The 270,859-nt window shown below is 35.6% G+C and overlaps 7 protein-coding genes across 11 annotated transcripts; 3 read left to right on the forward strand and 4 right to left on the reverse strand.

Annotated features, from left to right (window-relative positions):
- Positions 1 to 27,527: 27,527 nt before the first annotated feature.
- Positions 27,528 to 156,270, forward strand: LOC120777065 (insulin-like growth factor-binding protein complex acid labile subunit). Of its 2 annotated transcripts, XM_040108190.1 has the most exons (5): positions 27,528 to 27,647; positions 29,457 to 29,488; positions 95,339 to 95,404; positions 122,987 to 123,398; positions 154,427 to 156,270. In XM_040108190.1, exon 5 carries the CDS (start codon positions 154,527 to 154,529, stop codon positions 156,252 to 156,254), a length of 1,728 nt encoding a protein of 575 aa, XP_039964124.1. In that variant the 5' UTR covers positions 27,528 to 27,647; positions 29,457 to 29,488; positions 95,339 to 95,404; positions 122,987 to 123,398; positions 154,427 to 154,526; the 3' UTR covers positions 156,255 to 156,270. The 2 variants fall into 2 exon arrangements, with proteins under 2 accessions (XP_039964124.1, XP_039964125.1); XM_040108191.1 differs by lacking the exons at positions 27,528 to 27,647; positions 29,457 to 29,488 and adding an exon at positions 69,600 to 69,677.
- A 154-nt stretch (positions 156,271 to 156,424) lies between these two features.
- Positions 156,425 to 159,370, forward strand: LOC120777066 (AP-1 complex subunit gamma-like). The gene has a single exon (XM_040108192.1). The coding sequence runs from the start codon at positions 156,450 to 156,452 to the stop codon at positions 157,077 to 157,079; it is 630 nt and encodes a 209-aa protein (XP_039964126.1). The 5' UTR covers positions 156,425 to 156,449; the 3' UTR covers positions 157,080 to 159,370.
- A 22,552-nt stretch (positions 159,371 to 181,922) lies between these two features.
- LOC120778744 (odorant receptor 67c-like) lies at positions 181,923 to 186,082 on the reverse strand. 4 transcript variants are annotated; one of them, XM_040110716.1, is made up of 5 exons: positions 185,277 to 186,082; positions 184,577 to 184,778; positions 184,342 to 184,497; positions 184,199 to 184,275; positions 181,923 to 184,140 (listed from the first exon to the last, which is right to left on the reverse strand). In XM_040110716.1, the coding sequence occupies exons 1-4, from the start codon at positions 186,068 to 186,070 to the stop codon at positions 184,210 to 184,212; spliced, it is 1,218 nt and encodes a 405-aa protein (XP_039966650.1). In that variant the 5' UTR covers positions 186,071 to 186,082; the 3' UTR covers positions 181,923 to 184,140; positions 184,199 to 184,209. The 4 variants fall into 4 exon arrangements, with proteins under 4 accessions (XP_039966650.1, XP_039966648.1, XP_039966649.1 ...); XM_040110714.1 differs by having other exon boundaries at positions 181,923 to 182,621; positions 184,179 to 184,275; XM_040110715.1 differs by having other exon boundaries at positions 181,923 to 184,075; positions 184,179 to 184,275.
- Positions 186,083 to 190,564: 4,482 nt separating this feature from the next.
- On the reverse strand, positions 190,565 to 192,536 carry LOC120777637 (odorant receptor 67c-like). Its single transcript, XM_040109090.1, has 4 exons — positions 191,725 to 192,536; positions 191,284 to 191,485; positions 191,051 to 191,206; positions 190,565 to 190,980 (listed from the first exon to the last, which is right to left on the reverse strand). The coding sequence occupies exons 1-4, from the start codon at positions 192,516 to 192,518 to the stop codon at positions 190,915 to 190,917; spliced, it is 1,218 nt and encodes a 405-aa protein (XP_039965024.1). The 5' UTR covers positions 192,519 to 192,536; the 3' UTR covers positions 190,565 to 190,914.
- A 20,227-nt stretch (positions 192,537 to 212,763) lies between these two features.
- LOC120778268 (collagen alpha-1(XIII) chain-like) lies at positions 212,764 to 215,249 on the reverse strand. The gene is made up of 2 exons (XM_040110047.1): positions 214,752 to 215,249; positions 212,764 to 214,678 (listed from the first exon to the last, which is right to left on the reverse strand). Exons 1-2 carry the CDS (start codon positions 214,777 to 214,779, stop codon positions 214,131 to 214,133), a joined length of 576 nt encoding a protein of 191 aa, XP_039965981.1. The 5' UTR covers positions 214,780 to 215,249; the 3' UTR covers positions 212,764 to 214,130.
- Positions 215,185 to 215,726, forward strand: LOC120778387 (acetylcholinesterase collagenic tail peptide-like; the record flags this gene model as incomplete). The annotated part of the gene is made up of 1 exon (XM_040110174.1): positions 215,185 to 215,726. A coding segment is annotated over one exon (327 nt), but the record flags the coding sequence as incomplete, so codon positions are not given.
- Positions 215,727 to 258,514: 42,788 nt separating this feature from the next.
- Positions 258,515 to 264,987, reverse strand: LOC120778662 (phenoloxidase-activating enzyme-like). Its single transcript, XM_040110587.1, has 10 exons — positions 264,860 to 264,987; positions 263,166 to 263,326; positions 263,045 to 263,102; positions 262,833 to 262,987; positions 262,705 to 262,753; positions 261,867 to 262,018; positions 260,397 to 260,454; positions 259,572 to 259,741; positions 259,363 to 259,513; positions 258,515 to 259,295 (listed from the first exon to the last, which is right to left on the reverse strand). Exons 1-10 carry the CDS (start codon positions 264,927 to 264,929, stop codon positions 258,571 to 258,573), a joined length of 1,749 nt encoding a protein of 582 aa, XP_039966521.1. The 5' UTR covers positions 264,930 to 264,987; the 3' UTR covers positions 258,515 to 258,570.
- Positions 264,988 to 270,859: the final 5,872 nt, after the last annotated feature.

Here is a 270,859-nt window from a genome sequence, read left to right on the forward strand (position 1 = left end):
TTTACATATGAAATCAGCAACAAATGCGTTATGTATACTTACATAAAATTATACAGTTTTATTCAATATAATAAAATATTTATGTTGATTCCTGATAAACACGGTAAAACTGCTTGCTATTCTATCTCTGCTTACTTTATACCAGTTGTTTGTTCGATTCATTAGTGTCCAAGACTTGGCGAATACATTATCATATTTACATACATATGTATACTTTATGAAAGATTAAGGTTCAACATTTTATTTCAAGACTAACGATAGCAAACGCCCACTAAATCTACAACCTGCTGACTTTGATTTAACGACTTTTGCTACACTCCAACTTGAGTCTATTCGTATCTCTCAACTTAAACTTTTTACTCGTATCAGTTACATAGTATATATCATCTTGTATATGTTTTCAAAGACCTCAGTTAAAATAATGGCTATAATTAATGCCAAAATATTTTCTTCCTCAGAATATAGCCCTAAGAAAGGTTTTAAAATTATTGCTTATTCTGATTCCATTCTCTACCAGAAACAATTATTATAGGTCTGTCATAACTAAATACAATTGAACTTCCATAACTCGAACTTCTATAACTCAAAGTTCTCCATAACTCAAAGTTCTCCATAACTCAAACTCAAATTGGCAGTAGAAGTCAAATTTCATACACATTTCCTTCCCTAACTCAAAGTCTCTCTAACTCGAAGTTTTTTTGTAGATTATGATGATTCGAGTTAGGGAAGTTCAACATTCAAAGTATTAAATGTGAATAAAATATAAAAATTATAAAGCTTCCTTACTTATTTCTAAGATAAAGTTTCTCGGAAAATACGTAAGCTAGACGAAAGTTATTTAGAAAATAAATTTTATAAAGACCATGTGAGTAGAGTCGAAATGTATGTGCCTCTGTCTGAACTTTTGCCTATACGACTATAACAATGTAATATATGCATACATATAATATATGGCAATCTCAAATAAATCTTGGGGAAATACTGATTTGACGTAAAAATCAATTATATCAATGTTGAATCTCGAAGAATGACTCGGCTCTCTAAAATTGTTAGATAGAAACCACTTTTAACATCCGATGAATTCTTATTTGTTCACATTGACCTGCCATAGAAGGCAATGAAAATTCCACATTAATTTTCGATTATTAAAATTATAGTCATACACATATCTGTACATACCATATTACATATGTATGTATATAAGAACAACTAATTGTGATATTATTTATGAAGTTTTTCTATTAGTAATCTGTCGTCTAGTTATTTGCATACAACCTTCGCCGCTTTAAACACATTTTTTCCCACAGCGTTATTGTTGTTGTTTACAAATCAATATAATTATAATGTAGTGTCTATATGTACAGACATGTGTGCACTTATTATAATCACATACAACTTGACTTCAAACGTGATTTTTTCAAGTTTTTCAAGTAATCTACCGAACACGCCCGTTTATAACTAAAAAACGAACTGAAAAACAGAATAAAAACAACAACACCTTGCATGAAATTAAAAAATTATCAATTCGAATGACGCCAAGCCAAAGCTGAGCTAAATATATGCGCACACGTAGAGTACTTGACACTGTCACAAATAACCTACAAAAAGCATTAAGCGATTAGAAGGCGAATAATGTGGAATTTATGATGGGGTACTTAGCAATTTATTGTGTATGTATCATTCTCTCTGTATCTTTTGTAAGTTGTTTCTGGCTATAAATGAGCATTTAAATGAGACATCGAGAATAAAAAAACGCATGTAACAATTACAAATAAATTATTTTTATAACTCGTTAATTTTAAATTAAAAGAAAATCTTAAGGCCCCAAAAAGGCCTTGCAAATAAAAAATTAATGCAAAAATAAACTCATATTTACTATTTAATTCTAAACTCAAATTTCAACAAAAAATTTAAAAATTAAAAATTATGAAAGAAAATAAGAAACAAATAACAAAAATAGTAACAAAAGAGAACTAATTATATTTCCATTATTCAATGCGATTATATTTATTGTTAATAAAAAAATATTCAGTACTCAAAAAACGCCATACTATAATATATCAAAATTTATTACAAAATAAAAGAATTATCTCGGCTAAAAACGCGTAAGCGGTGACTACTCCAGTAAAGATAAAAACAAGCGTTAGGTGAACAAAGCTATTATACTCAGTATCAACATGTTGCAAGATTAAAATAAAAACAATATTGAAAAAGTAAGGAAGCGCTTATTTCGGGTGCAACCGAATATTTTATACTTTTGCAATTTGCAAGAATCAAAACCAGGGAAATAATTTAAGGTGTAAAAGCAATCATATAGTGTAAAGTCAGCCGTATGTTCAAATTTTTCTATTTTAGGCACAAAGGTACACTATTATAAACATCTTATTTTCATTGGAATAATTCACAAATTGGCCGATACATGCGGTATTAAGTATATGGGATCTAATTCATGAATGGTCTGATTCAACCCATTTTTGACATACAGACATACCATTATAAAAAAGGATTATCCCTTAATTTCTGTTATATATATCACACATCGACCAACATTTTCGTTCAAAAGTCAACTTTAGGTACCGGTGCCTAAATATTCGGTAACTAGCGGCTTTAGCATTATTCGTGCCAAGTTTTATCCTTTTATATTAAACCCTTCTTGATTTGTGTACTGGAAACTGAAGGAATCAAGTGAAATTTAAAATTGTGCTATATTGATTTCGTCCATTTTCACAATGTGACATAAGAATGTGAAAGGAATTTCACCTACTAAATTTCGTCGAAATCAGTTTTTAGGGTCCCGAGATATGGGACTTCACCAAAAACGGGCGGTGCCACGCCCATCGTCCAATTTTCAAGCTTCCGTAAAGTTTTCGCATCCTATCACTGTGGTAAAATTTAATGGCTCTGTCATATTTAGTTATTGATTTATCGCACTTTCAGTAGCTTCTAACAGTACCAATATATGGGGAGTGAGCGGATTTATCCTCCGATCTCATCCATTTTTACACCGACGGTAGAAGTTCTTATATGGTTTGTACTCATTTGGTTGTTGTAGCTTAAGTGATTTAGAAGATATGTATATTAAACTTATGAGAGGGCGGAGCCACGCCCAGTTTTTCGAAAATGTTTGCCCACAGGTGCCACTTGCTACTGCGATCCTCCGTACCAAATTACAGCTTTATATCCTGATTTCGTGCTTAGTTATGGCACTTTATATGTTTTGTGGGTGTGGCAGTAGTTCGATTACGCCCATCTATAAGTTGAAATATTTTTGTACTAAGGAACACACATACAAAGTTTCATCGAGATATCTCAATTTTTACTCAAATTGCAGCTTGCACACACAGACGGACTGATAGACAGACAGTCAATCGGATTTAAACTGTTCTCGTCATTCTGATCATTTATATCATATATAACCCTCTATCTATCTCGCTTAGTTTTAGGTGATACGTACAACCGTTAGGTGAACAAAACTATAATACTCTGTAGTAACTAGTTGCAGAGTATAATTAGAACAAATAAATATTTACCAAAAAAAAAATAAAACAGTTAAATTTTAACAATTAAAATATATACATATTTCTGCTTTTTAATCTCATTTTTATTCTCACCTCGTAATTACGCGTATTATTGTTTTTTTCTTATTTAACTTCCTCCAGCAATAATTGAGTTATTAAAATAAACCTACATAAAAACTGATTTTAATATTTATTTATGAGCTGATAATTATGCAATGTAGCAAGTGCACTAAAGTGCTCACGAAATCGCTGCGTCATTTACAAGCAATATGATTTTTTTATTAAGGCATTTACTTTACATGCATTTTATGTTAGTATGGATATCAGTATATGAATATAGGTATATACATACATTTATATGGGTATGCCTATGTATGTAAGGCTATTTGTATGTATATTAATTGACTATTGTAAAGGCATGTCTCAAGAATAAAAGCGATTACTTACTCTAATAGAGCAGCATACAAACAAAAAAATATGCATACCTACATACATACATATATAGTGCATATATTCGTACACATATTGTACATTCATAATAAAATCTTGGCATTGTTACAAAGTGTGAATATGCATAACTTAGCTCTTCTCGTCATGAATTAAAAAATTCTTCGACACTTACGTACACACATGAACAACGGCAATCATTCCATAGGCACACAGATACATACATACAAACATTACAGGTATTGTACAACCACCTGCGCACACGTATTAAGTGCATATTTCAATTGCCACGTACAATTACTGCGGATCAACGCTGCATTTTAAGTAGCCGATATGCAAGGCCCAAAGCAAAGTGAGTAACGACAATAAAAAAACAGCAATACAGGCACATAATAAAACCAGTAAGGAAGGGCTAAGTGCGGGTATAACCGAATATTTTATAAACTTGCAAGGATCAAAGCCGGCTAAAGAGCTTAAGCTGCTCTTCTTCTTCTTTATTGGCGTAGACATCTTAAGGGCTTATAACTGTTATAGTCGAGTTTACAACAGCGCGCCGGTCATTTCTTCTTTTCGCTGTTTGACGCCAATTAGAGACTCCAAGTATAGCCAGGTCCTTCTCCACCTGGTCTTTTCAACGGAGTGGAAGTCTTCATCTTCCTCTGCTTCCGCCGGCGGGTACTGCGTCGATAAACTTTCAGAGCTGGAGTGTTTTCGGCCATTCGGACGACATGATCTAGCCAGAGTAGCAGACTGATTTGATTAACTTTTGACATTGCTAAGGTATACTCGAGAACTTATTTTCAAACAAGAAAAAACGTTAACTTCGGCTGCACCGAAGCTAATATACCCTTCACAGGTGCATTTCTTTTGGTAACTATATGTTCAGTTTGTGGGACTAGTTTTAGCTCTATAGAAATTTTGATGATATACATATCTTGAACGGTTTCGGGGATACATATACATATATGTACTTACATACATGAGACCTCATAGAGAGGGCACGTCCACTCATATATCTTAATTTAGTACTTAGTTGTGGCATTTTATAGCTGGCATTTAATGGTCCAAATACGTCCATCTACGAGCTTGTCCATACGTTTTTGTCAAGGAACAGGTATACAAAGTTTCATTACGATATCTAAATTTTTATCTAAGGTACAGCTTGCACCGACAGACGGTTGGACAAATTGACGGACAGACAGACATCCCGATTTCAACTCGTCTCGTGATCCTGATCATTTATACTTATAGTACATATATACAGAACTACATATGTATCTCGTTGGGTTTTAGTGCACCCATTAGGCGAACAAAACTATCATATGTACATCGTAGCAACATGTTGCAAGAGCATAAAAATCCAAGTAAAATATACTACTTACATATAATACTTAATTCAGCAATGTTGTGTTTGTAGTAATTGTTGCTGGTAGTTCATTTGCACTTATTTTCATATTTAAACTGACATAAACACACAAAGAAACATACGTGTTTAAGAAGTTTATTTGACATTAGTTTTATATGGTACTATATGCGCGGGTATGTGCGTTCTTTTTGTTGCCGCTGTTGTTGTTCTTTTCACTTTATTTATTATTTTGTTTGATTCCACTGACACGCTCAGCAAATACATATGTATGTACATATCTTTGGTTCAATAGACAATGTGGCGACGCGCTGCTGCTCGACTTGATGTGTGTTCGCGATTGTTGTTGGTTGAACGTTTTGTAGCACTTCAACTTGTGTGAGGTTTTATAATACATACTGTAAATATTATTATTTTATAATACTATAATAACTTTGTTAATAAAGAAGGCAAAAAAAAATTACGACTACCGTTATATATTGACGTATTTAGACGATTCGAAACATTTTTGGCACACATACATAATTATATAAATGTCTCATACATTGAACTATTTAGGGGTGATGTGGAATCCAAGACAGAATTGCTTATTTATAAGAATTGCACACCAATTCTGACTTTCAATGGTGTCACAGAATCTACATGCATTTTCGTCTTTTCGAACATACGCCAAACCAATATTCGAATCAGCTGTTTACTAATGTGACAAAACTTGCAAATGAACACATTTGGAAGCAATCTTTTTAAAGTTTTTAATGAGTTTTAAATTAAAGGAAGATTTTAAGAGATAACACTTATCGAGTGAATAAAACCGCATTTGGGTGTTAAATTACGTTTATTACGTTTTGTAAATCTTCTTTAAGTATCCATATTTTTTCCCAAAACTCAATAATTAAGACATTTCGTGTTTTATACATATGTTTTAACCTATAGAAATAAAGATAAATTAATTCGTTACCATAAAATAACTTGATTTCTTAACTTAAATTTCAAATCTGTGAGCGACTATCTTCTTGCTTGGTTTCTGATAACAAACCCGATAAAACTGGTTTATGTGACCCCAAACCGATACAAATTCAGTTTCGAACATCAAACCAATACACCCCTACTAATTGTTTTTATCAGTTTCAATTCTGATTCCGACAACTATCAGATTCCACAACACCCCTGTTTATATCAGTAAAAAGTCAACCATGAACATTGGGATCCACATTTCCGGTATATGGGACTTGAGATGGTATATCTTAAAGGCCCTGTTTTCGAAAAGTTTTATTTCAGTATATTCAATAGCCCTTTGAGTGCCGGGCGAAATAGAGGTGCCTATGCGAAAAAAACCGGCTGAATTTCACAGTTTTACAAGGGTTCGGAAAAATGCTTGTAAAAACCAAAAGAGAAACTATATTTATATGTTTCCAAAAACTGCTAGTTGTGGATGAAATTCAGATCTAAACAATGACATTAGCTTTTTGGAACTCATTTGAAAATTATGGAAAAAATAAAGGTATAAACGTATACAAGAGGCGAGTCCGGTACTAAAAGGGTTAATGCTTGACTTGGTTACTGGAAAGTGGAAGATTCAAATGGAATTTGAGTTATATGGGAAGTAGGCTACAACCACGCCTCTCATTGTTCGAAATTGGTCAAGTACCTCCAGAGATGTAGCTTTCACCCAAAGGTTGGCGGTGCCACACCCATCCTCCAATTTTTGCTTTGAATTTTATAAGTCGTAATTATGGCATTCTAAGTGTAAAATTCAATATCTATGATTTGCTTATTTGCTGAGTCATCGTACGTTTATTTGTTTAAAAAAAAACCACTATATCGTAAGTGGGCGGGGTAATCACTCTATTGCATCCACTTCACACTTTGGTAGGGGTGCTAGAAAGATTTAGCCTGAGTGAATTATTATTATAGCTTTAGTGGTTTAGGAGATATATACATTAAACCTATTAAAGTGTGTGGCCACGCCCACTTAAAAAATATTAAACTGCTGATGCCGCTGTCTTTTATATTATTGTGGGGTTTAGTTAAGGTTTTTACATGTGTATATTATAAAGTAAATCTTCTGAAGCTGTTCCAAAAACCACTGTTTGCTATTTATATGAAACTCATGCTTTTTTATTTTATTCCACTTATTTAGAAGTGACAATCCTGGTAAAATCTTTTCACAGTTCTAAAATATGTTATGAAATTTTCTTATTTCATATTTATTAATCATATCTGAGATTCTGTAACACTCTTGAAAGTAAGAAGATACTTTCTCCTGGTTTTAATGCAAAACGACCAAATTATTGCTGTCCTATAGTTTTTACATGTACAGTAATGTAAAACACCATGATAAGACAAAATTAACCGATCCAGCGAACAAAACAAACTGTTAATTTTGGAAATTATTATTTTTATTTTTGAATACAGACAATAATGCATGTTTCGAAGCATGTAATTGAATACTTAATTGTACATCACTATGTATGTATGTTATATAATTACAGTTATTATCAATATATCCTAGTGTTGTATTAAATTAGAAAAACTTGCATGCTAATCATTTGTAGGCTTATAATTTTCATAATTTCAATTGTTGGGTTTTGTAACTGTTGTAGGGAATGGTAACAACAATCAGTCAGTTTTTATACCTTTAACAGCGGATATTAAGTTTGCCACGAAGTTTGTAACACCCAGAAGGAAGCGTCGGAGACCCTATAAAGTATATATATATGTAAATGATCAGTATGCTGAGCTGATTCGATTTAGCGATGTCCGTCTGTCCGTCTGTATATATACGAACAAGTCCCTCTGATTTTAAGATATCGTTTTGAAACTTAGCAAACGTCATTTTCTGTTCAAGAAGCTGCTCATTTGTCGGAACTGTCGATATCGGACTACTATAACATAAAGCTGCCATACAAACTAAACGATTTCACATTTGGCTATGTATCTTTACAAAAGTTGGCACATGTTATTTTCTGAAGCAACAATGTAATCTCCGAAGAAATTGTTCAGATCGGTTAACTATAGCATATAGCTGCCATACAAACTGAATGATCGGAATTAGATGCTTGCATGGGAAACTTCCTCAATTGACGATCTATCTTCACGAAATTTGGTAGGAGTTTTTGTTCACAGAAATAATGTAATATCGGAAGAAATTGTTGAGATCGGCTCACTATAGCATATAACTGCCATACAAACCGAACGATCGGAATCAAGGGCTTATATGGAAAACTTTCGCATTTGACGTGGTATCTTCACGAAATTTGACATGGATTACTTCTTACGATAATAATATAATCTCCGAAAAAAAATTTCAGATCGGATTACTATAGAATATAGCATCCATACAAACTGAACACATAGTTACTAAAAGAAATGCACCTGTGAAGGGTGACGTTTTTTCTTGTTCGTTGAGTCATTAGTATGTAGGTAAGCAAATGTCAAAGGTTTGAGATGCATATTTGTATATCTTACATAATATTTAATATTGAACAATAACTGTACTTATATTTGATGACGTATTTTTCACATATAAGTTCAAATCATATGTGAGTTCAAATATATATGTGAGTTCAAATCCCCACAAACTTATAAATATACATATGTTCACACGAGCTTCTCTGCAGCTCTCAATTCATCAAATATTCTAATTACAACTCAAAATGTTTGTTGCTGCTATTTTATTTTTATTTGAGTTGCCGTCTTACAGGAATAGAAAAGTCAATTTCATCTCTCAATTCCCCATACATAAAATTGGGTTATCAGTTGACAAACGACCTTTACAAACAAAACTAAGTGCTGGCGTTTTTCCGCTCCGAACGCTCACTCTCACTCCCGAATCCGCTCGACACAAAGTGGTGGCACTAAATAACTGTACTTACCCCACTGAACGACAGTTCACTCTTTGAATCGTACAGTTGTTAGTAACTGGTGCTTTGGATATATGTATGTACAACTACACCTGTTCCACTCTTAATTTTCCCGCTCTTCCACATTTCGTCGCAGGCAAAATGACTAGGCCACCGCTATGACTCATAATAAAATATTTATAATATTTGTGTATTCCAATGATCATCATAACAAAGACATAGTTTCGTATCCTTGTAAGGCTGTATCTGCTGTCCATTGTTTTTCGTTGCCTACTTTTAGGCTTTTAGCTTGCCGTTGTAGTGATATTTCTCTCTCCAACCGCCTTAATGTATCCCTCTAAATGCCTGCCTTCAGTTTATTTAAATATTTTAAAAGAATTTAATTATAACGTGCCTGGGTGAGTTACCGTTAGAATACTTGGTAGGTAGTTTGTGTTTTCTATTTTGTTTTGTGCTTCAGCTCAAGCTCGAACATCATACCTTTTACTTACGAACTCTCTTCTAGTTTGCTTTGTGGTTTTGGTTGTTGGTTTAGGAAGTTATTCAAATTATCCACTATCAATTCGGCATTTCTCTTCAAACAATTTTTAATTAGTGGTCAGATTTGAGGACAACCCGTCGTCGTTGTTTGATTTGTTGACTAAGGGCGTTTGCATATTTGAAGTATGCTTTTCGGCTTGCAAATAGATAAGTACGATTCTTTGAGGTTTCAATTAGTATATACATACATATGTATGTATGTAAGCAGATATGTTATGAGAAAAATTAATGAAATAACACAGTGGTGGAAATATGTAAATACGATATCAATGGTATTTTGTTCAGCGTAGATTCAACCAAATTTAAATTGTCACTAACTTGAATCAAAAACAATGAAATTTTTGTGGTAGAAGTTAATGAGTATAGTAATATATTTGGGTTTCTCATTGAACCTTAATTATAACTTAAGAATATCAATTATAAATACAATATACAAAATTACTTATTAGTTGTCAATTAGTGCTTGGTTGTTTGTAAATTAAAAATTAATTAATGAAAGTGAATAAATTCCAGCCACAATAAATTGTCAATTAGTAAGAAAGTTAACTACTAGATACGAAAACACAATCAAATAATTGATTGATCTCTAAATAAGTTTTCAAACAATTAAAGATAAAATTTGGGTATAATTTTGCATTCAACTCTGTAAAATATCTTTAACGAAAGAATGCATAAAAAAGCATAAATTATAAACAAAATATATCAAATAGGGAAACACTTTGAGAAATATTGCCTATTGAAAAAGTAAATTATTTATTTCGAAAACATTCTATAATAAGCCGAAATTAAGAAACATTCTTATTGAGTAAAATTGATACAGATGCCGTTTCGTTCGTATCTTTCTAAGAATGTCCCCTTGAGTATTTAATAATTATCTCCATCATTTGGAGGCAGTCAATAATATATTATATTAGCATCTATATTAACATTTAATGTAAATGGAAAGTAGTAATTCTGGAAGCTAAATTGAGTGTGTGGGAACAGAAAAACAGTATACTTACAAATATCTGTTTAAAGTAGTAAAAACAAGTAAGTAAGTTTATTTTACTTATACCAGCTATTTGTTCGATTCGCCACTCTCCAAACTTTCACGAGTCCGTGACCTTTTGAGAAAGGTGAGTGGTTAAATCGAAACAGTCTATGCCAACTTCAAAACAGTTCCTTTAAACTATTTGATTTCGATTTTAATTCCCGGAACATTTTGTCGTCAATTAAAAATTCTTAGTAAATCACTAAGTTTAGCCGACTTCTTATCACTTGATTATATGTGTACAGAATTGACACACAATCTCAATTCACATTCACTATTAATATTTTTGTTGTTAAAATATTCGGTGCTGTTAGATTTGAGGTTTATTTTTATTGTTTCGTTCTGTTTGCTATTCAACAAAGCTCGTAAATATTCGTAGAACCTATAGGCTCCGCCGTCGTGCTGTCTGTTTAAGTTTTATCTGCCAAATTTGTAATTGTTTGTACGTACGTGTGACCATCTGCTCGTAAAAGCCCACTTCAACTCCATTCTACACTTTGTCGTTCAGCGTGTACTGTTTCGTCGCTTGCATCGTGCATAATTTATTTAATGTGTATTAATAAGCATATATTTTAAACTGGTTTTCGGTTTGGTTTTTCGCTTTTATTCCGACAATTTAATTTGAATTTAAATCAGTTTTTTTATTATTATACTTCAGCATTATATTTATATTTATTCGTTTTGATTTATTTTTGGTATGTCTAGTTAAATTAAAAAAATAAAGCGTATTGTTCATTTATCTGATATAATCTTAAAATATTTGGAGGCATTAATAGTAGTTTTTAAATCAGAAAAAGTATACAAATATAGTTTTATATGCAAATTCTGACCAAACAATTTCATTTAATTTTTTAAAACATAGCTTTGGAGTTTTATAACCAATCTACCCTTAAATTGAAGTAAAAAATGTTTATTTTTGTTTTTACCGCTCCAGAATTCCATTAAATTTTCAAATAAGTTTTATTAAAATTGTTGTGATTTTTGAGCTGCATTCAAACTTTCATTAAATGCCCACAAATGCCTACCATAATTACTAAAATTAACATATTTACGCCTTCAAATATCTCCAGCAAAGTAAAAGATTCCAAAAAATGTAAATTCCTTATCTAAATAGTAAAGACAAGTCATCTAATTTATAGGTACTTTTAAATCCACAATTTTTTTGGTACAGCTTTTCGAAAGCTCTTACGATTTACTGATAAGCTTTGGAATTTATTGTACGTAAAATATACCACATATTTCCAAAGATTTCTCTTCGTTCAATATGAATTTTCTGATATTTCGGCCGAAATTGTGACATAAATGTGTTATTTTTATCAACGAATTAATATAATCGAAATTGAGAAAAAAATATGTTGATGAAAATTTATAGTGTAGGTACTTACTTACTTTCAAGAAGCATTCAGAGCAAAGCTTCCAAAAAAAGTTGTGCGGTTTTTTATATTCTCTTTCAAGTATTTGAATATAATATCAGTAGCTCACCGTTTTTTGTCAGATCGTCTCTTCGAATTGGGCTTTTTGCAGAATTGCCTTCGATTTCGGAAGTTATTTGCTTAGTTTACTTTCTTAAAAGGCATGCGTATTGATGATCGCCTTAATATAATAGACGGAAATTTCCTTCGGTGTTACATACGACACATTTGTAATTTTTCTTAGATGCACTACTACAACTCTTTTAATTTTATAAGTTTGCAATAAATTGCTTAGATTGACTGAAATTACTTGTGCGAGTTACAGTGAGATCGAATTGGGTATAGCATACCTCCATATTCTATCAATGACGCATATAGTATCAACCAAAGCTTTTTCCTAGTACCCAAAACCGGCTTCTCAAATTAGACCAAATCGATTTTTTTTACAATGTAAGGTGAATACGGCATTTTGCATTTACAATCGAATAAGGGCATTCTACCAGATTACGGATTATATGTATATCAGGGATTGAATTTCTCTAAAGCATAATTCATCTCCTTAATAGTTTATTTGATAAAAATATACAAATATCTTACGATATTATTATCGTCTCAGGAAATTAAAGTACAAACTAAAATATTCCAACCCCGGAGCTATACTATAACCTAAAAAAGGTCACGCTTTTAAGCAAAATTACACACTTACCGCCAAGTATGATGTGCAGAATTTCGGATTAAAGCATTAAATTCCAGGCTGACAAGTGGAAAAGTTAGTTAAAGCAAAGTCGTGAGTCGGCTATTCTTCGCATAAATGTACTTATGAAGTCATTCTATATACCAGAAAGCGTTTAGAACATTGGATGAGTTTGAATGTAAATATGTATGTATTTATGTATGAATATGTGTGTATGGCATTGTGTGTTGACGCAGCAGAAAATGCCTGCTAATGTTGTATCACAGACGGCTGCGTCACAAAAGTGCTCTTAAATAAGAAACTATTTTTACTTCTGCAGAAACCAATTAATTTTCCATGTGAAGGAAACATGAGAAAGGACATTGGGGATGTGTCAAGAAGAGATATACGTATGTACATATATACATATAAATACATATACATATATATTTATAAATAGATATTTGTATGAAGTGTGGATGTGTTGGTCAAGAAATACCTTCACCCATACTTAAATAACTTAATATTATGACTTGAAGATATAATATTTAATTACAGCTTTCCCTCATTTATATTTTTGACAAACATCTTCACACCTGCATATTAGCAAATATTATGCGTGTTCGTTGTAACTAAATATTTGTTGCCATAGGAAAAACTAGGAAAAGCATATAATAAAGGTACGAAATTATTCATACTGCAAATGAGTAAGGTAAATATTTAATTAACAACGCTGTGACAGTCCATCCCACACACCTACATACACGCACACATATATGTATATACATATAAGAATAACATCTCCTTATGGACTCCTGTGACTCCTCTCAGTATTGCCCTTTAGTGACTTTAAGGCGCTGTACGGCTTCGCAGCAATTTATTTATTTACTACACCAAAGTCTGCTAAGAACATATGTATACATTGGTATTTATTTACATGCATACAAATCTACGTATTTACGATGTTGTTAATTTGTCTACAAACACATGACTTTACTTAACTTTTCTTCCTCGTACAAACTTTTGCTTGTAACGGAAAAGTCAGTGTGCGTTGCAATGTTTTGCTCTCTTCACACCTTATGTTTGTGTTGAAAGCCATACTCACACATTTATGCGAAAATATTATTTCATGTGTACTCATAACTGTAACAGGCTTTAATGAGCTGGCTTCATATGAGGTTGACTAATCGAATTACGGGCTGAGCTGCATAAATTCCTGAAGGTGGCTAGAAGAAAAGAGAAAAGCATGAAATATTGATATAAAAGGAAATGCTGTATTGCCTAAAAATTTAGTTTTCAAAAACCCAACTTATTAAGGTTCCGTAGCCCATAGTCTTTGCGGTTCCCCACAATAAAGCTTACTTGCGTTTAAAATCAGCATAGTGGATTTTCCAGCAACCAGAATCTAACACACACTAAATCATTATCTTACTACACAATCGTAATATTTTTCGAGACAAACTGTTACTACTTGGTCAAGATTGACGTACCCTTATGAAAATTTGCAGATTCACGTGATCCTATCTTTCGCAGGTCCTTCCAAACCCACTGCCACAAAAACTATAACCGCACTGTCTGAAAATATTGATTATCTGAATCGACAGAATTTCAATTTTCTCACAGTGGCAGACTTATAGATTAACAAATAGATCCTGTCCTCTAATCCCTGAGTTTGTATAAATTTAAGAAAAAAAGAATTCGGCACAGTTTTTAGTGTCTGATGTATGTAGGTATAACCTAGAAAGTGTTATGGATTCGAGTATTATTTCTATGTACAAGGTGCGTTCTAAAAAAACAGGACTTAAAAAACAGAATAAATGTTTTTTTCGGCCGCCAGTATGCCGGTGCAAGCCTTTTCAATGGCCTCTACGTCTGCATAACGCTTTCCTTTCATGGGCAAACCGTGCAACCGTTCAGCACTCTGGCGTTTCGTTTCGGGATCATATTGGAAGCACCACGTTTCGTCACCAGTCACAATATTGTAGAGGAAGTTTTTGTCCTTTATGACCTCTTTAATGGTGTCCTTCGAATGTTGGATTCTGAACAATGTTAGGTCGTCAGTCAATTTGTGCAGAACAAACCGTAAGACCAAATGTTTGTTCAAAATGCGATAAATCGATGTTTTAGAGATATTCAATTCCATTTCCATAAATTTCAATGATAATTTCAGCAGATTTTTGATGAATTCACGCACAGCTTCGATGGAATTTCCGGTGATTACGGATTTTGATTGGCCCTCAATTATGTCCTCACGACCACTTTGAAAACGTAGAAACCACTTGTGCACTCTGCTACGGGATAGGCAATCATCGCCATAAACTTGTTTCATCAATTAAATGTTTCGGTAAAAGTTTTACCAATATTAAAACAAAATTTAATGTTTGCTCTTTGTCCGAAGCTCATTTCCGCACCGATAACACAAACATACTGACACCTAAAACGCAATAATTTCACTTCCAATCAATGAAATGTCATGAAATTCTCATTGGACAGTCGATAAAGATAGCAAATTCTAACGCACCAGTCGACATATAGATGGCGCCACCAAGGCGCGCCTGATTCAAAAAGTCTTGTTTACTTTGGAATGCACCTTGTATAGCAATAAAACACACCTAGGAATAGTATTCGACTTCTTGGATGAGCTTATTCATCTACCAAATCTCCAAATCTTGGCTTGGCCATAAAATCAGAATTGGAATCAGAATTCAAATGATAATCAATTTCTTCTATATGTTGTTTTACTATGGGGTACATTAGCCAATCGATATCACCTTAATAAACTCCACATTTCTCACCTACATTGTTCACTTATCCTTTGAAAACACAGTTCCAATATGCCAAGCCAGATTTATGTAGAAATTTCTTTGAATCAAAGCCTAAATTTACTCATCAGCGTAATCTCAAAATCTTGGTGTAGTCCATGGAATCAGAATTTAAATGATTATCAATTTCTTCTACTTGTTTTACTTCGGGGTATATTGGCCAATCAATATTGAACACCCGAACAACCCGACATTTTTCGCCTAGATTGTAGGTACGTTCGGACGTTCCACGGGGAGTAAACCAGAACCGTTTTAATGAGACAGGTGAAAACTTTTGCAATGAAATATTCTCTGCTGAGCTTTGGAATACATAATGATTACTGGACTTAAATATTATAGGCAATATAGACATCCGATTTTTTATCGTTCAAATGTCTCTGAAAGCATCAGTTATTTTGGAACCAAATCTCTGTTTTTCCGAAGATATTGTGCTGTTAGAATATTATATATATGGATCAAGTTTCTGGTCAATTCCGAAACCTTTAAATGAGATGGATATTGCGCTCATTAGCGAGGCGGATCGTATTTTCGGATTTCTGTTTTCTGTAGTAATACCTTCGGTAATTAAGCCTCGACGTTCCTTAGGATGTTAAAAAATGTGGTTTTGATTAAACTTCTTTAGTCGTACCGCTTACAAGCCTCATAAGTTCTAAATCAACTGCGGAAAAAGAAACGGAATACCATTTCAATGAGCTTTAAATTATGATCTCTTCGGATTTAAAGTGCAAAACTTACTTTCCTTTGCACTTTTACTTACATTCATAACACATACTTCTGACTACATTTAATTCAAAAGTAAATTTATTTAACTTGCATGCTTAAGCATTTGTAAGTTTACACTACAAATATTCATAAATATTTACATTCGTTGTCTGCACTTCCTTTCTCTATTAGCTTTCCGACTGCAACTACGAGCCGCCCTTTGAAATTGTGTAAGTTTCTTTCCTTTCCCGTTTCATATTTGTTTTAAGAGGTGAAAGAAAAACACTCAAAACATGCTTTATTACCACACTGAAGTGCAAACTGACGGGTAAATACACACACATATCCACATACATATATGTATATACAAATATAGTGAGGAAGGTGTGTGCGTAATGTACACAAAAGGGTGCTCTTGTTAGAAGCTTGTGTAGGTGGCTGCTTAGGGTAGTGTAAAATACCAGGTTAGTAGCGGAACTAAAAAGTACAAATACGGATATAACCATGGACTTATTTGTTTTTTAGATTGACTGCGAGCATGTGAGGGGTATCTACTGTGATCGAATTGAAAGGTGAAAACAAACCTCAGTCGACAACACTTATTCGTAGACAATAAACATTTAACTCGCGTTTGTGACGCAATTCAACGTAAGTTTTCAAATAAAAAATTGCATATCTTCGGCTTTAAACAACCCTTTTATGTAACTTTTGGCAGTTGTTGTAAGAATCAAAGCATAATCGACTTAATGGCGCTTAATGAATTGGTCAAAAGGTTTTCAAATATGAGTAGAACTGCGTGCAATGAGCTCTCGAAGTTAATTTATAAAATATAACATGTTTTTAAAATGTTTGCACTTAAATTCGAGGAGTTTGCAAAATTTATATTAACTTTTTTATTTCAATATTTATGACATACAGTTCATATCCCTTAAAACAATAAACTAATCTAATTTAATTTGTCTTAAAATTTTTGAACAGGTAAATTTAATTAAATACTTGTTTCTTCCTCTACAACTCAGCTGTTCTCAATGAATGATTAAAGTAGGCGGCGTATAACGGTTATTTACTATGCTGCTAACTCACTTTACCTTTTTTGAAACTAATTACATACTATTTTCTTTTATTTTTTTGAATGTATGTAGATATTTATGTGATTAATAAAGCAATTTCAGTTGGCCTTTTCCACTTACGCAAAACAATTAGTGAGAAAACGACGCGTCACCGCCTTCAGCACAATCACCTGACTTGACTATGCTAATATTGTTGCATTTTTGTGCTGCTTACACTTTATACCTTATTCTTCCCGCCATTATTCGCCTTCCTTGCTCTTCACCTAAAATTTTTAGACAAATATCTGCGAAGGCATTGCGTGTGGTGCTTCAATGCGATTCCAAAGGCTAATATGTAACTGCCAAGGCAATTATATTCCTACATACATACTACATATGTATGTGTGCAAATACATATTTACCAAGTAGGTTACCATTAGGGTGGGTAAAAAAAAAATTATTTTATTGTAACCTCACCATTCAAATGTTATTACAGTTTAATTATTTTAAAGCATATTTCTGTTTAATCATTAATTTCGTTGAAAAAATTAGATTGATATCTGTCATAACTTTTGAACGGTGAGTCCCTTTTTGCAGAAAATTACAATTATTTCCTATCAAAGATACAAGACGTTTTTTTCAAATCCAATATAAGAAAGAAACACGAAACTTAAAAGCAGAGGAACTTCCTAATAATATTAAAAGCTCAAAAGTTTTTTTGAGATGTTTTCCAATACATTTTTCGGAATATTAAAATGGAAAAATTGGCTTTTTGTTCAGCCACCCTAGTATACTTGTATGTATTTTCGTAAAAAATCCGCATTAATTTTTCGCCACCGCATGTTCTGCTACTCCTGTTGTTGCTGTTGTTGCTGCCAGCTTACTCATAATCCCCCACAAAATCCACCTCATTCATAGTTAAGCCTAGCGCTTTCTGAGCCTCAACAGCAACATGATTTCGGTCATTTTTTCACGCACACATTGCAATATTTCCATGCCACAACTTTTTTTGCGCTCTCTTAGCAAGCATGTGCGATTGTAAGCAGTACAAACACATACACAGTACAAACTTATATTCTTGATTTGTGTGCGTGCTTATGTCAGACGTGCAAACAATTATCGTTGTAGCGTTAATTAATGCTGCGTGTTTATGTGGCCAAATTAATTTCTCGCGTTCAAAGCTCATTGCTTATTTGCTAAGTTACGCTCACGCATATCGCTTAAGTTTACATACAAACCAACATACATATACACATTTGTATATATGTACATATTCATATGTACATAAGTATGTATATTCATTTATGCTCACAATATTTCACAGTGTATTTTTCGATGCTTTTTCGGGTTTTCGCACTCAACTGCTTTTTGGCGACTTTAGTAATGAGCTGTAAACCTTTTAACCTGCTTATTAACTAAATTGAATTTTACTAAAACATATAATACAGTTCTCAATTCATTTAGCGCGTTAAATTTGTTTTGATTTATGGGTATGAAGTGTTAAATTTTTGAGGTCAATATTTTCATTAAATGGACAACGAGTTAACCGGTGAGAAAGATAAATATATAGTTGGTGGGTACAGTGGTGGATATAGATATGAGACCTAATAAACTAAATCTGGAAACGTAACCCGCCGACGCTTTGTATTCAATAGAAAACGTTTTGCTAGTTCGTTAAAGACGCTTGACTTCATATATCTTGGATAAGGTTGACAGTTAAACAGTTTCCCCAACAATGCTGCTGAGGACACAAATTTTCAGTCCATCTATTGCTATCAAAGTAAGTATTCACAGCAGTAACTACTGCGGTCACAGAATGTTTTAACATTTTGTCATTAAATTTCGGCTGCTCAACGGTTTCTGACAAGGTCTACTCAGTCCAAGTACATCATTGGCTCACATCTTAAAACGAATTCTTAATATAATGCTCAAAGCCTAGCTTTATTCACAGTGATCTTTATCCAAATATCCGAGATAAGAACAAAATCTCGCAGAATAAATAATATAAGAATTTATGTTGTGAAGTAGAGCGAAATTTGGAACTCCTTGATCTGAATAGACAAACTTGATAACAAAATCTATTTAAGAGGAGCTTATCCTAGCTTAATTCTGAGTGATGCTTATCCATATATCTGGGATGAGAACAAGATCTTGCAGAAATAATAAGGCTTTGTATTGGGTTGGGGTCCATTTCTTAAACTGGACAGAAACCTCGATAAGATCTATGGAAGAGGAAAAATTCCGTTCCGTTTTTTGTGAATTTTCAAACAATCTGTCCCTTTCAGATTTAGGAAAGCTTAATTTTGAGAAAAGTTTTCGAGATGCTAGTAGTTAATGGGATAATAAAAATCTGTGTTCACTCCGACTGTCGAGACAAAAAATTCTTTAGATACTGTTTACTGCCGCTACAATAGCAACAACATTTTTAGAGATCCGAGAAGTGGAGTTCAGGCAACAAGTATATCAATGTTGAGAATGAACATCAAATTCCCATATACCGTTTATAACCAGATCTCTTGATTCAGATAAGTTACTTTAACTTAAAGTACTACTAAATCAGAGTATCATAGACACCTAGACTAAATTGCATTGACTCAACATAAAAAAACATATCTAAATACCTACAAATATATGCTCAGATGCTTTTATGCACTTTCGTCAATCTGTCCGTGAGTATATTTGCTGTGGCGCATGTGTATGTTGACTTAACCCAAATAATTTTTCAGCCAAGCAAACATTAAATAAACAAACTAGCAAACAAATCAGCTCGACAGAAAATCAATATTCACACAAAACCATCGACATCGATACAGGGCTGCTATATAGTAAATGTGTGTTGCAAGCAGACGGAGCTTTGAGATTGTTGCAGACAGCGGTGTCGTGCTAGCGATGTGGCGTGTTGCAGGCAAATGCAAACACATTTCAGCTATTTTTTCTAATGCAAGAGGTTTTTTGGAGTGAGATTTTGAACTTATGGGGGCAAATATTTGAGTTGTAATCAACCTATTACTTAAATCAATGATTAATATTCTGAAGGAAGAATTCAGTCGCTTAAAAAACTATTAGTGTAAAAAACCACTTTTGGGCGTATATATTGATAATTAGAATACCTCGCTCTTCTATCTTTTATGCTACTATTTAGTCGTTATTTCAATCGTAGGCTGAGATGGGCCTGTAATCTTCTACCAGTATCTTTATATATATAAATCTTCTGACCGTGTGTTTGTAATTAAACTGCTCCTAAACGGCTGGACCTATTTTGATGAAATTTTTTGTGTGTGTTTAAGGAGATTCGAGAATTGTTTAGATTCACAATTTGGTCCACTGGGAAATTTTTTTAAAATTAATTTTTCATTTGTAATTAATTGCTAATTTTGGAATGTTTGACATTGGATCCGATAGATTGCGCCTACCATCGCAATATCCAATATTCAAACTTTAAATTGGCGTAAACGTGCAATAAACAAAACGATGCCAAAGTAAAAGACGACATCTGTAGACAAGTTTTCATAATCTGGACAGAGTTGTTCGTTCTTAAGTAATAAATTGGCTGATTCAATATATATATACATATAGAAGAAAGTTGTGTTAGTTACACCATTTATAACTGAAAAACGGCTAAACCGATTTGGCTGAAAATTGGTGGAGAAGTTGCTTAGAACCAGGGTAAAGACATTAGGATACCTTTTATCTCTTTATGTCATAGTTTAAAACAATTCATAAATACAAAAATTAGATTTAAATCATAAGCATTTGTTCAAAATTTATGTTTGTAGAAATCATTTGAATATATGCGCACAATTTTAAACAGAGTCTTCTCAAAAATAATACAATTGCTAAATATTTAGAATAGAAGAAAAGAACTGCAACCAAAAACTTGATCATCAGTCCTTGAGTATGTACTATACCACGTACATCCCAAAATACTGATATTATAACCTTTCCAGCTTACTTTTTCGTTTTTCCACGCCTGAGAACCGGTTCATCATGTGCAGTCCAATAGAATGACAGTCGAAGTATTTTACCCCAAAAAGCAGTGCTTTATTAACACTCGAAATGCCTTATGATCCATTTTTTTTTAAAACTAACACAAGTTTCTTCATAAAAATGCTATATCTCATTAACTAATAGTTATAATCCAACTAATAGAAATCATACTATATAGTAGATGCATAAGGTTTAGCAGATTGTGTCCGTTAATTTTACAATTTGTCCAAATATTGAAAGAGGCACTCAAAATACCATATTTAATAAAATCATATTTTACTATAGAATCCATTCCCTTAATATTCATTTCATCAGTTCATAATGCATATTTGCTATACTTTAGGTCCAGTTGGACAAATGTGGCTTCCTTGAACTATGAGGATTATAAAGCCTAAATTCATTGGAATGCTTTCTTAGTTAACTTTGCGATTATTTATTAAATCTTAGAAGAAGTTTTTGTCGGATTTCACGTCAGTACTATGGCTAGGTGCTCTGATTAAGAAAAGTAATACAGAATTTCTAACATATTTTAAGTATTTGTGTGTGCATACATTCATACTTACATATGTATGTCAATATGACCCAGAACCTTCCGGAATCCCTGAATTTTTTTTTCAACATACATGCATGTGCATAAGTTAATAAGTATGTATGTACATAAGCACATAAGCTATACCATAATTTCTTTACCTTCTCTAAACTTTCCCACTGTGTCCAAATTGATAAATTCATATTTGCTATAGCGTATTTATTACACATCAAAACTAATACCAGCTGACGTATTCGCTCACCTTGTTTACCACCCCGTATCAGCGCCTGTCATCCAAGCCACTGCAATACGCAATGCACGCACCGTAATTGTGCCTGAAAAGTGGGTTGAGCAAATATTCACTTTGCTGTCTGGCAGCCGACTACTCTGCGCATACGTCTATATATGTACATATGTACGTGAAGTTGTGTCCGCGCATCTGTCTAAATACTAACGCTATATGTGTAAGGCAGCCAGACTAATCAGCACCAGCTAACTGACTAATGGCTATCTCGTTAAACTCTCGTACTGTAGCTAATGCTTAGAGCTCTGTGTGGCTATCACTCCGCAGATCATTACTAATGTGAGCCTCCTCCTTCTAATTTGCTTGTTTCACAATACTCTTTAAACCATTGATTACACGTTTTTCCAATTTCATATAAATTTGTTTGCTGATGTGTATATTTATGTAGGTACATATGTACATACATACATATATGCTTTCATGCTGTTATCCGTCATTTATGCATCACGCTTTGTGTTATTTTCGTGTTGTTGTTGTTTTTGTCGATTGTAATATTGTGTGTTTATGTTGTTCTAATATTTTTTGTTTTTGTTATTGTTCAGTTTGTTGTTGTTGCTACTCTTTGTCGTTGTTTTTGTTGCCTTTTCATGATTTAATTCCCAAGCACATTTATCTAATGTGTACTTAACAGCTAACTAATTATACAACAACAATAACTACTCCTACATATTTTCGAGCTTGTTAGCTTTTTCGGCGGCGAATTCAATGAGAACCGCTTCTTAAAATATGTTTGTATGTATGCATGCATCGTTCACATCCAAAGCCATCACTTTGCACTTTGATCCAGTAAAATATTTGCGCCGACCCTTTTTAATGAGCGCACATTTCTCACTAGACGCGGTCTAAGCGCCGCGCACACATTTCACGGAGGCAGCGGCAGCAACCTCCGCTGGCTTTTATTGGCTTTTTGGGTGCCTCATCTGAACCAAACTCAATCATTTCGTTGACCGCAGACTTATTGGCGTTTGCACTAAGCAGTGTCGTTTTGTTGCTGTTATTGTTGCTGCAAGGAATTCGTGGGGATTTCCATGTATTACTTATGAGCCAATTTCACTTCATATTTAAATAATTAACTAATTCTAATGCGGAATTGCTCGGTATGTGAGTGAACAAGCGCCTCTTGTGCTATCTCTCTTCTCTTCGCTGGCAAAACAAAGCGCCCAGTCGTCCGCAACAGCTCGTCTGACCCCAATTTAAATGAAATTCTGTTTATTTTTGAGCCGGTATTTACAATTAGATGGCGTTTGTTTTCGTCTGTGAAAGCATATTGTAGCTGGAAAATGGACCGCAGAAAGTGGCTTTCGCTGCGTTCGGATGTCTAGCGGTGTGGTGGGGGAGAAATGCCGGTTTGTTTTAATTACATTGGTAAATATTTGCAATCTTGACTAACACGGCGATAATGTCTAGTTAAAATGCATTACGAGGGATAAATATAGAGGAAAATACATATGTATGTACATTTGTTAGGGTAATAATGGAACTGGAATTGGTTACTGTTTAGTCGGATGTTTAGGAAATTCATCCCTGTTATCGAAATTAATATGAAATTTATTCTTTTCATTAAATATTCGAAGATTTAACTATTATACATTATCTCATTGTGAAGTGGAACAATATAATAATCACAATTGATAAAATAAAAGACTTAGAAATAAATCGCGAGTATAAAGGGGAAATCTTTAAATCTACAAAAGTAGAAGAATACGTTTGTAACCGATATTATGGTAAGGGTTCACACATCAATATGTACTTGTGTATCTTATCCCTCAGTTCTAAAAATTCTGGAGATACGTCAACCCAAAACAATTCTTAAGTTTTGATTTGGAATGTTTGCCTTGAACAAATGAATGACTTAAAAGTTGAATATTTCTATCTGAACCAATTTGCGGATGCAAAACTGTTTAACCTATGGCTATTCAAATAACAATTGTCAAATCTGCTGTCGAACCAGCGTCCTTCATTTTCGTCTTTCCACCCAAATAATAAAAAAATAAATTAATAAATATTTATTTAAGAAATTTAGTGTTAAACGTTCGAGTATGGCGAATCGAACAAGCAACTGTATACTGCCGTATACCGGCGTAAGCTATTCAAATTAATATTTTTTTTTATCAAATAAGTATATTTACGAGCGGGAAGAGAAATTGTGAATCAAAGATGATAAATTTTAGACCACTTGCGAAAGCATAGCTGTTTTCGTTGAAACCAAATATGGAAAAAGCAATAATACATATAATATTTTTCATAACTATTCAGCCTATTATAGTTTAGTAAGAAATATAAAACGAAAGAAATAATTTTTGAATGAAGACCACGGCAGTGTGTGGGGTTCTACAGCTATTAAATCTTCGGATAACGTTTTTGAATAACCGTTTCTTTCGTGGCTCAAGGCTTTTGTATTGTTATGAAAGCAAGGGATATAGTCATTCCAACGCTAATCCCATCAAATGTATTTTAACACAGAAAATAATTTTAAAATATTTTACTTTATCACCATTTTCATACACAATGTTTCCATCAAAAGTTTCAAGTGATTAGATGACATTTAAGATCTTCACTAATCTAGCCCATTCAAGAATTCATATCGCTTAACATTTATTAAAGGAAAACATTGTTATATAGTATTTTATTATAAAAGCCGTCTTCTTTTAAATAATTTCCATATAATGGAAATAATGCATTTATTTGAGAAGTCGATTTTAAGGTGAATTCAGATTAATTGCGTTTAATTCATTTGTTTGTTTACATTTTTTTCTCTTTGTAGTGTCTAAATCAGCTGTGATAATGTAATAGATTTCCAATGCTGACATGTAGATGGTGCTAAATCAGAGTCGCACAGAGAGTTTTCGCGTAGATTAGATTCAAATCACCTTGGAGACGAGATTAACCGTGTGATTCTGTACTGTGATACTGTCTCAAGTCTCTAAATTTGAGATTTTGAGTTAGAGACAATTTTTGAGACTTGAGACGATTTTGCTTTTCTGTAAGTGACAGTAATAAAATCTATTACATTTCATTATTCAGAGATGTTTTTAAACTTGAATGAAAATAAATACATATGTCGATAACAAATATTAAATTTTCTATAACATAGTCAAAAAACATAATTATCAATAAAAGTAAAAATATACATATGTTGACTTTGTTTCATAATATTTACGAAATTTATGTAAAATTCATTTATTTTTAACCTTTTCGTGTTTAAGTTGTTTACAAAATAGAAAATAACTACAATCGATTAATATCTGTGATGATCTCTATTCGGTATATTCAAAATGGCAGACAAGAGTTCTTTTTGGTTTTGTGACCTGCTAATTACCAGGTCTCAATATTTTGAGACTAACGCTAGAGACTGTTTAGTGAATAGTAACTAGTCTCAAATTGAGACTTTGCCTCAAAATGTCTCAAATAGAGACTAGAGACTGGTTACAGAATCCCGCTATAAGAACTGTCATTTTTGTATGGCGAAATCTTGTTAAATTTATAAGATTAGTGGGATAAACTACTCAACAGCCGACATCTTATGATTAAGTGTCGGTCTGAACATAGTATTAAGTAAAAGTTCATAAAGGTATATGTATGTACTTCGAATGTTCGTTTATAATTGTAAGTGAGCGGCTATTGAGATATGTAGAAAATCTTATTTGAACTTGGGCTTTTATAATTGGATTTCGGTAGTAAGAGATCGCTAGCTAAAGCTAGCTTTTGTTCACAAGAGAGATTTTTATACTCCGAACAGGATGTATTAATTTTGCTAAGAAGTTTGTAACACCCAGAAAGAAACGCCGGAGACCCTGTCAAATATATATGTATGTATGTATGCACATATGTATGTATGAATATAAATGATCAGTATGGTCAGTCCAAAATTCAATTAATTGCCAACTGCTTGCCATGACCTTCTTAATTGCACATACTATACATATTGTAACTATTACGCTTTTACATTCTTTTGTTGCATTCATTTGCCTTTCGCTAACATTGGTCGAATGTATGCCACATTCGCCTAAAATTTGTCCAGCTAAGTATTTACGCTCGATGGCTAATTTAAATTGTAATGCGCCACAAATTTTGTTTACCCGTGCAATATAAACAGCAGGACATGGGCTATAACAGATCAATTGATGCGTATAGGTATTGCACATACAAAGGTACATATTGTCAATTGAACAAATATTCTGTTAGTGGCATTGTTTACAGATGCAAATGGCCAAATAGGCGAGTAAATAAACAAACAAACGTGTACTAAAAGCATTTAAAAACAGGTGAAAATGCAGTTAAAAAGCTTCAAAGGTCTGCTAATGAAAATACAACAAAAGCAAACTCTCAGCTAACATATCGAAATGGATTACTACACAATTTTAGATGTTATGTGTCGATATGTGTTTATATATGTGAGTTTACCTAATTGAAACGCCTTTGAAATTGCATTTGTTCGGCACTAGTTTTAATATTATGCAATTTCACTTGAATAATTTAGCTTGAATTAGAGAATTAATGCATCCTGGAAATGCTCTCGTGTTAAATGAAGATTTTCTTCAATGCCCATAAGATTTGCGTTTATATTTCAAAGCGTTCAAATGATTATATATTTATGATGCCAGCTCTGCATGTGAAAATTGCTCGAAATTAAACTTTCTAAATACTTGTAGTATATATTTGTATATATGTATGTATGTACATATATCGAAATATTATTTTTAATTTTACCTCAAAGCAAATCCCTTAATCACTGCGACTGGCATTTTGTTAGGCAGCAAAGCTATAAACCTGTCTTTAGCGCTTTCGCCGCTTCATTACCGCTCACACTTCATTAGCAGAGGACCATAAATTAGTAATGCTTTATTTGCGACTTTGTGGATTTAAATTATACAGAACTGGTTGTTTTAAACGCCTGTCAAAACCTGCAATCTTTGCAATTGTTTTCTATGCAAATTGCGCATAAACGAAATTCATAAGCTGCTGGCTTAGATTTTCTTGAACGCTGTAGTAAGGTATATTTATTTTGTTGCTTTAATTTGCATTGACAGCTGCTCACTATATTTTGCAAAATTAATTTGAGTTTTTAATCTTTATGTTTTGTTTTCTTAGGTGCAGTGAAGTCATCACAGTCGTAGCGACTGTTGATGAGCTCATTTCGAAGCGCAGGTGTAATAAAATTATTCCATTTTCGATATATTTGAATTTTAAGGCTTATTATTTTTGTTAATAAAAAATCATAATTTATTACATTTATAATTTTGTAATATTATTTATAGACGAGTGGCCAAAGAATGCTCAACTCACTTAACTCACACGCTGAAAGTTAACATTTAACAACTCCTTTGCTGTCTAATTTCGCTATCTTATGTGTTTGTCATTCAAGATTGAAAACATAACCTGAAAATTAGTGGTTTCGATGATTCCTGGTGAGTGGAACTCGGTTTTTCTAATAGTATTATTCAAGACCCCATCCAAAATGGAGTTTTTTGCTCAATTGACAAATATACATTTTACGTAACGTAATTTATTTCTTAATCCTCATTATTAGTCACTTTTCAATGAAAATTTTTCGTAAAGATATTGTAATGAATGAAGCCCTTGTCATTTCTCATGCAATACAATTTAAGGCTTTGTCCTAGAGGGGATTGAAACTACCGATACATATTTTAAGAATTGGTACAACATTTTTCCTGAATTTTTGCTTATTTCTAAGGAAAAAAACTTATGTAGACGCTCTATTCTATTTACCCGTTCCATCTTTAAACAATGCCGTTTTTCACTATTCTGCGAAACTTAATCTCGTCTTTGGTTACCATAGAGCTTCGAAATTAGGTTAACTTCCAAAAATGAACATATAGCAGAAAATTACTATCATATCCTCGAAAAAGTCACCCTTTTGCGCAATTCATCTGTGGGTCAAAGTTTAAAGTTTTTTCTAGAACTTCCCGCAAAGCATTCAAGGACCTTTGATATTCAGCTATAATTTGCTAAACCTAAAGTGGATAGGTGGTGGAGTACCTGAAACGAGTAGCATGGAGTTTATAGTATGCCTTAAGAAGACGATGTTCAAAAGCTGTTACTAAGTACTGATATTTTGTTGCGTATTCATCTATAAACGCTAACTGATAAAAGATCTATAAAAAGAAATAGAGTTTAGATACATTTGTCTTATTCGCTTAAGGTGTTAATCAGCTAACATTAAAAACCCTTTTTATAATGCCTATATTAGATTCACCTGTATGTTTGTAACCTTTTTCATTGGCACTGAAACTTAATGGCACATGCTTTGTACCATATTTTTGGTATATCGGGGATGCCACACTTTTTTGTCAATAATACAACTAATTAATAAAATTGCAGACAGTTTATATTAGGAACTATTTTTTACTTTTTACTTTAAAAGCGTATTTTTATACCCTGAACAGCGTATAATAAGTTTGCCCCAAAGTTTATAACACCTAAAAGGAAGCGTAGGAGTCCTACAAATTTATTTAACTATTTCCGTCTGTAGTCCCTCAGTTTTTGAGATCTAGATCAAAAATTTTGCACACGTTGTTTTCTTACCAAGACGCTGCTCATTTGTCGGAACAGCCGAAATTGGGCCACGCTCGGATCGGAACCAAGTGCTTGGAAAGCTTTGTAATTTGACAAAGTATTATCCAGAAATTGGCATAGATAGTTTGTCTGAGGCAATACCAATACAGACCACTATAGCGTACAGTTGTGATACGAACTTAACGATTGGAATCAAGTGCTTGCATGGGAAATCTTTTTAATTTCACGAGGTGAAATTTGGCATGCATTATTGCCATGGCATATTCAAAGAAATTGTTTGGATAGAAAGGTTTCTCATTTGACAAGATATCTTCATAAAATATGGCATGGATCACTATCTTAGGCAACTGAAGAAATTGTTCAGATCGGACCATTATAGCATATAGTTGCCATACATACTGATCCATTGACATGGATTATTACCCAAGGCAGGGCTATAAGCTCCGAAAAAATTTATGAGATCGAACCACAATAGCATATCGTTAAAATATAAATTGACCGAATGAATCCAAGATACATATATGAGTTTTTACACCCATTCATGCTATAGAAAATGCACCTGTGAGAGGTAACGTTACTCCTCTTTCTATAATATCATTATTCCATATTTATGTTTACTTTTACATACTTTTCATTCAAAAATTACTGTTAATTATTATATATTTTTGTTTCTCTTACAGTTCTTCCGATATGCAGTAAAGTTCAAGAATTGGTGGTAAGTGTAAACTTATTAATTAGTTAGAGTCACTTAGCATACACATATGCTTCATGTAATAATTGTGAAACTCGTCCGCGTGGCAAGTTAAGTTAAACGTTGCATAAAAAAGCAATTCGCAACAAAACTAAATATGAAAAAGAATTAAAAACGTTCATATGTCAAATCATATGCCAAAAAACAATGGCATTTTACAACAAAACCTAAGTATCTTGTGCAACATTATGTACATTTGTACATATATATATTTTGTTTGTCTTACGCTCCCCTCACTTGTCACATGACGCTACCAAACTGTCAATGTGACACGTATTTGATATGTGGTCACGCCGGAAATTTTGCTTATTGCTACAACCTACCAAAAGCGGCAGCGCCACATGCATAGTTCCGTTGCTTAGAGGCAAGCAACCTAAAGACATATGCGAAAATTATGCACAAAGCAGAAACAAAATGAAATTTGCATGAAAAAGCGGTAGCACACAATGGTTTGTTGTTGTTTTGAGATGTTTGCGTCTTTGTTGCACATGTTGCCCATTCTGCTAACAGGTTGCAAATCATTGCAAATGCATTTTTTCAAAGCAGAAAATTTGTTGCCTAGCAGCAGGTTACCGCTGACTGGAATTGGTCTGCTGTAGTTTCTATATACAAACGAAACTAAGCAAATTTTTTCAATGCACAGTAGAAAACATAGACGTAGCTTATTTCATCTGAAGCCACCAACATGCTGTAACCAGGAAAAGTTTAATCCACTTTTCATTATATTTCCGCATAATGGTCATATATCATCGAATATACCTAAGAAGTTATGTTTAGATTCTCACACTAATCCAGTAATGTCTAGGATGTAGTTCGCGCTGTGTAAAGCTTAAAATCCACTCTGGATAACGAAGAACCTTTTGTTAATCTTGAACTAATATGCGAACGTATATACTTTTTCTTACTTTGTAAGACGCTGTATACTCGTACTTTCCTCGATATTGAAGCAAACGATGAATAAACGTATCATATTAAGTTTGGAATCCAAATAATCCCTCTCAATTCTGACGGAACTCAAACTTAAGAGGATCTTAAGTTCATATGCTGCTAACACAATTCATTCCGATATATTCTAGATACATAGAGGGAAAGAAAAGATCTTTCATATGTAAAACAGTTTCTGGGTTGATATTTAAGGGAAAAAAAGAAAGAAGTCTCCTCGCCAAATCCCAAAATCAAAAGTAAGACTTCTGAAAATTTTGCGTTCAAATTTTAATTATTCAAGTTTACCCCTCTCTACCGCCACATATGTATTTGTGGGCGACTTTGTCTTACGCTTGCGTGTGGCATTCAGCGCTGCACTTAGCCACCTTACCGACTTGTGCAACGGCTATTTTCATGGCGCACAGGTGCCAAAAGGCCCGACGGAGTTGAAAGCCCAAACAAATACGCATACATGTACATACGCTTTTGACGCTTGTACGGATATCGCTTTGAGTTTTACTCATTTCATTCTCTTGACGTTTTACACTGAATGGACATTAAGGCAACAAACTGCAGGCCAACTGACGGCCTGATTGTGCTAGTGCCACGCAAAAAGTGGCAGCAACAACTAAATGAAATGAAAATAAAGTAAACATGCGCATGCAATCAGCAAGTGGGCATGGCAGCTAATGACATTTGTGGCAGCACACATGACAGACCGATTACAAGTGGCTGAGCGCAGGTTTAACTGCAATTACATATATTTATATCTATATATAAGTATGTATCTATAGGTATATGTGTGTTTCCAACTATGTGGCTTACTTTGCCACATTTATCGCGCAACTCTGGAACACCAATACCATACTTACTTATAAACATATCTAGCTTGGCAGCAAATATTTGCTGGACATTCCAAAGCGAAGCGAAAAATAAGCAGAAAAAATGCGCGCGTCTGACAATAAAATGCCAAAGATATGAGTTTCCGCGTGCGAGATATGTATCTCTCATTCCAAGCCAGCGCATAGCTGACTTCTCGTAAAACAACAACAACCTGAGCTTCCACCTGTAGGCCAAATGCCTCTACAGTGTCTGTCTGTATTGCAGCATGCGGCGGCCATAATATCTGCGCGAAAAAAAAACACAAAAATGAAAAATGAAAAATGAAAATTAAAACTTGTAGAAATATCGACTTCATGAAATCTTGCCATTCACTTTGGAATTCATGGCTGCTGTAATAGTTTGTTGATTTTTTTATGGCCCACTACTGGCCTATCTGCTTAATCTGGCTTCCCTCGGCAGCCTTTGACTATTCAATTTTATTATTTCACGTTTATGCACTCGCATCTGTTAGACATCAATTGAGTTTATACTCATGCGCGCGACATTTTAACAAGCAGTAGCAATGCTCAACAACATCATCGGATTGTTATTGCTACAACACCCAGTGGGCCGTATACTAAGAACAGAGGTAATAGCGAGTTCAGGTGGTTGAAATCTGAATTGAGAGAAGATAAAATTGTATGCACTAGAGGTTCGAACGATATTATTAAAAATAATCTTAAATTTAACTCAAATTCTTCCAGTTCACCAGCAGAGAAACCATTTAAATACCTCTTAATAACATTTTATTAAGTTCAGCTTTTCTCAGGTTATCATAAAAAATCCTTTCTTCCTTCCTTCTTTTATAAATAAATACATTCATGACGAATACAAAATGATTTTTTTTGTTTATTTATTGGGTGTATAATAGTTTACTAAATTGTTGAAATGAACGTAAAAAAAGGGTCTGTACGATGTCCACGATTGCAGCCCCAATTTTGATCTAAACCAAACATTTCTAAAAGATTATTAATCTGTAAGAAATTGGCTATCGCGCTATGGAAGCCTTTTGTTTTTTTCTTGAAATTTAACAAAAAGGCGGCAGTTTGAATAAAAAGTATCGAATTCGGTCCTTTTTTTCGACAGTTTTTCGTAGAGAAAATAGGAAGATCTAAAAAAAACAAATCTCCCATAGCGCGAAAGACAATGACATTCTCTCCAAATCGGAACTGGATATCTTCGAAACTGTTTGAGAGTGGAAATCGTTTTGAAAACCCCCAATCTGTCCCCCACTCTGTTCGCGAAAAAAAAATTTCACACTGAGACTTCAAGTATATCTTAAGCAAATTTGAAACGAAGGTTCTTAAAATCAATTCTTAACCAAATTATACTATTATATCTATGAATAATTAAAGTTGTGTTCGAGTTCTTTGATGTGAAATATATAATACCAGATAAATTAACCTTTTTGTTGAACTCAGGATGCTTCAGATCAAAAATTTTCAGATCATCGGTTTTTGAATTCATATTTTGGTAATATCAGTTGTTTTTCTTAAATTTCAATGCTTTTCGAAATGAGTTTTGAAGACGTGAGGAGAAATTCTCCGTTTTTGTCCACGGGATCTCCAATTGCGCCAAACTACATACGTTGATATTTATTGAGTTTCTATTCATAATACTTGGAGTTTTGCAAGATGATGAATCAATATAAGTAATTATTGACAAACTCTATGAGTGTTATATTCTAGAATTGTTTACTGTCAATGAAGCTAAGTGCCGGTCAATCACTCCTATCAATGCCTCAAAAGAACATGCTTGGAGCTTAAAATCGAAATCCATAGCCAGAATTAAAAACTAGAAATAGAAGTACATTTTAAAGAGAAAGAGAGAGAACAAATAAGTATAGGTAGAGAAAAAAAATATTTATGGCATGACTCTTCTATACTGCTATGGTTGCTTAGGCCGTCAAAATCGTGGCTCAAGAGTATGAAATCAAAGATTGTAAACAGTTTTCAAATGAAAATGCCGATATTCATCTCCTCGCATTTACCTCCAAGTGGTATGCAGCGGTGCGCCACTTAAAGCGTTTATTAAATCGAATGTGGCGCTCGGGCGACAGACCGACAGCCATAGTCAACTACATCTGGGACCACTGGGCATATGCGTGTGTAACGATTGTGCATGCGTCGTTTCCGCTACTTTCGGGTGCCTTTTTCTACCGCTTCGGCACTTACGTTACTGTTAAAACGAATTTAAATTGTTACGTGACTGGAATTTCGACAACTTTTAATTGCAACGAGCGAACAAACGGTGTGAACTAATAAATTATTTATTTGTGGGCATAAAAACAAGTAGACAAACAAAAAAGCGGAAAGAGTACTACAACAAAAATATGAAATGCTTTTTAAAAGCGGCAGCAAGACGTGCGTAACGCAGAAATTGTGTGCAAAAAAAAAATAATAATTTTAAGCAAAAAAATTACAATAAATTGGGGAATAAAAAATAAAATGCACAATAAAAGACGATAGGCACCGGAGCGCAAGAGAAGGGGTGCAAAGCGACGCCGTAAAAGACGGGCGCGACAGGTAGGCCACCAGCTTGCTATGCGAGCGCGCGTATGGGCAACAATTTGCGGCGGCCTCCGTAGCGGCGCTAAAAAGCATTTGCGTGCCGCACTAGTGTGCCAGCGCCGGCGGTGGAGGGGCGTGCATGTTCATAACTTAATTGGAATTTATTTAATGCGAGACGTGCGCGCCAACAACGGTGCTACCATACAAAGGATGTTGTAAAAAAAAATTATGAAAAATTCACAGAAAAAGGCGGTATGCGGCATTCAATGTTGCTAGTGGAAGAGTACGCGTAGTGGCGCGAAGAAAATTGTTGAGCTATAGCGGTAGCGGCTATGCGTAGCGCCTGTCAAGTACTTGTAATTGCCAATGCCCACAATCAAGGAGAGCAAAATGTTGTTGACTACATGGCATTTACAAGTTGGTTTGTTGTTTGTAAAGACGGTAATGTACAGTGGTAGGCGTTGTAATGTGGACGCATAAAACTCGATCACATTTTTTAGGTGGATTATTGTTGTATAGTTGCATTTTAAAAATGTAAACAAATTACACAAATTTTTCTTTTTTTTATATACATATGTATATATAAATTTCGTTAGAAACTGGAAAAAGGAAACTTTGAAAGTGATAATAATAATGATTTAAGGGCACAGTCTCGCTTTCTTTCTTTCTTTCTAGTTTTTTATTTTAATAATTTAACTTATATTATATTAGGCAGTGGCGTAGCTACAACTTCGGGCGCCCGGGGCCAAGGATGTTCTGCCGCCCCGCTTTATCTACCTACCTACAAGTTTCATGAGGTGGTTCGAACAAAAGTGAATTTTTATTTAATTTACAAGACATCTTATTAAAAACCATAGAAAAAACCCATTTTCGCCCTATATCTTGTACACTTTTGACACGATTTGCAGATATTTTTGCCCGAATTGGAGTTTTTAATGCCATTTTTGCCGCCCCCAAGATGTTGCGCCCGGGCCCCTCCCCCCCCTAGCTACACCACGGCTTTCAGGCCAATTTAACTGCATATAACTAGCTTTGTTCGAATTTAAAGAACATATCCTCATTACATTGGCCCCAACTGTATATGTATTATATATGCATTTTTACGCAAGCTCCCCATCAAGTCGGGTATTCCTTACTCTGCCCATTCTTCTTAAGTGTCACAGACACCGTTTATAAGTATTATTTTAAGAACTTTTTGTTGTTGCCGTTAATGTTGCCAATCGACAGCATGAATGGTCCCCGTGATCAGCCCGCGCGCCACACTTGTTTTGAAGCCACATACGCAAACACAAAGTATACTCGATAATTTAGGCGTAAGAATGTAGCATGCCACTTTTGTGCTTGTTGTTGGCATTTAGATTTATGTATGGCGCTGCGTGCAAGTTTGTTAATGCGGCAATGCAAAATAATTTCGTTGATTTGTTGCCACAATTATGCACACAAGCAGCCAACACAAATGTATTTGTGAGCCCCAGCAATAAAGCTATTTGCCGCAAAATATGCCCGCGTCAAATGCCAGGCATTTTGGCAATTTTTCATTTATTTCGCTTTGCTGTCAACGTCATTGAGCTAGAGATATTTATTTCGCATACGTGACAACGCTAATTGCATATGCTGAGAAAAATTGTTCGAATTAGGAAAACTTCGCTGCAGAGTCAGTGATACATAGTCCGAACGCTGACTGGTGTTTCGCACAGTTTTCTTTAGTCTTTCTTCAGTCTTATTATAAATATTCCTTTATATTATATGTAATTAAGATTTAACGTTAAGCTTTCATAAACACGTATTAGGTTTATTATGTAATTATAAACTGCTCAAAGATTCTTCGTTTTCATGTTGTTACCGTGTTACTAATGAGTAGTGATGAGCGATATTTCACTGTCTGTGATTTTTTCACTGTGGTTGAAATATCGCATATCGCAACTGCGATCACTTTTTGTAAACAGCAGTTCACTTCTATGAATTGCGATTGCGATAGCAGTTTGACTCTGTGAAATTAAAAAAAAAAATAAATATAGATTACACATTTTCCTATATGTATATTCACTCTCTTAATTGCAATTGTAATTGCAATATAAAGTCAACATGATTTAAAAACAGAAATCACTGAAATCACAGATATCGAAAAATCGAAAAATCTAAATATCGTTCAGCGCTAGTGATGAGAAGATGAGCGAATCTTTGTTTTGCTGTTGTTCGCTAGACTCCTTTGTATCGAAGATATAAGTAGTTACGAATATTATAGTTCTCTCTAGAACGGTGAGAAATTTCATCTTAAGTTTTACTACTTTCTGCTCGTTTTATGTTTAATTGCCGTTTTATCTGGAAAATTGTTTGACTTTGTTTTACTCTCCAAGGAAAGATTATATTTATACTTGCTGGTTGTGGACATTTTAAAGAAATTTTACAAACTCTATGATTCTTAATAATAACAAACAAACATATATAAAGTCCAGATGAGGTTGTACTTAACTATAGAGAAACTATATCTACCGACTATTCATGTGTATATGTGTTTCTCCTCTCAACTTCCTGACTTCATTTCAGAGAAGTCGATATTCTTAGCTTAGCCTTAGCAGTAGAAACCTCTCATGAATATACTATAAATAGGCACTTTGTATATAAACTTCAACTAATCTAACCTTATTGGAAACATCCAATGGGTTTTATGGTCAGCTTAAAAATGTTGGGCTAACTTTATGACATTGCAGGCTTAAACGCGAAGGCCGTTCAATTAAAAAAATGATCTTTACTCAGATTTTTTTTTTGTGAGCACGACTCTCCAACGGCATAATTTAGATAAGGTGCTGTTAAAATTCAAATATGTCAAGTGCCTTATTCATGGGTTCACAGTTCGATTACAATATAGCGATACAGGACATTTAATCACTGATCCTAGTTTAATTTAGAGCCCAAGCCTAAAAATTATATTATAAAATATTATAGTATATTATAGATTTATAATCTAATTTTAGCTCTCCCCATATGTCTACTATTTATATTTACAAATTCTTTAGAAACTTTATATTTTCTAAATTAAACCACACTGATTTATTTTTGCGACACACACTTACATACATATGTATATTAGTGTGATATAATATTTTCATTGTGCGTCGTCGCTTTATGGCTCTATTGCTAACTAAAAATTGGGTCATCTCCAAAGTGAATTGCCATAAAATTGCATTTTGCTGCGCTTTTGTTATAAAATACTAAAAAATTTATGTATATTAGTGCAATATTTCTAAAATATTAATTGCAATAAAAATTTTATGTGAGCGTGTGCAAATTCACTTAAATAATTTAAACACGCTTTTAATTTTCTCCCATAAATTATCAACGATCAATCAAAATTTTGTGCATGCTCCACTTTTTTTTATTCTCACTCTCCATAGTTTATTTGCATTTGCTTAATAAAAGTGTTAAATAAATTGCTTTCGCACCAAAAGTAATACTTGCAAAATTTGATATGTGGCATATGCACAAAGGGAATGTCATAAATTGAAAATGAAATTCGTTTTCAACGAATTTATGGCGTCTATTAGAATTGATAGATGCTAAAATCAGTGGAGCCATCAAAATAAATATTTCAATGATAATTAATTTAACCTTCGTTCAAATAACATATCAAATTATTTGTGACAACTCAAAGGCGAAATGAATTTAAAGAAAAAAGCAGAGTAAATCAACAAAACAGTGGAAAGAGGATAAGTAGGGGATACCTTTGAGTTAGGTGTTACAAAGTGAGTTCGTATATTTCATTTATATATGTACATTATACATTATGTACATATATGTTTGTTGGTGCTTGACACAAATGTTAGGATTTTTGGATACAGTGCGCTAATAGTGAAAATATCCCTGAGAATTTTTTCACATTAAAAAACCTAAACTGAAATTTAGTAACATTTTTTATACAGATCGGACGTCGATAACTAAAATAAGCGTTCTTTCTCCATCGTACTTAGGTCTTAAAAAGGTTCAAATTCGGACTTATATTTTTCTTTCATTTTCGGGGCTCGACTTTATTAAAAAATTTAGCAAAATGGTTTGAAAACGAAATGTGCACGTGATGGCAATAATAAAAAGGTCTACGACTAGTGCATCAAAATGGCACAGCTAGTGCTAATTGAGCCCGAAATACAGCAGGGCTGCACTCCTACCTACCTTCCTACCTATACAAAAATCAAATAATTTTTTTTTTCTGATTTCTATAAAATATATATATGTATTTCTATTGAAAGATTGAATTTTATATTAAGTCGAGAACTGCAAGTTTAGACTACAATACCGCTATAAATATGTATGTGTGTATGTGAAATTGCATAATATATTTGCATGATTGTAACCCAGATTTAACATTTCTCATTTGTTGTTGTCGACTGATTGTTTATTTGTAAAATACATACATACATACGTTTGAATTGTCAAATGAAAAGTGTGTGGCTGTGATTAGCGCCAAATTGTTGACAATCAAAAGTCAAATACGCTTTGACACAAACAACACCAATTCCACAAGCACACATTCGTATTGTGCATAAATGCGTTACAACTGTAAATTCACGTACAAAACCGCAAAGTCCCACCGGCGTACAAGCATTCCTTGTATATTCACACACAGGCTATGTATTTATTAAATGAATATTCGTGCCTTATTACAGTATTGTACAGCCGTTTGTTGTTGCTTTTGTTGGCGTTGCCTCCGCTGAATGCAAATAAAACAGCAACAAAATGATTAATCAACACATATTTAATAATGATTGACAGGCAGAAGTTGTGTCATTGTGCCTTGTTAATAATGCATGAAATAGCTACAGCAGTAAAGACAAAAACAACACCAACTGTAGAACAAAACAAATAATGATGAAACAAGCGTCAAGCACTGACTGAAAATATGTTTACCCACGATTTATGAAATCATATAACGATAACGCACACATACAGTAGGTTTGTATGTACATATGTATTTAAATGTAACAGTTTATTCACTCGCTTGCAGACAGCGGCTTTGCTTGCTGCTTTGAATATAATATTAATTTTTTTGGACTTGCGTAGTTGTTGTGCAATTTGTGACATATTCTTATGATTGATAAGGTGAAGTCTATGATGTTGACGGTGAAAATAGCACTTTGTTTTTCCAGGAAACTTCAATGGTGTAATAGAGAATATTTCAGAATCAATTAGGGTTCATGGAAAATATGCTTTAGCCACCTTTATCGTATCTCGGCTCAAAACAACTAATTACTTCTTCCGACTTAGGGAATAAACAACAAATACAATTAAAATTACTAAGTTTTATAAAAAAGTAAAATTGTTTCCATTGACTTATTTCATACACGGTTCTAAAAACTAATATACTATACAGAATGGTCCGCCGATATTAATATGTTTGTATGTATATCAGCAGCAGTCTTCACAATTCTTGAGTTCTAAAATAAATTTGTCAGCTAAGAGTGTTATTATTGTTATTCTTTGAATTTGATACGAAAACAAATAGTATCCGTGAACTTATCTGTTTATTTCTTGAAGCTTTTCTCTTATTTTCTCCATATGTTTGTAGACCCTTACTCTACTACCCATTTACAACGATCCCAATGAACCGCAAAGTCTTTCAAATCAATCTGCAAAAAGAATAACTCTCAAGCGAACATTGGAATATTATGTACTTTATTGAAATTAATGTACATTTACAGAATTTAGTATTTCCATAGTCGGGGGTTCATTTTGAATTCCTTTGATCCTAGAGTCGATCTTCGATCTTCCTTTGAAAAAAGTATTTGACGGTGAAAATATTTTTCTGCTTAAAATTCGAAGAACTGGCCAACATTATAATTTTTGATATACATAATATATATTGGCTTCTAAAAGCAATAAGCTTTTTGTGGAAAAGCCACTTTGGAGTGCCTTAAAAAACTAAAGTATTATCAAACATCTTATTCCTTCAATTAATCTTTGACATATACATACATATGTATATGTCAAGACCTTTTGAGAAAAATGCGTTTAAGAAGTTGGCAGCCGATTTCACCAGGTTAAAAAACACGTACAACTTCGCTCATATAGTCGAAGCTATCTAACAGATCAACTTCAAATTAAGCCTTCTATATGCGAAAAAGGTTCTAAATATGAATGTACCTAGACGAGTCAAAAATTAACTATAATACATAGAAGGGTGACTTTCTAGCTCTGTTTCCATTTTCTTCGAGGAAAAAATCAACTAAAAAAGCATATAAGTACATACATATGTATCACAGGGGTTACTATGATCTGTAACTGTGCTTCTTTTTCTTCTTTATTGGCGTAGAGATCGTTTACGCGATTATAGCCGAGTTAACAACAGCGCGCCAGTCGTTTCTTCTTTTCGCTACGTGGCGCCAATTGGATATTCCAAGCAAAGCCAGGTCCTCCTCCACATGGTCCTTTCAACGGAGTGGAGGTCTTCCTCTTCCTCTGCTTCGCCCGGCGGGTACTGCGTCGAATACTTTCAGAGCTGGAGTTTTTTTGTCCATTCGGACAACATGACCTAGCCAGCGTAGCCGCTGTCTTTTAATTCGCTGAACTATGTCAATGCCGTCGTATATCTCGTACAGCTCATCGTTCCATCGAATGAGATATTCGCCGTGGCCAACGCGCAAAGGACCATAAATCTTTCGCAGAACTTTTCTCTCGAAAACTCGCGACGTCGACTCAGTAGTTGTTGACATCGTCCAGGCCTCTGTACCATATAGCAAGACGGGAGTTATGAGTCACTTATAGATTTTGGTTTTTGTTCGTCGAGAGAGGACTTTGCTTCTCAATTGCCTACTTAGTCCGAAGTAGCACCTGTTGGCAAGAGTTATTTTGCGTTGGATTTCTAGACTGACATTGTTGGTGGTGTTTACGCTGGTTCCAAGATAGACGAAATTATCTACAACTTCAAAATTATGACTGTCAGCAGTGACGTGAGAGCCAAGTCGCGAGTGCGACGACTGTTTGTTTGATGACAGGAGATATTTCGTCTTGCCCTCGTTCACTGCCAGACCAGAAAATAACTGTGCTACATGTTTCTCTATTTACGCAACTCTGGGTGACATATGCAAAAAACGGCTAAAAATTTAACCCTAACGTATATTAGTCACCAGCTTTGTAGTCTTCTAGAGTTTCTTCTTTCTGTGTTTTACTTTGTTTTTGCCTAGCTACTTAAGTATATCAACATGATTTAGCCATTTGTCAAAGGTGATAAGAGAAAATTCTAGAGAATTTTAAAGCGCTAAACAAACTGGAAATATACACACATACATACATGCGTACATACATATATTTATACGCGTTAAGTCACAATGAAGTAAAACTTGAAAAATTATTTTAGAAAAAATTGTCGTTAGTGACGGTAACCTTAGCGCGGTGCATGTTTGGTGTGTCGGTCGAGCTGGTTAATGGGTTTGACAGGCTTGGTTAGTTAACAGAATATTATTGACACACACATACAAACCGACGAGTAAATGCAAATGAATGGGTTGTTTTGTCGATGATGTCAGCCCAAGCAGCTCAACGAACGTGTGGTATCCGCAGCTGGACTCTAGCAAACAGGTATGAATAATTTTTATGATTGCACACTTATTAACACACCACCACCAGCACACACATCGGTATAAGCACTTGCAAGTGTGCTTAGAAACGCTTGAATATGCTTATAAAGCGTTGAGAGGCGGTGTTGGTTCCATTTATGCCTCCAAATGTGTGATTGTGTGTGTTGCTTGTTGACTGCAAGTTGCATGTTTTTACCACATCTCAACGACTCGCATGCAAATTAAAGTCTCCAGCGCAATAACACAGTCACTCATATACACGTTTAATAAAGAAACGGTGTTGGGTGCTTGAAAATTGCGCGCACAAAAACTTTTGACACGCGAAAAGGCCAACTAACGAGTAATACACTCGTTAAACTTGTTAGTAACGGGCGCAGGCGCATTAACATCGACGCGATGTGCTTGCGACACACAGTAGGCACTTAAATTTAGAAGACCCGCTTGCTGTGAGTGTTGCAAATTTTTGCTAGAAAATTAAATAGTACTATATTGCCTTGTGTATGTTTTATGTAGAGAGCAAAGGTTTTATGTTAAATCGCAAAATAGGGCGGTTGGAATAACTATCCGGTTTTTGCTGACTTGAATTGAGCTGCTGCAAAAACAAACTTGAAAAATATTTTAAGTTAGTTAGTTTGGATTTTAAACTCCTATATGTGTGTAATATGTAATCAGTTATATCTACATACATAAATTCAAATATTTCAAATTAGGCTGATTCAAAGGTATGGCCAACGCCTTAAATAAGTATAAATCCCGTAAATGCCTTGTTGTTAAGTCTCAGATATCTCAACAGTAACTAAAAGGCCTGCCCAATTTATATCCGGTCAAGTACCGTCAAAACACCAGCATCCCTTAATTAAATATGGGGAATGGTTAAGTTCGAGTGTAGCCTAATATTTCATACTCTTACATTTTGTAAGCATCATCCAGGGAAATAATTTTAAATCTAGGCAAATCTTTATATTAAATAAGTAAGAAAGGTCTATGTTCGGTGTGACCGTATAGGATTTACAAAGTGTTCTTTTTCCAAGGAACATACATACATACCAAGTTCCATTACGATATCTAAATTTTTACTTGAGTTACAGCTTGCGAGGACGAACGGACAGACAGAGAGTCACTCTGATTTCAACTTGTCTCATCATCCTGATCATTTATATAAGTATATACATATAATCCTATATCGAACTCGAATAGTTTTAGGTGATACATGCTCTCGTTAAATGAACAACACTATAGCAATATGTAGCAAGAGCATAAAATTATTGCGAAAGAGTTCAACATATACATACATATATTCGAGGAAATCATGAACGAATTACAACCAAATGTGGCATACTTTTAATTTATGTTGAAGGTCATACAGCCACTTAGCTTTATTAATTTATATTAATCGCATCAACGAGAATTATATGAAAATGAACCTCTAATGAGAGATGTCTGATATAAATTCAGCCCAAGGGGCTAAACTTTAATATATTCAGTTGATGTCTAAAACGTCAACCAGAACTCGGAATTGATGGTAGTAGGAATATGAGATTAAGCCCAATGTCAAAACCAACTGTAGTCATGCTCAGCACTAAAACATTAATGCAATAAGATTGGTTAAAATAACGGAAATTATTATTTATAGTACTGCAAAGTCCGACGAAAATGTTCTGAAGCGTGAGAATTCTGTATTGAGAGCTATCATTCACAGTAGTACAGCTTCTAAAACGAAGTTCGCAACTTTTCGAGTTCATAACTACTATCGAACTTCTTTAAGGGGTTAGGGGTAGTTAGAATTTTCAAAAAATTAATTTTTTTTTTTTGCATTTTCGTTAAGTGTAATATCTTAAAAATATTCTCTGAAAATTTCACGTTGATTTTAGATGAATCTCCAAGGACTTATGGTTGTCAAATACTGAAAATTCTCATTCGTGCCTCTGACTACCCCTAACCCCTTAAGTTGTTCCTAACCATTATTTGACGCATTTAATTGAGATAAATGTGGTTTGAAACGTACGCCATAACTGGAATTTCAAACCTTTTTTGGTTACAAATCTGGATTAACGTAACTCAGCAACAGCCCATTTTCACCATATCTTCGACTTCAGTTTATCACTTAAATCATAAATTGATTGCAATTAATTAACGGTTTCCTCATTTGTATCTAAAAGGAATTCACACAAATTCAATCAGCGAAGCAACAAACATTGTCCTCTTACATAATCAATACGTCGCCCACGAAAATGCTTTTAAAAGCTAAGAAATGATAAGAAGAGAAAGTGAAGAGCAAATGTAAATTACTGCTGATTATTATCAAGAGAATAATAGAGTTACAAGTTACACTTTCTCAAGTCACCTGTCCGCCCCTCCTCCCCTCCTCTCCTTTAAACTTGAAATCGATCTGTTGAAGTATGACAACAAATGATATGCCCCGAAGGCGTCTGGCTGCCAGAAACAATAAAACTGACACAATTTGCTTGGCATTTACAATGCGGAACCTTGACATGCTGGCCCCATGGCGCAAGCGTCACAATGTGCAGTGTGCCAGATCGCGCGACGTCGCACAGCAAGGGCATAATATCCTTTGCAGCAGCATTTTTCGATTTATTTCGCTTTTCTAACTTATTTTTTCCCTTGTTTGCTGTGGTTTATTGTTGTTGTTTCTAGACTTTATATTGTTGTTGCTGTGTTTTATTGTTGTTGCTGTTGCCGTTGTCTATATACGGCTATGAGCGCGCTTGTTGTGCAGCGTCGAGTCTCATAAGCAATAAATGAAATTTGCCATAAGATATGCAAAGGAACGGAACTGGCGCATACAAATACACACAAAGAAGCAAAGAATGTGAAAAAGTGGGTGTCGAAAGGAAGTGGGAGAAAACTGTTAACAATCACGCAATCGCGCTGCTGTGTTGCTGAAGCGCCAATGCTGTCAATGCTACTAAAAATCACACGCACACACTATGAAAACAACAACAACAAAGCTCATAATAGTGTAACATTTTGCACATTGTTGTCTTTCGATGCGCTTTAGATAACTCCTACGAGCATGCGCTCAAGTGCTGACTGTGCTGTGGCACTTAACCCTCGTATACGATACGTAAATATATGTAAGTATATCTCGTATATCTTCGAGTGATTTTTTCTTCCAATTTTTCCTTTAGCTCTTTTATTTGCACTTTCTTTCATTCATTCACGTAAATCATGAAGTGTTCTTGTTGCCGCTCATTGCCGGCAATTCCACCGGCGCTCTTCCGATGTCGGTCGATGGCGCTTTCAAAATCATCAGATTACCAAGTTCGCTCGCTTTATTGCTTCGACACCACTTCTGCTAAGCTCAACCGCCCACTTGGCGTGTTATGTTTTTCGTTCTTTTTGTGCCTTTGCTCCCAAGCGATTGCCAAGTTTTCAACGCACTTACACTGTAGGTATTTCTTTAGAAATTTAACGTTTTCGCTTTTGAGATTCACCGTTTTTTGCTTTCTAGCAGATCTCTGATTTTTAGGTTAAGTATTCTACTTTTTTATGCCATTGAGTGCATTTGTTGTGTCATGCAAGAGAGAGAATTTTTTATAACTAATTAGTTATACACTTAAGAAACTCGATATGAGTTATGTATATATACTTCGGAAACTATGAAAATGTTCTCTCAAAATTAATGTAAAAATGTTCTCTAAGCCTAAGTTTTGAGCTTTGAACTACTCCCTTTCAAACCAAAACTATTTATGATTATAGTACAAACTAGTTTTCATTATTTTTCAAGATCTCTAGGAGTTCTCAAAAAATTAGTTTTCAAAGCTTAAACTATCAAAACTAAACACCAATTTTGCGCAGCGAATAATCTATGAAAACTTAGTGTTCGGTAAATATTCAACATAAATATAAAGATTACCAATACGTAGATAGAGAGAAAATAGAGAAATAGTTTCGAAAAAAATCTATTATTTCTAGTACTCCTTTTACGGGAATTGGTATAAAAGTGATTCGAAATAAGTACAGCCATTTCGATTGTAAAAGGAAATTACACATTCCACGGACCTAAAAAATTAGTGATACAAGAATTTGGTATAGCTCTAAAAAGAAAAGACAAACTTGCGACCTATTAGGGTCGGTCGGACGCTTTGACAATCAAAAAGTAGACTGTCTGAATTTAATTCTTCTCTGCATAAGGAAAGCTTTTATAGCTATCATTTCAGGAGTTATATATGGTTATATATAACTCGGATAACTTTCAATTCAAAGACCTGTTGACGACCCTAGGTCATGCTAGACGAAACTTTGGACTCGATAACAAGAAAATAGTTTTTTGTAGACCTTAGTAGGGCTCGGTAAAACTCCATGTGTTTTAAATTTAAAAAGACAGGTAGTCTAAGAAAAATCTCCTTTTTCAGGGTAAACAGATGCGTATAAAAACGATGAAATCTTATTTATAACTGAAATGCTATTCATATATGACAACTTCCTGACACTTAATTGAGTTTAAGTAAAATAAATTATGTAACTTATTTTAAGAAATTCCCTTGCTTAAAATACCCACAGTGCGCTTCTGAAAATCAGGATCGCTGACAAGCTCTTACCGCATTGCTGCCAAAGCAAATACAACCTTGTTGTGAAACGCTGATTTGTTTTTTCGACTGACTTGTCTTTAAATGTACACTAACACACACACTCTCCGGCCGAGCTACTTGTAACGCTTCGAAGCAACGTGTAGCATGTGGGCGGACGGGGAACGCTTTGTGAGGGTGCGTCTGCGTGTGAATAGTTCAAGTTGACTTGACTTGATCTGATGCTCCCAAAGCGGCTTTCTAGAGTCTACTAACATTACTGCTCTCATTGTTGTTATTGCTGTTGTTCACATTCATTTCGTCTGACCCCAATTTTTATTTGCTACTATTTGCGTTGATTTGAATCTCTTTAAATCGCTAAGTATTTTGCGAAAATTGACTGTCTTCTTGTAGGTATATTTCCATTTCAATTCCTCGTAGATAAGTACGTGTGTGTGTGAATGTTCCACAGCAGCGCCTCGGTATGTAAGTCAAGTTAAATTGTCATTTGATTGCTTGGAAATGGGCTCAACTTATTGGAGGGATGGAAAAAAAGTAGCAAAAACTGCTCGAAATTGCTTAAAAATAAAGCGTATGACAAGACAAAAGCTTTGCTGAGCTGTGAAAGGCAATAAAACTGGGCGCAAATCAAGTAAAATTATATTATATATGAAATTAAAAGAAAATTTGTTGTAAATAGAAACTCGACTGACAAAATGTTGGCATGCAAGGACTAATACATGCTTACCTAAACGAGCAGAAAGTGGTAAAAGCAAATATTTGCAACAAATGCATGCCACAATTGCAAGTTTATCACACACTGACACACGTAAATACCGTTACATTCTAATTTTATATGTTTGCCGTTGGCCAGTTTTTCCTATGACCATTTAAATTGGGTCAATTTAATGCAGTTGTACAAGTATGTACCAGCTTCGCTTGTCTCATGCAACGAACCATTTGTAGCTGCAACACAACTGTTGCAACAAACAACAGAAAAAAGAAATGTGCAACAATGACAAACCTTTCTACTGGCCAAACCTACTCTAGGCGACTTTCTCTATTCGCCGACCACCTATATTGCTGCTGGCGCTGCTCTATTTTCTAAGCATTTTTGTAATTCAACTTGCCTGCACCTTCTACCTCCCTGCAAACTATTTGCAATGCCGTGATCTTTCAACGTTGCTCTCTACACACTGCTGGCTGCTGCGTTCGATATCCTCTTTGTCAACATTTTTGAGCTTTTGTTTTCTACTTTCATGTTTTATTTCGTTTGTTTGGTCTTACCGAACGGTATATTGTATTGGCATTTGTTAGCATTTCGCTGATGTGACTATTTTCAAATAGCAACAAAAACGTACTACATACAATAGTAAGATGTAGTAACCATTACTTCTTGGTCCGCGCAGTAATGTATCAATTGCGCTCACACAAACAACAACAAAAACAACAAAAAAAGATTTAATTGATGTGCCTTGGTTATATTTTCTATTGATAAACCATGATTTTTCTTAGTAAACGAGTAATGTTGGTTAGCATGTCTGTATGTATGTATGTTTGTAAATACATAGTACTTTATAGCATTTATTTACATTACTATCTCACAGTGGCTTTACTTTTCATTATTATTGTATAGTTGTTAGATGTTTTGAGCGTCTTTTCTCTAAAATTATTACAACTTTTTAAAGTAAAGGACTGTTTGCTAAGCAACAATCAAACATCAATGAAGCGATTATTAATAATTCTTAAATTTTGAACTACTTATTTTGCTTATATTACTTTTTAATAGCAAATAACCAAAATATTAGTATAATTACATCAGTTATTTTCAATTTTTAAATATTAAATATTGAATATCTCAATAGTGACGGAAAGATTTTTATGATCCAGTTTTAGACCCATATTCTCTTAGACAAAGTTATGATTATTCGCTAACTTAATCACATATCATTACTGTAAACGTAAATGGAAGTCGTCGCTATTAAACTTATTAAAACTACTGATTTTCAGTATTTTTGAAACGACAACAAATAAAATCATTCTGTTTGGATTACTTTAGTTCACACTATTATTTTTGAAATAATTTTTCATTAATTTTGTAATATTGGGTAGTCGAAAAAGTATTTTCGTATTTCTATTCAAACTTCAACTTATTTTTTTATATTTATAATGAACTTTAATGAACCAAATATGTATCATTTTGGTAGATCACTTTTTGCCATTTTTCGGCTAGAAACATTATTCCTCCAGTATAAAACTTTTCTGGTTTATCGGCGAAAAACTGCGACAAGTAATTTTCATAGGCTTCTCTTGAATCCAACTTTACTCCATTTAGAGATTTCTGTATTGACCGAAACAAATGGTACTCCGATATCCGTTTTATCCGCTCAAAACTTTCAAGCCAAGCTCTCTCAGTTTTTGCCGAGTCATCAAAGTTGTGTGTGGTCTAGTGTGGTCTGATGAAAGACCTTCCTGTTGATCACTTCTGGCCATTATTTATCGATTGCTTGCTGCAATCTCATCAGTTGTTGACAATAAAATGTATAACCAATCGTTCGACCAGGCTGGAACAGCTCATAGTGGATGATTCCATTTCAATCTCACCCAACACTCAGCATAATCTTTCGAGGCGTCAATCTTGGTTTTGCGACCATGAATATTAAGTTCCTTAGCGATGTCATGGGTGCTTATGTGATGGTCTTGGTCAATCTTTCTCATAACTTCATAGACTTTTTCTTCGATAGGTCGACCAGAGCGAGGTGCATTATTCACATCGAAATTTCCAGAACGGAAGCGAGCGAACCATTGTTATGCTACATGAACTAATACAGCATCGTTTTCGTAAATTTCATAAATTTCATTGGTCGCTTGCGTGGCATTCTTTACTTTTTTATAGAAAAATTTCAAAATATAGCGAATTTCTTCATAATTTTCCTCATTTTTAAACAGCTGTAACTTTTTTCAACTTCCCGAATTTAATTTTTTTTAATGAAGCTTAGAATCTCACCTTTCCGCCACTATATGGTATGAAGAAGAAGAGACTTTTTCGACTACGCAATAATTACCACGAGATATTACTGATTTGTAATCATAATTAGGAACAATTAGTAATTTTTAGATACTTTCGAGCTATGTGTATATATTTATCATTATTATATATTGCAGATAATGAATACTGAGAGTGTTTTGGAACAAAGTATATTTGATAACTTTTGTCATCTTTATTTGATTATACATATGTATAGTTTCGCAAATTTTTACGAATTGAAGATAACATTACAAAAGTTGATAAATATTTAAGAACTATTTTATACGTATTGCTATACTACAATTTAAGAATATAAAGACTTTAAGTGGCGATCATTATTTAGCAACATTCTTTGATCTAATTTTTTCTTACTAACGAACATTAAAAGGACATTCACTACTTTTCAACAGTTGGCAGCTGGCTGCTTTCGACTTTGGCGGAGGGAAACAAAACAATTTCACTTTCTTGATTCCACACACCGTCTCTCTTATATCTCGCCTTCCTATTCTTTCCATTGCATCGCATTCTTCGCAGTTGAATAGTTTGCACTTGAAAGGATGTGAGCTTTCCAAACTAGCGCTTACTGGCAGCACAGCTGTTACACGTACTCGTAACAGAGGGTTCAAGACGGAAGGAAGCAAAAAAATTATATTTTATTACTGAACATTTCAGCTTATAGTTGAGCAATTTCTTAAGGAAAGCGCACAAAAGGCAAGTGATTGTATAAGTGCAAAGCTAAGGGAGCTTGCGGGTGGTTCTTTGTTCGTTAATTTATATACGTATGTATGTATGTATATGGTTATGGTTGTGCTTGTTATATGTGCTTTGAAACATGTTAGTTTTAAACTGCAATCTATATGAATATGTATTTGTTTGTTTTTTGAAGCCATGTAATTCCAGAAATCTGAATTTTCCAGAAACATCTGAAACACTAAATTTTACGGAAAAAATGGTAGAGGGAAACTGCACCCAGGCTTTTTTTTAGAAATTGAAAATGGGCGTGGCGTCGCCCATTTATGGACCAAAAACCATATCTCAGGAACTACTATGCCGATTTCAATGAAATTCGGTACATAATATTTTCTTAACACCCTAATGACATGTACGAAATATGGGTGAAATCGGTTCACAACTACGCCTTCTTCGAATATAAAGCTATTTTGAATTGCATCTGATGCCTTCTCTGTATAATATATGCATTAGAAACCAAGGATGATAGCGGAAAAAAACTTTACAAAAATACGGTATTTGAAAAGTATGTAAATGACGGATAATGAAATCTCGATTATCACTTTATCATGCGAGAGTATAAAATGTCCGGTGACACCCAAACTTAGCCCTTCCTTACTTGTTCTAACAAAATTTATGCCGAATATATCGGTCAGTGTATGAGTTATATATAGTATTTGTTTATATAAAATTGCTTGGATTCCGATCCTTTGGTTGATGTTTTACACCTTAAGGCAGTATTCTAAGCCGACCTAACTTCACCTCTATGCATTTTCTTGCAGTTTAAGTTTTAATTTTGAGTGTGTGCCAGCAATGGCTTAATCTGAACCAAACCAACTCATTAACCTTCATCAAAGTTGTATACTCAACATATATGTACTTATGAATCATTTGTGATTTGACTTACATTTTACGCCTTTTCAACCCACTTCTTGCAAGTATGTAGAATGTGATGTACTTAGAAACGTATAAAAAAGTATACAATTTGGCTATTTATTTTCATAGCTTTCCATTACATTACATGCTTATTACTACTCATTTGCTATTGTTGTTGCTGCCACCGTATTTCTATTGTTTCACTGATTTGCTGCCAGATTTTGTTGGCTTTTATTGCTTTTATTTTATAACTTTCATTACGAGACTGCCAACTGCGTCGGAGCGCTAAGCGTCAGCTAGCATGTTGGCTTGACTATTCAAAATGTATTGTTATGCTGATTATGATTATTGTACTGCCATCAAACCGCGATTTCGGCTGTGTAGCCTTCAGAGCAGACTCATCAGTAGACCTCCTGGCAGACTTATCGTTATGATCAGTTTTTTTGTATGCGAAAGATTTGAAGCTGTAAAGCAATAAAAATGATGACTAAAATGTGTAAAAAATTTTATGAAAATATTGAGTTATAAAAAAGTATTCGAATTAATTTTTTTTTTGTTTTGTTTTCACCAAGTGGTATTTGCTTTAATGCCGTTATTAGTGTTATGACTTTTTATTATTTTTTCAACGAAAAAATCTAAATATTTAAGTTGTTCGGCACAGCTGGTGTTTGCGAAAAGCTCACATTTTTTTATTAACTTCGTATTCGCGAAATGAAAAAGTGAAAATTCAATCCCAAATAATATGGGACTTCACTAATGCCACAGCATAGCTACTCGAGGCTACTGCGCAGCTACTAGATTCGCGCTACGGGCAATTTGCCAGCGTGTTGTAATGCTGATTGATATTAGTGTTGCGAAGATGTGCGCAAATTGCAAATTGATTTCAAAATAATTTTCTACGAATTTCGACATTTATTACTTACTTTTAGGTATATTTGGCGCAGTTGGGCAGCTGAAATAAATTGCAAATTAATGTGCTTCGACATGCACGTTTTTTGTAATACAGTAATAAACTAAATATTTTCGTGTTGCTTTCTTCTAATAATCATAAGCTTTTAAGCACAATTTGACCTTAAAATATTTTTTTTTTACAACTTTTTAAGTCATCTAGGCCGCCCGCTTCTCTTGCTTTGTATCTATAGGGTTAATGTGTCAGCATAGTTGTCATAATTAGCCCTTAAGCGCGGATTAAGGTAATTTTTCTTCGATTTGTTACTGCTTTCTAATGCGTTGTACCAACTAATCCATGTGTGTGTTACATGTAGATTGGAAAAAAATTTACATGAAAATTCCATTAAGCAGCATTTAGTCAGGCCTTTGTTTACTTCAGGGTTAGTTAATGGATTTACTTCAAAAACAACTAAAAGTAAAGATAGTGGTATTAACTATTTTTTTTCTATTTTGTATATTTAAGCTTTAGAAACATATTAAGTCATGTGAATATAAAAAGCAACAAAATATATAAAAAAATTAGACTATTAACTTTTGTGTATTTTCAAAGAGAAATTTAAATAACTAAAAATAACAAGTAAGGAAGGGCTAAGATCGGATGCAACCGAAAAGTAATAAGTACCGGAGTCTAAATATTCGGTATCTAGGGATCAAGGCGTGGTTGTTCTCCGATTTCGTCCAACTTCACAATGTGACATAAGAATGTTAGAGGAATGCCACGTACTAAATTTTGTTGAAAACGGTTGGTCAGGCTCCGAGATGTAGCATTCCACCAATAAGTGGGCGGTGTCACGCTCATCGTCCAATTTTCTCACCAGCTTCAATAAAGCTCTCTAACACCAACTCGGTGGTAAAATTTAGTGTCTCGTGCGTATTTAGTTATTGACTTATCGCGCTTTCTGTAGTTTTAAACAGTACCGCTGTATGTACGGGGAGTGAGCGGAGCTATCCTCCGATTTAATCCATTTCTACACTGTCGGTAGAAGTCCTTATAGGATTTCAACTCAGCAAATTTTTTTTGTTGTAGCTTAAGTGGTTTAGGAGACATGTACATTAAACTTGTTAGAGCGCGGGATCACGTCCACTTTTTCAAAAAATTTTGCCCACAGGTGCATCTTGCTACTGCGATCGTCGGTATAAAATTACAGCTTTATGTCTTAATTTAGTAGTTAGTTCTCTCCATTTAAGTAGATATTTTGTGAAAACAGCCTAAAATTTTTATAAAAAATTTGGTTCCACCTTTACCATAAGTATTGAATTCAAGCTATTAAATACGAGGTGAGGCATCACAATCATGTTGACTACGCTAAATTAAGTTAATTTAGGTTATAGTTGGGTAAGGATAAATGTATATTATCTTAGATTGAAAAACATCATTTCACAAGCTGACACAATCCGTTAGCTTCAGGACTTAAGAATTGGTTTTCAAAAATGTTCAGCGCCTCAGTATTTTCAGATGTGCAGGTGCTCCGAATTATGGGGATGACATTTGCATTGTTCATTCAAGAACAAGACTTAAGCCCGTGTATATTACCATCTCAACTGATTACACTATTGTTGATTCGAATAGCTGATTCAAGTGATATAGATTACAGAAGCTTGCACTTGATATCATAATAGTTATAATATTTATTAACCTCCCTTACTGATTACGTTTGTAGAAATATCTTATGGGTTATTGGAGAAAGTTTTTTAAGATTTATTTGAAAATGACTGACTTTAGAACATTGCTAAGCCTTGCTTTGCTTTATGTTCTTATATAGATTTTGCTAAACATAATCTGCTGTGCTTCCCAAAGCTCGTGATTTTGCATATTTATCCCTTATTAGGGAAACATTGACTTCACTATCAATTTTTCTAGAGATATGTATCATTGATTCCGTCGAATTGAACAAGCTTGTCATCATCGAAAAACCCCAGTGATCCAGATTACAAACGAAATTTGAATATACATAGATGGAAAACGAGAAAACTTAAGTTACTTCTATTGGGGATTTCACATTATTATTCGCTTTAGTCTGCTTCCTGGTATTTTATGAATACTGGAATAATATTGCAGAAATACGACCTAAGAGCTTGTTTCTCCATGCCAATGTAAAAGAAATTATTAGAAAAACATTATTTGGGTATGATATTCTAAACGGAACCGATGATAGGAGCTCCAGTGTAATAGTGCTAATCTCTAAAGGCTACAATAAGAAGGTCACTAACTAGCAAACTAATATAACCAACAGAAAAGAAACCGTAAATTATGTATTTTTCCTAGCTGCCACTTCCCAACACAAAACCTCCAAATAGCTTTTGCTTTTGGGACAAGCCCAGTAAATGAAAATCCCAACTTATCAATCTGAGCTGTAAAAATGCCAGATTGAAAGGTTTACATTTTGCACACATTCTACAGTTGGGTCATAAATTCCACGCATGCCAAATACGAATTGTACCACGTACCAGACAAGAACAATGGACCGTAAAGCCGACAATGGAGCCACACAAAGGTGGCTACGTGTGGGCAATACAAGAATGCAATGTGAAGGCTTACAGAGAAAAGGGTGGTAACTATATACACCAAACAGTAGGCTAGCTCGAAACGACTTTTCCGCTTTTTGCCACACATTGAAAAAGTTGTTGTTTTATTTTTATTTTTTTTTTATTATTGTAAATTTTTTGCTGTTTTCATTAGAGTTGTTTTGTGTGTATTGTTCTAAAGCAATTGTTTGTGAGACTTGGCGGAAAGTTTCAAATACATACAAGTATATGTATATACAAGTTCATGGAAGGGCTTGAGAATATACGTACTTATTTATTTATAGAAGTATGTGTGTTTGTATACATGTATCAGACAGTATATATTTGTACATTTGCTTGCCAAGTGCGCACCTTGCGCTTTACACCAGCCTGTTTGCTGACTTGCTTCTGTAAATAAACAACTAGAAACTCCACACTACTTACATATTTATATGGATATAAAAAAATATTGAAACATATACACACATTCATATACGTAAATATATTTTTTGTTGCTCACAAAACTGCACTTATATGTTTATATATTCCGTTTTCAAGTGCAACCCTTCTGGGCGTGTACTTTTCGTACACACTGTTGGTCATTGGTTCATTTGGCTGACGCGCTTAGCGGCTTGGGCGTTGCTGCATCCACTGATAAATTGCCTTCGTTAACCGCAAGGTGCGTTCCAATAACAATGAAGTCAAATAAACCTTTTTTGTTGTTGTTTTCAGCAGTTTTATTTGTTGATACTGCAACACTTTTTTATTGTCGGCATGCTTTGTTGTCACTTTTTATTAACTTTTTTATTTTTTCCATCTTTGTATATATATTTATGGGGAATGTCGCTCTCGTTACTGCCGCGCGTATCAATCAGTGGCAGTTAACTGTCATGCAAATGTCTTTCATAGTAAAAAAGTAAGCTAAATAAGGGGAAAAAAGATGGGGCAACTATAAAAATGCTTCAACTAAATATTTGGAGCACGAGTACAATGTTCGGAGCACAGCAGTTGTCCAACTGTGTCATACCTTTGCGGCACTTGCTATCTTGCCACCATCAGTTCGCTTGGTCAACAGATTTATTACAAATATAGATTTATTGTATACATAAAGCTTTATTTACATACGTATGTTTGTATATATGTTTATATGTATTGGCTTGGCGGATGCCAACTTTCCATAATGAATTCCGCAAAAGTTTAACCTACATTTTTATTACATCGGTCAGCGTTATTTTATTATTGTTGTTTATATTTGTGTTCTTTTTATTGCGCTTGACTTCCTCACTCTACTGTCATTACCGTTTGTGTAGCGGTTACTATTTGTAGCTGTTAAAGGTTGACCATAATGGCCAGCAAACAGCCACATTGGGGGATAGCATTGAAGATTCTATAATAAAAAGAAGTTCTATAATATATTTCTGTAAATCGTACATGTTTGATTTATGTCGTATTTTAGTACCTATCTTAGATTCTGTTGAATTAATAAGTAGCGTGAATTCTAACTTGCTTCTCTCATCATTACATACATATGTATGTATTTCTAGAAGCACTAGTAAGTCTTTCTGAAGTTTAGAACACTGTTATAGTAGCAAATACATATAAGAAGGCTATTATGAAATCTAACTGCTAACTGTATCTATGCCTCTTGTGCTTTCAATTCCAGCCAATATTTGTATAACTAATCAACCGCTTCATTCAACCCAAACTTCAGGGCATTTTATTCCATGTGGGGAATATTAAATTTTTTTATCGATCTTATTTATTTGAAGACAAAGGGCTATATACATATGTACATATGGACAAAATATGGAGCTTATGACCTGAAGCTGTTGTTTGCTGGCATAAAAAGAGATATTTTCGAGTGTTCCCGATTTATATATTCTTGTAAGTCTGTCGAACCAGCTTCTTCATGTTAATACCTTTCCAAGATGGACTAATAGATAGAGAGATAAATAAATGAATTTGGAGAGGAGGAAAGAAGAAAGCTAATAAATGATCAGTTAGAGATAAATATAAGGTTATAGCAAATAGACGTACCGCAAAAAATAGAAAAATTGCCGGAGAGAGAATAACAGAATAAACAAGTGAGGAAGGCTTAAGTTCGGCTATAACCAAATATTTCCTATTATTGCAATTTGAAAGGATTAAAGCCAGTGAAATATCTTCAGTTACAAAAGGCTTGCAACTTATATCGAGCCTTGGTCGAGTTTTCATCCGATTTTAATCATCCCAAGCACAAACCAAATACGCTCTCTCAATTTTATTAAGATAACTAACATATTGGCCGATATATGCGGCATAAAGTCATCCAGAAATTCGAAAATCTTTATATTATGTATAGTACTTATATGAGGCTTAAGTGAAGACTAACCCGATTCAAACCATTTTTAACAAACAGATATACTAAAAGGATTCTCTTTGAATTTAAATTATATATCTCACACATTAACCGTTACTTTTGTTAAAAAATCAACTATAAGTTGGGTAAGGTATACATATTCCGTCCTCAAATTTGGTTGAGATCGGTTGGGCGGTCTCGAGATATGTGATTTCAACTAAAAGTGGACGATGTGTGCAATTTTGAATCCGACTCATACCAACTCGGCGGTAAGTTTTAGTTTTCCTGGCGGATTTAGTTATTGATTTATCGCGCTTTTAAAAGATAAAAGGTATCGATTTCATCTAGAGTTCTTATAATATTTGAGTTAGGTTTTCGGTTAATGGCGTTTTGTGGTCGTGGCAGTGGTGCGATTAGGCCCATCTACGAACTTCTTACTTTTTTGCCCAAGGAACGCGCATATCAAGCTGCACCAAGATATTTCAATTTTTACTCAAGTTGCAGCTTGCACGGACGGTAGGTCAAACGGACTGGACGGACAAATAGACAGATAGTCACCCGCGCTTCAACTCGTTTTGGTCATCCTGATCATTTATATACTTACATATACATATCTATAAATAACCTCGCTTACTTTTGGATTATATATACATGCATTAGGTGAACAAAACACTCTGAAGCAATACATTTTCAAGGGTAAGTTTGAAGCTACATATGTATAGCATTAGATCTTTTTCCTGTAATACATCCGTAAATTAAATGACACATTAGACTTGTTGTAAATCAGAGATGAAGAGAACAAACTTCGAATAGATTCTAAGTTCATCAAAATCCTACGTTTATTTTGAGAGAAAGTTTATTACGATTTTACATTTCTACAAATTGCTTCTAGATTTAAAAACTAATCTATAAGCTTCTGGTCGAAACGGTTTTTTTACAGACATAGCACGAAGTCTTACAATTTTAAGTTTTACTCGGATATTGAACCTTGGTTCCCTGAGTAAAAACTTACGCAGCACCACCTACCACATACAATAATATTGCATACATTGCAACATCAGGCAGCTGCAGCTGACTTACATGCATTTGAAACATTGTAATAGGCAATTTCGACGAAACTGAAAACTTTCACATTTTGTTGTTGATATTATTTGTGGCCAAAAGTGAAACAGAGTTTGGCGACGGCATGACTGCATACGCCGAAACTCATTCCGGCTGTTAGTCAAACGAAATTGTCACCACATGCAACATATTTCATTGACGCTACGCTGCGGCGTTACCATATTTTGCAACGATTGCTAGTAATTGTGACAACAGCAGCAACAAAAAAATGGCACTAAAGTAGGTAAAAGGAAAACAACTATAAAATAGGAAAATGCATTGACAACACAAAAAATAAATATAGTATAGCGAACAATAGCAACAGCAACAGCATCAACAACAACAGCAACACTCGTCATGCCAACTGACAATGAGCAGAAAAGTAGCACAAGCGACACTTGTAATAACAATGCTGTGGCAAGCGGAGCAGACACATGCTTAGCAAACTCAAAATACAAATACATATACGCATAGGTGTGTGTTTGCCACAAGTGTGTGCTTGACTGCATTTACAGCGCTTTGTATTTCACATGCACTTGTATGCAAATGTGTGTGTTGGTTTTTTCGCGGAGAATTTCATGCATATTAAAATGATAATTAAAATTTCGCGATTTTGCACATTTTCTATGCCTTTATATCAACACATTTGCGCGTGTGACGCAGTTTTGCGGCTATTTTTTCGCTATGCCTGCCTTTAGCTGCATGTGGCAAGCAATGTGGCAGCATTCGGCGTGTTTTGCTAATTTATTATGCAAATGCATTTAATTACGATGCATTATGTGCGTCGACAAACGCGCTTACATATGTCGTTGCCATAAAAACAACAACTTTTGCAAGCATTTTTGTATGCGTGTATTTGTATGTGTGCGTGTGTCTCTAACGCACACATGCGCCACGCATTACTGCAATGCGCTCTAATGAAATTAGTAATAATTCTGCAATTACTTGCGTACGTGTGCGGCATGCAATCAACATAACCAACACAGCAGCCACTGGCAACACCGCCCTTTCGCCTTGCAACACTCTACTGCGCCACACCCCACTCAGCATTGCGCTAATTTGCTGCTGCAAATATTATTTATTTGTTTGCTTGCCGGTAAATTTTTGCTTGTTTATGAAATTAAAATCGACTTGTTATTGTTGTTGTTTATTTTGGTTTAGTTTTTGTTGTTGTTTCAATTCTTAAAATTGCCTTGTTGTTGCTGTTTTTGCCAGCTTGGCAGCTATTTAATGAATTTATGCTGTTTGCGGTACTTTTGTTTGCACTTAATTGTCGCTCACTGACACGCACACACGCGCATGCGCAGAATGCGTAATGCCATTAAGTATGCATGTGTCTGTATGTGCACACACTCATGCATAATGAAATAATTTTAAGTAAAATAACATAACAAAAAGCAATAAAGATAATTTTAAAGCAAATTTGTTACAATAAGGACAACAAAAATATTAATAACAACAACGATTTATTAACGCATAAATAGCGCACCCAAGCTTTTAATGGGAAATTCGCAGAACACACAAGCATACGTATAAGCATTTATATGCATATGTAAAATACACATAAGTATGTAGTATATCTCACACATACATACACTTATAGCCTTGACAGACGACAGCGTTAATCCGAATTAACTGCGCACTTAATCAGATCCAAATTTGTAGGTGACAGACGGCAGCTATGCGAGTTTGAAACTCTCATAAACAGCTCATTGTCCTTTTTATAATATTTTCAATGAAAATTGATGGAAGATAAACATTACAGTTGTTAGCCGACCAATTTTTACCAAATCATTTTTTATTACAAAAAAATATCAACACATTATTTTTAAAACTGCATCATAACATAGAAGTTTTATTGATATTATATTGAGAATTGGATAAACAGCTGTCAGTGTTGCTTGTATTTCATTCACAATAGATGAAAATTGGCCATTTTTAACAATGTTGCCAACGAAAATCTCACAATCTCCCTAAAATTTTGAGAGTTATTTTTGGATTCAGCAACGGAGTTAGCTGTGGTAACTCCTGAATTAATCCCGAAAAATGCAATTAATCTTGTTTAACGTTGCCGTCTGTCAATGCTATTACTCAAATATATGTACATATGTACACATATAGTATAAAATGCATCTGCTAGCAAGTCAGCAGGTCACTAATGGTGGCTCTAGTGTATAAGGTTGCATTTTTTGTGTGCTTTTAATTAAATTTTGCTTGAAGCAACGCTCGATCGGCTATTTTGGTAGCTCGTAAATGTGAGTGTTATATTTTAATAAAAAAACAATAATTAACCACAAAAACGGTATAATTTAAATTATTAAAATAACAGTTCAATACAATGTTAATATTTTCAATAAAATTCCTTTTTTCAATAATAATATACATTCTATATTTATCCCAAAGCGTAAGTGATATGCGCCAATAATTCGTTTTTCATCGTCTATGCTGTAGCGGGAAACTATTTGTTTTGTGGAATTTATGAAAATTATATTTAATTAATCAAAAATGTCGACTTTTGCGTAACATATTTTTTATATTTTAATTTAATTTGAGGTTAGTTTCACTGAATAGTTATTTATTTGTAAATTTCCTCAACTTGAAGGATATCAAAAAACATTAAAAACATGTTTATTAATTATAGTATCGGGTGATTTTTTAAGAGCTTGATAACTTTTAAAAAAAAAAAAACGCATAAAATTTGCAAAATCTCATCGGTTCTTTATTTGAAACGTTAGATTGGTTCATGACATTTATATATATACGTACTATATATTAATATCTGTAAATTTACCTATCAAAATTTTGAAAATTATCAATGAAAATTTTCTTTAACTTACGAATCTACAATGCCAAACCAATGATCTTCACTTGGATCGAATTTTAAATGACATCTCAGAGGTTAGTCAAAAATTGTGTCTGAAGAATATATCATAGCTATTTTTCTGCCATATTACATTAGCTGAACAGGTTGCATAATACTTGTGGTGCACAGGTGCATTTTTATAGCATCTCTGTTATGTCTTCCTTCTTGGTGAAAAAGGGACTGTGTTAAAAAATTGAGATCTATCTCTAAAAAATCAAATGACTAGTTCGCGTATATACACAACAACCAATTCTAAAAAACATATATTTTATTTATTAATGGTAAAACCTTTGGTAACAAGTAAAGAAGGCCAAGTTCGGGTGTAAGCGAACACTTCATATTCTGGCAACATTCCAGGATCAAAGAAGGAAAATACCTCCATTTACATAAGATTGGTAAGTTATATATGTACATACACGATTTGAAAACTCAATTAACTCACTGAAAGAATTGATCTGATTCAACTCATTTTTGACATACAGGCCTACTATTATCAGAAACCGATTCTCTCTGAATTTTCGTAATATATCCCACCGAGTGTTTAATATTTGACAGTGAGGTTAGAAATACTCGGTATAAGGGGCTTGAACAGATATGGTTTGATTTAAAAAAATTTTATATTCAGGATGCCATACCTCAAGGGCACTCTTTGTACAAAGTTGTATCCGAATATATTTATTATTTCTTGATATTTATACTGAAAATTTAAAGAATCAGAAAACATAGGATTATTAAGATAATATTATGTACCGAATTTGGTTGAAATTGGTCGAGTGGGTATGAATTTCTCTGATTTCACCTAAAGATCGCGGAATTTGGACTCAGGCTCCCAAAAAGCCCTCTTACATAATCTTAGGTGTAACATGTAATGTCACTGATGCATTTAGTTATTGATTATTGTACTTTTAGTAGTTTAAATAAAACCGTTATACGTGAGAGGCCGGGGTTATAATCCGATTTCAACCATTTTCACAGGGTGAGTAGGTAATTCAAACAGATACTTATGTTTTCAATGATTTTGGTATGTTGAACTATTCAGAGTTTTCTAGCATTAGTGCAATACAGCTTTGTACCTTTCTGTGGAGCTTAGTTAAAATATTCAATACCATATAATTTTTAGTATAAGACTCCTGAAAACTAAATTTATCCTTAAGCATATCTAACCTATTTTTTAATCATGTTGATACCATTTTCTACCAACGTCGAAAATTGGGTTCAGCGTCTAGACTTCTGCAAGCGGGCCACCACGAGGCCGTGCAAAAGAAATCGAGTTCCATACATAACATACAAACATACAGAAATGAAAAATTTCATTCATATCCCAACCCGTTTTTGTTTTATTTAAAACTTTTGTAGCGCTCTTAATGAAAACCTTGTTACTTCCAATAACTTTTGAAAGGCGAATATATTCCCGACTTTTGTTACTGCTATCAAATACTCACATAAGAAAATGGTTTGACACTCAAACTCTGTCATATTTTTATTTACTTCTCAATCATTCAATTTCTATAAGTCAGCACCTTTGTACGTATTTATGTATAATTGTATTATATATGGCATGCAATTAAGTTTGCAATAGTCTCATATTAAGTTGCCTCAGGTGAACATTTAAACCTTTCAAAACCTCGAAATCCGATCTACTCGGGCATGTCAAAGAGGTATGTTAACTCAGCAGCATATATGGGGTACACACATACATATGTATGTATATACAAATATACATATACTACATACATACATACATGTGAGAACAGATGAGCATTAACTTGACATTCCCCCACAAATCAAAACAAATAAACACACTCTGGGGCGCAGTGCCGTCAATATTTTGACATATGTTTTTACTTTAAGCTGACAACTAGAAATTTAACCGCAAACATAAATATGAAGAAGTGAAACTCAAATAATAAGCACTCGGACAATTTCTACAAACAAAGTGGAATGATGCGCAGCTGTGAAGTAAAACATTCCAAGTGGAGGAAGAAGAACAAATATGAAATAGAAGAAGAGACACAAACTTAGAAATCTTTTGTGAACATCTTCTTTTAGAAATCAAGGAAAAAATGGGTTTCGAAAGTGAAATGTCGCGGTGTATACCAAATTGTTGCACGCATTAAAAGCTACTCCAGAATAGCTATCACATTTGTCAAAGGATGGCACTTAAACGCAACAAAGATGAAATATAGCTTCGTGGAAGTGCAACGAAAACAGAGGCAATGACAATAACAGCAGTTGAGTGCTGCTGTCAAGTAAGGTCAGCGCCGATATGTAGCGTCAGTCAGTGAAGAAAAAGAAACAAATTGCTGTAACGGTATGCAAAGAAAAAAGGAAAAATAAGATTATTTTACGATACAATTCCTTTTTAATTATAGAACTTTAGTCGAATGCATGGTTTTTATGTTTGGAATCCTCATTATTTTATTTTTTTCTTTTGTTACAAAGAAGCGAGGCCTTCAGTCATCTGTCCCCTTAATCTAGACTTACTCTAGAAATACAGTAGCATTTTAGAGAATAGTCCCAACTATGATGAGATGAATATCCTAAGGCCAAGGTCCAATATTTATCAGTCTACCACAGCTGGTGAACGTATTTCAGTAAAGTTTTGATGGTGTTGACTGACGGCTGCTTGAAAGAAGCAAGAGTATGGATTGGGTTTGGTGTTCAACTGTTATACCGAAGGTCTCGGTAATTAATCAATAGACTTGATCGAGCAGAGGATTGGTTTTTATTGTAAAATTTTTGAGGTATAGATAATGCTTTGTTTTTTTTTTTTTTGAAACCAAAGCTTCGGTTTTGGAACTCATAATTCAACCCGTGGGTGCCAAACACTTCAATACACCCGCAATAGGGAAATACTTAAATAATAAATCTGGATTAAATTGCAAAAATTATTGCTGCTATCCATAGCGCAACGAAAGTACGAATCTTTTCTATTTCGTTTTTCTTTACTACATTCTTCTACGCTCTTTTTAATATACTTTTATCTCCTAATAACATTTAAAACTGCATTCCCTTTCATTTTTGATATGCAAATAAATAACTTTGAATGCATTTTAAGCTGTCGGCGGGATACAATTATATTTCATTAATGAATTAAATTTTGAAGAGGCGTTTCCCGAGAAGAATATCATCTGTAGTGAAAGTGCTTAGTGCGGTATTAAGATACTTCACTACTCACCACTGTGCTAGTTGTCGCATTTGATATTTTTTTATTTTTTGTGGATTCGCCGTCATATTTAGTGCTTTACTTGAGTGGAGATGGCACTGCTGCAAGACGCAGCCAACCAGCCGGAGATGCCGAAAAGCTGCTCGCTTACAAGCTTTTGTATGCACACCATGCTTTGGTCTGCCGTTTTCTGGGTATCTGTTCAGCGCTCAGCTGTCGCATGCGTCATGCAATACTTTGAATATTGTTTTTCCACAATATATATTTAAACTAATTTTCGTTTCAGGTCTTTCTTTTGCTGTGACGTTTTCTCCTCTCGCATTTCGTTTTCTTTTTCACCTTTTCATTCGTTTTTTTTTTACTTGTCAGCTAGTGAAAAATGCTCCGCGGAAAGTGAAACCGGCAACTCAAACAATCTAAAGAAAAAAGTCGAATATTGAAATAAATACTGCCAACAGAGTTGCGCGTGCATACAAGAAGGCAGCTTCAAGTCTGGTGAAAGATAATATGAAGATGCAGCAGAGGCGTTGAAGTTGCATCAACGCTGCCGGCGAAATGGATATTTTCAAATTGCATTTGTGAGCAAAGAAAACAATGTTAATAAAAGGTTTTACTTACTCTACTTTTTAAATGTGTGGGCAGTTTGAGCTCGGATACACTATAGAGTGGATATCAGAGATAAAGAGATGTCCTACTCCTCTCTCACTGGAAGGGAGAGAACAATTGCTAAACAGCTGATCGAGTTCAGGAGGTTTCGACATTTAGCAGTTGGAAACGAGCCAAAAAATATGTAAACGGAGGGATTCGTTGCATTGTTCAGGACCACTTAAAAAATCTAAAACTATGAAAATTAAATGAATTTGTGAAATTTAAATGTATTTGATGAAACCTTTTGTAATGTCAAGCATAATAGTATTATTTTTAATGGAAAATTATTAAAAACTTTTATTGATTGAGAGCTAAAAAGCTTAAGTCCTTTTATTGGGTATTGAAATGTCAAAAGACAGTTATTTTAACATACCATAAATAGATTTAAACAGTTTCTCTATACACATATTAATTAACCACTATATAGTAATTTTTATTCGTACTAAATGTTGGGCGTTTTAATTTAAATGCCCAAAAATTATTATTTTGTTCAATCTGGCCATAATGGAAAATGGAAAAAACGCTAAAATTGAAACGCTAATTTTGAGAAGCCTGGTGGATATTGTAAGATCTCCAAAAAATGTGTGATAAACACTGGATATATATATCAGTAAAAAGGGGCAGCTGAAATATCAATTCATGTAATTACGATTGATGGTTCAAAACAAAATTTAGCTCCTAATGAATTATTTTACTGAAATTTGTGTTTACGAAACATCTGGTCAGCAAATCCCAATAATCAGTATAACATTACAAAACATTGTTCTTGTGTTCGAAATCCCCGATACGCTAGTTTATAGCTCAATTATTCTTCCAATACTGGAACTTTGGTATTCCTCGCATTGTTAAATTTTGTAATACATTTGTAATCATGTCAAATCTTAACAAAGCGAGCGTCTATATTAAAAAATTCACTTTTAATAATCCATGGTAAGATCCAAGAATTATATTCAGTAATAACAGCTGCTATAATCTGCTTTCTCAGTGATGTGGTAGTTTGTTTCTGAACTTGTTTCTTAGTTTTTAGCACACTTTTGAAGCAAGATGATTTCCCATATGTCATCAGCTAATCAAGCTGCTGGAATAAAAGCATTAAATCCGACAAATCCAGGCATCTTGACGGTAATCTATGTGGTTTTGTGATTTTGTAATCAGATCATGAACCTGGTTTTGAAGATCTTCAGCGTAAGCACTTAAGTTACTTTATTTTGAAGTATCTTTTACATCAAAATAACTACTTACGTCCAACTGAAGAAATTAGCGAAATTTCTGAATATCTTGAAAATTGAATTGCCAAAGAATGAATTAATATGGAGTGAAAATTGAGTAAATATTCAAACAAACTAAGCTGTGTAAATACATAAAAAATCTAAAAGAATGTAGGAAGTAATATCATACAGTAGGCTGAATGTTTTCATTTATTGATTTATTTTCTTTTTTTTTCTAAAAGTAATAATCTTTGTTGTCGAAAGGAATTAACCGAAAAAACCATTTTTTTTTATCCACAAATAAGAACTTGAACTCGTTACGATAGTAGTTTTTAGCAGAACGAAAACATGAAGTTAGTATGACAAAAACACCGATTTTTCTTCTCCCAGCCTACTCTCAACCGCTCAGCTGTGATAACTAGACTCCAGTTTTTACCGGCATTACGGCGCATCTGTTGCATGCATTTTTACGCTAACATCAGGAATGATTTTATATGTATGTATGTATGTATGTGTTTTTGAAACTATGGCTTCGTGTAGTTACGAGTTTGGCGGTATTTGCTGGTGTTGTTGTAATGATAATTTACTTGTTGGCCGGCGCGCAAACATTAATTTTTCAATTATAAACATAATTCTGCTCAGCAAATACAAATATATTTAATATTGTTGTTGCGTTGAAAAGGTTAGTTGCTTGATTATCTCTTGATTTTATTGTAATTGTGCCTTTGTTGTATTATTTTGGTTTTTATTGTAGTTTTATCTTAAGTTGCACATGGTTTAGCATAATTTTTTTAATATTGTTGTTGCTTTTATTTTCGTAACACAATTTTGTTGCCTTTTTTTATATTGTTGTTGATTGTTTGTTGCACAGCACACGCGTTGCATGCAATAAATTTTATTAAGTGCCGACCATAATGCTGTTGTTGTTGATTTTTAGTATTTTTTATTTTTCTTCTTCAAATGCATTATCATTATGCTTTTCTTTTAATTTTCATTTCATTTTAAAAGCATTTGCTTTCATTGCCCACACGCATCTCTAATACATATACATATGTATGTACATATACTTGTACATATCTTCGTGCGTTTGTATTAATAGCGTGTAGGCATTTGTTGCAGCAACACCCATCCAATCGAGCAACTTAAGACATTCATCTAATCAAATTGACTAAACAATCTATTATTTATCATTTCAGAGTGGGCATATAAATAAGTATAAAATTTAGTTCGAGTGACGTACATATGTATGTATGTGTTTGTGTGCGTGTGTCTGGCTAGTGTACGCCCAAACGACATACCGTTATGCATTTTCGTGTGCAAGTGATTAAGGAAATAAGTTTTCTTTTTTCATATTTGAAAGCAAAAGCGATCTTTACTGGCAATATATGCATATATACACATACATACATTTGTACATATATACATATGTATAGTATGTACATAAATTTGTGTCAAATGCCTAAAGGTGGAAATTCATACTCAGCGCCTTGCCTTGTGCAATCGTATTTGAATTAGATTTATGCACATACATACATACTTGCACTACAATTCTCCGTTATCTCCAATTTTTTGAACGTCTTGAGAATGCACTTCATAATTATGCCATTGGAATGTGTCAAATGCATGTTGGCCTGCTCGCATTCACGCGCCCATTAAGCACGCACATCACACAGACGTACATATGTACAAACAAAATATTCTTCAAAAAAGCAGAAGATCAGTGATTAATCAGTTTACATTCCTACATACACGCATTTATTTATTTATTTTCGTTTTCGTTTCGCTATTATTCGTCTGCCGTTCGGCCCATTGGCTGCGCCGGCGACGTCGGCAGTGGCAATCCACCGCTTGTGCTTTCAAGTTCAATAGTCGGCGCGCCGCCTTGGTTAGCTACACGTTAATCTTCGCAACGAATGTGCATTAAATTATAAACGAAATAAATTTTTGTGAAACTGCTCATTGGAAAAATGAAGCAATTAAGTGTGTTAAAATGTCTGCCGGTGCAGTAGCAAAAAGAAAAGTGGCAATTAAACAGCCACAGTGTGAATCATTTAGTGGAAATGCCCAATCGTGTTGGATTCGACCTAAATTCGTTTGTTATCTTGTGGAGTTATTTCGTTAGAAATTGTATTAAATATTACACGCCATGAAATTTATTGATTTCTTTTTCTGTGCTGAAATGTGCCTTAAAAAGATTATAGTACCACGGCGAAAGAAAATATGGAAAGAGTTCAATTCAAAAAGTTTTAAGTAGCAAATATTCATAAATATATTAATTATTTCATTTGAAAAATAATATTAATGTATTCAGTAAGAGTTAGAAAAATATATTAAAAAAATTAAAAACTTAAACTATTTATTTTTTAAACAATTTGTTCAAAAAAAGTGTAAACAAGTGAATCCAAATAATTGATACTAAAACATATGAACTGTTGCATATGGTGAGTGTAAATATACTATATGAGCTTTTAAAAGCAAAAACACATGATTGCCTTGTCTAGTGCGAAAGGGCTCTAATGCAATCTTCCCGATTTGTTTAGTCGAAACCTTTTATTTGGTTGTTTTACTATAAGAATTTGTAGTATTGTTTTTGTGGCCTGCTTCTGTGCATCTCACAAAAGTTGCCGACACGAACGTGGTCGTAAAAATCGGTTTTTAATCCATTTAAGAAATTCGAAATGCACGATCTCAGCATTACATAATAGCAAAATATTTATAACATGACATAAAATTTAATGGTAGGTAAGTCTAAAGATTTTGATCGGCCTCTTTGGGTTCTAATATAGCAAGTTGGCATAATAGCTGCATTTCTAAATACTAGACAGCCGATATTTAAGAGACCTGTGTGAAATACCTTACCTAAGTATCTTTAAAAATCTGTTGGTATATCATGAGTATGCTTCTACAATTTTGGTAATGATATTAATGTCAATAATGTAAATAATGTAAAAATATCATTGTGCCTCTTCCCGTCTTTCGTTTATAACACAGAATATCGTAACATGATGAAATCTATCATTATTGAGGATAAACCCAAGAGCCTTCGCCAGCAATTTCGAGAATAGGTTTTTGGAGCGCAGCTAAAACGAACTCACACAAGAGCTTGCATTTAAAACCAATACCAAAATATATATGTTATCATAGGTAACTAATAAAAACTCAGAAGCTGTAAAGTAATCGTCAGAAACCCTCAAATAATTTTAAATTATGGCAAAGTGTAAGTTTATTTCACAATTATGGTGGACTCTGGCGAGTCACACATTCACTTGTTAACGCTTCAATTTGGTTTTAAGAAGCGACATGTAAGTAAATATCTTATTTAGACTTAAAATAAATTAGTTATAAATATGTTTATACAATATTAAAACAATTTCCTATGTAGTAACTCCACAACATCTTCGTAGACACCGCTTACACAGCTATAGCCGAGTCGTTCTTCCTTTTCGCTTTTTGCCGCCACTTAGATATACCGAGTTTAGCCAGTTCTTTCCAACGGAGTGGAGGTCTTCCTCTTCCTCTGCTTCCCCGCTGAGTACTGCATCAAATACTCTCAGAGCTGGAGTGTTTTCATCCATTCGGACGACATGACCAAGCCAGCGTAGCCGCTCTATCTTGATTCGCTGAACTATGTCAATGTCGCTCTCGTACAGCTCATCATTCTATCGACTGCGGTATTCGGCGCTGCCAATGCTCAAAGGACCATAAATCTTCCGCAAAACCTTTCTCTCGAAAACTCGTAACCGGCTTATCGTATGTTGTCGTCGTCCATGCCTTTTGCACCATATAGCAGCACGGGGATCACATTGCCTCTATTGAGACGTAATATGAAGCTTCGTTTACAAAAGCGTTGTTTATGATAAAACAAAGCGCCAGACCACGATAAACTTCTTCAGTATAACCGTATAAGAGGCTTATTTCAACTTATGCCATTTTTACATACTACAAGTATTACTCAGAATTAAGATATTTCATTGTATATTTCGTTTTTCATAGGTGTATAACTGCTTTAGCTCAAAGAACACATGCAGGAAGCTTCACAACTTAATTTTGGTTAGATTTCATATTTTTTACTATATTCACAATTCAAAGGAATTTTTCTCAAGGTTTTTATGGATTTGCATATTACTATTTCAGAATTTATTTCGACAATTTTATTTCCATAAAATTTATCAAAATATGCATGAACATGAAATTTATTTAATATACAACTTTACATGTATTGCAAAAAACTTATTTTATTTTTTCTTTGCAGAGTAATAAACAGTGTTCAATTTCTATAAGCTTTTACAACAACAACAGCATTTATATAAGAACAATTCTAAAGGTATGTTTGTCTTTTTTTTATTCGTTGGATTTTGCAAATTATTTATAATCCTGATTGAATGCGAAATAGAATATTTTTAATTTCAAATTCTTTACATTTTTATAAAGCGAACATAAATAATTTATATATCGTTAAAGCAATATGCCGGAATTTTTACCGTAAAATGATGAATGCTCCTAAAATAATTTATAGTGCAAAATATGGCATATTCTTTAATAAAAAATTGCTTTTAAATTCCTGTTCATTTATATCAATTACCATTTGCATACCTTGCCGTGAAATGCCACTTCCGCTTTTAGCTTGCACACACTCAGCAGGTTATATTGGTATGTGGTCATACAACTACTAAAACGTCATCAAGTCTTGGGTAATTGCTTCTGCCACATTTCACAGTGCTCACAAACAATTTGCAGCCTAATAGCTTAACTTCAAACGCTTCACGGTAGTGTGACTAAATAAATGATTTCATATTTTTTGCCATAGATTTTAACCACATATATACATATATATATAGTATGTTTATATATTTATATTCAGATTTAGTAGCAAAACCAGAAACACAATTACGAAGAGCAAAAATGATTGTGAATTTGCCATAGAATTTCTTAAAATTCCTTTTCCGTAATACGAAGTTGCCAGTGAAACACATAAATATTTCAGCAGAAAATAAAAAAAAAACGTTAACTTTGCTAGCCCCGAAGCTAAAATAACCCTCATAACTACAAAAGATTCCTAACAAGAACTTGATTTCGATTTCGTTAAATGAGAAAGTTTTTCATATTTGATTCCGATCGCTCAGTTGTTTATGCTAGCTACCATAAAGGCTATAGTAATATGATCTAATAATTCCTTCGGAGATAGAACCATTAACTCAGACAATAACTCATGCCAAATTTGGTGAAGAAGATTTCCATACAATCACTTGATTCCGATTATTCAGTTTGTATGGCAGCTATGTATGTGATATAGTGGCTCGATCTCGGCCGTTTCGCAAATGCAGCATTTCAAATCGATATATCGAAACTGATGGACTAGTTGGCGTATATACAGACACACGGATACGCCTAAATTGGCTCAGCTCATCATGCTGATCATTTATATATGTACTATAAATGTATATTTTATAGGGTATCCGACGTTTCGTTTTGTTGTGTTACAAACTTCGTGGCAAACTTAATATACCCTGTTCAGGGTATAAAAAAAATTTTCAACAGCGAAATATATTACATGAAACATGAAAAAAGAAATGAAAAATCAAAAAGTTAACTTTAACTAAAATTCCGCTTAATTATCAGCGATTTGCTGCGCTTGCTGCTAGTGGCTGCGCCAACAGCTTTGTTATAATTTAAGCGGGTCTCCGTTGAACAACACTGGACTTGCCTGCCGAGCGAATAATTTGCATTTGCGTTGAACTATGAGAAATGACAAAAAATCTGTTGGATAATTGCGTTAATATTTTTCTGCGTTTTGGATATAATTTCTTAATTTTGACAAACGAATCTATTATTATCATCATTACCAAACTTCATTTTTTGTCAGAAATTTTAATTAACCAAATTCCAAATTTTAGTATTAATATTTATTATAAAGTATCCAGGTCTAGAGTTATTGTAAGAAAGCACCCATAGCACTGAGGAATTAGGTATAACCCCACAACTGTAACAGGTTACCCAGAAGCATGATCCATAAGGTCTTACTTTTATTTGCCCATTAAATTATAATTGAGGAACTTAATATTACAAAATTATTTTATTAGTATTAATTTTCTCGCAATAGTTGAGCGCAAGCTGGTTTTAACCGGAATTAGGGAGCTTAACTTAGGAACTGGAGTTCAATTAGGCAACTATCTGTAAATCATAATTGATGCTCAATTCAGAAGTTCATATAATTTTAGTTGTTTAGTAATCAATGAATCTTTATGTCCCTTGGATTCTATAAACAAATATGTATATATTTTCTTTATGGACTTTAACAGTAATTATGAACTTTTCATGAGTTTAAAAAATACTGATCGATAGGTGGCGCTGCAGTCATTATGTTTCTAACTTTTGGTATTTAGCTACCTCTTTATTTTTGGTATTTTTTTCCAAAGTTTAATACCTAAGCTGGGAACAAAGGTATATTTCCCAACATATCCGATATCTTTGATTTTAGAGCCTAGTGTCGCTCACTGTCAAGAAAGGCATAACATAAAAGAATGGAAAACCGTTTTTATGGCACTAAGTGCAGTCTATTTGGTGCATACCGACGTTAACAGTCGCATTCATTAGCTATCAAATTCGAAGTCGCTTGTTTTTTGTTTCTTCCCTTCAACCTTTACCCTCCTTTTTCGCACAAATAATTTGTTTTCCATTTTCATGCGAGCGCATAACAATTCGTTTGCTTACACGTTGCCTATTTTTCTTTGTATTTACTTTATTTTAAGCTACATTATTTGTAATAACTACAAAAATAGTAAACAAAAACTTATCTATATGCAATAACAACATCTTGCAACCGTAACTAAAAGCAACCAAAGACAGCAAGAGCAAGAGTCCACGGCGTACTTGCAAGATGCAATAAACGTAAGCTGCGGCTTGCCCAACAATTTTAAGTAAATGCGAAGGAAGCCAAGTAAAATAGCGAAGGAGAGCGGCGGAGCGCATGGCAGACTCGCCTGAAAACCCCAAAACGTGTGCGCATTAAAATGTTGAGGTTTTGCTGGTTTGATGGTTTGCAAGCCGCCAAGTCTGCGCTATACATAAATATATACTACGTACATATGTACATATGTGTGTTGCAACAACACTTTCATATAACTCACGTTATTTTGTGCACTTTTATATGGATATATGAATGTATGTACACATTTCGCAATACATATTTATAGGCGCCTGGGCTTTTTGCCGCATCGCTGTGGCAGCATTGTTTGTTGAGCCGCAGTATTATCCGCACAGATACCCATTCTGAGCACGCTGGCAAACAACGCGTAAGCAAACAATGAAAGTACCTCACTTTTGCATGTGTGTGTGTGCAATTGCATACACCCTTGCGCTGTTGCATTGTTTTAAGCGCATATTTACAAGTGTGCAAGGTATTTAAAATTTTATGACAGGCGCTTTCAGACTTTTATTTTTGATTCCGTTTTTTGGTTTACACTGCTGTCATTGTTGTTGGGGTTTTGTTCTGTTTTGCACTTTCACTTTGCTCTTGACTTCTTTTATTTTGCACTATTTAATTCTTGATTTTTCCACTAATTTACCTCATTTAACTTATGAAAAACTTAAAAAAGTTAAATAAACTGCTCGTGCGTAAATTTACCGAGTGCAGATGTCTGTGTTTGTTGTTTTAGATTTTTCACACATATGTTTTAGTAATAATTTCGCATTTTTTGAACTTGCCACACCGTATTTCGCACACATACTCCGTTTGAAAAAACTTACTTTAGAGAATGTTTCTGCAACAAATCGTCATAAGTAAGAGATTTGTAAAAATTTGTGAAAACAACGCCATCTATCGAGCATTATTTTTTCGTTTCAAGGCTTTTTTTTACATTTTATGTGTAAGTTCCTCACGCAAGGATTTATTCTTGAATGTAATGAAAGAAAACCGAACTGTTAGAAGTATATTAAACTCAGATTAGCTCCTTAATTTAGTCAACTAGAAATTGTTAACAAGTTAGTATTCATTCCAGCCTAGCCCGGCTCATTTTTGACTCACTCAAATTTGACTCACTTTTTTAAACGCGTTTTTCTCGAAACTACTTTTTTCCACACGGTACCGGCATTATCTCGAACCTTCTTTATATGTATAATCCTTTATCGTTCCTACCAGCATCGTGTCAAAATTTTTGTTTTTAATATTTTTAAAAAATTCAGGAATTTCAAAAAAAAGCGTAAAAAATGATTTTTATTTTCAAACAGTCGCAATTTTTAAAAAAAAAATTTTCGTGTTCCCTGAGGTAGGGACTATAACAGCATCCTTCCCTCTAATTATTTTAATTTTTAATATTTTTTTGTAAAATTTTTTTTCTATATTCTTAAGATATCAATAAAAACACCATAAAAAATGGATAGCAAAAGTATTTTTTGGTTTTTTTTTAATAAAATTCAAAAAACTGCCCAAAATTTTATTTCTAGACTAGAATACCCCCTTAATATAAGTAGTAGTAATAATTTCGTATTTATTTGTGTAACAAGCCAAGATTCGTGTTGTGGGTCTTAATTTAGTCAATTAAATTTTTTCTAATTATTAATATTCATTAAGACTTAATCAACATTAGCATGAAACAAACTCTCTTACTAATTAGAAGATTTTTTTGATAATAACAATTACAAAAAAAAATTGCTATTTGATTGAACTAGTGAATTGTTTAAGGCGGAATAAGAAATTCATAATTTAACTTAGGGCCCAATCAACTTCAGCTCAATTTTCAACTTTTACTAGTAAAACACTGCTTTTTACCACAAATCAAAGCTTCTGCTCTGAGATATTTTAGTAAAATAAATCCTCGAATTTCGTTTTAACTTAAGTCGATTTATGCTAGTTTTACAGTTGGCAACAAAAATTTTAAAATTTCTGATCTAATTGAGAAGTTTTTCGTGGTAATTGGGCTATAATGGCAAACGTATGTATATTTCCCTTCTAAAACTTTGCTCTAAATTGCACTTATGTTTTACTTATACAAAAGCAAAATAAGGTAAGCTCAGCAAATAAATTCTCACCTGTCAATTCGAAGAACTTTGTACGAGTATGTGTAAAATTCAAAAAATGCTCAAATAAATTTTAATTTTCTGAACGATTTTAAAATTTTCGAAGGTCAAGTGTGGCTTAAAGCGGCTGCTGGCAGCTACAGTGGCTAATGTTTCCTCATAAAACAAATACAAAGTCGTAAAAATGCTTACATATGTATATTTATACAGCTACGCTTTATATTTATTCTGAAAACAATGAATATGTATTATTTTAGCTCAGAACAGCTGCTTACCTTCTCGCAAGCATAACTACATACATGTTAACAAATGTTGTATTTAACACTTGTCAAAATATTTTACACAGGAGTGTGTGCATGTGGCAACTTAATAATTCAGAAAATTTCTGTTTATTTGTATAAATAATGAGGTAAAAATTACAATTTAATATGTGAATACTTGTAGATGCATATTGATGTTTTATAGTGTGGATCGAAATTACTGAGCAAAGATTTACAATTTTTTTTTTAAATAGGTTTCATATAGCCTCATAAAGTTATACGTTAATAAGAAGCAAAAATATAGCGTTGGAAATTGTAATTGCATAAGCATGAGGGGTTTCCTTAAAAAAAAAAGCACAGAAATTTAAAATTTAATGGGTAAAGTTTATATTCATTCGAAAGTACACTCTTTATCATTTATTCTTTGAAGAATACCTCTTTCAAATTTCTCATTTGGTCCATCCATTGAGCCCAATTTTCGATTACGCGATCGAACATTTCGACTGGTAACTGGCGAATTACACGCATGATGTTTTGTTCCAGGCCTGAAGCGAGATTGTCCGCATAGACTTTAGACTTTACGTACATATCCACACAGGAAAAAGTCTAACGGTGTGGTATCACACGATCTTGGTAGATAATCGACCGGCCCAAATAATGAAATTATTTACTCATCGAAGTGTTCTCTAAATAAAGCCATTGATTAATGTGATGTGTGGGGAGTGGTGCCGTCTTGTTGAAACCCAAATGTCGCCGAGATCACGAACTTCAATTTCAGGCATCAAATTGTCGGTCATCATGACGCGATAACGGTCGCCATTGACGGTTACGTTTTCAGCCTTTGAATCTCTACAGAAGCTCTTAATCCCAAATGCGGAAATTTTGTTTGTGTACGTACCCATTGATGTCACTTACAAGGTCGAGCGGCTTTAGTTCTTGCACAGACTGTATTTTGTATGCTTTCAATTAAAGATCTCAATGTAAAATGTGCCAAGACGTTCTATATGTCACTCCGAGTTATTGCGAACGGCACTGAAACGACTCTCCACAGTCATCGTGTACACTCTCAGCTACGGCTGTTATTAGACTTCATTGCGTGCTGGACGTGGTCTATTCGGTAGAAAATTATCCAATAATGAATGCTGGGTCTCACAGTAGGCCGATTATGTTATTCATAAGTTGAGCGAAGCGCGCAAAACACATTCTTTACAGAACGTGCATTTTCGTAATAAAGTTGACCGATTTGTTAACGTTTTCCAGGCGTAAATTTTGCATCATGAAATGGCAAACAATACTAAACTAACACAACATGACAGCTTGACACGACTCACTCGTGATCTGTCAAAAAGTCAAAAAGTACCTCTACTTAGATCACCCGTGATATACATTTGTAATGTTTGGCATTTCTGGAACAAGTGCCTTAGGTTAAGTTGAGATAAGTTGTTTTAGCATAAAACTCAGTTTTAAAGCGGAATTCTATTAATTCTCTATCAATATCCGTCACAACTTTTCTTGACGCACGACCAAAAAAACTTCTTTCCTTTGAGGCACATTTGAGGTGGTATTTCTGTATCTAGCTTTATGATGATACGATTTGGACTGTAATTCAACTTGGTGAGAAGATGGAGTATTTTCTTCTTTCATATCATTCGGGTATATTGAGATGTGCTGAATATCGGTTAAAAAACATTATTTATTTATCTTTATAAAAAAAAAATGACCGTCTGTCTGTCCGTCCGTCCGTTCAAGCAGTAACTCGAGTAAAAATTGAGATATCTTGATGAAACTTGGTATGCAGGTTCCTTAAAACAAAAAAAAATCGCGTTCGTAGATGGGCGTAATCGGACCACTGCCATGCCCACAAATCGCCATTAACTAAGAACTAAATTAAGATAATAGCAAGGGGCAAGGGGCAAAATTTTGAAAAGGGGGCGCGGCCCCCTAATATATTTAATGTGGATATCTCCTAAACCACTAAAGCTACAACGACCAAATTCGCCCAGCGTAGATATTACAAGAACTCCTACCAATAATGTGAAAATGGACACTCCCCATATAATGATACTGTTGAAAACTACTAAAAGCGCGATAGCTTAATGAGACCCGGGGTGAAAATTGGTCGATGGCAGTGGTACCGCCTACCGATTTCGAAAAAATTTTGCACGTGGCACTATTTTCATATTCCTATATCACGTTCTGAAAATGAGCGAAATCAGACAACAACCTCGCCTATTTCCCATATAGCACAAATTTAATCCACTTGATTCGTTCAGTTTCCAGTACACAAATCAAGAAGTAATTAATATAACGGGATTAAATTTTGCACGAATAATGCCTTTTTTGTGTGCCACCTTATGACAGAAAATTTTTCAAATCCAACTAAAACTGTTCACCGCCCTAGGTACCAAGTATGTGGACCCCAGTACTTTTAGTTGACTTTTGTTCGAAAATATCGGTCAATGTGTGAGATATGAATTCATGATATGAAATTCAATCAGAATCCTTTTCCTGCAGCAGTAATTCTGTGTATCCAAAATGAGGGGAATCGGGTCAATACTTCTCAGAGCCCCATACACCAAATATAAAGATTTTAGAACTTCCTGTTGACTTTATGCTGGATGTATGGATTATCTCAATGAAAATTTCGGTGATTTCGGTTTTTCTAACAAATCTGATGCCGAATATATGTATATGTAGATAAGGGTATAAGTTATATTTGGTGTATGCATATAATGTATGCATATATTACTTAGATTCTGATCCTCTTTTTGACGTTTAACATCGTAAAGTATGTCCTTGACTTTGATTAATGCAACTTGCAAGAGTATAAAATGTTCGGTTGCACCGAACTTAGTCCTTTCTTACTTGTTTTATCTAATCTCTTCAGAATTTAATCCCACAATATTTGCAGATTTGCAATTAAGTTTCGTCATTCTAATAATTCAAACCTCCGATCCACCTTAATGTTTGTGTTTTTTCTTACTCATGCATAAAATATTTATTTGCACTCATTTACAATATTTATTTAGCCTACATTCCAGGTGCGCATTTTCAAGTTAATTGCGGAGAATTTAAAAGTGAGAAAATATTTTCCATAAATGTTAACATTTTTACACAAGCACACCGTTTGGCACATATTTACTTGTACATACGTATTGCGTGCGCAATTTCAAGTTAAAATATCTACATTTTCCTTTTAGAATATTTTCTGAATGCGCGCATGAATAAACTGGGCCATAACAATCATTGAAGGCCGATTAATTATGATGGTAAATGTGTCAGTTATTTTAATAAAAAATTTTCGCTTGGCTGTCTATCTAGTGTCTATCTGCAGGTCTCTTTGTCTGTCTGTCTTTCCGTCTGTCTGCCTGTCACACTGTCTAGTCTCAAAGCTTTCTGCAGACATAAAATGATATCTCTTTATTCTCGTTATTTAGCAACATGTGTGCATTGTTCATTTGAAAGGCTTCGGCTTGTTTATTTAAAGCATTTAAAAGATCGCTCAAGAGCTTGATATATGTTGATATATATTTACATAGATCTAAATATATAGATATGGGAATATCTAGCACTTTTCATTGACAGCTCACTGCGCGGTGAATGCGATTATAATGCTTTGCTAAACAGGGCGTATAACAAATTTAAAAAACACGTGTTCTGAAATTGTTTTTGTTTTATTCTGCGAAGTAAACAACAATCCGCTCCTTTGTATTCGCATGTGCCAACGCGTTTGCATGGTGTTGTTCACCTTATAAACATAAAATCAGGCATTACCGCGGCGAAGATTGACATAGGAGGTGGGATATTTCACACCGTTATGCGTAAACGAGTTTTATAAACTTTATGGAGTAATTGTAGTGGTTTTGTTATTAGACAATAAAATTCTGGAAGTGATTGGCAGAGCAGAGTGGGTGAAGTGCATTGGAAATATAAGTACATAGACTCCAACGAGCTTTGGTTATAGTTTTGAAGTTGATATAAGGCTTTTCCTTAAGCAACATGTTGCAAGTGTATAAAAACAAAATTTACAGCAGAAAAATTAAAAACATATGGGGTTAACGCTTAGCTTTTTTTAGCTTTAGCCATAAAAAGTATTACTCCAATTTTTTACAATCGTCATTTTTGCACACTTGAATCATTCGTTATTTTTACTTTGCCATTTTGTGTTTGGCTTTTATTATTTTTCTTTTTTTGCTCTGGGACACCTGTTTCAGAGCTCTCAAATCAAGTAGTTGTCGAGTTGGCGTTCTAATTTCGACGTTTATTGCCAAGTACCACTTAAGCCTGCCATGAGAAACAAACCTTGCCAAACTAAAAATTTACAATCATTTGTTGTGCTCTAAGGTTTATTGCCATAGCTTTGGGCGATAAAACGATAAGAAAATTGCTGAGAACGGCATTAAATTTTGAATAAAGTTGTTACATATAACAACCACTATATTATATATATATTAGCTGTATATATTAGGCTATAAATTTTTAATGTAGGTTACTGCTATATAATTTTAATGCGGAGCAGTTTCAAGTGATTTTTTATTTATTTAATAATAATAACAGTAATAAAATTACATAGTTTTCTGGCAAGCTCTTAAATATAATAGCTTCGTTGTTATTATTTCTTGTGCTACGATTTCTGATTAGACTTATATTTTTTCAACAAGGTGAGTATTATTATTTAGTTATTAAGGGGTCGATCTCCAGGAAGACCTGGAACATTACGCGAGGAACATTTTTTTAGGTCTAAATTTACTCAAAAAAATCTATGGATAATTATTACTACAGATGAATACATTGAATGAAAATTTAGGTTGCAACTAGTTTTCATAATTTTATGAGGACACAAGTTTTGGTCGATCTTGGTCAGAATACCATTATTTTACTTGTATTGCTCGTCATTTGATGCCTTTAAGACTAAACAAAGGTCCGTGCAAAGCTTCAATAAATTATGTTAAAGTAATTCAGTGGAGATACCGGTTTTCTTTTATACTTTAAGTGCGAGGTCATACATTAAGGGGTTATATACAGTTAGGATTTTCAAAAAATCGATTTTTTTTTTTGCGTTTTCTTAATATATATATATCTGAGTATGCACGTACAAAATTTCAAGTCGATCCGACGAATATTTTCGAAGTTATAGACACATTAGTGATGACGCGCCGACTACATGTAAAGTGCTTTCAAAACTTTAAACTCGTTTTTCTCGAAACGGTGTTTTCAAAATCGGTGAGCAAGATTTCTCAGAAACGGCTCAACCGATCGGTCTGAAATTTTTACACAAGCTTCTTAGCTATATTTTTTAGTAATTAATCGAAGGATTTCCCCATCCGATGAAAATTTCTTATTTTATAAACAACTAAAGACCCGAATTTTGGTCGAAAATCGAACATTTTGCTTTGAGTAGCCGCCATTTAGTCAAACATTTTTTTTGCTAATTCCTTCGATCAATCACTAGATTATTTATTATATTAATGAAATTTATTTGGTTTTTGCATTTTAGATGATCCAGTCCAGAGATATCGTGCTCACCGCAAGAGGCCTTTTTTTGCGGACCTCTGCAAAATTGGCAATATCAACGTTCCCGATCATTATTTTTGGCAATAAAAAATATGTGAATATAGTTTAAGGTTGTCATAATATACCTGCCAAGTTTCAAATCAATAAACGAAATAGTTTTCTTAGAACAAATTCTTGAAAAATGCCTTTTTTTCGACCTCCTAACTGTATTTAACCCCTTAAAAAAATATTGCTGCTTCCGTATACACATTTTATGTACTTTAGTAGTCAAAGTTCAATAATTTTAACTTACCAAAAATGCTTCTGCCCCACATATTATCGAGCCAATTGGTTCTACGGATTTGAATTAAGTGAAAACTCTTAAGTGAAAGCTTCTTTCATCCTTATATTTCAGCTTTCAGCTTATGCATCCATCTTATATGTAATCAAACTGTTGCAACCAAACAGCTTGTAGCCACATATTAAGGCCAATAAAGCCTACACCTATCAAAACGATCACTAATATCGACAGGTACCAGTGGAAGCTCGAAACATTTTCAGATTAATTATACTGCAGTGAAAGCAAAATTAGGGTTATAACGCAAAAAATTGCTAAAAGAAGCCAAACCAAGAAGCACATGACCTTAGTGCGCCCACTTGAAAGCTGCTTTTCTATGCACAACTTCATTAACCAAAAATTAGTCAATTTCAGCTTTTGACTTTACCGCTACTCTAAGCGTAATTTACGTAAAACTCACTGAGCACCAACATGCCCCATAGATAATTATAGTACATGTATGCGTGTGCATTTTCAGCAAAGAAGCATCCTTGGTATGCTGTGACAGCTTTAGGTGTGTAAGCTTTTTGCCACTTATCCCTGTAAACCGTCTAATATGCAAATTCCGTTTTCCTCATACAAATTAGACAACGAGAGTGGCACGTAGCTATGTATGAGGGATTTGGTAGAGCACATGCGTGCGGATAACGGTATATGTGCTCCATTTAATACACACACACACACATATTCCGAAACAGGATTGCTTTCTGTGGGTCTTCGGCTAGGCTGCTTAAAACCCACTAAATATTCATGTAAACTTGAGTGGCAGGATCTATCAATAGGGATGTGTTAGGAGAATCAAGTGTGAGTATGTGTGTCAGTGTATACACATGTGTATGTTTAGTTGTGGTTTTGTATTTCAAAACGGAGGCAGGCAGAGGCCTTGTAAGTGAGTCTAGCTAGGCCACAGAAGAAAAGGTAAGAATCACGCTTGCCACACTTGATTTACGGCCAAAATAGACTATCTTACAGAAACACATATATGTACTATATGTATATAAAAACTCACATACACATAGGTACCTACGTGTTTTAATATATATGTACTTGTAGTTAGCAGTTTGTTTTGCTTTGGTGACCTGTTCGTATTTGTAGGCTAAGCTCGCTAGACGTTGTACTTGCCACATACCCCAACATATAGATACCGATATATACTTAAAAACACAACTATATACAGTAAACTTGTAAACATTGCTTCATGTATATAAATATGTATAGGTATAGTTGTATTTGTGGCAAGGGAGTAGATTTGTTGACCCAGCGCAATATTTGGCTGACTTTCTTTGGCAGCTTGCGCACTTAAACCATTTTCTAGTCTAAGCTTTTAGACACTATTTAAAGTTTACTATGTGTGCAAAATATTTACAAGGCGGACTGTTTAACAAAGCAGTACATGTATGTATATTTTGATAGACAAAATGACAAACAACAGTCTAAATAGATATGTACATAGAGCGTACGTAAAGTTAGACTTGCATTCGATATCGAATTGCATGTTTGACTTGTCATTGCATGTGACACATGAGGCATGGCACTCAAACACAGAGGACGTGTTTTTTTTATAGTATGTTCATATTAAAAAGTATTAAGTATAATGAAATATGGACATACATATATGTGAGCTAGATCGATTGTGTCTAGTTTTGAACTAGTCGGAAATTATATGAAATGAGAAAAATTTATCTTACTGGCGGATGCTACTTGAACCAAGTTTGTTCCAGATATTGTTTAACTCATTTATTTAATTTCTGCAGGTCCGATCATTCGATCTGCGTCATGCAACAAACTAAAAGAAATATTTCCCGTTCTTCGGCTTTTAGAATGATATAAAATACCACCTAAGTATGTAATCTAAGTTGACGCCCTGACTATATTGATACTATACAATACTTTTACACAGAGTTCAAACTGAAAGATGTTGCAACTTTATATTGTTCCGTGTATTGTTTTATATATGTATACTAGTATTTAATTTTCGCTTTGCTTTAATAACCAACTTCTAGCTTTCAGCCATTTTCAGCCCATTTCTCTATCATTTTATACACATTTCACATCCTCTGCTTGGCGTAGCTCATGTGTGTATAAAGTTCAAGTTTTGTTGTTGTGCACTCGCACTGTTGACTTATCGCCGGCTATACCGCAAATAAGCGGCGACTTTGGCACTGGTTTCACTCTCAAGCTTAAGCCAATGCAAAGCCCACTCGAGGTTGTTGTAAATATGTACATATTGTAGTATGTGTCATATTTATTTATGCCTTGTTTGTTAGCTTTTATACTTTGTTTACATGCTATTTTTGTCCAATTTTTTACACACACATACAATTTTCGTTGTCGGCTTTCAAAAGCCACGCTTCCAAACAAGCACCTACGCACATACTATGTACATAAGTATGAGCAGTTGACTTGTATGTGTATATGCGTTAGTTATTTTTGTTTGCATATGTGGATGAAGAGGCCTACTGACATTCCAATACTTCTACTTCGGTTCTTTGACTTAGCGACTCTGCACATCCGCAACTTTCTATGTAACTTACTGGGGTGCTAAAGAACGCATATATTCAGAATTTCCACTCTTTGCCCTCTATTGAATCCGTTTATTGCTTCTTTCGTGTTCGTGCCACATGCACCATTTCACCACTTCAGTGGCAGTAAACATTGGCAGTCCATAGGCAATGCTAACAAATTCGTTCCAGATTATATTCCACTCGTAGACTACATAATCGAACGTCTTATATGATAATAACCCACATACTCATATGTATAGACAAGTACACTGTATAATGGCGTATATCGGAGCATGAGCGAATCGAATACTAACAACGTGACTAATACTTGACTCACTCATTCACTTCCTCTAATCTCTAAACATCGCCATACTTGTGAGAAGAGAGAGTATATATTCATTGACAAAATATTGGTTTTCTGAGCAAACGAGCATCAAATGATGTTGTCGATTTCCATGCCACTTACACGTGCCACATACATAAGTTTGAATGTGAATTGATTTTGTTGAATAGACGTGTGTTGCATGTTCCTTAGTATTCACCACAAAGTGTCCCACACAGTCAAGTTGGTACGTGTCGATTTTGCTTTGATGTTGTAGGCCACTTATGCTATTGTGTGTCTCGATGTAGTGGTATAGGCCAGCAAAATAGGCGTAGCATAAATTTCTGGTTGCCGCAATTTCCTTTGCTTTCTTGCTGAACTTATTTGAAGTCTTCTGATTCGTAATTATAAATAATGTTTATTTTTAAATTCAAATTTTACATAAGAATGTTAAAAAGTTGATTTTTTGAGAAATAAAAAGAAACTTCTGTCAGCATTGTTTTCAAATTTAAAGACTGTGTATTATTATTGAAAATATTTGAAAGAGAAGCAATGAAATATTAAAATAAAAGAGTTAGACGCAATCTCTGATGGCGCTAAAACCAAGGTCTTAAGCTATTACAGTGATTTCGGCACTCTCCGTGAATGGAACCTAAAAAGCCTTTATTAGAAGCCTTTCGTCCGTCCTACGGCCTAAAAAAACCAATAGCTCGATATTTTGAAATCCATTGAAACTATAAAAAACTAAGTTCCTATAGAAGTAGTTTACATACTCCGAGAATATCGTAAGTCATCCCCCGATATCAGGCAATCTCAAGTCCTAATTTAAAAATAAAAACGAGTTCCTTCAGAAATTAAAATCTGGCTCTCATCCCATGTGAACGAGCTATTTTAAAGAATGGAGATTTGTTTGTTATTAACCTTAACCATTTTCCAAAAGGTATTCTTGAAATCTGAAAGTTAGTCTGGCTCATTACAAAAGAAATTACTCTTGAAATCTGAAGCATTATTTAATGCTGAAACATAATTTATTGTGACATAGTGTTGATTAAGAACTTTTAGCAATTTAACTAAATATATTTTTCGATGCCATTGCCAAATAATTACTCTTCAAAATTCGAGTTGTTGTAATTGGAGAAGATTGAATCTACAAATATTTGCCAAGAAACATTGAAATGTTCCAGTATTCATTCCTTTCTAGGCCAAGATATGTTCGTAGAACTATTGGCCTTTATCTTCTAATGCTTAGAAGGAAAGTTGTTAGATGTACCCGAGGTAACAAGGATATCAGGGTTAAAGTTGCTGTCGTGCACGTCAGTCTTATCGTGCTGACTGCTTAGCATAAATATCTATGCAACGAGCTACTGCATAATAAGTTTTGTATGGATGCCTGTTTATAACTACATAAATCGTAGAGGATACTACAAAGCTAGCGAAGTGCAACGAAAAGCATTTCCTCAATATTAATCAAATGGCAGAGTGTGGGTGTTCTTGTTTTCTTGTGATTTACTATTGAATGGCTAGCTAGGCTTGTGCTCGGCAGAACTTTTGCGGTGTAACGGTTCTTCTAACGCTGGCTAAATCACAAGAAGTCCTAGTTTTAAGAGTTTTAAACAACCAGTGCTCAGTTTTCATTCATTTATTGATGTCAATTGATCCTTGAATTTGGTTTAAGACTTCTCTTTGGACTCTCACGCCTTCCCGATTATAAGTTTGAAATATCGTGGATCTCATAACATAAGCCAGCTTAACAGGTCGTGTTATCTCAAGGCTGAGAAGAAAGCTCCTTTTTGGTCCTTTACGGTCCTGTTTCCATTACGTAATCCAGACATGACTGACACTTACTAATAATAAGTTGTTGATATGAATATAAGGAAAATCGTGTTTAATATTTCGTCTTCTTCGATATAGACAAAAGAGATGGAAGACAGGTAATGCCATTCGGGTTATTCCTATGTTTTACTTCGGAATTCCATCAGAGCTTTTATTTGTCTCAAACACTGGGATTCACTAGAAATACTATTGTTTTCTGGACTACATTTTTTGTCTAGAGATATGCGCATATAGTATATACAAGTATATACATAATAATTTCTTAATGCATCTCCGAATCTCACGGATTTCATCAATGCTGTGCCATCAAATCGAACACAAAAACGAGTCACTCGCATGAAAAACGGTTTGCTTTTGAACTATAGAGCCGAGCACAATCCAATTGAATGCCAACTTCTTGCACCACATAAGTAAGCCACAAATGAATGGGAATGTAACAAGCACACCTACATAAGCTCATACCTATCCTATGATACATATAATATATTTACATATATATCTAGGTACAATCCGTTGCCGTTATATGCTTTGCAATTCTATGCCAAAGAGAAGCATGCACATCTGTATTCCTGCTTACCAAATGTGTATGTGTGTGTGTGATTATGTACATGTATATGGTTCATTGCTGCCAACACAATAATGACGATGCTGCGGCGATTGCTTGTACGAAGTTGCTGCTTCCGCGTCGTTACCACACATCTTGGCCTTCCTTAAGTACACATTCATATATACATAGCCATAGTGACTAACATACAAATCGATGTATTTAACTATTTGTATCGCCAATGCTCGGCAGCGTCTTCTTCCTCAATTTTCTTGCACAATTTCGCATGCCTTCGCCGCTTGCCGTTGAGCTGTTTTTACCATTGGCCGCTGCAATGCACTTATTTCGAATGGAAATTCCAAACGTAATATATACTGGCTTACAACCACTTTGACCAAGATATATACATATGTGTGCACCGCTATATGTTTGGATATATGTATGTATATAGCCAAGCTCGCTAGCACGTCGTCAGCTTGTGCCAGTACTGAATGGAACGTGCAACATGCAGCACATTGAGCCAACCATGTCAGTACTCCTTAACATGTCGATAGCCAGTGGCAACCATGGACGAGGGACGGCTTTACACCGGAGTAAACATAAAAGCACTATGAAAGATACAAGCTGTGTAGGAAAGCTTCTGAGTCGAATTTTCAGAATGAAGTAGTCATCATCAACCGTTGACTCCTCGGAATCATATATAAAGTTTTGTAATTGTTGTAAACGCTTATCTTTGCCGATTTTAGTTCGACCTGATTGCTAGGATTACTAAAGTAATAAACAGATTTTCAGATTTAATATATATTAGAACTAATAAAACTTCAACAACTAGGTGTCTCTAACCAAATCTTCGGGTGCATCCCCATTAAGAAACTACTGCATCCATTGTTTTGAAAATTTCAAGATATATTTATACATGTTTCAAAAATACACAGTGACATTTTTTTGAGTTCTCCCATAAATTAATAATAAAAAACTGTCATTAAACTTGAATATATACTCCTGATTTCTAAAAATCTAAAAGTGGCAAAATAGGCATTTTTCCCAAAATTTCGGTAGTTTTCGGCCAAAATTCAAATTTTGATCAGATCGATTTTTTTAAAGGTAAAATTCGATTCTATATGTACCCTAATTTCAATATTAGCACTGAACCTTATAAGAACCTTACAAAGATGTTCCCTTTGAGTTCAAAAATATCTTTAAAACTTCTATTATCAAGAGAAAATAATCGGTTCTTAAAATTGAACATTTAATTAAAAGAATCAGAAAATAGTGACAAAGTCACATAATCCAAATATATCCAACCCTAGCCAATATCAGGATAGTTTTGATTGAAGAGTGATGTCGTTTAGTTTAAAAACCCGCCGTTGTGTTCAAAGATAAAAGGAAACCATCTTAGAGTTATTATGTTAGATTAGTGGATGATATTTCAGTTGCAATAATAGTGGCTTCTGAATAGGAACCACATATTCTAATTTTTAAACTGTAGAACTCTGGAAAATAACGCCGTAGTTGCCACAAACTTTCACGAAGTCTCTTTTTCAGTTGACAAAGCTGACACATCACATTTTTACGCAAAGCTTATAGAGGAGAAGGTTGGCAAAATCAATGGTTTAAATAAGACTCAAATTGTTAAGCTATTGGTATTTCCTACAAGGTACGAAACACATTCATATGAAATCATGTACCACTCTTGCCCAGCGCTATCTCCAGCTATTCCGCTAACACGCCACGTACAAGCAGATATTTAGATAGATGGATAGATATGTGGCAGATATACGATGAGTACAGCCGACAACGAGCATAGCCAGAAGGAAGTGAAACGTGTATCTGATGTATGGTATCTGGTATCTAGTATCTGACGGTAGCGACGCAGCTGTCAACGATGACAATGGCGCTGGAATGTAACAGACGCTTCGGGCTAAAGTTGGGCAAAGTGCAGCTGAACCGAACTGAACTGAGCTGTGATGTTCGTCAGTACTAATGGTGGTGGAGTTGCCGTCGTTGCTGCCGCAGCCGCCGCCTTGCCATATCTTATGGCGTCGCGCGTGATTTTCTTGCGGTTTTTCATACGTCACTTAGAAGTAGTGCACATTTTTCCTGTTCCACATTCTTGTAGTCATATATACATATTTCCTTTGTTCCTTCGCTAAGTCGTCTTAAAGATCTCTTTGCTTGCTGCTTTCAATATTTTTTGTCGCTCGCCGAAATTGTATGACAATTGAAATGGGCGAAAGCCTGAAAAACTCGTGCTTTGCCAGCGAGCTATCGCTTTGAGAATTCGAACTCATACAAAATGCAAGGAAATAGAATGATGCTTTGCGGCGAATCGAGATTTCGAATTTTATTTATTTACTTTCCATGTACTTGCCTGTAGAGATATGTCACAACGAATTTGTAGAACGAGTTGAATTTGTGTTGTGTGCAAAAAAAAAAAAAAACAACAACAAAATTAAAAGAAAATGTATTTTATATAAATAATTTGATATGTGAAAATGTAATTGTGCAACAAGGTATCGGTAATGGAATTGAGCCGTTAGTGTTGAATTTGCTAGTAAGCGCATAAATATTTAAGACAAATATAATTTAAGGCCTACACGGCATTTCTAAGTGATTGAATAAGTTTCTTTTGATTTATTAAAAATTTGTGGATGAAAAAGATTTCATGAATCAGAAGTAATTGGGAAATTGGCGATTTTATTTGTTAAAAAATTAAAGAAATAAATATGTTTAAGTAATAAAGAAAATTAAAAATATATAGAATATAATTCTTAAAATTTAATTGTTGGTGTTAGAAACTGATAATTATTGGCTTGAGCACTTTACTCAACTTTACAATAAAGCCTGCCTTATGATAAGGATAAAACTTTTCTGAATCTATATCACTTATTTTAGGACCTTGAAATGTACCGGTAACTTAATGCGACCTTGACAAAAACAAAGTTTATACCCTTCCCTCACGACTTTTTACTACTATAATCAAATGAAAACTAACCGTAAAAGAAAATTCCTATTTTAGGCTAGCTGAAAAGAAATGTTGGTACTTTTGGAATCAGATATTTATTTGGACTGAGTAGAGCTTTAAAACTTTAAAATTCCAAAAACAAAAAAAAATTAAATTATTAACTTTTATTAAACTGCGCCGGTAAATAAATTCATTTCATGGAGAGAATGCAAATAGCTGTATAGTTTGTTTAATCCCACTCAAGCAAGAATAATTTTCGGAATAAAATAATTTTTAAAATGAAAGTTTTCATTTAGTTTCGTCTAAAATTGTCCATTACTCTCATGAACTATGACTTCAGTAGCCAAAGCCTTACCCTTTAGGCGGTTTAAGATATCTACGGCGTTTATCAAACGTACTTCCCTAACTTTTCAAAACAACATAAAATCAGAAACATGTTCCATGAAGGTCAATTTTCGTTTATCTTAATAACTAGCAACAGTTAGGGGATATATATAGTAAGTGGCAGTACGACTCCCGTTTAAATAGGTTATAAAGCATGGGTTCTTTAATGAGAAGAACTGGACCGAAAAGTAAATCAACGTCTCAGACTTGAATATACCGATTATTTATGTTAAATTATAAGCCTCATCTTGAGAAATAAGGCAGAATTTGTTAAGCTGCAGCCGCAAACAAAAGGAGCCTCTTAAGGCAGAACTTTCATTTTAGATTGCTCTTCGCAACACCATTGTATAATCATCGATTGATTTTTGGTAACTCTTCTTCATTTCTATAGCATAAATGTTTGTAATGCGTTAAAATGCCTTCAACAGTCTTAAAACTCAATTTTCACTTTCAAAAATGTACATATGTATATGTAGTATATACAATATGCAATATTAAAATTTTATTGCAATCATAACCACAAAATATTTGAAAGCTAATTTTTAGTTGCAAAAAATTTCATATTTAACCTCATATGGGTGAAGCTTGAAAGAACATTTTGACTATATACTTACAGTGCTGTACCGTTGGCAGTACATTTTTTCCTTGCGGCTCTTCATTAATCTTTCTCCATACTTTTCGTGATCTATTCGAACCAAATATATTAAATTTTGATTCGTTGGTGAACACAATAATTTCCCAAAACCAATACTGTTTGTCTAAATATTGTTTAGCAAACGCCGACCTCTTCTTTTTATTAATCTTACTTAAGTATGGCTTACGACGTGCGATTCGTCTATGAAAACCAGCACTATTCAACACATCCTCTACTGTTTGGGGATTTATTTTTTGGGTATATTTCAAAAATGGATAAACACATGTGTCTGAACATTTTAACAAAACATCAATGTTAAAATTTAAGTGTGCTTAAATCGGCTGTTAATAGCTGCAAAATTTCTAACAGGATACCGACCCAAAATTCACATTGTATCTTGTACGTGCAGGGTTGTTATGGAAATAAAAATAACTCAATAGGTCCCACAATCACTAGACATTAATCCTAATCAAAATATCTGGAATTTTTTCGAAAACCGAAACAGCGAATTTCATCAAAATAAGGCCAAAAAGCTAGATCATAGACTTAGTGGGTCAAAATATCCGGAAATAATACTATAAATTAGAGAGTGGAGAGCATACACCGATGTCTAGGGACAATAATAGCAACAAAATGTAGGCCAAAAACCGCTTTAACTATTGTAATTCCTTTGATTTATATAAATAATAATTAGTGTACGTAAACTTTTTTGATATGAATTAGGCGCATTTTAAGCTTTAGCATTAATGTTTTTTATTTGTGTAAAAAATTTTTTTTCTGATATGCTAAATTTAATGTTAAATATACAATTTTTGAAATGGATAGAAAAAAACCATAAAATTTATTAATTTTAAAACAAATAAACTTGGCGTAATTTAATAGAACTAAGTAGGTGTATGTACATATCGCTGATTTGCGCCCACGCCCCGACGGAAGAGAAGGACGATGTGACCAAAGATGCCTTTTATGAGTGCTTGGAGCGCACTTATGAGAGCTGCCCCCGCCACGATGTCAAAATCGTGCTTGGCGATTTTAACGCCAGGGTGGGCAAAGAAGGTATCTTTGGTACTACGGTCGGTAAATTTAGCCTCCACGATGAAACATCCCCAAATGGGTTGAGGCTGATTGACTTCGCCGGGGCCCGAAATATGGTTATCTGTAGTACTAGATTCCAGCATAAGAAGATTCATCAAGCTACCTGGCTGTCTCCGGATCGAAAAACTACCAACCAGATCGATCATGTTGTGATAGAAGGAAGACACGTCTCCAGTGTTTTAGATGTGCGTGCGCTCCGAGGTCCTAACATCGACTCGGACCACTATCTTGTTGCAGCTAAGATTCGCACCCGCCTCTGTGCAGCAAAAAACGCACGCCAACAAACACAAGGAAGGTTCGACGTCGAGAAGCTCGAAAACTCGGCTTGCACTCCTGCTCTCTGAGAGCACTCGTCAACAACTCGGTATAAGGGAACTGTGGGACGGCATTTCAAATTCCTTACGTACAGCTGCAACCGAAACCATTGGTTTTCGGAAAGTGCAAAAGAACAGCTGGTACGACGAGGAGTGCCGTGTCGCAGCGGAGAGAAAACAGGCTGCCTACCTCGAGAGTTGAAGAGGGAAGCGAGACGCATTTGTAGACAGAAGAAGAGAGAGCTTGATAAGCTGGCCGACAGGGGTAATGCTCGAAAATTCTACGAAAAAATGCGGCGGCTAACAGAAGGTTTCAAGACCGGAGCATACTCTTGTAGAACCCCCAAAGGTGATCTAGTGACCGATGCCCAGAGCATACTTAAATTATGGAGGGAACACTTCTCCAGCCTGCTGAATGGCAGTGAACGCACAACACCAGGAGAAGAAGAACCCGATTCCCCAATCGATGACGATGGAGCAGACGTTCCATTACCCGACCATGAAGAAGTTCGAATAGCAATTGCCCGCCTCAAGAACAACAAAGCGGCAGGGGCCGACGGATTGCCGGCCGAGCTATTCAAACACGGCGGCAAAGAACTGATAAGGAGCATGCATCAGCTTCTTTGTAAAATATGGTCGGACGAAAGCATGCCCAACGATTGGAATTTAAGTGTGCTATGCCCAATCCATAAAAAAGGATATCCCACAATCTGCGCCAACTACCGTGGGATTAGCCTCCTCAACATCGCGTATAAGGTTCTATCGCGAGTATTGTGTGAAAGATTAAAGCCCACCGTCAACAAACTGATTGGACCTTATCAGTGTGGCTTTAGACCTGGCAAATCAACAACCGACCAGATATTCACCATGCGCCAAATCTTGGAAAAGACCCGTGAAAGAAGAATTGACACACACCACCTCTTCGTCGATTTCAAAACTGCTTTCGACAGCACGAAAAGGAGCTGCCTTTATGCCGCGATGTCTGAATTTGCTATCCCCGGTATTACGGCTGTGTAAGCTGACGTTGAGCAACACTAAAAGCTCCGACAGAATCGGGAAGGACCTCTCCGAGCCGTTCGATACCAAATCAGGTTTCAGACAAAGCGATTCCCTATCGTGGGGCTTTTTCAACCTGCTTCTGGAGAAAATAGTTCGAGCCGCAGAACTAAATAGAGAAGGTACCATCTTCTATAAGAGTGTACAGCTGCTGGCGTATGCCGATGATATTGATATCATCGGCCTCAACACCCGCGCCGTTAGTTCTGCTTTCTCCAGACTGGACAAGGAAGCACAGAAAATGGGTCTGGCAGTGAACGAGGGCAAAACGAAATATCTCCTGTCATCAAACAAACAGTCGTCGCACTCGCGACTTGGCACTCACGTCACTGTTGATAGTCATAACTTTGAAGTTGTAGATAATTTCGTCTATCTTGGAACCAGCGTAAACACCACCAACAATGTCAGCCAAGAAATCCAACGCAGGATTGCTCTTGCCAACAGGTGCTACTTCGGACTGAGTAGGCAATTGAGAAGCAAAAGTCCTCTCTCGACAAACAAAAACCAAACTCTATAAGTCACTCCCATAATTCCCGTCCTGCTAGTATGGTGCAGAGTCTTGGACGATGTCAACAACTGATGAGTCGACGTTGCGAGTTTTCGAGAGAAAAGTTCTGCGAAAGATTTATGGTCCTTTGCGCATTGGCCACGGCGAATATCGCATTCGATGGAACGATGAGCTGTACGAGATATACGACGACATCGACATAGTTCAGCGAATTAAAAGACAGCGGCTACGCTGGCTAGGTCATGTTGTCCGGATGAATGAAAACATCGACGCAGTACCCGCCGGGGAAAGCAGAGGAAGAGGAAGAGCTCCACTCCGTTGGAAGAACCAAGTGGAGAAGGACCTGGCTTCACTTGGAATATCCAATTGGCGCCACGTAGCGAAAAGAAGAAACGACTGTCGCGCTGTTGTTAACTCGGCTATAATCGCGTAGGCGGTGTCTACGCCAATTAAGAAGAAGAAGAAGTAGGTGTATGTAAACTTTATTGGTTCACTGTATATGCCGAGAAGTAAGTGGGTAGTTGCACTTGCCACTGTAGCGCGTAGTCGCCACTTAACGGCCTACCACAAATTACGCAAATGGCAGCACCAGCCAAGCCGCCAGATGGGAAGTGAGCTACAAAACCTCAAATCAGCACACCCGCGTGCTACTTTCTACCAATTTGAGGCAATTTCTTATTGTTTGTATTTCCAACCTCAACATACCCACCTCTCGTCTCTTTCACGCGGAAGCACACAGCTTTACTGCTGCTTTATGGCTTGAAATTATTAGTTATGATTTTTTTTTAACATTATTTTGACATTATGTTGTTGTTGCTATGTTTTTACTGTTGCGGTTTTATTCCATGAAGTTTCTCTTGTCTTATTCATTCGCATCATTTCACAGCTGCACAGACAATCGAAAACAAGTTCGATAAAAAATATGAAAATAAAACTTGAAAAAAAAAATAAAACCAAAAATAAAGAAGTGAGAATGGACTAAATTCGGGTGTAACCGAACATATCACACTCTTGCAGCTTGTAAGGATTAAAGCCAGAGAAATAACTTTAGGTACAATAGGCTTGTTAGTTATATGGAGTCTAGGGCGAGTTTTCAACCGAATGTTCGATAAAATTTTTATTAGGTATATATAGTATATCCCATACATTGATTAACTACAGGTAATGGGTCCACATATTCTGTGCATAGAGGCTTGAATAGTTGTGATTAGATTTGGGCAGTTTTTTTCATAAGGTGGTACACCTCAAAGGCACGTTTCGTGTAAAGTTTTATCCTGACTTCTTCTTCTTAATTGGCGTAGACACCGCTTACGCGATTATAGCCGAGTTAACAACAGCGCGCCAGTCGTTTCATCTTTTCGCTACGTGGCCGAGGCTGCTTTTGGTTTTTCATTGGGGTGAGCTTTTTACGTGGCGGGTCCCAAACCCAGCGCACAACCCTATGTAGGGGATGTTTCGCCTTCTCACTTTAGCTCGCCTTCGAACGGATGTTCTTAGGCTACCCAGAGGATACTTGGTCAAAGACCGGAAGTAGTGAGCTGCTTGAGCCATGTTTTATCCTGACATATAAAGTAATTCCTCATAAGTATACTCAAAATTTATATGATAAAATGGAATTTAAAAAAAAAAAATTTAATTAAAATTTAATTTTAAGTTATTTATTTGTCGCGCTTTTACTAGTTTTTAGCAGAACTTTATTATGGGGAGTGAACGGTGTTGTAATCTAATTTCATACTGTCGGTAGAAGTTCTTATAATACGAGTATTTGCGCTAAGCGAATTACTTTAGGAGATATGTATATTAAACTTATTCATTTTTTTGTGCACAGGTTCCCCTTGCGATCACCTGTACCAAATACAGTTCTATATCTTAATGTAGTGCGTAGTTATAGCACTTTATGGGTGTTCAGTTAATGGCGTTTTGTGGGCGTGGCATCCCATCTACGAACCTGTAATTCTTTTTTTTGCCAAGGAATGCGAAGTTTCATGCATATCTTAATTTTTACTCAAGTTACAGCTTGCTCGGACGTACGGACGGGCGGACAGACAGTCACCCGGATTTCAACTTGTCTGGTCATACCTCCATTTAGGTGATACATACAAACGTTAGGTGAACAAAACTATTATACTCTGTAGCAACACGTAGCAAGAGCATAAAAATTGTGTGTTGCACGCTATGCACCTCACCGCCTACTCTGCCGCACAGCGTGCAGTTTATTTTGTCGTTCAACTCAGCTGTGCACTTGTTGGATTTATGAAGCAAACCCGAAAGAAAGCCAAGCCCGAATCATATTAAAACCAAAAAAATTAAGATAAACTGCAGTTAAAAACAAAAGCAAAAAATAATAATAAATAAGAAAAGAAAAAAATACACGAAATTACACTTTGCACTCGCGCTGAATGTGGCGGCAAAAATATCGAATGATTTACTCTGGAGCATAATTTTCGAGGCGTGAACTTGTTGAAATTCAAGTTCGGCATTCAATCGCCAACTTTGCGGTTTTATGTTACATTTTCTCATTTTTCTTTGCATTTCTCATGTTATTAAGCATTTATTTTTTTTGGCTTTCTTTGTCGACACATTTTGTTCGAGCTGCTTCCACACTTTTGTTTTTTTTCTGGTTATTTGCCTTAACTTTTATTTCTTGCCGACAAGCGCTTTTTTATTATTACAGCTTCAATTTTTTTTGTTCTCTCACTTATAATTGTTATTGTTTTGCAGGTACTCATTGAGCGCTTGAGCAGTGAAGCACTTATAATTTCATGGCTTCAGTGTGCCTTTTGTTCGGTAAGCAATAACTCATCAATTCACTTTCATATTCAAATTTATTGCTCTAATGTTTCTTTGTTGGTTACGCCTAATTTGATTTTTATTAAAGTTAGAATCGTATTTTTGTTTTTCCCTTATATTGAAAAGAGTGAAAGCTTTTGGTTTCTATAATTTGGTTACAAATAATACAACAAAAAAGCTTAGTATATTTTGAAGAAAAATTAATATTTTCGTTTATTATAAATATAATATTTCCTACATGTGTTCGTCGCAAAAGCTTTCACACTAATATAAAATACAATATTAAAGCTTATTGCAATGCTAAGGACTTGAACACTAAAAAGCTGACAATTTTGAAGAAAACCTTATCACAGCTTCGAAATATTCTAATATAATAAAATCGTTAGAAATACTGGTATCGAAGGCTTTAAGATATTTTTAGAATAGGATAGCTTTACGAAGCTTCCATCTAAAACTAATTTAAAACCGAAAAGTTTCAGAATCTGTTATTTCAGAGCTTTTAGTCAAAAGTAGCTTAAGACCTGAAGGCCTCGAAAAATCAGATTAAAAACTAAGAATGGGTCCTTAAGCCTCGATGGATTACAACCATATGAAAATTACAAGAAGTATTCATTTGATAAACTTTAAAGCATATTTAACATATGTATGAAAGCGTTTAGAATCAATCACAAATTTAGCTCACCAAAATTTGAGTTTTTTGAAAATTTTAGTATCGAGTGCAGGCTTCGAAACTTTCAAAAAACAATAAACCTTTAAGAAGTATTTTGAAATAAATAAAACAAGAATTTTTCAAGTTTTCACTCAAAGTTAGTTAACACTTAAAAGCTTGAGAACGTTTGATAAATTGCATATTTTATTTAGGAATTGTCTTAAAATAATTTATCATATAAAAGTTTTTACTTTTACCAAAAATTTCAAATTTCTCACGGCTTGTTGAATACAAATAAGTATAACTGCAAAAAAAATAGCAAAAATTGTTATTTCCAAATTTTATATGTAATTTTTAAAATATTTTCTATTTAAAACTTTAACATAACGTTGCAAAAAATAAATAATTCGGTTGCAAAACTGTCCTGTGCTGTTTAGAAATTGATATTAATTTATTTTATTTTATTGCTAAAAGCTTTCATTAAGAAGGCAATTATAATTATTGATAAAATGCCTTAATAATTGAAAATAGAAGTTGAGATAAAAGTCCGCTTAATTTTTTTTAACCATTTATATAGTAATATTTTCTTAAAAGCTTTCACTTTATTTATATAGAAGTATATGTTTGTTGGTTTTTGATTTGGTATAAAAGAATAGCAAAATATCAAGAAAGTCTATATTTATAAAGTTTTAAATAACAAAGGCCAGTAGTTGAGTTAACCAGTGATTTAATCAAACAAGTAGGCTTGTGTCGAAAGCTTTCTTGAGGTAGTCGTATATGAAAGCTGTAGAAACAATGCATGTTATACAAATGGTAGTTTAGGAGAAGAAGCTTTCGAATTTTAAGTAAAAATAATTATAGCCAAATTTTAATACATTTATAAAAAATTAATTATGAAAGCTTTCAAAGTCAAGTAAGAAGCTTCTAATCAAGTGTTTGTTTTCCATCAAAAATATGCAGAGATTTTTAATAAGTATCTAAAAAACTACCAAAATCAGTTACTTATTTAAGAGAGTCTTATCGGTTGTATTTTATTTTTTAATTTTATAACTTATAAACGCACAACTCAAGCTTTAAAGAATTCTTGATAACTATTAGCGCTGCTTGAAAAGCTCTAGTTTTATAAAGAGCACCACCACCAATCCCCATCCCCTAAAACCTTTTCGTCTTATATAAATTATATTAAATTTCTACTCTGCTTTAGAATCGCTTTCATACTCGGAAGTGCATACTTCACTTAACTGGCTGCATCTCTTCAATTAATTGTCGCGTCTCATCAACATTGTATTATGAAGTATAAAATTCCTATCAGCATCCGCCACTACAGTTAACCAGTTACTTCTACACACATACTTACGTACATGTGCACATGTTCATTTCGAGAAAGCACCGAGCGCGTTCTGCTACAGATCATGGCTACTGTCACTCAGGCAATCAAGCGCGCCGGGAACACGAGCTCAAGTGCTGGTTTCATTGCAACTGTTTGAATTTCCTGCTCTCTGTTTTTTGCTGGCATTGTTCTGCTCATTTCATTGCCATGCAACAACGAATAACTGTCACTGACCAGTGCAACTTCAAACGAAAAGCACTTAAACCACAATCTTTGTTTTAGCGCACGCACACAAGAATACTCTTTGTTAAGGTTAAACTCGCACACAAAAATATGACGTTGCATGCCACATGATGTTGCGCATACTCGTACTAGCTAAATTTCAATGATTCTTGGCTGGTTTTTGTTGCTGACGGTTGTCGCTCTTGAAGAAGCGCTTAAGTGAGAACTTTCATAGATATACAAATGTATATGTACATACATATGTGCTTATGATATATGGTCTAAGAACTGACTTAACGGGGCTTTGTATGATTCGTTGAGGAAACATAAATAAGCAATTCCAACCCGATACAATTACATAATTACATACATATGAGTTGGTATGATCAACCTGTTATTTTTTGAAATTTGAAATTTTTTGTTCCAGTTAAAGTATTTCTCTCGAAAAGTATTTCTTTTCTTCTTGTATGGTTGCAAGAGCTTAGCAGCCTAGGTTCGAAGTTTAGGTTGCAGAAAGTTAGCTGTGAATGTTAGGGACAGGCTGAAAAGATTGTATCACTTTAAAGAAAAACTATTTTTTTGGCAAATGTGATATATTTCTCAAGTGGTCGCTATTTTTAACTTTTAAGAGATTCCCTGTGGGCCAGAGTTGGAGAAAATAGTCGAAACGAAAGCAAAACGAGGATTGTTGAACTGCGCCTAGAGTTGCCATACTTAAAAATTACAAATTTAAGTCTACAGTTTATGCTTTCTGCTTACTATGATTTTAAGAGCTTTATAACTTTTTTTTAAAAAAAAACGCATAAAATTTGCAAAATCTCATCGGTTCTTTATTTGAAACGTTAGATTGGTTCATGACATTTACTTTTTGAAGATAATTTCATTTAAATGTTGACCGCGGCTGCGTCTTAGGTGGTCCATTCGGAAAGTCCAATTTTGGGCAACTATTTTTTGTGGGGCTACGTCAAGTCTAAAGTCTACAGAAATAAGCCAGCAACTATTCCAGCTTTGGAAGGCAACATTTCCGAAGAAATTCGGGCTGTTCCGGCCGAAATGCTCGAAAAAGTTGCCCAAAATTGGACTTTCCGAATGGACCACCTAAGACGCAGCCGCGGTCAACATTTAAATGAAATTATCTTCAAAAAGTAAATGTCATGAACCAATCTAACGTTTCAAATAAAGAACCGATGAGATTTTGCAAATTTTATGCGTTTTTTTTTTTAAAAAAGTTATCAAGCTCTTAAAAAATCACCCGATACAAGCAAAAACGTGAGAATTTCAGAAACAGCAACTTTTCCTTGGAATGTGCTGTCGTCATCATTGTCGAATTTCATTGTTTGCGCAATAAGTTAAATTATAACTTATTTAACTAGGATTTTTATAAATGTTTAACAGAGGCTTGTCTCTGTATAACTTAAGTATATCTTCTGGTAGAGTTTTCAAGAGCTTTGCTAGAAAACATTTTTTCTAGTGCTTATCTCCGTTCTAATTTCATTTAAACTTTCTTACTTGCTTACCATGTCAGTAGCATATCCACCATTACAGTTTGATAATATACTTACATAAGTATACACATGTTTTCTTTCCTAAAAACACATATTAAAGCTGCAAAATATATGCATACTAATAACTACATTCATACATAAGTATGTATATACATACATACTTATATTACTACAGTTGTCATTGAGGGTGATATAACAATTTCAGCGATCTTCTAAATGCTTTTGCATAGTGCCACTAACTTCCAGCATTACTTTTACTTAAAATTCCGCACATACCAACTTCTCTAGTTTATTTTCTCAAACTACATACATACATATTTCGCTCTACATATAAATAATTTCTCTTTCATTTCCACATTGCATAACGGCTCTTTGCTGTGTCAATGGGAGATTATTGTAGTCTTCCTTTCTTAAGGTACTCTCATGTGACCGCATACATTTTACCTCTTTTTAGGAAATTTTTTTTTTATGCGGCAACAAAATTCAATCATTTTAATTTTTTAATATATTTTTATTTGTATTTTGGGATGTACAAAAAATTTTTTTTTTTCGTTTTTTACATTTTTAATATATTTTTTTGTTTAAATCGAAGTAGTCCCCAACAAAAAAAAAGTAGTTCTCTGGTCATGGTGATAGCGGCTGTTCATGTTGTCTGAAATAAAAAAATCGAATGGGTTATTTATTCAGTAGTTCTGCAGTTATCGTCCCTACCAAATATAATCAATTTCATTAAAAAAAATGTCGAACTTCAAAAAAAGTCACGAAATTCTTGTTCTTTTTTGTTAAAAATCGTTCAAAAAATATATGAAAATATTTTCGAAAATAAACCATTCTGATAGGGACGATAACTATAAATGAGTAGAAGAACACATGTAAATTTTAAAGCAATTGGTTGAATACTTTTTTTTTAGGACCATGACAGTTTCAGAAAATGATGATTCTAGAAAAATGCATTTAGAAACGTAGCAGCTGCAGACTTGTCATGGCGCCTGATAGACAATCGCTTACGACACGTCAGCGACTATGAGCTGTAACTTATCAAATACTATGAATTTCGGTCCGAGTTTTTCACAGCCTGTTTTCAATACGTTTTACTGTCAAAATGTAATAAAAAATCGATTTTTCTCAGTGATTACATGAGAATACTCCCTTAACACGCCATTCTCGCATACTTTTCCCAATCTCCTTATACCCTACAGTACTGGACACTAGTTCGAAGCTCGTGAAATAAATGACAGCGATCAACAAAATAATTAAGAATTTGTAAACAAACAGTAAGCTGCAAAGAAAAAAGCTTGTCAACTGACTGAGTTTAAGTAATAAGTAACACACTCAACTCATGAGGAACAAAATTGTTCGATAAGTTCGAAAATCATATTCTCAAGGAGCTCATTTACCCAAAGGTCAGTATAGTAAGCACCCTGGGCCGCATGCCAAACGCCACCTCCAGTATTGCAAGGTATTCGCTTTTCAGTGGTTACAGCGCCTAGTTGTAATCTGATCATATGGTACGTTTGTTAACAGCATCCGCCCTTAGTTAAAATTAATTTTTCACAAAAGAATTTTTTCATAGTCTACTTTTAAGCTACTTATGTATGTATGTACGATATATACATAAGTATGTCTGTTGTAGAAATAACCCAGTGTATAAAGTTCTATTAAGGCCGCTAAAATGCTTTATTACCCAACTTTAAATCGCATTTTTGTGTCCATTGTGTAATGACTGCTACTAACAGCGTTACCAATATTCCACCAATTTGTTTACATTATCAAGCAAATTGAAATTGAAAAATCAAATGCCGAACACACACAAATTTCAAAACAGCAGCTTTTAATGCAAACAAATGCGTTTACAGGTAAACGACTGAGTCAATACAAACACCAATCCTCATGTAAATTTGATTTACCAATCAATAACGGTGCTACTAAGTAGCCCAATAAGCGCTGATATGTACTTACACACACACACACAAGTAAATAACGGTATTTTTTTCCTTTTCATTTCCCTTGAACTGGTGTTGGTTTCCGCGCTTGTTGTTGCTTACTTTTAAATTCCATCACATTTAAGTGTAAATAAACAACGGTACACAGCAGATCAGCGTTGATGGTGGCAGCAAGCTTTATGTTTTTCTTTTTAAGTGTGTGTGCGATATATGTATGTATGTGAAAAACCGCGAAATTGCACAAAGCAAAAAAATTGGAGTTAAAAGAAGTTCTGTGTATATACATTAGAAGCTCACGGCAGAACTACAACAAGACAGCGGCGTTGCTAGGCAAATAAATCAGCTATTGAAATGTTCCCCAATACACACCCCCACAACCATATACATATAAATAAAGGCGGACTAAAATATGAGCTGGCGGGGCTATATAACTGTATTAACAATGTACATATACTTATACATACATATGTGTGTACATATCTATATGTTGCTTGTTTAAGATTTTTTTTGCACGCAAATCATTTGCTTTTTTGCTTCCATTTCGAACACTCACTTAATTGAAATATGCTCCGATTTCAATTTCATTTTCAATTTCAATATTTATTTATCGTATCTGCGCGCATAAACTCATACATGCATTTATACATACATATGTATATGTATGTATGAATGTAAACATATTTAATTTTGCTTATTCGTCATCAATCGCTATCGATAACTGCTGCTACGAGCTAGATATATACATATGTACATAGGTATGTGGCATCGTCAGTTCCAATAGCTGCTTCTTCGTACAGACCAATGCGGCTTGTGGCCTGACACAGCGGCAAGGGGAGGTTGGGGCATTATTGTGCGCATCGTATGGCGTTTGGCGGTTCATTGAACAGTAGGATACTTTACACCGCATGGGTTCACTGATGGATTTATTTACTTTTCATGCAATAAAATCACAATAATCGCTTTAAGCGGAACATTGCGACGAATGCCTCGCTGACTGTGTGCGGCAATAATAGGCAAGAAAGCAGAAACAATAATAAAATAGAAACAAGTAAGGAAGCGCTAAGTTCGGCTACAACCGAACATTATAAAATGTTCTCTTGTAACTTGCAAGGATTAAAGCCACGGAAGTACCTGGAGTTACATAATCTCTGTTAGTCATATGGGGTCTAGTCGCGCTTTCACCCGATTTAAGCATTCTAACCACAAATATGCACCGTTATAAGATACACACACCCCCCAAATTTTATTAAGATAACTCACTTATTGACCGATATATGCGGTATAATGTCAGCCGGAAGTGCGAACATATTTGTTTAAGGGTTATAGAGAGTTTGACCTCATTCAACTCATTTGTAGCATACAGACATACTACTATCAGGAAATGATTATCTCGGAATTTCAATTATAAATATGACACATTGACCAATATTTGCGGTAAAAAGTCAACTACAGGTACCGGGTTATATTCGGTACATAGGTACCTTTTGTTAGAATTGGACATTTTTTGGCCATAGGCTGGCATACTCTAAAGGAACTTTTCGAGCAAAGTTTTATCCCGTTATATTAACCGCTTATTGATTTGTCACACGAAAGAAAAGAATCAGAGGAATGCCACATACCAAATTTGGTTGATATCGGTCAAGCTAATCTTGAGATTTATGTTCTCACCTAAAAGTCAAGCCTATCATCCAATTTTCACCCCGGGCCCATTAACACCCTGTCTTATATTTCATCTATTTTTACACACATTTTCTTATAATATTTGCGCTAGGTTAATTTGATTGTTGTAGCTTAAGTGGTTTAGGAGACTTATTAGATTGTGAGGCCACGTACACTTTTTGAAAATGTTTTGCCAACAGGGGCCCCTAGCCACAGCGATCCCTTGACCCAATTAGAATTCAATAACTTATTTAAGTGCTTGTTTGTGGCACTTTATACGCTTTCGTTTAATAGCGTTTTGTGGGCGTAGCAGTGGTCCGATTACGCCCATCTACGAACTCCGCCTTACGTTTTTGCCAAGGAACATACATATGTATGTATGTATGTTGTGTTAAGTTGTACGGACGGAAATTTTTGACAGACAGACAGTCACCCGGACTTCAAGTCGTCTCGTCATCTTGATCATTTATATATATATTACCCTATATCAATCTCTCTTAGTTTTAGGTGATACGTACAAACGTTAGGTGAACAAAACTATAATATTACACTCTATAGCAACGTGTTGCAAGAGTTTTAAAATTATGGAAGCAACAAAGTGGCGTGCGGTTTCTTAGCGAAACAACACATGTAATTGAATAAGGAAGACCGAAGGAAAAAAATACAAAAATTTAATTTCGCGCGTAAAAATGAAAATATACATACATACATATGTACATATATCTATATATGCAAGTATGTAAGTATATAGTCAGATATGTTTGCATATTTGTGCCTGTGTAATGACAACATGAAAATCGATGGAGCAGTAAAGTCTGTTGTAGAGAAAGCAAAAATTTATTGCCTGCAGTTGATTGACTTTTGCATAAAAGCTATGGAGCATACACTATACATAAGTATGTTTGTATGTATGTACATAGTAATATATTTGTGCCCACTAAACAAATTTGTAAATATACATACATATATACTACTTATGTTTGCATAGGTAATATCACATCAATAAAAAGTAATGGCGGCATTTTTTGTTTGCAGTTTTGAGTTTATTTTCTGCGTTGCTTTGTAAAGCGATCATATTTCCACTAAAATCTGTAAAATAAATACTAATTACTCACAAATGTATACACATACATATTTAAATAAGTTATGTGGAAATTTACATTCGTATATAAGTACATACATACATATGTATGTTCATATGTAAGTGGGAAAGAAACTGTGTGGAAAATATTGTCTTATAGGGCCCATACACGACACACAAATCCATATTGCGTTCGTTCTTCACACAGTGAACATGTGCGACAGGCAAGCGGAACATTTCTTCGAATTTATTTCTAATGTAGCACTTTTATCGATTCCTTTGTATTTCGTTAATAAGTTATTCCAACTTTTATTTTTCTCAATTTTATTTTTATGTTTATCACTTTTCGTTTGGCAAATTGCCAATTCATTTTTTATAAGATCAATAAATTCTGATACGAAATCTTTATTAAGGGGGAGCCTGCTTTAGAAGCTTCAAACAACCGATTTTTTTTTGCTTAAATTTCCTTAAAAATTATCTAAGAATATGTCCCAAAGTTATATATGGGTATTCGAAATATTATCGAAGCTAGAAGGGAAGTGACCGAGCGTCTAGCAACTTTGAATCGAGATTTCTCGGTTTTTCATTTTTACGATTATTCTTAATTGGCGGGCAGGATAGAAAAAAAACTAAACGTCGTATGGAATTAGGGCAAAGTTTATTATCATTGGCATAAAATTATCTTCTATTTAAACTAAAAAAAATTAAGAAAAGTCAAGTTTTAACATATTTTTAAACAACATAAAGTAAAATTTTTTGGTCAATAACCACTTTTTTTCAGTTTTTAAAAATTTGCAGAATTTTACACTTTTTTTGGAATTTTCTTAGTTTAACTAGAAGATAAGTTGCTAAGGAATATAAATCTTTTTGAATTTTTTATTTCCGATAGAATTGCGAGCTGCATCCTGCCCGCCGTCCAACAAATGCTTATGCGAGATGTATCGGGCAATTGCTTCCCAAAGACAGAATATCAAAGATTTCGGATCCAAAAAATTTGTGAAAGATGTTCAAATATATAACTATAAAGCCTAGAAATTTTGCATGAATCAATTATTACTTTCCCTCCCAAAAAAAAAAATCCTCAAAAAAATCGATTTTTTGGAAGCCTCGAAAGCAATCTCTCGCCTTAACACTTGCCATTGTCCGCGATCTTCACTGTTCGGTGACACGAGAGAAATGAGATGTTGTGCGCGTACAACGCTATACACGGCACACATGTGCGCGCACCGATCGTAAAAAATCAAACATTTTCGTACATATTTTATGCTTATGTTGGTAAAATAACGACAGACTTGGTAGAACATTTAATAATTTTACATTTCACATATTAGTGGCAATGCTACAGCTGCCCATTGTCGTCGGCAAAATTAGGACTGGTTGTAATGTAACGACTGCGACAACTTTAAGCCCACTGTCGTGCTGTCGTCGAAATAAGAATCCCATAAGAACGTGTGTATTTTAACTTTTGACAAATGCTGCTTGTCGCAATCTATGTGTTCAATACATGAGGGAACCATGAGCATTATTATAAGTAGAGGCTTATGTACCATACAAACGCTTTTAATCTTACCACATTTCAAATATTATTTTGGATAAATTACCGTTAATAAAGTGGAACTGTAATTGTAGATATTCAAGGATTTATAAAAATAATAAGTTTTCTACTAAAACACTGTTAATAAAAAAAATTGAAAATTTATTGTAAAATTCTTGAAGTTGTATTCCTTTTTGGGTTGCTTTTCGGTACAAAAATCATTACATACGGTTTGACCTTTGTTACAGCTTAGAGCCTCATGACCATCATAATTTTTAATTAAGAAAAAAATCTGAGTTTTAATTACTAATTATTTCATTACGTTTTATATACTGCAAACGGCATATTAACTTTTTCTCTCCAAGAGCCGGCGTATGTTTTGAAAATCAAGTTCTTGTATCGAAAACTTTATAATTTCACAAAGTATCTCCAAGAAATTGTCGTAGATTTTACAAGGCAACTCTAAAATCTCCGAAAAAAACATTTGGATCATACTATTCAACATTAAAATAACGATATTCATAATAGGTACATATATTACCTTATTGAGTAACTTTAATTCGACTTGAAAGTTTTTCATATCAAACAACATGGTATTTATATAAAATATATTGTATAATTCTACAAACTTCTAGCAAGTTGGCATTTCGAAGACTGGTAAAAGTTCGTGTACATTCTAGTTATATGTATATATATGTACATAAGTATCCACAGTGCCGCACATAATTTTGGCACAACAACCTTGCGCTTTACGGCTATTTTAAAAGCAGGTTATTTAGTGTAAATATATTTTCCTTAAATTAAGCCATTTGTTAACTACCACATAAACTTATTTTGTTATAACAATCGTTTTTCATTATACATTTTAATTCACATTCATAAAAAAGAACAATTTCTACCACGCAAAAGTAGTCGGGTACATTCTAGCTACACTCTGATTTAAAAATTTCCACGCCTAAGTGGACAACGAATCATATTTTCGTTGAGCAATACCAAAAGCTCCGGCAAGATCGGGAAGGACCTCTCCGAGCTTTTCGATACTAAATGAGGTATCAGACAAGGCGACTCCACATTGTGCGACTCCTCCAATCTGCTGCTGGGGAAAATAATTCGAGCTGCAGAACTAAATAGAGAATGTACAATGTTTTATAAGAGTGTACAGCTGCTGGTGTATGCCGATGATATCGATATCATTGGCCTCAACAACCGCGCCGTTAGTTCTGCTTTCTCCATAATGGATAAAGAAGCGAAGAAAATGGGTCTGGTGGTGAACGAGGGCAAGACCAAATATAGAAGATATCATCAAACAAACAGTCATCACTCTTGGAACCAGCATCAACGCCAACAACAAAGTCATCCTCGACATCCAACACAGAATATCTCTTGCCAACAGGAGTTACTTTGCACTAAGTAAGCAATTGAGAAGTAAAGTAGTCTCTCTACAAACAAAAACAAAACTCTATAAGTCACTCATTACTCCCGCTGTATGGTACAGAGGCAAGGACGATGACAACATCTGATGAGTCGACGTTGCGAATTTTCGAAAGAAAAGTTCTGCGAAAGATTTGTGGTCCTTTACTCGCTGGCCACGGTGAATATCGCATTCGATGGAACGATAAGCTGTATGAGACATACGACGACATTGATATAATTCAACGAAATAAAAGACAGTGGCTACGCTGGCTATGTCATGTCGTTCGAATGGAAAGTATTCGACGTAGTGCCCGCCGGGGGAAGCAAAGGAAGAGGAATACTTACACTCCGTTGGAGAGATCAGGTGGAGAAGGAACTGACTGTATTTGGTATCTTAAATTGGGGGCAAATTGCGAAAAGAAGAAACGACTGGTGCGCTGTTGTTAACCTGGCTATAACCGCGTACGCGTAGTCTACGCCAGTAAAGAAAAAGAATAAGAAGAAACAAGCATCCTATATTGCGCTATAGCTGCTTGCTTATTTCGTGTGTAGCGTTGTTAAGTCATACTAATTGGATGTTTAAGCTGATTTTTTACGGATTATCTCAGCCAGTCGGCGTTCAAACTGCCAAATAAACAACAAATAAATAAACAGAAAATTTTGCAAACGCACCGACACGCCTCAAATAATGTGTGGGTTTTTATTTTGATACATACCGGAGACAAACAGGCACAGCGAACGCTGTGAACTTGAAACCATCATATGTATAATATAATTTATTTATTAAATATTAAATGGCTGTGTTTACGCTGATGTAAGCAAGTCACAGCAATCGATACGCCACGTCGCTATCGTTATCGCCAATGAAAACTCCTACACAGAAAGGAAAATAAATAAGAAATTAAATGAGCTGGCAAAATATTATGAATATTATATGCCATAGCTTGCGAAATCATTTCAGTCTAAACAAGATTATATTTTTATAGAGATGACAGGGCTAATACGAAGTTTAGATTTTTTAAGTGGCGGAAAACATTTTTTTCGGAAATATTAAATTGTGGCATACAAAGAAGTTAACATTGGAGGTGGTATATAGTACCTATGTACATATTATAGCGATATGTCAATTACGTCCCCATTGTAGGTAAATTTCTTTCCTTAAGCCTTCTTCTGGAGCCTGAGTGCAAACAAAGCTCAAACGAGTACAGAAATTAGCCCTGAGCGGCAAGAATATTTCTAACTTATTTATGTTAGACTTCAGAAACAACAAGATAAATTGAGGTTAACTCTATCGTCGCTTAGATTAAATTCTTCAGTATATGGGTGAAAGCCTTTAACAAAGTTCATGGGTTTCAGGATATTCTAAGTTTAACTTCCTAATAGACTTTTGATCGGTCTTATTAAACCGAGCAACGATTACATATGTATGTGTTACAAAAAGGCTACTTGGACCCTTGCTCAACGATCGCCTTGATTTGCAGTTATACAATGCCTGAAAATAACACTACAAAATCATGCATTATCGAATCAGTTTTGAAATAGTTCGATTTTGTACTTTGCCGAATTCGTGGAGTCTTCAGTATGCAGGTAGATACCTAGCTTTTCAGAGATTTGTTAGGATTCGGAGCTGAGCTTAGAAAATTCATTTTAGTTTACTTTAATAGAAAATCGAAGATAACGATTTTAACATTTCAAATCATCAAATATCATTTGGAAAATAATTTATATCTAATATATATATATCTACACTATAAAAATCATTGACACATTGTATTGGCAGAATATGACGTTTATAGTTTCGTTAGTTATATTTTTTGTGGAACAAATTTGTTGTGACTTTTCTTTGGTGCCATATTTTTTTTTTTAGTAGTAAGAATAACTATAAAATTAAAGCTGTTATCATGAATAACAATATTTAAATAAATATACTGAACTAAGAAATAATTTTAAAGTTTAAGTCAATTCATAGTTATGGTTAATATTAAATTTAGCTTTATTAAGCATATTTACCTTAAATATCTCTCAATTAATTTGCAGCGCCCTAGAACGAACATAAAATAAACAATATTAATAAAATAAAAATTTACCGATTTTAAATAAATGCAGAAAATGTTAAGCTTCTTTTAATAGTTGCAATAATCCGAATTCCTTGCATTTAAACTTTAATAACAATTTCAATATTATTTGGTTTTAAAGTTTCCATGTATTTCATATGTATGTATGTATGTATTTTTCAAAATATTTGTGTTCACACATTTTTGTCATAAGCTTTGTTGTGCCAATAACACTTTGTGCAACTGAAATAATAACTGCATAAATAAATATAGCTAGAAAAATAGAAATTAATAGATAAAAGTGAAAATTGAGGAAAATATAAAATTCATAAATTTCATTTTCACAGTAAAAAAACGAAAAAAGCTTATGCTTATGCAGTCGAAATGTAGTTTAAATTTATTTATATGCATATTTAAAACTGAAAATGCAATAAATAAATACATATCTATGTATGCATATGTATATATGTATGTATATATGTATATATAAAATGATCGCATGCCTTAGATGTTTATCGCCTGCATATGTACATATGTATATGTATGTATGCATTTGATATATACATATATATATATAGCATAAAAACACATTTATATTTGTAGGTGCATATGCTTGTGTGTGTATGTATGCTTGCGTTTGTGTATGTGTTAGCCTTCAGCTGATTGTTGATACAAATTTTATTTATAGCGCAGCGGATTGGCATAAATAGAAATATCGACGACAGTGGCCATGATTTAGTGAGGGCATAATGAAACGCAGCCACAAGCAATGAAGTAAAACAACAACAATAATAAGAACAACTTTTGCGAATAATAGCAAAAATGATTGCAAATTGAATGTGGCACCACCGAACGTGCAACAGCAGTCAAGAACAACGACAACTATTACGCGTATTGCAGGAGGTTGAGGGCGCCAAAGCGATTGCGCGCGCAAATAATGAAAGTAAATAAATAGTAAATTCGAAATGTGGATGCAAATACAGACACACGCACACACATACATACAAACATAAAAATCCACTGTCTGTTTGTTAGTCGCGAGCAATGCTGCTGCGCTGATATTTTATTGAGCGGAAGGCAATTTCAATAAAAAATATTGCTTTTGAATTGAAAACGTTAATGCAGATACATGCATACAAAGGCCTACATACAAACATATATATATATAAACACATACATACACAAGTTTTTATAAGTACAGCACTAGAACTGAACTGGGTCAAATGTACATACGGTATGAGAGCGAAAAAGCCATGGATGCTGTGGCGCTAACAACAACAACCATTAGTATGTTAGCAATAATGACAAGCGATGGAGTGACAGCACGCAATCTAAAAGTCAATGTAGTGCGAGTAAGCCACACGGGAACGAACAGGCACACACTGTTGACATACACACAAACTAATATCCATATTATATATGCATGCATAGGCAGCAACTATACAAACTGAATGAACCATTAACTATCTGGTAGCTAAGTGTTTGCAGTATGCAATTCAATGAGCTTGCTTCAACAGTATAAGTATATATGTACATATGTATATTTATCTATAAAAATATATACATATTTGTAAATATATGCACTTACGTGTGTGTGTTTGAATCTGCACATGCTGTTCTTGTTCTTGTACGCCGCCTCTGATTATTGCCATTGACATTGCAAATGCAGTGTACGCATATCAATGCACGTGTTATTGTTGTGGTTGTTGGTGTAGCGACCTCCTCTGCGGGCGTGTCTCTCTAATGGTTCTCGCTGCACTTCGGTTCTATCATAAATTGCCAACGTCAATGACAGCTTCTGATAGAAGTCTACTTGCTTGCAAGCGCTCATGCTCAATAAATATTATAAATTGACGGCATAATTGGAGTGTGTGTGTTTGCAATCGCAGAGCCTTGAACTAGTCAATTGAGCATACACAAATGTTTGCGTTCAAATCAATAAATGCCTAATAGCGAAAGGAGAATTATGAACATACTTCGAATAAGTTTGTTGAACGTGAAAAATTTTAGAGCAGTGAAGCGTTTTTCTATCCCGGGGAATTCAAGAATTGAGAACTGTTCAGAATAATTTTTTTCTGTGACAAAATTTTAATATACATAACTTGTTATTTTTCGCCATTTAAAACGTTCAAAATATTCCAAAAAAATGTGAAATTGTGCAAAAATTTTAAATCAAACAAGTAAAGGAGACCCGAATTCGTGCGAAACGCAGTTTTGAGTAGTCTTTCGACTTCATCACTTTAGGGCACGTTTGGAGGAAGCAATATTTCGAGTTACCTGTATATATTACTACACAAAAATTTTACTTCGATATCTCAAAAGCTGGGGAAAAGTTCGCATATATGTACATATGTATGTATGGCAGTATCCAATTTCAAAAATTTTTCTATACAAGCACTTGATTCCGATTGTTCAGTTTGTATGACAGACATATACATATATGCTATAGTGGTCCGATATCGACAGCTCTGAGAAAAGGGCGTGAATGTGGAGTGGGCTTATTAATTGTATTTCCTTATATCTATTTAAGGGGTTAGGGGTAGTTAGAATTTTCTAAAAATTTTTTTTTTTTTGAATTTTCGTTAAGTGTAATATCTTAAAAATATTCCCTGAAAATTTCACGTTGATCCGATAATTAGTTTTTGAGTTATTCGACAAATAACAAAGAGAGCTCGGGCACTTCAAAGGGCTAGTGTGAAACTTTAAACGCGTTTTTCTCAAAACTATGTTTTTTGAAATTTATGCAACTTTTAGAATACATAATAAACTCGGGCCTGATCGAAGGGTTTTTATTTTTTCGCAAATTTCGATTTTTTAAGACCAATAAACTGTTGATTTTTTCGCAAAAATTTAGAAAAAAATTTCCGCCATTTTGTTAATTTTGAAAATAAAAAAATCCTTCAATCAGGCCCGAGTTTATCAATTTATAAAACTAATTTTTTTTGTCCGATTGATTTTAGATGAATCTCCAAGGACCTGTGCTTGTCACCGCAAGTACCTTTTTTTGGAACACAAACAACTATAACTTTGGAAATTAAGTTTTTTTTTTGAAATTTTCGTGACTTCACGTCAACACATCCTATAATAATGCCATACTACTACTTTTGTAAAATAACATGATTTAATAGCAAGAAAAAAAATACTGTAAACTCTCATTTTTTCGTGCCTCTGACTACCCCTAACCCCTTAAGCAATAATAGACTATATAATATTTCAGTAACTTTCCACTCATAGGATCCAAAACAGCTAGAAAAATATATTGTAAATGGAAATAATTCGAAGATTAGAAAACGCTTGGCTATAGCAAGAACTTCCTCAAACGCATATTTATTATGCCATGCAACGCGCCGCACTTTAGGTGACAACATTGTCATTACCAGCTGACATTAAACTCTTAACATTGCTGCAAAAAGGTGTGGAATACTAGGTAGCTTCGTAACTATGAAAACCCAAAGAATAATATTTATTCATGTGGCCATGTAACGGAAGTGGTTTCGTAATAAAGGTGTGGTAGTAGAACTTAGGCTAGCCAATTCCGAAAGAACTGACCCGTGCTAACCCGCACAAGCAAAAAAAAAATTTAAACAGGAAAGGTAGGAATGAGAGAAAGGGAAGCGTAAGGCCGCATTAGTGCACTTATAATTCAAAGTGTGAGCAATAAACATTTTATGCACTTTTCAGTAGAAACAAAAGTGGAAGTGCGTGTGTTGCGCTTATTAACTACACGCATGCGTTATTTAGTACCTTCTTGCAACATGCGGTTCGAATAGTATGCTTACATAAATACATGTTTTACTTCTTACTTTGCATGCATGTGGCGTCATAGAAATTCTGGAGCAGCATAGAACAACAACAAGGCAATAAGAGCGTTTCTCCTATAGTAATTATATGTATAATCGGTTAATGTTCTGCCCGAATTTGGATGCGTGTGTTGAATAAAACTTACATATAGTCAGGTATACAATGAAATGAAGTAGAATTTTAGGGACTACCTGAATTTCACAAAACCAGTGGTACGCATATGTATACAAATATATATGTATGTATATGCGTCTAGCTCCACAGTTAATGAGCCAAGTGGTCAGTTGTTTTTGTTGTAGAAAAGGCGTACTAAAGATATTCATGTCCAAGCACACGTTGCATGTTACTTTTTAACTGATTGTCGTTGTTGTTGTTATTATTATGTTGCAAGTTGCTGATACAAAGTATGCAAGCGCTATTGTCGCATGCCGCTTGAAGAACGTGTCGTTGTAACTTTGTAGATTTTACGATATGCAGTTACATGCTGCAAGCTGCACACAGTATTTAAATGCTCACTGGAATTACTTCCTTGTAAATTTGACATATAATTATGGGTGTATATCATGGTTATAATCTCGAAATCTATCAAATTATAAATTACTTTTAAGTATTGCTAAACAGCACTGAAGTCTGCAGTGTAAATAGAAAAAAAACAAGTAAGGAAACGCAAAGTTCGGGTGCGTGCAATATATAACTCATACTCTGACAGACACATAAGGTGTGTTAGAAGAACGAAAATCATTATAATAAGTAAATGGGAGTTGGGGTAGTATTAACCCGATTTTATCTACTTTTCCTAATATCCCATGCTATTAACATGTCACATGCTATAATCATATAGAATAAAGTCAGCCGGAAGTTCAAAAATTTTGATATGAGATATATATGTAGGAGCTAGGTCAATTTTTCGCTCAAATTTATCAATTTTAGGCACAAAGATACACCGTTATGAGTAAAACGGGCTCTGTCGTTTTTACTGACATACGCATATTTGCCGATATATGTATGTATAGTATGCGTTACAAAGTCACCTGGAAGTTCGAAAATCTTTATATTAGATATATGGAACTAAGGGCTGTATTGGACCGATTCAATCCATTTTTGACATACAGACATACCATTATCAGAGAAGGATTATCACTCAGAATTTCAATTATAAACCTCACACATTAACCCATATTTTTGATCAAAAGTCAATTATAGGTACAGGAGTCCAAATATGTGGTACCTAATGGCTGAACAGTTTTGTTTGGAGTTAAACAATTTTTGCTCATAGGGTGGTATACTTTAAGGGAATGTACAAAGTTGTAGCCCTTTGTTTCTATTGCTCCCTGATTTGCGTGAGTGTAAGTGAAAGAATCAAATGGAATTTAAAATTGTGCTATATGGGAAGTATGCGTGGTTATAATCCGATTTCGCCCAATTTCTCACTGTGACATAAGAATAAGAGAGGAATGTCACGTTTGCCGAAATCGGTCGGTCGGGTCCTAGATATGAGATTTCACTAAAAAGTGGGTGGTGCCACGCCCATCGTCCAATTTTCCCACCGGCTTTCATAAAGCCCTCTCACACCATATCGGACCTTTTAGTACTTCTTAACAGTACAGTTATATGGGGAGTAAGCGTGCTTATCTTCGGATTTCATCTATGTTTTTCACACTGTTCATAGAAGTTATTATAATATGTGAGCTGGGAGAATTTGGTTCTTATAATATTATTGGTTTAGGAGATACATATATACATTAAACTTGCTAGAGGGCGGGGCCAATCCAGCGCCCCTGGTGGCGCCATCTATATGTCGACTGGTGTGTTAAAATCTGCGATCTCCATCATTGTCCAGTAAGAATTTGATGATATTTCATTGATTGGAAGTGAAGTTATTGCCTTTTAAGTGTCAGTATGTTTGTGTTATCGATGCGGAAATGAGCTTCGAACAAATTTTTAAAATTAGTAAAACTTTTACCGAAACGTTTCAATTGATGAAACAAGTTTATGGCGATGTTTGCCTATCCCGTAGCAGAGTGCACGAGTGGTTTCAACGTTTTCAAAGTGGTCGTGTAGACATAAATGACGATAAACATGTGAGCCAATCAAAATCCGTGATCACCGGAAATTCCATCGATACTGTGCGTGAAATCATCAAAAGTCAGCCGTAATCATCATTGAAATACATGGAAATGAAATTGAACATCTCCGAAACATCGATTTATCGCATCTTGACCTAACATTTGGGCTTACGAAAGGTGTGTACACGGTTTGTTCCGCACAAATTGACTGACGACCAAAAATTAACCAAAAATCACATTTTAACCATTAACCACTCCCGGTATTCACCTGATATGGCACCGTGCGACTTCTTCCTTTTCGGAAAAAAGCATTTGCCCATGAAAGGAAAGCGTTATGCAGACGTAGAGGCCATTCAAAAGGCTTGCAGCAGCATACTGGCGGTCGTACCGGCCGACGAGCTAAAACACTCGTTCGACATGCTTTTGGACCATGCAAAAAGCTATATTGAAGCAGAAGGAGAATATTTTGAATAAAATAAATTGAGTTGACCGAAAAATCCATTTTTTCTGTTTTTTTAAAGTCCTATTTACTTTGGAAATCTCCTTGCATTAAAAAAATCTGACGGGCTCATGCATACAGAAATTAGTTCTCCCGCATTAGCTCTTTGTTGTTATTTTTTATTTACCTCTTATTTTTTTTTGAAATAGTAAAATTTTGAAATGATTTTTACAGACATTTTGAACACATGCTTATGATTTGAAATAGTATAATTTTGATACTTATCAATTGTATTGTCGTTTAACATAAAGAGATAAAGCAAAGTTTCCTATGTCTTCCTCCTGGTTTTAAGCTACCTCCTCACCAATTTTCAGCCAAATCGGTACAACCGTTCTTGAGTTATAAATAATGTAACTAGCACGACTTTCTTTTATATATGTACATATGTATATAGATTTAATGGCTAGTAATTTCTTTTGTACTAAGGAACCTGCATACCAAGTTTCGTCAAGGTATCTCAATGTTTACTCAATTTACGCTAACAGCTACAGCTACAACTAATCTAATCTACAGCCAACACGGACGGAGTCACTGACAGGATTTCAACTTTTCTCGTCATCCTGATCATTAGTTTTGAGCTTTGCATAGAGCCGTTAGGTGAACAAAACTATTTTACTCAATAGCAACATGTTGCGACAGTATAAAAATTTAATAATTTGTACTTTCTTTCTCTAAACTTTTTAGATAAATATAGTTTTGAGTCACCCTTTATGTTATAAAAGTAACATATTTTTCAAATTTTCAAGATTATTTCTCAATAGCTTAAGGTTAAGCTTGATTAAGGTGTAATTCAAAGCTTGTGCTCACCTGTGTTTTTAAAAATCGAAGAATGATTTAAAGAAATGCGATCATTGGATATCAACTTAATAACAAAAAATGTTGCAATAGTTGAAAAACTGCAATTTCGAAGTTTATCAACACACTAGATCTAGATTCTGCTCGAATATTTTATGGGTTAATGATAATAGAGTAGGAGGCTCAGTTTCACAGGCTAGACAACTGTGTAGGCGAGCTGTCTATTAAAATGCCAGTTTTGTTTTCGTTACAAATCGTAGGAAATAATATTGGTATTGCCTGTTTGGATTCTGCTAACTATTACAGCACTCTTCCGCTTTAAATATCAGCTGTTGGACAGGCTTTTCAATCATTATAACTCCTCGTTAGTGTTCTGCGAATTGCTTTACGTTGTACTCTGGTCACTTTTTGCTAAACAGATAAATGGGAGAATTTTATTTACAACTTTCGAACTAATGAGGTTGGTTTTACAAAGCAAAATCAATTTTTATTCGTCCATGGCAATGAATATTCATTCTCTATTTACTAATTCACCGCCTGACAGTTCTATTAAATATTTAATTAAGCGCACATCAAAAAATAAACCGTAACTACATTTTGTTGTTGAGAGAAATAACATTTTGGATTCTCTCTTTTGAAAAAAATAATTTTATTTAATTTCAAGTTCAATAAAACAAGTTCGCGGCCATGTCGCCCAAATCCAAATCGTGTATGTTCGTAGTATGCTTGTTTTCCAATTAAGCGCATAATAAATACACACCTGGGACAGTATGGAGGTCAAAACGTCAAATGCCTGACCTGTGCACCTCTTTTGGTGCCCCGTTGAAGCCATTGTATGAAAATGCTTATGTGTGTGTGCAGTGGGGTTAAGCTAAGCAAAACAACTTATTAAGGTACATAAAGTTAATTAGTGAAACTGTCATAGCCATAAGTTTCACTATCAAGCATAAATATAAATATGTTTATTATATAAAATACATACACATACATGTATACAAATATATCTATGTTAACGTGTCGAAGACATTGAATGAAATTCCATTGAATAAGCGGCAAATCCTCAGAAGCAAGCATGTTTTGGAGTTTTAAACGAGATGATGGAAAATATTCATAAACTCGAAATTAATTATTTTTGTTGTATATGTTTATAAATAACATTGCTTGTCATATTTGTATTTAATATATGCAAGTAGTTTGCAGTTTAATGAATCGTCTAATGGGTGAGGCTCTTTTGTCATAAAATAATGAAATATTTCTTAATTATTAAAGAGACTTTATACAGTATTCATGATGACTAATAAAAAATGGAAAAAAATTAAGGAAAACCCTAGTAAAGAAGCTTGTGAAGTAAAACGTTCTACTATATAAACTCGACGAACGAACACTCGAAACATACAAAAGGGGAAAATATTAAAACTAATATAATGCACTCACGAACGAGGCTATAATTTGCGGGACTAAAGATGTGTATTATATCCACCTCTGCGCTAAATTTCATTCGGATATCTTAAATACTGACGAAAAAGTTTCATTAATCCCTTAAAGCTAAACTTAACCTACAAAATCGATGGCTCGAAACAGGTTTTAGAACCGTAGTCTATAAAAAGTGTTGTACTTCTAAACAGTGTTGCCAGCATGTTGATTATATATGTACATATGTATGCGAATATAAACTATTTATGATTTTATTTTGACTAATTATTATAATTTTTTTTTTTTTTGAAAATGAGTATTTGATATTGGTTGCCGAACGCTTTTATATTATTTCCTCTTAGGTATTAAATGGTAAACTTCTTAAATAAAATTCAATTTTCTAAGCTCTAGACAATCAAAAATACATACATACATACTATGTAACTTTTGATCAAACATCTCTTATTTCCTTGCTATTATTTATTCATAAGCGTTTAATATGATTTCATTGCGTTGTTGTGCGAATATGTTTCCCTTATCATATTAACCGACAATCTTCAGTATATCAAAGAATCTGACACGACCCAACAGTCCCTGTTTTGAGGTGCAGTAAGAAGGAAAGAAAAAGTAATTGACAGGCTAAATGCTCTAAATAAGCAATTGACTATGCTGGTGTCCTTACTGTATGGCTATTATAGTGCTTGTCGCCTAATGGGCAATCCACAACAAGTAAATAAATAAATAAATGCTAATATTTCAGATGAAATAAAATAAGATATGTGTGTGTGTAAGAACGATTTCCGAATTTTTTGCAATACCAAAAGCCATGGATAATATTGTTATTACTATTATTTATGTATTTTTTTGTGAATAACACTTATGAGAATGCATTATTATCATATAATAGTACTATTTACAAATATATGTATGTATGTGTGCACATACATAAACGTATTTGTGTCAATCTAAACAGGCGTTTGGATTAATTTTCATGTGTATATTAAGATATATACGATTGTGTGTGTGCGTATAGATAATAATAACATTTTAACATGTAAAAGTTCTGCCAACTACTAATACAATTGAAATTGTTTTCCTTAGTGGAGCCTATGATGGGCCTCAGTCCGACGAGAAGTACTAGGTATGGTTCGGGGCGGTAGAAACTGTGCAGCAGACAAATTTGTTAGCCATCTTAATATAGAGGCGGAGTTGAAGGAACTCACTAGCAGAACTGATCGCTTAACCACAAAAAAACTTTTGAAAAGATTTACTCATAACTGAGAGCATAACCTCTTCCTGAGCTACCAGTTAACCTCAATTCTATGCTTACCTGAATATATGACTTCGAGTATCCGCCTTATAAGCGATTTGTCCGCTTACAAAATTGAGCGAGTTCGCTTAAAAACCTTAAACCAACCTAATGCACTTGCAAAACTTAAAAAACACAGAAGAAAACCACTTTAAGTAGAGAACATAAACAAAAACAGCAATAAGGAGCAACAAACGATCTTACTCACTTGTTTCAGCAGTGAAGCTTTCGCACGCGTGAAAGCTCTTCATACGCGACTAAATACCACTCACCTTACAATTGTGTTGAGCAACTGTGATAAGTGCAAAAAATCCATTAACATTTCTAACAACAATTGCATGTACATATGTATGTGCGTGTGTGAATTTACTGCCGCACATTTGTCGCAATGGAATGGAGCGGTCAATGCTTTTCTCGCTTTTCGTCACATGTACACGCTCGCATACACGGGCATACTCACACGCGCGAGCGCTACGAAACCGCATACACATAAGTAAACGTCAGTTGATGTGACGTGACAATGCACACAGCGGTGTGTGTGTGCGTGCTTGAGCATCGTTAAACACCCGTCACTTGCCACAGCCGCAACCGCATGAGGCGTTGCGGTTTGCTACACTGCCGTTAGCTGTTGCCCATTGCGTCGGGCATAGCGACACGTCAACGGCGCGCTTGCCACGCCGCTACGCCTAACGTTGCATGTTCATTTTCGACTAATGTTGCCACAAGGAGCGTTGGCATGCTGCCGCACTGTTTTTTCCATGCAAAAACGTTTCAAATTGCATAAGTATACGTGTGTATATATATATATATGTGCCTACGTTTGCTTGTATTTGTTGGTGCTTTTTATGGTTCCGCTATTTGCTCGCCATTTAAACGGCGACGGCTGCGCGCATGCATAAATGCGTATTTAAGCGCGACACTTGCAACATTAACTGTCTATTTGTATGTATGTGTGTATAAGCATTCAGACACTTGCGTCAAAGTGTTGCTTGTTTGCTTGGTTAAGCTTTTTGCCGCAACGTTATTGTTATTGTTGAACTTTGTTGCCTTTAAAGTGACTGCCGTTGTTGTTAGTTGTTGTTATTTTTGTTTTCGTTGTTGGTACATTTGGGTGACACTGCGTCCTGCACTACTGTTAGTGACACATTTGTTGTCTTGTCTTGTTATTTGATGCCGCTGTTACTGCTGTTCATGTAGCCTGCGCCACAACCGCAAAGCAACAACGTCGTTTACAATGTTGCACATTCCCAAGCCACAGATATGCTTCCTCATCATACAAATGTACATACATTATACATATTTACATATACATATTTACATATACATATTTACGTAAAACTTGTTGTTATCGCAAATGCGGTTACTTATAAATTGCACTCACACATAAATACACACACACTCAGCGTGTGTTGTGGATAAAAAATTAAGTTCAACATAGTTCACTACAGTGCCATCCAAGTGGAACGTTGGGTTGGGCCACGGCGACCCGTCAAGCTTTCAATTGCTCCATTTGCATGTTTGTGCGTCGGGCTCCATCCACACCCAGTTGACTCGGTATATGGGTCAACGCAAAAATGTCAAATTCACTCGCTCAATCATTCACTTGCCTCTCCGCAGTATGCAACTCACTGACTTACTCTTTTTAACTTGCTGAGGCACTCACTTAGTCAGTCATTCACTCAAATTGTTGCTGTGTCAAAGGTCAAATGCGACTTTGCTCGATTATTTTCACCTCTTAGCATATTGGCGGCGGTCTGATAGCGCATATTGCAATTCCCAAGCTAACCGCAAGCCAGAACAAAGAGCAACAGCAACACTGTATAAAAAAGTGCCAGTTAACCACCACCGTCACCACCCATCGTTGACCCAAATAATTATTGACTTTTTCTGTGTCAACACAACAATATGGTTGTGGTCGCTAGGCGCCTTTAAATATGCTACAAAAGTAAACCGCAAAAGTTGGAATTGCTGCTGACGAGGGCGCAGTGTACTTTCCTTTGTCGATGCTGCCACAGCGTACGAACCAAAATGGAAAAACAAAAAACCGTTAACCGGCAAAAATATGTCACCGATACAACAACAGCACCATTACGACCTACAAATGCTTTTCATTTGACGTCTACTTTTAGGTACTTTAGCTAACTCTAATAACTTTGCAAAGGATTTACCAAAAGGCAACTAAATAATCGAAAGTGTAAGCTTAAAGCATTCAAAAGTTAAATTGCGCGGAATGGAATACTATTCGGTATTGGCCAAACATATGTATGTATGTGTCCAACATTGTACACTTGAAATGGAAGGCGAAAATTAAGTCAGGCTTGCGTCGTAGAGAAAGTGAAAATTCTTTAGAAATGCTTTAGTGGGTTCCATTTAGTGCATGTTATATACATACATATTTTAACAGCAAGGAATTGTGAGTCCGAGGATGTTTCATGAACTGTGAAATTGTAGGCGAAATATTTATCGAAAATTACACCGGTCAACACGATTTTTGGGTCTGACATCTACATGTTAAATTTTAGTTTCTCCTATGACAAAAATAAGGAAAAAAAATTTTTTTCCGGTTAAAGTTTGCTTTCGTAGAAATTTGAGCAATTTTTCGATGATTTTTATATTTTTTCGCCTTTCGCAATTTCACTATAGATTATAATTAGAAAACTTTATTTTAGATACAAGAGTCGTTTTTATTCAAGATGTGTGATAAACAATAATATATAAACGTAAAATAACAAGAAATTACTGTCTAAAAGTGAATATTTTTTGTATTTCTTTTATGCTCATATGAGCTCTCTCGTATTAAACCCCAAATATACTTATCGATGTAGATCAGCCCAAAGCAAACTTAAAGAACTAAAGATTAATATTTAAGTGTTTTTCAATGTCTAGAATCAGAATTCAAGCATGAGAACAGAAACCCAAAAAAAAATATTTTTTTGTTGACCGGCGTTATTAAAATTTTAAATAGATATGAAAAGGCCTTGGAGGCCACTTTACAAAGAATTTTGATTTTGATATAATATATGAGGTAAACTAGAAGAAATATCTCCTGACATCAAACAAACGGTCATCGCACTCGCGGCTAAGCACCCACGTCACTGTTGACAGTCATAACTTCGAAGTTGTAGATAATTTCGTCTATCTTGGAACCAGCATCAACACCAACAACAACGTCAGCCTCAAAATCCAACGCTGAATATCTCTTGCCAACAGATGCTACTTCGGACTGAGTAGGCAATTGTGAAATTAAATTCTCCATCTGCGAACAATAACAAAACTCTATAATTCACTATATGGTGCCGAGGCATGGACGATGACAACATCTGATGAATCCACGTTACGAGTTTTTGCGACGGCGAATAGCACATTCGATGGAACGATGAGCTTTATGAGATATACGACGACAATAACGACATAGTTTAGCGAATTAAAAGACAGCGGCTACGTTGGATAGGTCATGTCGTCCGAATGGACGAAAACACTTCAGCTCTGAAAGTATTCGACGCAATACCCGCCGGAAAAAGCAGAGTTAGAGGAAGATCTCCACTCCGTTAGAAAAACCAGGTGGAGAAGAACCCGGTTTCCCTTGGTATCTGTTGTTAACTCGGCTATAACCGCGTAAGCGTTTTTTACGCTAATAAAGAAGAAAATGGCTACCATAGTTAGACATTCTTGTTATAGCGTCAGGGACTAATCAAATAGCATACATATTTTAAAGACTAGATTTCCTATAATAACTAATATAACATATGCTAGCGTTTGTCATCTTAAGATTTTCTAAAAATAAAATGTTGAAACTATCAACCCATTGATGTGTTTAAATTCAGAGGTGTAGACTCTCTCAGTGTGCAAAGTGATTAAGTTAAGAGAGTCACATTCCTAAAAATCGCCATGCTTTAATTAAGAACTTTTGTGACTTGAGTTTCGAAAGGACTTTCTAATGGAACATTTTAATAAGAGTAATTTCTAAGTTTCGGTTACAATAGTTTAGATAAGAATTTTTCTAAAAATTTATGCTCTGGACGTATTAAGGCTGTTGCTGTCACTTTGGAAACGCTATAGAGGACTGTTAAACTTCTGGTAACTTATTTGGAACTCCATGTAAACTGAAAGCTAAGATAGAGCTTCGAATTCAGGCTGTTGAACCCCTTTTCTTGTCTTCATATTTTTCGATTTCTTTCTCTTTAAAAGATAAAAACTTCATTAGTTTTAATTTTATTGACATTTATAGCTTTTGAAAAAAGTTTAATTAAATTAGAATAAATGCAGTTTTTAATACATTCTTCGCTTACTTTCTCTTTCTTTGCAGTTTAAATTCACACCAAGGTTTTCCAATAGAATAAAGCGGATCAAAAAAATAGTATGCGTGTTGAAAATTGTGGTCGCATATGCAAAATAAATAAGTGCAAGGACAACAAAAACAATAATAATACAATAACAACAGTTAAATGCTGTAATAAGTTTTATAACAAAAGCAATAATAATAGTACCAAAACGGTCAAAATAGTAACGAAAACCCGTAACCACTTCATAAGTGCAGCTGTGGCACGCCACTTGGTAGCAAACGACCGACGACCATTAAACAAAGTGCCAATAAAGAGTTTAAACCTATCAAATAACCAATCATTAAAACACACTTATGCACGCACGCATACAATTAATTGCGTAATTGGAGAGACCACTAATAAAAATACAGACAAATTAAGGCTTATGTAAAAAAGGTAAGTGGGAAATATAAAAGCAAAAAAAGTAAAAAAATACGAGAAACAAAAACAAAAGGAAAATCATAAAGCGTTTACTGTTTGTAATATTTTTATAACAGTTTTTAAGTATAAAAATTGTATAAATCTGTTGGTTTGGTGCGTTTGTTGCGCATTGCATTATTGATTGGCTTTCAAAATTATAAATTATAGAATACGGTTATCTACATTTAGTGCAAATTATTGCAATTAAGCCATATGTATATAAAATCGTATATGTTTTGTGGTGGGAGGGGTGGAAGGTACTTTACATAAATATTTAATATTTTATCTCTAAATAAATATTTTATACATTGAAATATTTGGAAAGTTGTGAAAACTTTTTTGGTTTGCATTGAAACACCATTTAATGATGTTGTTTAAGACGATAATTTTATCAAAAGTGAGGGACGAATAGAATTTATTTGATCACGTATGACGAACTTAAAATTTTCCTCCACTTATGGTTGAACAAGTTCAGGTTTCTACCTGTGGGGTACAGCAATTAATTGAAATATATATTTATAAGCTCTATTATAACTAAAATGTATCGTAAGCTGAACTAGTTACTTACTTTTCTTGAAACCAACTGTTTGTTTTGCTCAATGCAAGATGACAATCGCCTGGTCAGAAACAACTCTATAAAAAATCGCAAGAACAGCTTAAATTTTCAATAAATAACTAAATAATTTATAACTCTGTTTTAGACAAAAATAACTAGTTGTAAACTGATATAAGTTCTAAGTAGTTTAATGTTTGTTGCAGGATGACTACTTATTACTTACAAAAGCTGTCTTTAAATCAAATTATCTATGTACATAGTATACATAAATTCTGAGAAATTAAGTTAGTAGCAGGGTTGTTTTAAATCACACACATGTTCGGTATAAATATTTGTTTAAATTTGAAGTTAAAGACATTATTTTATAACGTGGAATAAAAAAATATATTGCTCTTAAACCCAGAAAAGAAGTAGCTCAGTCTATAATAGTTTAGAAGAGGATTTAAATATGTTCTCTTTATCGTTTTGTTTCTGTTGCTTTTCTAGATCTTTAGAATTTCTGTCATAACTGTGGTTTCCAACATCTACGTGGAGAATACAAAGACTTAGGATGCAATCAGTGAATTCCGTTTCGCCTTTCCGTAGTGCCTACGTAGCGTGTTGTTGGTCTCATTTGAGCATTTTTGCTGTTTCAATGTGAATTAAAACTCACAAGCGCTTCCAGCGTTACTATCGTGCATGTTTGTCCAAATTGGATTTTTTATGTAGAAACGAGTTTGCTCTCTTAAATGCAGAGTTGCCAGTCTCGATATTTTGTAGTATTAAAAAAATAACCTTGAATATATTTGAAATATTCTTAAACTAGTTCAAAATTACAGAGAATAAAATTATTTATAATTAGGCCGACCGTTTTTGTTAATTGGATTCAAGTCTTGATGTTATACAATATGAAAAATTATAACTGAAAAGCTAGATGTGTGCAAAACCATGTATACAAGGTCAGTATTAGCAACATTGCTCTAATGTGATCAAGAGAGAACAACAACAACTATGTACATTGTCAGTATGGAAGGGCGGAACGGAATTCACTAGTTGCAGCTCTATAATCACTTAAAGGATATCGAAGACAAATTTGCTGGTGCGGTAGTGTAATATTGATTTCAAAGTTGTACAACAATTGCGCTAAGAAAGTTCTGAATTGGAATTCTTTTTAGATTACTTATTTTATTACTCGTATAATAAAAATGACACTTGAGCCGTTTTCGTAAATTCAAATTTTTTTTTTCAAATTTTTTAGGTATAAATTGAAAGAATTTTCATAAAACAATTTTAATTGAAAATGTCTAATTATCGTTTTCCTCTTTCCTCTAATTAGTAAATTATTATTTTTTCTTTGAAATTTTTAATAACTCGCCCTCAGTTCCCTTGGCGCACTGTTCTTAATTTGTTCTCTACTAAAAAAATCCCGAAAGAATCAGAGAAAATATGCTTTTGCATATATCGAAAGTCGACGCAAAGAAAACTATAAAATAAAATTGTATCCACTTTAATGACTGCGCTCATTGAATTTATGAGCGCGTGAATATCCACTCAAAGCATAAAATTTTAATTTTAATTTATTGTTGCCGCGCAAATGCCGACCAATTATGAGATGCAGGCAACTTTAGACGTTGCTTATTGTCTTAACTAGTTGCAGGGCATGGAAAGGCACGATTTCCAACAGCTACGCAGCTAACAATGTGACATGCAGCAACTGCGCACTCACATGCCCAACCAAAGAATTGTCATACGCATTCATTGAGCAGCCGCACGACGAATTAATATAGCAGGAGGCAAACGAGTAAGCTGCGCGCATCTGTTGCATCCACATGGTTGCACATACTTACATACACGGGTATGTATGTATGTATGTTCTCTTTTCATATTCAAGCTCTAATTTGCGCTTGCAACAACAGGCAATATGTAGCAACAGCAGCTATAGCAGCAGCAGCTGCTTTGAGTGGCAAGCAACTGACGGCATGTAAACGAGCTAAGCTTGACTGCCTGCCCGTCGGGCCGCCGGCGCATTCGCTTGACAATTGCGTGACAATTATAATTGCTCATCGTTGAGTCGCCGTTGCAAGCATGTACATTCCAACGTTATGTTGCCACTTGCTGCAACATATAAATGTATATTTCGCGCGTGGGTTTGTGTATGCGTGCTGCGACGCTCTGTTGCGTCCACCATAATTCAATAGCTTTTCATTCCGTCACGCGTTCGAAATGCTTACTGTTGCATGCACTTAACTATTAAATGAGTAAATCGTTCGCGCTGAGTGGAAGCTTTGCTGCTGCCTCGCTAGTTTGCCCATAGTGCCTCACAGTATATGTAATTCTACAAGGTGTGTTCCAAAGTAGACAGGACTTTTTGAATCTAGTGCTCCCTGGTGGCGCCATCTATATGACTCCGCTATCTTTATCGATTATCCAGTGAGATTTTCATGACATTTCATTAATTGGAAGTAAAGTTATTGCATTTTAAGTGTCAGTATGTTTTTGTTATCGGTGCGAAGCTGAGCTTCGAGCAAAGAGCCAACATTAAATTTTGTTTTAAAATTGGTAAAACTTTTACCGAAACGTTTCAATTGATGAAATGAGTTTTTGGCGATGATTGCCTATCCCGTAGCAGAGTGCACGAGTGGTTTCAACGTTTTCAAAATGGTTGTGAGGACATAAAAGACGATCAACATGTGGGCCAATCAAAATCCGTGATCACCGAAAATTCCATCGAAACTGTGCGTGAATTCATCAAAAATCATCCGAAATCATCATTGAAGTTCGTGGAAATGGAATTGAACATCTCCAAAACAACCATTTATCGTATTTTGACCAAATATTTGGGCTTCCGAAAGGTGTGTGCACGGTTTGTTCCGCACAAATTGACTGACGACCAAAAATTGCTCAGAATCCAAAATTCGAAGGACGGTTATTTGATCGAAAATCGCATGGTGACCATTAACCACTCCCCGTATACACCTGAAATGCACCGTGCGACTTCTTCTTTTTCGGAAAAATGCATTTGCCAATGAAAGGAAAGCGTTATGCAGACGTAAGGCCATTCAAAAGGCTTGAACCGGCATACTGGCGGTCATACCGGCCAACGAGCTAAAACACTCGTTCGACATGCTCTTGGACCGTACAGAAAACTGTATTGAAGCTGAAGGAGACTATTTTGAATAAAATAAATTGATTTTGCCGAACAAACCATTTGTTCTGTTTTTTTTTTAAGTCCTGTTTACTTTGGAACGCACCTTGCATATTCGGCCGCAATGAGGCAGTCAAGTGAGCGCCACTATTGCACTTAAATCCGGCATTGCCAGTTTTGAATTTTTGCAGTGGCGTTCAATCAATTGAATGGCCAGCAGGCGAGCGCAAAGTGAAACTGCTCTGAAGCCTGGAGGCTGTCTCGTTGCGATGGAAATTAAAGTTTTAGGAAAGGCTATTTCATATCTCCTTAATTTGTTTGATAAATATGTCGAGACAGACACTCATTTGAAAGTATTTATAAATACTGAAAATCGTGCGAAGTTTGGGAGAAGCAGGTGAATAATTTAGGGTAATATATAATACATAGGCCTAGTTTATTTTTTAGTTCCTGAAAGTAGAAACTCCAAAAGTTTGTTTTATAGTTTTACTATAAAATCTAGCATTTTAACTAAGTATATAATTAATGCAAGCTGACGCTAGAAGGCGGTACTTGAAGTACCCACAAACTAACAGTTCAAACAATAAATATTTCGAAAACAATTTCTTTGTTTTGCAATGAAATTTTTTGCTTAATTCTTTAAACTATTAGCAAAAATTTTCAGGGTTTTTATACCGTCTAATTCAGCCACCTAGCCTAGGTTTATTTTCCACTTTTTCGCTCATGGGACCCATTTTCTTTTCGTCGATCTAACAGAAAAGTCTCGAATACAACAGAGCATAAGGCATACTGCATTATTAATTTTCAATTCAATCTTACCATATGCTTTCATACTTAAAATATTCGGTAGTCGAAAAAGTCTTTTCGTATTTCTAATCAAAGTTTAATAAACTATATAAGTATGTACCATTTTGATCGACCACTTTTTGCCATAGCGACATTATTTTATCAATGTAAAACTTTTCTGGTTTCTCTGCAAAAAACTGCGACTAGCCATTTTCACAGGCTTCTCTTGTAGACAACTTTACTAAATTAAGGGAGTTTTGCATTGATCAAAACAAATGCTAGTCCGATGGTGCAAGGTCTGGGCTAAATGGTGGATGCATGAAAACTCACCAGCCAAGTTCGTCTAGTTTTTGCCGCGTCATCAAAGATACGTGTGGTCTAGCGTTGACCTGATGGAAGACGAAGCCCTTTCTGTTGATCAGTTCTGGCCGTTTTTTTTCGATTTCTTGCTTCAATCTCATCAGTTGTCGACCAGGCTAGAGCAGCTCATAATAGATGATTGCTTTCCAATCCCACCAAACACTCAGCATAACCTTTCGGGGCATCAATCCTGGCTTGCCACCATTTGTTGAGCTCCAACACGCTTGGACCATGATCTTTTTCGCACATAATTGTCGTATTTGATCCACTTTTCGTCGCCTGTTGCAATTCGCTTCAGAAATGATTCGATTTTATTTCGTTTCAGCAAAGAATCGCGGATGTTAATTCAGTTCAATAAATTTTTCGCAGACAATTCATGATGAACCATCGAGCTTCTTTTTGTAGCCAGCCTTTTTCAAATGGTTCGATGCTGTTTGATGATGAATATCATTAGCGATGTCACGGCTGCCTTTTCCATAATTCCATCGACTTTTTCAACGATAGGTCGACCAGAGCGAGGTGCATCATTCGCATCGAAATTTCCAGAAGGGAAGGAGCGAACCATGGTTGTGCCACACGAACTGATACAGCATCGTTTCGGAAAACTTCACGAATTTAATTGATGGCTTGCGCGGCATTTTCCCTTTTTTATACAAAATTTTCAAAATATATTTTCACTCATTTTTGAACAGCTGTAACTTTTTTTCAACTTCCCCGAATTTTTTTTTTATTAAATGAAGCTTAAACACGATGCGATTGGTAGCACGGGAGATTTACGATTGCAACGATATCTATTGACAAAATACGAAAAGACTTTTTTCGACTACCCAATATATAGAATATTTGTTCGTATATCTCCAAAATCTCAAGTCAAGGGATCAGCATAATATATCCAGCGAATAATTACATAATACACTACCGCATACATCCGTACAAGCTGCATGTAATTGCATATATGTTCATACATATGAACATATATTCACTTGCCAGTTGTCAGAAACAATTTAATGTGTCACAATTTGTTACGCGCAGCTAGAATATAAACACTTGCATGCACACTTAATTGTCGTTAAGGCAAACGAATTGGCAGCGTGGATGCAACGCAATGATTAGTTCTGCCACGCTTGCAACAGCACAATCCCTACAATATTTACCACATACTACCATACAAGGCACTCGAAACTACACCAAATGCGCAGGAAGTGAATTGTGTTTTTTTTTTTTAATTAGATCAGTTTTTGTGGAGCCATAATGGCAATCGCAAAATTTCGGGATACATTCAATATTTTCGAGACTCCTCTCGGGATTGAATAGTTGTTCGCAACATATAATAATAGTGTTGTTGCAAAATCAATTCAGAATTTTGATACAGTCCCGAAATTTCGTGTCTGCTCCCGAAATAGTATATTTTTCGCTTAAACTTTACAAAACCACCATTAATGTGTCAAGTAACTACCACACTGTTATCAAAGCAACCAGCCATTGGTACTGTTAGTTACATATTCATAAATACAGCAAATAGTACATCCATCCGTTAAGTCATGCTCATAGAGTGGCATGGCGAACGTGCAACAAGCAAATATGTTGCTACATGTTGCACATATAGTATATAAGTATGTACTTATGAGCACGTTCTTCTAACAACATAAACATTCAACGCATGCTGCAATGTTGCACTTGCACTCGCATACGTGCTTATGCTTGTATATAAGCATGGTTATGTGTGCGCCCCGCTTTGCTGCTGGCTCACGAACAATTGAATTAATGGCAATTTCAATTAAATACGAATTGAAATAATGAAGTAATGCATTTTTCGAGTATTTCCCAAAATTATCCAATAACACCGAAATTGAAATAACGTTAATGAAAATTAAATGTGTTGAACGCTGTGCATGCGTTGTTCGTATATCAAATATGTATGTTCGAACGTTGGCATATTGGAAAACATAAATTTGTTGCTAAATACTACATTCATATGTACATGGGCAGATAGCATGCGCCATAAAATGTGGCCGCTGGTTAAATTTATGCTTTTTTTGTGTTTTCTAAAATATGAAAAGCTTTAAACAGCTGCAGTTCATGTGCGCTCCTTTTGTTGTTGATTTCACTATTAATTAAATAGCAAATTCTCATATTTAACGATAAGCCGTGACCGCCTATTTGGTTTAGCCAAAGCGGATATTAATGTGAACGGTTTAGTTTAACAGCTGCTCATTAATATTAAAGTGAAAATGCGAAATTTTGCTGGAGTTAAATTACGTAAGCCGATTTTTATTAAATCTTAAATTGTATTTATTTATTTTTTCATATATTTTTTTTGGCTTCTAAAATGGAAATAGCTTTGCATTATTAATAAGCTTTAATTGAAAATTAATTATTTTAATTTCACTAATAATTGTAAGCAATTATTTTAGAGAAAAAAAAGAGAAAAGAAAAAAATGTAATAATGGGTCTAAAAATAAATTAAATAATTGCAAAATGAAAAATATTTTAATGTAAAAATATCTATTTTATATATTTTATATGCAAAAAAAGTGTATGTATGTCTCTTTTTGAGTTATAGAACTTTTATATTGAGTAAAGAACCGTACGAAATGAATAAGATAGCCAATACTTGAGCTATAGAGTTTCGCAAAATTTTCAGAATTTTTGGTTTCGGTTTTCGAACTTTGACTGGCACAGCGGTCAGCTGTCCTTTGCACACCAATAACGCCTCTAATATTAATTTCCAACAGGTTGTATCTTAGACCATTGACATACTTTCACAAAAAGTAGTCTAGCGGTCTCAAATAACTGCTAGATATCTTAATGAAAGATATGTTTCTGGATTTGATTCAGTCATAAAAATCTGGTGCCGAATGGTTTCACGTGCTTATGAGTTATTGCCTCATTCTGTTGGAACCACTTTACGCTTAAGCAATTGGGATAGACATGGAAAACCGAAAAGTCTTTTAAAACTTACCTATAGCACTCTCCAGTGAATGTAATTTTGACTTCACCGTCAATTTGAAAAAACTATAGTTTTACCCACGTATTTTTCTATATTCGCGAAAGTCAGTTATTGTAGGGTTCATTTAGTGCGTATTTATTTTTAGAAGAAGAAAATGGTTCGAAACACTAAGAGAAGTGAGTTTTAAGGTGATATTCGAATTTTTGCACAATGAACTCTATGTTTTGTGTTAGCTACAAATTGTACTAATAAACTCGGCTTTGTGGCACATTATACTTACATGGTCTGTCGCAAAATAAACAGAACTTTTAGAATATAACTGTTTCTGGTGGCGCCACCTATTGGTATATGAAATAAAAAGTTTGATCTCTTGTTGACATTTCGTAAAAATTTTAAGACAATTGGATAATTACAATCGATGTTATCGATCAAAAAGTGACAGCAGCTTTTGGTCATCGGTCGTAAAATGCATTTTGAACAAAGAGCAAGTAATTAATTTTGTTTTAAACTTGGGAAAACGTTTACTGAAACATTTCATATTATGAAAAAAGTTTATGGTGATCAGTGCCTATCACGTAGTAAGGTGCATGAGTGGTTTAAGCGATTCCAAGAAGGTCGTGAGGACCGAAGCCATCACCGAAAAAAAGTCGTCTTCAGAAGTCAAAAATTAAGACAATGCTGATTTGTTTTTACGATTCCGAGGGTATGAAGCGTCTTTTGCCACGCATTCGTCGTGCTCGAACACAAGCAGGGTCCTGGCGTCTGTTGCACGATAATGCGGTGTGTCATCGATCGACGCTTGTCACTGATTTTTTGACAAAAAACTCCTTATTAACCATTAATCACTCACCCTACTCACCTGATCTGGCACCCTGTGATTTTTACCTATTGAGAAAACTTCATTTGCCCATGAAAGGACACTGGTTTCAGGACATTTCAGCTATCCAAAAGGCGACGACCGAAAAATGACCTTAAAGACTCATTTGAAATGCTAATTGACCGGGCTAAACGCTGTATCGAAGCACAAGGCAACTATTTTGAATAAAAAATATAACTTTTGAAAAATATTATTTTTTTATTGTTTTTTTAACAGTCCTGTTTCTTTTGCGACAGACCTTGTATATTATTATCATTGGTATTTTTATGGATATAAAAATAGTTGCTGAAAAAACATTTGGAAAAGAAACAGGAAATCTAAAGATCTTGGAAAGCAGTAAAAATTACACCTGGAAGCTTATTTTAATTAAAACAATTATAGTCATAACTCTTCGTTATTGACTTGAGTTAATATGAATATGCTGGTTGCATAATCGCATAGTTAATTTTGTATAACGTTCCCTTTCCTTTTAGCTTCCATGTCGCGAAAATGTGATAAGTATATAGATATTGCTTAATATTTTTTTTATAAAAAATTGAAAATATGTACGTAAAATTTCACGCTCCATTTAGAACTTACTTTTACAAAGAAACATTTTATTCGCACTTAACATCACAAACTTTCGCTCACACCAATTTTTTAGCTTTCATTTTAAATACTTTTTTATGAAGTAGATAATTTTTCAACTGCTCAATGTTGGCATAGGGACACATATGCATATATGTATGTATGTATACTTACGTACATATATATGTACATATACATAAATTCCTCTTTATGTAAGTATGTATGTGTAAGTATTATATATTCATAGTGTATGAATCGCTGGCTAAGAAATGTAGCTCGGAATTCCAGCAAATGTACACACACAATGTAAAGTAATTAAATTCTTGCGCTTCAATTAAAATTTTATTATTAAAAAATTGTTTTATAAATTTTTAAATTCCATAAAATCTTAAACATGCCAACACACATAAGTATAAACATATACACGCTAAAGCAAAAGCGAGTGCAAACGAACCGTACTGAGTGCAAATGTAATGAAAGGGTAACTGTAATGGGTGTATATGCATAATATATGCAAAGCATGTGTAAGTGTATGCTTGCCGGTGCACCACGTCAATGCTTCAAGCACCAAAACTAAATGTACGCATACTTATGTATGTATGTATATGAAAGAATGCTTGCCTGTAAGTGTATGCGCTTATATGACGGCGTTTTCCTTTTCATTTTCTTCTTATTCCACACTTTGCAAAACTTTTCATTTGTGGCATAAAATCTTGCTTCCAGCAAAAAGGAGCAAATGGCAGTAAATATCAAATGAAATCAGCACGAAGGCGAAAAGTGCTCCAAAAAAGGTAGCAAATTTAAAACATAAGCGGCACAACCACAACGGCTGTCCACAGCCTGCCGCAAGCCAGCACCAAGCGACAGCCACCAAGAAGCGAAGCTGCACAGCTGGCACCAACAGTAGTGTATGCTGCCACACGTTGCAAGTACGCGTAGACATATGTATGTACATACATATGTAGATGTTTGAGAGAAGCTTTTTGTGCCGCTGAGGTAATGCTCACTGCTCAACCATTGCCATTTACCAGCCATCACCGGTAGTACCAATACCATATACCAAGCTATAGCGTTGGTTGTTGTTTAAACGAATTGTTGTTGTTATTATACAAATAGTTGTGGTTGTTGTCATGATTGTTGTTGTTGTTGTTGTCGTTCGCCACCAATGTTGTTGTTTCAATGTTGCATTCCGCGCATAAATTTCAGTTGCACTTAACTGATGTCTTGCAAAAATGGCCTCTTCTGTGTTGTAAGTTTGCTCTGTGAATGTGGAACCGACACTTGCGTATACATATTTCTAGGCAGCCGTGTGGCAACTAAATGCTACGTACATACATATGTATATACAGAAATATATTTATACATGCATAGTCATATATGTAAGTGTATGTCTGTAAGTCGGTTGCTTACATAAACTGTTTGTGCGCTGCCGCTTGACGTGCATTGGATCTGCTTATTTGCATGTGTGCTGATATGCAGTTTTTCTTGCATAAATAAACAGTCGCTGCAATGTGCCAGTGTGTACACGTTTTTTTGCACATTTCGCCCAGCAGCGGAGCAACAACACGGTGTCGGTGTTTAAAAGAGCATTTCTTTTCCTCTTAAATCCAACGCCAACTTCAGAAAAAACTCCTTTGTCTATCCTATAGACTGGGTGGCGTGTATGTAGTGCAAGTAGGTGCCGCAACGGTATGCATAAATTGTGCCAGAGCAGAATATAGTGTGACCAAATAGTACATGAAACGGGCAAAATACATTTCATGAAATCTTCAAAATTTTTTTACATATTCGAAAGTGACGACAATACATTAGGTTGCTAAGTATTTCGCTACTCATTATATCAGCTCTCTGCTCTTATCACAACACATTTACACGAAAAGCAACGACAAAATTATGCAATTTATTTATATTTATGTGTTTTATATCAGTTTTTAATTGATTAGCATTTCTTTTGGTTCCATACCAGTAAATAATTGTATTTATTTTTCAATTTGACAGTTTCTAAATTTTCTGGCCTCCCAGCAATCTATATATTATATGTCCGAAAATATATGATACTATGTACTATATATGTTTACTTGAAGTATGTTTCACCTTTTAAAGGTTTCTTTAAAACTCCACTATTTGAATCAATTCAATAATGCGATCTCATCATTAATCATGCTCGTGCTCCCCTCCAGAATAGCTCTTTGCATCTTCCACTTACAGCTACTTCTACTCACCAGACCGTAGCTCTCGTGATTCAATATTAATTAAACTCACTTCGAGCTGGACGTCACATTTTTTCTCCTCAGAAATAAGCAGTATTAGAATTGAATAATATCCCAGGATTACAAATTCTTGCATTTTCGATTTTCTATCATTTCTTTAAATAACTTGCGAAAAAACTATTTTAGTTCTTCTTGCTAAATTATTCCTGAAGAAGTTAAAGAGAATAAAGTATATTTCCGAGTTGAGACATGATGACAATTTGTAATCGAAATATTTAAAGTGATAGAGCAGACAGTTGTGAAGGCGCAGATGTTTTAAACGCAGGACAACAGTGTCTTGTCAAACTGCCCGAATATACCGTATTACGAGACTTTGTGACCCTTGGCATTATTTTAAACCAAATAAAATATTTATTCTGTAAGCTGATTCATATTCACCCACTGTGCCACTTAGTGAGGAACTAAATTTTCTAGTGCACTAAATATAATGTACAATACAGCTTTGAAATCGCGATATTTCGCCGCAATCATGATGGAAAATCTTTTTTTCTCTTCTTTTTTTTTGTTTTTGGAAACAATTCGCATTTTCACCTCCACACTTTCTGGTTTATATGCTTTCTGCTACCTATGCTTGCAGTCTCTTCTTTTTTGATAGGATCACATTTTTACTATTTTTCATTTTATTCGGAAAATTTCGGCGCTGAAAGCATTCGCGAATGCATTTGCCTTGCTGCCTTCAGCATAAATGTTCATGGGTGTAGTTAGGCAGCAAGGCAGCATTGGGTTTTTACAAGAAAAAGTGTGCAGCTGCATTTAATAGAAATCAGCGTGTGAATGTATTTGAGTGTGTGCTTGGAGGTGCAAAAACATTGAAGCGAGCTGAATATGCGATTTCGCCATGGGCCTCATTGTCAAGCAGTCTCTTTTTGGTAGCGCCAATGTGTCTGGGTTGAAATAAAATTTACACACACAGCATCTGATGTTTATTTGCAGTATATTATTAATTTTCTTGGCAGTTCTTTGACGTAAGTACTTCATAATGTGCGATTTTGTGCAGGGTGTTCAAGTAAGGTGTCACCACATATAATAAAATAACTAATAAAATTAACTTAATTTACTATAGCCTAGGCTTTAGAACCTTCTGTTGGGAACCATATCTTGGGTATGATTTTTATACTTTATTTTTGCATTGTATAATTTCCTGCTATCCGAACTCATAACCCAATTTTAAATCTTTTTATTTTCAACTTTAAAAAAGCCCTTTACACGTTGACAGTAGTCATTCTCAGAAACGATGACATCCAGAGGGGTTTCGGTATTTTTCAATTTACTTTTTGAATTCCAAGTTTCCCCAAAAAAGGCACCAAGGACTTTACATAATTGGACTTTAGACTGAGTAGGCTCTTGAACTAGATAAAGAATGATAGGAAATCAGATTGCGGAATACAACGTCAGTAACAAGAGAAAATGTAAAATTTGCATAGTAATCATGTGCTATTCTTCCTTTATGACGTAACCGCAGTAAATTCTTACCAAATGCATTTCAAAAAAGTAATGATTTAAGGTTCTTAAAACCAGGTGTATCCGAGTAGCTCTAGTGGAGGCCTTCTTTTTAAATTGCAACCTAAGGTCCCAAAATCTGTATATTTCCATTGCATCAGTCTCCTTGCTCAGATGGTGAGTTACCTAAAAAAAATATTTTTGGAGAAGAATAGTTTTTCTTCAAACCCAAGTAGTAATTTGCATTGGAGTTCTACCAAGTTTTCTGTGGCCGTGCTACAACTTCTTATGCCTCTTTGCTTGAAAATATAGAACTTTTCGTTTCTACATATACTTCTTCTTCTTGTATTTCCTATTCATTTCTCACGAATTCGCCCTTTTCTGAGGTGTCTTTCTTTGTGGTATTATGTATAGGCCCCGTGCGCATTTTCAAGGCCTGCAAATTTTTGTCTTTTTTTGCCTTGCAAGCGCAATAACTTTTGTTGTCGGCGGTTTTCCCAGCACAGACCACAAATATGCGCGTGGCGTATGCAAACTTGTTGACAGTTGAAAACAAACACTTGTACTTGGGGTAACTAATACACTTGTATATGTATGTAACTGCGTGTGTATATGCAGCGCTTATTAGTGTGCACACAAAAATCTCTAAAGCTGCCATAAATTTAAGTTGTCATCGGCGCAGACACTTTCTGCCGAGCTAAGCACATGCATACATTTGGCTTTGCCTCCGCTCTTGTTTACAGTTGTGGCATGCAACGAAAATCAGCTATTTTGAAAGCCGTCAGAGAATGGCGCGCATGTGCTCGCAAGGCAGACAAGGTCACTAGCATTTTTACACAGCACAGTCTAGTGAAATGAAATTTTAAGACAAAGTTCTCGAGAGGAGGAAAAATTCTAAGGAATTCGGCCGCTAGACAGTCGACTACACACGCTCTTGTGTTAAAAATGTGTGTGAGTATATGCGGCTTTAGTGACATTTTTTCGATTCAAGTGCGTGGTCTTAAGTTGAAAACACACACATGCTTACATATATACAAAATTAAAGATACATACATATATTCATACATATACACATGCATTACATAAAAATTTATTTATGTTAGTGAGTGTGTGCTTTTATTTTCACTTCAATAGCTCTTTTGGCTCCCACCTTTTTCATCCAGTTTTGGGTATTATGTACGCTCCCACTCTTTGGTTTTGCGGCAAGGCAGTTAACTTTATTGAGCACAAATTTTATGCTTCACATGTCGGACATTCCAAGCGCCTTGGGACAACATGGCGACGTCTAAGACAAGCACTCAAGTAGCCAATGTTTACTCAAACTCGTAAATCTTTTGTGTTTTTGTTTTTTTTTTTTTGGAGGAAAATCGTTGGCTTCCATTGTCTCCACTGCAGGTTTTAACTGCTTAATTTGAGACAAACATGTAGTATATACCATTATACAATCTACTCTCTCATCTCCGGTCTCCACTCAATTGTTCAGAAAATTTCGTTGAAAAATTCATTCGTGGGCCTACACTCAAGAGCAGTTCAAGACTGTTAGACAACACCGATTCTGTGTATTTTTAACTATTTTTGATATTTTTCAAAACTTCAGATTTTGAACCTTAGATAGATTTCAGATAGACTTTTCATATATTGGCTAATTTTTCAAGTATTTGGAATTTTTTTTCATATAAAATCATCATTCCCGGTCTAGCAAGTTCCACTTTTCGATCGGAATAATTATGCATATCAATAGAAATTGAAAACAAGTTTGCTCGAAAATCACTGGACACAACATTATGTTAGTATTCAAACCAATTTTATTTTTACCTATCTTTCTTTTTCTCTCTCTTTCTCTAATCTAATCGTTCTCTACACTTTCAAAATGAACTTTCTTCACAATTGAAATCTTTCGTTTACTATGGATTCAAATTTATATATTTATCCTAAATTTCTTTTTGACTTTCCCCAAATTTCCACCATCCTCAAACTAACTCAAATAAACAAAAATCGTTCACCGTCTCTCTTCGAAAGCATACTTCACGGCGCTACTGCCCGAAATCGATAAATAAGATTTATGGTCTGTACGTAACCACTTCCCTTTTCCTCTCCCACTTTATACACAAAACTGAAATGTACAATAACAATACAAGTTACCACTTAAACTCAAGCATAAAACTATAAAATATTTGTGTTGTTATTGTTGTTGTTTTATTGCCCATGACTGGAATTTCTTAGCGCAAAATTCACTTTTCGCCAGCGCCAACTGATGACCTTGAGCATGAAAGCAACTTATGAAGTGGTGTCATAACAACAAAAATAATAGCAATAACATTAAATAAAAATGGTATTTTGTAGAATCTCAAAATACTTGCTTCCTCTTAGTTACATTGTTCTCCTACACTTGAATTGCCGTTAAGTTGCCACTACTCGCAGTGATGTTAGAATGCAAAAACAATAAGAAAGCACTTAGTATTCTAAGAAAGTAATATTCAAGGTGCTGCGGTGGCCTTCGAAAGTTTTTGCCTGATAAGTTGTTACAATTTAGTGAGAATGCCAAGATCTGTTTACACAGTGTCGGCAGGGAAATAGTTTTTCCAGCATAATAATCTATTTTTAACAGCTTCCGAACTTTTGTCAAAAACCTTGATGTGTCGGTATTAGAGTGGAGGAGCTTGTTTTTCGACGGAAGATGGGGAATCACTTTGTATTTGTGGGATTATTTTTTAAGTCAATGAAAGAAATCAAAATTGGCCAGAGCTTAAGTAAAAAAAAGTTGTAAGATGTAAGATAGGTTGAAGCTCGAAAATTCGTGGAACTTCTGAATGAAAAGGATCAAGTTCGCCGCTCTTTTATTTTTTCTAAATGTAGTGCAAAATATTTCGCTGAAGCAAAATTGCTGATATCATATGATGCAGTGGACTTTCCTACGAAGAAATTCTGCTATTCTGTCTTTCTTTCACATCAAATTGTCTTGCTATTGAGGGTTTAGCGTTCTAGCGGCAATAGTTCTCACAGAACTTGGTTTCATTTTGATTATTTAATATAATATCGATATATAGAATAGATCAACAACGAATAGAACCAAAATCAACTGAAAGAGAATGTTTTTCATAGGCTTTATACTCATATTAGGAGAGTTAGAGAAAGAGAGAAAGAGTTCAAAACTACAGTTAAAATATCTGATTATAAATAAATGAAATTGAGACTTAGTAAAATTTCATTTATTTCTGCAAAAAGTGATTATGAAAATTGTGAGACTGATCGTTAGTGACAGAGAATGAAAATTTCTCATGCTGACTTGTTAAGTATAATATTATTTTACCACAGATCGTGATATCAGAGTATTTTTCCGGAAAATATGAAATTGAGCTCTTCGCCTAGCATTTCAAGCACCTAATTAAGTAACTTAATATGATGTAGTATCTATCGTCAACATTACAACGTAAAAGTTCCATTCACATGACCGTCACATGAAGAACATTTCTAGAAAACCTGTGTAATTTTTTGTTGCATCGTAATGAGCGGTATATGATCCTAAAGAGTGTACTTGGGCTTGAAATTTTCCTGGGTGAGTAAAAATTCTAAAATGATGCTCTCTCTCTCTCTCTCTCGATGAAATTCAGTTCCGAAAGCTACTCATGAAACCACCTATTATCCTTAATGTCTTCATTATTTTCATTAGACAATATTTTTGAAAACATGTCGTCTTCGTTGCCTTTTCGGATTTATGTGCTTACTGGGGCTAAGAGGGTGATGAGAAACTTGTCTTCGGTTGAAAAAAACAAAAAAACTAAGCTCATCATTACAGAGTCTCTTTTTCTTTTCTAACTAAGTTATTAGTAGTTAAATTATTTAATAAACCTTTGGGGTATTTCGTTTTAATGCTAATATACATATTTAGCTTTTATTATTCTTTTTCATTAAATATTAATGTTTTATACGAACGATAATATCTAAGTAGCATTGCTATAAACTTTACGACACGCACATCACTATGATCTAGACTTTTCAGATGATCTATGCGACCAGAAGATTTGCTCCAGCTACATCACTCTCGCGCTTACCAAGCGCAAATACCACCCTGTGTTGAAATTATAGCAAAACTGGCGGCAGACAGCTATCGCTATAATGCTAATACTAAAACCAAGAAGCATTGAAGACATTTAAATTTTCAACTATTCCATAGCGGCATTAAACTGATTGCTCTGTGTCACTTTTATGACGCACAGGGACCAACGAGTTAATGGAAAGAGAAACAAATATGGGTATTCAAGCGCATATATTGGCAAGTGAAGTAATATAAAGTAAAGTTCGTTGACTAGACCTTGACTTGACTTATGCTCATCCTTTGGGCAATACTTGAAACTTTTTTATGTTTTTCTTCATTCTTCCATTTTTTTACGATATTAAGTAAAAACATTGCAATAAAGCAATAAAAGTAAAACGTAGTATAAACCACAGTAAATATTTGAGCAGCTCTAAATGGTTAGCGCTCACTTGGTAGGGTTTCCAGGCGAGCGCAGGTCGTAAAGTTGCTGGATTGTGAGTGGAAAGGATAGGGAAAGAAGTTGGCTCTGCCACCAAGCATTTGAGGTACAATGAAGAGTGCACCAGACTGTCAGGTTGCTTAGCTTTTCTCACATGGTACCAAAAAAACCTGCAAAGTGGCTGAAGGCAGCGTGCGGAGAGTAACTAAAAGTTATTTGCGGCTGCTTGATGATTCAAATGGTCAGAATTGTCGGAATGTTGCTTTTTCATTTCCATGCTATTCTATTTTTTTATATATGGAAATGTTTGCCATTAAGTGCGCGCATACCGTTAGTACGCATATAAAAGCACTCACAAGCGCACACATATGAAAACATTTGTGTTTAGCTGCATTAAACGCGCATTTTTGGGAGCGTTTGTGTTAATATGCCTCTCGGCGCTTTATTGCCAACTAACTTTGGCCATATTGCCTGACCATGCCAGTTGAGTGGTTTATGGACAACGTTATTGCCAGTGAACTGCAGTTGGAGTTGGCTAACAAGCCGCTACTAGTCACCAGCAATGGCAGCTGTATTTGATATTATTGTTGCTGTTGTTTTTTGTGGCTGTTCTGTTAGTGGCACTCATTTGCCGGTTGTTGTGTCTACTGACTGCATATTGCGCATAAGTGTGAATGTGTGTCTGCATTTTATTAGTCATGTAGCCAGACAGTTTTTGGTATCATCAACTGAGCTTGGTGGCTGCAGCTCATTACTTTTTATTTGCTCTGCAGAGAAAATAAAAATATTCGCGGACTTCTCCATACAATTAACACTTCACTGAAATTTACAAATATTGTGAAATAAAAAATATTTTCAAATATTTTACCTAAGTACGATCAAAAAATAAGAAGGACTAGTCTAACTGCCTTGCAACAACATCCAAAGTATTAATTTTCCCCCATTGTCCTTTTTGAGAGAGTTTTCTCCATATATTGTATGAATGCAACGCAGAAATTTTATGATATATTACCGTTTTAAATTCTAGGGCTAGAGCATTAGATATTTTTTCAATTTTACCTACTCTTCATTCCAGAAGCTTTAAATTGGCACACCGTTCTAACTCTGACTCCCATTTCGCTTGCTCATTTACTGCTTGAACTATTTTAGTTTGAAAAACTGCCAAAAACTTTTTTGTACATTCGACGGAATACAAGAGTGTCCGTCAACTGCTTCCCACCTCTTCGTCGTTATTTTGTTTTCAGGAGTGTTGACTTCTTCTTCTTGTTCCCATTGAGTTTTTTGGCTTAGCGTTTTTGTTTGCTGCCTTTTGGCATCCAAATGAAATTGCAAAATAAATGATTGTTTCTGATTTTATGCATTTTCCAAACTTTTGCAGTTTATTCAAACAGCTAAAAATTGCTTTATCTACTACAAGTGCAGGCTTAAATATCAGTAGCCGCTTCTATATATAATTCTCTGCAAAGGGTATTCATGCGATAAACAAGAGTTTGGTGTGAAGTTCGCTCTTGCGCATCTCTCTCTCTCCGCGCCACCATATTTAAACACATTTGGGCGCGGCACAAACTGCTGGAGTTGCGAAAATTAAATGGAACTTGTAATGAGAAAAATTTGGGGTTGAACTGAATTGTGAGTAATGAAATGAATTCAAATTTATTTGCAATTGCATTTGCCGGTGGCTGAGAGCTATTGGAGAAGGCTTTGGAGATTCATGTATGAAGGGATTTGAATAAAACATTTTAATAGTGAGTTGTGTGAATTTCGAAGTGTATTGGGGAATTTAGCTGAATCTACGGAATGTAGCATATTATTTGCCGAAGCAGCCGTCCTTCACATCCCACTTGCTAAATTTTATTTCATATTTTGGTAGCATTGTAAAAATTATAGAATGTTACTTTCTGGTCTGAATCTTATAACCAAAAACCGGCACTAATACCCATTACATTTGATGTTAAATGCGAGAAGTTTTTGGTTGTAAAATAGCGTATAAAAAGTATCCAGCTTCCTCTGCTAGGCTAGGCTACAGAACACCAATTGCAAGATGCTGAATATCTTTTACCGATTACTACACAACTACAATCGAATGGTGTATAACAATTACCATATACCATATACCAAATGTCGGAAACTAGGTACTTAACCAAATACTAAATACCAGGTATTGGGGATCAATGGTCAAGTATGAATAACGATATCGAATATAACGGTTACAGAACACCTCGTAATATCGAATACCGAATTCTGTATACTGGCGACCGTATAACGATACCAAGTGTATGTATTTGACATAGTCTCCTATACTTCTCATACTTAACATTTTGTTCCCTCTCTCTTCCCTCCCAATAATCACGTCGATGTTTGCCCTCAAAATATATAAAGACTCGAAACACAGGAGATAGCATTTATTGAAAAAATTTGCATTTAAATTGTTTTGTAATGGTGCTCGATTTAATACCCTAAGGGACTTCGATCCAATGGAAATTATCTTGACAAACAAACAAATAATACGAGTATAATAAGTAATAAAAAGGAAATATTTGCCCAGGGCAAGCACACATTTTAAAATGTTATTTGAAGGTTTGATTTTGCTGTTTTATTTACCAAAGCGCTAAAATAACTTTATATGCGCCTAGATGTAGGCAACGAAATTGTTGTTATGTTTGCGGGTAAGATAAAGGCAATTTCGGCTTTTTTGTGGCAATTTGAGTTTGATAAATAGTGAGTTATGCACAAAAAATATTATATACGTTTATGGGTTTGGAAACTGGGCAGAAATTGATATTAAGGCGGGTGGTAGGGAGCTTGCGTTTAAGTAATAGAAATGTAAGTGAATTTGGGAAAGAACTGGAAAAAGTTAAAAAAATATGAAGAAAACACAAAGAAATTCGCAATTTGTTTAAATTTCTAGCTGTAAAAAATTTCTGATGAATTTAAGCAGGCAACAACTTGCGGCTAAGCTTGCAGCAACAATTTTGAGAAATTGCAATGTGGCAGCAAGCAACATGTGCAGCGAACACATCGCATGCATTTCATCACACAGATATTGAGAAAGCCATATACTACAGCATGCTAACTTATACATAGTATATTTCGTAAGTTTTTGTAATATAGACACACACCCACATACCTACATACAGAGCTTCAAATGCCAGCATTCGCTCAACTTTGCAATGCACCAACAAATCCAGCCCAAACTTTGCCAAAAAGATATTTGAAATGAGTAAAGAAAATCGTAAAAAGCAACATGCGTACATATATAAGTCCACGAAAATGCACAAGTTGTTGTTGCATCAACAGCCAGCTAGACAAATGTTGAACTTGAATAGCAAATCGTTTTTGCTGTAGCATTTGCTGGTATTCTCAACGCCTTCTCTTACAGAACAACAACAGCATGTATGTGCCTACATGCATGTATTCACAGCACCAACATCTATGTACTTACAACAACAAGCAGAGCTATAACTCTAATGCAACTCTAAAGTCTTGAAAATGGATTGTTTCGCTGCAAAAAGACAGATAAATTTCCTCAGTTGCAGCATTACACTTTTTGCTGTTGTTGCATAGCGCATTACAACTATTATTTTTAGTGTTTCGTTAGCAACTGTTGATGTTTTTTCGCAACGAAAGCGCAAAAATTATTGCTGGCAATCTATTATTGCGCTTAGATGGAATTGGCAGATAAACAAAATGCTCAGCAATGAAATTTCGTCGGTCGAGGAGGTGAGGAGAGGCGCAAAACGGGTGGTAGTTTTGTAATCAGTTGCAATTGTCGCAGAATTTGAAATTTTGGGAGCGAAGTGCATTATGTTTGGGTACAGAAGGATATGGAATATTCAACAGAAATTTGTGCAACGATATTAAGAAGAGTTAATAAGACAGGTGCCTATATTTAAACTCCTTTAAATTATGGAGTTACGTCATGAGAACATATAAAAAATGTTTTCCCAAAGATTTCCCCAGGCCATCATATGATATCTTCAAATACCAAACAAAAATTAGAATTAGGAAAGCAAATAAATTATCGTTTTATTAAAAAGCAATTGTATTTGGAAAGAAATTTTGAAAAATTAATTATTCCAAGTATTGCCCGTGAAACTGTCTATCAAAACTACCCAAAAATCAAGTCAAATCAAGGAACTGTAAATAAAACAAATGATAAAACTAAAACAAAAATTAGAATATGAGCGTAGCGCCAACTTTTCTGCAGTTGTATGATTTTATGCCACACAAATCACTAGGTAGTTCTCAACCAATCATAATATATATTAGGAAAAGCCACCGAGATGTGTTTATAAAATTAAAAGAAGGGAAAGGAAAATGAAAAGTAATTTTTAAAGAGATTAGAATTTTTGAGCATGTAACAAATTTTGAGATAAAGAAAACCAAATTCGATGTCCACAAAATCATTAAAAAATAATATATTTATACCAAAAAACCTTGAAATGACACATACTCTTCGCCCGAAGAGAACTTTTAGGTTCTGTGTTAAGTGCAGCGCCTAGGATCTTGGATTTAAATGAAAAATTAAAACGAATAATGGAATAAAGCATGTTGAAAATGATTTATGAAATAAAGTTACATACTTTCACAATTATGTTTTTGTATTATAGTACATCAATTTAAGATTAATACTTAGTCAATTTCTCAATCTAAATTTTACTTCTGAAGACTTAAAAAAAAATATTAGATATTATTTTAGCATATCTTGTTTTATCACTTTATTTACTCTTTACTGTATCACTTGTATACGTGAGACATGTACTCTTTCGTATGAATATACGCTTAAAGGTTGTAGAGTTCACTGATTGGTAGAAGAATGTGACCTATGTTTATTTTCTATAAGTTATATAGATGTATACATTGTGAACACCACAGTTCTTTACGCCTAGGGTAAGTATAGACAACATTTACGTATACATATGAAAATATATAATTTGAACTAAATTTAAACAGAAATTTTTACATATTCACAAATAAAATAAAATAAGTCTAAAAAGGCCGAACACTGTACGAGAAGTTCATAGAAATCACCTTGCTATTATTTCAAAGTTAACATCTTAGAGTTCCTATGTAGCTCTAACTTTGTAACCTCTCTCCAAAAAGTGCCGGGACTTCTTAATTTAAATCTCCCGCTTATATGGAAGCCGGATAAATTTTTTTTCCTAGGTTGGTACAACTGTCCTTAATAATGATGCCAAAAATTAGCGCGATCTGTCAACCTGTTGGTTACAACACCTCAGCTCACGCGTCGAATTTATTTTGATGTCTTCAAGAGGGGGAAATGAAGAATTCCCAATACTTTCTTGACAGGGTATATATGGAAGAAAATTACAAAAAATATTTTAAATTACCAGGTATTTTTCCGCTTGTATTAATTTATTTACACATTGTTCTTGTTGTAAAACTTTACTTTTTTTTCAAAGCAAAAACTATAAAAATTTCCAGAACAATTCAAAATAAATCAATTTCTTTGTACGAAATATTGCACTATAACAAATATGCGATAATTAATTCTCTGGCACATGGTGGCATAGACAACACTGTGTGCAGATGGATACTATCGATGCTTGAGAATAGGAGATTATAGCTTCAAACGGCGCTGCAACACAAATAAGCTATGTGAGTAGAGGGACGCCTCAAGCTCTCTCCGCTTCTATGGGTTGCAGCGCTGAACGAAATACTATTCCAACTAAACGGTGGAGGAGTAAAAGCAGTAGCGTATGCAGACGATATAGTGTTTGTTGGTATCAGGTATATTTCCTTCAACAGTCAGCGAGATTATGGAAAGAGCACTTCGTAGGTTAAACCTATGGGCTAAAAACAATGGTCTAGGAGTTAACCCGAACAAAACAGAACTGATGCTATTCACAAGCAGAACCAAAATACCTCAGTTTCAACTTCCGGTACTAAATGGTACAACGCTCACTCTATCCCCCACAGCTAAATACTTGGGGGTGGAGATTGACACCAAACTGTCCTGGAAAATAAATAAAGAAAAAAGAATAAACAAAGCATACATGGGCTACTATACTTGCAAGAAAATCGTCAACAAGAATTGGGGCCTCAAACCAAGTATAATCATGTGGATGTATACGGCTGTCATAAGATCTATACTTACATATGGAGCCAGCGCTAAACAAACAATACAACATTAGAAAATTAAATGGAATGCAAAGAGCAGCATGTGCGGGTGTTACGGGCGCAATCAGGTCATGTCCGACTGATGCGCTCAATGTCATCCTGCATCAACTATCAATGGACATTTTTATTCACAAAACAGCAGCTATTGCGGCGATAAGAATAAAATAATTGGGAGGTTGGAATCAGCAGAACAGACATAGTGTAACCCTAAACAAGCTCACCATTAATAAATCACACTACATTCTCCCAAAGCTGGATTTCAATAGACACTTCCAGGTGAGGATACCATCTAGACGAGAATGGGGAAGAGGTTCAATAGTAGAGGAAGATACCACCTCAGTCTATACCGACGGGTCCAAAATGGACTGCGGAGTAGGCACGGGGGTATTCTCCGCTGATCTAGGCATATCTCTCTCTATACGTCTACCGAACTCGGCTAGCATCTTCCAAGCAGAAGTACTAGGCATAATAAAAGCCTGCGAAGTTTTATTAGAAAACCACGAGAATATACATAAAGCAACAATATTTACGGATAGCCAGGCGGCCCTCCTGGCATTGTCTTCACCCATGACAAATTCCAGTATAGTTCACAACTGCAAGAGAGCACTAAGCTCAATAAAAGACAAGCTCCAACTAAACTTGTTCTGGGTTCCCGGCCACAGAAACATTTTCGGTAACGAAAAAGCAGACGAGTCGGCAAAGGCAAGAGCTTTCCTCAATGAATCCGAGGCGGAGTTAATACCAAGCCCGCTAAGATCGATCAAAGGAGAGATCAATAGACAATTTCAACAAATTGCAAACAACAGGTGGAAAAACATTACAAAATGCGCCATAACTAAACAATTATGGCCAACATATGACAGGAAAAGAACCAACGACTTATTCAATAGGTCAAGAAAAAGTATTTACAGAATAACAGCTACCACAACAGGGCACTGGCCCTACAACGACATCTGCCGAGGCTACGGAGTAGCAGGGAACAAGGAAACAATCTTCCACTTTCTCTGCGAATGCCCAGCTCTAGCACAGAACCGACACAAAACACTCGGAATCCACCAAACACCAAACCTTGAATGGATTTCCACCAAAAGCATATCGGACATAAGTAGTTTCATCGAAACCTCAAAATGGTTTGAGAGAGAAGGTGAAACGTAATAGCAGATACAGGAGGTTCTACGAATACATAAAGTGCTAATTGAGCCCGATAGCGCTGCACTCCTACCTACCTACCTACCTAACAAACATGCACTGAGGCATGGGGCTTGTATGAGTAACCTGCCGACATGCAATGGAAATTATTTTCACGCATTGTTGTTTACTTATGTTGTATAATTGTGTGTGTATACCATTATCAGCATTTGCCTGCATGTATTTTTCATTATTTACGAATTGGACTGAAATTTTCACTTTGATTTTTTGTTATTACTAGGGTGAGGTGAATCATATACATATATCTTTCCATACTTTTTAGGACTATTAGTATGCATATACTGTAAAGGTAACCATAATTTTACTATTTTTTTCACATTTTTTGTGGTGATTGGTTTCATTTCGTGTACTGCTAATACCTGATAAATATAGATGTATATATTTTTATCTATTTTCATATATCAGTAGAAACACAATTTTGAGCTCAAACATGTTTGTGTTTCAATATCTAAAATTTTATCAAAGGTCACATACACTGGTTTTTGAAAGCATAACTTACTATGTCATTCATTGATCATGCCCAACGTTATGTTGACTCCACTAAGTGGCATACTAACTTGATTTGCAATGTCTGTATATAAAAAATGCTCATCATGCGCCTATCAATACACCCTAGTATTCACGCTGCCATTTTCTTAACAATATTTTGTTTAAGTATATACATGTGCCAACAAAACGACGAATCACTGTATTCACTTGCCGCTTACACGTTTGTAACGGCATTTGCTTGTACTCCGTCTATATTTGCTTTTGTGTCGCCTCATCGTCAACATGCTACACCAGGCAATAGCTCTTTCAGCAAGCGTTTTCCTTTACTTATTGCCTCTTTGCCATTTTTATGCCATACTCACACACACTTGCACACATAAACACATACATTCATACAATTACAAGCTCGGCAAATTCCCTTCCGTCGCTCTAACCCGTGTATAGCGTTTTGTTTGAGAATTTGCTCCCACAGCAGCTTTTTAGCAATTTAAATTTGTTGTTGTTTGTTATCAAGACACATCTTTATTCATACAAATTTTACATAATAAATAACATCAGAACAACGCACAAACATATACACATAGAGTAAACAAACAGAGGTTGGAATATTGTCTGGAAAAGTTGCTTTCATATTTGCCTTTTTTACAGCAATTTCTTTTTTACACACTTCCTCCACACACAGCCAAATACACGCAGAAGCAAGCATTTACAACAAGAAGACATGCATCTGAGGCGTTCGCAAATAAAATGTTGCCTGCGGAGGAGGGCTAAAAGTGCAAACGAACGTAGACGGGGCTAGCCGAGCAAAGTGTTGTGACAACACTATCAGCAACAACAATGCAAGGTTTTGTGTACATAAAAAGTGGGCGGTTTCTTGAATATTAAGACAAAGTGTCGATCGGTTGTGCGGGGCAACGCCGAAAGTGAAATGGAATTTACAAAATTTGCTGAAAATTGTATGTTTGCGAATAATAGAAATGAATGGAAAAGTTCTGAAAAAATTACTACAAATGTTAAATAGTAACAAAGGGGTTTTTAAGAAAGCTCGTTCAATATCGAAAAAGTTCAAAATTTTAAAAATTATATTTACATATAAATCTACGTACATACAAAAGAAATAACATAACTATATACCTTAAAACTATGCTAAATGTATAGACAATCTATCATCATGCCATAAGTTTCTTCCACAAATTTTTTAGACGTTTTTTCAATCAAAAAACATTGGTATCCCAACGATTCTCTTACAAGATTATTCTAAGTTTAAACTATGTCTCACTAAAAAGCTTTTAATATGCTATCAGGTGTGGTACGAATCATTAAAAATTTACAAAATCTAAATACACATTAAGGTGGGTTTGCAATTCAACTTGGTTTCAACTTAAAAGTTAAAAACTTACAGGAATACATAAGGAAGATTTAAAAAAGATTTTAAAGTACATTAAAATTTGCATGGAGTTAGGAAGAGCTAAGTAATTGAACTTCAATGAAATTTATAAAAAGGCGAAATATTATACTAAGATATAAAAGCTTTTTGCATTTATTTTTTGAAGATTATTTCTTATTTGCGCTACGTCTCAGATGGTCCATCCGTTGAGTTCAATGCTTCATCAATTTTTGGTGACTTGTTCGAGCATTTTGACTGGTAACTGGCAAATGACACGCGTGATGTTTTGCTCCAAGGCCTGAATCAAAGCAGTATTGTACGCATAGACTTCAGACTTTACATATCCTCACAGGAAACAGCCTAACGGCCTGATATCATACGATCTCGAAGAGATCGAACGGCCCAAAAAGTGAAATCACCTGTTCACCGAAGTGTTCTCTCAATAAATCCATTGATTGATGCGCTGTTTGAGAACTGACCGTGAAACCAAAATTCGCCGAGATCATGAGTTTCAATTTCAGGCATCGAACAGTTATTTATCAAGGCGCGCTAATGGTCGCTATTTACGGTTACGTTCTCACCGGTATCATTTTTCAAGAAATATGGACCAATAATTCCACCGGTCCACTAACCACACCAAAGCATTGTTTTTTCTAAATGAAATGGCAGCTGTCGTTGCTCTTCATTCCAAATGTCGCAATTTTGCTTTACATACTCATTGAGCCAGAAATGGGCCTCTTCGCTGAACAAAATTTGGCATGAAAACGTCAAATCTTTTTGAAACTTTGCAAAGGCTCATAGAGCGAAGCGAACGGCGTCGAATTGTCTTTCCACGGTCATCGTTTACACTCTCAGCTAAGGCTATATGTATTATTTTCACTGTGTAATGGACGTGGTCTACTCGGTCAAATATTATCTAATAATTAATGTGGGTCTCAGGATGGGTGATGGCGTTGCGAATATTAAGCTCGCCGATTATGTTGACCATAAATTGAACGAAGCACACGAAACGCATTCCTTACATAATGTAACATAATACATTTTTGAAGTAAAGTTGAACGAGTTGAAAATGCTGTTCAGACGTAAGTATTTCCGTAATGAAATGCCAAGAAGTACTGAACAAAAATAACATGTTAGATTGACACGACTCCGCGTGATCTGTCAAAAAAGGCTATTGGAAGAGTACCTCTACTTGGATCATTGCAGTTGAAATGAACTGTCGAAGATATTTTTGAAAGTAATTTTTAAGTAAAATCGTTGATAAAGATTCACAGAAATATATAAAAATAAGGAGACTTAAACTAGTAAACTGTTGAAGATAGTTTCTGAGTAGAGTTGCCACCGAAGTAAATTCTTTACTGCTTAAAAGTGTATAAAAAAGCTTAGTATGACTTACTTTTTCGAAAATTTTCTAAAAACAATTAAAGCAAAGCTTTGGTATCAAAGAGACGACTCGGATATACTTTAGAACATTTTAATCGAGTTTTTCACATAACTATTTGGTTAAACCTAGGTTTAAGGCGCACTTCTTTTAATAGTTTACAAAATCTTTACAGATAAATATTACTAATTTTTGGTTGTTAAGATTATTTGAAAAGTATAATATCAAAATATGTATTGCATCGCTTAAAGATTCAATTGCAATAAATGATTTTTTTCATTTTGTCTCATTATATATCGGAACTTATATAAAATTGTTTAAATTTAAAAAAAAAAAAAAAGATTAAAAGACTTTGGGATTGTGTGATAAATTCTTGTATCTCATGGAACAATTTATTATCCTGCTAAGTCAACCCACACTTAACGGTATCCTCACTCTTTTATGGAATCCTAGAATGTCACCGTCTACCTCATTTTGATGAAGAAATTATGTCATATCATGTATGAATGCACTATATACATACCATCGTTCATATAAACAATTTAAAGCCTTGAGGTCGGGTAAAATTATATTTGCCGCCACTCATCTCTTAACACAAAACTTTTCTCTGTTATCTATTGTCGGTTTGTCTGCCATTATTTGTTTACTTTTTTAATATGCTGCGCTCTTATTTTATCGTTCACTTGTTGTGACAGACGCCCATCCGAGAAGCCCCCAAAACGGTGTAAGTGTGAGTAAAAGTGGTAAAAGCGGTTGTAAAGTTATTTTGCAAAGTAATTTTCAAGCAAAACACCGCAATTGCTCATATCTACGGCTACACTTACATATATATGTATGCATGTTTCTGCTTTTAACACACCCTTTGATATGCTTCACAAAATGCCGCAGTAAAAAGCCACACATCATTCGGCTTGTTGGTTATGGAGTGCCATAAAAACTGTTTGCTGCTATCACGGCAATTGGCTCGGCAGAGGAGAAATAGGGAAAGAGAGCATAAACAATGGAATTGAACGCATGAACGAATGCACGAAGGCGGCGAACTGACATGAAGAAGTAGTAAGTAAGCGCTGAGAAGATAGGCAGTTGACTGACTGCTTGGCAACCTAAAGGAAAACCAGCAGAAAGAGAGTGAATTGGGTAGCTGAAAGAAAGGAGGAAAGGTTGTCGTCATTTTAAAATGTAAACTGATATGAGGAAAATTTCTTCCTTCCGGTAAACGGTCCCATAAATTTACTCGATAGGCGTATGTGCGTGCGTGTAAATATATTTGTGTTAGTGTGTGTTCGTATCCTTTATACCACTCTTTATGCGGCGAAATTTTAACCTACAAATGGCTGCCAAATGCTCGAAGCATGCACGTCCAACAAGTTGGTTATGGCAAAAGTATGATAATGACGGTTTTATTTTTTGTGGTCAGACCGCAGAGACTGATCGCATACACCTACAAACATATAAGCAGAAAAGTGAATATGCCTTTTCTTTTGTTAAGAAAACTCTCTCTCAGACTCTTTTTGTGCATATCTCTCCATTATGCAGGCGAACAACGCTCCTGGGTGTTTCTCCCGCATTTACATAATAAAAAGAAAAGTTAAAAGATATTCGCATAAATGCATGCAAAAATGATTGAGCTGGGACAGCATAGCATCTACATACACCGACGTATATCTACATATATAGAAACGCCTTAAGGCGGGGCGTACGTTGCCACACAAGCCACCTACGCGACGGCAGGCATTCAATGCGGAAGGATGCCATCAGTTTAAAACATCCATTTACGCACATGTTTACGCATAAAAGATTAATATTTGCTCAAGGCTTAAGGGTCGTGTGTATGGTAGCCACTAAAGGCGTTTTGTAAAATTTTATTATGACCTTTGACCTTTTTCTGAATTTCTTTACATTCTTCTTTAAGAAACTGTTTGACATAAGGTACGCTTTTAACGTGGAAAGCGTGTAGGCACCGAATGGAAGCAAAACAAAAGAAACTGCCAGAAACTTCAATTACTTAACCGACATGGTTGTTTCAATTAGTGCAAATTAGTTATAATCAGAAGTGGGGTTGCCATACTTATTCCAATTTTAAGTTTTTACAACTTTAAAAATACACTATCGATACAAAGTCAATTAATCAAACTAAATTCATCAGATATTTTTATGGAGTTGCCACTAAACTTAGAAAACAAATGTGTAGACCAATGATTAATAATCTAGAAAAAAACTTCATACAACATTTCAATTGAAAAAGAAGGTTAACGCAGTTTTTAAGTCACACGTCACAAAACAATTAATCAAAATATGTAACATACTTCTATGGACTTGCACTAAACTTTGATAATGTTTACAAAACGAAAAAATTATTTAGAAAAAAAAGAAAGGAGAAAAAAAAAGAGAGGAAAAAGGTTTCCTCTCTTAATAATTTTTTGTAATTTAAAAACTATGTCATAAGTTATACATATACGGAGATATCATATAAAGTTGCCACTTCATTTTAATAACAAAAAAGTAAGAAAGGGCTAAGTTCGGGTGTAACTGAACGTTTTATGCTCTTGCAACTTGCAAGAATCAAAGCTATGAAAATGCTTTAAGGTGTAAAACCAATCATATAGAGTAAAGTCAGTCGGACGTTCGAAAATCCTTATATTAGTTACATAGGGGACTTAGTTAATTTTAGACTAGTTTTCGCCCAAATTTATCTAGTTTAGGCTGAAAGCTACACTGTTATGAGTAAAACACGCTCTCTTATTTACATTGAGATAACTCACATATTGGCTGATATATGCGGTACAACGTCACCCGGAAGTTCGAAAATTTGTATGTAATATTAAGTAGATATATGGGGGCTAAAAGAAGTATTGGTCCGATTATATAAAACTTTATATATAAACTATTTCTAAAAGTAAGATCTTATACACGTTAGAAAATAAAAATATATATATGAAACATGACAAAAAAAGTATTCCACTAACCACTGCTATTCTTCTTCTCATTGTAGTTGTAAACCGGGCCAACTCTTCGAATGAAGTTTCGTAATAAACGAAATACGAGTCGAAGCGCTTGACGTAAGCCAACAATAACGCACAACAATAGAACGTATGTTAGCTAATAACCGATACAAACTAAATAAATCTCAAAGAACGAACTCGAAAATGTCGATGAGGAAATCACAAAACCGGTTTAGTGCTGCAACAGCTCCTTACCAACAGCGAGTGCATATGTACACACTCCTGAGTTGCCTGTGCGCACTCTCGATATTAGTGCCGCCCACAAATGCGTTGGCGAATTGTCCCAGCAGCTGTCAGTGTGACGATGACACTTTGGTGGTGAAGTGCGGTGAAGGCGCACTCGATGTGCTGCCAATAACACTGAACCCCTTCATACAACGCTTGGTGATACAAAGCAATAAAATCAAAACCATAGACTCATCGCTGCAATTCTATGCGGAGCTTTTGTTCCTGGACCTCTCCTACAATGACTTGGTCACACTGCCCATGCGCACATTCCAATTTCAACGCAAGCTGCAAGAGCTGCATTTGAATCACAATAAAATCGGTCAGATCAGCAATATGACATTTGTGGGCTTGGCCGCATTAACGGTGCTGAATTTGCGTGGTAATCTCCTGGCCGAGCTCGAACAGGGAACCTTTGCGAAAATGTCCAAACTGGCGGAATTAAATTTGGGACAAAATCGTATTAATCGTATCGATCCGCACGCATTTGATGGTTTGGTGAATCTACGTACACTCTATCTCGATGATAATACATTGACAACAGTACCGGCGCCTAGCATATTCCAAGCAATGCCCAATTTAGCTGAGCTCTATTTGGGTACCAACTCATTTACGTCTATACAAGCGAAAGCTTTTATAGATCTCAAGGGGTTAACACGCTTGGACTTACGGGGTGCTGGTCTGCATAACATCTCCGCCGAGGCATTGAAAGGTTTGGAGGGCTTGCGGTACTTAGATCTGGCTGACAATCGCCTACACGTTGTACCGACAAATGCGCTGAGCCACTTGGAGAGACTAGAGGAACTTTTGTTGGGACAGAATGATTTTGAGGTGATTGGCAGCGGCGCTTTCGGTGGACTGACACAGTTACGTAAACTGGAAATTACAGGCGCCCAGCGGTTGCGTAGCGTGCAAAATGGCGCTTTTAGCGCCAACACCAATCTGGAACATTTGAATCTATCATCCAACAAGATGTTGCAGGAAGTGCAAGAGAACGCTTTGGGAGGACTGCCACACCTGCGTCACGTCATACTCAAAGAAAATGACTTGCACACGATTGCCGAGGGACTCGTACCATGGACCGATCTACAAACACTCGATCTCTCCGACAATCCGATCGTCTGCGATTGTCAAGTATTGTGGCTGCGTAATTTGCTCGTATCGAAGAACTCTACCACCGACAGGCTCATCGACGTGATGTGCGTTTACCCGGAACCCATGCGTAAAGAGCCACTAGTGCAACTATCGCCGGCCATGCTAGGCTGCTTACATAGTGACACAAAGCAACAGGCCATGATCATAGTGGTGGTTGTTGTTACAACAGCCATCATAACCGGTTTGTCGTTGCTGATTTATGGCTGTCGGCGACGCATACGTGAAACACTGAAAGGCGGTTGGGGCAACTCGGCATTGGGACGCAAGGAGCGCGAATACCAGAAGACTTGCTCAGATGAAGAGTACATGACGCGGCAGCAACACCCTTGCAGCCTCAGCATACAACCAACAATGCAGTTCACCAACAGCGTCGGCTATAATATGCAACAGACGCAGCCGTATATGGGCTCCCGGCCAATACCAGTTACCGAACTATAGCTAGAAGCACCACCCCCACCTCCACATCGAGGTTGGGGTACCTCGACAGCGACGGTGAATACAAATAATGCAACAACAACAACAGCGACTGCCACAAATACCCTACAACAATTGCAAGTACCGAATGGTGTGCATGCTAACGGCACACTGCCCGCCGAACTGCAGTCGCCCTTTGTACAACTCAGTCAGATACACATGATGACAAACAACAACACTACCAGCAATAGCAATACCTTTAATAAAATGCCTAACGGTAAGCCGCCGCCACCACCACCACACGCACATACTCTGTCTTCGTTACCACGCTACGGCAGCGCACGTCGTGAGCCGAAAATTAACGAACGCGCTGAAAGTTCGCTCTCACACGAGCCACCCTACAGCCAGCATCTTGCCAATCAGAATGGACAACGCACAACCACAGCCGATCGTTATTTACGCCTCACGCAGGACCATTTCAATCACAATCACGGTCCCTACGGCAGTATTGGTAGCAACAAACATCCTAATACGCTGAGTGGCGAGCGTTCACCGCGTGAGAGCGAGTGTAATTACATACACAATAACTCTCATTACTCGCTGCCCTTGGATCATGCATTGAATGCCGTTACGCCAACTCCGACGCCTCCAGCGTTGCCATTACGCAACGGACAGCTGATGCCACTTAACAGCAATAATACGGGCATGCAGCGTATCCCAGCTTACAATAACAACAATTGTAGTAATGGTTATGCTACGATAAGCGGCGGAGGCAATCATTTTAGTGGTGGCGTTGCCATTGGCGTCGGTGGCAACAACAATAATGGTAGTTTAAGACGTTATCACTGATATACGCTTAAGGGCGGTTGGTGCGGCACAAGCCGCAGCGCCTACTATGAGAAATACGAATGCGCCTATGAACATCCAACAACGGCAAATCGAAATAGCTTCGAGATGTGTACATTTGTGAGGCCGTAAGATGATTAAATAGAACCTGCTTAGGGCTAAGAACAAGAAGGGAAAGTAATAGAAAATGTAAGGGACATAATAGAGCAAAGATCTACAAGAAATAGAACATAGTTTGAAAAGACCTGGAGTTGCAAAAAAAATAGTCACTATAAGGATCAATCATATATTTTTAACATAACTTTCGCGAAGTTGACAGAAATATGCTGCGGAAAACAGTTCTGAAGAAACAAACACTGCCGTAGAACAAATAAATTCCAAAGTCCACAAAATTTTATATTGAAGCTACGCAAATTACTATATTTTATACATTACTTTATAGATGCCATAAATCAATAGTATTGTAGTAGAAGAAGCGTTACAAAAAGAAAAACCTAGAAACCAAATAAAGTTCGAGAGGAGTTCTAAAAAAATATGACTTAATGATTATGCCAATATGAGGACCTAACTCATCGAAAGTCTCTCGAGAGCTCAAAAAAATATCCCAAGTATCTTTCGGCTGATCGCAATTTTAGTGCAACTGGTTCAAATCAGGACTGTGTGAAAAATTGATCTTAACAATGTTCTAGGAGAAGGTATTGCTGAAAGATCCAATATTCAGTTACCTTAAAGCGTATTTTTTTTAAAGGAAGGCCGCCTGGAAATCTGTACGAAATCAGGCACATATTGATCCGTACTAAAAATTTTTGAATTTGGGTTTCCCATTTAGTCCAGTTTATGTACGTTTCTTATAAGAGCAGAATCCAAAATTACATATTTATTATGGTGCTAAATCTAGATAAGTACTTACATACTTTTTGATCAGTTGCCAATTAGTTATACTTTCGTTTCGTCTTTCTCTCTTTAAGGTTATACAATCTTTTAAAATCTTGACGATAAAAGGGGAGCCTTTCACAATTTTCAAGTCCTTTTCCATACAACATCTGGGATTTCTGAATAACTTTAGTTTAGCTACTAAAGCCAGAGATAAAAAATCAATATAAAGTGGTACGCACATATGTACATACGAATATAATATTCCAGTAAAACTCGGTCAAGTGCTGCATATGGTATAATAGACCCAGTTTAATATCAACGAGCATAACCTTTTAGCACTTTAACGCCTCTGTAAACTAATTCTAAGGGTAGGGCAGATAAATATATCGACAAAAATGGTTCTAAAGGTTGCTTATTTCTTACAATTAAGCGTTTTTTTGCCAGGCAGGTCTTTCCACTAGTTCTTTTCTGTTCTCTGAGCGTAATATGTATTTCTTCTCGATTTCATATTTTATAAGAACTATTGAGCGCTCTAATTCTTCTTATTACTTTTGCCGTTCTCACGAGTCAAATAATCATTTATGCAGGAATATTTTGATTGGTACATCTTATAACCGTATGCTAGATACACTATTTAAGGATCTATTAGTCAGTGTTGGCATAATAATAACTTTTATAATAACATTTCCATGAGTTCCCATATGTATTTACAAATCCACACTGTACACAAAAGACTAAAGCCATTGTTCATAGCGCGTTATTGATCGTTGCCATCATCGATATCGCATTATTGTATTCACTAGTGATTTCTTCAATCATACAAAGTAGGCAGCAATTTTCGTGATTTGGTTTTCGTATTAAAAACCGTTAACTTGTAGGTTTTCCACAAGCAGCTTTAGTTTATTAGCTATTTCCTTTTTGATTGTAAATTTATCGGATATTTTTATGTATATGTAAATTAGCTTTAAAGCACAATTAAATCGACTTGTCAACATAATTAGTTAACGCAATGATTGGCAAGGCAATGCGTCTCCAATAGAGACTGGTTAGCATATTTATGCATACATACTATAAAATAATGTATATACATATGTATATGTATGTGCAGTTATGTATGATAACGCTGTAAATTTACTTGCAAACTCGGAAAAATACGTGTATTCAGGCAAAAGCATTTTTTTGTAATTTAACGACTAGCATACATAAATTGTAAACTTTTTTCTTGCAACATGTATTAAATAATTATAATTTAATTGGGTTTTATTTGTAAATAAATATAATTATGATTTTAGTCAAAGCGGTTAATTGAAAAGCACAAACACCAAAATATGCATACAAGTATGGTAGTGTGTGTATATACTAAAAAAATGTTGATGAATCCGAAAAAAAATAGAAAACGGTAAAAAATTAAAAAAAAATAAATCAAATTAATTGCCATAAGAAAATAATTATCGCATAATATGCTACTAAGCTACGGTAGGAGACGATAAAGTAATTAAAAAAATAAAAAATGTTAAATAAATAAAATATTTCTCATTTATAGCGCGCAACTGTGGCGTAAATTATATAATTCGTGCATAAACGCATGCACACACACTTGCGTATATTTATTGGCGCGTGAAAAAGACAGAAAAATGTATGAATTGCGACAATTGATTTTCAGTGATCTAAATATTAAGTTTAAAATTAATTATTTGTAAATATTAAAAAATAAATTTTACATATGATTATTGATAATTATATATACATCTATATGTACAGATAAGTTAAAAACTATATAAAAAATCAAATTATATTGAGAATACTATAAAACATAAATGCAAGCAATCATATAAAAATAATTATTTAAAAAAACACAGATAAAAATATATATATATAAAATATTAATTCAATGAAAAAAAAAATTATGCAGCTAGCAAAGATATTGAACACATATATTTGTAAATATTCAAAAACAAGCAATAATTCTACGAAATATTACACAAATCAAACTAGAGTATGAGAAAAAAATTAAAGTAAAAAAAAAACTTTATATTTGTAATTAATTGCGAAACTTAATAAGCAAATATATAATTGTATTATATTGTACACTTCTTAATAATATTGTCTTACATAAAAAAAATGAAACGACTCAAAACTATTACGAATTAAATTATTATTGGCAACAACTTATGTGTTAGTCACTACAGTCAGCAATAAAAATCTGCAAACACAAAACCATCTATTGAAATAAAAATTTTATTTATTTTTAGTTTAGTATTCTACTTAATCCTAATTATGATTTGCCCCAATTGATGATATGCTGTATGTATTTATTACAACTTTTACTCTGAAATAAAACACACAAACACGTATACTTATTACAAGAACCAATATAATTTTTGGTAGTTATTATATTTTTCGATTGATTTTGATTTGCGTTTACAGAATGGTAAGTTGAGTTAATTAATGGAAAAAGTGCTTTCTAATAGGTTAACATTTTTTGTTTTGCATTTTGCACTTATAGAGGACATAACCTCAACACTAGAAAAGAACACACGCAATTAATATGAACTTTTTATATTCTTGCAACCAGTTGCTACAGAGTATTATGGTTTTGTTCACCTAACGGTTGTGCGTATCAACTAAAACTAATCGAGATAGATATAGGGTTATGTATATAATAGGTTGTCAAGTCTTGCGGTATTTTCGCTGGTTGGCCCTGAAAGCGCGTAGTTCTAGTTTTATTCGTCGCATCGGAGCATGCTATACCTTTTTGGAAAGCTCATTTCACGCGCTAACACGTGTTTGATTGATTGATTTTTATAGCGTCGCAAACATGGAGCAAAATAAAGAGAAAATACGGCATATTTACAGTACTACTACGATAAAGGCAAAAATGCATCTCAAGCCGCCAATAAAATTTGTGCAGTTTATGGACCCGATACAGTTTTCATTTTCACCGCACAACGATGGTTTCAACGTTTTCCTTCTGGTGTAGAGGTGGTCGAAAATGCGCCACGCACCGGAAGGCCTGTCGTCGCAAAATTGCGATAAAATCGCTGAATAGGTCGAAAGAGACTGGCATAGTAGCAGCCGTAGCATCGGTCAAGAGCTGGGCATGAGCCATCAAAAATTCATTTCAATTTCAATAAAAAAAAATCAATAAAAATACCGCAAGACTTGTTTGACAACCCATTATAAATGATCAGGATGACGAGAAAAGTTGAAATCCGGTTGACTGCCTGCCTGTCTGTCCGTCCGTCCTTCCGTGCAAGCTGTAACTTAAGTAAAATTTTAGATATCTCGATGACACTTGGTACGTGGTTGCCTTAGTACAAAAAAAGTTCGTAGATGGGCTTTTTAAAAAAGTGGGCGTGGCCGCGCCCTCTAACAAGTTTAGTGTACATGTCTCTTAAACGACTAGAATTACAATAAGCAAATTTGGTGAGTACACATTTTATAAGAACTTCTACCGACATTGTGAAAATGGATGAAATCGTAGGATGAGATCGCATATAATAATAATATAATAATTATGTCTATATCTAACTAATCACTTCATTGGTTCAGTTTCCAGTACACAATTCAAGAAGCAATTAATAAAACAGGATAAAACTTTGCACAAATAATTTCTTTAATATGTGTCACCTTATGACCAAAAATTGTTTAAATCCAAAAAAAACTGCTCAAGCCCCTAGGCAATGAATGTGTGGACTAAATGCTTATAGTTGACTTTTGATCGAAAATGTCGGCCAATGTGTGATATAGATAGCAAAAATTAGTGGATAATCCTTCTTTTATGATAGTATGTTTGTATGTCAAAAATGTGTTGAATCGGACCAATGCTTCCCGTAACTCCCATATACTTTATATAAAAATTTTCGAACTTCGGCGTGACTTTGTACCAAAATGTGAGTTATCCCAATGAAAATAAGAGAGCGTATTTTATTCATAACAGTTTACCTTTGTGCCTAAAATATATTAATTTGTTTGAAAGCTTTGCCTAGTCCCTATATAACTAATATCAGTATTTTAGAACAACCGGCTGACTATACTCTATATGATTGGTTTTACACCTTAAAGTATTTTCGTAGCTTTGATTCTTGCAAGTTGCAAGAGTATAAAATGCTCGGTTGCACCCGAACTTAGCCCTTCCTTATTTGTTCTAAAATGCATTCCATTTTGCACCCATCTCATTTATTGTGAACGTAACCTCAAAACTAGTGAAAAGACGTGACAACCTTTATATATGTGCCCCATTTTCAATCATTTCGAAAATTCCGTTCAAACCTTAGGTATTCTATTTTAAACATAACCTCCATTTATGTGACTATAATTTCAACAACGATAAAAGTAAAGAAAAAGTATAACCCAACAGAAATATACAAGATACTTGCTCATTTTTGTATATGGTAAACATATGTACATACATATATGCGTGAACCTTTTTAACAAGAATAACTACAAAACTTAATTTTCGCAGATTTGTATAATGTTCATTGTAGTTCATTTACATATCAACGTTGCATTTATTTTAAGTCAATTATGGCGATTCAGTAATTAAACGCTGATAGACCCGCTTTATCCCATAATCAGAGCCGCCCTCCCTTATTGGAATATTTCTAATACTTTAATTCCCCCTTACTGCGTCAATGATTTTGAAGAATAACTCAAAAACAAATGCGACGGAAATAGTCTAGAAATCAAACTTCTTGGCTAGATTTACCTCTAGGCTCTGTGACATCCAGCCCTGTGACGAGCAAGATGGCTAAAAATTTTTGATCTTTGCTAAAGCACTAAGCAAACGTTTTCCATTTCAAAGAGAAACAGGTAAAGTCAAAAATCTTCTGCAAAGAGATGCAAACTTTTAGAAAAAATCTGCTGCGTTTTCGGTCCTTGATGGCATTCAATAAAGTGTATGGAGTAGGACAGGTTTCATGATTTGCAGCGTAAACGTGTCTGAGGTGAATAGCTTCATTGGAAACTGGTTAAAAGATCGCGTTTATACTTGGCATATTAATTAAGGACAGTCCTACCAACTTAGCAAAATACATTTTTTTGAATGGTCATTTACCCGGGGAATTTAATTACAATTTTCTGGTGCTTTTCTGTCACAATGTACATAAACGGAATGATTTAAAAAGAATGATTAAAAAGCGGTTTGGAAGCTATGTATATTAAGCCATTAAGGGGGACGTGTACGAATACTTTTTTTTAATTTTCCAAGATTCTCGTCACTTCTGCGATGACCTGTACCAAGTTTAACATTTTAGTATGGAACTTAGTTACGGCACTTTATAGATTTTAGCTTTATGGAAATTTGAGGGCTTAACAACGGTCCGATTATGTACCAATTTAACGAAAGAACACGTGTATAAAGTTTGACGACGTTGTCTCCATTTTTGCTAAATTAACAGCTTGTACAGACAAACTAATGGACGAACAGAAATACGAAACGGATTTCAAGTCCTCCCATTACATTGAAAGTATTTGTATTTAACCTTTTATCTATTTATACTAGTTTTAAATGACAAAAAAAACACTAAATGAACAAAACTATTATACACTGTTGCAGTATTTGGAGAGAATGTAAAGATCAAATCAACCTTAGATGGATGCGAAATATAGTAGTAATCGCTGAAGCTATATTGAGTGCATTTGCTTAATTGCTCGCAATAGTGATCGAGTTCGGAGTTGATATTCGAGTAGAATCTGACATCACCGCCTTCAAGGCAAGAAATATTTACAAAAATTAAAATTCTTAGTGAAATTTGTTGGTAAAAAAAATATTCACTATAATTTGTCTAAAATGTTACATCAAATAATGTAAAGAACGAGAATGGTGAAATCACAATGGTTGAAATAGAAATTATTTCAAATTTTTCCATCAGCTTCCACGAATCTTTTGATGCGGACTTGAAGTGTTATTACATTTAACTTTGAATACAAATCATACTGTAATTATACCCTGAACAGGGTATATTAAGTTTTTCACGAAGTTTGTAACAGCCAGAAGGAAGCGTCGGAGACCCTATAAAGTATATATATAAATGATCAGTATGTTGAGCTGAGTCGATTTAGTCATGTCCGTCTGTCTTTATATATGTGTACGAACTAGTCCCTCAGTTTTTAAGATATCGTTTTGAAATTTTGCAAACGTCATTTTCTCTTCAAGAAGCTGCTCGTTTGTCGGAACTGCTGATATCGGACCACTATAACATATAGCTGCCATATAAAGTAAATGATCGGAATCAAGTTCTTGTATGGAAAATTTTCACATTTGACAATGTATCTTCACAAAAGTTGGCACAGATTATTTTCTAAGGCAACAATGTAATCTCCGAAAAAATTGTTCAAATCGGTTAACTATAGCATATAGCTGCCATACAAACTTTACACATAGTTACTATAAGATATGCACCTGTGAAGGGTATATTAGCTTCGATGCAGCCGAAGTTAACGTTTTTTTTTGTCTTTGTTTTCATTACACAGAGTCTCCATAATCTCAATATTATTTAATGTTGTTTGTGGGACAATTTAGTGTGTGTGAGTGAACTCAATTTAAAATTTAATTGTCTCGGGTAATTAAGCACCAGCTAACGAAAAATTTGCAAAACCTAAACGTTTCTTGAATTTGTATAAATAGTAGTTAATTTAGATATCCATTTTACAACGTAGTTGACTCAACTAAATGACTGTTGCTTTCTCATTTCCGTGAAATGATGATTTATGAGTGCAAGCGATCGCAAAGAGTTCTGCTCCAACGTCTGCTACCAAAAGTAAATTGATTAATTTTGAGCTGCTTACTGAAGACCCCATATGGGGTACAAATAAATTTTTGTATGTCTGCCATGTTTATCTCCAGCAGATCCAAATATTTATATACATTTTTTTTCATTCATGAATTCAATGTCTAGTATTAATACAATAAAACTCTTAGAGATTGTTTAGCTTTCCACCCAATAATCTGGCTTTATCGCACAAGTTCCAAACATTTATATTACTATCTTTATATATTATTATTATATTCTTAGTATAATTAAGCGTTAATACTGTGCTTTCTGAGAATCACTAAAACATTTTAAATATCATAAATCATCTAAATGGTAGTCCATGCACACATAAATATAATATTTTCCAGCATTTACATTTTTGGATAATGAAAAAGGCTTCGGGGAAAACAAAGATATTCGCAAAATTTTCCAGCAAGTTAATTAAAACAATTTCGCGACGCAGATAATCATGTTTAATGCATGAAATGGAAATTTTTATTGGAGAGCAAATAAATTATTAATATGGAAATTAGGGCTCACACATACATACAGATAGATAAACACATGCGACTAGTGGAAGTGTGCTTAATTATTGTGTGATCTAATATTATGCCTAAATTTTGAAATCACAATAAAAGTGCGAATATTATTTTCGATAAAACCTCAAAATTTTACTAAAAATCATTATTCGCATACCATTATTTATAGGCTTGCATATACTTATGTATTTTTATGCATTTCTAATTCATCAGCGCATTAAAATGCAAATTAAAATATGTTTGTATTTTGGGCGCAAATATTAGAAAAAACAAGTAAGGAAGGGCTAAGTTCGCATATCACCAGACATGTTATACTCTCGCACGATAAGTGATAATCGAGATTTCATAATCCGTCATTTACATAGTTTTCAAATAGCGTATTTGTGTAAAGTTTTATTCCGCTAACATCATTGGTTCCTAATGTATATATTATACAGAGAAGGCATCAGATGGAATTCAAAATAGCGTTATATTGGAAGAAGGCGTGGTTGTGAACCGATTTCACCCATATTTTGTACATGTCATCAGGGTGTTAAGAAAATATTACATACCGAATTTCATTCAAATCGGTTGAGTAGTTCCTGAGATATGGTGTTTGGTCCATAAGCGGGCGACGCCAAGCCCATTTTCAATTTTTAAAAAAAGCCTGTGTGCAGCTTCCTTCTGCCATTTCTTCCGTAAAGTTTAGTGTTTCTGACGTTTTTTGTTAGTCGGTTAACGCACTTTTAGTGATTTTCAACATAACCTTTGTATGGGAGGTGGGCGTGGTTATTATCCGATTTCTTAAATTTTTGAACTGTATATGGAAATGCCTAAAGCAAACGACTCTATAGAGTTTGGTTGACATAGCTGTAGTAGTTTCCGAGATACATATGTATGTACAAAAAACTTAGTTGGGGCGGGCGCACGCGCACTTTTCCAAAAAGGCTACGTCCAAATATGCCCCTCCCTTATGCGATCCTTTGTGCCAAATTTCACTTTAATATCTTTATTTATGGCTTAGTTATGACACTTTATAGGTTTTCGGTTTTCGCCATTTTGTGGACGTGGCAGTGGGCCGATTTTGCCCATCTTCGAACTTAACCTTCTTATGGAGCCAAGAAATTACTCAAGTTACAGCTTGCACGGACGGACGGACAGACGGACGTACAGACAGACATCCTGATTTCAACTCTACTCGTCACCCTGATCACTTTGGTATATATAACCCTATATCTGACTCTTTTAGTTTTAGGACTTACAAACAACCGTTATGTGAACAAAACTGTAATACTCTCCTTAGCAACTTTGTTGCGAGAGTATAAAAATCAGAACATATAATTTAATTTATTTTTTGCTTTGTTGTGAGCTTGATTTCGTTTTCAGATTGCCATACTTTTCTAATTTAAATATGTGTATTAATAGACAGTGCTGTTAGTGGTTATTATTTTTATAAATATATCTGAAATGCTTCATAAATTTATGTTTATAATATGCCTACGATATATGAAATCCATTAAAAGAAGGTATAAAATTTAGCTGTAAATTATGGCGGCAAAATGCACAAATAAAATTCATCAGCGAATAATTTGGATTTAGATTTATTCATTCATATATCGAAAAATTTTGATTACCATGAAATTATAACTCAATGATCGGTCAGAAAATATATACAGCTATTAAGTAATCAATTTACTGGAAAATTTGTTTCCCATTTCGTTTTAATTATGTATTTGGTATTTATACTAAAACTGAAATTCTTTTTTTTTTATTGCAATAAATTGTCAATGTGTGAAAATTATAGTTTCCGAAAAAATTTTAAATTAAACTTTATTTTAGGACTACCTTTTCTATATACTCAATTTTATAACTTTCTAAAAATTTATTTATTTTTTCATATGATTTTCTACAATTTCCAAATATTGCTATTTCTAAAAATTATAGTTTTCTAAGAAATTGTAGTTCAGTTTTTTTGAACCAAATTTTCTAAAAGTTTCTAATCTCTGTTTGAACTTTATAATTTTCTAAAAATTTCGAGTTAAAAATTTAATTCAATTTGTTTTTTGTATAATTTTCTATAATTTCAAACTACTGGTATTAATAATAAACAATTTCAATTATTAGACACAATAATCTACAATTGTTTGACATTGTTAAGCTAGATTGCTAGACCTAACCAGTTTTCCAAGTCATAGCATATGCTTTAAGTTTTAATTTATTTTTTTAAATTTTTCATGAACCATAGTTTTAATATACATTTTCTTAATATTTAGCCTGTTCATATGCATTTTGAACAAGTTACTAATACTTTATTCATTAAAATTGCACTTTTATGCTTTTCAAATCCACTTATGTATATTAAACAAAAAATGTATGCCTTTCTTCATTCGAAACTCTTCAACACAAACTTAGACTACACATACGGTCGTAAATAATTCCAAAATATTTATTAATATGACTAAGAAATTGTAAATGTTTACTCAACTAACTTATAAATACTTAAAAATTTCAAATAATTATTTGAAATATAAGAAGAGACAACAAAAACAACAAATGATAACAAATAAAAACCAATACAAGGGAGTTTATATACTAAATAAAAGTAAATATTACAAATTATTGAAGAACTAAACCGAAATTAAGTAATTATGCATTTAAGCTATTAAGCGATTAAGCATTTAAGGATACATAACATACATGCATAAGTAGTTAAGCGTAATTCTTTAAAAATTATACAATAACTGTAAGCAAATTACAACAGACAAGGGAGTTATCAAACAAAAATACATAGCCATAAACATTAAATTAAAAATTATGACGTCAAAGCAGCACAAGGGAATATTGAGAACAAAAACATGTAAGAAATATTGTAGTTATAATAGTAAGCAAGAGCATATTAAATAAGAAAGTTATTTCAGTATGAATTAAAACAACAATAGAAATACAAATAAGGAAAGAGACAGAAACTCAAATGACATACTGCACAGTTATCAAAAAAGAATCAATAACTTAACGCATAAATAAATAATTGAACAAATGACAGTTGAGCAAATTGCTAAACATATGCAATGAAATACACAATACCATTAGATGACAAATAAACGAGTGTATAATTGCCGAGTAAAGGCAAAACTTTTCGAATTTGAAATAATACTTATGCTGAAGAAAAACCTATAAAATAACAATAAGACGCCCAGAAAACTCTTTGACTTTAGTTTTGAAAGTAACGCCCAAAAGTAGGCTAAGCCAAGAGAGATGCATATAACGGACAGTAACATTGCGCTTAGCCTACAATTGTGCGCAGAGCATACTATTGCTGGATTGCCGGATAATACCAAAAAGAGATCAAAATAATTAATTTCTTTGGTGTGGTGGCGTGAGAAACTGAAATGTAAAGTGAAATACGCGCAATAAACTATTTTACAACAGAATAGTAAAGAAGACATCATAAATCGAACACCATCAAACCAACCAGTACTAACCGAAACTTATTTACACAAAAAAATAAAAACTAAAAACACAATTATCACTCAACCAATTTGCAACTTACTACAACTACAAGCAAACCACATTTCAAAAAAATTCCGAACGTTAAGAGTAAGAGAGAACATCTTCTGTTTGTCTAATTTTTTATTTTTCCAAACGCTAGAAAAATTAGAATGTTTCGTGTTTTATTTCTGAAGACTTAAGGCACTTCTTTGGCCACCTTTTGCAATTATTATCATATATGTAACTTTCAAGTCCTCACTTCGACAGATTGAGCACATTTACACATGACACACACCTTAATATATACTTAGTCGTTTAGGTAATAATTTGCAAATTTATATAAATTAAGTATAAAATAAAATACAAATGGAGTACAGTTAACCAAAACTTACGATAAACAAGGAAATAGTGTAGTAATTTAGTAAAATATTTTAAATAAAGAACATTTAAATGATCCGAAAAAAAATGTGTTTTTATTCCACCAACAAATACATTACATAAATGATATAGTAAATTCGCACTTACAAGTAGGATGAGACCATAGTGTAGTTATTAGCAACTTAACAGATGATGACCCTTCTGGGCAGCATAATATGCCTAAGCGTTTGTCAAAATCAGCATTATGTAATTATTATGTCTATCTCCACAAAAAACCTATCTCTTTATAAAGTGTGATTCATTTTGAGGTTTCCAACTTTTTTAAAGAAATAACTTATAAACTCCAAATTTAATGGGGAATGTTCATTATCATTCGAAGGAACATTCTCTGGCATTTATTTTTTAAGATTATCTCTTTCTAATATTGGCCGCATCTACGTCTCGGCTGGTCCATCCGTTGAGTTCAATTTTTGATGACTCGTTCGAGCATTTCGTCGTATCTCCACAGGAAAAAGTATATAAAGTAAATACGATGTGTGGGAAGTGGCGCATTAAGGTCAAGTTGTTGTGAAATAATTATTCATTTTGAAAGGATATCGTAGCAAGGGACTTAATAATCTTAAGTGAACACCAATAAATAGGTCATCCTATACATCAAATTAGTCGGCGTATTCATCACACTTTCTTTTCAATTGCCAACAACCATTCCATCAAATGCAAGTTTTTTGCTATGCTAAACATTTCTACACTCTTCATAGTACCCTTAATATTTTTCCATCCACACAACGTAAATTTCTAAATAGCTGATTTGATTGTTTTTACTGTCATTGTTGTTGCTACCAGGCAAAATAAAGCTGACGCTGTTAATGAAAATTGTCTTCTTTTGCATTATTGAAAAATTAAAATTTAACGCAACCGCATCAGAAAATTAGCATATAAATTAATTGAAATGATGAACGGATAACGAGTTACGAATACTAGTAAACAGCAGCGAGTGTAATAACAAACAAGCAGCTAGTAAGGACCAAAATTAATAAGGAGAACAAGCGTTGCAACAAATTCCAAACAACAAACACATAAAGCACATACATATAGAAGATATATAGGGACAAGGACTAGAAACGTCACAATTGACTTTGAAACAAAATTTTGTATAAATTTCTACCCCTAAAGTTAATGACATAAAAGGGACAATGTTAATAAGGGTCTGTTTCGCGTTTTGTTGTTATATTGCTGGCAGTTGCTTGAGTAGGTGCTATGTAAGCGAGATTTTCAGCGCCGCACAGTGGGACGGATTAATAGGTAAATATTTAAGGAGATTCGAGAATCGAGCTCAATTATAGAAAAAAACAAGTAAGGAAGGGCTAAGTTCGGGTGTCACCGAACATTTTATACTCTCGCATGATAAAGTGATAATTGAGATTTCATTATACGTCATTTACATATTTTTCAAATACCGTATTTGTGTAAAGTTTTATTCCGCTATCATCATTGGTTCCTAATGTACTATATACTATACAGAGAAGGTATCAGATGGAATTCAAAATAGCGTTATATTGGAAGAAGGCGTGGTTGTGAACCGATTTCATCCATATTTTGTACATATCATCAGGGTGTTAAGAAAATATTATATACCGAATTTAATTGAAATCGGTATAGTAGTTCCTGAGATATGGTTTTTGGTCCATAAGTGGGCGAGGCCACGCCCATTTTCAATTTTTAAAAAAAGCCTGGATGCAGCTTCCTTCTGCCATTTCTTCTGTAAAATTTAGTGTTTCTGACGTTTTTTGTTAGTCGGTTAACGCACTTTTAGTGATTTTCAACATAACCTTTGTATGGGAGGTGGGCGTGGTTAATATCCGATTTCTTCCATTTTTGAACTGTATGTGGAAATGCCTGAAGAAAACGACTCTGTAAGGTTTGGTTGGCATAGCTATAGTAGTTTCCGAGATACGTACAAAAAACTTAGTAGGGGGCGGGGCCACGCCCACTTTTCCAAAAAAATTACGTCCAAATATGCCCCTCCCTAATGCAATCCCTTGTGCCAAATTTCACTTTAATATCTTTATTTATGGCTTAGTTATGACACTTTATGGGTTTTCGGTTTCCGCCATTTTGTGGGCGTGGCAGCAGGCCGATTTTGCCCATCTTCGAACTTAACCTTCTCATGGAGCCAAGGACAGACGGACGGACGGACAGACAGACATCCGGATTTCGACTCTACTCGTCACCCTGATCACTTTGGTATATATAACCCTATATCTGACTCTTTTAGTTTTAGGACTTACAAACAACCGTTATGTGAACAAAACTATAATACTACTACTACTACTTTACGATTCATAGCAACTTCTCACACAAATCTTACCTCAAAAACCTTTTAAAAATGTTATACAGATCTTTAGGATTTGTATACTATAGTGGCAAATATGTATCTATCCATAATTCCTGTTGAATATTATGTTTAGTTTAATGCAGTTTTATGTATTAACGTATCTCGTAGATTGTAAGCTAACGTTATCTGAAAACTGCTTGACAAAATTTAATTTTTTTCACGCAGGAAAACTCATATCAAATTTTCTCATATCAGAATTTCTTGTGACATCAAAATATATTCATATATTTTTAAAAAGTACAATTATAAGCTAATTTTAGAGAATTTGATGCTTAATGAAGAAAAAATACTTATGATTTTCGTGAATATTGGCCTCTGAAAGGTCTGTTTTTTGCCGCCCTCCGTTTCCCTTGATAACGTTTCTTCTTTAAGGAATGTCTTGATGGAATCCCTCGCCTTGTTCGTCACCAATGAACCCAAATTTGTCAGGAATAAATTCAGATGAGATCCAGAATGAGTATTACTATGGATATTTTACACCCCAAAGCTTTAAATGACCTTACAAATTAATTGATTAAATCTTTATAGTATTCCTATTTATGGTATCCTAGAAAATTTTAGGCAACGCGAACAAGTATTCCCTGGTGAGTTTTTCCTGAATATTCAGTATTTTTTTACCAGTTTCCGTATTTGCGAATCTACAAATATTCCTTTTTAATTTTTGCTTCACTTAGTTTAGGGAATTTTTCTTTCAGATTTGGGTCAAACCACGTCAAGTGGTCCATGAAAATTTCGAAAATCAACGATTTTAAAAATTAGCACTTCATTAGAAAGGGAATCACATGCATACCCCGTGATATAAATATTTTGTAAAAATTCTTTTTTTTGTTAAAGTTATTGAAGGTTGAAATTAAGAGCACGATAAAATTGTAAAATTATTTTCTCATAAACTACTGCAGATAAATCGATGAAGAGTCAAAGAAAAATGTTCGTGCTATATATAAATCCTTTTCTTTAAATAATAATATTTTACATAACTTTTTGTTAAATAATTGAAATTTTTTAAGTGTTCTTCACGATAAAAAAAATTGAAAAGTATGTGACACAACGCGGAAATATTCACCTTTAATAATCTGCAAAAAAATGTTTGTTCATTCATACCATTCCAAAGATATTGAATTTTTTGTCCCCCTACCGCTCTTAAAACATATGGAACATCGATCGTTGCGCAGTGCCCTCGTAAGCTCCCGACAACTGTGCCGCAAGAAAAGAATTAGCGCATAGCGCCAAGTAAATGTGCTATGCCTTTAAAATCGCTCATATTTTCGTAACTTTCTTGCATGAGCAACCAGCACTGAAGGAAGTTTATTTCCATTATGCCGCAACACTGCTTTAAAACTAGTTTTTGAGGAGTCAAACTGTACAAATACAACACGAACATTATTACAATAGATTAAAACACCAGCTTTAGAAAAGTAAAGTATTATTTCATCGTCACTATTACGGAAATAAAAAAATTAATATAAGGAGAAAGTAAATTCCAGTCGTTTATTCTAGACCCCAAAATCTAACTTTGTTGTTTAGAAAGATTCAAATCACGTACTAAATCACTTAAATAAAAGCGGTTCTTTAGAAGTTGACGGTTCATAACATTTGCCACTATCTTCAAATACTTCACCGTGCTAACATAGAAGAAGTTCCAAAGCAAAAAAAAATATTATCTGATCGATTTGGAGGCTTTGACAAAAGGAGTTCGGTCTTACATAAGACGGGTATATTGGCCGCAGATCCACGGTAGTGTCTTCGGATTCGTTTGTATTGCGTTTTGTTTGAGTTAAACACTCACTTACATGATCTTTTGGTTCGGTATGTAAATGATATATGTATGTATGTATGGGTTCTTGCTCAACTCACAAATGTTCCAAAACATTTATATGGAACACAGCATTTATCCTCACAGAAAATCAAAAATAATAAAGATGGCAGTGTTCAATTAATGATGTGAAATTACGACGCTGAGATTTAAAAGTCAATTACTCGCATGGATAACAAAAAGTATCAAGTTCACTTTCGTGGCATGTTCACGATGTAACAAACGTGTGTATGATATGTGCTGGTCGAATGAAATATTTATACCGTCGTATAAATGACGTTATTTAAAAAGAAGTAAGGGAGGGCTAAATTCGGATGCGACCGAGCATTTTATACTCTCAAAGCCATCAAAGCTTTATATTACCGAGCATTTTATACTCTCAAAGCCAGCAAAGCTTTATATTAAGTACTAGCTGACCCCGCAGTCGTTGTCCTGCGTGAAATTATGTGTTTAGAAATGAAAAAGTTGAATTTATCATTTCACTTTTTTTCAATGTATCGCAGCTTGATAAACAACATTTTTTGGTTTCTGTTCTGGTATATAGAAAAGATGGTTTTCCAATTCGTGAGCAGGCCACGTATATCTGGCCGAGTGAAAAACATAGCATCTCCAAATGTATACCATACACTATGCGACTATCCTTGTGTCTCAAATGCAATTTTCACTGGAAACTGAATACGTTTGAACTAAAATGGCAAATCGTTAGAACTCAGAGGAATCAAGCATTCTGCCCCTTTGTATTAGATAGCAGCGTCACAATCAGTCAGGTTCCATTACACAGTTGCGGCGCCTGAAGATTGTGGAACATAATAACGACAGATCCAACTTTGAGACGCAAGTGATGCGGTGGCATACCAAGCCTATTCAAGGAATTTAGATATTCCACGGTCGATCAATTTGTATGAGCGCAAGTCTCCCGGAATTTGACTTTGAATCTTCCAGTTTAAGTCAACAAAATCGGTATTTTTGGTAGCTAACATTGCGCGTGCACTTAAGGAATTGTAGTTACGATAATTTGGCCAATGTCCGAATATTAGTGATGATTTCATCTTTGGTGAATTGGTAAAGAGAAGATGGAATTGATATCAAAACACCGGAAGTATCAACCGGAATTTACTAATTTCCAATTCTTAGCGAATACGATGTAAAATGTCTTCGGCAATGTCATTTTTGTTCGTATTCCATAATTGGCGCTAATTTGATGGCTGATCATCGCGAAAAGTGTGCGAACTTCATTCCAGTGATTATCATGTTCCAGCAATTGTAATTGTAATTATATGTATAATATCAAGATATTTCCGAATAGAGCAAGTTCTCGCAAACGGTTCACTGACGAAAGTTGAGAAAAAACTCGTAAATCTTAATTTTGTTGCTGGGGGTGTTTTCTCTGTCTGTACTGTATTCTCTGTGTTGAAACAGACTATTTGGTCACTCTCCAAATTAACTGCGAGACGCACAACAGTCGGAAAACGTTCATGAATCGCAAAAGTAAATATCATACAAAGCGCTTTATTGCAGTTCACGTATCGACCGTATCATTCAAGATCAGTAACCGCCATGTTGCTTCCTTTGGTGACGTATTTACACACGTATTTTATCGATTACACCAAACTGCAATACGCAACATTGACATGACTTTTGAATGTGAATTAGACAACAGTGGCGAATATGGTACGATCCATATGTTGTCGACTTCGATGTGTTGTTAACTTCGATATTCACGCCTCTAAATTGAATGCTAAATGTTCTGCCATTGTCATCTGGTGAGCGACGCTGATACATTGGATATCCATCATTTCTAGTTTGTGTTTCCGAAAGAAAACCACCTGGATAGTGTTTCGTACATTTATTGTCAGACATACAAACCGAAGTGGTATTGTGGTATCCGTAAGGTACATGAACCATATTGGTTTCGTAGAATTCTGCTTCTATCTCTGGATCAGGAATTTCCGCAGAAATGATTTTATCAATTTGATTTGGTGTAACCACCATCCACCATCCAAAGAAGAATATGTGCGTGCGGCAAACCTCTCTTTTGCCACTCAACAGAGTACATCCAGCATCTAACAGCACCACATATCCGTTGCTTTAAGATAAAGTTTACAAAACATCGCAACTGTTGTTTGAAAAGTTGTCCTCTGGCATCGTGACGATCGCTTGCTGATTGCCCGCGATCCATAATTTCATTCGTATGTCATCGCATCCTGGGAATACTCGTTCCATGGGCTGTCAATATACATACTTACATATGTTGATGCCAAAACGAACGCGACCTCTTCGTGGCATCGTAACAAATTTCAATCTGCAATTGAGCACTTTGTGTGAAACACACATAACGTTTTCACGGAATAAATTTCAATAATTTTTTTTTTGAATAACCGGAATAAAAAAAGCAAACGACAAATTTGACAATTGAAAAACAAAAGGAAAAAAGTTGATAAAAAATTTTTTGTATGAAAAAAAGTTATTTTTTTGGAATTGTACAACTTTCCGACATTTCCTCACGAAAAGCATACGGTTTTTTTATTTCTAAACTTTCCTCGATCCACAGCGAACAACCTCTGAAAATTTCATCAAGATTGGTTCAGCTGTTCTCGAGCATTAGCGTTACTAACAGCATTCATTCGTTTGTATGGGAAAAAGAAAAGGGCTCTTTTTAGGGGTTTTCCGGCAATTATTCGAATTTTTTTCGCCATAAAAATTATCCTTGAGCCTCAGCGAACATTTTAAAAAAAGATGTGGAAAAATTGGTCCAGGCGTTTTTGAGTTATGCGCCAGCATTTAAAATCATGTTCGTTTTTGTTTCCTTTTTAAAATCGTATTTGAAAATTTTATTTTCTTCATAATTTTTTTTTCGGAAAATTTTCCAGAATTTTCTTAAGTTTTCTCCTTGTTTGGGCGGAGACCTGTCCGAATTGGTGGTAATCACCGAAATCGGTCCAGGCGTTCTCCAGTTATAAGCGTAGTAACCAACGTCACTTTCTTTTATATATGTATATAGATATGGGACTAAAGGAAGTATTGGTCCGACTCAACCCATTTTTGACATACAGACATACCATTATAAGAGAAGGATTATCCCTTAATTTCAGTTATATCAATGTGTGATAACCGACATTTTAAAAAGTTTTTATTGGATTTAAAATATCTTAAAAGTTACAAAAAAAGTTCTCTTGAAGAATGTACACTGTTCAAATTAAAAGTAATTCACATTTTAGGACGAGATTGTTTAACAGTTAGAAACACAAATAACTTTTATTTTTAGAAATCGATTTAGTTATGGCCATCGAATTTAAATCTTTGAAATAAAGATATATGACTTTCATTAAAATGTTTTAGCATAGCAATCCAAAAATCCCACAGTGCAGCGTTTCTCTTTGTCAATGGTATTTTTTTCATCGCATCCCCTATTATCAGTATAAATTAAGCAATTAGCTGTGTTGTATAGCGTTAGTCAACTTTCTAATCCTTTTAAATTCTGCGCGAGTTTGTCAATTTATTAAGGACGAACAAGTGAATTTCTTAAAATACATATGAATAACAAAATGTTATATCCTGTTTGCTGCTATGTCCCAGTGTACCCAAGGAGATTAAATTCTTAAAGCCCCGAGTAAAATATGCCATAAAAAAGTTGAATAATTAATATTTAATTGTTTGCTTCTAAAACCGTTACTAGGACAATGTTTACTCATCGCCGTAAAATATTTCAATTACACTACTCAACAAATTTTAAAGAAAGGTTTGCGACTGATGCAGCAAGAGGTTTTTGTATTTCACGTGTCCTGATTACGAATTTGAGTTCATTATTGTTTCATCAGGAATAGCTATTTTTGTCATTTTAATAAATGGTGGTGGTTTGTCACCTACACTCCTTGACTACAACACAAAAAAACATATGTGTTAAGAAATTTTTAGCAAGAAACAGCCTCTAACATCACAGTCTTAAAATGGTTGTAAACTAGTGTTATTAATAGCCATTAATTAGCTTTGATTAGTTGTCGTCATTTGGCTTTGCAAATAATTTGTTTCCTAAACTGTAGTGACAACTTTCATTTCAATTAATTTGATTTATATAACCACTTTGTACCATTTGGTCGCTGAAAGCCTTAAAAATTATTAATACAAGGGGCGTTACAAATAAAACGGGACTTTTTGAATCTAACGCTCCCTGGCGGCGCCATCTATATGTCGACTGCTATCTCTGTCGATTGTCCAGTGAGAATTTCATGACATTTCATTGATTGGAAGTGAAGTTATTGCGTTTTACATACATACATACTGACATGTTTGTATTATCGGTGCAAAAATGAGCTTCGAACAAAGACCCAACATTAAATTTTGTTTTAAAATTGGTAAAACGTTTACCGCAAAGTTTCAATTGATGAAACAAATTTATGGCGATGATTGCCTATCCCGTAGCAGAGTGCACGAGTGGTTTCAACGTTTTCAAAGTGGTCGTGAGGACATAAATGACTATCAATATGTGGGCCAAACAAAATCCGTGATCACCTACGTGAATTCATCAAAAATCAGCCGAAATCATCATTGAAATTCTTGGAAATGGAATTGAGCACCTCCAAAACATCGATTTATCGCATTTTGAACGAACATTTGGGCTTACGAAAGGTGTGTGCATGGTTTGTTCTGCACAAATTGACTGACGACCAAGAATTTCTCAGAATTCAACATTCGAAGGGCATCATTAAAGAGGGCAAATAGGACAAAAACGTTCTTTAGAATATTCTGACTGGTGACGAAACGGCCGAATATCGCGAAGATGAAAGCTGGCGTTTTTTGAACGATAATGCGCCGTCTCATCGATCGACGCTTGTGACTGATTATTTGACCAAAAATTACATTTTAACCATTTACCACTCGCCGTATTCACCTGATATGGCACCGTGCGACTTCTTTCTTTTCGGAAAAATGTATTGGCCCATGAATGGAAAGCGTTTTGCAGACGCAGAGGCCATTCAAAAGGCTTGCACCGGCATACTGGCGGCCATACCGGCCAACGAGCTAAACACTCGTTCAACATGCTCTTGGACAGTGAAAAAAACTGTTTTGAAGCAGATGGAGACTATTTGGAATAAAATAAATTGATTTTGCCGAAAAACCATTTGTTCTGTTTTTTTTTAAGTCTTGTATATTTTGGAAAACTCTTGTATATACATTTTCGCGGAAAGGGAGAAGGAAAGAAATATAAATTTCGCGAAAATGTCTTATAAAGCTACAGCTATAATTTACTAGAGGCTTTGAATGCATAAACTTGTATGTATGTTTATGCCGCGAGGTCCAATTTTCGCCCACTTTCTGCGTAGACAAGCAACTTCAAATAACTCCACAAAAAATAATCCAGTGGCGTTAAATCGCAAGATCTTGAAGGCCACGCTTCGGCCTACGACGCGCCATAATGCGCTCATCAAAAGTTTCCTCCCATAAATTGGAATTGTTGGAAGAAAAGCTTGGAAAAACTCGTTAATAATGGCTCTATATTGTTTCCCATTGAATATGACATTATAGCCGGACCAGTGATTCCCTGAGGCTATAGAGCACACCAAACTGTGACCTTTTGAGGATTTAAAGGCGACTAAACAGTGGATTGAGGATAATCATTACTCCAAATGCGAAAATGCGAATGTCCGTCCGGCCACAATTCTTGCACGAGTTGGTTTTTGTAAGCTCGCGCACCATGATCATTCCGCAAAATATTCGACAAAGACGTTGCGCGTGATGGCGGATGGACTGGTTTAGGTATTCTTCGATACTCTCCGGCGTAACAGCGATAGCATATTATAAATTACTGCTTAAGCTTGGATATAAAAAAAATATAAAAAAAATATTTAAGAAAGGGCTAAGTTCGGGTATAACCCAATATTTCATACTCTTTAAACTTGCCATGAACAAAGGCAGGGAAATACCTTAAGGCACAAAACCAGAGGAACGGAATCCAAGCAATTATATATCATACACTGACCGCCAATTTTCACATAAGTTTTGCTAGAGTAACGAAAATAATTATATGTAGTACTATGTGGGAATTTGGGTAATTCGTAGACCCATTTTTGGCATTAAACTATAGTAAGTATATCCAAGATTTTACGTCTAGTTAGTTTTTATGAAAGTTTGAAAATTTTATACCAGGGCTACTATATATATTCTGGCCTAGGGCAACACTAAGTGTTGCCAGGTGCAATCTGACATTTCCATTGGAAAGTTTGACATTTTTTAGCATAACATCACTCAGAACGTTTTGTCATTTAATCGTGAATTGTTTTATTTACAGGGAATTAAAAAATTCATCTCGACCAAAAAATGGAATTAATTCGTGAACATTTTCGTGCGATCATTTTTCACAACTTTCGACGTGGATTATCACGACAAGAGTGCATCGATGAACTAAAATCTTTATGTGACTATGAAGCACCATCCTATAGCACTGTGAAAAACTGGTACAACGAATTCAATCGTGGCCGACGCGCGCTCAAAGACGAATTCCGTGAAGGTCGTCCAAAAACAGCCGTTGTGCGTGAACTGATAATGCAAGACCGTCATGTAACATACCTTCAGATAGAGGCATGCCTATGCATTTCTCCCACCAGCATACATTTGATATTGCATGAACACCTGGCGGTAAAAAAGTTTGTTCTCGTTGGATTCCGCTCAATTTGACAATCGCTCAAAACAAGGCTCGTGTGGATTCGTATAAAGAAATGCTGAAAAAATACGATCGCGGTGCTTCAAAAGATGCTTATAAGATCGTCACAGGTGACGAATAATGGATCTATGCGTATGAGCCCGAAACAAAACAGCAATCGACGAAAAAAAAAAATAAAAACAAAACCATTTTCGTTGATAAATATGCCTATTTACATTTTTAGGCCAGAAATATTTATAGCAACCTACGTATTAGGCATATAGGAGATAGTATTGAATCGATTTTATAGATATTTTGCAAGCAATTAAAATGATAGAAGTTCCTGACATTCAATCACCAATCGTAGTAACGTCAGCCGGGTGTTCGAAAATCCTAATATTAGTTATATCAGCCACTATCCAAGGGATTTATCTTGAGCGAATTTGGTTATTTTGGCTTGAACGATTATGTACTTTAAATATATTAGAGTACGGGGCCACGCCCACTTCATTTTTAATTTCTAGCCCACAGGTGCTTCTTGCTGCTGCGATCTTCTGTGCCAAATTACAGTTATAATTCTTAATTTAGTGCTTATTATGACACTTTATACATTTTCCTTTAACGATGTAAATAACAACTACCATCAACTTGGTGTCATCACAGGTACGCTAGCAAGTGTTGACATTCCCATGTTAATGAAATGGGAACCCAACTTACTGTGCCACATAAGTAATTTTAGCTTAATGGGATTTATATGTATCTATTTTAACCACTTGCAATCCACAAAACATGAAACCTGAAATTCAACTACTACTTTCAAACAGAGCATTAAGTAGATTGGAGTTCTAATTGTAACTATGAACTGGTTTTCGCACGAAAACTTGTGTTTTCGTCCATGTAAAATCTGTCAAACGAAAACACAGTTTTCGTAGAAAACTTACATTCCACTCATTATAATCGGTGCCTGCTCTAGTTTAATCGATGTTTTTGGAAGACATATTTTGACGGCCCTAAATTGTCACTTGATATTTGTTTACATTCCATAAACAAAAACAGCTGTCGCTTGATATTCTCATATTAGGGGGATTCTCTTGCTCTTGCAAAATCTTTCACGGTGCAGAAATTGCAGAATTTTCCTCTTGGTGCAACGGCACAACAAAAAACACACGCAGAAAATTATTTGCAATGGCTTTAAATATGTCAGACCAAAACCCACGTTTATTTTTGTGCCGTCATATATCACTAGATTCTGCAATGGGTGCTCTCTTGGCCTTGCATATTTCGGTGTAGGATTTTTGCATTTTGTGTCATCGTACAATCTTGCAAGAGCAAGAGAATGCCGCTATTGATAGTTGTCAGTGAAAACTCATCGAAAACACACATTGTCGGTCCGAACGACTTAGATTCCACAACATACAAATGTGTTTTCAAAATGTTTTCAATGTCGGTCCGAACATGGTATATGATGTTAGAGTGAGATATTTGAGTTGCAGGGTAACACAAGTCAAATTTATCCAAATTGAACACAGTTGAGTGGAGTGCTGATGACTCAACGATAGATTTTTTTTCAGTTCAGAATCGATTTTGTTTTACTGGTTTAAGATTATGGCTCGGGCACGATTAGAACCGTCGACTTACTGAACTTTCAACTCTTTGGGTTAACTGTTTCCACAAAAAATGACAAAATTATCAAGACGTTGTGGTAAGAGTAGCATTGAGAATTCATAGTTATGCAAATCCCTTAATTTAATGTACAATTTTGATACAGCATATATTCTCAAACTATCGATCTTAAAATTTCAGCCAAATAATTACCAAAAATTGTCTACAAGGTTTCTATTAATCTTCAACTTTATTTCTATAGAAAAAGTACTCACATTTTATATAACATTTTTTGACTCAGACAAACCCACATAGACTCGTATATAAGAGAGTATTTTTCATGTCCTTGTTACACTCGGGTGCACACATTCAAAATATGCAAGTTATTCTTTAATTTTCTCTATGTTTATTACCGAAATGAGAGTATGAGCTGCTACGCTTTATACGCGGCAACATTTCAAGCATAAAAAAGAATTTGCATAATTTCCCAAAGCGTGAAACCGAAAGAATGTCGCATACAATTATTTCGTTGGTTTTGTAATTCGCAGGACTTTTCGCTTTCGCTTGGTTTTTGTTTTTGGAGTTATGGAGAAATAATGCAAAACAAAAAACCAAAAACAAAATGCAATAATAACAGCAACAATAAGACCGCAAAATGGATATGTTAACGCGTATGGCCGAAAAATGTCCAAGAAAAGGCAAGACAAACATGAATTTTTGGGAACATAGATAGTTAAGCCATAATTTTGTTGTTGCTTATTTTTATATCTCGCACTTTATATCATAATCTTGCTGAATTTTGTTTTCTTGATTGTTATTCTTGTTGTTGTTGTGGTGCTTTAGAATACTTTATTCGGTGTCTTTATGAGCATTACGCGCGCCGTTGTCCCTTTATTATCGCACCATGGCACCCACACATATACACACCGATCCAAAGTACCCCACAGTCGCTTTTGATGGATGACAACATCGCTTTTATGGTCACTGATATTAACGTATTACGGCATGTGGCAGCGTGTGGCAGTTAGTGGACAAATGGCGGTCGCTCGGTTGGCTCTTCGTGCTCTAGGCTGTTTTAGCCGCTAAATAAATATAAAAAGTTTTTTAATTGTAGGTACAAATTATGCAGACATAATAGACGGTGTGGTTACAGCAAATACCGTTATGGTCATACAAAAGGGATTTGCGACATAGCTGAAGGGTTTACGTAATGTACTCTCGGACAATGAACAATGACTAAAGTATGAAAAAGCGGAAATAATTACAAAGCCATAAAATATGAGTGAAAAATATAGGAATTTATATGTTTGTATATTAGGGCGGTACTTGAAAAAATTTTTGAATCTAATCTCATACTTTGGTACAAAGTTGAAAACAAAGTGCCAGAGACGTTTCTATGGAGTTTGGTGCACATTTTATAGAACATCTTTTTATGTATGTGTCAATAACTTTGTCTATCGAAGTGCCACAACCATCGTGTTGAGGTTAGAAATCTGTACTACAACTCTGTGAAACTCACATCCTCGGTTTTCGGTCAATCTAAAGTATTAGAGGTTATCTGTATTTATCAGAACCCCTTCAGGGTTTGGCAAAACTTTATATCAAACTCTGGAGAGTTTCGCCGTGATTAATTCATTAAAAGAAAGAGGATACACTGTTATTAGAAAGGGTTTATTTCTACATTACATTAAGATTTCTTACACATTGAACCATAGGTGCGTTATAAAGACAACTGGAGGTTCGAAAATATTTTTATTATGCACATACATATGTATATTGGTCTAAGGGAATTGTTGACCTGTTTTTACACATTGAGGGCATCATGAGTGGAAAATTTTACTCTGATAACTTTACATATACTGGATTTGTACAGTAGATAAAATAACTTCCTCTCAGTCAGTTTGATTGCTGTAATTTTAAGCAGTTTGGAAGATATGTGCATTAAATGATTTAAGGGCAGCGCCGATGAAATCTTCAAAGGTGTCAAACCTCCGATTTCCTAAACAGTACAACCTCTATCCATGGAGGCTAGACAAGAAACGATTGAGGAAAACTGTACAGAATCTCCTAAGAAACTTAGTACACTCGACGACTGTGACCAATGCAATATTCTGATATAAAAATTTAATTTCTGTTGACACCCTAATCTATACAATGAAGTAATATGAGCAATAATAACATGAAATGGTAACTTTTCATGTGCAAGGACACATACTAGACTTAAAGAGTTGCAATTACGCGCTAAAAGTATATTAAAGCTTTGAACCAAATAGAATAAACTTTGTAAAATTAGGTGCTCATCTTAAACTGGGCTTTAAGAAGATATAATAGAATTAGTAACGAAAAATTGGAGTTTTGCTACGAAAAAAACTCTGGAACGACGGAGTAAATGACTTTAAAAATCGATGTCACCGAAATTATAGACAAAAATAGACGCAGATGCTTCACTATTTTGATCCATTCCATTGAATTTGTCCAAGCAAAGTGAAGTCAATCCTTTGAAAAGTAAAGCAGAATGTATGCAGCTATTTTAAACCTAAGAAAACAAATGTTTCTCATGTTTAATATTTGTTACCATTTATGCACACCATCTAGGTTTGCCTGTTAAATTATTATTTATGAAGTATATTTGAGATTACCAATAAAAACTTCCGCCAACCTTCGTTTAATTTAAACATCCTCTTCCTCAATGCTTGTCCGCAATAATGTATAAAATTGGTATGATGTGGTACAGAGCTGTAAAAATATAATATGTATAATGTATCTGTGGAATCTTACCGTAATCTATGACATAAGTCCTACCGACTTAAAACTATCCATTGATATCTCGAAGAATTTAAAAGCCGTTAAGCGCGCATAACGCTGAGCACGTGCTATGGGTAGAACGAGCATTCGCATATACTTGTAATTGGCATCGTACCAGGGATGATTGTAGAACGCATCACTTATACCAGTACTCTTTGTTTCAAATGAAATACGATAAGTTTTGAATATAAATTTCAAAACTGCATTTTTTTGGATTTTTTTTTCAAATTACCAAATCTTTAAGATTATTGCCGAAATAGGAGACGAAAAAGACCTGCACTATAGTTGAAACAAGAAAACCGATAAACTTAATGACGATCACAGCCTCCGAGCCCATCGCTATTTGAAGACAAATAAGGCAAAGTACCAAACATGAGCCGACATAGTTGAGAAGTGTGGCCAAGCCGAAAGTGTTATCGATTCGCTCAGCATAACTGAAAGAATATGCAAGAAAACAACTATAACTAATAGAAAAAAGCAGAGCTCTCAACAATTTGGATATACTAGATATCAAATGGAGGAACCGTATACTAAAACTTGTTCGTAAAATTTTAATTTTTTCGATGGAAACTACATAGTTCACTGATCAATTGACAGTCCCGCTTACAAACTAATATTAACAATCGGTTGTTAAATAGTAATTTTTATTTAAATATAGCTAAAATTGTTCGGGTTGCGAATTGACCAAGACACATACATACATATATACATATATGGACACTATATATATATTAGATCATCTGCCCGTGTGACTTTTGTAAATTTTTGAATATTTTCAAAGAAAAATCTTATTCACAGCTCTTAGTTAGATCATGTGGCCATTGTGTCCTCTAAATACTGTTATCCAAAGCTACTAAAATCGTTAATGTTTCAAGAAACGGGCTCTTGAGCATCATCCAATTTAATAAAATTTCGTTTATAAATGTACTTACTTCAACATCTCATTGTGATATACCATCAAAGGTCCGAGCACTTTCATGTCAGCATCCGTACCGGTTGGTTGAAAACTCTCTATTTTATAGATCAAATATCCGAAATGCATATTAACTAGTTGTACCATGGAGATGAGCAATAAATCGCCACTCAAAAATAATAGTGACACATGGAATGCCCCACAGCATTGTAGGAAATATGAAACCGCATACGCTAACGGTTGATTTATATCATAGAAATAGGTCATCATGAAGGGTAAAGTGAAGTCAAAACTTTTATTTTTATCCTCACGGCTTACATAACCATGTATCGATGCTATTAATGGATGAACAACAAATATTGATGTTATACTTAAGTGCCATATTGACAAATATTTATTGGATATATTAATTGTTCTGAAGTATGGCACCAATTGGTAAGTCGCACGCTCTTCCGCCGTTTTTGGATGTTTGGCAATTAAGCCCTTAAGTATAGACTCGATTTCGCGTCGAAAACAGACCATCGAAATGCCCTTCATCAAAGCATTCAGCGCGAATCCCCAAAATAAAACAAACTCAGTGATATCCAGTAAGGTCTCCAAATCTTCGTAAACGACGTAGAGCAACATGCTTGTAAAATTGAAGATCGAAAAAACCGTGAATAATGCCAGTAGTGTTATTTGTAGTTTAGTTATTGGCTCATCCGGTGTCCATTTGAAAAGTTTTACACCCAAACATTTTATTAGAAAAAATGGTATATGGACAAAATCCGGTACAGTTGGTACGAATTCACTGCTTTTGAATATCGGCGTCATTGTGATTAAAACTTAGAGACACTTGAGAATTGTTGAAAGTAAACGGCAGAAAAGGCTTTTATACAATGTAGGAGGAAAGTGCGCAGCAAAAGGCGCCGTTTGAAGGAAATGTGGAATTAAAGGCAAATATGATTTATTTTAGTTATTTCAGCTACACTTTTCAGCATATAATGTTGTATATACATAATTATATATGTACATATTATTCGAATACTCTTTAAGGCAAAATAAGACATTATAGAGAATTGCTTTTTTAATGGCGATATTAATATCAAATATCCGTTATCTATATAGTTTTTTGATATCCATTTAGTAGTTTGCGATTTCTTATGCATTCGAAATCTGGATATAGTTAGTTACCTTTGCCAAATATTGGGTAGTCAAAAAAATAAGTCTTTGCGTATTTTGTCAATAGTTGTCGTTGCAGTCGTATATTTCCAGTGCCACCAATTGATCATCATACCATATAGTGTTGGAAAGGTGAGATTCTAAGCTGCATTTAACCAAAGTAAATTAGATTCGTGGCAGTTGAAAGAAAGTTACAGCTGTTCAAAAATAAGAGAAAATAATGAAGAAATTTGCTATATTTTGAAATTTTTGTATAAAAAAGGGAAGAATGCAAAAAGTGGTCGACCGAAATTTTACATATTTCTTTATTTATTTATTAGTATAAATATAAAAAAAGTTGAAGTTTGATTAGAAATACGAAAAGACTTTTTCGACTACCCAATATTATAAAGAAATATTTTTTATTAACAGTTTGAAGCTGTTCTCGTAGGAAAACTTTTGTTAAAGGGTTAGAATAGCTTAAATCAATCAACTAATAATGAATGCATAGGTTCTACCTTATCCACTCCGCTTTGATATCAAAGAGTTTGGGTCAGTTGGCTTTGGCATGTTGTTCTCGAAACTACTTTCTTTAAGTCTGGTGACTACGGTACTTGTACTTCACCATAATGGGTTTTCTAGCCCCCTATCTCTTTTCGTCTACGCCACTGCAAAGTAATTATGAAGCGAAATAATTTGACCGTTTTTATAAAATATAATGTGTTTAATCGAAGTTCATTTCGAGAGACATGGAAATCACATCAGCTGTTTGTTTTTAAATAATTATCTCAAAATTGTCAGACAAATTAAATCATTATATAATTATTAAGGAACGGTAAAATGATAATATTTACATAATATAATTTGTAATGAGATAATTTGATATAATTTGCAATACTGTTGTTAAAAAATAGAAAGAGGTCTCAAATAGTAAGTAAAGAAAGTAAGAAAATATTGTTATCGATGTAAGAAGTGTTCTGCGGTTTCTTAATTGAACTATGTGTTTAAAAATGGCCTCATTGCGAATTAGGGGTAATTCAAATTATTAATACGTAGCTCAATTTTGGAAGCTGAAGATATGAGAATATCATAAGGATTTTGTGTTCCAAAGCGTAACTGGAACTTATACGTATGAAAGATTAATCACTACTCCTACTAGTCGTTTTTATACTCTTGCAACCATTTGCTACAGAGATTATAATTTTATTTACCTAAAGTTGTACGTATCACATAAAACAAAACGAGATAGATATAGGGTTATATATATAAATGATCAGGGTGACGAGTAAAGTTGAAATCCGCTTTACTCTCTGTTTGTCCGTCCGTGTCCGTCCGTGCAAGCTGTAACTTGAGCAAAAATTAAGTTATCTTGATGAAACTTGGTATGCAGGTATGGGATGGGCGTAATCGGAGGACTGTCACGCACACAAATCGCCATTAACCGAAAATACTTAAAGTGTCATAATTGAGCACTCAACTAAGATATAAAACTGTAAATTGGCACAGGAGATCGCAGTAGCAAGGGCATCAGTGGGTAACAATTTTGAAAAAGTGGATTGCATTTCTCTAAAACTACTAAAGTTAATACAACCGAATTCGCCCAGCATGAATATTATAAGAACTACTACCGATAGTGTGAAAATGGATGAAATCGGATGAAAACCCCGCTCACTCCCCATATAACGGTACTGTTCAAAACCACTGAAAGCGCGATAAATCGATAACTATATTCCGCCGATGGTATGACTAGGCTTAATAGGGACCGTAGTAAAACTTGGGCACCGCCCACTTTTTGTTGAAATCCCATATCTCGGGACTCGACTAACCGATTTCGATAAAATTTGGAATGTGGCATTTTTTCATATTCTTAAGCGACGCTATGAAAATGAGCGAAATAACAATAACCACGCCTACATCTCATATACCACAATTTTAAATTCCACTTAATTCGTTCAGTTTACAGTACACTAATCAAGAAGTATAAATATAACGGGATAAAACTTTGCACGAATAATGTCTTTAGTGTGTGCCACCTTATAACAGAAAATTGTTCGAATCTATCCAAAACTGTTCAAGACCCTAGGTACCGAGTATGTGGACCCCAGTATCTATAATTGACTTTTGATTGAAAATATCAGTCAATGTGTGAGATATGCAATAAAAATTCATACAGAATCCTTATCCAGCAGTAGTAATTCTGTGTATTCAAAATGGGGGGAATGGGGTCAATACTTCCGAGAGCCCTCATATACCTAATATAAAGATTTTAGAACTTCCTGTTGACTTTATGCTGGATATATCTGTCAATATATATATATTTGACTCATAACCATATATCATTTTGTCTAAAAAGAATATAATTGGGCGAAAACTTGACCTAGCCCCCATATAACCATTACCAGGATTTTCAAACATCCATTTTGTATAATGAATTTGTACAATGATTTAGGTTTTTCTAACAAATCTTATGCCGAAGATATAGATAGATAGGTCAGTGTATAAGTTATATATGGTGTATGCTATATAAAATTGCTTAGATTCCGATTCTCTGGTTAACGTTTTACATCGTGAGGTATTTCCCTGGCTTTGATTAATGAAAGTTGCAAGAATATAAAATGTTCGCTTGTACCCGAACTCAGGCCTTTGGTACTTGCAAATAATATTTTTGGACTAATAACACTGGTCTACAATGATTCTCTTGTCTTAGATATAAGAACAGTTTTGGATACGCTCTCTCTCTCTCGTTTACTTTATTGTCTTTATTTTCATTTTACATAACAAAATATGGAAAACATGAAACAAAATAGCATGGAGCATCAAAGTAAATAGAGAGAAATATGTCGAAAACGTATATCATATCGTAATTAAGCGTATTTTATGAGTACTTCCTTTACAATTCTCTAGTTAACAATATTTTTTAAGGATCAGCAGTAACCTGCGATAGTGGAAAGATCCTATCAACCTTGATCTAATTATTCTATCATTTTTGATTCAAGAGGTGCAGCACTCTGTTTCTAACTATAATTGTCTAAATTAACCGTAAATATATCCAAATGATTGCGAATACAAACTAACTTGATACAACAAAATATTTTGAACAATTTTTTCACTATTTGGTACTTGTTTACATAGAAGATTTTCGACTCTCAACACATAACTTTTCCGAGCTACACTTAATGGAACATACATACATAACTTTGAGTAAATCTGTACCTTTCATGTATTGGCATATTTCAGGACCAACAAAGAGATCTCCATTCAGCTTTTTCATAATAAGCTCGGAAATTTTCTACAAATGTATCTAAAAAATATTCTTCCTCGTCCACGCTTTGACAAATTGGTATATCATTCTTAACTTGATCAGGTTGCATACCACTGAGTTCATTTTGAAAAAATAAATTTAGTGTTGATGTCTTATGTAGCCCCGCCTGTGCCGAACTATATTCTACCGAACTTCATGAAACCATTTTCATTGTCATTTTATCATATAATGCGAAAATTTATAATGACAATGCCCTTACAAAGGTTATGTTCAAAACTATTAAAAGTAACAAATGTTTAAAGAAAAACCTCTAAAGCAATCAATTTTACCGCGAAGAAGTTTGCTTTGAACCGGGTTAAAAATTGGACAATGTGCTTGGCGCCACGCTTTTATGTCTCAACCACTCAACGCATTTCTACCGAATTCATTACATAACGTTATATAAACTTCTCATATCACTGTTTGAAAATTCATGAAATTGGACTACAACAAGGTCAACATTCCATGTAACACATTACTAAATTGCGTCAATCTCCAGTGAAAATATCCGAATAAAACTATAAGCCAATATTGTCATGGTATGGCGGTTCTCATGTAAAAAATTATCGAAAACGGACCATAACTTTTAAAAGCTCTCAGGTATCGAATATGAGAATCTGTCGGTTCAACGACTTAATACTGAAATTTCCGTGAATCGGTAAATGAAACAAATCCAATCAATATTTCCTCTAAAGTAGACGATCTGTATTCTTCTATGCCAAATATATCAGTCAATATGTGAAATTGTGTGGAAACATATTCTCAAAAGTATATTAAATCAGTCCAGACCCTCGCATAGCCCCAATATATTCCGAAAATAAATTTTTTTACTTTCCGGTTGACTCTCATTGAATATACCAAAAATATAAACTTCCGTGCAAATTGCTATAATTGCTTTTTATTCTGCCTGTTCTGCAATTTAAACAGAATATTTTATAAACAAATCCTGTCATAATCCAATCAAAGACATCAACTTATCATAATAAAGATCAAGGAATAACTCGGGTTTCTTTAATTTTCCAGGCTCTCTTATAAAACGAATGCAGCAAAACTTTATCAACATTAAAGAAGTTACTATCTTTCATAAAATTCATTTCAGTATATGCCCGAGACCTCACAACTTTCAGAAATAATAGATACATATATTTTTCGAAATTACTATTTTAAAAATATCTCTGCGATTACCCAGAATAAATTCCGCTTAACTTCTATGCATCTAACTATCCTCTTCTTCCATGCTTGTCCGCAGAAGTGTAAAAAATTGATAAGAAGTTGTACAGAGCTGTGGAAATAGGGAATATATTGTATAAGTAAAGTAGCTTATTTCAGTGTATAATATATTTATGTCTTACCGACTTAAAACTATCCATTGAGATTTCGAAGAATTTAAAAGCTGTCAAGTGAGCATAACGCTGAGAACGTGCTATGGGTAGAACCAGCATGCGCATGTACTTGTAATTTGCATCGTACCAGGGATGATTGTAGAACGCATCACTTATACCAGTGCTCTTTAGTTTAGACGAAATGTGATATGTTTTAAATATGCATTTGAAAAACAAATGTTTTTTGATTTTTTTTTAATTACCAAATCTTTCAGGTTATTGCCGAAATAGGAGACGAAAAAGACTTGCACTATGGTTGAAACAAGAAAACCGATGAATTTAATAACGCTCAGAGCCTCTGAACCCAAAACTATTTGAAGACCAATGAGACATAGTACCAAACATGAGCCGACATAGTTGAGAAATGTGGCCAAGCTGAAAGTGCCATCGATTCGCTCGGCATAACTGAAAGAATATAAAAGTATTAAGTACTAACTCATCAAGAAGAGAGGACTTTCGGCATTTTGTAAGAATTCCGTTGCGCCTTGAAGTACTTTGGATCAGAGTTTTCCAATTTTTCGGCGGAGTCCGAACTTTCGTCAGAGACGAAAACATCAATTGGGGTATTTCAAGACATTTCCTTAATGTCGAATGTTAAAAGGGTATCTTGAAAATTATTTTTGCGTTTGCCTTTGGAAACTTACTCCAATATCTCATTGTGATATTCCAGCAACGGTCCCAGCGTTCTCATATCAGCATCCGTACCGGTTGGTTGAAAACTCTCTATTTTATAGATTAAATATCCGAAATGCATATTAACTAGTTGTACCATGGAGATGAGCAATAAATCGCCACTCAAAAACAGCAGTGACATATAAAAAGCGCCACAGCATTGTATGAAATATGAAACGGCATAAGTTAACGGTTGATTTGTGTCATAGTAATATGCCATCATGAAGGGAAACGTGAAGTCATAACTTTCATTTGTATCGTCACGCCATATATAACGAAGTAACGATGACACCATTGGATGAAGAGCAAATATTAATGTTATACTTAAATGCCATATTGACAAATATTTATTGGATGCATTTATTGTTCGAAAGTATGGCACCAATTGAAAAGCCTCGCGTTCTTCCTCCGTTTTTGGATGTCTGGCAATTAAACCTTTCAGTACAAATTCGATGTCTCGTCGAAAACAGACCATTGTACCGCCCTTCATCATTGCATTGAGCGCAAAACCCCAAAACAGTATAAACTCAGTTATATCTAGAGAAGTCTCTAACTCGTCCTTGATGACGAAGAGCAACATGCTTGTGAAATTGAAGGTAGCAAAAACGCAAAATGTTCCTAGTAAGGTTATTTGCAGTTTGCTTCTCGGTTCATCCGGAGTCCATTTGAAAAGTTTTGCGCCCATAAATTTTATTTGAAATAATGGTATATCTACAAAATCTGGCACAGTCGGTGCGGATTCACTGCTCTTGAATGACGGCATCATCGTGAGTAAAAGTAAGTGAAACGGTTTACGGAGAACTGTTGAAAGGAATTGCTGTTATTGGCCTTTATACCATGGTTGAAGCAAGTATTAAACAAAGGGCGTCAGTTGAAATGGGTGCGCTCTATAAAACTATGGTTGCAGAAATGGCAAGACTTTGAAGCCAATGAAGCATTTAAGTAATAAAACGCGTATCTTTAATACAAATGTAAAACTTCCTTCTTTTGAAAAGATTTAAAAGTCATATTTTGCATTTAAATTTGAAAGGGAACTATAACATAGAGTGCTGTGAAATAACTTTTATACAGAGCCTTATTTGCCTCCTGTCTACTTCCCCTGCAATGGTTTCTAAAACTTCGATATCTCTTCACCACTCCATCTTTACAAGTGAAAACTAATTATTATACTCTTGCAACATGTTGCTATAGAGTATAATAGTTTTGTGCACCCAATGATTGCACCTAAACCTAATCGAGGAGACTGTCGGTTGTTTGTCCATCCGCTCGTGCAACTTGTAACTTTAGTAAAAAATATTTTTATGAAACTGTGTATCCACATTCCCTAGTACAAAAGAAATTACGACTTCGTAGATGGGCGTAATCGGACCACTGCCACGTCCACAAAACACAATTAACAAAAAACGTATAAAGTGCTAAAAGTAAGCATAGAGGATCGCAGTAGCAAAAAAACGTAGCAAAGACGTGGCCCACCCCCAATAACCCTGATTCGTCCGTGCAAAAATTGGACAATAGACGTGGCACCGCTCATTTTTTGGTGAAATCACATAGCTCGGGACCGGACCGGCCGATTTTGACCAACTTTTGTACGTAGCATTCCTCTCACATTCTTATGTCACTTTCCGTAATTGGACTAAAATCACGCCTACCTACCATATAGTACAATTTTAAACTCCACTATTTCTTTCATTTTCCATTACAGAAATCAAGAAATAGTTATTGCAACGAGGTAGAAGATTACACTAGGAATTCCTTTGAAGTATGCCACCTTACTTGCTTAGATTCCGCTCCTCTGGTTGAGGTTTTACATCTTAAGGTATTTCCCTGGCTTTGATTCTTGTAAGTTGCAAGAGTATAAAATGTTCGGTTAACACCGAACTCCTTGCTTGTTTTTGATTAAAACCTAAAACTGCAGAGCACTGTCGCTTGGATGTTTTCTAGCCCTCGCCAAATTTCGTTGTCTACACCTCTGCAAAATAATCATGGTGCTAATTAAATTTACTGCTTTTATAAAAAAGAATAACAATAATCGAAGCGAAGTTCGAGATACATGGAAACCGCATCAGCTGTCTGTTTACAGATAATTATGTGAAAACTACGAGACAAATTAAATAATTATATGTATTATAATTGCGGAACGGTGGTGCAATTCATATACCATCAGCAATGCAGGATATAAATTATGTACCATATACTAGCAATGCAGGATTTAAATTATGTACCATATACTATTTATAGTTACAGAGAGAAAATATACTGCATATCTCTTTCTGTGTGTTTACCGCGGAGCGAGAAGAATTGTTCGCACGGCCGTGAATTTGATTTGTCTCGATTTAATTTGTCTTAATTAATACCCGAGGTTTTACGCAAGGTCAAAAGAACCAATCGTTCCCAACTCAATGGTTTTATATGATAAATTTGATTTAGCTCAACTGTTTTCAAACCATGATGTGAAAGTATCATAAGCCTATTGGCCTATTTTTGGAAATGGACCGTATGGAAGATAAGAAACCGCTTACGCGGTTATAGCCGAGTTAACAACAGCGCTCCAGTAGTTTCCTCTTCCTCTGCTTCCATCCCCGGGTATTGCGTCGAATACTTTCAGAGCTGGAGTGTTATCGTCCATTCGGACGACATGACCTAGCCAGCGTAGCCGCTGTCTTTTAATTCGCTGAACTATGTCAATGTCGTCGTATGTCTCATACAGCTAATCGGTTCATCGAGTCCGATATTCGCCGTGGCCAACGCGCCAAGATTCAAAAATATTTCGCAGAACTTTCCTCTCGAAAACTCGTAACGTCGACTCATCAGATTTTGTTATCGTCCATGCCTCTGCACCATAGCAGGACGGAAAAAATGAGTGACTTATAGGATTTTGGTTTTGTTCGTCGAGAGAGGACTTTACTTCCCAATTGCCTATTTAGTCCGATGCAGCATCTGCAAGAGTTATTCTACTTTGGATTTCGAGGTTGTTGTTAATGTTAATGCTGATTCCAAGATAGACGAAATTATCTACAACTTCGAAGTTATGACTGTCATCAGTGACGTGGGAGCCTAGTCGCGGGTGCGATGACTGTTTATTAGATGACGGGAGATATTTCGTCTAGCCCTCGTTCACCACCCTACGTATTTGTTTCGCTGCCTTATCCATTCCGGAGAAAGCAGAATTAACGGCGCGGTTGTTAATGCCAATGATATCAAAATCATCAGCTTACGCCAGAAGCTGTACACTCTTATAGAAAATTGTATCTTCTCGGTTTAGTTCTGCAGCTCGAATTATTTTCTCCAGAAGTAGATTGAAGAAGTCACTCGAAAGAGAGTCAGTCTTGTCTGAAACCTTGTTTGGTATCGAACAGCTCGAAGAGGTCTCTTTCTCTCTTTCTGTTTGTCGCCGCATTTTTTCGTAGAATTTTCGAGCATTACCCCAGTCGTTCGGCTTGTCAATACTCACGCATTTCGGCCTCTCTCCTTTTCTGTCTGAATGCGTCTCACTTCCCTCTTTAACTTTCGGTATCTATCCCATCCCACACGCGTTGTGGTCGATCGTAACGTTGATAGGTAGGCAGTCCGTTTTCTCTCCGCTGCGACACGGCTCTCCACGTCGTATTAACTGTTATTTTGCATTTTAAGAGGACCAATGGTTTCGGTTGCAATTATACGTAAGGAGCTGAGCTTAAAATACCGTCCCACAGTTCCCGTATACCGAGTTGTTGACGAGTGCTCTCAGTGAGCAGGAGTGCAAACCGAGTAGAAAATCGTTCGGCTATCTGTTCTGATTTCAGTTTTTCGACGTCGAACCTTCCTTGTGTTTCTTGACGTGCGTTTTTTGCTGCACAGAGGCAGTTGGTAATCTTTCATTGAAGATGTTTTTTATGTGGCGGGTCACAAACCCGGCGCACAACCCTATATAGGGGGTGTTTCGCCTTTTCACTTTAACTCGCCTTCAAACGGATGTTCTTAGGCTATCCAGAGGATACTTGGTCGAAGACTGGAAGTCGTGAGCTGGTTGAGCTATATGTAAAAGAATCGTTTCTGGTCACTCCACTTTCCTCACTTGCGTGAACTTCTACACATGACTCCATCCTCCAAAACCGAATTCACTTTTCGCAATAATGACAAGAGATATCGCTCAAAACAGAATTGTGCTATATTGAAAGCAAAATTATCACCAATGAAGGATCTGCTGAAAACATTTTCACCGCATGAATAAATCGCATGGTACGTTTGCTCAGTTAAACATCTTCTGATGCTCTAAATCTATCTCAGTCAGCACTAAACTTATTATTAATTAAAAAAATCGTCGATATTGAAACCGCAGTCGCCTCCAAATTTGTGTTTACGAAAAATCTTAAGGAATTTTGGGTTGCTATCATCTCCAGTCAAGATCTGCTGGAAAGACCAATGACCTACCTATAGAGGTAACATTCAAACTTAGACGATATTCAGCCGAATCAAGCATCACTACGCAAATATATTGATGAAGTTTGCAGCTTTGCTCTCTATTAGTATCCAAAACTTTATGGTATGATATGGTAGATGCCGATTTTAAAGACTCTCATACTAACTGGAATCTATAATATTGGATACACGAAAAAGTATTTTTGTATTTTGTCGTTGCAGTCGCATATCTCCAGTGCTACCAATAATATTGTGTCGTACCATATAGTGTTGAAAAGGTGAGATTTAAAGCTTCATTTAACCAAAACAAATTAAATTCGAGGAAATTGAAAAAAGTTATAGCTGTTCAAAAATGAATGAAAATAATGAAGAAATTCGCTACATTTTGAAATTTTTATATAAAAAAAGCAAGTCACCAATGAAATTTGTGAAGTTTACGGAGACGATTCCGTATCAGTTCGTGTATCACAACAATGGTTCGATTTACACTGACGAAAGTTTTATACTGATGGAATAATGTCTCTAGCGGAAAAATGGCAAAGTGTGGTCGACAAAAATGGTACATACATATTCGTTTAATTATTTATTAGCATACTTAAATATAAAAAATTGTTGAAGATTGATTAGAAATGCGAAAAGACTATTTCGACTATCAAATATATCTGAATGATAGTTGAGCTTTCATTGTTGAATTATAAAAGTTTTAGAGACTTGTGAAGGGAATACTGTAGGTACTCATACTTATGGTACTGCATTCTCCTATACCAAAGCTCTACTTACAACTGGTTTGGAACAACTGGGGTTGTTTATTTAAGTATGATACTAAGAACTCTGTTGCTTATTGCTTACTATATTTTTCCAAAGAATCACCATTTTTAAGAGTCGCAGACTACTTTAAAGTTTATTGTCTGATTTTCATGACTGGATTTCCTATATTCTTTAAATTTCTTTCTTTCTTATTAATTTTAATTGTAAACCTATATAAAGTATAGTTTACTTTTAACTACTAAAATTCATTCGTGGATGTCTACAATATTTTCAAGTAAGGCATTAAGCAATTTAAGATCGAAATAACTCACAAGTAAATATTTGTTTTCTAGATTCCTCATCATCTTTGACCACAATAACTGCTTGTCTCAACATAGCCAACAACTGCGTGAAGTTAGTAAAAGGCGAAAGTCAATTTATTCACACTATCTATGTTTAAGTGTTGGTATACCGCGATCATAGTTTATTACTGCAATACTCGTAAATAATTGATTGTTTCGACCAAACGCACGCACACACATAAAAGCACACAATATTTCTGCTCTGCAGAAGCTAGCGAGAAGAGCGGCACATTGATATGCTGACAGGCAAGCGTTCAAGTTGTAAAATAAAATTATTGACCATTTGCCAAACAATAACTCAAAACATTAACAGTTAAACGGCAAGCGAGCAAATAAACACTTGTACACGCAAAAATATGTATGGTAATATGTAAGTACCATACTTGTTTATATTATGTTCATGACACACCTACATAAGAAAGTGGTGGACGCAGTCATTGAAGCGGGCGAGGTCAAATGGATGCAGCCAACCACCAGCTCACAGCGTTCAACTATTACAGAATTCGCAAAATGCAGCGAAGCGTGTACGTGTGTGTGTGTGTGCAGCTCCCCATAACACTACGGCGGAGTCATAAACTCAATTTCATGCAAAACGCGAAGTGAAAATCAACAATTTGCGCTTGCCGCCCACGCTGAGCATATGCTAACATACACACAAATATATACATGTACATACAAAAATACGCACGCAAGTGTGAAGTGCTGGAAAAATCGCTAAATTTACGAGCGCATTCATGTTGTGACTGCAATTGCAACAACAACAGTGTTGCATTTCCAAAATATACACTCAATGATTGCAACAATGTTCTTGTTTTATTGATGGAAAAATAGTTATTTGTTGTTGTTACTTTAATTGTTGTGGTTATGATTTTCTTCCTACTGTGTTTTTTTTTTCGTTTTTTGGTTTCCGTTGTTGTTGTTTCTTTTTAATGTGGTTGTTGTCATCATATTTTCTTGTTGTCAAGTTCTTAATGCTGTTTTTTGTTGTTTCTTCTTAGGACAATGTGTTTCTTCCTACTATTAGTTTTTGTTGCTGTTTTCTTTTATTGTTGTTGTTTCCAATATTTTTGTTGTTCAATTTTTTGTTGTCATGCTTAACGACTTATCTTTTTATTTCTGTTATTATTGTTGGTGGTGTTGTTGTTCCGATTGTTGTTATTTTTTATTCTGTTGCTGTTATTGTTGGTGCTGTTAGCACGCATTGCCGGTGTAACCAATCGAATCGGGCAATAATGTTAAATCGACTCGAATGCAAAACACATACATCAACATACAACACGCACGCGCACACTTATTTAATACACTTATGTAAATATCGCCGTTATGTAATAATTTGCTAAGTATATATGTAAGTATATATGAACATTAAAAACAGTAAATAAATGAAAATGTTTTTCAACAAATTTGCAATTAATTTTATTACAAAAAAACTGTGCTTACTTTTGGTATACTGTGAGGTGAAATTTGAATTTAAACTGCGCGCGTCGAGGGATTTGGAGAATTATTTTTTTTTTTAGGTTGATAGTGCTGTCAGTCACATTTATGTCAAATTTCATGTCAAAATATTTATTAGTGTTTGAGATACGTGTCGTTTTATGAGCTGCTAAAAGTGAGTTTTTCGTTTTTTGCGATGTCGAAATTTGTTGAGCAAAGAATTTGCATTAAATTTTCTTAACCGAATCAATTTTCTGCTGCGGATACGTTGAGGATGGTGCAGAAAGCATTTGGTGATGAGGCTATGTCTAAAAAAAAATGTTTACAAATGGTATAGTGAGTTCCAAGCCGGCCATGAACGTGTCGAAAACGAAAAGCGTCCAGAGCGAATATCAACCTCAACCAACAAATCAAAGATTTGTCGTCGATTAACAATTATAGACCTTGCTGATGAGTTGGCATATCGAAAAGCTCAGCCAATACCATTTTGAAGGATGTTTTGGGCCTCAAGGGCGTCAAATCTCGACTGGTACCGAAAACATTGAATTTTTTGGAAAAAAGGCGTCGCGTTGAAGTGTGTGATACGATGCTTTCCGACTACCAGGGTGTCATGAAACGCATTATAACTGGCGATGAGACTTGGATCTATGCTTACGACCCCGAAACAACCGATCAATCGAGCGAATATCGTGCCAAAAGGGAGCCGAGACCAAAAAAATCGCGCCAAAGTTGCTCAAAAATCAAGGTCATGTTGACTGTTTTCTTCGATTATCGTGGTGTTGTGCATTATGAATTCCTTCCAACCGGTCAACAGTCAACAAGGAAAATTATTTGAACGTTATGCGCGCACGCTATCCGCCTAAAAAGGCCGGAATTGTGGAAAGACAATTCTTGGTTTTTACACCACGATAATGCACCATCCCATACTGCCCTCGTAATTCGTGATCATTTCGCCAAAAACTCAACCCATATCGTTCGGCAACCACCGTATTCACCTGATCTGGCGCCGTGCGACTTCTGGCTGTTTACCAAGCTCAAAAGACCGCTCCGGGAACACCGTTTTTATACGATAAAGGAGATTCAAGCCGCAGCGAAGACGGAACTGAAGGCCATCTCGGAAAGTGACTACAACCAGTGTTTCGAAGATTGGAAAATCCGTTGGCATAAGTGCATTGCATCGGGAGGGGATTACTTTGAAGGGGATGAAATTGATTTGGAAGAATAAATAAGGAATTTTCAAAATAAATACAATGCAAATATGGTGTACGTATGGGTGAAATCGGTTAACAACCACGCCTTCTTCCAATATAACGCTATTTTGAATTCCATCTGATGCCTTTTCTGTATAATACGAGTATATATGTACTTTAGGAACCAATGATGATAGCGGAATAAAACTTTACAAAAATACGGTATTTGAAAAATATGTAAATGACGGATAATGAAATCTCGATTATCACTTTATCATGCGATAGTATAAAATTTTCGGTGACACCCGAACTTAGCCCTTCCTTACTTGTTTTAAGGTGGTTTCGAGTAATACTCGACTATGTGCAGAATTTCTTTAGCTAAAATATACAATTCGGAAGCCTATATACTACTCGTATATATAATATTTTTTGTATTCTCTAATCATACTTATCGCGGGGGTTATAAAAAATATTTAGATTTTCAGAGGCATAAGAGCAAAAAGCTTGATCATTCAAATGCAAATGGGTTAACCCATTCCGGACCAATGTGACGTAGACGTCACGACAACATAGCCCTTCTTCTTTTGCCGTAAAAAAATGGCTAATGCAAATTTAATTTAAAATGGAACATAATCTCTTCTTAAGCGGTACGATCAAGTTTGCGTCAGTTGCAATTAAGTTTTGCTTGTGAATAGATGCTTTTTCGTTAGTTTGGTTTTGTGTGTATATCGAAAAAATAAAAATGTCGAGAAGGGCAAAGGCCAAAAAGTAAGTATATATATATTTTTACTTGCGTGCAACGAAAAAAAATAATGTATGTAGTATTACTAAAAAATATATGTAGACAAATAGTGCGAAATAAAAACTTACAAGTTTTTGTGTTTTACTAGTGTCTACTCAAGTTTTTTATTGGTGTGACACGTTACGTTGGTCCAAATACCCTGGTAGTACATATATTATATTGATTTGTTTATATTATTAGATACTTCGAAAATACGGATGAAATGCTAGATTACCTAGAGAGTTTACAGAGTGACGATGAAGATATTGATAAAGTGTACCTAGAGCCGCCCGATGAAGGTCAGGTGTCCGATGAAGGTTCAGGTGAAGAAGACTGCGGCGGCACCATCGATTGCAAGCGCCATGTGAATTAGTGTGTACTACCAACGACGATGGCATACCTGTAGACGATGCACTAAACTACACGGATGGCGATATTGCCAATTTAATTGAAGATGTTCTTCAAAATTCGTTTCAAAACATAGGAACAAATTTATTGACAGAACCTCCATTTTTTGCCTCAATTCAACGACCACCAGAAATTCTGGAGTAAGAATCAACTATCCGTCTACGTCTAAGAAAACTCCTGATAAAATTTCAGTACGTAGTAGAAACAGAAAGAGACACAATACTTCGAAACGAGACGGTCCTCGAGCGAAAATACATAAAGTGCGGCACCACAGTTAACTTGGGTTGAAAGCATCGCTGGTAAATCAAAACCTTTTTTTCCTGAGCCAAATTACTCAGATTGTAGCGGGTTTTTTCCACATCAAGAATTTTGAAAAGTTTATTGATGACAGATTTTATATGATGAATCCAATGCTTACTCGGTTCAAGTAGAAGGTCAAAATCCCAACATTACAATAAATGAGATGGTGAATGGTGTTTATTGGTATTATGATTGTCACTGGGTATACATCTCGACCAAAAAAAGAGACTACTGGTGCGAAGATTCAAATATGCTGTGCTCCATGGTTAGCGTAAGCATGCGACGCAATAGATTCGAAATCATTTTTCGTTATATGCACTTGAAAGATAATAGCTTGGAAGATCGAGGGGACAAAATTTGGAAAATCCGTCCAATTACTGATGCAGTGAAAAAGCAATGCCTCACAAATTTTCATCCTGAACAAGATCTATCTTACGATGAGTCTATGGTAGAGTATTACGGTCGACTCGGTTGTAAGCAGTTTATTAGGGGAAAACCGTTGCATTTTGGATACAAGATGTGGTGCCTCAATATGCCCCAAGGATACCTTGTAAATTTTGAGATGTACCAAGGCATTAATCCACGTATAGCAGAAGAATATCCAAAAATGTACGAAAGAACCATGCGTCATTGTTTTTCATGCTTGACTAGAGCAAAAACTGGAAGGTGCAGAAATATACATAACCAAATGGACTGACAACTCTGTTGTTACTGTAGCTTCAACGATTTACGGAAAAAATCCTGTGTACAAGGTCTGTCGATATTCACGAGAACAACGCCGACGCCAAAATCGACGTCCCCCTGCCATATGCGGTAGCCATGTACAATGCTTCAATGGGAGATACCGATCGAATGGATCAGAACGTAAATGTTTACAGAATTGCCGCTAGGGGCAAAAAATGGTGGTGGCCTATATTTACGTGGCTTATAGACGTTTCAATTCAAAATGCTTAGATTCTGTATCGGAAAAGCGGTTCAGGCATGACCCAAATTGATTTTCGTCGAGCATTTTCCAGACACTATTTGGGTAGTCTTGGCGTTAGAAAGCCACCTGGCGGTTTTCGAAGACCGAAAAGTGAAGCTGAATATGCGAACGAAAGATACGATGGCATCGATCACTTTGTGGAGGTAGCTCCTTGTAATAAACGTCGACGTTGCCACGGTCATAATTGCAATACAGTGTGCATAACGATGTGTGGAAAATGCAATGTGGGCCTGTGTACTAAATGCTTCAAACGCTATCATTTTATAAATATTAAATAATCTTTTTTTACTCTTCCTTACTTTATCTCGAAATATGAATGTTCCTTTTTTATTTAAGTGAAATTTAAAATACAAAATAAACAAGTAAGGAAGGGCTAAGTTCGGGTGTCACCGAACATTTTATACTCTCGCATGATAAAGTGATAATCGAGATTTCATTATCCGTCATTTACATATTTTTCAAATACCGTATTTGTGTAAAGTTTTATTCCGCTATCATCATTGGTTCCTAATGTACTATATATTATACAGAGAAGGCATCAGATGGAATTCAAAATAGCGTTATATTGGAAGAAGACGTGGTTGTGAACCAATTTCACCTATATTTCGTACATGTCATCAGGGTGTTAAGAAAATATTATATACCGAATTTCATTGAAATCGGTCTAGTAGTTCCTGAGATATGGTTTTTGGTCCATAAGTGGGCGAGGCCACGAACATTTTCAATGTTTAAAAAAGGCCTGGGTGCAGCTTCCTTCTGCAATTTCTTTCGTAAAATTTAGTGTTTCTGACGTTTTTTGTTAGTCGGTAAACGCACTTTTAGTGATTTTCAACATAACCTTTGTATGGGAGGTGGGCGTGGTTATTATCCGATTTCTTCCATTTTTGAACTGTATATGGAAATGCCTGAAGAAAACGACTCTGTAGAGTTTGGTTGACATAGCTATAGTAGTTTCCGAGATACGTACAAAAAACTTAGTAGGGGACGGGGCCACGCCCACTTTTCCAAAAAAATTACGTCCAAATATGCCCCTCCCTAATGCGATTATTGGTGCCGAATTTCACTTTAATATCTTTATTTATGGCTTAGTTATGACACTTTATAGGTTTTCGGTTTCCGCCATTTTGTGGGCGTGGTAGTTGGCCGATTTTGCCCATCTTCGAACTTAACCTTCTTATGGAGCCAAGGAATACGTGTACCAAGTTTCATCATGATATCTCAATTTTTACTCAAGTTACAGCTTGCACGGACGGACGGACGGACAGACGGACGGACGGACAGACAGACATCCGGATTTCGACTCTACTCGTCACCCTGATCACTTTGGTATATATAACCCTATATCTAACTCTTTTAGTTTTAGGACTTACAAACAACCGTTATGTGAACAAAACTATAATACTCTCCTTAGCAACATTCTTGCGAGAGTATAAAAAATATGAGGACCAACGTGACGTATACGTCACAGGCTCCTTGCGGCTTTTCGGATTTTAATTTAGCAGCTCAAAATTAGTATGTCCTACAAATTTCAATATTTTACGTAAATTGTAAGCGTTCTGTCCTTAATGGGTTAATGCTATATACTAAGTCCTGCGATGAATTCTGTTACAAATTTTACAATAAATACAGCGAGAACAACTTCGCAGAAAACAAAGAAGCACAATTTAGGTTCGCTCTAAAGAAAATTGTGATTGTTTTACACAAGTGTGGTAGAAATGCTATTGAAACTTGTAAGTTTTTCAAAACACTTAATACTTCTAGAATGTGTCCTTATCGCAATAATTATATTTTTCCACAACATCTACAAAGGAAAGTAAGTTGTCTTCCTCGCGTGTTTTACCCTTCTTTGAGAAAGAGGGCATGGTTAAGCTATACTCTCTTCGGTGGTACCCAGCACACAAGACACAAAATTTACATCAGTGGCTTAAAAGCAATAATTCTCGTTTCATAGCTGCAGATGATTGACCGTCTGGAAGTCAAGATTTGAATCGATTGGACCTATTTTGTGTTCAGAGTTGGAAAACATGGTCTGGCGAGCCTTAAAACATATTTGTTTCGAGTACCGCAGTCAATGCAAATAGAAGCTGCACGGGCTGATATTGGCCAACGTCCGAATTCTTTTAGGGCTTGTGCGATAGACAAAGTATATCGCTCACTTTATATATATTATTTGTATATGTATACTTGCTGACCTCGCAGGCTTGTCTTGCGTGAAATTATGTGTTTTGAAATGAAAAAAAAGTTGAATGTACTATATTTCGTGTTTAAATCAATTATTTGCGACTTTTCTAAATTTTTTTTATTGTAGCGCAGCTTGATAAACAACATTTTTTTGGTTTCTGTTCCGGTGCGTAAATGTATAGAGAAGATGGGTTTCGAACTTATAAACACGCCAAGTATAGCAGGCCGTGTAAAAAACATGGCATTTCCAGATTCATGCCACACACTTCTAGCGACTATCCTTGTGTCCTGTTGATTGTCATTTCAAATGCAATTTTCCCTGGAAACTGAATAGGTTTGAACTGAAATGGCAAATCGTTGGAACACAAAGAAATTTGTAGAATCAAGCATTTTGCCCCTTTTTATTCGATAGGTGCGTCACAAGCAGTCGGGTTCCATAAAACAGTTTCGGCGCATGAAGATTGCGATACATAATAATGAGAGATCCAACTTTAAGACGCGGCACCCCAATCCTCTCCAAAGAATTTAGAAATTCCACTGGATAATTCACGGCTTCGTCTCCATTGTCAAGATGATCGGAATTTGCCCATTTCCAATTCTTATCGAATACGATGTAAAATGTCTTCGGCAATGTAATTTTTGTTCGTATCCCATAATTTGCGCAGATTTGTTGAAATGATCATCGCAAAAAGTGTGCGAACTTCAGTGGTATGCGAAGTAGTTATCGCATCGTCCATCGTTTGATTCCAGCGATTATCATGTTCCGGCAATTGTAATTGCTGACATGCTTCTCAAAAAGTTGCACACACCGTACCATTAACAATGACTCAAATGAAATTGAACCGCGTACATTAATCAATAGCAACTGAAAGTAGAAGCAATCGTCATTTTTCGGGTGGTTTGTGTAAATTCATCCTAATGCATTAGTTGAGAACACACCTGAATGTCCAACTACTGGTTGGCCTTGTTTTTTGAGTAAACATTTCTTCGACGATGCATTCTATGTATAATATCAAGGCATTTCCGAATAGAGCAATGTTCTCGCAAACGGATCACTGACGCAAGTCGAGAAAATACTCGTCAATGTCAATTTTGTTGTTGGCGGTGTTTCCGTTGGCTGTACTGTATTCTCTGGGTTGAAATACACTCTTTGGCCTTCTCCAAATGAACAGCGAGATGCACAACAGTCGGAAAAGGTTCATGAATTGCAAAAGTAAATATCCTACAAAGCGCTTCATTGCAGTTCATGTATCGACCCATTTGATAATTTCTGATCTCATCTCGTTCAAGGCCAATAACCGCCATGTTGCTTTCTTTGGTGACGTACTTGCAAACGTATTTGACCGATTTCACCAAACTGCAATACTCAACAGTGATTGCTATGAAGTGCGATTGTGGTGTGCGCAAGGTCCATGAACCATATTGGTTTTCATCACTTCGTATAATACTGCATCTTTCTCTGCATCAGGAATTTCTGCTGAATGACTTCATCAATTTGTTCTGGTGTAACCACCATCCACCATCCAAAGAAGAATACATATGTGCGTGTGGCAAACTTCTCTTTTGCCACTCAACAGAGTACACATAGCATCTAACAGCACATATGTATACGTTGCTTCAAGATAAAGTCCATCAAACATCGTAACTGTTGTTTGAAAAATCGTGCTGTAATATCGTGATGATCGCTTGCTGATTGACAGCGATCCATAATTCCACACGTATGTCATCGCATCCTGGGAGTACTCATTCATGTGTCTTGGGCGGCCATACATTGATGGCAAAAAGAACGCCCACCGATATTAGCGCGATCTCTTCGTGGTCGTGGATAAAGTTTTCACTGAAGAATTTTAAATAATTTCTCTTTTGAATAGCTGAAATAAAAGCGACCGAAATTGAACGAATCAAATAGTTTACAAATCAAAATATTGAAAAACAAAACAAAAAAATTAAAAAAAAATTGTGTGGAAAAAGTTTATTTTTGGAATTGTCCAATTTTCCGACTTTTCCTGATGAAAAGTATAAGGTTTTTTATTTCTAAACCTTCCCCGATCCACAACGAACAACCTCTGGAAATTTCATCAAGATCGCTGAAGCCGTTCTCTAGCCTTAGCGTTACTAACAAACAAACATTCAAGAAAACTGCTGTTTTTAGGGGTTTTCCGGCAGTTATTCGAATTTTTCTTGCCGTAAAAACCATCTCTGAACTTCAACGAAGTTGAGTTATGCGCTTAGCAAGGTTACGTAGTTCGCTTGTTTAACTAAAAATGTATTAACTGAACTAATCGTGCCAAATACACTCAAAAAATAAAATAGTAATAAATAGGTTAGGGGGTGGAAAATGCCTTCCGCATCATCGGCGCTATCGTCTCAGCAGCGGTTAGGGCACAATAAACCTAAGGTCGCGGTGCATTCCTCACTTATTAATCTTAATCTTATGTGCCACTTGCAGATCACTAAAAACCTCCCCTCTAAGGAACCGTCGCCCAACCTGGGACCGCATTTGCATTACTTCAGGGTGGCGTTCCATATATTCCACATATTGAGAGATTTACATCTGCACACCTACGTCCAGGTCCCGCTTTTTGATGCGTAGCAAGAGTGCTGCGTATATCTGGATAATCCCCCAGTTTGCTTCGCTCTCCAACATGACGCTGATTAAATTGTCTGCGTTTATTGGGCCGACCAGATCTTTTACAGCGGTGCGTTTTCCTTGGCAGCACACACAGTTAAAGAATGTGTGTTCAGCGTCGTCTTCTGTCGCGTCGTTGTATAGGCATGACGGCTCTTTGAATTTTCCCATTCTGTAGAGGTACTTTTTGAAGTAACCGTGGCCGGATAATAGCTGGGTTGTGCAAAAATCTATTTCTCCGAATTTACGACTTGTCCATAAGATCTTTTATTAGCCTGACTGTCCATTTGCCGCGACTTTCATTCTCCCATCTTCGTTGCCATGTTGTTATTGTATCTTTTCTTATTTGTTGTATTGCGCTCTTGTTATTGCCGGATGATTTATTTAGTTCCCACAGCTTTTCCCTTTCATATGCTAGAAGGTCAATTGGGACATTTCCGCTTATAACTAATATTGCCTCGCCGGACACTGTTCGGTAAGCTGATGCAACTCTGAGGGCTGCAGTGCGGTGCACTCTGGCCACTTTCTTACGCCCGTTTTCCCTTTTAAGCGCATCTGCCCAGATTTCGGCTCCGTATAATAAGACGCTGGTTGTCGTTGACATTAGGAGCTTTCTTTTTTCTTGGCTGAGGCCTCCTATATTGGCCATTAATCGGCTCAGTTGAGAGGTGATCTTCGCTGCCTTACCTGCGGCGTGCTGGATTTGTACCCAGAAGGTTAGTCTGGGGTCCAGTCTTACGCCTAGGTAGTTCACTGCTTTTTGTGTCCTAATGATATCCGTAGTCGTGTGCATGCTTATCTCGAGGGGCATGTGCTTGTTTATTATCAGTAGTAGCTATTTTTTCTCCGTAGCGAGCTGGAGGCTGTGTGAGTCGAACCATGCTTGCGTCTGTATCATGATCTGGTTTAGCTTTCTTCGCGCTTCTTCTGTATTCCTTGCTGTGCTAACTACTGCAATGTCGAGGGTGTAGCCAATTAAATACGATTCATCTGGCATTTCTAGTTTTAGTATTTCGTCATAACTAATTTTCCACAGGTTTGGGCCTAGAATGGAATCCTGTGCTGCTCCTGACGTGACTACTATCTGTCGTGATCCCTCTTTAGTTTGGTACAGCAGTTTCCTGTTACTTAGGTAGCTCCGCACCACAGTCCTGAGGTAGTCGGGTATCTTGAAGCTTTTCTCGAGGGCGTTGATCATATCTATCCATCTAGCGCTGTTGAAGGCATTTCAGACATCTATAGTCGCCAGCAACACTATCCTTTAGTATTTGTGCCATCTACTCTGTGCAGCTTCTACGCTTTCTATGACGCATTTTACAGCTAATATAGTTGATCTGCCGGGTCTAAAGCCATGTTGTCTAGGGGACAGTCCTCCAGCTTCGTTGATAGCCCTTTCAAGTCTGGGTTTAAGTAGGCTTTCGTACAGCTTTCCCGCTGTGTCAAGCATGCTTAATGGACGGTATGCTGATGGCGAATTGGGGTCTCCTTTTCCCTTACTGATTAGCACTAGCCGTTGCTTTTTCCAGAGTTCAGGGAATATTACGGCATCAAGGCAGGCGTTGTACACATTCAGTAGTACTCCTGGGCGCTCTGCAGCAATTATTTTGAGGACTTCTACTGGGATCCCGTCCGGGCCGGGAGATTTGTTGGTCTTGAGCTTGCCAGTGGCTACTTGCAGTTCTTTAAGGGTAAACTAGGGGATTTACGCAGATCTTAGAGTGTGTTCTGGATCACTGGCCCTTATTTCGTGTGTGGGTAATAGTGAATTCACGATGTATTCCTTTTTTAAGCGATTACGTCAGGTGGCTTTGCTCGAGCGCCGAGTTTCTTCATCACTCTATTATACCCGAGCCCCAGGGGTTTCAATTTATATCCTCCCGTAGTTCCTCCCATTTTTTTGTTTTTTTTTTTTGCTGTCGATGGCGTGCTTCAGCTCCTTTTTTGCTGCTTTGTATTGCTCAGCTTCTTGGGATGCGACTCCTCTGCATCTGGATCTCGTGTAGGATCTGCGAAGGCGAAGGCATGTGCGTCTGAGTTGGGCGATATTTTCTGTCCACCAGTAAACTACTGCTTTATGTTTGCTGTGGGAAGCTTTTGGCATTGATTTTTGACAGACTTTTGTTATATTAAGCATTGTGTGCTCGACTATTTTTCTTGCTATAAAGGAGGAGTGGCTAGATGGGTTCTAGTCGTCTATTGCGGAGATTAATTTCGATGTGTTTAGTTTTGAAATATTCCAGTTTCGTGTTTCAATATTTTTTCTGTGCTGGTAAGCATTTCTTCCGATGTCAATCATGAAAGAGATGTGGTGATGATCGCTGCCAGTGTAATCCTCCAGACCTTTCCAATTATTTATTGAGCCTGCCATTCTTTCTGTTGATAAGGTAATGTCTGGTGTGGTTTCCTCGCATCCTGGTCTTCTAAACGTGTTTGCATTTCCCGTATTGAGCACTATTAGACCTAGCCGCGCAACCATTTCTAGAATTCGCTTTCCTCTCGAGTCCGTGTTTGGCATACCCCACTCTACGGCTCTGGAATTTAAGTCTCCGGGGATAATTGGAATTCCTGTATACTATCGCTTGACGTCAAGTAGCAGCTAATTACTGTAAAATGGTCGCATTTGGCCCAGACGAAACCGTTGCCGTTCCCATTGCTTACAGTGGTGACGTTACTCCCTGATGGTAACCATATAGCGGCGGTTGAGCTGCTTCTACAAGCCAGGTACCTCTCTCTTTCTTTTTGTATTGTTTACTTATGATGATTATCTCGTAGTCGTTCTCCATCATCATTTGCGAGAGTAGTGCGTCAGCAGCCTTGCATCTATGAATGTTGGATCTCCATTTGCTTCGGTAGTTCCTATATACCGTACATTTTGCGGAGCCCAGGATATGGTCGGCTTTTTCGTATTTAGCCTTTACGCAAAGGCAGCATGAAGGAGGATTTGTGCACTCTTTCAATTTGTGACCTGGTTGGCCGCATTTTATGCAATCACCTTGTCCTCTTCTATCGGGCCCTTTGCAGTTCCAGATTAAGTGCCCTGGTCCAAAGCAGCGGAAGCATTTTTTGGAAGTTTATTTCAGCCTCAGCCTGCAGTTAACCCAGCCAATTTTTTTGCGTGCCTGTCGCATCAGTGTATCAGCTCTATCCTGCTCCAGCGTTATAACCTACTCTCTTGTGTTAGGAGCTGTTATATTAATCGGCAAGTCTTCAGAGGGGTCCTGCAGTGCTTATTTGACAGTCCCTGCTGCTTCCTCTTTTGTTGTGAGCAAGTCGAGATCTCTGATCTCTATGGTAGTCTTAGTTTTAAGGTCGGCCACAGTTGCAGTTTCTTTAAGAGTCAGAAGCTGGCCTTTGTAGACTGTCCCTTCTCCAGTTCTAATAATAGGGCCCCGGCTCTTGTTTTGCGGATCCCTTTAATCTTCACCTCTGCTTCCGTAAGATCTACCCTGCTTCGGATATTCTTCAGGATTTCGGTCTGCTGGTTTTATTATCCCGGCCTCTGTTTGTCGTTTAGGCTTATTACCCTATTTGATTTCTGACTTACAACCATATTCCTGACTTGTTGCCTATCTTTTGCGTTTTTAGGCGCTTCCTCCACCGTTCCTTCGATTGCGTGGGTCTTCCTGGCTTTTTTAGGCAAAACTTTTTTCCACTGGCCGTCGTGTTCGTGTCGTGATCGCACTGTTTCTCGCGGCTCCACAGGGCTTATCACACGCCGCTTCGAGGTTGTTGACTCAGGTGTGGTGGCTTAGATGTGCTCGCTGTTTTTAGTTCTCTGTAGTGAGCCAGTTTCTGCGGTAGCTCTTTATGACGAAGAGTTCCATGCTGACGTTCTTTTGTTTTGCTATCGCCAACTTCATTTGTTGCACTATACCCTTGCACTTTTCTAGGAATTCCTCTTCGGCTCGTCTCATTTGGGTGATGTACTATTGTTTCGGCGAGCTCTGAGTTCCTTCTTTAGTGTCAGCTGAGGTGCTCTTCCCTTCTCCTTGTTTTGCCGGTACTGCTTGTGTGGCCGGAGTTTCCCTTGAGGCTGTCTTTTCTCCAATTTTGTCCAGCTGTATTGAAGTGGCGATGAGTATGGGAGATCTAAGCGGAAGACTGTCCCGTATTCCTCTTCTTCACCATCTTTGTTTTGTTGTTTTTTCTATTGGGTTTTTGTTGTTGTTGCGGCTTATTCATTTTTTTTTCTAGTGGATGTCCTCTTCAAGCCGCTATCTCCGCACGTTGTAACAGTTGCCCTTTATGAACCCCGTGGTTATCTATGCAAGCAGGGAGGCCACGCGAGGGTTGACACAAGTCCAAATGGGAGCTTATATTTAGAGCCAGGTTCGGGCACGAATCAGGAGCTCGCCTCAACTGAACCTGTACGGCCAAAGAAATTATGGCGACGTGCAATGAACGTACTTGAAGACCTGCCATGGTTTTAACGAGACGGGGGTGAGGAGCAGTATTAGCCTGTCAGCCATTTCGGTAAAATGTCACTCCTATCTACTGAGGTGACAGAATACTGCCCCCTCAGGCCTTTGTCAATCTGGTCCGTATCGGTTTTCCAGTACACCATAATCAGAATTTTACTGGCATCAATTTTGATGAGCTCTTGCCCTGGGTTTTTTTATCGTCTTATATTCCCTCGTCGGTTTGTTGCATCCCTCCCTCGGTGCAACCCCAGTGGAGGTTGTGGATGCTTATTTAAAGGCGGCATCTTCTCGCCTCTTCGCGGAAGGTTGATTGGGCGCGTGATGTGTTTTGGGCCAAGCCCTATTATTACTATTCGCAGCTAACCTACTTAGCGTAGGCCGTCCACTATGACCATGGTAGTAGCCTGAGCTCAGCCTTACCCTATAATTGGTCAGTTATCGAGCGGAATGAAAAATTATTAATTTACTAAAATGGATATCAAAAGTAGGGGTTGGTGATAAAAAAGTAAAACTTTAGGGTTGTATGAATTTTTTAATGTCACATTATAGAAAAATAAAAACAAAAAATTTCGTCCAAAAATTAAAAAATGTTTAAGGCTGATCAACCCTTATCGCTTAGGGGTATGGAAAATAGATAGTAGCCGATTCGCAGACCTACTGAATACGCATATAAAATTTGGTAAAAATCAGTAAAGCCAATTCGGGGGAGTAGGGTAACTAACATTGTGACATGGAAATTTTATATATTAAATATTATTAAATATAAGTAATTTTTCGAAAAAAATTAAAAATTGTTTCATTTTTATAACGGCTTGAACTTGCAATATAAGTTATGGTATAACTAAGTAATATATTAGATAAGAAACGGCCCTCTTTTATGAAACATTTTTTACTTACACAACTACAATGAATAAACAAGTAGAATTTATGAAATACTGAGAAAACTGTAAACCAATTAAATTTGCACACTGCTTTAAAGCAAACCCAATGGGAACGGAAGAAACCACTCGCTCCAATATTAACACAGCAGGAATGATCCAAACTTGAGGTTGTAAGAAGATGTAGACATTTTATGGTTAAAAAAAGTTGTATTTAAATAAATTTTTTTTTTGAAATTTAACATTATTATACTTATATATTTAGACAATAAAATACTTACATAATTCAGTGTTAAATTTACATCCATAATCGAGCTCCACAAAACGAAAAAATTAAGTTTTAACCTCAGAAATGTTGTGTCAGAGAAGATCCACAACGTGTCAGCAATAAACTCAATCGCCGTAGTGCTTAACCGCAGCGATAAAAGCTTTATCTTATGTACTATTCTTGCATGATCTCGGTATTTAAGTCACTGAATGAACAACACAAAGCTTGCACAACACTCCAAACCATACTTCGTAAATGTCTGCATTAAGCCAAGAAAGAAAAAAAGCTAAAACATTTTGTAGTACGAGAAAATGTACTAATAGCCTTAACCACTGCTGAGTTGTAGAGCACCTGTCCTCTTCATTGTCGTTCGTATGTGTCGTTACGTCAAAGAGTGGTGACTATCTTTTACCTTCTGGGCGACTTCTACATCATTGTCCGATCTTATTCCGGTTACGGCAGCAACCATTTCAAGTACAGCTTTTCTGCTTTTATGTTGAGCAAGTCATTTAGCTCACCAATTATTGCCTACTATGTGCTATTCGAGACGGTCTGTTGGTCTTCCAACTATTCACTAGTTGGAATGCTTTCCAATTATACTAGAGCAATTTTCATAATTTCTTTTTGAATATAGACCAAAGAGCAGCCATATAAAAATGGTTGGTGTGTTTACAACAAACCGTGCGGTGAACTAACTCACTGCAAAATGAATAAACGACCGTTCATGACTCCTGCAGTAATCAACACAGACGCTTATGTACATATGAGGTTTACTAGCCATTGAGCTACGCTGAGCCTAATTATTTTAATTAAATGAAGTAATTTATGCAAATTGTGAGGTCGGGAAAAATGCTCTAATAATCCCACACTTCATTTATTTTATAACAAAATTAACTTTTATAACACGCGAAGAGTACTAAGATGAACTTTGCAAGACATATCAGAAAAATTAGACCTAATCATCACATTATATCTAATGAGAACTCTGAAGAACCTCTACGATTATTTTTAATCTATCAGTCTTGTTGATTAGGTCTCATGTACGATTCTTAAAATGTTAGATTGGATTCTTCAGTGTAAAGAACTCACAACAGACTCCTTTCTTGATACGGAAAAACCCCACCACAATATTTCTCCTGAAGAATAGGAGTGTAAAGCAATTTAATCGCTATAAAGATATTCCCAAGAAAACCTTGATATAAGCTACTGTGAGCTTTCCTGATTAGTCACCCACGAGTGGGTAGAACACTTAAAGAAGGTATTAATACTTCAGAAAGGGAAAGCAGTTTTGAAACTATTGAAATCTCAAGCTTGTTGTAATACTTTTCTCAAAATATTTTATTCATATCATTTTAATGTACTTGACTATCATTGTTTTCATTTCATTTAAAAATGGTCACTTTCGTTTTCTCTCATCAAAATACTCTTCATCTTCATCGTCATCAATATCCTCGTCCTCTTCTCCGACGTGTATATCATAATCCGGCAAAGCTGCATGTAGATCCCCTGTACGTGTATCCAACGAACGACCAGCGGCTGCTGCAGCAGGTCCGGTTGGTCCTGTGGGTCCCGTTGGACCAGTTGGTCCGGCTGGTCCTCGTTCGCCAGGGAAACCACGTCTGCCGCGACGACCAGGCGGTCCAATCGGACCGGGAATACCTGGCCTACCGGGCAAGCCTCGCTGTCCAGTTGGTCCCGGCGGTCCTGCCGGTCCAGGTAAGCCTTCGTCTCCCTTGTCACCACGATTACCTTGCAATCCCGTCTGCCCTGGTGGTCCGATTGGACCCGGCGGTCCAGGTGCACAAACGCACTGAGGTTGAGAGTACACTATTGGCTGTTGACGGCCGCCAAGAAGAGCACGTTGCTCATTAAGGTTGTCTGCTGAACTTAAGCGTCGCTTACCTATGGTAGTGGGTAAGGCGATCGCAACCAGAAGAATTAAGGCTAAAGAGCAAAGAGTAAATTTAAAGAATCAAGTTATGTATATCAAAGAAAGTCCTAGTTAAATTTGGTTTACCGCTGAGTGCACAAGTTGTGATATGCATTGTTGTCCAAAATTAAACTGAGTTAAAGTGTGCCATCCGCAAGTTTATATAGAAGTGTTAAAATTAGTGCGAAATGAAAATTATGTTAAGTTATGCAATTTCTATTAGTAGAAAAGCTAATAAAGCACGCACATTTGCATATTTCCAATTTGTCATAACGGAATTTTTACGAGCCATAGACCGTTAGTTCACCCAATTGATTGATTGATATGTAGTATATTAACATTTCAATTCTATGGAGCAGTAAACCCATAAAATACGAATATAAATCAGCGAAATTGCCGAATATATAAAATAGGCATTCACGCGCAATTACGGCGTCAAACGCTAATTTGCCATGAAACTGTTAATACTGTTCGTCTGTTTTGGTAAAATATACATTTAACTTATATAAAATAGCGTTAATTTGTTCATTTATTATCTTTCGTAGGATTCATCGCTTTGGCTGCTGCCAATTTCGTTACACAAGTCGGTCCACCAGGCCCGCCAGGTCCGCCGGGCTTACCCGGTCCCCAAGGACCAAAAGGTGAAAAGGGTGAGCGTGGTTCAGAAGGACGTTCTGGTTTGGTCGGTCCGCCAGGATCACCTGGTCGACGTGGTCACACAGGCAGCCCGGGTCCAGTAGGTCCACCAGGTGCACCAGGTTTACGTGGCCCGCGCGGTTATGTTGGTGAGCGTGGTCCTGAGGGCCCAACCGGACCGACAGGACCCACAGGTCCAACTGGAACATAAATAATTAAATTATTTTTGGTATCTTATTGGACTTAGAAGTAACATGGTGCTTATAAAATAAACTGTATGAAAATAAATGAAAATATCTTCGGAAATGATAGTTTTTTCGATTGCTATTCCGAAATTTTATTGCAGTAATGGAACTTAAAAATTATATTTAGGTTTGGTCATTTTACGCTTGGAAATTTTAAATCGTCTTGTCAAGCGAAGTTTTCTTAAAAGCTCTAATCTCTACATTATGTAAATAGTGAACAAAAAAAAAAACTGGGACCACCGATGGTGTGGAGTATATTTTAATATACAATATCTCTATAAAAAGTCATCTTAAAACTTAAACTTAATTAAAATAATTTTAATATTCTGTAAGATATCCTTTGGCATTAATAACAACCTGAACATTCCTATTCATGGAATATAGCAATATTCTCGTTACTTCTTCAGGAATATTTAACCAGATGTATTGAATATCTGTAATAAATTATGTTCTATTATTTATATGAATTTTTATTAGTTCAGCTTCTTCATTATATGGGCCCATAAATGTTCCATTGGATTTATATCCGAACATTGTGATGGGTGTTGTAACATTTTTTTGACATTATACATAAAGTAGCCACTCCTTGCTTATCATTGTTGGGTGCTTAGGAACGTTACCATGCAACAGGTAAAAACTACGTGGAAGATCCAATATGGCTAAAGTTTCGGGCAAGTTTTGTTTTAAAATATCTAAATACCGATATTTAGTCAATATTTCTTTCAACATCAATGATCGCGGGCCGTTGATTTTATAATGAGGTATACAGGTAATTTTTCATTTACTTATCTCAATTTATTGGTTGGTATAGCTCCCGAAAAGGGAAATCTCTCATCCGAGGCTGTTGGACATTTTTCATTGGGGGCGTTTTTTACGTGGCGGGTCCCAAACCCAGCGCACAATCCTGTATAGGGATGTTTCGCCTTCACACTTTAGCTTGCATTCAAACGGATGTTCTTAGGCTACTCAGAGGATACTTGGTCAAAGACCGCAAGTCGTGAGCTGCTTGAGCCATATGTAAAAGAATCGTTTCTGGCCACTCTCAAGTGAATGGCGATCAGAGAACTTTCCTCCCTTGCGTGAACTTCTACACATGACTTCATCCTCCTAGCTCCTCAAAATCTCGATTTGAAAACCCATCGTCTACATCGTGGTGTAATTCTGAACGACTATATGTGGTGTCAATCTCAAAATCTGAACATATGCAGGTACGGCACGAGACTTAATTTAGTTGGATTGGATATGGATTTTGTTCATTTAGATAATCCGCAATTCCTTAGATTAACCAGCGAAGAGAAAAGTTTCAAGGCAAAAAATATCGACACTATCCGAAAGTATGTTTTTAAACTAGTAGCATAACTGTTGCTTAAAATATTGAAACCGATCAACTAATTACTATTTCGGTGTTTCAAGCCGGGTCATATTGACCGAAAAATATTCATTTACGGGGCCGTTCGAATTCTTTCTTATTCTGTAAATTGTGGATCTTTCTTATTCAACTGTTCAACTGTTGTAACTCCACAGTTTTTGTTTTCTTTTTTTTCCTCCTTCGGCATTTAATTTGTACCAATTGCTTGTTCGATTGACTACTCTTCAATGTTTTGCAAATCGAAGACCTCTATGTAGACATAAAGTAGTTTTTTAACGCTTGAAACATTTTAGCAACAAGGTTTAATCGGTGACATTTCATCTTGGCTCCAAGGGTTACTTAAGGTCAAATAATACCAACCAAGAGATCAATGAATTTAATCGTTTTTATATGATAGTGTTCTCGTTTGATTACCGCTGATGCTGTTGTCGAGTGAAACAGGTGAAAGACATTGTTAACGCTCGTAAATTGAGGATTTGCTCCAATTAATTTGTACGAAGTTGTAGTTTCTTTTACGACGGCGATGATAAGCGCAAGTCTTCGCTCATAAAACGAGTGGACTCTATACTCGTACACTCGCAGCGAACTGGCCAGACGATTGTCATATGATCAGTTTGCTTATGGCAATTTGATTGCCTTCTCGATTTCCGCTCTTCTGCGTCATTAATACGCCGCTCTTGTAGTTGTAATAAAAAGTGGGTACTTAAAGGTCTTTTGTGTAATAAAATTAGACGAGGTGACTTTTAACGAGGCACTAAAAAGGTAGCTAGATTTATAGAGCGTGAGTGTATGTGTGTTTATGCGCAAAGTGTTGGCTTGACCAGATCATCAAATCTAGTTGATGGCTTTAAGATACTTGGTGTTTATATACAAATACACTTGATGTTTTGTATGAATGCATGTAAATTGTGTGGTGTGGTTGTACTGCTTATTAAGACATCAAATTCTTCCTGTCATATGTATATATGTGTATATAGTATATATATAGTTACATATATACACACATACATGCTTGGAGAGCATATTTTTCCAGCTATAAAAAAAGTGCCGTGTGACTGTTGCTAAAGTGTGGCAACATAATTTGCGATATTGAAACTCGAATTACCCTTATTGAGGATTCGCCTAGATGGAGGCTGGAAGTGAGCTGATAAAGCGAAAAGAAACGCGAGTCATAAAAAACATTGCACCACATTGCAGAGGAATTATTTCAAGAATGTTGAACTCTCATATAAATTTCTCTGTAAATTAACTTAGATACAATTTAAAGCAAACGATTAATTTTAATTTATTTTTGATGACTCATTATCTGAGAAAATCTAATTTAAATTGATCAATTAAAGTTATACAAAAAAATCTTTGAAATCTGATACTTTTTGATCTGGAAAATTATTTTTTAATTATCCAATATTTCAAATTAAATAGCAGTTAATTGCAAGTAAACAAGAAAATTCGTTAACTTCGGTTGCACCGAAGCTAGTACAAATACAAAAAGTTCCTTAAACATCTTGATTTTGATCGGTTAGTATATATGACAGATATTTGCTATAGTGATTGATTTTGAGCAATTTCTTCGGAAATTGCGTCGTGAATTGCGTCATGAAGATAGCTCGCCAAATATAAAATGTTAAATAGTGATTTGGCGGTTCAGAGTAGAGATTCCTTATAAGAAAATGTTCTAGTTCGCTCTAAAATCGGCGGTTCGTTTCCAAGTCTATATCTATGATTTCTGGAAAAGGTAGTAAACCAACTTGAGTGCGCTGATATTTGTGTTCATATGAATGGGTACGACGTTAAAAATTTGATGTAATCGACATGTAACCATCCCATCTGACGTTATTTAAGTTAACGGATATGCAGTTCTACATGGGTAACTCAAGTCGATATATGATATTACTGAACTAACTAATGAATTCTAACTGGTTTCGCATATTACTATAATTCTGCTGTATATATCGCTATTCATTATACCGAATACAGGATCATTTATCTTTTTGTTCTCTATCTTTCCTGCTTGAAATTTCCTGACTAGATTCTAGGCCAATATCCCTTGGGTTAACTATTATACTTTTCTCATTACAATAATAACAGCACAGTTATTTCAACAACTTATCGCACCATCAAGTTATTTCTCAAGGAAACCAACAATGAGTTCGAATAATCTGATATTAAAAATACAATTTCAAACATTGTTGCATATTGTTGTTTCGTTAAAATGTTCTTACATTCTTTCGAATCAACTTAAACTTATGGGGAAAATCTAATTTGAGTTTTCGTAAGTGTTATGCTTTCGAGTTTCCTCCATCTGCTTGCAACTAATGTCCTTCAACTACACTAATTTCCCTTATTTCCACTTTAACGCCACTTCGAAACAGTTCACATTTCTACCTCATTAAGAAGGTTCAAACTCGGACAGCCAACGAGTTCCGTATGTATTTACTATGTGTTCGTTTGTAGCAATTGAGCCAAGCAGGCTGAACTAAGTGTATACGTATCGAGCGGAAATTTCCTCCAACAAAAACAGATGAAATGAAAAAGGCAATAAAGAATTGAAAATAAGCAACAACGACAAAAACAAATGTAGGAACCAGAAACTTTGCATAATTAAAAATTGTTTGCTGTTTTTCACGATTGCCAGCCAAGTTGGCGTTTGGTTTGAATGTGTAGCTCAATAAAATCAACGAAATGCGCTTGTTTTGTTTCGAATCAAAAAATAAGTCTACCAAATCGCAAAGTAGTTATAGAAAGCAAAGCAGCGCATTAATGAAAATTGCATGGTCATAGCCATATCTAAATAAACACTGGACATCAGAAGTATGTGGCAAATGTTTTTTCAGACACATAATACTTAAATCATTTTGGAAATTTTTTATAAGTACTTTTGGAAGCTTACATTATTGAGAGTTTAAGTATTATAAAAAAGGTTGTGAGCTTGTAGAAAACTGCCGTCATATTAATCTTCCATCCACTTCCGCAGAGTCTTGAAATTCGTCGGTAGAGTTTCTATCTAATTTTTCGTTGAAATTTTGGTTATGAAGCTAGTCGTGACCTACAAAAGCTACTCTTACCAAATTACATTATTTTAAGCGATACGTAAAACGTAAGAGGTTCCTTATACTGGGTAGACAAAGCACCAACCGATCCGTGACATCTACAGTCGAGTGAATATATCTGACTCCTTCCTTCACCCTCCATAAGTCAAGCGACCAATAAGGACTATCTTTTGTTTGAGTTGAGTCGTGTTTGTGAAGAAAAATGAAGAAAGATCGAAAGTGACTGAATTTATGCAAAGGCAATTTATAGAACTCCTATTGAGTTCCGAAAATTCTTGGGCTCCAAATATTTAATAGCCTTACCAAAATAAATTAAATTTATGAAATATTTTTAAATCGAATGAGCCTCTCAGAACAATGAGCTCGCAACAAATGCACGCACGTTTGAGACGACTATGACATATTCCCACTTCAGGTCGGAGAGTGCCGATTGAATAAGTTCAACAAATATTTAAAGTATGATTACTAGTAACTAAATTGTCTAGACCTCTCAAAAACAAACATGGAGTCAATCTGTTTGGCATGACATACTAAAATTAAAACTATTTTGAAACAAGAAAATCGGCTTGTTCTTTGTAAAAGTCAAGTTTTATAGTTTATAAAAGAGTGGAGTTTTGATCTCTGACAATACTTATTTATTGTAACGAATACAGTCTATGAAAGGGTAATCCCTCGTGACAGGAAATTAAGGGTATCGCCTATATAAAAGCTTTAGTTCACATGGCGTCTATTCACAAATACAAAAAATTATTGATGCGCCCAGAGAGGTTTGTTTGAATATAGTAGTAATATGTATTTCAATACGTCGTTGAGTACATAATGAAAGGAAAAAATTGCATAAAGATAGGATATTTAATTTACTATTATTTAAATAAATTAAATTTCTCCCGTTATTGCTGATTTCGTATCTCGAACTTGGGATTTATTTTTAAGCTTTTTCCTGCTTTTTTTAATGTGGTTTAAGTGTAATCAGAATGGACTCTGTTTTATAGTTTAGCCTTCGAGAGAGTTTCAGACATTAAGGTAAATTCAAAATTTTGATTTTTTTTTTTTGATTTTCGGATAACATCTACAGAGAAGACCAGTACAAGAACGAATATATATGTAGTATTTTGGGTTAAACACCGAGTGAAGATATTAGCATCTACAAGTACGACAGAGAATTGGCGCGCAGTGTAAGAACAAAAGTGGCCATACGTACGACTCTATCCGCATAAGTCGGCACTCACACTCAAAACTATACGGGTAATAGCAGCGGCTATTGCTTGCGGCGCAGCGTCATTTGCCATTAGCCATTCAAAAACAGATACATACATACAACGGTTTGCTTTCAACTTTCAGCTGCAGCAATTTTCAACTTTCGGCTTCCTTTTCACGTTAAGCAATACTCATTGGAGAAGTCGCTGTGCCACTCCCGATCGGCGTACTTGTCATTCAATGCGAAATGTAAAAATTACACTCGTACAATTTCCAAATGAACGGAAGTGAAATTGTAAGAGAAAAATAACTACTAAAACAAAGCAAACAACAAAGTGTGGAAAAAGAGCCCAAATGAAAAGGAAACATAAATACAAAACCTATGCATTGTGGCTAGGGACGGTCCTCGGGTAAGCTTTCAAATACAACCAAATGGGGCAGCGAAACAAAATCACACAACAAAAAATGGAAAAAAGCAATAAGCGAAGAACTTTTTCAAAAGAATTTTCGCCTTTTCCCAGTTGGACGTAACCACCAACTGTGTGGGCCGGTGTGAAGTAGCTCACAATAAGCAGCGGCCGTTGGCTTGCCGGACAGCTCGCCGTTCTCTGGTCACCGAAATGAGACCAATGCGACTGGGAGCTCTGGGAGCTTTGGGAAATGGGAAACGAAATGAATAAAACAGCACAACAATTTCGCGCGTTACTTCCGCTAAATTAGTGTTGATTGTGGTCGTCGTGTCGCCGTGGACGCGCTGCGAAAGCAACGCTACCAACGCGCGAACGCAAATCCGAATACCAGACGCCAATATACGAGTACACCAAAATCACCACGAGCCACCAGCAGAAACAACATTGTTGGTATTGTTGTTGTTTCTGTGTGCTGTTGCTTCAATGACTGCTGCTGCTGCTTTTGCTGTCGTTCACTTGTTATCCTTAATTTATGCTCGCGCTGTTGTCCCTTCGCCATTCGGCGCGGCACAATCGTCGACTATCCCGCTGTGTCCGCAACGCGCACTGTGGCACATTAACGTACGGTACGAGTGTGTGTGTGTGCGGCATTATATTGCATGGCAATTCTATGAATTCTCTGGTATCTGGGTTAAACGGCACTTTTCATAATTTTTAACGTCATTACAAAAGCGATGGCAATTACACGATCCTTTGACATATGAAAATTTATTGCGCTCGTAGGCAAGCATTTAACAGTTATGCCCGCTGGTTGAGCACTGCTTTGCTGGTGTTGTTGTGGTGCACAGAGTTTATGTGATTATTTATTAATTTCTTAATAGGAGGTATGCGATTTGCCTTTCCACTTGATTGGATGTTGGCAAATACATTGAACGAAGTTAAATTATTAGGGTCGCGCTGTGAACCTAGTCGGTGGTGTGACAAACTATCGTAGCAAATACGCGATTCCTAAAACTGGTTATTATATATAGCTTTCAATTATGTACATATATTACTTTAAACAAGTAAGAAAGAGCTAAGTTCGGTGCAACCGAACATTTTAAACTCTTGAAACTTGCAACAATCAAAGCCTGGGAAATACCTTAAGATGTAAAACCTCAACGAGAGGATGGCAATTAAAACAAATTTTTATATATGTAGCGATTAGCATCTCTCCTAGTTTTAATAGATCATATTATTAACTATTCCTAATATTGTAATTAACTATTTTCATCTGGTAACACTGTATTCAGCAAACTATAATATTTGAAGCAGTCACCATCGGAAGAAAGTTCCGAAGGCAGGAAACCGCTACAACCAACATCTAACATCGACCTATATCACCCAAATCGAAGCACAGTTTAGAATCCTGGGAGTGGTAAAAGATTTTGGCAAAATTTACTACGCGGCAAAAGTGGAAGACATCATCGTTGATCCTCCACTATTATTTTCGGGAAACGCTCTAAAGAATCGCTAATAACGGGTAGTGATTCTCTGCAAAATTCTCACCTCTGGTACTCAATATCTGGTAGACACAGGTACCGATTTATCGATTTTTCCAAAAGAGTGGTCGAAAAATGCAACACCAACAATTGATCACACGCTACGTACTTTAAATGGACCACCAGTAACCAGCATAGCACGTCGTTTACCTCTGGATAAACTATAAGCTGCATGTCAGGAGTTTGATAGCATGATCAAACTGGGAATCGCTCGACCTTCGAACAATCAAAGGTCATCGAAACTGCACCTTACAGCAAAAAGCCCTAGAGATTGGCGATCATGTAGAGACTACCGCAGTATGAATGCCCGCACAATTCCAGACAAATACCCCGTACAATGCCTTGAGGACTTTACCGCAATACATGGTAAAAACATTTTTTCAACTACATATAGGTTTGGTCCGTGCATTTAACCAAGTTCGAGTCGCACCAGAAGACATTTCTAAAATGGCCATTATAACACCTTTTGGACTATTTGAGTTGTCTTATATGTATGACTTTTGGTATAAGAAACGCCACTCAAACGTTTCAAAGATTCATGAATCAAGTAATACGTGATATTCCATTCTTATTCTTATATATCGACGATATCTTGGCAGCTTCAGCCAACGAACGCGAACATTTGCAGCATCTTGAAATTTTATTAAACGCCTTCAAGGATTAGTCATTAATCCCAGAAAATCTAATTTTGATCTTGAAAGTTTCTTGGTACAATGAATTTTTACAGGAAATTCATCAAACAAGCGGCCGAAATCCTCGCTCCTCTTAATTCACTGCTGGAAGTACCAAACGTCAAAAATTCGCAAAGAATAGAATGCACCATAGAACTTCAATTATCGTTCAACCAAGCAAAACAAGCACTTCCTCTAACAACATTACTGGTACATTTAAATATAAACACACAATGGGCCATTTTTACAAACGCTTCCGAACATGGTATAGGCGCTGTCCTACAGTAACATGTCAACAACACTTGGCAACCATTAGCATTCTTCAGTAAAAAGCTTCCACCGTCAATGCAGAAATTATCTAAATATGATCGTGAACTACATGCAATATTCGAAGCCGTAAAATATTTTGGACACATCTTCGAAGAACATTACGTGATAGTCTTCACAGACCAAAAGCCGCTACAGCACGTTTTTCACCAACACACAGAGCGAGACTCGCCTTGGCAGTTCCGTCGTTTGAATTTCATTGGTCAACCTAGTTCGGATTTCAGGGCACCAGAACATCGTTGTATATACGCTCTCCCGCGTCAACGCGATTTTTAAATCAATCACCAAACAAATTTTACCCACAACACAGCAAAACGGCACAGAATTGCAGCAATTACTCAGCAATCCCTCAACATCACTATCACTGCAAAGAATACAGACAGTTGCCAGCGAACCAGCTCTATACTGTGATATAACCACATCATCAGCAATCAAATGGGTTAGTCGTTTTCGTCGTCACCTCAAATCTGCAGTTCTTTGCCAACGAGAAACGTGGTTAGACGCTCTACCGATTGTGCTTTATGGTCTTCGAACAGTTTGGAAAGAAGACATATGCATAGCGCTAGCCGCACTCGTTTATGGAGAACCAATACATTTGCCTGCAGAATTCATTGCTCCTTCAAACAATCAAACAACCACTGTCGAACTATTACAGAACTTAAACCATCATTTCAAAAATCTAGCACCTGCGGAAATGCCAAGACACGAAACGATATATTTTTTTTGTTTTTATTTTAAAGTCATAAACACCTGTTCTCATGTTTTGGAACGAAATGATCATATAGAAATTTCATTCTCATTGTCCAAGGACCATACAAAATTATCGCTCGTCACGACATATATTTCGTCATAGACTATCGAGGCAACCCAACCCCTAGTTCAGTGGGAGACTTAAACGAACTTAAATTCTTCACAGCAGCCGATTAAACTCATCATTTATGTATTAAATTTAAAATTATTCTTAAAACTTTAAATTTTTTTCATTGGCCCCAACACCCGCGCCGTTAGTTCTGCTTTCTCCTGACTGGACAAGGAAGCAATGCAAATGGGTCTGGCAGTGAAAGAGGGCAAGACGAAATATCTCCTGTCATCAAACAAACAGTCGTCGCACTCGCGACTTGGCTCTCACGTCATTGTTGACAGCGTCTGGTGTGTTTAACGTGGGTACCTGCTGACGACAGCCTTACTCCACGGGGCTCAAAAGCACAACGGATCAATACAATGCGTTGATCAGCGCCCTGAAAATTGGGTAAGCATTTTCAGTACCAATTGGCAGTGTGGCATGGACACACTAACCACCTTGGTAGGGCTCAACTCAATAAGCAGATTAGAGTTACCTCCAAGGGCTAACTGCTCTCCGTGGTACCAGGTTAAAGTCTTTGGTATGACCTTGTAACCAAAGCTACGACCAGTTGAGCTTCCATACAGCTCTGGACTGGTGACCAGGATCTTAGTCGCCTCTTACGACAGGCATGCCTTACCACGGGTATATTCGGTTTCCCCCCCGAACCCAAGGGGGTCTCCCCTACCCGCAGGGGGACGTCACTGTTGATAGTCATAACTTTGAAGTCGTAGATAATTTCGTCTATCTTGGAACCAGCGTAAACACCACCAACAATGTCAGCCTGGAAATCCAACGCAGGATAACTCTTGCCAACTGGTGCTACTTCGGACTGAGTAGGCAATTGAGAAGCAAAGTCCTCTCTCGACGAACAAAAACCAAGCTCTGTAAGTCACTCATAATCCCCATTCTGCTATATGGTGCAGAGGCCCGGACGATGACAACAACTGATGAGTCGACGTTGCGAGTTTTCGAGAGAAAAGTTCTGCGAAAGATTTATGGTCCTTTGCGCGTTGGCCACGGCGAATATCGCATTCGATGGAGCGATGAACTGTACGAGATATACGACGACATTGACATAGTTCAGCGAATTAAAAGACAGCGGCTACGCTGGCTAGGTTATGTTGTCCGGATGAACGAAAACACTCCAGCTCTGAAAGTATTCGACGCAGTAGCCGCCGGGGGAAGCAGAGGAAGAAGAAGACCTCCACTCCGTTGGAAGAACCAAGTGGAGAAAGACCTGGCTTCGCTTGGAATATCCAATTGGCACCACGTAGCGAAAAGAAGAAACGACTAGCGCGCTGTTGTTAACTCGGCTATAATCGCGTAAGCGGTGTCTACGCCAATAAAGAAAAAATAATATATTTGTAAACCGGATTTACTTATAAGTGAATAAAGATGATTTTATTAAGTAGTTGATTAAATAGTGGCTTACTTATTAACACCCTAACCGCCACATATATATTAACTACATATATATAACTCATACATTGATTGACAAATTCTGCATAAGATTTGTTAGAAAAACGAAAATCATTATACATACATAAGTACATATGAACTTGAGTGATTCAAAAAAAAATTTTTTTTTTCGTTTGGTACTCGGAATAATAGGTTCCAAGACACCTCTACGAAAGCCTCTCCAAACATGAGTTTTTAATTGTAACGGGAAGGTCCTCCTACATACAGTTTTCTATTTTTTCTTATTATCAGATAGAAAAATTTATATCTCGCTTCCTACTACTTGAAAAAATATCTGGTTCCTTAGATTTTGTAGGAAATTGAATGCTCTACAAAAAAGGTCTATCATGATTTTTTCGTAAACCCAAGCGTTTAAAAGATATTAACAGTTAAGGTTTGATTATTTTTGGGAAAATTTTGTATTTCTTATGAATTTTATAAATCAATGAAAAAAAATTATTATGAATGATCAACAAACAAGTAATTTTATTCAGAAACCGACATACCAAGTTTCATCAAGATATCTCACTTTTAATTGGTTAATAGATCGCGTTAATTTTTGGCATCATAATTAAGGACAGTTGTACAAACCTAAGGAAAAAAATTGATCTGTCTTCCATATAAGCGGGAGATTTAAATTAAAAATTCCCGATACTTTCTGGACAGGGTGAACTCTTTATCTATCTCGCTTAGTTATAGGCTATCCTTAGCACCCATATACTTAATATTGTATAAAGATTTTCGAACTTCGGGGTGACTTTGTACCGCATATATCGGCCAAAATAGGTGAGTTATGACAACAAAAATAAAAAAGCGTGTTTTGTTCATAACAGAGTGTCTGTGTTCCTCAAATAGATAAATTTGAGGGAAAATTTGGCCTAGTTCCTATATAACTAAAATCAGGATATTCGAACATCCGGTTGTCTTTATTCTATATGATTGGTTTTACACCTTAAAGTATTTCCCAGACTTTGTTTCTTGCAAGTTTCAAGAGTATAAAATGTTTGGTTGCACCCGAACTTAGCACTTCCTTACTTGTTTGTATACCTTTATTCCAAAGAAATTGTGAGATTTTCTTCTAAGATGGTAAATACTAACTTCTTAAATTTCTGTAGTAAAGTTATTGGAACTTACACAATATCAATTTTAGAAGATTAAATCGGTTTAACTATCATGTGTTAAAGATATCTCTTAAAGCACTAACATCTTTTGAAAACTATCTAAGCGGCAGAAAATGTTCTAAAAAACCTCAACTACAAATATTTTTTAAAATTAGTATTTCTTATTGTACGTTCTTAGAAAGTGCACATATTTTCTTCTTCTTCTTTAGCTTTGCCGTTAGCTTCCGTTGAACATACTTCTTAAATTAAATCAAATGTTCATTATTAAGAAATTGTTTTTTAACGTAATTCACAATTACCTTAATATAATAATGCTTCGCTTTTGTTAAAATGCCCTCACTCATTCTCTATCTCTCTCTATGACTTACTTTGAATTTAGTGCGTTTTCGTCTACAGTGGAGGACATATAAATATTTACATATTTTAAATTATGTCGCATTAGTTCTCGATAAGATCGCCTGAAGATAATAAAATAATAAAGAGATATTGCATGTTGCCCAAGGTTGAAGTTTTCTTAATCCTTGTCGGAGTCAACGACTTTTACTTTAAATATAAGTCTAGTACGAGCAAATAGAGGTCGTATATAGCTTATAACTCTTTGCTTAAATCTTATAAAGATTCTTTGGCCCGGAAAGTTATTATAATTATTTATTAACTAGTATTAATTTGGAAAACACTGTGTGTAGTACAGTGATTCCCTGCAAAATCCAGGGAGAGGCAATCATTTAGATGTGAAGTAACGTTTTCAAAAAGTACTGTTTTCCCTAGAAACCCTATAAGAGTAAATGGAACCGTTTTAATGCAGTTCAATATTCAGTATAACCTAGTAGAAATTATTTTCGATGCTTGAAGGCAACTTTTTAGGTCATTGGTGAATCATATTAACTCATCTGTTGTTTTCACAAAGCTTCTGTTCTCATTTTAGTGCGCACCACTCTATGTGTTTATATAAGCTAGTAATTTCTATCATCTATATATGTATGTACATATGTATGTTGGTGTATGTGGTGCTGTAGCCATATTTAGTTTCTAGGCACTTCAGCACTTAACGTAATTATCCAAAAAGTACTATTACACACTCATAGGCTTCACATGCTCCACAGCTTAAGCGCGATTTACATTTACGTCTACGAATGACAAACTGTAGGCTGAATAAAAGCCTCAGGCGCATAGACACAGAGAGAGTGCATAAAATGGCGGATGTGCGGAGCCGACGACGGCTTTACCAAAAGTAGCTAATAAAATTCAATTCCGACAAGTTCGTGTAATTTTCACGGACCACATACACACACAATTGTATAGATATGTATGTGCATACATAAACATATGTATGGCTGTACATGTATATACTATATCTGGCAATTCCAAGGATTTTCGAAATATATGCTTAGTAGGAGGCTGCTCATTTGATGAAGCTTGAACGGATCGTTTAGTCAGTCCGTGAAATGTGTGGAAAGAAAGGTGAAGGAAGAAATAAAATAAATTTAACGAAAAGTTGAAAATAAAATCCCATAATATAGTTGTGGGTATGTATGTGTATGGAAGCGTCTGCAACCATTATTATAAATGCGGAACTCATGTCCGAATTAAATGGCCAAATGAATGAATTAAGACGCGTTGGCAACAACTCGATTACGCGTCATAAACTTGTTACCGACTAATGCGCTATTAGGCTGCAGGAAACAGACAGCGGCGCAATAACAACTTAGTCTCCACACAGTTTGAATATGTAGTTTTAGTGGCATGTAAAAATAGGCAAATGAATCAGATGAGGAATATGTCGAACACGCTTAATTTAACCACTTATTAGATATGTGTTTATTGTTGTAGTTTTTGACTCTTACAGTTACAGAACGCCATCACAAAAAATATTTATTTAATTTTGGAGTACTCAGTATACATAATTCTCGAATATTTGATAATAAAAAGGCTTAAAGCCACCTGGTTGAATCTTTTAAGAAACAAAAAACGAATTATCAGTTGAAGAAACACTTAAAGCAGTCGACGTTTGTGAAAGCTTTAGTTCCAGTGTTTTTAAGAGTTTCCATATTATTAAAAAGTTAAAGTAAAATTATTAAATAAATTAAATATTATTAAAAGGGCATGAAAGTTGAACAATTGTAAAACAGTTTTCTGGATTGTTATGAATAATGTATGGTATACGAAAACTAGCTGTAGTAAAGCGTTTTATAAAACAATTCAATTTTTTATTTTTGCGATTGAAATAATATAGTTACAATAATTAGACTATTGTGATATTGGGGAGTAGAAAAAGTCTTTTCGTATTTATACTAATAAATAAATAAGCAAATATGTACCATTTTGGTAGACCACTTTTTTCCATTTTTCCGCTAGAGACATTATTCCATTAGAGTAAAACTTTCATCAGTGTAAATCGAAATTTCGAAATTTCCAGAACGGAAGTGAGCGAACCATTGTTGTGCTACATGAACTGATACAGCATAGTCTCTGTAAATTTCACAAATTTCATTGATGACTTGCGTGGCATTCTCTCCTAAATATTGAGAGCAGTATTCTACCACCTCAGTAGGTAAGACTGACATCTTACCGAAATGGCTGGCAGGCTAATACTGCTCTCGCCTCCGTCTCGTTAAAACCCTGGCAGGTCTTCAAGTACGTTCAATGCACGTCGCCAAAAAATTTTTTTTGGCCGTACAGGTTCAGTTGAGACGAGCTCCTGATTCGTGCCTGAACCTGGCTCTGAACACAAGCTCCCATAAGGACTTGTGTCAACCCTAGCGTGGCCTTCCTGCTTGCATAGATAACCACGGGGTTCATAAAGGGCAACTGTTACAACGTGCGGAGATAGCGGCTTGAAGCGGAGACCCACTAGATCTAAAATGAGTACACCACAACAACAACATAAACACCAACAGAACGAATCACATAAAGAACAACAAAACAAAGATGCTCAAGACGAGGAATACGGGACCGTGTTACGCAGAAGTAGTAGGATGCTTAGATCCCCTATACTGACCATCACTCCCAAGCAAGTCGAAAAAGCGGGAGAAAAAATAGCCTCAAAAGAAACTCCTGTCACACAGGAAACACCAGCAAAACAAACAGAAGGGAAGAGCACCCCAGTGGCCACCACAGAAGGACCTCAAAACTCACCGAAACAGGAGTACATCACTCAAATGAGACGAGCAGAAGAGGAATCTTTGGAAAAATGTAAGAGTATCGTACAAATCATGAAGACGGCGATGGCAAAGCAAAAGAAGGTCAGCTTGGATGTCAAGAACGGAGCGGCACAGCTGGACGAACTCTTTGATGTAATGAAGAGTTACCGCAGAAACTGGCTCATCGCAGAAAACGAGAAAAGACGCGGACTTCTAAGCAGACAGATCATGACCCCAGAGCCAACAACCTCGAAGCGGCGGGCGACAAGCCCAGTGGAGCCTCGAGAAACAGTGCGACCAAGAAGCGAAAAGGACGGCCAGTGGCAGAAAGTCTTGCCCAAAAAAGCAAAGAAGACACTCACAACCGAAGGAACGGAAAACAAAAAACCAAAAGAGGGAGGACAACAAGGAAAGAATACTGTCTCAAACCAGAGAGCAAAAAGCAGGCCCAAACGACAATCGGAGGCCGTAATCATTAAGCCAGCAGAAGGAAACAGCTACGCCGAGGTCCTCAAGAATATCCGTAGCAAGGTAAACCTAAGAGAAGCGGAGGTAAAAATCAAAGGGATCCGCAAAACAAGAGCCGGGGCTCTACTACTAGAGCTGGAGAAGGGACAATCCACAAAAGCCAGTTTCTGCGAGGCACTCAAGACGACCCTCCGAGATTTCGCAACTGTGGCCGACCTTACGACAAAAGCAACAATAGAGATCAGAGACCTCGACTACCTTTCAACAAAGGAGGAAGTAGCAGAGGCTGTAAAAAAAAGTGCTACAAGACTCCATCGGAGACTTGACGATAAGCATAACAGCACCTAACATAAGAGAGCAGGTCAGGGCATATATAATGCTCGACGAGGATAAGACTGACACATTGATGCGACAGGCAAGCATAAAAATCGGCTGGGTTAACTGCAGGCTCTGACTGAAAGAAACCCCAAAAAGATGCTTTCGCTGCTTTGGACCAGGCCATTTAACCTGGGACTGCAAAGGGCCCGATAGAAGAGGAGAAGGGGTCTGCATAAAATGCGGCCAACCAGGTCACAAAATGAAAGAGTGCACCAAACCTCCCTCATGCTGCCTCTGCGTGGAGGCTAAACACGAAAAAGTTGACCATATCCCGAGTTCCGCGAAATGTATGGTATATAGGAAATACCAAAAAAAATGAATATCTTACAGGCCAACATGCATAAATGCAAGGCTGCTGACGCACTACTCTCGCAAATGGTGATGGAGAACGCCTACGAGTTAATCATCATAAGCGAGCAATACCAAAAGAAAGAGAGAGGTACCTGGCTGGAAGATAGCAGCTCGACCGCCGCTAAACCACCAGGGAGTAACGCCATCGCTGTAGACAAAGGGAACGGCAATGGTTTTGTCTGGGCCAAATGCGACCTTTTTACAGTAATTAGCTGCTACTTGACGCCAAGCGATAGCATACAGGAATTCCAAGAAAAGCTCGACAATATTGAGGACACAGCCAGGTCTGTAGAAGGTCAACTAATAAATGCCAAAGCCGTAGAGTGGGGTATGCCAATTACGGATTCGAGGGGAAAGCGCATCCTAGAAATGGCTGCGCGCCTAAGTCTAATAGTGCTCAACACGGGAAATGCAACCACGTTTAGAAGACCGGGATGCGAGGAAACTACACCAGACATCACTCTATCATCAGAACGCTTGGCAGGCTCAATAAAGAAATGGAAAGTCCTGGAGGATTACACTGGTAGCGATCACCAGTACATTTCCTTCACTATCGATGCTGGAACAAACGCTAACCAGCACAGGAAAAAGACTGCAACACGGAAGTGGAACATTTCGAAGCTAAATACTTCGAAACTGATCTCTGCAATAGACGACCAAAACCCATCTAGCAGCTCCCCAAATAATGCAAAAGAAATTGTCGAGCACACAATGTTTAATATAATAAGAGCCTGTAAAAAATCAATGCCCAAGGCTTCCCACAGCAAACATAAGGCAGCAGTCTACTGATGGACTGAAAATATCGCCCAACTCAGACGCACATGCCTCCGCCTTCGCAGATCCTACACGAGATCCAGGCGCAGAGGAGCCGCACCCGAAGAAGCCGAGCAATACAAAGCAGCAAAAAAGGAGCTTAAGCACGCCATCGACGATAGCAAAAAGAAAAAATGGGAGGAACTACGCGAGGATATAAACAGAAACCCCTGGGGACTCGGATATAAAGTAGTCATGAAGAAACTCGGCGCTCGAGCAAAGCCGCCTGACTTAACCGCTGTCAAAATGGATCACATCGTGAACGCGCTATTCCCCACACACGAAAGCATGAGCTAGTGATCCAGAACAAACACTAAGATCTGCGCAAATCCCCCTGTTCACCCTTGAAGAGCTGCAGTTAGCCACTGGCAAGCTCAAGGCCAACAAATCACCCGGCCCGGACGGGATCCCAGCAGAAATCCTCAAAATAATCGCTGCAGAGCGCCCGGTAGTACCACTGAAAATGTACAACGCCTGCCTTGAAACCGGAATATTCCCTGAACCATGGAAGAAGCAACGGCTAGTGTTAATCAGTAAGGGAAAAGGAGACCCCAATTCGCCATCAGCTTACCGTCCTCTATGCATGCTTGATACAGCGGGAAAGCTATTCGAAAGCCTCATAAAACCCAGACTCGAAGCGGCCACTAACGAAGCTGGAGGATTGTCCCCTAGACAATATGGTTTCAGACCCGGTAGATCAACAATATGAGCCATAAAATGCGTCGTCGAAAGCGTAGAAGCAGCGCAGCGTAGATTCCATAAATATAAAAGAATAGTGTTACTGGCGACTCTAGATGTCCGAAACGCTTTCAACAGTGCTAGATGGGTGGACATGATTGACGCTCTCGAAAAAAGCTTCAAGATACCCGACTACCTCAGGGCTGTGGTGCGGAGCTACCTTAGCAACAGAAAACCGCTGCATGAAACCAAAGAAGGGTCACGACAGATAAGCGGTTACGTCAGGAGCAGCACAAGCGATCCATTCTAGGCCCAGACTTAAGGGAACATCAGCTACGACGCTATATTAAAACTAGAAATGCCAGACGAATCCGATATTTAATTACGCGGACGACATTGCGGCAGTAATCACAGCAAGGGACACAAGAAGAAGCGCGAAGAAAGCTGAATCAGGTCATGATACTGCGGACGCAAACATGGCTTGACACACACAACCTCCAGCTCGCTACGGAGAAAACAGAGCTACTGCTGCTAACAAACAAGCACATACCTCTCGAGATAAGCATGCACACAACTACGGATATTCTTAGGATGCAGAGAGCAGTAAACTACCTAGGCATAAGACTGAACCCCAGACTAACCTTCTGGGTTCAAATCCAGCACGCCGCAGGAAAGGCAGCGAAGATCACCTCTCAACTGAGTCGATTAATGGCCAACATAGGGGGCCCCACCCAAGAAAAGAGAAAGCTCCTAATGTCGACGACAATGAGCGTCTTACTATACGGAACCGAGATCTGGGCAGACGCTCTTAAAAAGGAAAATCGGCGTAAGGTAATGGTCAGAGTGCACCGCACCGCAGCCCTCAGAGTTGCATCAGCGTACCGGACAGTATCAGGCGATGAAATATTAGTTATAAGCGGTAATGCCCCAATTTGCCTTCTAGCATATGAAAGGAAAAAGATGTGGGAGCTAAAGAAAACATTCGATAAGAACAAGAGCGCAATGCAAGACGTAAGGAAAGATACAATACCAACATGGCAACAAAGATGGAAGAACAAAAGTTGCGGCAGATGGACGGCCAATCTAATAAAAGATCTGGACTTATGGACAAGCCGTAAATTCGGAGAAGTCGAATTTTACATAACCCAGCTATTGTTCGGTCACGGATACTTCAAAAGGCACCTCCACAGGATGGGAAAAGTCGAAGAGCCGTCATGCTTATACAACGACGCTACAGAAGACGACGCTGAACACACATTTTTTGAATGCGTGCGTTAGCAACAAGAACGCACCGTCGTAGAAAACCTGGTTGGCCCAATAAACGCGGACAATTTAGTCAGCGTCATGTTGGAGAGTGAAGCAAACTGGGAGATCATCAAGAATTTCGCAGCAATTTTGCTTCGCAGCAAAAAGCGGGACCTGGACGCAGGTGCGCAGATGTAAATCTCTCAATGAGAAAAATGGAACGCCACCCTGAAGTAATGCAAACGCGGTCCCAGGGTGGGCGACGGTTCCTTAGAGGGGGGGTTTTTAGTGACCTGCAAGTGGCACATACCGCTGCTGTGACGACAGCACCGATGATGCGGAAGGCATTTTCCACCCCCTCACCCGCAAAAAAAAATATTGAGAATTTCTTCATTATTTTCACTCATTTTTTAACAGCTGTAACTTTTTTTCAACTTTCCCGAATTTAATTTTTTGGTTAAATGAAGCTTAACATCTCACCTTTCCAACACGATGGTATCACATTGTATCGACAGTACTGGAGATATACTACTGCAACGATATCTATTGACAAAATACGAAAAGACTTCTTCGACTACCCAATGTTTTGAATGGACGATGGAGCAATCTGTAGAAGTTCATCCAAGTAAGGAAGAAGGAAAGTACGCTGGCTAGGTCATGTCTACGCCAATAAAGAAGAAGAAGTGTTGAATATAAATGCCAAAAACATGTGTTTACATTGCCAGTTGGTTTGACAAGTTCTATTTATTAAATTTTGTACCTACATATGGGGTATTCCATACCAAATCAACCACTTTTGAACCCGACCCCTTTAGACTTTGCTGAAACTTATCCATCCTTTTCTACCCTTTGAAAAACATTCTTGAGAATTTTTTCAAAATTGTTTGTCCAACTTCAAAAAAGTTATGAATTTTTCAAAAAAAATGGATTTTTTTTATTTTCAAATAGCCATAACTTTTGTAGAAATTGACTTTTGGGGACCTTTTTTTTTAATTTTTGCTTTTGAATGAACTTTTCGAAAAAATACATGAAAAAAATTTAACACGATCAATTATATAAAATAATCGGTCTTTTTAAGTAAAATCGTCATTTTTTTAGGAAGGTCGCCATTTTTTTTTCATTTCCTCAAAAAAAACTTCAATTAATTTGACAACTATCCCTGCGAATCCCGGAGTGGGCGTATTTTTTTTTTTTGATATTTTTTTTATTTTTAAAAATTTGACAATTCTTTTTTAAATAAATTTTTTTGGAAGTTCGCCGTTTTTTTTAATTTTTTTTTCTTCAAAAAAAACATCGATTAATTTGACAACTATCTTTGCTAATTCCGGAGTGGGCCGATGTTTTTTTTTTATATATTTTTTATATTTTTTTTATTTATTTAAAAAAAAATTATCAAATTTTCAAAAATGAAAAAAATACAAAAAATATAAAAAAATCGGCTAAAACTAAAAAATTGTATTGCACAAAAGGCGACTATCAAGAATAAAGGTTGTTTTCTTCACTATATAATTTTTTTAAATTAAATTACTTGAGAACAGTTATTCAACATCTCCTGCTTCTCTATCTCTTGCCCGAGAATACATAAAATATTTAAAATTATCACATTTACGGCCGCCAGAAATTACAATATACCTTATATTTATTGCGAAATGTTGCCGTAGCGATAAGATCCGACGTTGTCAAACCGGCAAGAAAACCCAGCGATACTGCAAGCGTTTGCGCATTTTTCATGCTGTAGCCTATGCGAGCGATTATACAATCGGCAAACAAATTTCGTGTTTTAGGCAAATTTTCATTATGAAATAGCAGCGACGGTTCAACGACAATCCGAACATCGTGCTGCAGCTATGTATCAAGCGACATTGTGGCATGCAACAAAACGCAGGCAATGAAAATAAAAGCGAATGGCATGCAAAGCCAAAGATGCAGGCAATCGATGTTTAAACCGGCCAACTCGCAATGAAGCTTGGGAATTTTGGGTTACTCATTGAAATTGGTACGATAAAAACAAACAAGCGTATAAATATGTATGATTTAATCCCGTGTAGCAGCGTTGGATAGCCGCAGCGAGTGGTGAGCGGCAAAATGAACAATTTGTATGCACAAAAGTTCAAATATCTACAAATTGTTGCATTTATGCAACATTGCGACTTGGTGGCAAAATGCGGCTGTTTGTGAATGATGTTGCAAGTTGCGCTTGCGCACTAACGAAGATTTGAGCTCATTCACGTCTTGCAGGGTTTACAGAACTATTTTATATTTACATACATCCACACAATCACATTTATATATCTATATGTATAAGTAAATTATAAGTGCAACTTTGCCATCCAACACTCCGAGTTCATGGCGATTTGTCTTAATTCCAACAAAGCGCGGGTTTTATTTGATAAATTTACCACTTGGCTGATTCACAATCGCTTCACATGGACAGCTGACACGCGAACTAGTCGCTCGGACGGCCAAGCCACTCAATGTTGTAAGGGCAACTTCAAAATGCGCACAGTGACTTTATCCAACCGACTTCAGCGCAGCGCATAAACTGTGCGATTAACGACACGAAGCGACAACAAACTTGTAAACAATGTAATTATGGGTGATTAAAGCTGCCGAACTGTTGTTGTTGAAGTTGCTACTTTGACTGTCTATTGCAAGGAGAATGGGTTGATTAAAAAACTAATGATATAGCGCAGGGTCTAAAGAAATGCCTTAAATTTTTTGTATCGTAAACTGCGAGCAACAAAAACAAATCTAGAGAATGTGCAGATAGTGATACCCATTCAACTTCGAAGTAACCCAGAAATGTTGGTAAAAAATGAAAAACGCATGCAGACCTAATAGATAGCCCTTCCGAAGCTATTTTTAAAAGTTAAATTTAGAAAACGTCTTTCATTAATTATTTTGAGAGCTGTCGAGTCCTCATTTTTTATTTAAATTAAAAAGGAAAGATATATACATACATATGTATTAGGGTGTGCCATTTTGAGGCAACCTTTTTTTTTCAACTGCAAAACAGGCTCAAAACTTTCGAAATGTGTAAAAAAAAGTCACTCAAAAGATGAGCTCTTAATATTAATATTAAGAGGTGCCTCTTTCAAATTTTCTGTTTTCCATATAAATTACATGGAAAAAAATCTTTTTTTTTGTGGTGGTTATTCTGCGGAAGTTATTATATGTGCACGCGATGGCTGTCAGTTGGGATGGTAAACTCGATTCGGTTTCTACTCGAGAATCGAGTTTTCTCGTAAAAATGAATGAAAATAATGAAGAAATTCGCTATATTTTGAAATTTTTGTATAAAAAAGGGAAGAATACCACGCAAGCCACCAATGAAATTTGTGTAGTTTACGGAGACCATGCTGTATCAGTTCTTGTAGCACAACAATGGTTCGTTTTTGGGCACAAGGTTACACTGTTATGAGCAAAACACCCTCTCATTGTAATAGAGATAACTAATATTTTGGTCGACATATACGGTATAAAGTCACCCGGAAGTTAGAGAATATTTAAATATGATAGGTATAATGGGACTAAGGGAAGTATTGGCCTTTTGACATACAGACATACTATGATCATAGAAGGATTATCCCTGATTTTCAGTTTTATATCTCACACATTGACTACTATTTTCGATAAAAAGTCAGCTATATGTACTAGGGTCCAAATATTCGGTACTTAGTAACTTAAAAGTTTAGTTCTTATTCTTCTTCTTAATTGGCGTAGACACCGCTTACGCGATTATAGCCGAGTTAACAACAGCGCGCCAGTCGTTTCTTCTTTTCGCTACGTGGCGCCAATTGGATATTCCAAGCGTAGCCAGGTCCTTCTCCACCTGGTCCTTCCAACGGAGTGGAGGTCTTCCTCTTCCTCTGCCAGCGTAGCCGCTGTCTTTTAATTTGCTGAACTATGTCAATGTCATCGTATATCTCGTATATTCGTCCATCGAATGCGATATTCGCCGTGGCCAACGCGCAAAGGACCATAAATCTTTCGCAGAACTTTTCTCTCGAAAACTCGTAACGTCGACTCATCAGTTGTTGTCATCGTCCGGGCCTCTGCACCATATAGCAGGACGGGAATTATGAGTGACTTATAGAGTTTGGTTTTTGTTTGTCGAGAGAGGACTTTGCTTCTCAATTGCCTACTCAGTCCGAAGTAGCACCTGTTGGCAAGAGTTATCCTGCGTTGGATTTCTAGGCTGACATTGTTGGTGGAGTTTACGCTGGTTCCAAGATAGACGAAATTATCTACAACTTCAAAGTTATGACTGTCAACAGTGACGTGAGTGCCAAGTCGCGAGTGCGACGACTGTTTGTTTGATGACAGGAGATATTTCATCTTGCCCTCGTTCACTGCCAGACCCATTTCTTTGCTTCTTGTCCAGTCTGGAGAAAGCAGAACTAACGGCGCGGGTGTTGAGGCCGATGATATCAATATCATCGGTATACGCCAGCAGCTGTACACTCTTATAAAAGATGGTACCTTCTCTATTTAGTTCTGCAGCTCGAACTATTTTAGTTTAGTTCAATATGAACAATTTTTGGTCATAAGGTGGCATTGTTCGTGTGTATTTTATGTACAAGGAAAATGAAAAAAAGAACAAATGGAATTTAAAATTGTGCTATTTTTCGAAAATGTTTTCCTCCCCTCCATACCTGCATTGGCGCCCCTTTATATTTTAATTCAGTGCTTAGTTATGGCACTTTATGGATTTTTGGTTAATAACGATTTGTGCCCATGATAGTGGTCCGATAACGCCCATTAACGAACGCGTAATTTTCTTATACAAAAAAACCCACATACCTCAAGATATCTGAATGCTTACTCAAGTTACAGCTTGAACAAAATTATTATAATACATAGTAGCATCACGTTGCAAGAGTATAAAAAATTGTTGCATTAAAATAATCAAATTGGGCGGAGTACTAAGCGAAACAAAACGTTCTATTTTTACCCGCCATAGTGTACAATACTTATAAACATAAAAATTAATAGTTATATTAAAAAATAATTGAAAGAAACAAACCTTGTTAATAAATAAAGGCCTAACTACTTTTGTCTAGTAGATAAATAAAATAAAAATATTAATTATAATGAAATAAGAAATCTGCTTGAAATAACAAGAAATTCAAAATATTTGATAGCCATTTACTAATTATAAAACTAGGGCAACAAAAAGTATACATATACATATGCTTCCAACAACCAGTACTACCAAGTTTCGCGCGTGACTTATGCCTAAAAGTATGCAATATTTCAAAGCGAGAAAAGGTATTACTCTCTAATGTAAATATCGTACCGATATAAGCAGATATATGTATGCACACCTATCTAAGCGCAGTGGACACAGTGAGCCAGCTAAGAAAAACAATAAATGTAAATATGCTTAATTGACAAGTTGTTTTTTTGTAAAGTAAACTTTTTCCTTTTCTTTGGTTTGAAATTGTGAAATTATTTTCCAAATAATAAATCCTAACGAAAAAAGCAAATAATTCTTGTTATGTAAAATAAACTTAAATGGCTAAGTTTTATTTTCAGCGTTTTAATAATTTGAAGACACAAATTTACATTTCAAGCAACTGAAAACATGTGTTTGATTTTTTTAAACAAGCTGCGTTGTATGGATTATTGAGACAATGCTATTTATACATACATACATACATACATACATACCAAACCGTTCATGTATATGTCGGAGCGGTAGTAAGCACTGTACCGAAAAGAAACTGCACACAATTTTTTATTTGTAACTTAACGGATTTTATTAATTTTTGCTTGTAACTTTTTTTAATAACAAATAGAAGAGTTTTTATCCACTTTTAATTAAAACTAGTAAAAAAAAATTATTCTCTTAATTTATGCCGACGTTTTCGGCAACTCGATGATTCTTTTTCAAATTCCGTTTGTCAATTGCCCAATACTTCTCTATCGGGCGAAATTCTGGAGCGTTTGAAGGGTTCTCCTCTTTTTTAACAAAATTGACATTGTTATCCTTCAACAAAGCCAAAGTAGAATGAACATAGTGCACTGTGGCTAAATCAGGCCAAAATATTATTGACACGATGCGTTTCTTATAAAATGGTATTAGGCGACGGTTTAGACACTCCTTATAATTGTCGGCCGATATAGTACCCTTTGTGAAAAATTGAGTGGCCTTAAGGCCACAAGAGCAAATAGCCTGCCAGATGAGTATTTTCTCGCCAAATTTTTATACTCTCGCAACACAGTTGCTAAGGTGAGTATTATAGTTTTGTTCACATAACGGTTGTTTGTAGGTCCTAAAACTAAAAGAGTCAGATATAGGGTTAGATATACCAAAGTGATCAGGTTGACGAGTGGAGTTGAAATCCGGATGTCTGTCTGTCCGTCCGTCCGTCTGTCCGTTCGTCCGTCCGTGCAAGCTGTAACTTGAGTAAAAATTGAGATATCATGATGAAACTTGGTACACTGGCTCCATAAGAAGGTTAAGTTCGAAGATGGGCAAAATCGGCCAACTGCCACGCCCACAAAATGGCGAAAACCGAAAACCTATAAAGTTTCATAACTAAGTCATAAGTAAAGATATTAAAGTGAAATTTGGCACAAAGGAATGCATTAGGGAGGGGATATTGGGACGTAATTTTTTTGGAAAAATGGGCGTGGCCCCGCACCCTACTAAGTTTTTTGTACATTTCTCGGAAACTACTATAGCTATGTCAACCAAATTCTTTAGAGTTGTTTACTTCAGGCATTTCCATATACAGTTCAAAAATGGAAGAAATCGGATAATAACCACGCCCACCACCCATACAAAGGTTATGTTGAAAATCACTAAAAATGCGTTAACCGACTAAATTTTACGAAAGAAATGGCAGAAAAAAGCTGCAACCAGGCTTTTTTTAAAAATTGAAATTGATTTCAATGAAATTCGGTATATAATATTTTCTTAACATCCTGATGACATGTACGAAATATGAGTGAAATCGGTTCACAACCACGCCTTCTTCCAATATAACGCTATTTTCAATTCCATCTGATGCCTACACATTAGGAACCAATGATGATAGCGGAATAAAACTTTACACAAATACGGTATTTGAAAAATATGTAAATGACGGATAATGAAATCTCGATTATCACTTTATCATGCGAGAGTATAAAATGTTCGGTGACACCCGAACTTAGCCCTTCCTTACTTGTTCTATTTCAATTGTTGACACTGAGTGGTCGACAGTACCATCTTTTTGTTTTGTATATAGGGGTGCGTATATAATTAGGCGCTATGTCCTCTCAGAATCAGTTCAAGAAGTGATCTTGATAGGAGCAGAACTTGCTGTGCTCGTATAGTGAATAGTGAAGTTATTGAAATATAGTAAAGTGTAAAAGTGTGAAGTGAAAAGTTATATGGAGTCATCAACAAGCAAATCTTCTAATAGTTTTGTTGGTTACAGTAATTGTCCTTTAAAAAGAATCTTTTGATAACACGCCACTGTGACTCAATCCTTTGAGTGTGTGTCCCGTCTGGGGCGACAAAGGGATGTTCGGGATCACTGTGATTGACCCTTCGGTGCTCATACCCATGATCGGAAAGACAATTATATGCCCTCCAAAACTCGGTACATATAATTGACCCTTTCGCCACGTGCTTCTTGATTATTGGTATGAGAACCTCAGCAGATCTAACATTCTCGGGACACACTTCCAACCTCAAGTCCTCGCTCCCATCCGCTATCATGCCCAGTACCCAGTGACCTTCAACTCTTCTATCTGAAATATGAGAAAATAAGTGAGTACGCAAAATTTTATATAAAAATACCTTTATTGTATTTCCGTTTTCCAAATTTGCTTTCATCGATTCGCACAATTTTTCCGGGACCACCAATTTTTCCCACAGTCTCTTCGTGGTCTATTTGATACAACACAACGGCTTCCCGACAATAGCTGTACCAATCGCAGATGGTAGATGTTGACAAAATAGCTATAAAACTGTTTTTTCGGACTTCTGTCTGAGACCAATGAGAAGCGTATGCGAACATCAGATAAAATATCTGAGGCAATAGTATCTTCGCCTTTTCGAACCAGGTACCTTTGGCCCTCAATACAGCAGCCAGCGAACGGCAACTACCTCTACGGTATCTAAAAGACCCCACCGTATTATTCCCCGCTAGAGTTGGGATCATGGGCGTTTTATGCTTGTGGCACAATTTACTCCTTAAAATTTAGCCCTCTTGTTCCGCAAAGGCAATGCACTTCACCCTTGTGCTAAACGTCTCCACAACTTTGGTTATGTTCCACATTTTTTTTAATTCTGCAACGGTGAGAACATTCGATGCACTTTATCGTACAGCGCGGCTGGTGGAAGGTTCATCGAAATCTGCAGAGAATACTTAATTAAAAATGTAGAAATATTTGATAATATACATACCTGATCGTTGTGCACACATTTTATAATTTTTTTCTTTTTAATAAAAAAAAATAAATTAGAAGAAATTAAAATATTTAAAAATCACTGACTAAATACTTGCTTAATTGCTTCGCCAAATTTAAGAGAAAAAGCGAAACAAAAAAGAGAAACAGGACTTAGTTTGAAGAATAACAGTACAATTGTTGCTAGAATTATTCCCGTTAAAGAAAATGAAGTGTTAAAAAGGGAGTTATACCCTTCACGGTATTATAACTTTTTATACAAGCTTTAAAAAATTCAGAGTTATTTCGCGTAGAACTCCTTTCGGCACTGGCGGCTTTCGGCCGCGCATCAACAAAAAAAAACCCTGGTCGATCCAACACCGGGGTGTTCAGAGTTCCTTCGCGCAGAACTCCTCTCTGCACTGGGGGCCTTCGGCCGCGCATCAAAAAAATAACCCTCATTGGTCCAATACCGTGGTGTTCAGAGTTCTTTCGCGTATAACTCCTTTCTGCACCTATTTTTCTTTAATAAAAATTTGCTAAAGATTTTTGCGTTTTCCATTTATGTTGTGTTTTGGGTATAAAGTTTTTGCTTATTTTCTTTCGTTGTCAACTAGGCAGTATGCAACCCTTTTTTTACTGTGAAAATCCAGAGAATTTCACTAAAAAAAATAATTAAAATAAAGCTTTATTTTCAATAAATATTAAAAATATTAATATACAGAAACATTATAGTAAAGTGTTACTAAGTTAAAAGTGCATAATATTAATGAAAAAGTCAAAGCCGAGTTAACAACAGCGCGCCAGTCCTATCTTATTTTCGCTATGTGACGCCAATTGGATATTCCAAGCAAAGTCAGGTCCTTCTGCACTTGTTCCTTCCAACGGAGTGGAAGTCTTCCTCTTCTTTTGCTTCCCCCGGCAGATACTGCGTCGAATACTTTCAGAGCTAGAGTGTTTTCGTCCATCCGGACAACATGACCTAGCCAGCGTAGCCGCTGTCCTTTAATTCGCTGAACTATGTCAGTGTCGTCGTATATCTCGTACAGCTCATCGTTCCATCGAATTCACCGTGGCCCACGCGCAAAGGACCATAAATCTTTCGCAGAACTTTTATCTCGAAAACTCGCAATGTCGACTCATCAGTTGTTGTCATCGTCCAGGCCTCTGCACCATATAGCGGGACGGAAATTATGAGTGATTTATAGAGTTTGGTTTTTGTTTATCGAGAGAGGACTTTGCTTCTCAATTGCCCACTCAGTCCGAAGTAGCACCTGTTGGCAAGAGTTATCCTGCGTTGGATTTCTAGGCTGACATTGTTGGTGGTTCCAAGATAGACGAAATTATCTACGACTTCAAAGATATGACTGTCAACAGTGACGTGAGAGCCAAGTCGCGAGTGCGACGACTGTTTGTTTGATGACAGGAGATATTTCGTCTTGCCCTTGTTCACTACCAGACCCATTTTCTGTGCTTCCTTGTCCAGCCTGGAGAAAGCAGAACTAACGGCGCGGGTGTTGAGGCCGATGATATCAATATCATCGGCATACGCCAGCAGCTGTACACTCTATAAAATATTGTACCAGCTCGATTAAGTTCTGCAGCTCGAATTATTTTCTCCAGCAGCAGATTGAAGAAGTCGCATCATATGAAGTCGCCTTGTCTGAAACTTCGTTTGGTATGCGATCCAGATGGAGCTTTTAGTCTTGCTCAACGTCAGTTTGCGCAGCCGTATTAGTTGTGCGGTGATACCAAATTCAGACATCGCGACATAAAGGCAGCTCTTTTTGTGCTGTCGAAAGCAGCTTTGAAATCGACAAAGAGGTGGTGTGTGTTGATTCTCCTTTCACGGGTCTTTTCCAAGATTTGGCGCATGGTGAATATCTGGTCGTTTGTTGATTTTCCAGGTCTGAAGCCATACTGATAAGGTCCAATCAGTTTGTTGACGATGGGCTTTAATCTTTCACACAATACGCTTGATAGAACCTTATACGCGATGTTGAGGAGGCTTATCCCACGCTAGTTGGCGCATATTGTGGGGTCTCCTTTTTTATGGATTGGGCATAGCACACTTAAATTCCAATCGTTGGGCATGCTTTCGTCCGACCATATTTTACAAAGAAGCTTATGCATGCTCCTTATCAGTTCTTCGCCGCCGTGTTTGAATAGCTCGGCCGGCAATCCATCGGCCCCCGCCGCTTTGTTGTTCTTCAGGCGGGTAATTGCTATTTGAACTTCTTCATGGTCGGGCAATGGAACGTCTGCTCCATCGTCATCGATTGGGGAATCGGGTTCGCCTTCTCCTAACGTGGTACGTTCACTGCCATTCAGCAGGCTGGAGAAGTGTTCTCTCCATAATTTAAGAATGCTCTGGGCATCGGTGACTAGATCACCTTTGGGGGTTCCACAAGAGTATTCTAAGGTTTTGGAACCTTGTGTAAGCCGCCGCATTTTTTCTTAGACTTTTCGAGCATTACCCCTGTCGGCCAGCTTATCAAGCTTTTCGTACTCACGCATTTCGGTCTCTTTCTTTTTCTGTCTGCAAATGCGTCTAGCTTCCTTCTTCAACCCTCGGTATCTATCCCATCCCGCACGTGATGTGGTCGATCGTAACGTTGCGAGGTAGGCAGTCTGTTTTCTCTCCGCTGCGACACGGCACTCCTCGTCGTACCAGCTATTCTTTTGCACTTTCCGAAAACCAATGGTTTCGGTTGCAGCTGTACGTAAGGAGTTTGAAATGCCGTCCGTCAGTTCCCTTATACCGAGTTATTGACGAGTGCTCTCAGAGAGCAGGAGTGCAAGCCGAGTAGAAAATCGTTCGGCTGTCTGTTGTGATTGCAGCTTCTCGACGTTCCTTATGTTTGCTGACGTGCGTTTTTTGCTGCACAGAGGCGGGTGCGAATCTTGGCTGCAACAAGATAGTGGTCCGAGTCGATGTTAGGACCTCGGAGTGCACGCACATCTAAGACACTGGAAACGTGTCTTCCGTCTATCACAACATGATCGATCTGGTTGGTGGCTTTTCGATCCGGAGACAGCCAGGTTGATGTATCCTCTTGTGCTGGAATCTAGTACTACAGATAACCATATTTCGGGCCCCGGCGAAGTCAATCAGCCTCAACCCATTTGGGGATGTTTCGTCGTGGAGGCTGAATTTACCGACCGTAGTGCCAAAGATACCTTCTGTGCCCACCCTGGCGTTAAAGTCGCCAAGCACGATTTTGACATCATGGCGGGGCCTGCTCTCATGAGCGCGCCGCAAGCGCTCATAGAAGGCATCTTTGGTCACATCGTCCTTCCCTTCCGTCGGGGCGTGGGCGCAAATCGGCGATATGTTGAAGAGCTTCGCTTTGATGAGGATTGTGGCTAGACGTTCATTCACAGGAGTGAACGATAGTATTCGGCGACGGAGTCTCTCTCCCACCACGAATCCAACACAACACTTGCGCTCCTTTATATGGCCACTGTAATAAATGCCACAAGGACCTACTCGTCTCTCTCCTTGTCCCGTCCATCGCATGCGGCGGTGATGTCAGCGTTTATTTTTGCGAGGACATCAACCAGCTGGGCAGCGGCACCTTCCCAATTAAGGGTCCGGACTTTTCAGGTGCATGCTAGCCTTAATATCGTAGTCCTTATTTCGTTTGCCATGGTCGTCATCAAAGGAGGGTCTCTCATCCGAGGCTGTTTGTCGCTTTTCATTGGGACGGGCTTTTTACGTGGCGGGTCCCCAACCCAGCGCACAACCCTATATAGGGGATATTTCGTCTTCTCACTTTAGCTCGCCTTCAAACGGATGTTCTTAGGCTACCAAGAAGATACTTGGTCAAAGACCGGAAGTCGTGAGCTGCTTGAGTCATATGTAAAAGAATCGTTTCTGGCCACTCCCAAGTGAATGGCGATCAAAGATGCAAATATCTTAAAAACTATAAGTCAACGGCAACTATATATATACATATATTTTCGTGATCTGGAGAACGTCACCTTTCCATTGATAGCCTACGAGGTCTGACCGGAGACTTAATTCTGGTACCACGGGGAGCAGGAGCCCTTGGAGGTAACTCCAACCTGCTCATGCAGGCCTCGGGGAGTATCGTGGTGGTTGTGGTTTGTACCCAAATGCGGGTAGAACTGACGTTTTGTTGGTTCGATGTGGAGTTGCATTGCAACCGGGTGCCGGACCCAAAGCACGGCAGAGGTTTTAGATGGGCCTCGAACCCCACCAAGGTGGTGAGTGTGTCCATTCCACACTGCCAATTGGTATTGAAGGTGCCTGGCATTTTCAGGGCGCTGATCAACGCTTTGATTTGATCCGTGTACTTTGAGTACCGTGGAGTAAGGCTGTCGTCAGCCGGTGCCCACGTTAAACATCCCGGTTGTTTCCATTGATAGCCGAAATCCGGGGATGCTTTTCTAAATCGTAGCCTAAATATGTGCACATAGTACATAATAAATACTATATAATATAAATATGTACAAATATTAAATATTTTAATTAATATTAATAAGATTATGACTATATTTAACATATAAACTAAAAATATGTTATTACTCAAAATAAAATAGTTCGAAAAAGAAGAAATTATATTTATCAAGAATTTGTATCTTACAAAGGACTATGACAAATTCACAAATGTTTGGTTTCTGTAACATTAACAATAAATACTAAAAAACAAGTACAGAAAAGCTGGGTTCGAGTGTAACCCAACATTTTAGCTCTCTCAACTCTCAGATGTTGATAAAACTTAATATTAAAATATTTTACGTATAATTTCAATATCCATCATTCGACGAAAATGTTATTAACTTACATACATATATTTAACTCAAAGCTTTTTGTAGTGTCCTATGGACACATGGGGTTAAAACCAAACTCTGGACCATTTTCATTAATTTTCAGCGCTGAAATTTTTTTATTTATTTTTCTAAAATATCGCACATATTGACCACCATAAACGGTTTGAAGTCGTAAATTCTGTATTGCGTACTTAGGAAGACGCTAACCCGTTATCCGTGTCAATTCTAAAGTATTCTCGAGAACAGCTGTCTCGCTATTTTAGGTAGACAACTCATTAAAAATCATATGAGAACTAGGTAAATCGTGGGCCGATTTCTCACATTTTCGGCTATGAATTAAGTGCGATAATTGTGATAAATATTTTACATATTAACCGTTATATACGGTACAAAGCCATTCGGTTCGAAATTCGTATAGTATTGGACTGGGCCCTACTCTGTATCTCGATTCGTAAATGTATTCTATTCGAAATTCGGATTTACTTTATAATTATGCGAAAGTTGTACCACCCTGTGCCAGAATAAATACGTAAAATTTTCGTTTTTGCTTTCTCCAACTCAAAAGCTAACGAATATTTTAATCGAAAATTGGATTGGAAATCCGAAAATCGAGTTACGGAATATAAAAAATCCGAATTCGAGTAAATTTTTTCGAATCGAGTTACAGAATAGGCCCCCTAATATACACCAATATACAAAGTACAGGGTCCACCAAAAATTTGAAAAATTGAATTCGTATAGTGATCCTGATTTATATATAGTATGTATATTAATTACGCAATTTCGATCATGATAAGTTTGTGGTAATATAAATAACCGTTAGGTAAACCAAAATATTACGAGACGAGAAAAAAATCAGACGAGAGTCTGATAACAATAACAACTAAAAAAGACCACGACTACAATAAACCCCAACACATTTATAAATCTGCCTTCGTTCATTTGTACCTCTTAAAATCTTTCCTCACCTACAATTCACGATGTTTTATTAACAATGTAGATTACACACATTTAAAAAATTTGAAAAATTTACATATTCATTAAGAAGCCAATTACCTAACCATAAAAACAAACCAAATTAGATTAGTCGCTTCGCAATTCCAAATGCGAGTATTTGCACTCAATCAATATTTGTGCGGAATTGACGAAAATTTACGGAATTCCAAAGATTTATTTACACAATAATTTATTTGCAACAAAACAGGCAGCAAGACAAAATGAAGGCGCGCACTCACAGAAGATGTATACGAACACACAAACACTCTCGTAGCTTTTCGTATGCATTGAACAAAATAAACTACCGCAATTGAGGACATTAATGGCGGTGATGGTAGGTGTGTGAGCTTATTGATGAAAGCATGGATGATGTAGAGCAACACCCGCATGCACAGGCAGACAAACATATTTACATGTGTTGATGGTGTGAGAAGCAAGGAAGTCTGGTCGGCATTGCTGATGGCTTCATTCATTCGTTCGGTGGCGAATTGAAATTTCGATTTAATTCAAAAACGGAAATCAAATTACATGGAATTTAAATGGAATTCCTTGTTACACACACAGAAGCAAATATATGTGCTTACATTCCATGAACGCATTGGCGAGACGCGAAAGCAGACTATTGAAGACACTGAGTGCCGTTATAACTAAGAAGGAGGTAGAGGAATTTTTTCCCCTTCGAACGCCTGCAAACAGGGTGTAGAAGGAGTATAACTGATATTGATAAGTGGGGCGGGGAGTACTTGCTTATAGCCGCAGGATAACCGCCTTTATTAGGTTAACAAAATGTCTCCAACAACAATCAAGTAGCTCATACGCATGCGAGAAGAACATTTATGAATACCCAAGTACTCCCGACTAAAATCATTGGCATTATACGAGGATAAGCCTGCTTAGTAGTGATGGCGTCAGCCCAAAAATTATTTTCACTTTAGTTTATTTTGATTGTCAATAAAATCCGAAATTGCGATAATAATTCAAGTGACATAAAAGATGCTACCAGGGAAGATTAATCACTAATAATGTACTATGTGTATTCATATAGCTATATGTACATATATTGTGATCCAAGCAATTGTCAGAAATAATTTGATCATTTTGCCTTATTTCCAAGCAAAAGTTAATTTCTAAGGATTTGATTTAATTTGTATAAGACAAAACAAATTCGTTAACCGAAACTGCTACTGAATTTTATCAGCAGCATTCCTAAAAAGTATTTAGGAAATTATAATGTTACGGGACTTGAAAAAGTACAAGGTCTACGGTTCATCATAAAGTTCGATTGGGATGACTTGTAAGACCGTTGCAAGAGTTTCTTTCTCTGGACTCAATTTGGGTAAAATTTGGTAAGAAGATGACTTAGTGTCGATTTTGCTTTCCGTTTCGTCGAGATGGCCTTGCTTTTCGAGCTCTAAATTTGAAAATCATTTCTCACCTAACAAATTAAATCAAATGCCTAAATTAAGTTACCCTGAGAGCGTCGCTGTAATTATTTTCGAGCAAAATTTTTAGTGGTAAAGGGAACATCCAATACCCTGTAGATACTTCATAATAGCTTTTTACAGGTTCCATAGTTTTCTATATAATATTTCCCTAACAATTTTTAATATATTAAGCGAATAGCAGTTAAAAATATACCAAGCGACTTCGATTCGACATACTAATAGCTATATTTTAACTCTGTTCAATTTTCACCAAGTTTACGAGTGAAAGCAGCTATAACTTTGTTTGCTCGATTTAACTTTCTCAGAACTTCTACGAAAAATATGACAATCTAAGAACGTTGGCTTGATAAGCCGCGATAGTTTAGGTAACTCAAAATAAATTACATATTTTTCCATATTGAGCATTTCTATAGCTTTAAACAAGCTTATTCAATAAATAATCAAACCTTAAAACAAAAAAATTTATTTTATAAAAAAAATTAGTCAGACATTCCTTTAGTCATCAAACAAAAACTCTCTTATACATACAAGTGTTTCTTTGAAATGAGGGGCAATTTGAAAAGAAAATATTCTCTCTGGTCAAGAAAGCTTTAGCAGGTAACAGTTTATCCATCTCCTAGAAGAACGGAATGTACATACACAAAATTATAAGTTTTTCAATGCAGTAGCGGGAAGTGACGAGGAAAATTTCGAGATAATAATCGGACATTCATTGCCAAATATCGGACATTATGCCAGCTATTTGGTTCGCCTATTCTATGAGAGGTAACAGTTTCTGATCAATGCAACAATGTAGTGATTAAAAGGAACAAAATGGTGCGTTAATAAAATCTCTCTAAAACCTGAGCTTATCTTTGTATTACAATGGAGAAATAAAAGCTATCACGTAAACTTCGCTTCTAAATCCAATTACCAATAAAAAATTTCAATTAACTATCTGCCCCTATAAATTACAAAAGCTCACCATTCCCCACTTAAAAGCTTTAAATGTCTTCAAGCCAGTCAATATTTTTTCTTAAGGTTTACCAACAATTGCCATCTAAGCACTCCAAAGGCATCAACAAAAACCATAAACGCAAAATTTTAAGAGCCCGAGGCCATTACACGACAATATTTTAACTGTCTATGGGTATGACGAGTACGTTTCAAGCGCTTTGCTGACAAATTGCATTTACTTTACGACTCCCTAGAAAGGCGATGACAATTTAATTACAACACTGACACACATATATGTATATATTCTTCTTTATATAGCATACACATACATATATATACATACATACATACGAAAATCGTACACAGCGGAACAATTCGGACACGCAATTGGTGGTAAAAAAATTATTCGTTGTTCCTTTAAAAATTGAATACAATGTATCCTCAGAGAAGAATTATAAGACTAGCAGAGGCTTCGTACTTTTATTCGTTAAGGTTAACTAAATTTGCTTTTTAAAGTAACATTATAAAAGACACAAAATATTTAAGAAATTTGTGAAGTGGAGAGTGACATTATCATCTTACCAGAACGATTTATGTCCATCTGGATTTCGAAGAAAACCCAATAAGAGAGGGAAATCAATTGTTTTCACCCAATTTTGCAAAATTAAAATGGCTAATTAATACCAAGCTACTAATATTTGATAGACTGAAGCTTTCCGTCGTCTGATTTTTTAATCCAATATTAAAGAAAATAATTGCTGTCGGAACAGTGCTCCCTTCAGTACCGATTTTCCTTAGTGTTGTAGGAAAGAACTAGAAGTAAATGAGAACCAGCCAAAAACTTTCCTGTCACAAAATTTAAGTATGCTCAGAAAGTATTCCAAAAATGAATGTAAGACCAATTAGGGGAAGAAAAGAAAGCAACAAATGGGGTTAGAATAGAAAATGCACATGCACACTAAATGCAACCATATCCAAAATCCCTGAAATTATATATTATTGTCTACAATGCCTTCAGAAATAATTATCGCATTCCAACACAAAACTGCGAATCAAAATTTGAATATTTTATGCTTTAGTTGATATCGGGCAAATCTTGTGGATAAATAATTCTCATTATTGTAATATGTAGATGTATTCATCTATTCAATGCCAACTTAAGCTTGCTCCAGCGGCTTCATTGGCTAAAATCTATCAGTAAACAATTTTTCAGGTTCATTGCACTGGCCACATTACATATTAGCCCTTTTATGTTATATGCATAGGTTTTAAAATGAGCAAATAATAACTGTTTTGTGAGTACTTTTGCTTCTCTCAACTGAGTTATACGAGTATTCTTATACCCGAGCGCAATTTTTTAGGGTAGCGTTTGTTTATACGATATAATTTTTTGCTTTACCCCCTTTTTATCGTGTCTGCATTTTCTGGGAAATACTTAAATGCTGAAGTTTGAAATTCCGACACAATTCAAATCTACAGCAAAATCAAAATACCGACAAACCCAAATGCCGGCATATCAAAAATATTTTCTCTGTAGGCAAAAAATAGTAAGACTTTTAAATCATCAATGGAAAAGGTCTTTATTTTTCGCGAGCAAATATTTTTGATTGGTATGAATTATTGAAATAGGTTCGAGAACACGTTGTCCCCGAAACACGACCACATCAAAAAAAAAATAAGAAAAACTATTTTGAAAAATCATTTGGGCCTAAAAAAAGTGAAAGCACGATTGTTTGGAATCATTAAATTTTTCCTGAAAACAGCGTTACCTCAACGTCTTAATAAATTATCAGGATGTCATGAAATGTATTATTACTGGCGATGAGTCTTGGATCTATGCTTACCAAAAAAACACATCAAAGCAGATCAAAAGTCAAGGTTATGTTGGCAATTTTCTTCAATTATCGAGGCATAATGCACTCCGAATTCCTTCCGAGTGGCTGTCAACAAGGAATAATATTTGATTGTTATGCGTCGTTTGGGCATTTTGCACAGATTTTGAAGAATAAATTAATAATTTTAAAATTATGGATAAAGTCTTACTATTTTTTGCTCATAGTAGTATGTATTCAAACTTCGGTTTACAGCAACACTTATGACTCCCTTACTAATTTTTCTCATATTTGTTAAATCAACATTTGTATTTAAAATTCTTCTGTTGATTTCTATTGCAATTATTCAACATAGTGTTGCAAATGGTCTTTGTTATTGCCATTCTGGGTTCTTCGTTCCATTTTTCCCCAGCTTTTATTCAACTCGCGCGCATTGTGTTCTGCTTTCATTGTGTTTCGTTGCACATGGCGCTTTTGATTGTATTTGTATTGTTGTTGCCAAACATACCACAATATTGTCGGTGTTAGTTGGCAACTTTGCACTATTGCTACTCGCATTGTTATTGCTATATTGATTGTTGCCATTGTGTTGGCTGTTGAAAACTTTATGTCGCGCTTATTGCCTCTATTGCCGCTCGTAGCTTTCTCTATTTCTGTGACTAAAGTTTTTATTACAATGCGAATTATTTAGCTGGACGGCTTCTCGAATAGGGCTGCCATTTTACTAAAAAAAATGAATTACATGGGTCATTGCACGGTTTTGTAAGTGCTGAGGTTAGATGAACACTGCATCTTAAACATCACGTGATTTTATATTTTTTGGTGGAATTCTGACACCGAGTAACATTTAGAGAAAATATTTTACGAATTAAATTTCGAGCAGAAGAAATCAAATAATTTCAGAAAAATGTTAGGGATTAGTCTTTAAAACTAAATGTTCGAAAACTTAAGTCTAGTCTAAACTTTAATTAGCCTATAAGCTAGAAATATACAAAATGATTCATTTAGGACACGAATATTGATCTAAAAATATCTTCACATATAAATCCGACGATAATTCTCGGTTCCGGATTTACCCTTCGAACAATGAAAGATCTAGCCAAGAATAGAAGCTTGATCCATTTATTCTTAAGATTACCAATTTCATATATATAATATATATGTATGTATGAAGGTATAATGAACCCGTTTGACTTTCTCTCAAAGAGGGAAAATGAGGACAGATTCTGATTAAAGTAGTGCTAGAACACAAAAAACTCGCTTAAGTATTACAAGTATTTCCCCGTAAAATTTAACTGTACTTATGTCACGTGACATACAATTTCAACAGGCGGTAAAATCTTAAATTTTGATGAGAAAGCTTTCGCATGAAATCCACCATGAACATACATAAATATTAAGAATAAGGATAGATACTAAGGAGTAAACTTATGCATCAGTGGCAAAACATCACTGAGACAGAAAATTCCAATAATAAATTCGAATTTGCACAGTACTGTTCTATTCTTCCACTCGCTTATTTTTGTCAGTACTTGAACTCTGGAAGGGTGACTGTGAATTGATGAACGGCATCATGTCTTTGTACCCACCTTGTCTCACAAAGCTGCACAATTTTTCTGCCCAAGAAGTGAGCTAAAACACTGTTACGTTTCGGTCTTGAAACTTGGAAAAATGTTGGCACTTCTCCCATATCCCCATATCTTTCATTTCTTTCAAAACTAACTGTCCTAACGCAGCTTCCGTGAGTGAAATCTCCTCATGGTTGTTTTCTTCAAAAAAGGTCACACAAAACGTTAACTCTTGCGAAAAAGAACATAAGTACATAGTTTATTGCAGCTGAGCAATGGTGTAAGTGGAAAACTGCTAGATGAAAAATATGGTGTCGGGACATCCACAATTTCGGACATAAAAAAATAAAGAAAAACTAAGGAAGTAGTTCTCGTTTTTTATACCCTCACCGGTTATATTAAAGCGCTGATTTTTGGTTAGCTTCTTTGCAAATTGTGCCGCTGTTTCAGAGAATAGGAAGGTGTTGCGGGAACCAGACTACCCAAAAATGGAGGATAAATTATATAAATGGTTCCAATGTCAACGAGAAAGACATATAACTGTCACAACAAATATTTTAAAAGAAAAGGCTGCTTAAATTCACACCCAATGTTATGAAAACAAAACATTTTCTGCCAGCAAAGGATGGCTTTATAGGTTTAAAAATAGACGTGGTCTTCGTCAATTAAAAGTGGTCGGAGAGAAACTGTTTAATGACTCATCTGCCGTGCAACCCTGTCTAGAGAAGTTTTTTGAAAAAATTAATGAGCTGAAAATTTTGCCGCCTCAAATATATAATGCGGATGAATCCGCATTATTCTGGAAATTACTTCCTGATCAAACATGGGTGTCTGCTGTAAAAAGAAGTGCTCCAGGGAGAAAAACATCTAAAGAGAGAGTAACATTTCTTGCTTGTGCAAACGGTGATGGCACACATAAACTTAAAATGTTGGTCATTGGAAAAGCGAAAATCCCAGCGCTTTTAAGAACTGTAGCGATCTCCCAGTTGAATGTTACTCGACAAAAAATGCCTGGATGACTTCAACTATTTTCGTAAAATGGTTTCACGAGTCGTTTGTCAAACAAGTAAAGGATTTTCAAGCGGAAAACAACCTAGATGGAGAAGTTATTTTACTAGTTGATAATGCTTCTTGTCACGCATCGGTTGCGCAGCTTACGAGCGATGATGGTAAAATTATAACCATATTTCTTCCACCTAACTGCACAGCTCTTATCCAACCAATGGACCAAAACGCAATACGTTTAACCAAATTGTTTTATCTCAAAGGCCTTTTGGTGCATATTCTGTCTTTGGAAGAAAATGATGTTTCCAAAGTCATTAAAAATCTCACAATAAAGGATGCTGTGTTTTTGTTTGCGAATTCTTGGGAAAAGCTGTCGTCTGATACAGTAGCAAAATGTTGGCAAAAAATTCTTCCCTATTCAGGGAATAACGATATAGTTAATACCGAAAACAATTCCGATGCTGACGACGATCCAGATGATAGCGTTTTTCTATCTGTTCTGAAAGAAAAATGGACGTCACAGCCTGAAGATGCACAAGAGCTAACAGAAATCGGAGCTTTGTTACAGAGAATGGATAATAACAATCAACAACTGCCACAATCTGAAATTAGTGAATGGCTTATTTGAGATAACGACCATTTACCCCTCCATAGTGACGACGATTCCTCGGTTGAAGAAGTCGAAAACAATGACCCTAAAGCTAAACAGGAAGACGCTGCTAAAAGCTTCAGCACCTGTGTACAATGGTGAGAGGAAAATAAAGTTGAATCGGACAGTTTGTGTATTCTTAGAACGCTACGTCAGCGAGCAATGGAGGCTAAACAAAAAAGCGTTCGCCAAACAAAATTAACCGATTTTTTCAAATAAATTTAGAATTTTATATTACACCGCTTAATACATAAAAAATTTCTAACGTTTATTTTCAATGGATTGTATTAAGATTTTTTTTTGGAACATGTGTATTATTTGTTATAATAAAAAAACAGAAATTTATAAATATTTTTTCTTAATACATAGTTCTGATATGTCTTTTGTAATCCGAATTCCCTCATATTCCGGATAGGGGCCGGTTTCAATTGATCCGCATTAGCGGATTTTAACTATGTCTGAATTTATTGAACAAAGAAGTGCGTTATTGCACCACCTCACACTGCATTGGTTATTCGTGATCATTTCAAATCCTGCCGCAACCACCGCATTCGCCTGATTTACCTTGGTGAAACTTCTGGCTATTCAGCAAATTCAGATGACCAATCCGAGGACACCGTTTTGACTCAATAGAGGATATAAAAGCTCATTCGGAAAAAGCTCTGATGGCCATCAAGATGGAGAATTTTTCCAAGTTCTATGATGACTGGAAAATTCGTTGGCATAAGTGTTTTGCAGTGGGAGGGGATTACTTTGAAGGATATGAAATGAAAAAACAAACAAATAAGGAAGGGCTAAGTTCGGGTGTCACCGAACATTTTATACTCTCGCATGGTAAAGTGATAATCGAGATTTCATTATCCGTCATTTACATATTTTTCAAATACCGTATTTGTGTAAAGTTTTATTCCGCTATCATCATTGGTTCCTAATGTTTATACTCGTATTATACAAAGAAGGCATCAGATGGAATTCAAAATAGCTTTATATTGGAAGAAGGCGTGGTTGTGAACCGATTTCAGCCATATTTCGTACATGTCATCAGGGTGTTAAGAAAACATTATATACCGAATTTCATTGAAATCGGTCTAGTAGCTCCTGAGATATGTTTCTTGGTCCATAAGTGGGCGGCGCCACGCCCATTTTCAATTTTTAAAAAAAGCCTGGGGCCAGCTTCCTTCTGCCACTTCTTCCGTAAAATTTAGTGTTTCTGACGTTTTTTGTTAGTCGGTTAACGCACTTTTAGTGATTTTGAACAAAACCTTTGTATGGGAGGTGGGCGTGGTTATTATCCGATTTCTTCCATTTTTGAACTGTATATGGAAATACCTGAAGAAAACGACTCTGTAGAGTTTGGTTGACATAGCTATAATAGTTTCCGAGATATGTACAAAAAACTTAGTAGGGGGCGGGGCTACGCCCACTTTTCCAAAAAAATTACGTCCACATATGCCTCTCCTTAATGCGATCCTTTGTGCCAAATTTCACTTTAATATCTTTATTTATGGCTTAGTTATGACACTTTATAGGTTTTCGGTTTCCGCCATTTTGTGGGCGTGGCAGTGGGCCGATTTTGCCCATCTTCGAACTTAACCTTCTTATGGAGCCAAGGAATACGTGTACCAAGTTTCATCATGATATCTCAATTTTTACTCAAGTTACAGCTTGCACGGACGGACGGACGGACAGACAGACATCCGGATTTCGACTCTACTCGTCGCCCTGATCACTTTGGTATATATAACCCTATATCTGACTCTTTTAGTTTTAGGACTTACAAACAACCGTTATGTGAACAAAACTATAATACTCTCGTTAGCAACATTGTTGCGAGAGTATAAAAATGGGTGAAACGGTGGTACCACATCTACTTTATTTTCAATCATGACATTATATGTTTAAATTGTGTAATCGAATATTTAATAGATCCTAGTCATATTTATTAAATTTTGAATAAAATATTATAAATCATAAAATTAAAGTATATTATTTATTAAACTACTATTAATATTAAAAACTGCTATATGGATACATAATACTATATGAGTATTTTATTTAAAAAATCATTGATGACGCCACCACATACTTTAAAATAAAAAAACTAAGTGAAGAAAGACATGACATTTTTAGTGTAAATATAGTTAGAAATGTATAGATGGGTTAATAACTTGTTTCAAACCTCTTTATTTTTTTTTTAATTTAAGTCTGACTAGTTATAAGTAGTGACATAGATATACATACATACATTAATTTTAATTTATTATGTCATTTATTTAGTTTTATTTTTTTAAGCCATAATAATCGGCGCAAATTATTATTGATTTTTTTACTTTAACCTAAGTCCCAATTAATTAATTTTCGCGAATTTCCCTTTTTATCCAATCCAAATACGGACTAATGCGCGTAAAAATAAATGGAAACCCCTGTTCTGGCGGAATTTCATAGCTTATAGCTTCGACACCCAGCAAAAAAAATGACTGCATTTTTCCAACGTTCGCTAGCGACATCAGCGCCCCGCCAGAATCTAAAATTCTGTTGTCATGAACACCTTTATCTTTTACACAAACGTGTTTTGCTGTCAAATTAATGCCGGCTTCAGTCAAAAAACGATCCTTAAATTGCTCCAAGCTGGATATATGAACAATAGATTTCATTTTGAATTCTGCTACTTCCTCGAACAAGTGCGCGCCCCATCCGGATATTTGCAGTATCTTATCGTCGTTAAAACTAGCCGATACGTGTTCAGTTTCGAAGGGTAAACAAATCGGTGCTACGTAACGTGTGGTATGTACCGACGCAGTCAATTGCAGCAACGCGAGATCGTTATACAGCGACTCATATTCGGGATGTTTGATTACTTTGCTCACAGCCAAATCGATTGAGTTTGACTCACAATCCATTTGATCGGCCAACGCCTGATTTTTACAATCCTGCATCACTGTTGTAGCCCACACACCCAAACGTGCGCCGGTTAAGGTCCACTCTGGCTCATTCTCATACAGACAATGCGCTGCGGTGAGCACATAACGCTCGTGTATAAGCGTGCCGCCGCAGTAGGGACGAGTTTTTCCCATTTCTGTAAGGTGCATAATTTGTATAAAGATTGATTTATTATATATGTATATGCAAATATAGTTCAATACTTGTGTAAAGGAGCAACGCTGTCCAGGGATATTCCTCGTTGCTGGTAATTGAACCGGCGTCGAAATAACTTTCAGCTGGGAACACTACGCCGCAATATGGCGGCAGCGGTAAACTCAATTCTTCCGCCACCAGCGCCTCTGGACAGCAAACCTATTTTCAGCTGCATTATTTATATCAATTGTTAGAAACTTTTCGTTTTCTTACTCACTTTTGGAAACTTAGCGCCATCGCCGCAGAAGCTAGCATTCAAATATTTAGCATCATTTTCAAAAAAGTCAGGTTTCTGTAGAACCCGCATCAGCGATTCGCAATGTATAACGGAAATACAAGTGCCATTAGCACCATTAGGTGTTTCACATTTTTCCACTTTAGGAACGGCTTAAAAGGTCGAAAGCAATAAAGAAGACATAATGAAATATGGCTGACTTTTTCGATGAATTTTCTAATAAATTGCAAATTAAGGCAGCAACTTACTTTTTAAATCACAAATAAATGTTCACCATATTTTTCAACTTAGGTTTTCGAATTCCATTTATACATTTTTTCTTCTTCAATAATAGTTGTTCTTAAAACAGACCAGATATCAACCAGTTGGACTTTGGCTATTACAACAGCAGTAAGAACCAAAATGGAAGAGTTTCGAGAATAAAACACTTATCTAATTTATTCAATGACTTTTGAAATAACTTTGAAGAGATTTTCCTTGTCTTTAAATAAGTTCTTTGATGACTGTAACGTTTGAAGTATTTTTTTTAGTTCTGTCGTAGAACTAAACCAACATATACTATATAGAAAAAAACGAACGAGTTCGTAAAAGTGAAAGCCGGATTTAAGGAGACAAAGACTGCTGTAGAGGTGAGCTCTTCCTTTTGTATTTTTTAAGGAACTAAATCCGAAGAAACTTCATAGGCCTTGTTTCTTACCACTACAAAACATTTCTCTTTAGATTTCTTTTATAGGCAAATTTTCCACTTACCTGCTCATAAGCTTAGGAAAAGTTTAAATTTGGACATATTTGTGTATGGGTAAGTACCTGTTGTTGTGGGAGTTTCCGCTTCTGGTACGGGAGAAACCACCGTTGGACAACAATACTGAAAGAAATACTCTTAGTTAAACAAGAAGCGACCAAGCTCAGGCGTCGCACAGTGGCACCGCTCCATACATTTCTTGGAAAAAAATAAAAGGAGTGGTCGTACAACAATGAAACTTTGCAGAAACACTTCTCTGGACTAAATTAAGAAATTTTGAAAAAATCTTGGAAAACCGCCCACTGCCACACCCACCTCCCATATAACTGTAATTGCCAAAATTTTTATTTTTGGACCTAGGGACTTGAAATTCGGGACACTTCTTAATTGAGTTCTCCTGATGAAAAAAAAAATTAAACTTAAACGCAAAGTGACGTTATTTATACCTTTACCTTGATAAAAATCCAATATAATATGCAATGTTTTAATTGAATATGTAACAGGCGAAAAATTGTGTTAGTTTTTATTTGTAATATTATGCAAGCACCATATCTTTAACTATGGGATATAGTTCTAAGGAAATTTTTTTCGAATGACGACTTAAGCTACTTATGTAAGGATCCGAAGTTATAAGAAGTCTGTTGAAGACATCAGTATTTGTTGAAATTCGATCACACTAAACTAAAAGGGACGGTAATTGGCGGTTGTTTTTTTTTATTGAAAGTACAGACTCGGAACTTTCATTTTTTTATAGTAAGAGGGCTAAGCAAGGCAAAGCACATAAAGTATTTTTTTCATCAAAAAATGAAAAGTTGATATTTTTTAGTATAATTTTTGAAAAATTATAAAAATTAGCTTACTTTGCCAATTTCAATAAATTTTTTTTTTATAAACAAGTAGGTGCTATATTTTCACTAAAAAATAAAAGAAAAGCCATAGCTATAAACTTACACACAAAAAAAATTCTTTATTTGGACAATAATCTTAATCTGATTTTATTGAATAACTTTCCGTCGACTTCTGTTCGTTTTTTTAACAATAAAATTTCACTTTTTATAAAAAACCTTGTTGAATTTTTCTTATCCAAATATTTCTTTACAAAACAAAATCATTAAAGTTTTGAAATTGGAAAGTGCAAAAATCCTATTTTTTCCGCCGAAATGCCACTGTGCGTCGCTGATAAATATATGTATGTATTATCTGTAAAATTGGTGATAGCTGTATCATGTTAGCTTCCTAGATATCTTAATTAAATCACTCCTGCAGACACTTCCTTGAGATTGATATGTTCCCTACAAAAGAAAGAATCTGGTGCGACATTTATGAAGTCTCTCCTAGTAGCGCTCGCCACAATCTGAGAGGGACTAATTAGTTTATCTCCAGAGAAATCACTAAATACATTATGTCGTATTCAGGACAAGCTCTAACCGAGTCTTTTGCTACATTTGTGGTCTCCTTCAATGATCTTTACTCATAAATCATAATCTTTGATTACTTTTAACTTTTTCTCGTCTGAAGAAACATTTTATACTCACTCTCTCTGAACTATCACATCTGCTCTTATCCAAAAACTCCATTTCTTCTTGTGTTGATTGATCTTTTCTAAGAAGTATTGCTATGGCCAAGCAATCAGCTGCATCCAAACAAATACCAGGCACACCCCTCGGTGTTTTGCATACCTGACCGGCTGAAAGAATATTTGACGAATGAACAATTACATGTTTCGGTACAAATGAGCATATGAGTATCCTGCTGAAAACGAGCACTTTTAGTTGACAATTAGTGATAATAAGACGAGTGTGGAATTGAGAGCATCGTCTTTTATATAGGTATTTAAACTTTGCATATCCGCATTTTATATTTTAAATATTTATATAGATCCATTTTATTTGAGGTATGACCTTATTGGCTACTAAGAGGTCTAGTTTTTAGTTTTGGATCGAATATTTGTTAATAGTTTTTTTTTTTTGAACAACCCCTTCATACACTCAAAGCTCTCAAATTTGATGATCTCGTTAGCTAGTTAATTTCATAAAAATGCATTTTCAGAAACCAACGTCAATAACAGCAGTTCGTGCAAAAGTTTTATTGTATTTCAAGCGACGCGCGGAACAGAAATAATATCTAATGAATTCTCGACTCTTTCTGCAGTTTACGTACTATATATTAATTCGAACGGATTATATCTAATTTGATCTGTTATTGCTTTATCTCTCACTAATCTGTACTCAAACGAATTCATACCAAAATTCTCACAGACTTAATTGAGATATTCAACACCTGTTAACGACTCAAGCATTGTAATAGATCGCCATAAAATCTAAAGGACTGTATGTTTTCCGCAGAGCGTTTATTCGTATTGTGCACACTAACCTGCATCAGAAATTATAGGCACCTCATCATCATCATCCGGGCAACACACCTAAGAGAACGCGTTCAAAAATTTCAATTCACGCACATTTATTCCCGAAATTTCGTTTAAGATTTATGAAAATACTCACACTAACGGAATTATCGTTACTTTTGCATTGCTTATCTTTTAAATATCTTCTATCTTCTTGTGTTATATTGGTGTTCATAGCGATGCCATATAAGGCACTACAATTTTGTATCTTAACACAGTGACCGACAATACAACTTTTCTCGATTGGCGGAACTAAAAAACAATAGATGTGAAGTTAAATAATTACTTTTATATATTTAAATCACTCACCGAGTGTCGTCGTGGTTGTAGTCTCAGGCACTGGCCTTTCAGATATAGGACAGCAAGCCTGAAAATTTAATTAAAAAATTTAGCACAGGTTTTCCTTTTTCACTGTTACATGAGTTCTTACGCTATACGGTTGGTTTGTGTAAGTGCAGACCTCAGCATGAGATTTTAATATAAAATGGTCAATGTCTGTTATAGGTTGCTTTTTAACGATGGCCATTAAAGATTCGCAAGTCTTAATATTTACACATTCGCCGTCCTCACCGTTTGGCGTTGTACACACATCTGTAATCAAACCGACTTATAATTACTGCAGTTGTGAAATGAGTTGAATAAGAAAACTCACGCTTCTACAAATAAAATATTATAGCAGAGCACTAACGACTTAAGTATACTACAAGGTATCAAAGTTACTGCGCTTCTATTACTAATAATCAATTGTTAAAGTACCTCAGGCCTAAAAAATGTTACTGCCTATGTTTACTACTACTAAACCTACAACAACCAAATTTGCCGAGCACCGCCCACATTTTGATGAAATCACATTTTTCGGGATCTGACCGACCAATTTCAACTAAATTTAGCATTCTTCTCATATATCTATGCCACAGTGTGAAAAACGAAACACAACCACGCCCACTTCTCATATACCAAACTTCGAAAACCAAATTCCACTTGATTATTAAGTAATAATTCTTTGAAAGTATGCCACCTTATGACCAAAAATTGTCCAAATCCACCAAAAACTTTTTAAGGTACCTAATGTGTGAACTCCAACCATTATAGTCAACTTTTGACAGTAAATATCGGTCAATATGTGACATACAAATTGAAATTCAGGGATAATTCTTCTCTTGCAATGGTATATATGTATACGTATGTATAAAATGATTGGGCTGAATCGCGTCAATAATTCCCTTAGCCCCCATTTATCTAATATAAAGATATTCGAACTTCCGGGTGGCTTTATGCAGGTCAATATTTCAGTTATCTCAATAAAATTTCAGGACATGTTTTGCTCATAACAGTATATCTTTGTGACTAAAATAGATACAATTGGGCGAAAACTTGGCTGATACTACCCCAACTCCTATATAGTACGAATCATGATTTTCTTTTTCTAAGAAACCTTATGTCGAATTATGAGTTATATAAATACATAAAAATCTCTGGTTCACGTTTTACATCTTAAGATATTTCACTGGCTTTGTTTCTTGCAAGTTGTAAGAGTACGAAATGTTCTGTTGCACCCGAACTGAGCGATTTCTTACTTGTTATATTTTGGATTGACTTTGGCAACAATTTCGCTGAATCTCGAAAAAGCATTTAAAAACGTCGAGGAACCTGCACTTGCTCGTGGAGAAACTAATGCGTCTTAAGAGGAGTGACCACTTGGTGCAAACATTCCTACCACTTTTGCTTAAAAAACACTACCGGAAACATCGGTCGAGCGCTATAATTTGATAATAACAGATTTTGCATAGCCAAAAATTGAGGTTATTTAATTGTACTATTCTTGATAAGTGAAATGATCTATAGGAATTGAGGTTAAAGATCTTCGACCGCGCATTCTCTCCAATCCTTTCAGATGATATAGCATTCATTAACTGGAAATAGCTTCTTTTCCACATCGTGTTGATGAATTATTACTCCTCGTCGCTATGCGTTAACAGATATGCTTCGTAAAGAAAAACGAATCATAAATTTTGAGGTTATGTTCACTTCAATTGAATTGATTTTGATGAAATATGATTTTTTAAACTTCATTTCACTATTTCATAAGGTCCATATTACCTCGCGCGAAGAACCGACACTCACCTCCTTTAGTGCTTGTGGTTAAAACAAGCACGCAAAATAAAAATAATTGTATTCCAGGAAATACACTCATTTTTCCAATACAAAATAAATTTAAAGCGTGATTTAAGTCCAACTTGTGCAGCGATTTGATATGCACTGTGCCGCCTATGCGCTCAAGCTATACAGATTAAAATTTCAACGCAAATATTTATGTACTTATGCATATACATACGTATATGTATACAAAGTTATTCAGATTAATTTCTTATCAGTAAAAAATTAAATATACTAAACCTTTTAGTACATATATACATATATATATTAGTATTCTCCATTGGGGTGATTCTTAGAGAGGGAGTTCTAAATATTGCTAATAAGAGTGCTTTAATCATACATTGTATATTATTTAATACATGAAAAGTATATGAAAATTTGTTTAGACCCCCATAGGATTTACGGAGCAGTAAACTAAACACAGCTAATCGCAACTAATCACAAACGGCAATAAATTTAATTCCATGGATTGCTTTTCGGGTACATAGAAATTTTATTTGAAATTTTAAAATTAATGAAATTGCAGATATTTTTGCTTAAGAAGTTTGCGTTTTATATGATTTTATTTTCAGTCTTAATTTCTGGACACCGCGATTGCGTCTTATAAACATTTTTAGTCTAATTATTCCTCATACACCTAAACATATGAAATTAATGGGTTACCTTTTCACTTGGTGGGATATTATAGCATCAAAAAATCTATATATTTGACTGAAACTTTAAATAAAAAAATTATTAATTCGTATTATTGGTACCATTTAAAAAATTATATATACGCTTTTGTTATTTGATTCCCATTACTTTATTATACCATCAACATGCTATATTAGGTTTGTCTACATATAAGCAAACTAGTCCCCAGTTTTTGAGATCTCGATCCTTAATTTGTTTAACGTCCTTTTCTCCTCAAAAAGTTACTCATTTGTCGGAACTGCCGCTATCGGACTATTATAGCATATAGTTGACATACAAACTAACCGGTCAAAATGAATATAATAATTTACATTATTTTAACAAGTTTTAACGCGAATATGTCGATGAGGGAGTATTATTTATATATAAAAATGTTTTAAAATATGTTATCGAGTATACCTGAGCAATGTCAAAATTAATACAATCAACCCGTCTCTCTCTTTACCTCCAATATCTACATATATATTGTATGTATATAACAAGTAAAATAGTGCTAAGCTCGAGTACAACCGAACATTTTATACTCTTGCAACTCGCAGGGATCAAGGCCAGGCAAATACCTTCCGATGTAAAACGTCAACCAGAGAATCGGAATCCAAGAAATTGTATATATATGTATACTACAAGTATATACAATATAACTTATACACTGACCACATATTCGGCGTAAGATTTGTTAAAATAACAAAAATAATATCGACCCGACTATATCCATTAACTATTATCATGCCATATATACATACATTAAATAAAGTTTCTTTTGATTCAATAAGGTACCTCCATTCAATCACCAATCATATGGAGTAAGGCCAGTAAGATATTCGAAAATCCCGGTAATGGTTACCCCATATAACCAGGTATAACGACATACTGTTATGAGTAAAATATTTTCTGTAACTTTCATTGAGATAACTTAAATATTGGCCGATACATCCAGGCCAAAATCACCTGAAAGTTCGAAAATCTTTATATTCGGTGTATGGAGGCTCAGAGCAGTACTAACCACACTCAAGCCATTTTCTGTCTGAACTTCAATCGTATATCTCACACATTGAATGATATTTTCGGTCAAAAGTCAACTATAAATACTGGGATCCACATTTTCGGTACCTAGGTTCTTGACCAATTTTTGGGTTGGATTTGGAGAAGTTTTGGTCACAAGGTGGCATACTTTAAGGGAATTATTACTGGTATTACTATTATTTTATTCCGTTATTATTTAACATGGTGTTATATGGGAAGTAGGCGTGGTTGTAGTCTGATTTCGCCCATTTTTACACTATGACATATGAATATGAGAATAATGCTACATACTAATTTTAGTCGAAATCGGTTGAACGAGTCCGGAGATATGTGATTTCATCAAAATGTGGACGGTACCGCGCCCATTGTCCAATTTTCATACCGGCTCCTATAAAGCTCTCTCATGATATCTCGTAGGTAAAATTGTATGTATCTGGCGAAATTAGTTGATTTTGATTATATGGGGAGTGAGCGGGGTGGTTTTCCGATTTCATCAATTTTCACACTGCCTTAAAAGTTCTTTTAATATTCGAGCTAAGCAAATTTGGTTATTGTAGCTTAGTAGTTCAGAAGAACACGGCGGCGAAGAGATGATAAGGAGCATGCATCAGCTTCTTTGTAAAATATGGTCGGACGAAAGCATGCCCAACGATTGGTATTTAAGTGTGCTATGCCCAATCCATAAAAAGGGACCCCACAATCTGCGCCAACTACCGTGGGATTAGCCTCCTCAACATCGCATATAAGGTTCTATCGAGCGTATTGTGTGAAAGATTAAAGCCCACCGTCAACAAACTGATTGGACCTTATCAGTGTGGTTTCAGACCTGGCAAATCAACAACTGACCAGATATTCACCATACGCCAAATCTTGGAAAAGACCCGTGAAAGGAGAATTGACACACACCATCTCTTCGTCGATTTCAAAGCTGCTTTCGACAGCACGAAAAGGAGCTGCATTTTTGCCGCGATGTCTGAATTTGGTATCCCTGCAAAACTAATACGGCTGTGTAAACTGACGTTGAGCAACACGAAAAGCTCTGTCAGGATCGGGAAGGACCTCACCGAGCCGTTCGATACCAAACGAGGTTTCAGACAAGGCGACTCCCTATCGTGCGAATTCTTCAACCTACTGCTGGAGAAAATAATACGAGCTGCAGAACTTAATCGAGCAGGTACAGTCTTTTATAAGAGTGTACAGCTGCTGGCATATGTCGATGATATTGATAACATTGGCCTCAACAACCGCGCCATTCGCTCTGCTTTATTCAGATTAAATAAAGAAGCAATGCAAATAGGTCTGGCAGTGAACGAGGGCAAGACGAAATATCTCCTGTCATCAAACAAACAGTCTTCCCACTCGCGACTTGGCTCTTACGTCACTGTTGACATTCATAACTTTGAAGGCGTAGATCATTTCGTTTATCTTGGAACCAGCGTAAACACCACCAACAATGCCAGTCTGGAAATCCAATGCAGGATAACTCTTGCCAACAGGTGCTACTTCGGACTGAGTAGGCAATTGAGAAGCAAAGTCCTCTCTCGAAAAACAAAAGCCAAACTCTATAAGTCACTCATAATTCCCGTCCTGCTGTATGGGGCAGTGCATAGGCCTGGACGATGACAACAACTGATGAGTCGACGGTGCGAGTTTTCGAGAGAACAGTTCTGCGAAAGATTTATGGTCCTTTGCGCGTTGGCCACGGCGAATACCGCATTCGATGGAACGATGGGCTGAACGAGATATACGACGACATTGACATAGTTCAGCGAATTAAAAGACAGCGGCTACGCTGGCTAGGACATGTTGTCCGAATGGACGAAAACACTCCAGCTCTGAAAGTATTCGACGCAGGAACCAGAGGAAGAGGAAGACCTCCACTCCGTTTGAAGGACCAAGTGGAGAAGGACCTGGCTTCGCTTGGAATATCCAATTGGCGCCACGTAGCGAAAAGAAGAAACGACTGGCGCGCTGTTGTTAACTCGGCTATAATCGCGTAAGTTCGAATTTATCGTTGGGCTCTTCTGTCTCAGCGACATTCTATCGCTCACCCATTCGCTCAGCGTAGTTATTCAAAATGAAGCAATTGATTTGGCGAATGCATCAAAAATGATTGGGACGTTGCTTGCCACGTTGGTAAAAAATAGGGAAAAAGTTGATGAAATATTCCGATTGATTTATTCAGAAGCCAAGAAAATGGCGGAAAACCCCGATGTTGACGAAGCGAAACCGAGAACATGTGGTCGCCAAACGAAACGGGAAAATTACGACGTGAAAACTTGCGAAGATTACTACAGGGTCTCTGTCTACATACCTCTGCTGGATACCATCAAAGAAGATTTGGAAGCTCGTTTTTCACAAGAAGTTTTGGATGGTTACCAATTGAGTATGTTGCTCCCAGAAAAAGCAAGTCTTTTCAAAGAAAACGAAATCGATGATCTAATCGGATGCTTGATAGAAAGATTCGGGAATCTTCTGGATGATGAAAAAAGCGTAGAAAAATTGAAATTCAAAGATGAATTAAGCTACTAACAATGTCACTGGCAGCGAGCTCTGAACGTTCTTTCTCTTATCTTCGCCGCATCAAAACATGACTTAGGACGACCATGCTTCAAGAAAGACTAGTTGGATTAGCGTTGCTTCATACGCATCATGACATCGAAATTACCGCCGAAGAAGTCATCGAAAGATTCGCAAAGCTTGGCAGTCATCGTTTTGCGTTATGAAACACGCAATGTAAAAGGATTTTTCTGCTTGAATTTTTAATAAAATGAGCCACTATGTAATGCATGCATGTGGTTGACTTTTCGATTATAACCACTTTGTTTACCTAAAAATTGGAATTGATAATTTTTGTTTCATAATTTGTACTGTATTTCTCTCGCAATAATAAGTTTGAAACCCAAATCGAAGGATAAATTCAATTTCCCCCACCAAGGTTCGTCTCTGGATCCGCCACTGTTCCTATGTATCTCATATTACAAACTTATTTGGTTACAATAGTTTTGTACGAATTATAAACAACATCTTAAATTTATACATATGTATATGTACATGGATATATTATTGTTCAAAATTAAACATGTTCGTGGCCACTAAAGAACGGAATGCAGCAATATATTTAGGCACTTATATATCTTTTACATATTAAAAATATTAAACAAGATAAAAAATATGTAATTCCAACTATTTTTAAATTATACAGTCCACGCATGTTAGATGCCGTTGCTAAATCTGTATGTGGACATTTGTTATCATAACATAATCATTTGCGAAAAGGCGTCGGGCGCTGATGTAGCGCATGTTTTGAGGTCTTGAACTCTTGAAATTTTTTATATTTTTTTACAAATCTTTTTCTTGAAAAAAAAGATTTCATATTCTCGGACTATAATAATTGTAGTATAAATTTTATATGCCAATTAAAATAATAAATTTAATTTGAGCAATGACATTTTGATTTATGCTTGTATAAGTTTTATTATAAGTAATTTAAGACTTCGCACAATCGAGAATCCATTTTGTATAATTTTTCTGCAAATTAACTAAATATTAATTTTTTGGAAAAATGTATTAAATTATTTTAAAAATAAACAGACTTTATTTTTATAATTTAACACAACCGTCTTAATACTTGCTCTACTAAATTTAATATTACCGAAATTTAACTGCCGTCGATATATGTGAAATGGGATGTGCTGCCTCTTCGAAATTTTCAAAGAAATGAAAACTGAGCTATCAAACTGCTGAAGTGACAGTTCAATATGGAGTCTCCACAGGCAGCACGCACAGCAATACAGTTAGTATGTAATAAATTTTTGCCAGTCGAGATGTCCCGTAAGGACGAGACAGTACAAAACGTACATAAATATGCATACATACATACATATATACAACTGTGTTCGAAATAATAGCAGTGGCATAACCAAGAATTCATATGAAGCAAAAAAATCGTGTAATTGATTTTTATTATTATTATTATTGTATTTAATTCGCTCCTATTCAAGCTTAAAAGAAATATTATTTCTTTAAAGAAAAAGATAAAGTTCTTTTTTAAATAAATATAAAAGTTTGTAAATGAAAATTTCAGCTGTGATTAATAATAGCAGTATTGAGGATTTCAGATCAAAAATCAATTAATTCATTATAATAATATAAAATAAAGTTTAAACAATTAGTATTTCGTCGAATGACCGTCGCACAGTGTTGCAAAACCGGAATTTTTTGGAAATCATATTGCCTAAACTGTAATTT

The sequence above is a fragment of the Bactrocera tryoni genome, chromosome 5 (genome assembly GCF_016617805.1).
Source record: "Bactrocera tryoni isolate S06 chromosome 5, CSIRO_BtryS06_freeze2, whole genome shotgun sequence".
Taxonomy (NCBI): Eukaryota; Metazoa; Arthropoda; class Insecta; order Diptera; family Tephritidae; genus Bactrocera; species Bactrocera tryoni.

Bases quoted from the DNA above. Each gene is read 5' to 3' on its own strand.
- LOC120778744 (XM_040110716.1), bottom strand. From the start codon at position 186,070: ATGACGCCGATATTCAAAAGCAGTGAATTCGTACCAACTGTACCGGAT. The intron at 184,498-184,576 runs GTAATTTGAAAA...TTTGAAACAAAG, and splicing joins GCAATAATCTTAAAGATTTG to AGTACTGGTATAAGTGATGC. The intron at 184,276-184,341 runs GTAGGACTTATG...ATATTTTTACAG, and splicing joins CAATGGATAGTTTTAAGTCG to CTCTGTACCACATCATACCA.
- LOC120777066 (XM_040108192.1), top strand. From the start codon at position 156,450: ATGATGACAAACAACAACACTACCAGCAATAGCAATACCTTTAATAAA.
- LOC120778662 (XM_040110587.1), bottom strand. From the start codon at position 264,929: ATGAGTGTATTTCCTGGAATACAATTATTTTTATTTTGCGTGCTTGTT. The intron at 263,327-264,859 runs GTGAGTGTCGGT...GTTTGATTACAG, and splicing joins AACCACAAGCACTAAAGGAG to ATGTGTGTACAACGCCAAAC. The intron at 262,019-262,704 runs GTTAGTGTGCAC...ATATTCTTTCAG, and splicing joins GCCTATAATTTCTGATGCAG to CCGGTCAGGTATGCAAAACA.
- LOC120778268 (XM_040110047.1), bottom strand. From the start codon at position 214,779: ATGCATATCACAACTTGTGCACTCAGCG. The intron at 214,679-214,751 runs GTAAACCAAATT...TTTGCTCTTTAG, and splicing joins CACAACTTGTGCACTCAGCG to CCTTAATTCTTCTGGTTGCG.
- LOC120777637 (XM_040109090.1), bottom strand. From the start codon at position 192,518: ATGATGCCGTCATTCAAGAGCAGTGAATCCGCACCGACTGTGCCAGAT. The intron at 191,207-191,283 runs GTAATTAAAAAA...TCTAAACTAAAG, and splicing joins GCAATAACCTGAAAGATTTG to AGCACTGGTATAAGTGATGC. The intron at 190,981-191,050 runs GTAAGACATAAA...CTATTTCCACAG, and splicing joins CAATGGATAGTTTTAAGTCG to CTCTGTACAACTTCTTATCA.
- LOC120777065 (XM_040108190.1), top strand. From the start codon at position 154,527: ATGTTAGCTAATAACCGATACAAACTAAATAAATCTCAAAGAACGAAC.